Source organism: Macrosteles quadrilineatus, unplaced genomic scaffold (genome assembly GCF_028750875.1).
Source record: "Macrosteles quadrilineatus isolate MER2022 unplaced genomic scaffold, UCM_ALF_1.0 Scaffold_6__1_contigs__length_79288215, whole genome shotgun sequence".
In the NCBI taxonomy this organism is placed as follows: domain Eukaryota; kingdom Metazoa; phylum Arthropoda; class Insecta; order Hemiptera; family Cicadellidae; genus Macrosteles; species Macrosteles quadrilineatus.
The window spans coordinates 11,395,693-11,636,174 of record NW_026542599.1 but is presented as its reverse complement, the minus strand read 5'-3'; the positions used below and the strand labels follow the sequence as shown (position 1 = coordinate 11,636,174).

Below are 240,482 nucleotides of genomic sequence, written 5' to 3'. Positions count from 1 at the left end.
TAACATTTCTGTTAATACTACTTATTTACAATTACCTGACATAGCCGAAAATTCAGAGATACATGTAATATATCTACATGATAAATTGCATTTGAACATCTGAACTGTGAGTAGGTTTTCATTGCATATTCAGTTCTTGGGGCCCAAAATAAAATTCTAAACAAATTTATAATCAAGCTTCTAGTATGGCAAGCATTCCTTTGTTTTATAACTAGAGAGTATATATCCTGGCTAAAAATCATACTTTTACGTTTCTAACTAATCATAAATGACCTGAAAGTAATAGGATATGTAGTTTTTTTTTTTTTTAATACAGTTAATAGTATATTTCGTACCTAGGGCCGAAAATGAGGTTTTGCCGGCTCGAGATAGTTTTTAAGTTCGAGACGAAGTCGAGAACTTAAATCGATCGAGAGCCGCAAAACCATTTCGGTCCGTGGTACGAACGCTATTTTTCACCACACTATACCCTATTACCACTATTCACCACTATAATAATGCATACTGATAGTCAACACAACTACAACTTTAAGGTTATGTGAAGAAATAATTTGAGGAATCAGCAAAAATAAAAATATATAGTTGCTAGGCAACGGTGACAATAACACAATTCTATTGAAATGCTATGGATTTTGATTATGTATTTAAAATGCATTCATGTTTTAAGTAAGTAAGCGGACAGCTGATTTTGCGGCCCCGGCCTGTAAAAACCTGCTCGGTCCCCAAATTATGGACAGCTGGCATCGCCAGCAAAACGTAACTTTCGGCCACCAATTAACGCATGTAATACAGCCAAAATCATGATAGTGTGGTGAAAAATAATTTTGATTATAACAATCTGTTAGCACTGCAGAACTGTATGTAAAAGCAAATAAAAGTAATATATTATTTTTATTAAGGCATGACCATGAACGCCTTTTAAGGTGAACCATGAACCATGAATGCAATTTATGGCCTGTTACTGTAGGCTATGATTCTGATTCACTCACTAATAGGCTACATTTATAAAATTCTTGAATTTGTTATATCATACTTTTAAAGACACAATACCAGAAATTATTCCTTACTAGATTAGAATCACCATTTTAAGGGTAATTAAATAAATTTCAAAATAGCTTATATTATATTAAGTTTAGGCTATTAACAAGACGCATGCACAGTAAACCTCTGAAACTTAGATTCTTTCAAGTTAGGCTATGTAAAAATCCATGTTGGAGTCCTAAAAAATGTTATTTTTTTACCACTGTTACCATTTGACTGTCTTCGCTATAAGTTGAGATCTTCATTAGGCAATTATAATTATTGTGAAACATTGACATTGCACAATTCCAATGCTGAAGGACAGTTAAGTATTTTGAATAACTTAAAGTTCAAAATTACAAGAATTAAAAATATTAAAAAACAATGACTGTGAAATAAAACAAAATATATTTTGCAAGAGTAACTTAACTAATTTTGAAACCCCAATAGGCACAATAGAAATTTTATTGATGAGGAAGTTGAGGTTTAGTAAATAAAAAAAATTAATTAGTCCAAATACAGTGTATTTAAACATTTCACAAAAACAAAGTGATTCTTCTTTTGTCCAAGTCTTAGGTCATTACATTTGGAGTTTTTTCATTGGAGAAACTGAACTATCAATTTGAGTGTGTTTGCTGTGGTGGATTTGGTTGATTTCCGTTTGATTTTCCCTGTGCTTTGTCTTGGAGTCTTAATCTCCATGGGTTCAATTGGAGTCTGAAACAAATAAGGCCTTAGTTTTTTTAAAAACATTACTCGATTACAAAAGTAAGAGGTGGTCCTTACTTTAATCAAGATTAAACCAAACTAGACAAAACTGTGAGTGTGAGATAATAATTCGCTTCTACTGAAATGAGCTGTAAAAATTAAAAAATCAAAGCTACACTTGCGCTGACACCAGGTAAAAGTAATAAAAGTAAAAATAATAGAATACTAAATCAGGTATAGTTAGGTTTCAAAGTTCCGTTAGAGGTAATTCTGAGCAATTACTTGGTCAACCCCAATTTTTTTCATATTTTACTACGGTCATCAGGAGGTTCTCAGAAAGCAAGAAACATATAATTCAAGCCCCGCAAGGTTAAGTTAGGTTAGGTTAGGTTAGGTTAAGTTAGGTTATTAATTAACCTAACCTAACCTAACCTAACGTAACGGTACTGTTACAATTGGCCTTAGAGATGTATTTGAGACTAAAAAAAAACATAAGTAAGTAACGTGTTTTCACACCCGTCACATAGAAAAGGATTGTCGGAGGAACCACTAGCCATAGCCATAACGGTACTGTCACAACTGGCCTTCCGCGCGTCTCCCGCAAGCCACTGTTATCGCTTGGACTTTGAACCTTCTTATCGCTCGGCAACCTGTACGATGGCCTTGCGGGACTTGAATTATATGTTTCTTGCTTTCTGAGAACCTCCTGATGACCGTAGTAAAATATGAAAAAAATTGGGGTTGACCAAGTAATTGCTCAGAATTACCCCGTTAGATAACAAAATTACTTTACACTAAATACTTCCATGTAGCTGTGCCACAGGCCTTATATGGAAGTGCAACCAAAATTAGCTAATACAATTTATTGTTTTTTTTTTTTTTTACAGGGATTTCATTAAAATTACAGCCACTATTAACTGCCACAGTGAGAGTAATAAGTTAGTGTCACTATTACTCTCACTGTGGCAGTTAGGCCTATGTTAAGTAAGGTTGTCACCAGATTCATATGGCAGATATCGATCCGGAAGGAAAAATTTAGGGTAATCTGAGGACTTTAAAACATTGCATGAATAACGATAAAGACACTTAGCACCTGAAAATGTTGACACTGTAGGCTAAATTGTATTCTTTAATAGGACAACAGCCTAATTATTTCTGAATATTATAGTAGGTAGTACAGTATTGTAGTTCTGATAGGGTTATATGTCTGCTTGAGTTTTAAGGCCAAAATATTATCATAAGTTATAAGTTAGCTGATAAACACCGATTTCTGTGACTGTGAAATTTTGCTATGCCAGCTTATTTTTTCCTAAAACTAAGTAGGCCTATTCCTACGATCTTATAATACATGAAAACAACCTTAACATTTTTCTAAGGCACAGAAGACTTTCATTTTAAGGTACTGTACCGGTATTTTAAAGATGGACTGCTTCTCTGGTGGAGTAATACCAGACGGGGGCACGACCACTGGCAAACGATTACATTTCAAATGGTCAGTCAGTCACTGTCAAACAACCTAGGCCTTAGTTTTTCTGTAACCCCCTGAAATGTCACTGTACAGCGCTTTGCAGAGTTAGGTTAGGTTTATTATGATCATTATGTTATTATGATAAAACCTTAACTTAATATATAATTAAGATGTAAAAGCATAACTTATCTTACCTCAACAATATCAGGCTATCCATAGAAAAGTTGTCCACGGCGGTGTTTTTTTTTTCTGAACTGCTGTACCTACATAATCGGTGAGTTCAGCGTCATCTTTAAGGAGCTTGACAAGTGCTCCAAGTCTTATCTAACTTAAACTTCATCATCAGATAAATGTTTACTGCAAAGAATCAATACTAAACAGTTTCTTTCAGATTTTTTTCTTTTGACAGCCTTTTCCCAGGATTTCAACAGCTTTGGGCGAGTTAATAGAAATCTGAAATTGTTAAAAAATAGTTAAACTTAATTCACAGTAACCTTTAGGCCTAGTTTCCATAAATCCACATACATTGTAGTTCAACACCTATACCTGGAAATGTAAATAATAGCATAATAGCTATGAAGGGCCTATGATTGATAAATAGAGCTGACGCTACTACTTGTCAGTATAGGTGCGAGTATAGGCTACTCTAAGCGCACGACTTGTTTGCGCGTGGCCCCTCCACCGCCTCCTTAGCCAGGAGGGGCCCCCACCACTGCCCGGCTCTTGGCCAATCTGCTACTAGTCGCCCTAAAAATGTTGTCTATACTGCTTCTACTCCCAGCGGATGCGTAACACCAACACATGGCACCTGTTGATCTTATAATATTTCCATCGCTTCTCTGTGAATGGTTTGCCCTTTTTACGGGTGGTTGCCATAATATTAATCTATGTTAGCCTAGCCTGACACTTTTTTAACCCACGGCTTAACAATCACTCAATAATTACTCAACCGCACTACTCATCTAAACAGCACAGTCCAATAAACTGACAGTTGATAGAACACGATAGAATACAATACTCTTCTGGTCATAAAATAGGATAATAAAATCATAAAATGTCATAAAATACTTTACGTACGACATTAAGAGACCGACTTTCGTTTTATCAACTTAGGGATATAAAATAAATAACTGCAAGTCATTAACCGTTTTAAAGGGTGTTCGGAAAACCTGTCCGATATTTTAAGGTGTTATTTATTGTACATAATATGAAAATAAGCAAAAGTTTCCATAATTTTATGTACTAAGCCTTGTGGTTTTCTGTTTATAGATATATCTGTATGTGTTTTTACATACATCTATATCTATATCTGAAGATACCACCTATAAACGTTAAAAATTTACACCTTAAAAGTCAAACTTTACGATTAAATTGGAATATAGGCCTAATATGATTTTACCGTTTGGTGTACATTTAAATAAGTAAAAAAATAGTTATATCAAAATAAAATACTCTACTACAGTAACAAAACAATAATATAGAACCCTTAGTATTTGTCAAATTCAAATTTAAATTTTAAAAAAATGTACGCAAAAAAGGAAAACAACGCGAACAGCGCTAGTCGAATGTTTTTAGAAAGCGTAGTCCGACCAATGCTACAGAAACTTTGGCTGCGTGGTGGGAGATTGGTACCGCTCTCCCCCCGCGCACCCGGCTCGCAAACAAGTCGTGCGCTTACAGTACTGTAGTAGCATGCTAGTAGGTATGATTACCAAAATAAAAATACAAGAATTTATTTTATTCAGTTAATTAATAGTTCAAATTAAAATGCACTTATGATTTTAAACAGTAAGAAGTTATCTGAAGCCCTAACCAGTCTAGGCATAAAGCTGGGTTTTCCTAGGCGCGGAAGCGGAGAGCGGAGAGAGGAACGCGGAGAGCGGAAAAGAGATTAACATGGTGTTCCGCTCTGTTTCTAGGAAAACAGTAACATTAAATTACCTAAGACAAGTGGAGTCCGCTCTCCGCGTTCCTCTCTCCGCTCTCCACTTCCGCGCCTAGGAAAGACCCGGCTTAAGTTAGCGACAACATTTCTTGATACAGTAAGTAATTATTTAAAACTTACTTGTAAAAGTGGATCCCATTTCCTTTATTGTAGGCTACGTTTCTTTGCATCCAAATTCAATACAATATCTAACCAAATTTGCTTAATTGACTCACACTCACATAATTAAGATAAACATAATTACAATAAGATATCTTGTCGTTCATTAAAGGTCAATTGTTTGGAGGACCCCTATCCAAATCATCTGTCATCGGCAACACAGTGGTAATTAAGGTAATTAAAACCTCACCCAGATAGTCTAAGTTATCCTTAATAGGTTAAGGCATCTTGGTGGGATTATAAGAATGAATGCCAACATTTCTAGTTAAAATTGTGGCTGTATTTTAGTCAATTTTAAGTTACAGTAGCCTACAATCCATAAGTAGATTAAAACAAATAAAGCTGTAACATTTGTATACAGAAAAAAATAACTAACTTAACCAGACTTATTAAAATAATTATTTCTAGTAGGTAAGTATTGAATGAATTTGATTAGTAAAGATGCATGCAAAGAGTAAAGTGTTACTGTTTTTTCACCACTCACCAGAGGGCCTGTTAAAAAGATGTGTTCTATGAGTTAATTTGAAGGTAAAATTTGTTAAATTTTAAAATTTTACCTAACCAACACACTTAAGTTTCAGGCTGAAGCAAGCTTTTATTTAGGGCCTTATTTTATTTTACATTCCAACACAGGGCATATAAAATAACATGTTAAATGGGTGACACAGTGCTGAGATTTTGTCGGCCAGTGACTATGGGTGGTGCCAGCATATTTTTTTTAATAATTCACATTTGAAATGTATACGAATAAAAAAAAAAATATGTAGGCCTAAATATTTTAGAGTAGGCTATTGAGCTATGATTTTGGCCCAAGAGGTTGTGAAGGGAGCCTTGGCCTGTTATGACATTCTAGGATTCCGGTACATAATTAAGTGAGATTATATGGACTATTTACAAGCGAATAAGTATAATCGAAAAATTCATTAGAAGATGCGTAGAAATATGTGTTCTTTTCACTTTAATTTAAGCTAAGCAAAAATTTCCGGGGGAACCCTCCGACCCCAGGTATCACATAAACACCCGGTAAGTCCGGCGCCTCTGTTGCCCAGTGGAAATCCCTTAAAATATGCTCTGTTTCCAACATACTATATGACTTACCTATCTTAACTTATTGTGTCAGTTTCATTCTTTTAAATGACCAGCATACTTTTAATTTTATTTGTATTAACTTAAATAGGCTACATCCTAATATAATTATCAATGGGGGAATTGTATGTAAATAAATCCCCCTCCTCCCCAAACAATAATTGGAACCTAGAATAATAATTCTGGAGTAATAATATTTGGTTTTTTATATTTGAACTTCAGAAACCATAAGTAAAAGGCCTAAATTGGTTTTCTAAAAGACATCATAGTTTGCGCAATTGATTTGATATTTTTATTTTGCTGATTCAGTTAAGCTATTAATAGTTTGACTCTAATAGGGCAAAGCGTTTTCAAACTCACTTAAAATTGGGAATAACTAAATAAACTAAGTTTATTGAAATTCCTCAACATAGATAAAAACATAACCTGAGTAACCTCAATCAATTATTTCACATTTGCAATTGAGCGGCAGACGACACGACGACAGCACTCCAATCCAATCCTAATGTTAGCCTGTGCGAGTGCGATGCGATGCAATGCGATTACAGATACGACTTACAACATGTTCGATATTCTTCGACACACAACCGAATCATACGGTTGGTCTGTTGTGAACCCAGCACTATCCCAGACAGAAGCAGAAGAAGAAGAATTAAAATTTTCGTTGATGGAAGATGAGTTGATTATGTAGGGTTATGTTTGATAATATTACTATCTGATTTTCGTGTTAATTCGTTATTTGCCTATCTTTTATTGATTTTGGAGGTGCCAACATTCTAACAATTGGGATCTTTCAATGGTTTGTACTAATTTAGATAGGCCTATTATACCTTTTAGACAGATTGTTGTTATCAGAATTTGGGAGTGGCGTAGTCATCTTTATTGATAGCGATGTCTAAGAACCTTTAATCTAATAGCCTAAGTGTTTTATAGCTTTATTTAATCGTTTTTTCCAACGTTATGCTGTATAAACCCCCAGTTTTTGTTAGGTCACGTAATTTTTTGTTAATATTTAAAGGCTATGGCCTAGCCTACAACATTTAGGCTTAAGAAACTTACACAATGCAGAATTTTTAGGCCTTAGGCCTAGCCTTCTTTATTTTACTTTATGTCGCATCATATTTACCATATACCACGTAATCCTCGCCACAATCTTCTGATCGGGGAGTCGTCAGAATTCTTCCCTTCTTGGAGGGGTCTTGAAGAAGTTGCTGATTTGAGGTGTTGGTAGTTATATTATAATATCCTATGAAATGAAATGAAATGAAAAATGTCTTTATTTAAGAGGCGAAGTTAGGACTTGCAAGTCTTCTCTACCACTTTACCTCTAAAACATAAATAAATAAAAACTTATTCACTTATATAAGTAAATTTATCCCTCCGAGTGTTAAGCGTGGCGTAATCGATGCACAACACACCCGCCATGGCGTTATGCGTCGCTTTTGCGACACACAAACATCGTTTACGGCGAAGGCTCTGGGACTGACTCAATCAGATTGAACTGGATGGAGATTGGTATCGTTGTTTTCAGCTGATTCTAAGCTTTCTCCTGATGTCTGTTTCTAGACGCTTTTCATTAGTTCTGAAAATATTGTAGCAGACAGCTGACGTGCGTATTTGTAATCAACTTGGTTAACCTCGCACCGATGACTGATGTGTTTTATTACGTTTATCATTGTTTGAGTGTTAAAAATAAAACGCAGAGGATACATGTCCGGTAACCAGACGTGGATTAGGCGTCCGGCAGTTACTGTCATAACCTAACCTAACCAACCAAACTTGCTGATAATGAAAAAAATCAAATGAAGGTTCAATTCTCTTCATAACATAAAATTATAAATGCCAAAAATTCTAACAAAAGATGTACAGTCAAGAAGAAATTACATTCAAAGCAAAATCTGTGACAAAAAGTTAAAGAAACCGATGGGTTTCGAACCAGGGACCTCTTGGATATCAGCCGAGCACTCTATCCACTACACCACGAACAACGCTGGCCAAACCTTGTATCGTTGTGGTAATGGCGTTCCGGGACCCCACAACCCGGTGACGTCACTACCGGACGCCTAATCCACATCTGGTTACCGGACGCGTATCCTCTGTGAAAATAAAAAGTAGTGATATACGTGGAACGTGGTGCATTATAAAAAGATTTAAGTGATTTTGAAGGGCTGGTTGATGATCTTGAAAAAGTAGGTAGTGATGTTGATGTAAATTATCGGCCAGATTCCTAGCTATGGTTAGGCTATGCATTCTTAGCTAACGCTAAATGTACGAAATCAGTTTTTCACCCTTAACTTATTTATTTGCTAATTTACTTCCTTATATTATTATATTTTTGTAATCCTTATAAAATTTAGAACAAAGTGGCTATTTAAAAATATTTGTGGACTGATAATTTATAAAAATTTATTGAGTGCAAACATATTTTTTTTCATTTATTTTATAGTTTTTAAGAAATGTTAACCCCACAAAAATTGTTGGAAATTTTTTTTGTAATGTTTTATATATTGTTGAAGCCCATAATTTCCCAAACAAAATTATATATAAAACAGTAGGGCCTATACTTTACATTGTTTTTAAGTTGGTTACTAAGATACATTTTAATAAAACCCTGCAATTGCGCAATAAATGGGCGGAAATTAATACCATGGACACTTGGAGGATTAAATAATCTAAAGTAATACATTAAATGAGTAAACATGAAGAAATAAGTTAATTAATCTTAAAAAAATCCCATTCACACAAGCCGCCAACAACCCCTCACACCAGCGCCAGAGACTCACTCAAGCCTGCTGCTCAATATAATAGATTTATGGTATGTGTGCTGTTCTATATAATGTGTGGTTTTGTAATATGGCCTGTTTATTAGGTATTCTATGAGTTTTTTTTTTTGAAGCTGTTGATTGTGGTTGTTGATTTTATATGTTCTGGTAAATTATAATAATATGTACCTGAATTGATGGTTTTTTGTAGTCGGTGTTGCTTTGTGTTAATGTTGTGTTTGTTTCGGGTGTTGTAGGTGTGTATGTCTGATTGTGGGGTGAGGGATGATTTTTTGGCTAGGAGTATTGTGTCAAATATATACTGGGAGGTTATTGTTCCAATTTTGAGTTTGATGAAGAGGGGTTTGCAGTGTTCTAGGTAGTGGAGTCTCAGGATTGCCCGGATTGTACTCTTTTGTATGGTTAAGATCTTTCCGATGTTACTTGTGCTTGCTGATCACCAGTCAGTGATACCATATTTTATGTCCGGAATGAAAAAGCGAATGGTAGGCCAATAGCTACGTCTTCATTCGTGAGTGTGCGGATTCTTTTTATCACATGTCTTGAAGTTGACAGTTTTTTGGATAGGCTAGGTATTTTATGTGATCTTCCTAGTTGAGGTGTTTATCGACAATTATGCCAAGGAATTTTGTGGAGTTGGCCGTTGGAATGTCTAGGTTGGTCCAGTCCTCTTCTAGGCTGTTGTTGTTGTTGGTTGTGAATTTTATGTGGGTCGTCTTGTTTTTATTTATACTCAGGTTTATTGTATTGCAGTATGCGGTGTCCTTATTAAGGGTTTCATTGATGATATCGGTGTTATCTGTTGTTCGGTCAGTGGGAAGTATGATTGTCGTGTCATCAGCGAAGAGTATGTATCTGAGTTATTGTCCAATTTCTTCCGGGAGATTATTTATATACTGTAAAAAATAGTGGGCCTAAAATTGATCCTTGAGGCACATTTACCCTAAAACCCAAAGTGCAAAAGATTTAAACTGTAGGCCTATTTAGTTGTTATTTTTTATTGATTTAGGTAAGTACAAAATTTACTAACATAAGTCATTGTTTCGATCTTAATTGTTGATTTTATTTTAGGAAATTATGCGTATTAAAAGTGACCAAGGGAAGTTTAGTAATTAATATATATTAGTAACTAGATTTTTACCTGAAAACAATGGTGCAAACCTTTATCTGCTGTCGCAAAAACTGAATAAGTTTAAACTAGGCCTACCCTACGGTCGTTTGAATTTTAGGGTAGACTTTCATTGTCAAAATTACTTAGCGGAATGAAAATATAGATTTTTTATTTGATTATTTAATTTGATATATCGTTTGGTTAAACTTAGTTCTAGGTTACTGTAATTTAACTAACCAAACGATATACCATTTCGAATAATCGATTTATCGATTGATGTTTTCATTTGGTTGTTTTTTACAACAGAGATATGAAAGTCTACCCAAAATTTATTACTGTAATGCCTCTTGCCTGCTTGTCTCTGACGTCATTACTGTGTTAAGTGAATTGAATACTAACACTTAGTTCACACTAGGTTCATCTTGTTATGTTGATGATTGAAAGCATCGTCTAAACTTAGGGTGAAACCTAAGACGACAAACATTAAGTTTGTACAAAGCGATAGAGGCAATTGTAAATGCAACTGAACGTTGATTATTGTGCACTAATCAGTTCTTATTTAGACTTGTGAGGTAGGTAGGTCGAGTTTTACGTGGATTTATGACTGTAGGCCTAGGCCTATAAAGTGTTTTGAAGTTAGGTTAGATTAGGAAGGTAAAGTTTAGGTTATAATGATTGATATAACTTATTTTAGGTTCCCTATCGTTATCTCCAGACTGTTTTTGCACTCTAGTACTTTAAACACAATAAATAATCATTTCAAAGATGCTTGTTTTTATTGTTTTATCAAATGTTTTTATTGGAAAATAGAGAAGTCTGTAAGTTATACCTATTACATATTTTTGGTCAAGTTTTAAACCACTGGAAACTAATCAAACCAAACTCCAAACTTTCTCAGTTAAGTTAGCCTATTTGATAACAATTGCCATACTGTGGGTTAAGGCAAAGCAGTAGGTCACAAATCAGCTTATTTGTGCATATATTGGTAGAAGTCATAGGCTCAAGTTTAAGAGTGACAGTTAAACTAAGTTTTACTGTAGGCCTAGTTATAAAAACATATCTTCATTCACGTAGTTTAACAATTAGATTAAGTTACCTCCTTGAAAATTGCAGCTTTGTCCAAAAATGCCTCAACTAATTTGGTGTGTAACTATTTGGTGTAAGACCCTAAACTAAGTTAGGTCTTAACGTTATGATACAAGAAATATTTTTAAATTTAGGCGATTTCTGTGGATACAAGCTGACTTCTAGACTGATATAAATTAATATTGTTTTGTCTTAGGTAAACATGAATGCTGCTGATGACAAGGAATGCAACAACAAACAAAACACCAACAAAGTGAATGGGACAGCAGAAGAAGCTTGTGGTACTTCAAATACTCCTCAAAATGAAGAAAACAAAACAACTAAGCAAAATGGCAATTCTGTTCAAAAAACTGATACCAATCCTTTTACCAATGGTGCCTACCCCAAAACCAAACAAGAGCCTCAAAATGGTTCCATTGGTCCATCGTCTTCAAATAGAAGTTGTAATGACAAGTCTTTTGGGAAATCGGAAAACTCTCAAGTAGAGTGTCGTGAAAACAATGGAGATTCGGCTTTGAGAAATAGTGAATGTTGTGACTCTACACAGAAACAATGCCGAGCAAGAGATAGGGTCAGCTGTGATTACGACAGGAACAGTTCCAGCGAAGACGAGGAGTGTTGTATTTACACTTACAAAGGTGATTCCAATCAAATGGCAGATTTGCCCAGTTCGTTCTTTAATTTGGATTTGTTACCGCAAAGACCACTGGCTAACAGTAGGAACTCGTCTCCCGATATGGACTACCTGGAGATGGATTTTGACCCCGGTCCGTCTAATGACCGGTATAGTTCTACAGACTCTGAATGTGGCGATAGACTGGAAAATGAGGAGGAATTTGTGCCAGAACTACCATTGTTGCCGAAGCCGCCAGAATGTGAGGGTGCACCAGAAGTTCGGCAGGTTGAGACGAGTCATTCCACCCCTGTCTCCCCCCTCTCCAGTCCATCACCGAGGCCGGAGAGCAGTTCGGAGCGATCCCCTGTGTCAGGTAGCCTATGTTGTTGATGAAGATTAATAGTCTGCTCCTTATAAGGTTAATTAGAATAAGTTTAGGCTATATTTGTTTACTTATTAATGTAACATTAACTTTTCCGTAGCCAACTCACCTGTCTAAATCAAAATGTTGGCATTCACTCTCAGGTTTTTACTGGTTCTGAATTAAAACCTATGAGTAGTGTTGGAGTACTTTGCTTGTTTTGTAAAGTAACAATACTATATACATGTTATTTTAAATTGTACGTCTTTGTTTTCCATGTAAGCTATAGGCTACGAGTTATTTTTTAATTTTTTGTCTTTGTTTTCCCAAGTCACATTTTGGAAAATCCCCAAGTCCCAACCGCATCCCTTGGAACCAAAACCCGGGTAAACAATGACCGATGAATTTTGAATTTTGAACCTAATAAAAATTTTGAATCCATTGGAAAATGAGCTAGGCATTGGGAATCGATGCTGTGACGCAAAGTAAACTGTCCTGCTTGGCCAACAGAATGTAATGGAACAGATGACAACTCGAATAGGCCTACTCATAATATGATAGAGATTAAGTTCAGAAAACAACTAGGCCCTAGTGATTATTTTAAGAAATGGATTTTGTTAATAAGTTACTGTTTTAAAATACAAAAATACATCCTTAACACTTTGTAATAATATATTAATTCCACATTATAAGTGTTATTTACACTTATAAATAATGTTGACTCACAAGACGGTAAATACAGATAAATTATGGCAAGTGGTGATCGATTTTGATTGGACACTCCAATCATCATTAGACCCAATAGAATGACTTAATAAATATTGATAATTTATTACCATCTTGTATAAATATTTAGTCTTATGGGTCTACAGTGTAAGTATAAAAAATTATATAAGAAGTTATTTAAAGAAATTTTGTTGTAGCTTATAGGATTAAACTAAATGTAATAAACTAATGTTGTACGTTCCTTGTGGTTTTATTGCAATGACAACTGTTCCAGTACCAGTTTCCAGTCCGCCGATCTCACCTGTGCGCCAACCTGAAGACAGGACTGGCGCAGTAAAGGAAGAAACACCGCCAGTCTACTGTTACTGTGGTGCAAACAAACTGTCTCCTACATCAATCGATGAGAACTTTGTAAGTTAACCATCATAACTATATTTTTACTAGTTTGTTTACTGCTTAAAATATAGCGTAAAACATTTACTTAGTGGTATTAAATTTTGATATTGGAGTAAAACTAATCAAATTATAGAAATATTGTTATTGTTTTACTTGCCTGACATTTTGAACAAGATTGACAATAAACAACTGATTTTAAACAAAGGATAACTTTGTCACGTTACGTGAACTTTGAAAGCCCGTGAGACATATCCTTGAGGTTCGTTTATGTTGGAGCCATAAAAAACTTTAAGTGTTGTTAAATGTATCTTACCTAAACTACCTGATTTTGGTTGTGTTGATATCACTATATTTTTAGAGGACAGTTTTTATATCAAACTAATTTAATATTGTAATATCATGAAACTATCTATTCATCACAACTCAAGACAAACTGAATCAAAACATAAATAAAAATAAAGAACATATGATAATTAACGTGTGAACATTACCAACTGTTTGTTTTCCTAATATTGTTTCTCTAATATTGATTTTAAAGAACCTAGTGAACACCATCTATCGTGAGGCGCCGTGCAACGCTGGAATCATGTCGTCGTGTATAACACGTCACGTGTCATGTCATTAGCACCGGCACTCTCGATCGTTTGCTCGGCATAACACCAAGATGATAGATAATCCCATAATAAGAAAGTCCTGGTTCCGGAACAATTACATACATACCTTAATTAATTTAACTAATCCACTAGATTTTTAGTCAAAGAACAATATTAGTGTGTAAATTTGTTTTTGTTTTCATAGAATGACGGAGATGGAGGAACAATGGTTTGGAAAGAACACGAGGCCAAAGATAAGCAAGTGAATCAGATCGGCGTTTCTCTATGTGGAGCCACTGCTGTAGTCAATGCTTTGGTAATAAAACAACTGTTACTGTGATAGAACTACAGATACAGGCTTTGTATTTTGCTTTGTTTTTTTTTAGGATGATGGGTATGAACTAATAGACAAAATTGTAAAGCTATTTTTTAAATATTTAAAACATGTCCAGAGATTGTCTTGAAAAATTAATTTGCTTTTTTGCCCTTTTAAACTGAGTGTAAATTTTTTTATTTTTGGTATAAAATATTAGGGTAATTATATCGATCACGGACGTGTCGCAAAAAAAATTTTTTTCACTATTCTTATTCTAAATTACGTCCTGAATTCAAAAATGATTGTCATTTTCGTCGGAAAAGCACTATTTTCCCGGAAAAGCTGAAAAACGGAAAAAACAAAAATTTTGCGGAAATGGGTCATGTGTATACTCAAATTAACCGGTAAAGCGAGCTGAATATAGTATAGTAGTTTTTTAGTGTATTTTACTTTCGTTAAGAATTTTTTTCAAAATGCCGGGGAGATACCAGCTGGGTTTTAGGATGTAGTTTTGGGGTTTTAACGTCGGTTTCCCCATACGGGGAACAAACATCTATTTAGGCAATGTAACTGAAATCACATGCTATTAAATTGATCAATAGTTCTCTCCTGCCAACCGAAGTAATTCACTCGTCCATAAAATTATCACAGCCAGCAATTCAGTATTCAATAGTAAGGCATTTATTAATTTATCCATATCAATGCAGCTCTGAAAATTTCAGTTAGTGGTTAAACAAGTTGTGCATGGTATAAATTAGTTAATCACAGCTCATCAAAAGTTGGGTTGTGTACGGCAATGGGCATGATCAGCCTCAGGGTAAAGCCTTTTCCTTTTAAATCAAACAGATCCAACACTTCCTCAGTCTTTAGTTAAATTAGCCTGAACAGTAATTTCTTGAAATACAACAACACCTGCTCACCCAAGTGGTAACTTAAAAGCATGTTTCCGACTTATAACCCGACCATATAACCCCCATCCATCCATATCACCATCTGTAACCAACAGTTCATCGCTACAGAAGGAAGTACGGTTGTGAATAACGCAATGACTTGTGAGCCTAAAACAATACTGTATTGCTATCACTGTTTTTATAATTTTTTTTTGCAGATGGGTTTGAACATCCAATTTTCCGTTTGCGCTGTGAAGCAGTTTGTCGCAACGAGGTTCCGCGCTGAGTCTGCTCCTCTGTCAGAGTATCTATTGTCTCGGTGTTACGCCGGCGCTACTGCCGAGGACATGATACGAGCCTTGGACGGCGCCTCACAACAGATGGTGTTTGCTAGGTTCTTCTCAACTTATCCGAAACGCAACATTTCCCTAACCAGTTGGTTGTCCCACTGGATAAGAAGAGGTAAGCACCAAACAGAATACGCAGGGTAGCATTACGCTGGAACCTCAATTAACCGTTTGTCTTTCAACCATGTTTGGATCTGACACCTAAAAAATGTGTATTTGGTTATTTTTACTGTAGGGTTTTGCCACGCTGCAGTTTTTTTAATACAAAAATATTATACTAAGTTACTTGTCTGAAAAATAGGTGTTTACTGGACGAGTGCGGTTGTTCCAGCACAATATAAAGTCGAGTGTGGTTGTTCCAGCACAATATAAAGTCGAGTGCGGTTGTTCCCGCACAATATGAAGTCGAGTGTGGGATTACCATGAGTGCAGTACACACATTTTGGACACGTGACATACAATATTTTTTGCCGTTACTACTCTCAACTAAACTAATAGTAATACAATTCAAAACCAATAAATATGTTCCCACCGACAGACTTAACAATCACTAAACTCATAACTTATCAGAGAGGTTTTGTTATCGTTTGTATCTACTACTCCAGACTAAATCTATGCGTTTAAAGTCCGTTAACTGAGTTATTTCCTTCTAAAGTGAGTGTAATTATCCATACTGTAGTCATTTAACAGGGATTTCTGTTATCCATCTATTCCATTTATTGTCATAATCCTCAGGGCAACGGTTAATAGAGGTTTCACTATATTGTAATTACATTTGTAATTTTCAAAAGAAAATGCTACTTGAAAACGACTTGGTCTGTAAAAAATTGTATTTCTAGGTTAAGCTAATTTTTGTTAGGCTACTTAACACAACAATAATTCGTAGGTTTCTGACTTGTTTTTTTTTTAATTTTACACTTTTTTTTGTAACTTTATTTTTTTTAAATCATTATTAGAGAGGGGTTACGTTTGACTGTAATGACTGTAGAGCAGTGTTTCCCAACCTTTTTCCGTTCAAGGCACACTATAGAACACGTTTGTAGTCACGGCACACTTGTCTACAAAAATATCGTTGGTTAAAATTACATTTAGTAAGTGCATGAAAAACTCTTTTTTTCAATTACATCTTACTCGGTAAAACCTGTTTTTTACTAGTAAATGTATATATGTAAATAGTATAAAGGTGGGTTTTCCAAGGTAAAAAATATAAAACTCACAATTGTTATCTAACGTACATTATTTAGTGTTTATTAAATGAAAAGTTTTAAATAATAATAAAATATTGAGCTTGATTAAAATGTTGTATGAATTTACCAATAATGAGTGAGAAATATTTATTAAACCCTGGTTTCAGTTCTAGTAGGAAACTTTTGTGCTTGACGTTTGTTCTTTAAAAGTTTAATTCTTGGACGAATGGTTGACAAGCAGACTCTCATATCGTCTTCCAAAGACTTTAGTTGAGAACGGGTTTTGGTCTTGATTGCGTTCATTGATGAGAATGCAGCTTCACAAATGTAATAAGTAGAAAAGGAAGGAGAAAAAGAAAACTATTAAAAATTTCCCGGCACACCTACAGAGGCCTACTGGCACACCAGTGTCGGTTGGGAAACACTGCTGTAGAGGAATATCTTTGATTAACACAGCTTAAGTTACAAAGTAAAAAAATAATTAACCAAAGATTGGTAGACTATGCTGAAGAAATCCTTGGGGATCATCAAGCAGGCTTTTAGGACATTTATTTTTTTTCATGTTGCTCTAGTTAACAGTTTATTTTCCCTGTCTACTCTACCATTTCCAAATTAACATTCTTTGTGGAAAAATCTTCCTTTTTAATTTTCATGTTCTAGTACATTTTTTTTAATAAAACATTTCATCCCATTTTAGGTGCTGTGCCCATTTTGACCCTGAATCTACAAAGAGTGGTTGTACCTGATGGCCCGCCAGCGGACTGTTGGCACCATCAGATGGTTTACGGTGTCAGTCCTAAAGGGATACATCTCACCAACCCATTGGAGGTAGGGAAGCTCAGAGTGACAACGAGTTTTAATTAAATATTTTGATAAACAAATTTTTTAATGCTGTACTTGCCGAAAAAGCAAAGCATATGAGGTTTTGCTCCAAATACTTGAAAGTAAAGGTGGTAACTTTTAAAATGAATATTGATTATCATGTAAGTAAACTGTGGAACCAATAGGTTAAGGCAATATTTTCATATTACAAACAGTCAACTATTTGATGTTAACAGAGGAGAGTAGTAGTTCAATAGCATTGACTTTTGGACACTCGTGTACACACCTCATCTATATGAGCCAGATATAACTGAATTTGTATGCACATAGAACTTGAATTTTCATAAAATGAAGCAATACAAAATTGTATTTCCTCACTTATTTTACTATTTTACCTTGATAGTTTTGTTACAGAAAATGTCATAGTGAACTGAAAGTTCTCTTTCCACACATTATGGTTAAAATGTTGGTGAATAGAATATTAACGAAAAAAGTAACGGTATAAATCAGTAATATTTTAAGTAAACTTTTAGATGAGAATGGGATGTACGCTCTCCATGTCAAAACTAATACATCTCCAATCTTATAAAGCGCTTTTGCGTATTAACAGATGTCTGCAGATTCAAATCAGCACGTCATTGCTGACACCAACCATGTATCTTGCGTGTGGCAAATAAATATTCTAATTGTCAAAATTCTTTTTCATCAGTCGAGAGGACTTATCAGCGTAAATGTTATGCAGGTTCAGATCGAGAGCCGTCTGTGGCCCCAGCTGTCTAGTCCATCTGTCTTGCTGGTCCGGAGAGAAGATGTGATTTCTCGGTGGAACCCCGACTCCAACTTGCTTCCTCTTGCTGATCCTTCCAGGCCCGACTGGAGAAGGTTGAATGTCCTAGGTGAGAAGTTTCTCTAAGTTTACATCTGTTTACATCTACATAAATTCACCATGTAGAAGAGTTAAGTAAGGGCTGTTTAAGCTTCTTATTTCGCATAAACGCCTCAACAATCCCTCGCCGCTTACTGGCATCATTGGTGAACAGAATGGCGCCATTTGCAGCTCTGTAGCTGACGTGTACACTTCACTATGTGTTAAGAACATTTTTTTAATTATTGAATTTCCCGCCACGCGAGGTAAGGTCAGTGATTCGTTTTTTGGCCAACTGTTGTTTAGGAACCCACCAAAAATCCAATTCCTTCAGAAATGGACATTTTCACGACATTTTAAACTCCATAACCCATTTCTGCACTTAACCCTCACTCATTGCATTAGATCCATAACATTCAGTCATCTGGAGATGAATTTCGGCTTTGGATATGTTTCTTTTGGTCAAAAACCTATCACTGACCTTATTTCGCATGTGGCGGGAGATTCAATAATTTCTTCTTGTTAGTTAGTTCTAACATTTTCATTGACTAACTAAAAATTTATCAAGTTTGAATTAATTAATGAATAGCTTGGTAGGCCTAATGATAGTTGCCACTTGTTGATGCCAACTTATAGTTATACCTATACTTATTAAAAGAAGTTCTTTATTCTCGGTTCTCAAGTTATCAATACTTGAACATGATGAGTTAACCTCAACTAAGTAATACATCAAAAATACCCAAGATCAAAAGTAAAGATTATCAACTAACTGGTGGACATGTGTTTTGCAGGCCAAGTGGTGAATGTTATAAGAGAGGAGGGAGCGAGAAGTCACTTGAGAACGCACATTACCATCCCTGCGTCCTACACTCCCGGCGTCACTCTGTGTGTACTGAGGTCGAGCCCAGTGTATGACGAACTGCGTCTTGCTCCCGAGTTACCAATCGATCCTTTTGCCAACAGATAGTTTTGCATGTACAGGTAAACGGTTTTATAGACTTATCACATGGTATAGGAGTGTAATGCGATCTGTCTTACAGGTTTGGAAGAGCTCAATAACTTTTTAGAAGGTCCGAAGCTGGTGTGGTACTTTTGTTTGAGTGTTTTTAAAGTTTTCTATTCTTAAGAGGCAACTCTATGATTCAAAACCCATTTACACCTGTTTTCCGTATATTATGAAGTTTAGTATTTGGTACCGTACCAATCCATGGTATCTCCTGGTGTTTTAGTTTTTTTTTAATTTAAATTTCCCCCTAAAATAACAAAAAATTGGATTTTCACTAAATCGGCTTGAGTGATTTTGATTAAAATTTAGTATAATATGGTCCTTGTAACTCCAAACGAAATAGTACAACCCCCAATATAGTAAAAGTTTAAGTTCATAGGCTATTGCAGTTTTTGTGATTTTACTCACAGAAAGTCATTTACTAGCACCGCTTATCCATTAGTTGTTGTTGAGATGATAATGGGAGAAAGTCTGTGTCAGTTTTCTAATACCGTATATTTCTTAATCACAATGTAAATCAGAACCTCTACAACAAGTTGTTAAGAAAGTCGAGAAGTCAAGCATTAATAACACAACTCTGCAAGCAACTGTAATTGACCAGTTTCTAAGAGAATTCATCAGATGTTTTGTAGGAAAGTCATTACGGACTCAAGTACTAGGTTTTTTTACAAAGCATAATTTTATTTAAACTTGTCAGCATTAAGATTGCTCTGAGATGCACTCCTTATCAAGGACAGAGCTTCCATTAATCTTGAAAACATGTCTGCTTGCTGAAATGACCATTACAACACAACCCTCAACAAAAAGAGCACCTCGTTAAGAAGACTGTTTCTTTAATCCCCTTGAGACACTTCTTCCTAGGGTTCTACCTTTGACTATTGGTTCTACTTAACTGTACTACAGAAAATTATTGAGCGAAGCGAGCAGAGCGAGCGAAGCTCACTTTCCCTCACTTTGTAACTTCTTTGTAAGAGCATCAGAATGTAATGGCTTGACCAATTGATATGAAATTTGGCCAACAGCTAAAGAATACTGAGCACAATGTTTTGGTAAAAAATATTTGCGAATTTCCTTCTGGATTTTATTTTACAGGTCACGCAATTTCGCTTGTTATTTTAATGCAAGTTGAAAGAAAAATTATATTGGGTTTATGACATATGGGTTTATCTCGTTTCATTTAAATAAGATAAACATATGTTAATTGTTTATAACTGTTTTGTTTACATTTCAATGTTTACTTTCATCCTAGGTTAAAGTTGGAATGTAACGGTTTATCAATGGAAGTAACAGTTTTGCTATATTTGTTTTGAGCATGCCTCAAAGGCCCAACGTAATATTGGTCGTCGCACCAATAATGCAAATATTGTAAGAGAGTGGCGTTGTGAACAAGAAGAACCAGATGAAAAAAGCAGTGGCGGAAGAAGCTGATAATGATAGACAGTTAGCTAATCAATTCCAACATGAATTAGATGCACTAAAATTTTTCACTTGCACTAACTGTCATCGGCAACAACTAACAGCTTCAAACCAATCACCGATTTGTTCGCGTTGTCGTTCAAATGCAACTAAATTCACGGCGTTAAATAATAAGGATGTGTCAAGTGTCCCGAACGAATTAACTGACCTGACGGTTGTAGAACAAATGTTGATTGCACGAGTACATCCTGCTATGCCCATTTACAAAGCACAAGCAAAATGGTCAGGATGGCCAGTTTCACTATAATTTGTCATTCTTTAGAACTTAAATAATATCGGGCAAACAAACGGTGAATCTGTTGAAAGGGAACATATTGTAGGGTGTTAGCTGCTTTAACCATTGACAATCTTTAAATAATACTTCGCTCATTTATGCGTCTAAAGTGTAACAGCAGACCACCCTAGTTTTATTTGTAGGTACTGATTTATCTAAGCCTATTTTCAATATGTTTGAGTTGTGACAAGAAAAAACTATTACCAACATCTTTTTTTCAGGAACTGCTTCATGACGAGAACCGTATAGGGGCTTCGTTTGTTTTCTTCTTATGAGGTATTGAATGAAGCCGTTAAATACTTTAAATTGATGCCAGGTATTTTGTATGTGAAGTTCGGCACAATTTTTTATGTAACAATTTTGTATATGACATACTTTAATCAAAGCCATGTATATAAGCTGTAAAATGTATATTTTACATTGTAATATTTCAAATAAAATTAGGTTACAAACAATGATTTCTGTATTCATTTTCCTGTTGTTGCACACGCTTCCTGATAAGCATCTAAAGTGTAATATTTATCTTAAAGTTTTACTAACATTGTATGATGTATGTGTTTAGTAGACCAAAAGGGAATGTTGCTGAAAGTCAACAGTCCCGGAAGATCAAATAATTTATACCTGTGCCGCTAGGTCAAAAACTGCAATGTTTGCAGTGTCTGTAGATCAAAAGTCCCAGTAAGTCAAATAGTACAGTCCGAGCTAAAAACGTGGTCTATGTTAAAGCAATTGACTTATTGGGAATTTGACCTAATGCAACAGCAGTTTAGTCGTTAATATAACGAAATACGGTAAAATACAAGTTCAGTTTCGCTGAGTCAACAGTGCCGGAAGATCAAAAGCAATAAAAGTGAACGTCGATTCAGTGTAAAGTAGACCTCCTGCAACGCTTACTACACCAACAAAACTCGCTTTTAGTTACTTCGTGTTTTGTCATAATTAGAATAGAGCTAAAATTATCATATTTGGTACATAGCTTATCTATTAATGCTTCTTGCCAACTGTTTGGTCAACACTGTAAATAGGTATAGTTTATGTAATGAAAAGCCTTTCGTCAAAATTTGTGGCATAAAATACACGCAAGGACGATCTGAAAATTTCTGGTTATTATATACGTTTGTAAAAGGAGATCCATTTAATTGTAGAACTATTTTATGAGTTATAATGTAGTTTACATATAAACTGTGTAAATGTATTACGCCTCGGAAGGGTTGAAACCTGTCCAAACTATCATATATATTATTAAAACGTAAATGGGATTTTTTCACGATTCTGAATCAATCAGACGATGGATTTTCATTAGTTTTGTGTTGAAAGAAAGATAATTTTGAGAACTAGGGAATGTCAAAGCCATAATTATAATTAAGGGTCCCAGCTTTTTAGAAATTAAGTTTTATTTTTAAAAAGTCTAGCAGCCGACGCTAACCTTCTAAGCCAGCTTTTAGTACAATATAATTTGCTTAACATAACAGCTGTAAACATTCAGCATCTGTGACACAAATTCAGCATTTGGAAACAAATTTAAAGATATAATTAGAGTTGACTTATTTATACTATGTGTAATGCTGACCATTGATACATTCAATTCTTAGGTATGAGGATGGCAGATTAATTAAATATGCATAGTAAAATAAAAGGATGTTCAAATTATTTTTTAAAGGAATCTTTGTAATCATCGATTTGTTTTAGTCCCATATAATTTGTTTTAACTAACAGCTGGTTGAATGTAATATTGTTCTTTAAGGTAAATGCACCAGTAGCTGACAGTGCTCCAGAAGCTGACAGTTTGAGTTTCTTAACATTATAATGTGGTCTCTTAAAAATATTTACACATGATTGCATTGTTAGAAGAACATATGTTTATCCTTGATTTGTTTACAAAAAAATCAGTGAAATTTAGCCCATACTCGCGGAATGGTGGTGGTTTGAAAGCGACCCTGTCTGTACACATCACATTTAGTCGATTCCCTTAATGAAATTGTTAAGAAAGTAAGTTTGGTTTTTTGTCATTTCGCTAAATTTCTTAAATAGTATTAATGATTAGGCTCATTATTTTTATCAATTATACCTTTGTTGACAATTTCATGAAAAATTGGGGTGTTAGGGGTTTTGGATTTAAAATTATATCAATGTCAGGCTTTGGTACACAAAAGCCATACAAGTTCCACTAGCTGACAGGGGATATTTGCTACTTGCACAATATTAAATTGGTTTTACCCATCGACATTTGCATGTTATTTATAATTTATGTGATCTCACATTTTTATAAAATGATTTTACTTTTTTAATTTATAAGCCAAATTATTTTAAAAAATTGTATATTATATAAAATATATATAAAATATATAGGTATATATTTTTAATGTAAATATTTTTTATTTTAAAATATGTAAAATAAATTTTTTTAATAACGTTTTACATTATTTTATAATTTAATTATTAAGTTAGATTGTATTCGTCTTATAAATTATAATACCCTTAGGTTTAGCAGCTAGTACATTTATAGTGCCAGTGTCAGCTACTGGGACAATTGACAGTCAGCTACTGGTACAAGCACTTTTTTCACTGTCAGCCACTGGAACACGTACAAAGGTTGAATTAAGTTTAAAAATTTTATAAAATATATTTAAAAACCCCTTTTTGTATGACAAATTTGAAAACTACACTAAATTTAGAATCACATGAAATCCGTAATATCTCTTTAGTTCCTATTTATTCAAAACCACGGATTATTAAGTGCGTATAGTTTCTTATACTGTCAGCTACTGGTGCGTTTACCTTATAACTATTAGGTTTTTGGAGAATTTCCCATATAGGGAATAAGCTATTACCGTAGTACTTATGGTAACACCTGGACCCGGGACCGATTTCATTTTTCGTTTTGAGCTCCCTAGAGGCCAAAAACATCATCCGTTCAAATTCATATATACAGGGTGATCAACTCAAGGAGGCCACCATTGGGAAATCGGAAACGGTAAGAATTAGAGAAAACATTAAATGGGGAACATTCCTTTATTTTTTGTGTCAGTTAAAAATATGATTTTAGTTTTTTTATCATGTTTTCGGATAGAATATGCAATTTCAAAACTTTTTTAGCCTTGACCCTTTTCGATTAACCCACTCGTTTAGGAGTACAGCCTATGGGAAAATGACTTCCGGTGTACATTTTACATCATGTAGCTCCTAAACGAGTTAGTTTAGAGCAAAATTGCAAAAAGTAAATTAGTCTTAGAATTGCATCTACATTCCTTAAAGACTATAAAATAAAAAGTTTTCCACTTTTCAAGTTTGCTGCCATTTCTTAAATAATATAATTCATATTTTTTATGAATTTTATGGTCTTTTTTGAATGTGGATGCAATTGTAAGACTTTTTTACTCCTCGCATTTTTGCTATAAACTTACTTGTTTAGGAGCTACATGATGTAATATGTACACCGGAAGTCATTTTTCCATAGGCGGTAACTCCTAGACGAGTGGGTTTATCGAAAAAATTTCAAGGATAAAAAAGTTTTTAAATTGCCTATTCTATCCGAAAACATGATAAAATATAGGGTTCGATAGGAAATTTCAAAATTGGCCGCCATTTTGGAAAATGGTGGCTGAATTTCAAAAAACTAAAATCATATTTTTAACTGCCACAAAAAATAAAGGAATGTCTTCCATTTTGAGTTTTCTCTAATTCTTACCGTTTCCGATATCCCAATGGTGGCCTCCTTGAGTTGATCACCCTGTATAGCCTATATTTATTTATTTATATATTTTTCCCGGGGGGAACCCCAGGACCCCCCTCCTTTTTGGGGGGTATTCCATACCCCCCAGGCCCCCGGTGACCCCCCCAAAATATATGTCTAGGACCGCCCTTGTCTTCTTTACCTATAAAACACATGGGATACAGCCTTTCTTCACCGATCACGTAATGTGTGATTTTCTATAAAGTGTTGGAAAAATAAAAGGTAAAATAGATAGAATACAGGTGTACTGTATGTGGTTTACACACAAATATTCATCAAACTGTGTGATATTTTGTTATTGCAATGAACAATTTGGGAGTATCGTATTGTTTAAGTCGATGGAAAATCTTTGTTGATCTTGTTTTACAAGCAAACCAAAAATATACAGTAGTCACCACTCTATGCGACATATTCTAACCAGAAAATTGTAATCGTATGATTCTATAAGCATTGGTAGGATTGCAAAGTACTACACAAACATTATTTCAAGGGTAATAACAGTCACAATTTCCGCCGACTTTAAAAGAGTCAACTAAAATATTATACTAATGGACACACAACTAAATGGAACAACTAATGGAACAACTCACGATGTACATATAACAGTTCGATATAAGCATCGAGTATACACGTCAGTGGATACGTGTATACCCAATGATATAAGCAACGGCGCAACGGTTCTTGCAATTTATTGCTTATTGTTTTTTAGAGTTTTTCGGACTTACTCACACTCGTATAAGGTTGTCCACGTTTGTCATTGATAATGTAGCCATGTAACATGGTTACACCCATTGTCACGAATATGTTTACAAGTTTTCCGTCTGTTTTTGAATAGCGATACATTTTTTCACATACTTAAGAACCATCTGATTTTGTGCATTACATGTTCGTCTCAATTTTATTTGCTTTAGTAGGCATTCTTTTGGTTGATGAGGACTTCAATCGGTCCTTTCAATGATTGCTCATGAAATATAGTACTTTGTCCATTAATTTTTATTGTTTGGTAAAATGGATTAAATTATCCAGCAAACCCAAATTGAAATAGTAAATATAGTATTTCAAACAAATCAGTAACATGTTAATAATGTAGCCTACATTATTTCCTTGAATTGCATAACAGCAATTAATTGGGCTGATCCTAATATAAATAAATCAATATGTTCTTCATAGGCATAACATGGGTTCATAACATGAGCCGCTGGGGCTGAGCCCAAGGGATTTAAAAATGTAAGGTTGGTCTGCAAATTTACGTGACACGCTCTCTCTAATGAGACATGAATGGTCAAAATCGCCTAAGAAATGCGGAGGAGTTCAACGGAAAAATTTCGTGTTGGCGTTATACAGTATGGTTGAAAAGTTATTATCACTTTTTTATCCCTTAAGAGGGATGGACCACAAAGACTAAGACAAAATTCTTATATAATTGTAATACTATTTTACTTGTTTTTGAAATGGCGACCATACAAATGTATGCATTTTAAGCCAAGTATGAATGGAGATGAGTGTGTGATGAGTGGAGCGATCTTGTTGTCCTGTTAGTGACTTAAGGCCGACGTAATCCTTAGACACAGCTGTTAATTAATAGTCCATACAGTCAATTAATAGCAGCAGAGGTCAAGTTTGGTAGGTATCAAATTAAAGGGTTTATACATAAAAATACATTGCCGCAAACCCAAACTCAAACGATGATGATGATAATAATGTTAATGATGTAGCTAAAACGTATCGTTTGAAATTTAACAGCTGAAAATAAGTGAAATAGAAAAGGTTTTGGTTAAATCCATCAAATTGTAATTGGACACTAGTAAGTACTAGTGCACTTTTTGCTACTTCCCCCCTTCGGTTTCATGTATTCCTCTCAATTAGTTCAAACCTAGGGGGATTAAACATTAATGTTAATTAATGTTAAATCCTCCTAGGTTCAAACCGTAAACACCCAGATCGAAACTCGCCTGTCGTTATTTTAACATCGCCTTATTTTTTTTACTATATTTTTCAAAAAAGAAAGATTATATTGATTTACTTTGAATTTTAAAAATGTTAACGTTTTATTTTATTAAATATTTATGGTGATACGTAAATATTGTGGTGTAGTAAAGTATATTATATTGTAGTTAAGTGTTAAATGTAGAAATTTTAGGGTGAATCGAGATGAATCTTTTTTTATAACATGGGTCTCTCCTACCTTAACATACATACCAAGTTTCATAGACATCGGTTGAAAAAGTGTAAAGATAAATACGGTATGTAAAAAATACAAAATGGCGGATATCTGGTTAACGAAACGATTTTGGAAAAAATCTTATCCTTCATTTTCTGTTTATTTTGACCCAAGGAATTACTAACTAGGTAAAGTATCTCTCCGCTTATTTTTAACACCCTGTTTATGATGTATTCTTATTAATATAAGTGAAAAATGTAAGCTGGTAATACAGAAAGATGTTTTATATATAATATGAATGTACTGGTAATCTGTATATTCATCTTTTTCTTGTCCTTAGAACTGTAAATTAAAAGTCCACTCAGCAGTCGCATCGTACGATGTAGTTCTTTCCATGCGTTGCGAAATGCTAAATTTGCCGTCCTCTTCAACCCAAGTTATCTATTGAACCACTTATTGTAAAAAATTTAAAAAAAATATATTTTACGCATCGCACTTTTAGCTACAACTTTGCCACAGACAAAACATCTCTAACCCAAAAACAAAAAAAAATCTCGCATGCTAACTTTTTCATGTTAGAAATCACGATTTAAAAATATTTCACCATACATATCAATTTTTATTAATTAGATTGGTAAATAATTAAAGTTCCAACAAAACTGTCATCGAGTAGGACTAACCAAGAAGCTCTGTGCCAATTTTCAAAATTTTAGCACAACTTTAAGTACACCAAAACACGAAATTATTGAAGTCATGCGTCGAGAGGACTATCGCTCTTTTTAACAGATTATACTTTTGACCTTCCGGCACTGTTGACTCAGCGAAACTGAACTTATATTTTATCTTATTTCGTTATATTAAAACTGCTGTTGCATTAGGTCAAATTCCCAATAAGTCAATAGCTTTAACATAGACTACGTTTTTAGCCCGGACTGTACTATTTGACTTACTGGGATTTTTGATCTACAGACACTGCAAACATTGTAGTTTTTGACCTAGCGGCACAGGTATAAATTATTTGACCTTCCGGGACTGTTGACTTTCTGCAACGCGTCCGACCAAAATACCTATTAGTTGACAAAATCCTATTTAAAAATATTTCACATGGACCAAAAATAATATTATAATTTTTCAGTACTAGTCCCAAAGTTACCTGTTTAGGGGCAAGACAGTGGTTCAAGAGCGAGGCGAAGCCGAGCACGGAACAATACACAATGCAAGAAACCACACAAATCTTCTTGGTTTAAAATAATAAAATATTGCAGTAGAACCTCAAAAACAAGACTCTCATGGGGATTATAAAATAAGACTATTATCAAGGTGGACTTTTTATCGAGGTTTGTAATAACATGTGATTAGGGGTAAAATATTCTTAGGGGATTTGAAAATGACACTTGTTATCGAGGGTCTTGTTACCAAGGTTCCACTGTACATCAAGTAATTCAATTTAAAGTTGGTCATAGCATAGGTTTCCGATTATTTATTTAAAAACAGCTGATTGAAAGATTTTTCTCGTAATAAAATAGTACATTTAAAAGTGCTCCTGTTGAGCTAAACAGAAACTTTGTTTGGGGAAGGAAAGGTCATGTAATCTACGAGCAAAATCATATGTTAAGCTATATAGGAAATTGATGATAGATCAGCTAAAATGAGCTATTTCCGTAAACAAAGTGATAAAAAATCCTTATCAGCTGTAATCAATCAATTTCTTATTAAGTTGATTTTATCTAGGGGTATGTTTATTTACTTTTGCGTTAATGCATAAATACTTAAGTAATAAAACTTTTAAAATTCATAAATATTAAAAAAATGCAACGGATAGCTTAGCCTACCTATGTTGGATTGGATATGAAAATCTCAATTGGGGAAAATTTAGTACCTAGAGAGCCAAGAGATCAAATAACTACATTGTTTGGTAAACAAATGACTTTATTTCCTATATAAGAATACTTTTACAAGAGATCCTTTATCATTTACAGTGTCAACATTTAATTACAATTACTTGTGTTGTTCAAACTGCTTGGGCACATTTTAAATATATTTCTTAACGAATCTAAATCCCCCTAAGATACAAAACTGAGAGCATTTTTATCATTTACGGAATCAACCACAGCTCTTTTTCGGTTTTACTGATCGTTGGAAAAACAAGTTCACTCCTTATAGAAAACAATAACTTAATCCCCCTTGCTTACAATTGACAATTGCAATAGACACTTAACCTATAATCACTTCATCTAGACTTTCTTCAATGCCTCATCCACTTCACCTACCAAAGAGACAACTTTCTTCCATTGGGTGGCGCTCAGTGAAATGCCTAAAACAAATTAAAATTAGATTAATTGGCAAACAACATACTGTCTATGGTACTCTAGGTATTTCAAACACTTGATGAATCAAATCTTTCGATAATCCAAAATAAAAGCTCAGTCCACAGAGAATCTCTAAATATTTAGAAGTTTTACCATGCATTTTGATATACTCGGTATCAAAGCCCAAGCAGAGGGCCGGCCGATTTGGAACATCGTTGGTAAAACACACTATAATTCGAAGTGGAGGGATTCTTTCCTGTCATAACAGAAAACTAGATACATCCTGTTAGCACAGTAGTTTGTCTTAAATAATGCTATTGGTGACACAAGAATGAATAGCAAAGAGCAAAATAATAACAGATTTTTTCAACTAACTAAAAAATAAGCCGTTGTTTGAGGCTAGTAACTAAAATAAAATGTTTTGTGTGTTTGTTTTAATTCTTTACCTTACAGAAAACAGTATATTAAAAAAATAACTCTGTAACTCAAATAGCTAAGTATAAAACTACCCATACCCATGCTGCTCTGCAGCATTGAAATAAGTATCATATCTGAGAAACATGAAGCCCGATCTTGTAGTCTTACAGACTACGGCCGACATGTTCCTTAGACAGGACTGTTAATATATAGCCTGTACAGCCAATGGCAACTAAGGTACCTACAGTTTATAGTGGAATCCGAACCACGTGAATAGTTGTAGTACTCACTAGTGTATGTTAATCCACAGTGCATGCCTATAACTATCCACAATTCTTGACCTCCTAATAGCTGAATTACAGGACGGCGCTACCGTCCCAGTCTTAAAGGTAAAGTAAAATCTTAAAGGTCCCAGGTGCCCGTAGTTAAAGACCTATAGATAAATTCCCTTACTTTTCATAATAGCAGAGAAACAGGAATTAATGTTACCTTTCTTTCCCGGTCTGATGTCTCCGCCAGCGTCGTAGTACTCTCTGATGTCGATGAGCACTTTTCCTCTGAACGTACGCACTTTAAGATACTTCATTCCCTCAATGTGGAAAGAATCAATATCATCTTTATCCAGCTTTAACTTCTTGCTGTCCGACGAAACTTCTCGATCCTAAAATAAAAGTAAAATAACAAACCACGATCATCAGAGCATTACATTGAGAATCACCATTAATAGTTTCACATTTTGCCAACAGTCAAAAGATGGTTTGAATTTCAATTATAAAGAATGTTATTTACGCTGGTTTTATCCAGTGTGGTAAATTACAGCAATTTCATGCTTTTACAATAGGCTAGTTTTTAATTTTTATTTAAGAGGTTTGTGGCCTCTTAATCCGAACCCACGACATCACTGCCTTGGACCCGAAGTCTTTGGCACTACCGACTCGCCTATTTTAATCTTTTGTAATTATTAGGCTAATTTTTTTTCTCATGTAACTTACAAATGATTATCAACCATTAGGCCTATTATTTTTATTGCTACCTTTGGAGTATTTTAATTTAATTTTAACAAACATCTTGAAAAACGAGACAAAATACTATTTATCTGGAAGAATGTTTAGGCCTACATATTAACTTTTGTAATAAATTATGCCTGAATTGTTTATGTTATTTTTTTTTTACTGACACCTATCATAATACAGGGGGTGTTGGGAGTAATGTTTTTATTTAGGCCTAGTCGGCGTTCTTTACATATACAGTAGATTTCCAAAAAGTCTGGTACGGTAACTAAAATACCTATATAAATGAAATTAGGGAATTTAATCTACTAAAATATATTCTGGGAACATACGCAAATAAAAGTCTAAGCAATATTAATGTTACTATAGTTAGTAAAAAGTGTGGATCAAGCAACACACACACTTACATTTAATACTTCTCTGTGGTCAAAATTTAAACTTGACTCGCTTTCTGAGAGCACCATTTTATAAAGAACATTCACTAAAAATAATTAACTGCAAGCAACAATGAAATTGGTGAGTAACTGACTGTCAGATCTCTTACAATGCACTATAAATCATCAATTGATAAAAATGGGTGATTAACGGCCACAAGATAAATGGCATAACAAATCCATAACCAATCGCAATAATATAGCTGTATCTTAACATCTGTTTCAAAACAAAAATATTCAACCAATTTATTTATTTAAAACAATTTATTGTAACTAAGGTTGTAACATAGACCCATGGCCTAGGATGTTAGTGTTTTGTGAGGATAGCAATCTTACCTGATAGGAAAGTCTCCAAAATGGAACAAGAGACAACAAGTCTTGTGTCACTTGTACCAGCCAAGCGTTACAAAATGTTATCCTCCTAATCATTCATATGTTGTCATCATAGGCCTACTTCAAAAATTATTTTTTTTATATGGGTTAAACAAACTCATTCTGATATTATCAATCAATCAAATATTCTTTATTCACAAAGTTTAGACAATATGTCTTGAATAGCGTCATTAAACTAACATAACAAAAAATTATAAACTAAATCATTAAAATCATTCACAAAGGATTTAACTTATATAGTAAAACTAAAAATGAGTGCTATAAGTTTAAAAAATCACAAAATCTTAGAAGGTTACGTTTGTTTATATGAAAATGAAAAATTATACAATGGCAACCATACAACTAGAATGTTAAATCATTGCTAAAACAAGATGGAATGTGAAAAATAGTTATCTTAATGTCCTGCCATTTTAGAATGGGTTTTTTTAAAATGAATTGTAAATTAGTTTAAAGTAAAAGGTACAATTCTAATAGTTTTGTAGCTATTGCTCAAAAGTACTGACTTTTCATAACTTCAACTTTTCGTGTTTTTATAATAATAGCTTGAACTTTAAAATATTTGACACCAAGAATATATAAATAGGTATTGCAGAAATATTGATGAACAAAATATTTTGTTGAGATTTGAGAAACATCAGGTATAGTTTAGACATGAAGTAAATGTACAAACAAAATGGATTTAGATTATAAAGGTTAAGGTTGCAATGTGTCTTGGTCTTGACAGTTTTTCTTTCACATTAAGCATAGATGAAGCAATTACTGTACATTACTTCTTCTATGTATAGACTTGAACAAAATTACAACAAAAGAATCAAACCAATAATAACAGACAAAGTTTGTATTAATTGCACACTAAAACACCTGTAAACATATGATATACTCATTTGAATAAAAAATATCGATATATAGGTAGATCATTCGATATATCGATTATTTCATTCGGTTAGTTAGGTTATAGTAGATGGGTAAAAGGGTAAGTAATTACCCAGGAAGAATAATGGGTGATAAGCCGGTAAAATTGGTGATTCCCTTTGCCGACAAAGAGCAGAGACAGGAAGACAATCAGAATACAATACAATACAATATTCTTCTTTATTGTTAATTCGTTAAGAATAGTGTCAATACAATAGTGAATTGTACATGTTAATTTCCATAATTTTCATAAAATTCCTTTATTAAGTAGAAGGGTCTTGCGATTAGCCACTTCTTCAACTCCTAGTGTAGCTTGTTCTCAGGTCTCTCAGGTAGTCAGGTGGATGGTTTCTCAGCTTGCAGCCGGTGTAGGAAGGTTTTTCTCCCAAAGAGTTGTTCGGTGAACTGGTAGTGCAAATTTGGAGCCATGACGGGTGTTGTAGTAGTGCAGGTCTTGGTTTCTTGGGAGGTTTATTTCATTCACATACTTTATGGTTTCAAGTATGTAGAGAGACACCACTGTGAGGATTCCTAGGTTTGCGAATGCTAATCTGCAAGTCTGTGGTGGGACAAGGTTGGCGAGGGCTCTTATGGCTTTCTTTTGAAGGACAAGAATTCGATTCTTATTTTTTGTTGAAGTTCCTCCCCACACTGTCAAGCCATATCTAAGATGCGACTCTACCAGTGCGAAGTAAGCTGTTTTGGCCACAGAGAGTCCGCCTATGTAGTTTATTCTTCTGACGACATATATTCCAGTACTGATTTTTTTGCTTAGGTGGTTGATGTGCTCTTTCCATGTTAGTTTGTTATCAAGGATAACACCGAGAAATTTTGTGTGGTTTTCTATTGTTACATCCTCTAATTGAGGGACTATGTCTTTTTTCTTACTGAAATTCAGAGTTGTAGTTTTTGTGGGGTTTATTGCTAAGTCATTGTTCTTTGAGTAGAGGATAGCTTTATTTAAGATCGATTTTGAATTAAGGTAAAGGCTTTGGGCTGAGTTGTCATTGATCAAAATGGTTGTGTCATCTACATGATTGCAACAGCATTTTCACTCTCAATTTGTTTGGGGAAGTCATTAGTCAATAAGATGAATAGAATCGGGCCTAATACAGAGCCTTGTGGAACTCCTCTCGTCAGCTTGCTTTTTGAAGATTTGAAACTTTCTGTGACTTCATTTGATGAGTTTTTCAGTTCCACGACTTGTGAACATCCCGTTAGGTAGCTTTTGAACCATTCTAAGTAGTGCAGAGTTTCTTATACCGAGTCTTTCGAGTTTCTTGCATATCAGGTCGTGGCCCAGGCAGTCAAAAGAACTGTATCCTGCTATAATTAGCCTATAGCCTAGGTAAATGAAAAAGAAACAAAAAATGAATCATGGAGGTGCTGGAAGTTGTGGATATGTATTATACAAAGCCTATCAGACAGACCAAATTAGCCTAGACCTAAGGTCTGATAAGTAGCCTCATAACTTAAATTACATACGCTAGGAAGAACTTAGTTGGTGAGTTTGTGAGAATTAGACCTGTAGCCTATAACCTAGTAGTCTACAACTGTAACTTAGGCGTAACTTAAACATCTCTTAAATGAGGGTCATCGGATTTAATACCTTAGGCCTAGGCCTACCAAGGAATAGAACGTCTCAGGTTGGCCTAGAAAATAAACAGTATTTTGAAAAGGTGTAGGCCTAACTGAAAACTGCAAAACCGGTGGACGAGGAAATAACCAACATTGCATACCTCAGGACCAGAGTCGCTATCGGATGATTCTTGCTTCCTCTTCTTTTTCTCACTTTTATCATTAGGCATTTTAACTCAGTTACGTTTCCCGATACAATTTAGAAATTTTAACCACGAGGTAATGGTAATGAACTAATATTATGTTATGATAGTGAGACTAGTGAGAGAAGGGGCCTGGGCCTACTGTATTTTGTTTTCCAAACCAACACCGCGACCGCAACACTTTTTTTTCAAGATCAAGACAACAGAGACACTTTAGTTAGACCGAGACAAGTCGAAGTGAACTAGTGGTGGGAATCACCGAATGAAAATAACCGAATCAATCGGTTATTGATGCTGATTAGACTAATTCGGTTATTTTATCCTGGTTCGGTTAAATTAGTCTTACCGAGCGATTCGGTGATTTAGTTATTTAGTTGATTTAGTTTGTCACATCATCAGGAAACTAAAATTTATTCGGCGATTCGTTCGACTAAAAATCACCGATTGACGCTAAAAGACTAAATGCCATTCACTTTCCCATAAGATAAAAATTAGTTGTGTTTTGTGACAGTGAATAATGACTAAAATTGATTCGGTGATTCATTCAACTAAAAATAACCGATTGACGCAAAAAATAACTGATTGATTATTCGGTCATGGAAACCATTCGGTTATCCCATCACTAAAGTGAACCAGTGCGAGTGCAGTGAGGCAGAGGCAGTGAAGTGAAAGTGAAGTGAAGTGAACGTCGAGTCGAGTCCCGGCTCCCGGTCCGGAGCAAAGAAAAATAGAGAAAGGAAAACAAAATACCCCCGCCGCAGCAAACCTGCCGACTAAGCGAATTTCCATTTGTCTAAATTGATTTTCAGTTAAATATATTTTTACAACATTACGTTTAAGGTGTACCTAGGTTTGCTGCTACAAGGAAACTAAAGTGTGTTTTTGAGTAAAATATTGATAGCTTAGTACAAAATAAATAAATTTGCTGAATTTGATCAAAATATATCCATAAACAAGCAAACTACAAAATTTGACAATATTCTCCGTAAGAATAACATGGAAATTTTAAATTTACAATTTTTTTAATTTTCTCCGTTACTAATAACCGAAAAATAGTTATTTGTGTAACTAGTGGTGAAAGTGGCACTTTGCTGCACACGAGAGCAATGTTTACGCACGAGCCGCAGGCGAGTGCGGAATGATCTCGAGTGCAGCAAAGGCCTTTTCCTACAGTTACCTTACAATGTACATGTTCTCTCACTGATTTGAGAAAGCAAAGTGGCCAATTCGCTCATCAGTGAGACAATGTTAACATTGTCTCACTCTAATTACTTTGTCTCACTCCAGATTTGCAACGTGAAGGCACGAAATAGTGAGCGCGTAACATATAGGTAACGTCGTATGCGCGCGAAATACGTTGGCAGCACTGGCTGTAAATCAGCTGGTCAGCTGTTGTACTGTTGTATTTGTCACTTCACATTAAATGTTATATTAAAAGTTCACTTCTGTGTAAAAATAGGTTATGTTTCTTCACAAATTTATTTGTTTTATGGTAACTGTAGGAAAAGTATGATGTGCAACTCGAGTTCAAAGTGCAATTGCCTCACTCGAGAAACCATTCCTCACTCGCCTACGGCTCGTGAGTAAGTATTTCTCTCGAGTGAGTCAATTGCTCACTTTTCTCACTAGTTGCACAAATAACTATTTTCACTCGTGTTACACATTATATTTTTCCTACAGTCACTATAAATCATATAAACAATTAGTCTTTCAAACACTATACAACACGTTTTTAGATTCAGCTGGCAACACAAATGGTGCCCTTAGAGAAAGTAGTACCCGCGGTCCGTATCACTCCGCTATTTTTCCTCGGCAAGAAATGTGCTCCGCGTTTTGAGAATATAGTTCCGTATGTTTTTGTAATTTAAAGTGGTTTCCGCGCCTAAAAAAATGCTTTAAAAGTATTTTTTTTGTTTATTAAGATCGTAGGAATGTTTTAAAAACGTTTAAAAGAAAAGTCCAGGAAGTTCAGGAATACCGAAACTATAAACACGAAATGACAGGTTAAATCGTAGTTATAATAGTCAATCAGCTGCTCATAGTATTATTATCTTTAAGTGTTGCCAACCTATTTCCGAGCGTACACGGATTACGTGCATAATAGAACCACGCTGTTTTGTGTTGTTTCGTTGGAATCCTGATGTGCGGCAAAGTATAAACCGTACGGCAAAGTATAAATATGCAGCAATTAGCAGCTTTCTGTACTTTAAACAGTACAAGGAAGCCAACTTTGTCGGGTGACTGTAGGAAAAAATACTTTTATCATTGAGTATAAACCTAACACTAAATTATTTGTTATTTAAGCTCTTTAAAAAGGTCTAAAGAGAAATTGGGAAATTTTGTGTTTTGAGGGTCAAAAGTGAGAAAAACAAATTTTTACCCCGTAAAGCCCCATTCCCATGGTCCGATCATGCTGGTTCGCAAACTCATTCAAGTTTATCCCGCTTTACACCTTTAAACCAAATTTCATCAAAATCGGACAAAAATTACTCAAGTTATCGCGTTCAAGGACGTATATATAAATATATACGGTACAGAGTATTTTTTTAAAAACTTGCATCTTTATTTATGTAAAAACTGCAATAGATAGAAATATGAAGTTTGCGGGAATCATCTATTGATGTAGGGGGCCCAATTATTTTGATTTCAACGTTACATTCACATTCCCCCCTGCCCCTAACTTAATGTTTTTAAATAGCAAGGTACCCCTTGTGACATATCAAATAAAAGAGCATTAAAAGAGAAAATGTTTGATGAAAAAAAATTGAAAATCGGTTCATAAATTTGTGAGATTCTCCCCCCCCCTCCCTCCACGGAACTTAATTTTTTTTAATAGCAAGGTACCCCTTGTGACATATCAAATGAAAGAGCATGAAAAAAGAAAATGTTTGGTGAAATTTATTTTTCATTTTGATATGTCACAAGGGGTACCTTGCTATTAAAAAAAAGGTTATGGGTAGGGGAAAAGGGGGGGGATTATCTCACAAATTCATGAGCCGATTTTCATTTTTTTTTACCAAACATTTACTTTTTTCATGCACTTTCATTTGATATGTCACAAGGGGTACCTTGCTATAAAAAAAAAAATTAAGTTCCGGGGAGGGAGGGGGGAATATCTCACAAATTTATAACCCGATTTTCAATTTTTTTCCATCAAACATTTTATTTTTTCATGCTCTTTCATTTGATATGTCACAAAGGGTACCTTGCTATTTAAAAAAAAATTAAGTTGGGGGCAGGGGGGGAATGTGAATGTAATGTTAAATTTAAAAAAAATTGGGCCCCCTACGTCAATAGATGATTCCCGCAAACTGTATATTTCTATCTATTGCGGTTTTTACATAAATAAAGATGCAAGTTTAAAAAAAAAACACCCTGTATATATATAATATATATATACAGGGTGTTTTTTTTTACATATATAAAAATTTGAACGAATGGTGTTTTTGGCCTCTGGGAACATCAAAATGAAAAAGTAAATCAGTCCCGGGTCTAGGTCTTACCGTGCCACCTACGGTAATAGCTACTTCCCTATAGGGAAATTCGCTAAAAGGCAAAAACATGGACACCAACCTCCAAACAAAAAATGTCTAACGATGCAATACAATTATTTGGGAGAATAATTCATTATAAACTACCCCCGCCACACCAAACTGCGAACTAAGCGACTAATAAATTCCCAAAAATACATTTGCCAAATTTGACCAAAAAATATTCATGTACTAACAACAATACAATATCTTATTGTTGTGAATCATATAAATATGGGGAAAACCAACTGTATACCCCTGAGTAAAATCACACTGGTCCGCGAACTCGTTCCAGTATCATTTCCCCTTGATAAAAAGTGTGCTAGTACTATTTTACAGTACTTAGAAATTAAATGAATGAATGCACCTTTTTCATAACTCAAAATCATTTAACTTTATTTGCCTTTTTAAACAAACAAAAAATAAAGATCTTATGTATTCAAACAAATTTGGTTTTCTTTTCCAAGTTCCTTTGGCTCTTTTACCCAGCCGATTTTCATGGTTTGAGGTCTCATTAAAGGTATGCACGCATAGATTTCACATTAAGCATCGACATATTTATGTACAGTTGATTGTAATGCGGAAGTAGTGTGTCCTTTTTTTGATAGGGATATTCAACACAATTTATCTTGGATTTGAAGTCTTGACTCTAGATTTTATCTGAGATTTTAACCTAAATTTAGGTAAAATAAGAACAAATAAGAAATAGACACAGTCCCTTTATTTGTAAATTCCATTTTCATATCTTTTTAAGATTAAAATGGGAAAATCTCTACAGGTACCGGTATACGTGTTCAAAAAATATTATGCAAATTCATTTCCTGCAACTGTAAAGTATATAAATTTATGTAACTGTATTTGGTGACTCAGCCCTGTTGGATACCCTTTCTTTTAAACATATATCTTGTGTTCTAAGTACCGAAAATAAACACCCTATTATAAAGGTCTAAAGTGTTAATTACATTGAAAAATTTTACCTTCACTCAAAATAGGTACCCAAGCCAATGGAAAATGTATTAATTACTGAAAAAAAAAAATATATTCCTTTATTTAATATCTGTTTCCAAAAAAAATTGAGCCTACTTGATTAGGTCTTATCTAAAAGGGTTCCAATTCTTCATTGCTTTTGATATGGAAAACCTCGGTTTTTATTTCCTAGTGTTAAAAGTCAAAAATGGAGAGAAAATAGACTCGATACTGGGCAGAAAATAATTTAATTATTCACAAAAGAAAAGTTACTCAATCATAGTAAAATGCTACCAAAACAATTATTTCTGTAATCATAACATAACATTTCATCCCAAAATCATATGTGTCAAAATTATTAAAGTTCATATTTTTATACCAGCTGGAAAAAGACAAAAAAATATAAACCATAGATTATTGAAATAAAATGTTTGAATACTATATCCAACACCTAGTGATTAAAAGGCAATTAAAAATATGAAAATTTGTGTAATCTGTAATATTTTTTTTTTTATCACTAAACAACTTCTTAAGAATACATCGCCATCATTAAATTTTATAAACAAAAGCTCACTCCAGTTTCTATAGACTCTTAATTTTCAGACGACCACATTCAATTCTTTATGACTTTTCACAAGGAAAAACTAACTGTTCATTTCAATTCAATTTATTTATCAGCATAAACCAGATTACAAAATGATTACGTATTAGAAAGGTATTAGTACATGCATTTTTGCAATTAACATGATGATATGATGATTGCAACATGATGACACTACAACTACAAGCAGGTTTAATCAAGTCTGACAACAACTTAACAATAATTTTTGACGATTAATAACAGTATTGAACACTCTACTAAAAAATAAAATAGACAATTTAAAAAAAAAGTAGAATAACTGTCATGAAAAAGGGAGAACAAAACTGTCTTAAGTATGGTAATGAGCCAATTAACATTTCCTAGCAATTAAAAGGCAATCCTCAAATATACACACAATTTACTTATAAAATGTTTAATCTTTATTCTACAAAATTGTTAAAAAGTTCATACAAAAAATTATTTTTATATTTTATTAACATCATAATTAACATATTATACACAAATACTCTCTTCAAATTCTATAATAAGCTCTTAATTTTCTGATTATTTTGAGCAATCATTTTAAAACTTCGTTAATAGTTTGATTTTCATTGAAAAATAAATATGCTTTAAGTTTTTCTTTTGAAGGTTTCCTAATTAATTAATTCCTGTTAATTATTGTGTTGATATTACTAAATTAAAAAATGTGTTGCTACTTTGCTTCGGAACCCTTGTTTTTGACGTGTATACTAGTGATATTTTATCAGTAAATACTTTAAATAACTGTAAAAAGCAACCTTGGTTGTTGAAATGGTAACTTGCTTTTATTTATTTATAAATAATCCTTACGTTACTAAATATTCAATTCAATTCAAATTCTCTTTATTCATTCACAGTACAAGCTTTTATTCAATGAATAGCGTCAAATAAATATAAAAATGAATTATGCCTTACTTATCGCTAAAACAATTATATTATCTTTACAAAACAAATGTTAAGCTTAAGAAGACTAAACACAACACAATTAAATCATCTTTTTAAACTATAATTTATGATTTCTCTTGAATTCAAAAAATCATCAAAAGAATACAAACATAATGAAAGGAGATAATTTTTAAATCTTTTTTTAAAAACATCTAAACTATTTTCCTCTATTATAATTTTAGGTAAATTAAATAGGCTATGAGTTTTATGCCAATATGAAACTACATTTCTTTTCAAAAAACATGAATTTTGGCTTTGGGTTTCTTTCATTTGTAGGTAAGCCTACAAGGAGTCTAAAACAGTCTCTTCATGAAAGACCTTCAACTGAAGTGACTGTTCATTGATGCCTGAAGATGGTTAAATATAGACTGACAAAGAAAGGTTTCGCAATGTGCTGCTTGAGCGTGCTCAGTGTTTGTAAATTCGCTGCCGTTGTCGATTCACCCTCTGCTACCAGCACTACCACCCTTGCAAATGAAATGCTAACAATCTGTCAGACCTACTTAACTTTTCAATATGTGTAAATTAGAAAATTCTGAAAAACGGTAGATTAAACAAAAATACAATTTTTTCAAAAATCCCCAGAAATTGTTAAAACACAGAAAAATAGCGGAACAAACTCCAACTCCCTAGATTCCGTAATTTATTAAAAAATTGTATACCGTACTAAGATATGTGTAGCTATTGTGTGTAAGTGTAAGTCTTGTAAGTGGTAAGTTGAGGCTTAGATGAAACAGTTGCTTAGTCTATGGTTGAGATGATGGCTATTTCTTGTGTAATGTGCATTGTGCATGTTCAGTATGTCAGATCAGATGCTATACTGGTCTATATTCTCTTTTACGTATAATAAGCAATTTAAAATGTATTAAGACGGAAGGGTTAGGATATTTAAGGCCTTAAAATCTGCTTTGCAATCGTCCCTGGGTTTTGTTCCTCTAACTGCTTTTCTTTGCTACGGTATTTGAAAACAGAGTTACCTCATATTGTAGGTGAGAATGGAAAAATGCATAGCCTAATAATAATTTAGAATAATTTGTTCACTTACATTGTCCTTTAATTTTTTAAACAAAAATACAGTTCTAGCCAATTTACTACATAAAAAGTTTGTATGCTCACTCCAATTCAGCTTGATCAATATTCCTAGCAATTTTACCGATTTATTGTCATTAGATATAGTAACATAACCCAGGATTACTATCCAGCAAGCAGCCTATTTGCACAATTAGAAAAAAAATCAGTAACCCAAAGGCTAAACAAGTAGCCTAATTGAAATTAAGTTATTTTTTATCAAAAAAAAAAAAAACAATAACCGATATAAGGAAAAGTAAATAAAATACCCCCGCCGCAGCAAACCTGCAGTGTAAGCAAATTTATATTTACCTGGCTGGATTTCTACTAAAATATTCCCTAAGATTTATTTCCTATTTAAATAACATTATTTTAGTGAGTACATGGGTTTGCTGCTACAGGGAACATATTTAGGTGTTTTTTTTTTTAATTTTTCTATGTTGATAGCTTAGTATTAAAACAAAATTTCAAAATTAGGTTTAAATATATCCATAAACAAGCAAACTACAACAGTTTATTTATTCTATATAAGAATAACATAGAACTTGAAATTTACAATTCTTTAAACTACCTATTTCTGTAACCGTTGGGCATACAACAACGCTTCAGTATACAAAAGTAATTTTTTTTAAGCTCTACAAAATGGTATGGAGGAAATGATGAAATTTTGTGTTTTTAAGGTCAAAAATGGAAAAATCAACCCCCCATAAACCCCTGTGCCCATAGTCCGATTATGCTGGTTTGCTACTTCGTTCAAATAAACAATAAACGTTTGTACCAAATTTCATCAAAATCGGATAATTTTTGTTCGAGTTATTGCGCTAACGGACAGATATATATATATTATAGAATTATCGTAGTAAATAAAGTACAACTGAGCACCTTGAATACTATATTAAAAAATATATAATATAATATTCAGGAATATGTAATTTTAATATAATTTAAAATGTAATTTTATTTTAATTTTTTAAATATAATATTCAGGGAGCTCAGTTGTAGGCTACTTTATTTACTACAACAATAATTTAATATATCAGCAGCCCTATTACGTGATCACCCAAATTAAAATATATACCGGTATAGAATATATGGTGTATCGTAGCCAGTATTAAGTTATGATTAAGTATGGTTTTCAAAATCTACATACAAACATATGGATTATGGTTACCTCATTTTGTTACAGTAGTTGACCGACTACTCCTACATCTTTACACACATACGGATTCCAAATTTTGCTGCTTCACCATATCCTTTGCTTTCATCATTACCATAACAATAAATTTCTCTAGCTTAAGGGAGTTGTTCAAATCTTAAAGTTTATTTGATTAGGCCTACAGCCTACATCATAGTTTCTTAAATATAAATGATAGCCTTACTATACCTTTTAACTATTTTACATGTACTTTTTGCACATCGTTACATCCAAATGATGATTTACATAACTGACAGGACATTTCCCCTTTTGTTTTGAGAGTAATCAAACATTTTCTACAAATGAAGTGAGAGCAGGGAATACTGAACAACTGATCAGATGACTTACAGACATAACATTCCACCAAAGTCTTTTCACATTTTTTTTCATGTGCTGTAAAACTCGGAAGACTAGATAGAGTTGATCTTAGTGAAAGCTCCAAACTTTTTTCCATTTCTTCTTGGAATGAAATGTGAGCTGGTTTTTTTTGCTCAGAAACAGGATCTTTTCTGACATTATTTTGTTGTGGCGATTGCATTTCTCTGCTACTCAAAAAGTCTCTTATATTCCGTTCAATTTTTCTTCGTTTTTCAGTTCCCTCAAAATAACTTTCATCAGTGGATGATCGATTGTAGGTTGATGCCATTGTATGTCTTTTTTGCATAATTAATTTGCTCACACTAGGATTTAACGAACAAGTTCTGGAATGAGCCAAACTCCTACCTACTGTTCTTGGAATTTTTTTAAGGTCAGGATGATCACTATTATCACACAAAAACTTATCAATTCTAGATTTTAATTCTGAGGCAGCAATAGGTTTGGATGAATTTGTAAATGGGATTCCTGTAAATGGATCACTTGAAACCCGGCCCCACTGAGATTCAGCTTTTTCAAAGCACTCCAAAGTTGAGACATCAATGATGTTTCCACTCGGTAAGATTATAGGTTGACACATTAAATCACATGTTATTGGGTCAATAAAATCATTTGGAATTTGTAAGGTTACTGGCCAAGTTGGTTTATCTTTAGCTATTGATGGTTTTGATTTAGTACAATTATCATTAGGCCTACCTCTAAGTGAAGAGTTAACCGTAGTGCATTTAAGTGGGTGGAAAGGCTGGGTCAAGTTGTGACCTTGGTTAGTAGAACTTCTTAAATCTGCTTTATCAAGTTTGTTTGGCACTCCCCATACCTCTAATTTGCCCAAAGCAGGAATTGAAGCACCCTGGGTCCTGAATATTTTAATTTTGATACTTGAAACCCTTGAAAGACTTCGAGATGATTTAAAAGAACGATAACAGAAAACTGATCCAAACTTTTCTTTTAGATTTTCACTATAGCGGTGAAACACAAAGCCTCGTTCATCAGCTTTTATGACTCCTGAGCTGACTGATTCAAATGGATTTTCTTTAGATAGTGGCTGAATAAACAGTTCAATTCCTGATGATTTTTGAGCACCAACACTGCACTGTAGAAAAACATACTTTAAATCAATTGTATTTGTCAAATCAAGAGTGATTGTAACAGGGGGCTTAATGAATCTTTCAACCAAAAACCCATTATTTCTTGAAGAATTGTTATAACTAACAAGATTTTCAACTTCAAATCCTTCACTACAAGGGTGATCACATTTAATGCTTTTGATTATTTTATTCAAGCCAATATTTACAACTGGTCTCTTCAGTGGGTTTGGTCTCTCCATGATTTTTCATACAGAATTAAAAAAAGAAAAAGTACCTGACATTTATCAATATCAACATTCGGATGTCAAAGTTTGAGAAGTGATGAATGCACACAAGCTCTTCAATTAATTAATAGGTTAAATGTTTAAAGTTACTGTAATGCACTTTTTATTTGTGAATAAAAAATCTGTCTTAAAAGACACGTTAAGAATAGATTTGATAACTTTATTCACAAAAGAAACTTTCACTGAGAACTGTATTCATAAAAGAAACAAAACAAGCAAAGCAAGTTTAGGTTAGAGAAGAGAACAGCTGCTAAGACAAGGATAGCGCTGGGTTCACAACGATATGGTAGGCATACGGTTAAGTATCGATCGTCGTAGTATGAAAACAAATACTATCGAATATCGTAAATCGATTGGCTTCCATAGCGCCAACCAACCAACCAAAACGTAAACAAACAAGTTTAGCTGCTAACTCATGTTTTCCAATTTTTATTTTATTAATAAAAATGTCATCGTATTTAATTATTAATTGTTTAATGTAAAACAGATTGTAAATAAACTTTGTTAAAAAAAAAACCAAACCAACCAACACCGACACTCGACAGACAGAAGAGAGAAGACAAGAGATTACAAAAACTACTAGCACTAGCCTAAAAGGAGAGGAAAATATTTGATTAAATTTATTCCAACATTGTTCCTTTTGATCAGTTTCATGGTGCATAGTGCATTATTATGGAGGAAATATGCAAAGGTCATCTAAACGCTTTTAAAAGTAAGGGGGTGGTAATTTATCTGGCGTTAATTGCGCAAGTTACTGGAATATTAATTTTAAAATTCCTCCGTAATTTAAGTTCTTATATATTTATCATGCTGGTTATCAGCCTTACTGTAATTGGATAATAAACATTTTCATTGGCAAATTTTATGCCAGGTTCAGATATTATGTTGTACTTATTTATTTGCATTCACTCTCACTGTAATATTGTGAATAAAATTATGGCCTTCCGTCGTCAAGGCCACATTATGACGTTTGACGACATAGGAGCTATAGGAGCAGCTGCAGCAGAAGGCACCAAGGCAATAGTTTACTATTACTATTCCACCATGAGTATGAGACAGCCGGTGCGGTGAGCCAGAGAGCCGATGCCGATACTAAAAGTCGATGTCTGTCATCCGGTAGAAAACAAGCTCGATATTTAACCGAATGCCTACCATATCGTTGTGAACCCAGCGCTATCCCTAAGACAAGACAAGACATTGACAATTAAATTTACCAAACGACAAGTCAGTCAGGTCACGTTCCGGACAGGCTCACGGGAGCAATCCGTGACATCATATTGATGGTCCGTAGATCCATGACGTTAATTATAAAATTAAGAAAAGAATTTTACCTACGACCGTTTTTTAAAGTAGCCATTTCAGTCCAGTTCTTAGAATTGAAAAGTTTCACTTTACAGCTGTTTACTTTCATATCCGCATAGTTTCATTTCATATCCGCATAGTTTTCTCATATCCACACAGGTAACGGACCAATGAGGTTCAAGTATTGAGAGAAAAGAATTAAAATTGTAATGCTTCGAACGTCAACTAATCAGCTGATCAGCTGATCAGTTGACCAATTTAAATTGTTGATCCGACTTGTTCATGTTGATACTCGCGTATTCTTAATTCTTAATTAAGTTGGTGGAAGCCCAAAAATAAATGAAATATTTGCCGAATTGTACCTGATACAATATTATTTATGGTAAGAATGCTGCTAGCAATGTAATATTAAACAAAGTTTAACAAACACGTAATTACAGGAAATCAGCTGATTATACAACAAGTCGTTGCATCACTTTCAGTGGCAATGACAATACACGAAAACATAACCTCTCTAAAAAGTTATCAGTAGTGATTGTTAGTAATTAAATCCAGATTGATAGTGATTAAAAAACGGTCGTAGGTAAAGTAGTGTACGCAACTCGCGTTAATAGTCTTTACGACACTCGTAGAAGTTTTTTTAAGGCACTCGCCAAGGCTCGTGCCTTAAATTTTCTACTCGTGTCGTAAAGACTCACTTAACGCAATCGTTGCGTAAACTACTAATAATTAATGAATCTAATAATTTTTTAAAATCATAATATTAAACTGTCATGACCTAACCAAACTTGCTGATTATGAAAAATCGAATGAAGGGTTACTAATCGAAAAAATAGTTCTGGAGCCCGTTTCATAATAAACTACAAACTAATATCTAATATTATTAGTAAACCAGCTGATTTCCCAATGCAAATCCAATGGAAATTACAAATTACAAGTTACAACTTGAAACTTGTAGTTTATTATGAAACGGGCCTCAAATTCCAACAAAAGTTAAGAAGTAATCGCATTCTAAGCTAAATGGCTAAATCGTTGAAAAAAAATTATCGAAATCGGTGGGATTCAATCAGGCTACCTTCAGTCAATCAGCCAGGTACGCTATCCCAGGACCAACTAGAAACGTCAGGACCAACTTCTAATTGGCCCTGAAGCTATCCACTACACCACCGAGGCCGATGGCTCTACGAGACCTTCCTTGGAGGTGGAGGACCAAAAGCCTCCACCACCGCGCCGTGACTAGCGTCTCAGGAACCATATATATTATATCAACGGGGTCCTGGTCAGAAGTCAATTAGAACCACTTCTGCGAAGGAGTGGGTGATTGTGGGAGAACCCCTCAAGTAGACAACAGTTTTTTTATTTATAAAATTTAAAACCTAACCAACGAAACTTGCTGATAATTTAAAAAAAGATATAAGATATAAATCGAATAAAGGTTTACTAATAAATAAACAATAGTTCTATAGTTTTTTAATTATAAATTTATTTTTTGATTATAAAGTTAAACTGTCATAAGTGTTATGACCTACTGATAACTGATAACTTGCTGATAATTTAAAAGAGATATACGATAAAAGTCGAATGAAGGTTTACCAATAATTAAAAATAAATCTTTTCTTAAAATAAATTTATAAATGCTTCAAATTCTAACAAAAGATGTACAGTTAAGAAGTAATCGCATTCTAAGCAAAATCTTAGACAAAAAGTTAGTATCGCCGGTGGGATTTGAACCCGTGACCTCCTGATGCATACTAGATTCAAGTACTCTATCCATTACGTCCGGTATCCAAGATTCATCCGGCTATCGATTGTACAGTTTGGGTGGTCCGTTCCGATTTTAATTCCGCTGTCCCGGCACGGCATGGTGGTTGGGGGGTTTTGGTCCTCCAGGGAAGGTTTGGTGATGGCTCAAACCATATCGTTGGCACAATTTGTTATTCAGGCAGGATTAGTTTTGCCAACAGTGTCATTTGGAGGTTTCTGATTGCCTGTAATGAGGGTTTACTGATTGAAAAATTAGTTTTGTAGTTTAAAGTATTACCTTTGACTATTAATACAACAACCTTTGACTATTAATACAACAACCTTTGACTATTAATACAACAACGTATTACCTTTGACTATTAATATATAGTCAATGGTATTACCATTGAGTATAAACCTAACCACTCAATGGTATTACATAAAGATGGCAATTAAGTTTTCTAAATTCAGTGCATATTCAGTTGTCGTTGTCAGTTTGGCATTACCGAAATTGAAATGAGTATGGATAATGGTTGCCGTTTGCCAGGCACCAGGCACTCACTCACTACTTTTGGCGGGAACGGGAAGTTAAAAACACAAAACAAAATGAAATTTTAACCTTTCCCTTTTTGTCCTTGAGTTTTTCGTTTGTAGGATACTTTGTTCGTTCTCGTTGAGTGAGTTTTCCTTTCTTTTGGTTTAGTTTTACTGAAGTGACTGTTGAGAGAGTGTTGAGATTGAGAGTTGACTTGTTCTTAGTACGATTACATTACGAGTACTTGTTTTGTTGACACTTGACACTTGAAAACCCTGTTCTGTTGGGTGAGCCTGAACTTACCTTAACCTAACCTAAATCTTTGGTTTGATATTGATTTACAATTTTGGGCCATTTATCTTATCTGAGTGAGGATAAAGGATCATAGTTATTTCTGTTGTTTTTTGCCTCCTGATCACAAATTTAAATTAATCTAGAGGTTAAAATACCTTTAATCCGTCAAAGTGATCAAACGTCACCGATGAGCGGCGACCGGTTTCAGCCCAGCTGTGGGGCCATCTTCAGGCGATGAAGGAACATAAATATCAGTCCTGGACTAGCAACTTAATGTACGCGTACCGTCCGCCGCGCAGTTAATTTGTGGCCACACGTGTGTTTGTAAATAATGTATCTATATGTTGTTTCTCGTGACGTATTTATGGACTGTATGACGACCTCTTCGGAGTGATATTTATGTTCCTTCATCGCCTGAAGATGGCCCCACAGCTGGGCTGAAACCGGTCGCCGCTCATCGGTGACGTTTGATCACTTTGACGGATTAAAGGTATTTTAACCTCTAGATTGATCATAGTTAGTTTGGATAACATTGTAGGTTGATTTTCTTTGTGTCCTAATATTTTTTCCATGTTTAAATTTAATCAAGGGAGTCTAAGTTATTTAACTTATCTATAATTGGTAAGCTGGGACTCTGCCAAGATTTTTAAGTCAAAGTTCCATTGCTATAAAAGCTATTTGAGCAGCAGGCATGAGTGAGTCTTATTTAAATTTATTTATAAAGTGGATAGTTTTATTTATGTTTTAGAGGTTAAGTGGTAGAGAGGACTTGCTAGTCCTAACTTCGCCTCTTAATAAAGACATTTTTCATTTCATTTCAATTTCATTCACAGGGAATACCAAAAAAGACAGTCAATGGCTTGCAAAAAGGGAATATATTCACCACGTTTGGACAAGGAAATATTAACGTTGAAAAAGAATCCACCTTCAGGTATTTCTTGTTATCCTAAACAAGAATGCCAGAAGAATGTTTTATCTGCAAGTGAGTATAGTCTATCACTTGGAATTGTCATTTCATTAAGAGGATTAGCTAGGCCTAAACTGAGTGACATTAGCATTTATCACTCTTTTCAGTTTAAGAGGTTTAATACTTCTTCCATAATTACTAAGTTACCGTACTACTTCCACAGGCTAAGTTACTATGGGTCAGTAAGCTATACAATTTTTGAACTGTGCATAAAATGCCCAGGTTATAGCTTCTAACTGCACTTTAGTATCTGCTGTCCTACACAGTCCTAGATACTAAAGTGAAGCCATTTAGAAGAATCATGTCCTTTTGTGGATCAAAATATGTATAACCATCTATTGTATTTTCGATCATATGTAGGGGCCTATATGCATAATTTACCTAATAACATAATCATTTTTGAAATGAGGTTTCAGCCAATCAAAGAAATCAACCTGCCCAATACCGGTAGGCGTACCATAAGATATTTCAGTTTGGTAAAGCCTGGAAAACGATAAACTTAAGTTATGCTCATAATTTTAATTAATCCTCAATTTTTATTACAACAAACTACAGTATGGTGTAAAAAATGACTTACATAGTATTGAATTTTAAAAAATATAGACTTTTTATTAGCGGACATTAGGCAAAGTTAATTTTTTTGGAAAGTGTGTTTGTTGTGTTCAATCATCAGGGCCCTGTTTCATAAAGATACTAGTCTAGTAAATACTAGTCCCGTATTTACCTGTCCTACTAATTTGTGTTTCATAAACGTTTTTATACCGCTAGTAAATACTAGTGAATTTTACTAGTCACGTGACCAAAACTACTACTGTAGTCACGTGACCAACTTTACAAGTGAACTCTCAAAACAAATTTCTAACCTCAATCACGGGTTTTCTGACGCTTCATAAAGCATTTTAATTTTTTCTTTCATTTGATACCGTACTAAAAGTAAATAGTTGTAGAAACGAAGTGTTTTCCTCTAATTAATAACTATATAGCCTAGACACATAGGTAAAAAATCACACATTATTTATCAAACCACTATTATTTATGTTCATCAATGAGCCCGCCGGCGTGGCGTCCCTGGTTCAAATCCGCACCACTCACTATACTTTTTGTTCCATTAATTAAACTTTTACATGTTTTTACATTAAAATAACAGCTCTAATCAACATCTAATTTTTTTATTACTTTGAATAACAAATTCAGAATACCAAAATGGATTACAAGTACAGTAGAACCTCTTTAATCCGAACTAATTGAGACCAGGGGTAGTTCGGACTATTGAATAGTTCGGATTACAGAACATATTGTTTTTTTACATAACAATAGCTAAAATATGGCTAAAATTGATCAACATCATTTTGGGAAAAGTGAAAAAAAATGTTTTATTTAAAGTAAAATTTTAAAGTAAAATACAGTGTTTATTTAATACAGTAGTAAACATGGTGAATAAACAGTACTGTAAACTAAATACAGTATACAATAAAGAACTGCTGTACTGTGTATAGAGTACAGCAATGAGGGGTTCGGATTAGTGGACGTTCAGATTACGGGGGTTCGGATTAAAGAGGTTCTACTGTAATGTTTTTGTGATAAGCTGTTCAGTCCAACGCCCAAAAATCAAATATAGGCCTACACAATTGTTAGTACATCACAGGGTTTTAGCTATTTAAGGAAGCAAATAATAAGCACCTCAAAAAATACAATGAAACTCCTCTTTAAAATTGTATTACTATTATTTCCTATTAAAATGTCTTTAAATAAAACCGAGAGCCTTGGGTGTAAAAGAATCTGACTAATGTTACAATGTTGGATACATTTTTTACATCTTTGTATGTAATACGGTATGCGGTTTTAATTTGGTTTCTCTCAATGATTAAAAATCTTTTATCTGTGATAACTAAATAGTTGATATAACCTTGAAATTTAACTCAAGTAAATTTAGACTAAAATTTCACAGAAATTGATAACTTATCTATCTATATATTAATAGGCAAGCATGTTTCTTTAAAACCTTTTTTCTCAGCTCATGTGTATCGTAGGGAAAATCTACGCATACCGTTAGAAAGCTATTTTCCTGCAGGTGTGCAGAATCCCTTTATAAATTAAAATAGGCTCAAAAATAAGCACAAAAAATGAATTTGAAATTTTAAAAAATTAACATGGGTCATATGGGTTGCTATGGTGATGACAAAATAACAACAAAATATAAACAGAAAATCAAAACAAATGGAAGACATTTCAATCACATGTTTTATTTACAGTGCGGGGTGAAAATAGAGATTTTGCACAAAACATACTTTTGGTCGATTTTTCGACCACGGGGCGTACTCTCGTACTTATTTAATACGCAAGCAGGATTTTTGTGACAATTACTCCTCCGAAACTACTTAACCGATTGACATGTTTTTGGTCTCATTGGAAAGAGCGTAACGTGAAGTTGTGCAGGAAACCTTCTTTTTAGGGAAATAATTAGAGAGTGAGGCCCTGGAGCCCTTTAAAGTTTCGTATTTCTCCATAAGATTAACATGGGAAACAAAAATTGTTATGAAACTCCAGCTGTTGTCAGAAATTAAAAGTGAGAAGAAGAACCTATGCTGTAAACCGTTAATAAGTTTACTAATTTAACAGTTTGCTACAAACATTTACTGACTTGGTTGAAATGAAATGTTTACTACTTGAATTTGGGTTGGCGTAAATAATACAATGGAAAAAAGTGAGAGAGCCTGGATAGATTGATATCTTAAAAAGAAAACTGAATTAACACTGTGCTGCATTTCTTATTAATCATTGAAAGAGCCCATTTGCAAACTATGGAACCATAGGAAAGTCATAGAACACCACCAAGGAGAAGAAATAGAAATGTTTTTTTTAATTTATAATGTTATTATGGGTAACCTAATGCGGCTATGAGGAAGGCTATTTGTAGAAAACGCTAAAAAACAAGATCAGCTTTTAACAACAATGATAAGATATTTACAAGAAATTGTGATTATATCGATCTGTTATGTACCTACATCATGAGTATTTCCAAAATCTTTGATTTGAATCTTTTAAAGTCATCAGAAATTATGACTGTTTTTCGTTTTAAAATAACGCCTTTAATACTTAGCAATTGCTCGAATTCGAGCAACAGGGACACTAGTAATTATAATTATTCTAATAGGGTGATTGTACATACATTATAAAATTCAATTTCACTCATTTTGTACTATGCCACATTTATTGATTGTAATTTACATCTAATAATTATCATTTTAGCACTCACAGATCTATTTTCATCTTAAATTGCAAACTTGAGCCAATTCGCACTTGAAAAAAGAATTCAATAATTCATTTTTTTAAATGATGTAGCCTAAGTAATGAAATAACACTCTTTCCAAAAATACTAGTCTACTTCAAATGATACGGGTGTAGAGAGGTTGTTAGCAAATGGCAAGTATTTACAAGAGTACAACTTTATGAAACACATTGCTGTATAGTAAAAACCACTAGTAAAACTACACTACACTAGTAACCTACACTAGTAACGAGTATTTTACACTAGTAGGTTTTTGAAACGTAGACTTGTAAAATACACTAGTATTACTAGTCCATGGACTAGTAAATACTAAACTAGTATTTTTATGAAACAGGGCCCAGCTGATGCAACTACAGACTATACTGATCAAATATTTAAGTTACTTTAGTGTAAAAAAGTATTTCCAATAGCCTAATCCATATTTAACTAATGTTACCGGGACAGGTATTGTTGGAGCAAGTGGGAGTCCTTATGAAAAAGGAGTGTTTCAGCTAGAAATCATTGTTACTGAGAGGTAAGTTAAGTGGACTTAGTATAAATTAAAATAAATATAAATAGGTAGTCTGTTACTGTTGCTCAGAAGCAAGTTGGTAAAAGCTCGTTTATTATTCAAGGTAGTTTCAAGATGGATAGTTGTTGCCAACATTTTTTTTTTGTCGAGAGAGAGAAATTCTTAACTTTTTAGGGCACAGTAAAAAATCTTAGTTCCCCACTGACGGAATAATAAACTAACATTACAATCAGTGATAGGTTTCTGATTTTTGTACAGCACAGTTTAATATTATTATCACCCCAATACTGTGGACCTGGCAGGACTGGGATTTGGTGTGTTGTACACCAAGATTGCCTGCGCTGTGGATGGGTCCGGAATGGGCTTTGCGCTGCACTATTGATCGATCCTACAGGGATGGACTACGCGCCATGATAAGGCAGTTTGCTAAGCTCTACAAGCATATCAAGAATGACAAATACCTTGTCAGCAGAAAAATCGTAAATTATCATCACAAATATTCATTGAAAATCAAAACTTGTTTTTGTAACGTACAGACTGATTCATTATAAATATTTACTTAATTAGGAAATAGTAGGCCTTCTAGTTAGTATAGTCCTAATTTTGTTCATTATGTTCCTTAAATAAAAAATCAAATTTCCCAACTTAAAAAAAATAAGTTTTACAATGGACCTAGTTGCCTCTATGTTTGCACAGTTTACACCAGTCAGTCAGTCCGGATAACGGGTTTTCCGGTTAACCCTTTCAGTGCTATGAAACGATATATCGTTGTTTTAAAAAATCTCTAAGGGATATAGAGAGGAAGGTTATTTTAACAAAAAGTAGCAAAACGGCCATTGGTGACCTGCATGTTCATAGGATACACTAAAAACCACTTAGCTAAAAGATTCGCCCAATCCGATGATTTCGAGGTGTATGTCTAAACCTAGGATTATGAACACCTCACTATGCCCCAGTGGTTGTAGTATATCGCTACAAACACACAGGTCACCAATTATTTGCCACACAGGACGGGAATCGAACCCGAGCAGACGAATGCCACTGGCCAAGTGACACACGCCCTAGCCTTCTCGGCTATCTGTGCTTGAAGACTGAAGAGTCAAAAACCGTTATTTAAGCTGACGCCACCGATTGCGAACAGATAGCGCTACAGATGGTTGTTCTATGCGTTACTAGGTAGCAGCACTAGTTAGTCACGGACTATTTAGATGATATTTTTCAGTTGAAACACAACAGTGATCATAAATGTGTTCCTGAGACTTTGCTGCAAAACATTATTTTCCCTAAAATGGCTATATAACGATAACCTCGTCCAACTAAATCAAAGTTCAATTCAATATTACATTGTAAACTATATGTCTATTGATTTTGTGAGATTTTGGTTTCAAACAATGCTATCAGAACATAAAAATTTATAGGAAAATCGGAAAATCACAACAAAAACTAAGTTTTATTTAATGTTTACTACAAATACCGGGATTTATCTTTGTTATATATTTTCTTACTGTCTTATTATTCAAAATTAGCCTAATTAATAAAATAGTGACAACATTACAGTTAAAATTCAACAACAGGTAATGGAATTGAAAGGCAAACAAAAAAGTCTTACGAAATACGAATTATTGTCCTAGCATTGAAAGGGTTAAACCAATGTCCCCAAAAACTTGTTAAAACAGACCGTTTAAATGCATAGGTACTGTATACAGTATTTGACTTAAATTTAGGAGAGCATTGTATTTAGACACGTGATCACTGGTCCCAAATCTTTCCCAAAAGAACAGTAGTTTTAGTACCGGCCACTTCCTGCCGATATAGTCCGGTTAAACCGATATGCTGATAAAAATTGTCCGGTTAAAAAGATGCCTTTTTTGCCGAGTGTAGTCCGGTTAAGAGGTGTCCAGATAAGAAGGAGTCTACTGTACTGTCTAGCCTACTGCATAATATGGTATACAATTATGTGCATGTTTATTTTTCAGAGAAGTTCCTCAAGCCACCTTAAGTAAACGGTCAAGCAAACAGAGACCATCAAGTCTGGTTTTACAGCTGTTTACGGAGCACACCATTTTTAAAAGTGAAAATCTGGAATAAAAAATAATCTAAAAGCAGAACAAATCTGCATTCTAGAAAATAGTTTAATAATCCCCACACACCTAAAAAATGTATTTGTTACAGGTACCCTTTTGAGCCACCCCGTGTAAGGTTCACAACACCTATTTACCACCCCAATGTGGACGCCGCGGGACGGATATGTCTCGACATGCTCAAGATGCCTCCTTCAGGCAGTTGGAAGCCTATCTTCACTATCGAGGGTGTCCTCACTACCATTCAGTGTCTGATGACCAACCCTAACCCTGACGACCCACTAATGCCGGATATTGTAAGCTACAAAATGGCTCTCTTAATTTATCATCTTAATTCGTAAATATAATGTTGTCATACAGTTAATTAATAATATAGACAAACTGAATTGTTTGACTATCTCAAACAATTTAGTTTTTCTAGTTGTAGTTTTAAGTATGTTCAGCAATAAACAACTAGAAACACACTGTAGTTCAGGTTAAAAACACAGCCGGCTGATAAACACATTGCTGGTTCAAGGCTGATTGAGTTTTGTCTTGGGGTCTCAACTAGCTTGAACATGTGACAGTAGTTTTTGATGTTTTTAATTGCAGTCTTCTTAAAATCTCCCAACTGTATTCACAAAATCTATTTCTAAGAAAAAATCCAAATTTTTTCCTGAATATGATCTACATCAGGGAATGAGAACCAGGTTGTCGTCTTCCTCCATTACATTCCTTTGGGTATGTTGGACCTACTACCCGTGCCGCAGTGAATATTTCCCGTTGCCTTGTCATTTTCAAATTGATTTGATTTTTTTTATCATCTTGGTTGAAATAGTAGGCCTAGTGGTTGAAAGGAGACTGTATGTTCATTTTTATTCCTTGACATGGGTATCGTATGTCTAATTCAATAGATAGAAAAATTACATTTCCACAATGTTTAACTGCTTGATTGATCAATTGCAGGCCTCGCAATACAAGTACAGCAAGGAACAGTTTGACAAAGATGCAGAAGCTTGGACAATAAAGCATGCTCGAGCTAACACAGTTTCTACCTGCGTAAGTTTTGATAACAAGTTTAAATCAGTATCTAAAGTTGTACAGTCTAATACTGGTTTCACAAATTCCTGGATGTTTTCAATCAACTTGAGCTACCCACATGATTTCTTGTGTCAAACCTCCATCATGCATTAGAATAGTTGTAACAAAAAAGTGAATTTTTTAAACTCTAACAGCACCAAAAGCAATTCATAAGTACCGGTAGTTAAAATTCTGTGGGAACAGTTTGGTTTGTATATTAGTTTTCTAATATTTATTTAACCTTTACAAAGATTTATAAGTAGGCTACTGTATTTAAATTTAAAACCTAAAACTGTATTTTTGAAAGACGGTCAGAATTGACATAAGTAGTAAAGTATGGCCACATCAATTTAATGAGGGTCGTTGAAGTGTGTGGCCACATCGATTAAATGAGGTTCATTGAAGAGTATGGCCACATCAATTTAACAAGGTTCGTTGAAGAGTGTGGTCACATCGATTAAATTAGGTTCGCTGAAGAGTGTGGCCACATCGATTAAATTAGGTTCGCTGAAGAGTGTGGCCACATCGATTAAATTAGGTTCGCTGAAGAGTGTGGCCACATCGAACAAATTAGGTTTGCCACTGTCAGGGAGTGGCCACATCTGGGATTTGTTTGGGATTTTTGAGATATTTTTACCTGGGGAGAAACAATTGACCAATTGTTGTCACTGCCGGAGTGGGTGTGACCCACTGTCGGATGCAACATCCTTGAGTCCGGTTTTTGGGTATGGTCAGGGTTTCTGCCGGCTGCAAGAACCTTGAGTTATCGGACCTGTTTGAGTGTTGAGAATGGTCAGGGTTTGTGTGAATGAAACGAGTTCTTTTCTTATGATTTATTTGAAAATTACTTGAAAATCTCAATTATTGAGGGATTTGTTTTTGATCTCGGTACATTTGATTTTATAACTCCCTTCCTCAATTTTTCCACCTCTTCAGGGGACAGGTTGATTGCAAAACGTTTCTTTACAAACGTTATGAATTTCCTCTCCCCCATGTCCACCTCCGCAATAATGGACTTTCCATAGGTCGGATGATTGTGTATCCTCATTCCGATGATCGGGTAACCTGCTGAGTTCGTGAGCTCAAGAGCACCAACCCTCTCCAGCCCTTCGACAGCCTTAAAACTTTGCAATTTCACTTCCATTCTGTAAAAAAGAGGAATATGGATAAATTTTCAAGCTTTAATTTCAAATTTTGAAACTGTAACATAAATTTTGAAACTCCAAAGTCGGAGGATTTCAATATTGGATAATGGGTGACGTAGATAGAGTGCTATATATACTATAGTGAGTTGCATGGCGTATTGTGCAGCAATGAACCAACTGACTGTCCCATTTTCGCATCGCTCTCTGGAGGAGATTGGAGAAGTGATCACCATACTGTAGAAGGTCTTTCCCGCTTCAGAGCCCAAAGGTAAGTTTATAGATTGAATTTAAGAACAGTTTCAAACGATCTCAAGTTTTTATATGATGAATATTTATGTTAAATAATGGTTTGAACGCTATAATAATAACAATGAATTAAGTAAGTTATCTTGTAAATAGTATTCCATCTAAAATACGAGTTTATTCTAAGCTTGAGCTAAATAAAAGAACTTCAATGACTCAATTATAAAAAATTAAATTCTTTGAGGATTTGCAAAGTTGCAATTGTTAAATAATGGTCTGTTTCCTATGGTTTAGTTACACAATGTTAAATAATTTTTTGAGTCAGTATTTGTTCATGATCTGGTTCTGGAGTTTTCATTTGAGTCCAAAGGTTATTTATAGATTTCCTTACTTTTAAAATGAGTTTTTCATATCAAGCTTGATCTGTATAAAATAACTACAATGAATCAAAAATACAAAAATTACATTGACAATCTCCAAAAAAGTTGTAACTATCACTGTTCCAAGCGAAAAAAAAAACATTCGAAAAAACTGGTTTTTAAGGAAGCTGCAATAACTGGGTTCAAAATATGAAAATGCCTTTGGCCCACCATAGTCATGGCTTTTGTAAATGGACTAAAATGTTAATTCTTTATTTTTACTATTCTTTAATTTACAATTAATATGTTGAAAGAGACAATAAAATTCAACCTACAGAAACAAACTATGAGTGGAATTAGTCATTGTGTTTTGCTGTAACATTGTGGGTAATCTCCAAGCTGCAATTATAAAATAACTGGGCTCAAAAAATATGTAAAAGTTTTTGGTACACATCCAAAATAAGAAGTCAGTTTTTTTTTTGTTTTTTTTTTTTGTAAATGGACTAAAATGTATGGTAATTTGTTACTGTTCCATACTATAAAATGAAAGAGGCAATTGAAAATCAAAATCAAACTATAGAAATATTGTGTTTTACATCATTGAGGATCTCCAGTGGATTTTATCTGTTCAAGAAAATCTTGTTTAATAGTGAGAGGTCTATGTTATTTACAAAACCAATAACTAACCACTTAATGTGCATGTTACAGAGGTTCCGTCACTTACAGGAGTAAGAGTGGAGGAATGTGGTAGGCTGGAACGTGTGTTAAAGTCGCCAAAAAAGGTGCTGCGGCGGGTCAACCGTTTGATACCTTATTGCAGGATCAAGACGATAGACTTAACTGTGGAGTCGGAACCCCCAGCACCTAAGAAATATTAAATGAGTTAAACTTATTATAAAAAAGGTGTTTTAATTATCCTTCCATTGAGCATTACTAGTAAACACAGACCATTGTTTTGAACCTTGTGGTTTATGTCTAATGACACTGATTGCTGAAATTTTGTTTCATTTTATTTTCATAATTTACCGCTTAACAGATGAGTGTTATAGTTTTATTTACCAGATAACAACAAGAAACTAATTGTAAAGAAAAACTTCTACAATGCACGGGGCTATAAAACTTGCTGATTCATAAGGAAATCTAGGGAGTAACTATGTACTTACTTTTGAGACGTGTAGACGCTGAAGATCACAAGAACAGAATGATTGTGAACAAAATCGGCTGAGTATATATGTAGGATTATCCCCCACCTTGTTGTTGTTGTTGTTGTTGTTGTTGAGCTGGGAGGGTAAACTACAAGGTTATTTTTAAGGGGCGGAAGTTGAACCTTCAAGGTTGCAAGGCTACAAGGTTAAGTGGACAAGGTGATCCACCAATGACTCTAGGTTGCAACTCTAAGGCTGCAAGGAACAAGGTAAACTACTAATGTTCATAGGAGGGAGGATCACGAAAGGTGACAAGTTGTTGGGTGAGTTAGGAGGTCGTTGAATAGCTATAGTAGATTGTGTTTGTGAAGCAACACCTTAGTCACAACTGACTCCTGTTCCATTGGCATAGGCTTCGAGAGACCTGCCTTCTTCACCACAACCACCAGCAGAAGCCACTGCACAAACATCGTCTGAGCATGGTAAGTCGGAGATCATGACAAACTCTAGTGCTAACATTTTGCAGCATAAAGGTCTTTACAGGGTGTCTAGTTTATTTCCATTATAAAATTCAAGACTAATTCCAGACTTTTCAAGACTAATTCCAGATTTTTCAAGACTAGTTTTTTCAACAATTAGTGGGTCGATTCTCGATTCTTGATACCGATACCAATTTTTATAGCTTAACCAAATTTTCTGAATAATACTACAACAACCCCTGTCTTTGTCATAAAGTAGTATTATGATAATGTGGTGTTTTCAAGTAAAGAAATAATGCAGCAATAAAAAATTCTAACTAGCAAATTTGGTTTTTTTATCATGAAAAATCATGAACATTTCCCGCGGCCTTGTAGACATCAATGACATCATCGTCGTCTCCCGCGGTCTCAGAAACGTCATCGTCCGCGATCGTGGCAAAATCATGAACATTTCCCGCGGCCGAGCAGATCATCGTCGTCTCCCGCGGTCACGGAAACGTCATCGTCATCTCCCACGGTCACGGAAACGTCATCGTCGTCGTCCGCAAACGCGGCAAAATCATAACCGTTTCCCGCGGCTGTGTAGACTACATCGTCGTCTCCCGCGGTCACGGAAACGTCATCGTCATCTCCCGCAGTCACGGAAACGTCATCGTCGTCGTCCGCGATCGTGACAAAATCATGAACATTTCCCGCGGCCGAGCAGATATCATCGTCGTCTCCCGCGGTCACGGAAACGTCATCGTCGTCTCCCGCGGTCAGGGAAACGCCATCGTCGTCGTCCGCGATCGCGGCAAAATCATTAACATTTCCCGCGGCTGTTTAGACATCACCGTCATCTCCCGCGGTCACGGAAACGTTATCGTCGTCGTCTGCGATCACGGCAAAATCATGAACATTTCTCGCGGCCGTGTAGGCATCATTGTCGTCTCCCGGGGTCACGGAAACGTCATCGTCGTCTCCCGCGGTCACGGAAACGTCATCGTCGTCTCCCGCGGTCACGGAAACGTCATCGTCGTCGTCCGCGATCGCGGCAAAATCATGAACGTTTCCCGCGGCTGTTTAGACATCACCGTCATCTCCCGCGGTCACGGAAACGTTATCGTCATCTCCCGCGGTCACGGAAACGTTATCGTCATCTCCCGCGGTCACGGAAACGTTATCGTCGTCGTCCGCGATCACGGCAAAATCATGAACATTTCTCGCGGCCGAGCAGATATCATCGTCGTCTCCCGCGGTCACGGAAACGTCATCGTCATCTCCCGCGGTCACGGAAACGTCATCGTCGTCGTCCGCGATCGCGGCAAAATCATGAACGTTTCCCGCGGCTGTTTAGACATCACCGTCATCTCCCGCGGTCACGGAAACGTTATCGTCGTCGTCCGCGATCACGGCAAAATCATGAACATTTCTCGCGGCCGAGCAGATATCATCGTCGTCTCCCGCGGTCACGGAAACGTCATCGTCGTCTCCCGCGGTCAGGGAAACGTTATCGTCGTCGTCCGCGATCACGGCAAAATCATGAACATTTCCCGCGGCCGTGTAGGCATCATTGTCGTCTCCCGCGGTCACGGAAACGTCTTCGTCGTCTCCCGCGGTCACGGAAACGTCATCGTAGTCCCCCGCTGTCACAGAAACGTTATCGTCGTCTCTCGTGGTTTCGGAAACGTCATCGTCGTCGTCCACTATCGCGGAAAAATCGTGAACATTTCCCGAGGCCGTGTAGACATCATCATTGGCTTTTGCTGTTACGTAAACGCAAGACGACGATCGCGGCAAAATCATGAAAATTCCCGACTTTGAAATCAAATTTAAGACTAAATCCCGACTTTTCAAGACCATTTTGAAATTCAATACTAATTCCCGACTTTCCCGATTTTCCCGACTACTAGACACCCTGTCTTTGAAAATATATGCGTAAATCACTCAAAGCTTCCATTATCATTCTTTTTAACGCTGCAACATTTGATCAGTACATACGTTTAGTGAGTACGACGATTTGCAGTACTATCCTGACACCGCAGGACAAAAATGTGGTTTGGATCCCACTATAAACTGTAGCTCTCTTGTTATTGGTTGTATGGGCTATTGAGTCGTGTCTAAGGAACTGGGCTTAGTCACTAAAACCGATCGTGCCACTACCCTCGGCTTAAAATATCTACATTGGTCACCATAAGAAAATATAAAATACATTTTCATGGTGAAAGAATATTAGTTAAAGTCAAAAATATTTTTTCCGCTACACTAACTTTTGTGAAATGACATTTTTTTGTTGCAACTTGTTTCTTAGTCCCCAAATATCCCAAACAAATGCCAGATGTGGCCACCCTCCGACAGTGGCAAACCTTATTTGTTCGATGTGGCCTTCAGCCAACCTCATTTAATCGATGTGGCCACACTCTTCAGCAAACCTAATTTGATCGATGTGGCCACCCTCTGGCACAATGTTGATGTGGCCACACTCTTCAGCGAACCTAATTTGATCGATGTGGCCACCCTCTGGACGTCGTAGTGCTCACCCAAACCTCATTTAATCGACGTGGCCACCCTCTGGCACAATGTTGATGTGACCACACTCTTCAACGATCCTCATTAAATCGATGTGGCCATGCATAATTGATGTGGCCATACTTTACTACTAATCTAACATTCAATTTTTAGGTGACGCAAGTTGCAGTTGAAAATAACGAGAACTTAGCTGTGAATAAGCGAAAAAGTGACGGCTTTGGTGAAGACACTGAAAACTGTGATGGAACTAAAAAGCGTACAAAGATTGAGTGAGCACACTTTACGTCCCATCCATTTTTTTATTCTTATTTAACATGTTTGACTAAGTCTTTTATTGACACAATCCTAGTCATTGAGCTCTGTTAATATTTTCAATAACTTTCTGTTTATTTTAGTTACACTTGTTATAACAAATAATATTCACAATTTTTTTAGTTAATATTTTTAAGTTAGTTGCATAAGAGAAATCTAAATAAAATATTTTAACAAATAGGCCTATTTCTTGTATTTTCCTTGAGTTGTAGCAATGACAATACATACAATAGTATATTTGGTGTATAGTTAATGATGTAGGTAATGTAATTGGTTATCATTTTATTTTAATTTTTTCAATAGGCCTATTTGATTGTAGGACTGCTAAACTGAGCTTATCATTCAAGAGCAAGAAATCTCAATCTCGTAAAATTTCTAACTCAACAACGTATTATACAAATAACTCATTAAACAAATTGTAATGGACTCAATAGAAATTATCAAACTGTTGACAATGGAAAGAAGTACAGAGGATTCTTTTTGAATAGATGGAAACTTTCCAGACTTTTAAGCCTTTCAGGAAGACAGTTAAGGAGCCTGACACCTACTTGAGAAGGAAGTTTCTCAAATGCAGCTGTTAGGTGTTGGACATTGTGAAAACTTTCCCTTTCTCTAGTCCTGTGGCTGTGCACAGCAGTGCCTTGGATAGGCACATGTTGGAACCGGCAGTATACAGCCGTTTCCAATATATACAGGAAAGGTATACTCCCTTGCAGCTTGTGATTTGGTTAACTACTATGTATCAGTAGAAGACATAACTTTGCTTTGATATAACAGAGAATATTTTAAAAACGTAAGGTCAAATCAGAATAAGGGGGTTGATATGTAATTATTTATTTTATAACTATAAAAGAGGGATAAAATGTACATACGGCTGAATAAATTAGAAAATAACATATAAACTAACAATACAAAATTTCAGGGCATTGGACATCTCAATAATTCATCTAATTTATTGGGGACGTTCATGGGCCAGCCATTTTTAGAAAACATCTATGTTTTTATATTCAACTACCCTGACTCATAAATGATATTTTGTACATTTCCTAAAGTGATTTATGCATTCAAACGCTAAATATTACAATTAATAAACGTATTACAAAGGTAGAAAGAATACTTGCTAAAAAGTTGAACACTAAAATAAAGAATAAAATACTTTATAGGGATTTATAAACTTGAGCAGTTTTGACCTACTTGAAGATCACAGTAATACATTGAAAAAAACATGTTTTATCGTTTATCATTTAAGATCTGTTTGTCACATTTAAATGGGTTAGAACTTAAAACTAAACAATCTGTGGAAATAATTTTTCGCATACCTACTTAATCTGTTTAACAAAAAATTATACAGAGGACTAAAATGTAAACAATGCATAGTGTAATACAGTAAAATTACTTTTTATGAATAAAAATTCCAGAAATGTAATCAGTTTAAAAAAAAGTAAAATATACATTTGTACATCCGTTTAAAATATGTTACTTAACACAAATTTATATAATTTTGTAAATGAAGATTGTTGGTTCATCCAGTGTTACCTTCAAGGAAAGTATTTCAAATACAGCATTTAATGCTTTTCCAACTTCACCCATTAAAATATAGTTTAATATCACAGGTAGTAGAGTCTCTATAATCCGGCCGTTCATTAGACCGGCACGTCCAGTAATCCGGCACTGTGTTTTCGCCGAATATTCAGTAAATTTTCATGTCTAGACTTGAAAACGCGAGTGTCCATATTTCACAACAGCAGTACACTGAGGACTGACGTCTGCTACGGGTAGTTGCGTACAGTGCGTGGCGTGTGAGTTGAGTGAAGGCAGTGTTGTGAGTACAGTGTATATACTATATAATCTACAAGTGTAGTGCGATGTCGGGAAAACGTAAGCATGTAACACTGACTTTAGATAAAAAGTATACGATTTTAAAACGTTTGGAAAAGGGTGAAAAGTTGGCTCATCTGTCTAAGGAATACAATATCGGCCGTGCAACTATACACGACATAAAGAAGAAGAAGGAGCAGATCGAATCATTCTTTAAGAGGAGTAGTGAATCATCTTCGAAGGTAAGAAAGACATTAAAAGTAGGCGAATTTCCGCAAGTAGAAGACGCACTTTATAATTGGTTCATGCAAGAAAGGAGCCGACACACGCCAATTTCAGGTGATATTATAATGGAAAAGGCGAAACTGTTCTATAACAAAATCATGAAAAAGGACGACTTCCGTGCAAGTGTTGGGTGGCTGGATAAATTCAAACGACGCTTTGGAATTCGACTGCTAACTATGACTGGTGAAAGGCTTTCGTGTGATGTAGCGGCTGCAGAACCTTTTATTGAAAAATTTAAAGAAATCGTGGATGAAATGGACTTAGGCCCAGATCAGATCTACAATGCTGACGAGAGTGGTCTGTTTTGGCGTCTTTTGCCGAAACAAACATTCGTTCATAGAGAGGAAGCTAGTGCCCCTGGTCGCAAGTTGGCCAAAGATAGAGTAACTTTTATGCCGTGTTGTAATGCTAGTGGCACTCATAAATTAGAATTGCTTGTTATTGGGAAAGCCAAAAAGCCAAGGGCTTTCAAAAACACACAGTTGCCAGTTACATACACAAACTCGACAAAAGGATGGATGACAAAAACACTTTTTTTGGAATGGTTCCATCAAACTTTTGTACCATCAGTAAAAAAGTTTTTGAAAGCACAAAAACTGCCTCAAAAGGCACTTTTGTTGCTCGATAATTGTCCTGGACATCCAGATGAGGATGAGTTAAAAAGTAGGGATGGAAAAATCACTGCTTTATTTTTGCCCCCAAATGTAACTCCGATACTCCAGCCCATGGACCAAAATGTGATCCAAACTATAAAAACGAATTACAAAAAAACCCTTTTGTACAGTGTTTTGTCAAAAGAGGGGAGTGTTGTTACAGCTCTGAAGGAAACCAACCTGAAAGATGTTGTTTTTAATCTTGCAAGCGCATGGGAAAAACTTGCAACAAAAACAATTGTTTGTTCATGGGCGAAGTTGTGGCCTTCTCTTGATTTATTAGAGGATTACAGAAGACAATCAAATCCTCAAACGACAGTGACAACAGATGCTGAGCTAAATGACTTGAGAGAAGCAATAGCCGAACAGTTAGTAGACGATCCAGAAGATCTGACATCAGCCGATGTTACCGCCTGGTTAGACGGAGCAGACGACGAGCAGTGTCAAATCATGACAGACGATGAGATCATCGAAAACGTTAGACGGCAGTGACGTGGAGGAGGGGGACGAGGAGGGCGGAGTGGGCGGAGCCAGTACGTCGACGTCGACAGCTGCAGCTGCACACACAGTCAACACGGATTCGGCGCTCTGTGCCTACGCAACTGCAATAACTTGGGCGGAAGAAAACGGTGCTTCGGCTTCCGATATTATGACACTAAAGAGGCTCCAGGAAAATGTTTTAAAACTTTCTTTTAATGCAAAGAAGCAGAAAAATATTACAAACTATTTTGCTGTTGTTTAAGTAGGTCTTACATGTAAAGTGTACAGTAGGCCCAAAGTTCTGTAATTTTCATTTTGTACACGTACAGTATTTAGTGATTATCTTTGTTCATCGTCTGATATTGTACTGTACGGTTGTTTTCTGTTTCATATCACTGTTTATTTTTCACAATAATACATTAAACAACATTTCATTAGCCCTATACTGTACAGAAATTCAAATGATTGTTATCATAGTTTTCGTAAGCAATAAAATGTTGTTTATTGTAAAACCACTTCAATTTCTGATGCATTTCCACTAATCCGGCATTTTCTATAATCCGGCCCTACTAATCCCCATATAGGGCCGGATTAACGAGATCCTACTGTACTTTTATTTTTAATCTTAAGAGCTGTTTTGCGAATTAAACGTTGCTCTTAAGCATTAGAATTAAACCCTTAAGCAGCATTAAGCAGCTCCTTACAAGCATGATTCTTACAATTTAAATTTCAATGATTCAACAAAACAAATTTCACCAAATTTGATTGTTTGGGTGTTGACAAAGAGCATTATGGCTCTAAATAAACGAGGTTGTTAAACAACAAAAGCTAATTTACCTAGTTAAATTATAAATATGAGCAAAACTCTTTTAAACTGAACTCTACCTGACTGGAAAGATAGCTTAGGATTTTCAAGTAAGTTTTATGATCTAAATGCACTTTTACATCTTCTCAAACGTTTCTTCGTAGCCGCAAGACTTGCAAGTATGACTGTAATTGTCTTCTTCTTCGTGATAAGTCTCCGACCCAAACTCGTGTTCGTGAGAAGCTGTAGTTGTTTTGTTGTAGAGAGAGCTTCTTACATTCATGCGGAGAGCTAAACAGAACAACAATTGGCACTTTAGATTATTTAAAACATTTAGGTACAACTTAAAATTGATATGAGACGCCCTACTGAAGCTATTCGATAATCTAAGCTTAAGTTAAAGTTTTAATATAGCTCTTCCGTAGTCCAACATTATGAAGAAATAGAAAATTATGTAGGCTAACTTGACAAAAAAAAAAAAAAAAAAATACCCCTGCAAATTTTGCAATTTATTTTTATTCCAAACTATAATACTGAAATTGTTCATAAAAAAAAACACTATTTTCTTCCCTGTAGTTTAAAACTTACTCGTTAAATCTAATGTTATTTAAATAGGGAATAAAACTGACAAGTTTTAAGGAAATATTTTAGTATAGATCCAATCAGACAAGAAATTTGCTAATTCTGCAGAGATTTAATAATTGACTGCAGTCCACAATGGAGTTTATTTCAACCAGGTATTAATGTAAAGAAGAGCATCATGCCAACATTGGTTCTTTGATTAAATATTGTGATGTATAGATACACTTTAATTTTACCTTTCATATTTTTGTTGTATTTCTTGGTCTTAGCCATTATTCTTTTTTCTTCCCTAAGTTCTCTTTGCTTCTCTAACTCTTCTTCTGAGCCCCAGACATCCATTGCCCGATTTTCAATCTGCAAAAAAAAAATTCCAATTACTCAAATGTTTCTTAAGTTGTAAGAAGTGATTGCATCTTGTAAATAGTTATGTACTATCCAAACAAGATGGATATTGATTCTAATATAAGATATTGTATTAAAATAGTTGTTGCATTATGCCAAAGAGCGCTAAAATTTAAATACTGAGACACAAGGTAAAAATAAGATTTTTAAGTTATATGTTCTAAAAGTTATAAATTATTCAAAAGAACTTAGAGCAAAGATTCTGTGAAAAACATACTTTTTCCTTTGTCATTTGTGCCTTTTAATTATCACCCACCCTTCATGATTAATGAATGGCCGATGTCAAACCTTTCAACTGGTCTTTGTCAGTAACAAAACTTACTTAATATAAAAGTAAGTATCAGCAAACCGACACATACTTTCTCCCATAAGCTTGTGAACAACCTTTATCAGTGGTGGGAGTAACTATGATATTCTATAAGGATAAATCACAAAAGTCGCAATAACTTTTCAACCTTAAAATTGTTACAGCAATGGTTGGACTATTTTTGTTTAGAATTATAAGGACCACAATGCATTAATTTGAATCGAAACCTAATTTTCCTAAAATCCGATATTTTCATATTTTATGGGATAACTAACATAATATAAGTTATGATATCTTTTGAACCATATTTTTTACGGAAATGGGATCTGTACCATTTTGTTCAACATTTTAAGGACCATAATATACAAATTTTAATCAAAACCAACTTTTTTTCCTAAAATCCAATGTTTTGGTTTTATGGGAAAATAACATAATTTTAGAACCATAATTTATACGGAAATGGAATCTGTACCATTTTGTTCAGAATTTAAAGAACAAGGCTATAACATGCTAAACTTTTATTAAAATCGAGATAAACCTGATTTTTGTTGTTATTTTATGGAAAAAGTACCATTAAAAATCAAAATGTCAAAGAAATTAACAAAACACCTGGAGATACCATGGATAGGCCTACACTACATACCAAATTTCATCAAAATCGGACTACAGGTGTGGTCTGTAGCTCTGTACACATCCATACACAGACATCACTTTGAAAACCACTTCTTTGGGTAAAGGGGGACCCAAAACAGATATATCCACTCATAACTTAAACTCTAAATGTTTGATGAAAACAATGCTTTCTCCATACAGCCTACTATGTATAGGGGTAGAAAGTAAAAGTATTAAGTAAGTTTTGGTATTACCCTAATAAAAATATCTACTTCACATCTCACTACTTGGATTAAAAACAGTAGGCCTAAAATAATTAATTGAGGTGATGTGTAGAAACAAAAACACACATTAACTAAAAACTTGTCTTGCTATGAATTCCAAAGTACTTCTTACCTGCTTCAGAAGATAAAGTTTCATGTCACCCCATCGCACGTTGTGTGGATTTTTACGTAGGATGAATTTCAACAGCGGTTCTCTTTTATCTAAATCACAGTCCTTGAGAAGATATTCATTTCTGGCGTCAGTTCTTGTAATTAAGCTGTGCTTTTCCTCGTTATCTCTAAAAAACGGGAATATATAGAGAGATATATAATACTATAGGGTAAGTCTATTGAAAATGTAAGTACTGTAATTATAATATCTTAATTAGGCCTACAGCAGATTAAAGGTGAATTAAACGACAAAGCAGAGATAATTTGTCTAAACTTATATACCCACTGCCACCGGAATATTTTTTTAGGTTATTCATATCCTTTTATATCTCATTTAAATACGTTATGTCCATTTTCAACCAACAAGAAAAACATGTATCCTCCTCCTCTAGGCCTATACTATCTCTGTACTACTACCTATTTATCAAGCACACAATGACACAAACAATAATTTGACATTAGATTTTACGTTTTTGAAGACCAATGGGTTAACAGTACGACTAATAAGCGGTGAAATGCAGTGACGAGCTACTCTCATTAGTCCTTGTTAATGGGTAAAACTATTCCGGTGGTAAAAATACTTGAAAAAATGTGTGAAGGCTGCAGTATTTAAAAGATTAATTGTTATCTGTATAACTTAAAGTTAAAGTTAACTTAAACTTAAGTAAAGTTACAACGTTCTGTTTGCAGAAAAAGTAGCCATCAGCGTTTGGGAAAACTTCTCAATGGACCCCAAATTGATTTTAAAATAAGTTTATTTTCTAATGGCAAAAACAAGGTACTAAAACCTTTTTTTACACTTACCTACAACCATCACAAACCGGGTAGTCGAAGCTTTTCAACAGAAAAGAGTCTCCAAACTTTTCTTTACATTCTTCACAGGTAGGCTGGTCTGGGATACAAATGGCAGGCAGATCTTCGACAATAGTGGGGATCTCCTATATAACAGAAATATGTTATAAGCCACTGTCATCTCTAAGAACAACTATAGATATCGGACAAAATAACATGGACCCAAGGGTTGATCGTCGGCTGAGTCTAATCAAAATCAAAATATCATTATTGACACTATGAAAAATGTTACCCACATTAAGTGCTTATAGCAGTAACTGATGTCTCGCCAATTAACAATATAATATACTTTATAGTAGATTACTCTTAATCTACCGGTATTTGCTCAAAAATACTTACAATAATTAGGGATCCCAGACATCCTCTTTTTGGGTACATAAAAAACGTCCGGGGGGGATTTTTTGCAAACCCTTAAAATGTTCGGGATTTAGACTGAATAAATAAATAAATCAAATTATTCCTGAACGCATATTAGGCCTATTATTAGTAATTGGCTCTAGTCATCATTCGCCCAGGATGAGAATGAAATTGGTATAAATTAAATTAAAATATTGTGTCACTGTAATTATATCTTATATTTAGAAGTTTTGTTTACTTTTTGAATCAAAGTTTGTGTTTAAAACTAAGACTGTCGGCAAAATTAACCTAGCTGTCTCTGTTTATGCTCACCACCAAACAGACCAGTGCCTATCTAACTACAGCTAGCTCCTCGTATGATTTTTGCTTATGTTTACACTCCTACAGGCTTACATTAAAATAATTTTCTTACATCTTGTTTTGTCATTCTAGAACGTTCCTAGACCCTACTAATGCCGAAAAGAGAATTTGTATCTTCAGTCAAGTTAAAAAAGGGATTAGTTTGAAAAAGGTTTACTTGTTTAAAAAAAAAAAACAAAAAAAAAACAACACAACCCCAACCTTTAAGCAGTTGTATCATCCTCTGAAATTGACAGTTCTTTTTTTTTTCTTTTTTTTTCTTAATTCAATCATTTTGCTCGTGTCGCTGAAGAAACTGCATTTCACACTCTGTAGTAAAAACGTCGCCCGAGTTTGGATTGCATGGATTGTACCACTAAACTTCAAAATGTGTTGTTTAAAGACTCCTAGTCTTGAAAAACATATTTCTAATCGAGTAATTGATAATAAGTGAGGGGGGATCCAGTAATCCAGATAAACGTTTTTGAGTCAAAAGCCTTAGTTGCAAATTTTTTTCAATTGCATTGTTAACATAAGCATGCCTGAATTAAAATTAAAAGCAAATATTTCAGTGATGGTAAAGAATTGGCTAGCAAATCGAACATGATAGCTTAAAATTGTCATACAATGGGCTACTAAGTTATTTAGATAAAAAAATTCCAAAATGCTGAAAGTTTGAGTACCTATCTAAAATAATCTAAAAACTTTTTTAAAGCCCTTAAAACGCATAGGCCTAAAAGTAATTCAAAATTTTAAAAAAATTAGTTGAACCCCCCCCCCCCCCTCCAAGGTAAGTTCCACGAGTCATAATTGTCCTCTTTTTTGATGGAGGGTCTCTGGGACCCCTACTTACATTGAATTCATAGTGGACAATAGACAAAGCTTTTTACATAACGCCTGAACACAATATTAGTACAAAAGTAATTCCCAAGCTGGTACATGGTCAATTTTATTGATTTAATATAGTGTAGCTTACTTTGACAGTTGGGAAAAAAATATACAACAAAACATAGACAAGTACAAAAACAACAACACAAATGTAGGCTATAATGATCAACCCAAGGAGGTGTCTGCTAAACTTAAATGTACCGTTACCGGTAATAAATTTGATAATTTTAGGCTATTTTTTAAGTTTTTTTGAGAATACTTACATTCTTGTCTTGTTGACCAGTAACTTCCTCAATGAGAAATCCACCTCCTGAATCAGTGAACTTGCTTCCCTCAAAACGAATTATATTTTTATCCAGACATTCAACTGCACAAGGTGAACTAGAAATGGGAAAAAATATTCTTCCTTATTGAGTGATTTTATATCACAGTGCAAAGTTTATTGGCTGACAAGAGTTGTTACCGTACTAAATTATTCTTGTGTTGGAGGAAAGAGTCATTGACTAAAAAAACCACAGTGTAAATTTATTTCTATTTAATTGTATAGGTCTTGGTCTATTACTGGGGACAAAATTTATCGAAACATATTTCCTTCAACACACCTTAACAACTAACATGACCTAGGCTATACTCGAAATACAGACTATAACTTACTCTTTCTTGTACAGATCTATTTTTGGTTTGGATAACAAAATGTGTATGACTCATGTGCTATTGCACACTGATTAATGTTAAATTATTCAGCTACCGTTATACAACGCATGTCCTGTGAGGTTTTAAAATGTATCCATTCCTGTTGGTCTGAATTTATACTATTTGGTTCGGATTTGTCTGGGCGAGAAGTAACTTAGACAGTATAACTTTCTGTAAATTATCTGTTGACAAAAAGTGCCATTCCAAGACATAAGCTAAGTTATTAAGGCGGTGTATTTTGATAAAATAACCAATCAAAACACAATGTAAGCACTGTGGCAAAACCCATGTTAATCATCTTTTTACTAAGTTAATCATTGATAGTTCTTTTACACTTATCAAAACCTAATCAAATATAAGTTAATGTTTCTTAGTTGGAAAATCGATCTTTTTCGTTAGGGTTTTATAATTAAAACGTTGTTTATGCTTAAGGGTACTTACTTTTTGAAATAGGGATGAGCAACAACTTTTGATTTCCTTAGTTGTAAAGCCTTTTGGCGATTTCGTTCAATTCTATCCTTCTGTGATTGAGTTAATTCCTTAGACATGATAGTTTATTTGTACTAACAAATTTGTAAATAAGAGAAAAATTGATTTGAGGAATTGCAGCTCAAGCCTAGGCTGTGTAGTATGCAAACATTTTTTTCAATGGTAAAGTGAAACAAACAATGGTGAATGGTGATTGGTGAAACTGTCTTCTTAACTTAACCTAAACAAACAAAACAAAACATAGACATGGACAGATGCTGAGAAGAAGAACCAATGAATTGAATTACGCTACGCTTTCCTATTAGATTGTTTAGCATACTTGGATAGTTTTCATGTAGCTTAATTTACAGATATTGGGTTTGTTGTGGTTTTATAATTAGTTAATGCTGTAACTCAAGTTAATTAATTTCCCAGAGTGATAATTACAGTAACATTGAAAATGTGAAACAAATTGCCAAACGCAAACGGCAGAGCCGTCTCGTAGTTTATCGGTGCATAGGGCGGGATGGATGTGGGATGTTGTCAGGCAGTCCCCCCACAAAAAAAATGAACGATGCTCATGGTTGGTTACGTCGCCGCCACCTAATAGCGTAGACATCATAATCGTCTTCTACGATTGCCGCAAAATCCTGAATACCTACCGCGGTCACAAAAACATCACCCTCTTCCGTGATTTTGGCTTAATCCTGAATGTATCCATCGTTATTGGAAATATAGTTAATGACCTCTGCAATCATGGCAAAATCAAGATTATCCTTCGGTCGTGTAGACATCATCGTCGTTCCGCACTCAAGTGTAATCCTTAATATATGCAGCGGTCACGGAAATATAGTCGATATTATCTCCTGCGGTCGCATGCATCATCAAGGTCACCCGTAATCGCAATAAAAACCTAAATCCATCGGTAACGGAAATGTATTCATCGTCCTCCACGATTAAATACTACAAAAATTAAGTCGTATACACATCATCCTCATCATCATAATCTTTCGTGAACGCGGCAAAATTATCTCCCGCGGTTGGTAATTTAAAAATCACCATTGTCTTCTGCGGCCGCGGCAATATCTTGAATATTCCCGCGCCCCATAGTTACGAAAATATAAACATCATCCTCGCCACAATCGCAGCTAATCTTGATTTTCACCCACGGTCTCGAACGAATTATCAGCGTCTTACACGATCACAAAAATGTCATTGTTGTCGATCGCCGCAAAAGTCTCCGCAGACGTTTAGCGATAGCCAAAACATTGAAATCGTAAAAGCTTGGCTTGGGAGCTCGATTTTATGACTTAGAGTGCTCGATTCCTAATTATGTAAGTTAGTTATCACCTATATGCACATCTAACATAAATCGGTTGATTTGTGTACTACTTTTGCCTTTGGACCTGCGGTGCCCTCCGAAACCGCCGCTTCCGAGGCACCCCCTGCCCGGTGTGGTCGTCCTAACTCACGCGACGGCCCTGACAAACGGTTTTTGTAACTTACCATATTGCAATTTTATTTTATTTTCCTTAATTAGTGTTTTGTTATTTCAAACAAAGTGACCTACTCCCAGGATAAAGATTAGTAAAATCCCGCGTATGGGAACACTGATACATCCTCTATTACCATCCTATTACACTACAAAATTACCACAAGTGGCAAAAATCTCTTCACGCATGGTGGAAGGAAAGTACACGAGAAGTGATGACTACAGTTAGTTGTTAATTATAGCTCAGTGTTTCTAGTATATCTGGCAAATAACCATAATTTGTATCAACATAGTATTCGTTGATTAACATACTCACATTACTAACTTATTGTTAAGAGTGTTGCAATAAAATAACCATGGTGATTTTAAAGATATTAGGTAATAATAATCCAACGTAGCTGGATTGCCTCTCTCATTCACAAAACCCTGTATTTAGTTTAAAATCGTATTTCTTTATCGATATAGTGAAAACATAACAACATCTGTTCTATTTGAAAAATAGTTATGTTTACAGGTTTTTACTTTGTGAAAAAATATATATTTTATGTTGCATTTCAGCTCGTTTTTTGTTGGCTGTATATTAATGGTTTATTCTTCTTTATCAGAAGTTACAGTGGATTTCGAAGGGCGTTGGATAACAAGGCCCCCAGCCGATAGGGAATTTCCATTCGCAGTATTGATCTTCATGTCATCCTCTGAAGACGAGATCTGCAGTGGGTCATTAATAACACTTGAGTGGGTGTTGACAGCAGCACGTTGTATGTATAAAGGAGGCAATGTGGTGGAGAACGATACATCGCTGGTAGTCTACGCTGGGGTGGACGGCAACGTGCAAGACCAACATGTACAGAGAAGGGTTAGCAAGAAGTTAGTCATACACAATTCAGGTTTAAACGACTACTTCAGCCTCGCATTGGTACAAATTGACCCTTTCTTGCCAAAGTACAATAATAAAGTGGTCTCAACTTTACATTTCGGGGTTGACCAAAGGTTCACCAAAGTCGAACGAACCTGCAAGTCCGGGAGTTACGGGAGAATCGAATGGGATAAGGAGATACCTCCAGCACTGAAAAAGACAATGAATTTAATTCAACCCTGCAACTGTTCAAATTCTCTGAGAGAAGCCTTTCCTGAGAGTTCTACGGATCAGTGGATGTGTGGAGAGTACGAGTATAATATTGGAGAGTGCAAAGGGGATTTCGGAGCTGTTTTGAAGTGTGACGACAAAGATTTTTTAGCAGTACCCATTAATCTAGTCACGTTCTCAGACTTGAGGATGTGTGAAATTAGTGACAAGATTTCCAAGAAATGCAGTCAGGCTTCGACAATTAGTGTCTACACTAGCGTGTGCAAATATCTCGTATGGATGAACTCATACATTCCATCTGTGCCCGTTAATAGAACATCTTGTGATAGCCCTAACTCTGCAGCCTATCAGAGCTTCGTACATGGTTCGATTATGTTTATTTGCATATTCATCTACCATTATATGCAATAGGTACGATACTAAATCCATATTTTGCAAAGCAAATGATCACATTTTAACAATATATTATAGAAAACCAATTTATTTTTTTTCTTTATGAAATGAAATATTTTTATAATTGTGTATAATGTTTTTAAAATATAATTTATACATACAACTCAACTGCTAAAATGGGTTAACTAAACTGTGGGGCACTTTTTTATCATTGTATGAATAAATAGAAGAAAGAATATATACTTTATGCCAGGAATTGTCATAATTTATTCACTAGAAATAAACGACGACGAGTAATTAAGGTTTATTTTATTTGTTTACCTTTTGTTCTTAATGTTCTTATGTTCAATGGTACTGTTACTGATGCGCATTTTCCCACGAGTGAGGCATAGGCCTGCGCCTGTACTAAAGCCTGGTTGGGACAGGTGACTAAGTAGCTGCACCTGGGTGGGTTCCAACAGTGTGGCCTTGGTTCCAAGCAAACATCTGTGTGGTCCCAGATTGTCGACATCCCAAATAACCGACATCCCATTTTACAGACATCCCACATTACCGACACTGTCGATATTTTGAGTTGTCGACAATACGGGACTATTTCAGTGTCGATAATCTGGGACACCACGCTGCACCTCAATAGCAGGGCCTACGTAGTGGGCCTTGCTACGATTCTCTGGATGGATACTTGTATAGTAATATAGGAAGTAAGATTTTTGTCTCCTTATATCCCTCTATGGGTTATAATATTTTGAACTGGTAATACTATTTAAAAAACAATCATAATTAGTAAAATGTGACTTTAACCCCTTCACAGAGGTATAATGTTGACACTTACTTCCACCATAGACAGGGAATGTGTAATCTATGCTTCCCAAAACGACAGCATTTTGTCCTAAGTTAACTAGTGTGCATAATCAACGTCTAGTACGGGTAATAGCTTTCTCCTTGACGCCCGGTGCTGCACGAAGTACGACATACGTCACGTCTGTTTTTGTGTGAAGTCTGCTTGTTTGTGCTTCTGTTTGTTGTGTTGTACTTTTGTTAAAACAGAACGATTTGTTGAGGTTGAGGTTACAATCCTTGACAATTAAGTTTTGTTTTGGGCGAATGATTTACTAAGGTATGCGAATTTTATTATATTTGCTAAGTACCTTCTAGGTAACGTTAAAAAGTCGTTATTGGAAATAATACTCCTAAAAATACATGTGCAGGCATATAATTTGTTCAGTTTCAGGTTTTCTTATATCTAGGCCTAGGTCTGTTCCTTTACAAATTTTAGAGCTAGGCCTAGGCCTACTTCTTCAATATAACTAAAAAATATGTTAGTTCGTAATATTTTACAAAGTTTAACTTATGGGTACAGTTCCGCAGAGAACCTGCGATTAATACCGATAGTTTTAATAATAGTTTAAATACCAATAGGCTTATATAGGCCTAGGCTATATAAAATTTTTTCGGTCGATATAGGCCTATTGTTTCTACATTACAATTTTTTTTAATGTTTTGCCGAATTCAGTTACTCCTTCGATCTGTTAATGTTTAATTGATATTTGTTGTAGCCTATGTGTTCTTTTTTGCCCAGCCAGTAACTATGATAACGTAATGTTTCAGTTATAACGAAGCTAACTTAAACCTAATTTATTTCAGACAATGCTAATCCAATTAATTACTATCACATCAATTGTTTTCAATTAGACCTTCCTATTTAAATTGTGTAGGCCTAAAATAAAATTAAAAGGTAAATGCTACTACTTAGATCCTGTCAAATATTAACCCTCCCAGTGTTACTTGACGAAAATTCGACAAGCAGCACACTTTGTGTAGTGTTACTTGTCGATTTTTCGACACGCAGACATCGTTTACGGCGAAGGCTCTATGACTTACTGAATCGGATTGAACTGGATCGAGTTAGGTATCGTTCTTTCCGTAATATTCTAAGCTTTCTCCAGAGGTCTGTCTCTAAGCGCTATTCATTTTAGTTCCGAAAATATTGTAGCAGACAGCTGACGTGCGTGTATTTGTAAACAGCTAGGTTCCCCCGGACCGATGACTGATGTGTTTTATTACGTTTATCATTGTTTTAGTGTTAAAAATCAAAAGTAGTGATATACGTGGTGCATTATAAGAAGATTTAACCCTTAGAGTGCCAGGCGAGAAATAAAAGTAACGCTCAAAAAATGCCGATGATTTTTCCCGAAGGTCGCGCTTAGAATGCCGAGCGTGATCTGGCGATTTTTAGGTTAAAATTTCGTAAAAATCGAATTTTCGATATTTCGACCAACGAAAATCGATGTATCGCATCTAGTAACTTTCGACTCAATGTTAATATATGGGTTAAAAGAATCCGAGTATCCATTCGGTTGTTATGACAACTGTTCGATCATTACGAAACGTCCGGTCACCCGGACGTTGGCACTTTTGGCTCGTTCTAAAAACGTCCGGTCGGCCGGACGTCGGCACTTTTGGCTCGTTTTAAAAACGTCCGGTTCCCCGGACGTTGGCACTCAAAGGGTTAAGTGGTTTTGAAGTGCTGGTTGATGATCCTGAAGAAGTAGGTAGTGATATTGATGTAAATTATCAGCCAGATTCCTAGCTATGGTTAGGCTATGCATTCTTAGCTAAACGCTATGTACTGAAATCAGTTTTTTGCCCATAACTTATTTATTTGTAAATCTACTTCCTTATATTATTATATATTTGTAATCCTCATAAAATTTAGAACAAAGTGGCTATTTTCAAATATTTATAGGCCTATAATTTATACAATTTCATTGACCGCGAACTTATTTTTTTTTGAAAATTTTCGAAATTATATTTTTTTTACCTAAAAATTTTTTTTTTTTTGAAAAAATGTTCCTTATGTTTTATATATAATATTGAAGCCCATGATTTTCCAAACAAAATGGTATATAGAACATTAGAATTAACATTGTTTTAAGCTTCTCAGATCCGTTTTAATAAAACCTTGCAAATGCGCCAAAAATAGGTGGACATTAAGGCCTAAACTATGGACACTTGGAGGGTTAAACAAGTTTTTTTTCAGGTGAAGGAGTAATGATTACACTCACTCGGAAATTGAAAAAAGATGCAAACGACAACAAAACTGTACCTGCTGGAAACTCAACCAAAAGAGTTTCAGTTCGAGATAAACTTCTTATCAAAGAGGTAGGCTAATATGTGCATACCTAGGCCTATCTCAAAGGTTTGCCTTATCTACCTTTCCAGCTTTCATCTAAATTATTATAACCAGAAGGCCTACACCTGATATGGGATTCCTAACCAATTGTAACTATATCCACACATGTCTAGTTGAGTTTAGCTGTGTAGAAGAGAAAGGTGGTGCTTGTAAAGTAAGCATATTCAACAGAGCCACATTCACTTGGCTACTGGATTTTCACATGCTTCAATTGATATTTTTAACTGTCGCCACGATTGGCATGTTTGTTTTCACCAGTGCCTTGCTATGGACCTTTTCTAAATTTCAGGCCAACCTATTTTTTTGACAGAAATTGTTTTAACAGGTCATATAGGCTAGGCCTAAGCGCTGTAAAAAGTCAAAACCGACACTTTTTAAATGTCTTAACGTTTAGTGCCAAAATAAACCGAGTTTTTAGTAGAGTGTATTAGGCCTGTGTAATTAAGAGGTAAGTATTAGATATTTGAACCGAAACTAAGGATAGACAAGAAACTGAGTGGAATAGCTAATTATATTTGTGGCTAATCCTAAGGTTAGTACAATTTAATAGATTTCAATATAAATATTGTTCCAGGTTCAAGAAATGGAACAGATGCTACCAAATACTTGCAGGGTTAAGTTTGACGATCCCCATTCTCTCCATGAGTTTAACCTGTTTGTTACTCCAGATGAAGGTTTTTGGATTGGTGGGAGGTTCTGCTTCCACGTTTACATTACCGAAGAGTACAACATGGCGGTAAGATTAACCTTGTCATTAGGTGTAAATATTGTCCTTCCGGTCAGAGTAACTTAATACTCAATTTCCAATTGCCAACACAAGAAATCGATTCCCTCTGGATACTGATGTAATGGCCATTAAATGTACTTTAATTTAAACGGTCATGCTATGGTTAACTTGATAATCTTATCAATTTGATAAGGCATACATTTTTAAGTGGAAATTTGCCTCCTTAAAACTTGGAGGAGATTAATTTCGAGGATTAAGGGGTTGGCCTACATTTTAGAATGTAGTGAATATCCCGGAATTTATGTAGTTTACTATACCTAATCATAAAAATCTGAGTAGCTAAGTGGTTAAAACGATCACCTTAAATTCTGAAGGTTACTGGTTCAGTCACAAGCAGTCTGGATTCTTGACTCAGATGCCATTTTTCATTGGGCTATAAATTAATAATGTTATACAACAAAAGATAAAGGTTTGCTTACTATCCAATATTTTGTTGAGCTTTTGTTGGATTTTCGTTTTCACTACATGATCAGAGTTCGTATCGATTCCTTAGAAATAGCCTACAGTTAAAAAATGTGGTTGGCTTTAAACATTCACAAAAATACAAAAAAGTGTATTAATACGGTAGGCCACAAGCTAAAAATCTATATTTTTCTATCTATAGCTATATTTTATCTCCTTACCTTATCGGCTTGTTACCAATCATGTACCAAGAAAGTATTGACCATTTTCATTACAGCTATCATTATTGAAATTGTACTCCTATGGTTCCAGCCCCCCAGTGTAAAGTGTTTAACAAAACTGTGGCATCCGAATATCAGCGAAGAGGGCGACATTTGCCTCAGTTTGCTGCGGCAAAACTCTATCGACGGCCTAGGCTGGGCTCCGACTCGCAGACTGAAAGATGTCATTTGGGGGCTTAACTCTTTGTTTACTGTAAGTTGACAGTTTGATTCATCTAAGAATTATTAGATATTCGGTTAGTCAAAACTTAAGTGCTACTCCCTGTTGTAGTAGTGTCCCAGAACATTTGAAAGACAATGTTTGAGGATTAAATTTACTCTTGTAACGCTGTGATTCCAATGTGGTTTATGTTCTGTTTTATTTATATTTAGTATTGACTATTACTAGCGGCTAGTCCCTGCCCACCTAATCTGTTCGGTAGCGAAACTTCTATCCTCCCTCCAGCCCAGCTGTTATTTAGAGGCTTCTGATTGGCTGAGGGAACACCATTACCACAACGATACGGCATGATACCATCGGCCTCGGTGGTATAGTGGATAAAGTGTCGGGCTGATGAACTGAAAGAGCCGGGTTCAAACCTCACCCGCGGCACAATTTTTTGTCTCAGATTTTTTCATTATCAGCAAGTCTGGCTAGTTTGGTTAGGTTATGACAGTTTAATTTTATAATTAAAAAATTGAATTTGAGGCATTTATAATTTTATTTTATGAACAGAACTATTTCTTTCGATAAATAAACCTTTATTGGATTTTTTCATTATCAGCGCGTTTGGTTGGTTTGGTTAGGTTATGATAGTTTAATTTCTTAATAAAAAATGATTATAAAATTGAATTTGAGGCATTTATAATTTTATTTTTTGAACAAAACTAATTTTTCAATTAGTAAACCTTCATTATAGTCAATCAGAAGCCTCCAAATGACACTGTTGGCAAAACTAATTGGAATAAAAATTCAGCTGGAGGGAGGGTAGAAGTTTTGCTCCCGAACAGATTTGGTGGGCAGGGACTAGCCGCTAGTTTGACTATTAGATACTGAAGTAGACATTCCATTTATTAACCAGCTGTCGCCATTTTTTTCCAAAAAAATAACATAGTTGTGTGTGCCAGTCACAGAAAGTGTTAGTGTGTAAATTTCTATTTTCTACCTTATTTTTTGTTGCTGACATAGTTGATAAATCATGACAGTTGCTATAGCTCACAGTGACGATAATTCAATCCATAAGTTTAACTTGGTAAAAAGGGTCGAGTATTCAAGAGTAATTGTTAGTAATTTCAATCAGCACAAATTGTCGTTGGCTCACATAAGTAACTAAGACAATTTAGATTTTTTAAACTGGTGAAAAGTATAACACTGGGATGGAATGTCTAATTTTATCAATAGTAAAAGATGAAGTATATCAGCAGTAGGCTTACATCAATATAGTAAAAGACATAAACTAAAATCCAAGTAGTTAATGAGTTGAATGTTATTTCCAACATATCTTTTCTTTGTTTGCATGATCAGTGACATGCAAGGTCGGATTAAAAGTAACAACTAACAACACTTTTAAATCAAGTTATTCTTAAACACTAACAAATCAAAACACGCAAACACAGGCTTGGTACATTTTAAGATGAAATAAAATGCAACTGTTTTTCTCACAGGATCTGCTCAACTTTGACGATCCCCTGAATATAGAAGCTGCTGAGCTGTATCTGAAAGACAAGGACGCATTTCGTACAAAAGTGAAAGACTATGTGAATCAGTTCGCCAAGAGATGATAAAACGACCTTCTAGTCCATCGACTCTCGTGTACAAATTGTGATAAACTGTTTATTGTGTGATCAACAATATTTACCAGTAGCTCAGTCAATAAATTACAAGTGGAACTTGTCGTGCAAAATGATTCCAGACGGTTTTGGTTTGAACATCACATCGAAAGGTTGGGTTTGATTAAGTTCTTTTTGCCTGAGAATTAAGGAGACATAGGACAGGATTAGCAGGCTGACCCTGTCCTGCGTATCTTACATTCAAACTGAAAGGCTTGTAAGTATGACGAGAAGATTTGAGTTTAAACTGTGTTTATTTACGCCATTGCATTTTTTTACAATTGTTATAAGTTGAGGTTGTAATTAATTTTGTTGCCATATTCTTACTTCTTCCCCCAACATAGTGTGTGCTGTTGCTGTTACATAAATAATGTAGGATCTATGAAGTATCTAAGGGGTGTGTGAATAGTAATTTTAGAGTTTTGATAGAATAATTTCTAGCGAATGTTTACATTATTATTTCAATTTCAACCAAGGCTTGCCCAATCATCTTGAGTTTAACCTACAACAGTGTCCATTGTTTTGATTTATGTAATCTATATAAAATACAATATTTTATATCACATTCGCACACCCCTATATAAATCTTATTACGGTAAATTTTGGTTCAATAGTGTCAAATAATCTAAGAATATTTGAAATTGCAATTGTTACCAATTTTTCCTAAGAAGTTTTTGGTAACTTGTTACTAAAAATTCTACCACCTTTAACTGTTAGTTTACATTTAATTAGTACTTGTACTAAGTTCTTGATCTAATATTCTATTTTGTTTTTTTAAGGGTAATTGGTTTGTAAAAGGTACGGTACATGAGTAAGAATTGAAATCAGTCTAGCCTCATTTAAAATTAAAATCTCTAAGCTTGTTTAATGGTACTCGAGCTTAATAAAAGCAGTCAATGTTTCAATCTGAATATTTTCCAAGCTTTTGTTGAAAGTTTTATTAATTTTTTTTTACCCGTTTAACACTTATACCGAAACCCTGGTCTGACAGGCCCACGGGAATTTTCAAAAACACATTTTGGTAAAATTGTTTATTTGGGGAATTCCATTCCCCCAATACCTTCCCACCTTTTCCTCCCCTACCTGTTGATATATTTTTTGTTCATTTTGCTTGGGTGCCGTGACCTTGACAGGTTGTCTGTTCATAACAAGCCCTTTCAGAAGCCCAGCGTTAGTGCTTTAAAAGTGGGGTCTCACAGGCCCAGGGTTTCGGTTTGTGTGTTTCTAAGTGGGGTTCATTATTTTCAAATAGGGTCTCACAGACCTGGGGTTTCTGTAAAATTGTTTAGTTAAATTTAAATAGCTTTTGTCAAAGCGAAAATAGCTGTTTTCAATACATGTGCTGTGTGACTAGGCTATAAGTATTTCTTATTCTTCTTGGTTAAAAAACAGATTCAGCTGGAGTCAAGGGTATCAGCTGTACATATTTCTCGTTAACTCCTCCTCTAATTTAGCAAAAAAAAAAAAAAAAAAATAGTTTTGACAAGTCAATTTATTAGTGTATTGTTAATAAAATTTCATAATCTTGTTACTGTTATATTTCACTACAAGAACTATCCAGTTTGGTTAATTGCCATCTTTTATAAATCTGAACAAAGCGGCTAGAATGCATTACAAACGTGATAGCCTTTTGGACATACCAGTCTGAACGTAATGCTTTATTTGAGTTTTTTTTTAAGAGTCTTTTAGTTCACTTTTTTTCATCGATCCTGAGAAAATACTGATTTTTGATGGTTCAAAACTGGACCCAGCTGTTCCTGATCATTGGGCTTTAAAAAATTATCCTGACTAATGAAACAGCTGATCTTATATTTATTTACTGAGCTACATCGTGCAACGGCATTTCCTTACTTATGTTCTGTGTACTTTAACCAATGTGTCTAATGTTATTTTTCCATTAAGTTGTATATTATAATGAATAAAGACTGTTCATGAGTAATTTAAATTCTTATAGCTTTTGCAATCTTCCCTTGTGTTTAATGGTAGTTGGATTTTGTAGTGAGATGAATGACTTTTGTTTACCTCCCAGGATACATCAATTTGGGTTAAATCATATTTTGAATCAGCCAATCTTGTTTCAGAACCATAACAACAAACGTCTAGCAGTGTCGTTATACTCGTAAATGATAATAATGGTTTTAAGTTTTCACTTTTAAAATTAGTAAGTCACTTACCTAACTAAATTGAAACGTTGATCATTTGAAACAAAAACTGAATCTGTAAGTTTTGTTTAAGTTGTTACTTCATAAACCTTAACACTTAAAACTGAAAATCAAAACCGTCGTTACACTTTAAAATTTCTTGTTAACAATATCCTCTACCTTAGGTCGTACCATTGACTTTGGATATTACAAGTCTTCTCGTCCTATTATGAAGTCTTTAATCTGATGTGTGTTCCCGCCTGGATACATAGAAGTGCACAGATAGGCCTATAGACTTTCCTTTTCATATTTTATCATATTTTACTTGGTGTAGATTTAACAATGTAGTGCTTTACTTTTTTACCCAATAAATAGGCCTACCACAGGAAAATCAATAGTTGATAGATCATTTTATTTGGTTAGTGAAATGAATGGTAAATATTTACCCAACATATACTAAACAAAAAGTAACATATCTCAAAATGTATTAAGTTGATTCATATAAATGATTTATCAAGTTAAATTCTGTGGTCGTTTTGAAGCTCAGTTTGAATGCTGTTTGGCAAATGTGGTTTAAATTATTGGACAACTGCGCTTTCAGCACTAGTATATTGTGCTGGAAATATAGTTGTGACGAGCAAGGATGAGCCCGAGCAGTGAGCACTGTGCAGGAATTCCTATAGCACAGTGCACATGGTCATCCTCCAGTGTTAGCGTTGTAGTAGATGGGGCGAGGGAGGTGGTGTTTGACTTTGCCCTACATACCAGCGTCTAGTGCTAGACACCACTTTTGCCATTGAATGTTTCCTCCGTATCTTACTTCTCGCTTCTGTATCAAATCGCTTTCTTACTGTCAGTCTTAATTCAATTTACTCCTGTTATATCTTCAATTTTAACTTACACAATTCAAGATGAAGGTTGAAATATAAAAATATGTTTATAGTAACCAATCCTCAGACAGGCTCAGTTTCAAACATATATTTGTCTTTTAAATTATTATATATTTCACTTTCAATCAGGTTCACAACTGAATCAAAACCAATTTCTGTGTTTATGATTATCACCTTAGGATCTTGGATTCTTTTGTAAATCTCAAGCATTCTGAAACAGAAAAATTATTAGTTAGCTTTGTTTAGGTTACAATAATCTTTTTAATTGAGATGAGCCCTCAAAAACTGAACAATAAATTGTCTAACTCAAATTGTTCATTATATGAGTTAACCAGTTCAGTTCACTGAAATTTAGCATGTTAATAAGCTAAATTTTAAAACTCACTTAGGTTTCCAGCTGTTAGGATTTCTTGTAGTGGCTTGTGGATAATGAAGGTTGTCTGGGAAGTAGGTGTAGAAAACTAGATCTGGTTTCAGTAAGTCTTCCGGAAACTTGTACACCGGATCTCCAGATGGTGGGAGGGTGGCGTTGGAATTTGCTTTTGAAATAGCGTAAGCGGCCTGGTCCATCCAGTAACTATGAAAAATAGGTTTTTAATTTCTCACATGTCTTTTTTAAATACATTTTATTTTGATCAATTTACATATAATTGCAAGTCTGTTCTATTTTTCGTCCTATAGTCCATTAAAAAGTTTTGAAAGTTCCCCCACTAATTTTTTGTTCAATGTATGTTGCAGCTGATTTACGTAGCTGTTGAGCTATTGTTTTAAAAGGTGGGATCAAGTGGAGGGATGCCTACCTTTCTACTTTTTTCTTTCAGTATTGGTTTTGTTTTGTTTAGACTATACAGTTGTCTGTGTGGAGCACATAGCAATAATGGCAACGCAAGCATAATTTGATAGATCAACAGTTGGAAGCTGTACAATGAAAATATTATGATTCACAAAGTCTGTCAATGTTTCTTGAGACTGATTTGCAAACCAAACTATTTCAACTTATTGCCAACAGACGGCAACATCGAGAGCTGCGATTGCTGTACAATAACGCAATAACGTTACCCGTCTAGACTCACATTGTTAGAATCTGTTTCGGGAAAACATGTGCATTTCAATCTTAAGATTGTTAAAACGGAAGATTTGACTTTGGTAACACAGTTTTTCATTTATATTTTTTGATGCTTTTTAAAAACAGTCTCTTGTTCAGTGCATCTGGTTGGAATTAATATTTTCCTATACCGATCATTCTGAGGCTATAAACTATAAAAACTTGTGTATTATTAAACATTAATTACTGACCCATTTATCACTACTGGCCACCTGTTGATGATTCGATTGGCTGTGTAGGCCGAGCCGTACATAGATAGGTAGAAAAACGCTTTTCTGATGCGGGTTCCATATTGAAACATGTCTTTGAGATGGAACAAACATCTGGGTGGATTGTGTAAAATCCCGGCTCCTATTCGTTTGGCTACTCTTCTTGCTATTATCTTTCTACCTAAAAAAACGAGCCTCTATAAAAAGTCAATCCTAAGTGTCACAGTGTGCACACACACAACACTTACATACACACACAAGTCCATATGACGATCATAAACTCAATTAGAGAACTAAAGAAATTTTTGTTTACATGAAAACACATTGTTGGTGTTTGCTTAAGTGTCCTTTAATTCCATAAGCTTATGTATTAATTTCGTCAGCATATAAAATAAGGTTGTCACAGACATTTTTAGGCTAATCATTTATATACAAAATAAAGAGTAAAGGTCCAAGAAACGAGCTTTGAAGAGCACCAACTATAATCTTTTTCCATTCTGATATCAACTTTTCATTATTTTTAAAAATTACTGTCCTTTGAAAACGATTTGTTAAGTATGAAGTCAACCATAAAACAGATTTTGTTTGAAACGGTTTAGCTTTACCAAAAGGATATCATGGTTGACACAGTCAAATGCCTTGGATGGGTCTCAAAACACTCCCATTGTGCTCTGTGACCCATCCAAAGCCCTAACTTACTTATAAAATCTGACGAAACTTTCATTGTGCTTTAACCCTTTCTAAAACCAAACTGTTAATTAGCCAAAGTATTGCAATTCTCAAGAAAACTTCAACATCCTGAACTGCAAGCTTGTCCGCTAGACTCTTGGACCCAGATTGAAAAATCGTCCATGATCGATCTTGGAGATCTGATCTTGATTGAAATCAAACCAACGACCTCAGATTTGTAAGCAAGCACTACCACTCGGCTAATCAGACAAAAATAAATGATTCCTAAAGTAGAGTTGACTCAAAATGAATAAATAAAAATCTCAAGTACCTACTGGTTTTGTGGTTTCCTTCAATCGCAATAAACGGGTTCTCTCGAGTTCTTGTCAGAGGAATATTGTTTTTGCAGCCATATTCAAAGGAATACAAGACTTTCTGTGATAGCGAAGAGTTTACGTACTGCAACAAAACACTGCTTTGAGATAAGTATTTTCCCGTTGTTTGCCAACATTAAACATAATCCTTTATAAATTTATCATCTCTATGGATTGGCTGAAGGCAATTTTAAGGTAAGATTCTGCGCAGATAAGAGGAATTTTTGTTGTTTACAGTTTTACAGATTTCTTGTTACTTAGTTGCTTTCCAATTCCACACCAAATGTTAGCGAGATATTAAAATAGCTAAACACACTACTTTGTCTCCTCCCTAGATCTCTTCAAAGGTGTGTTTCATAACGATTTGTACATTTTCTTTCGTTTACTTTTTTTTAACAAAAATATCATCAAAACAACAAGAATGCTTAATTTGCATTACTGCTGAATATTGTATTGTACCTACTGTACGTACAAGATATACAATTTAAGATATTATTTTGTCATGCTTGTTGAACTAATGGATTCTGTAAGTTTTTAATATAAATTACCTCTTCTGTCTTGAAACATGATAAAACATCATCTAATGAGTAGAAAATTGGAATTTGTATGCTTCTTGTTTCTCCTGTAACATAACAATATTTTTAAACATTTAAAGCACCAAGGTTTATTTTATGTAATGGACATTCCAACATGGTGCAATGCAAATCTCTTATTTGTATTTTTAACATTACTGGAAACATCATATTTTTTGTTTACAGGTTGCCCTAACTGTTCTCGTGACTCTTGTGAAGGCGCAGAAGAAAATTTTACTCATTTGATAGCTTTTTGCATTTTATGGATTGGAATTTCCACTTGACGATTTGGATTTGGCCTCTCGTAAAGTCAAAATTAGTATTTAAATAAAAAGCGTTTTGTGGATTCAAAAGTTTTTTTTAGTACAGTTTAAGTCAATGAAACTCCCATTTAAGGTACATATCTTAAGCTGGGTTTTCCTAGGCGCGGAGTCGGCGAGCGGAGAGAGGAACGCGGAGAGCGGAATTGAAATAAACATGGCATTCCGCTCCGCTTCTAGGAAAACAGTAACATTAAATTGCCTAAGACAAGTGGAGTCCGCTCTCCGCGTTCCTCTCTCCGCTCGCCGACTCCGCGCCTAGGAAAACCCAGCTTTTTGGATCCTTGGAACTGAAGTTGAACGTGGAATGGATTGATACCTAAAATCTTTTAAATAAATCACCATCCAAAAATAGGATTGACCTAGCTATTTCAGAACATATTAAAAAAAATCATGATTCACAATTAAAGCTTATTGCAATATGGCAAGTACAATTTCTAGATACTCATTGGTTTTATTGGGCTACGTAAGTTGATAAATGGATATTTTGTAAAAATGTACACAGGTAAGTTAGCATAGATAAAACATAGTCCCTTAGTAGATTTCCCATCCTTATGGAATAGCTGAAGCCAATTTTATTGTTAGTTCTGTCTGGTTTTCTGTAGATCTTGTGTTTTGTTTACAATTTGTTTCTTGTTATTTCAGTAATTTAAAACCTCGTTTAACCAAATAAAACTATCTAATCATTAACAATAACTTGTTCACTAGCTATATAACCAAACAGTGAGCCACAAATAATGAGAAACTAACCCTAAAATAATAGAAACAATTTGTAAACAAAACACGACATCTACAGAAAACCGGACAGAACTAACAATAAAATTGGCTAAATTCAGCTGTTCCATAAGGATGGGAAATCTACAAGGGACTATGTTTTATCTAGCCTATGTCATTAGGTAATGGTGAGTTTCATGCAAAATCAATTCATAATATTTTTACTTACATTTAGAGTTTATTAATTTTAATAGATTGTGTTTAAAATTCAATATAATTGTAATAAGTAGCTCTAGATTAACTATTACTCGTTTTAATGTGTTTCCCTCTTTGAAGTTTTCCAGGGTCGAAACCGCATCCTGATACACGGGCTGTCATGATGTAAGTATGTGAAATGAATCTCGTTTACAATCAGTGGGAACTGTTGAATCCCTATAAAAGTCAGTAGCTTTTTGTTGGTTTGAAACTGGACCCAGCTGTCTATGATAGATAAATGATCCTGACTACTGAAACAGCTGATCTTAGTCAGTACAAAGCTACACAGATCATCTTACTCTATTCTACACTCATTATCCTTCACTCAATTTGATATTGAACCCTAGGTCAATCAAATAAAATAAAATCAATCAGGGGGGGGGTAGTGAGTGTTCATGGAGAAAATACTGAACATACCCACACACTCTCCTTTTCATATAGATTAGGTACCAATTAAGATGGGGACGTCACGTATGAGCGTATTTTAACCCAAACATTAGTGTAGAATGGAGTGAGATGATCTGTGTAGCTTTGTTACTGAAGCTTTGTTAACTGACTAAGACCAGCTGTTTCATTATAAAATAAACTGTATGACTGGATTGTTAAAAATCCCTTTTACAAAATTGATGATTTTTTAAGTTGTGAAATAAATATTAGATTTTGAAGAGTAGTTTGAAATAAAGCTTTTATTTTCATGTATGTGGCTATTTAAATTTAGATACATTGTACTGTAAACACTGAATCACCTTGTAACTATATATAACAATGACGTGTCCTATTTCTTTTATAAAGATCAATGGAAATAAATATTTCTTATTCTAATTAGTGAGGACCATTTATTAAAAGCCCAATGGCCAAGGACAGCTGGGTCCAGTTTCGAACCATCAAAAAGCTACAAACTTCTAAGATACCTTTATTTTACTCTTTATATGTTAACTAGATGTACAATAATAATTTTACTAAAATGTATTTCAAAAAACTGTATTTAGCTCTTTTAACACATTTTGTGACTTAGACTGTACATGAACCAAACATCCTCAGGTTCAATATTAATCATGCAAATTTCAAACAACACCAGTTGTTTTTCATACTTGATCATCATTAGTTGCCATCTCTCCTTGATGATAAGCAACAGCATTTTCAGTGGAGGGAAACAAACAATTTACTGGAAATGTATTGAAGAAATCGCACCTCTGCATTTGCTCATAAACTCGGCCTGTGCACTCCGCAAGACACACTTTTACTCCCTTGCTGTTGAACTTGTCAATAAGAAAAGTCAAATATCTAATGGCCTCTGGATCTATGAATGTGACCGCTGAAAACACTAATATCACAACCTTCACAGGTCCCTCCTTACTTGTTTTCCTGAAGAGATATTCAATTCTATTTAGACAAACGTTCACATTAGCGAAGTGTAAGCCCGCGTAGATCTGCACTATCATGATTCCTGGTATCGGTTCGGCAGTCAGGTATCTATGCATCTCCAAATACAAATCTTTCTCAGGAACTCGACCCAGCAAACAAACGTATGTCTTCTGATTCATCAATATAATGGACAAAAATGCTATAACTAAAGCGATTACAAGGCCGTAAACTAAATCTAGTACGATAACTGATATGAAAATAACTACCCAAATCACACCGTCCAAAGAAGATTGCCTCCAAATAGTCGGTAGGTCAGTCACTTGTAGTAATGTGGTTTTCAAAGATTTGATCACTAAACCACCCAAAACACAGTATGGAAGAGGATCCAAACATTTGATTAAAACCATTATGAGTATTAAGCATACGGAGGAGAAAACCGTGACAAGTTGAGTTTGTCCACCGGTCGAGTACTGGATCACACTCCTTGTGAGCGAAGCCGCCATCGGGAGGCAGGGGAAAAATCCTCCGAAAATGTTCCCCACCCCATAGGCATACAGTTCCTGGTTTGAATCTATACTGTAGTGTTCCTTTGTGGCGAAAGTAGTTGCCATTGAAATGCTAACCGCAAAACAAACTGCAGCGATGGCAAAACTATGAAACAAGAAGTGCGGATCCATTATCAGTCGAAACTGAGGAATCTTGGGACCCGGGATTCCATCCGGAATTTTTCCAACAACATTAATGTTATAATTATTTTTCAAATCAAACAAAAATGAAACCAAGGTACCGCAAATCACAACAAACAGTTCCCCTGGCAGCTTGTACTTCCAGTTTAGCCACGGTTCTACGCAGTCGGTGCAGACTAAAAGGCAGAGAACAACCAAAAGTGATATCGCCAATGCCACCAAATTTGTTTCTGCGAGTCGTCCTGTCAGTTCGTAAACTTCGTAGGCCGCACTTAAAATACCAAAATGTTGCTTTGGTTTGACACCTAAAACATGTGGTAGCTGAGTAACCAGGACAAGAACCGCAGCTCCTGTCGTGAATCCGCTAATGATCGGCTTTGACAGAAACACACTTAAATGCCCCGCTTTGATGATTCCGAGGAGCACTTGAAATGTCCCCACAGAAACACATAGCATTGACGCTACTTCTATTGGGGAGAATCCAAAATCATCTTCACTCACGTCAAAAATGCCATCGGTGACGTTATCTCTTACCAACGTTGAGTATTCCATGATTGGTCTTGCAGCCATTACACATGTTATGGAAAATGAGCCGAGAGATATATGTTTGGAAGTTCCCATTACAACATAAGGTAAGGTGGGGAACACAGCCATGTATATACCGACGATAGGGTTCACATGTGCTAAAGTTGCATAAGCCATTCCTTGAGGTAAATGCATCACCGCAACTGTAAACCCACTCAACAAATCTGACACAAAATCTGCCTTGCAGTTGTATGCGGGCAGCCATGCAAAAATGGGGAACAATGATAACAGTACAGTTTTTATACTCCAGTCTGACTTTGTTTTCACGGCTTTTATAAATGTCACACTCTTCACCTCTTTGTACCTAAATTCTTCATTGAATCCTTCCTGTGTCTGTGGATCTGTAGCCAGAGGTCGAATCATGTTTTAAGATAAGAACTGTTGTGCTCACTTTGAGGAAAAAATATCATTTTTGTTCCCACAGATTCGTATATGATTTTTATTAACTTATAATAACAAAATGAATTCAAATATTTGTTTATGAATACATCTCAGTAAATAAATCCAACTAAATTACTTATGAATGCAGTTTCTTCAAGAGAAAACATTTTTATAATTAAAACAAAAGTTTGGATCATAATAAACATTAACCTCCAAAACATTGTATGTTCCAGCTGATAGCTTGGTGTTTTGGTTTAGTCAAGTCTTGAGTTTACAATAAATATATGATATTTAAACAATTAAATGGCTCTTAACCATTATTTGCAAACATATATATTTTACATATTTTACAAACTATAACTGCATTTTCAATGTATCTGTTTATGTCAGGCCAATATAAAATTTGAATGGCCTTGTATAATTTAACTACAATTTTATCATTGGCTTTTACATACCGGAATAGGATTCTTTGTGAACTAGCTGTGCTAAATCTGTCATTCAAATAGAAATAGTAGAGTTGTGAGACTCTGTGAAAATAATATTTTCTCTTGTAGTTTTTGGTACTTTTCTGATGTGACATAGAATATGACATAGCGTACAAAAATAATTATTAATTTTTAGGTACTTACATTACCTATTAATATACAGTATACTAATCAATTAGTCAATGGTACCATTCAACAGTGAATCATGCTTTAAGTGTGTATTTTAAGAGTAGAATCATAGATAAAACATACTCCCCCAAGTAGATTTCTCATCCTTATGGAACAGCTGAAGACAATTTTATTGTTAGTTCTGTACGGTTATATGTAGAGGTCGTGTTTTGTTTACATTTTGTTTCCCGTTATTACAGTCATTTAAAACCTCGTTTAACCAAATAATACAATATAATCATAAACAGTAACTTGTCTCCTAGTTATATAACCAAACAGTAAAGCACAAATCAAGAAATTAACCCTAAAATAATAGAAACAAAACTTCGTCGACACTAGCGCCCTGTGTGGTGTACATGAACTAGACATGAAAAACGAGCTTCAAAATTTACAATGGGATGAGAAGTCTACTTGTGTTGGTTAGTCTATGGTAGAATCATAGCTTCCTTACAAGGATGTTGCACCAGCTGGTTTATTGCCACGGTAATAACAGCAATAACCACTAACCAGTGCTCGATTTGCGGCAAAAATGAGTTCCGGCATCTCTCTTCCAGAAAGATAAAAATATTGGCATAAATAGGTACTAACTACTAAATGGATAATACAAGATCGGGCCACTCATCCTACACTCATCCTTATGGGTTAAAATACGCACCTAGTGGCGTCCCCATCTTAAACAATTGATAATTGGTCATTCAGTGAAGTTAAATCATATCAATAGTAGAACAACAATTTATAAAAGCTTACCTAAACCTTGAGAGAAAGTTCTGGGTATGAAGTTTAACAATAACACAACACTAATTAGTAACAAAAGATACATTTTTACAACAAACAACTTTTTTACTCTGTCAAATAATACTAGAAAAGACTAACCCTACTGTTAATTTATCATTTTAATCAATCATTACTGATGACTATGACTACACAAGTTTTAATTGACAAATTAGTAGTTTATGTAAACATAGATTAAAATATTGTCTGTTTGTAATCAAAGATAACATGCCCAACAAAAACAATTAGCTATACAAAATGTTGATAGCATTTCAAAAGATTTTTACAAACAGATATTATTCATTGTAGTTGGCTCTTTCTAGCTTTTACCTTTGATACTGGCCCTTGTCATGTTTAAAAGTTCAAATCTCAGAGTTAACATAATCATTTGATTTTCTGTGAAAAACTAGTAAAAAGTGTAAAATTTTTAAATTGAATAAGTGAATTCAAGGAATAAGCAACAACATAATTAGTTTTACCAAATAGTGCAAGCAAACAGGTTGTGACTTGATTATTTGACTTGGCTATGATTATCTTAATTCAATTCAAACTTATACATCTACTATTGTACTCATGACGGCCCATCTTTATTGGCCATCTTTTATGAGAGCTCAACTTAAATGATCCAAAAGTTTTCCGCTCTTTCAAACAAATCTGATTAAAAATTAAAGAGTTATTTTTTCAGTTTCTGAACTCAACAATGAATACTTTGCTTGAAGTTCATTTTTGTTGATGGTGGGTTTATGGTGTTGGAGAGATTATGCAGACATTTTCCATCACGATTAATAAAAATATTTCACGGTGTTTCCGGATCTGGAATCTGATCCCGTCCTCAGTTGAAAAAGTACAAGTACCTAAAACATATGGTTCAGCTTTTTAAATCCTAAAACGTTGTGAAATCTTTGTATTTTACTAATTGGGCTGGGAAATGTCAGCAATAATCCCTCAAACACCACCAACATTGAGTTTTCTTTCTAATGAGTAGATTTTTGAAACTTCTAAGATAATGTAAAATAGAATGGAAACTGCTAACCAATTATTGGTAAGTACCAATTTTATTGGTAGGGGTATTTTTAATTTCAATTGGAACCTTTCTACATGATCTAAGACCTCAATGTCTTTAGCTAACCAATAATGGCTTTGACTGAAGAACAGTGGGTGTTAAACATTAGAATTGAGTTTTGAGACTAAACAGATAAGGATTTTTTTTATTGATTACATTTTATAACAAAAAATAAAAAAATTATATCCTTTTCAATTAGAAACCAGTTACAGCATTTTTTTCACATTTCTTAAGGAAACGGTCAAAACTATGTTTAGTTTGCTTCAGCAGCAATTACAATGGTATATCTTCTCTTAATTTTAACCACACCTCAAATTTGCTATTGAAACCAAATTTGGTTACGATACTAAAAGAATATCCGTGTACAAATTTACACAGTAGCGCTATGTTTTACTCAAGAACATAGGGAATAACAAAAAGGTTAATCTTATATATAATTCAAGTTCTTGGACCTGAGATAAAAAAAAACAACAAAATTGTATTCAAATCTACACTTTTACTCACAAAGAGGACAATGAGTTGTAATTTATATCCCTGAACATTTATGTAACTGGCTTAATTCACTTGAGATGTCTAATTATGTTATTAACAAACCTATTAAGCCTAAGCGATAAGATTTTTGTGATAAGCAAAAACAATGTGGTTCTTTTCTAGTTTCAAAATGAATTTATTATCAGTTGTAATTTTATGTGTTCAGGGCATCATTGTGGTATTGGCACAACAATCACGTAAGTCTGATTTAACTAATTGTTGTCTTGATAAATTTATTTTATTCAACACTTTAAAATGTCGGTACTCAAATTTGAAGTTTGTATATATATATTAAGTAGTGGTGTAGTTGTAAATTTTCCTGTGTGGGAACACTCATCATATCTTGGGAAAAATATGGGAAAATAATAAATGTATTGGAGTTTTAGGAAACACCACAGAGAAGTAAGATTCAGAGGAAACATTCAATGGTACACTTATTACAGTACAATAGTACATAATGAAACCCCATTTGATTAAGCTGGCCGGCAAATAGCTGTTTTATGAACATAACTTAAGTGGGAAGTTAGTTAAAACATAGTAGTGTGGCATAAAAATTAAAAAATCCTCATAACTTTGGTTATAATTTAGCTGCAAAATAAGGTGATGAAATCAAATGAAATTGAATAAATTTGTATGATTATGCGATGCGGAAAAAGCTTCCGCATGTGCCTTCTTATTTTTTAAAGGCTAAGGTCCCGTATGAGGAAATGAGGCTAATAATTTATGTCAAGTTTTTAAGAATAGAGCTTTTTCATGCCAGATGTATTTTCATATATGTAAAAAAAAATAATAAATCTATTAACTTTTTGAAGAAAACTATATGAAAATTGTTGTTTAAAAATACAGCAATACTTATTTACCGTATAATGTGAATGGTAAGAATTCACAAAAATGATTTTTACTAATAAGGATAATTATTTTCAGATCTTGGCGATAACATTCCAATATTTTACAATCTAAGACAAGTTCTGGATGTTTTTCATTCAAAAGAAGTAAGTAATTTTGTACTAATATAAGTCTTGCTTGTTAGATATCTAGAGACTGATTTATACCTGCATTTATAATCTATCTATCTATAAATTTAATTCCATAAGCGAATCGATCCCCACGAAATATCTTTAGCTAGGAAAAAGATAGTATGGCTGTTGAGGATTCATTTTAAAGCTTAAGGTTCAAGGATGGTGGGAAAAATATCAGAAGTGTCAAAAATTACCCCTCTGCCCCTCAGGCCGTCAAAGATCGAGTAATTTTCTAATGGATGTACTGCTACAGTGTTTTATAAGCTGTTTTAAATATACCAGCTGATGTACACCATACATGAAACATATGTGTAAATGTTACATATTTGAATGTTTATTGATTTTAGTGTTATGTTTTTAGGTTAGAATGGTAATGCAGTGTTGACATGTATTGCGTTAGGGGAAGACGTGACTAAAATGTGTAAAAAAGTTTGCATATTTAATTTCACTTTGTATACCGTACATAACTAAAAAGCTACTAGCTATAGCTTACTTTAAGCCACTATTCAGTAATACTGCATAGACTTTTGGTAGTAGCTGACTCTTGAACTAATATGGTAGAGGTTGCACTTTAGTTTCTGACATTAACCACTGATGAAACTGATGTTCTAAACTAAACCTAACCTTAACCAAACATGCAGTGTGAGTAAATGTAGGACGGAAACTGAAGTGCAGCCATGGTAGATTTTAAAGTAAGGTTTTTTGCTTAGTTACAATTAAGTATACTGTTAAATTTTATTTGTAAAGTAAAAACATTGGCTTTTTTAGCATGCAGGACGACAAGATACACAACGAATTTTGTATGCTTTTGAAAACTACTGCTTCAGTCAGTACACAAGATCTCCTCCAGGGAAAAGGAAGCCGTTTGTTGTTGTTGAAGGGGATCATAAGACAAGTAAGTTAAACATAGGTTTACATAAGACCTTGCAGGATTACAATATTGTAAAATCAAAATCATTACGTTCAAACTATGATAGCTTACGGTGCAAAAAAGATGTGGAAGTGTACATATGGTTCATTGTCTTTTAGTAAACCCTGTGTTAAAGAATGGAACTGGTATTCTACACCACACCCTCTGTTAGTGGTTCAACCAGTGGCGGTTCCAAGGGGGGGTGGCTAAAGAACCCCATGGAATCCTGGAACCCCTGGTTATAAGATCCCATCTTCCCTTGACAAGGTCCTAGAACCGCCACTGCGCTCAACCGAACTAAGCAGCAACAATTTATCATGAAAATGGTTTGAAAACCGTTTGGCTTGAGAATTTTTAATGACTTCTTTATCAAAGTATATTCTTGTAAGTTGTTGGGTATGTTCATTTCATGTCTTTAAACTCAAACTCAAACTCTTTATTTGCCATATAAAAAAATATTACAAATTTGAGCATGGCTCATGTAACAGATAACAGATAGGCGCGCATGTCAATTATAACTAGAGTGTAAATTAATTATTAAAAAATCAAATATAATGGAGAAGATCTTTCAACACAGTATGTCAATTTTTAGCCAAAATAAAAGAAACGTAAAGTATGTGTCTTTCTCCTCTATACCAGTGTAAAAGAAGAAGAAAATACCCCCGCCGCAGCAAACCTGCCGACTAAGCGAATTTCCATTTGTCTGAATTGATTTTCAGTTAAATATATTTTAATAACATTAGGTTTAACGAGTACCTAGATTTGCTGCTACAAGGAAACTAATAAAGTGTGTTTTTGAGTAAAATATTGATAGCTTAGTAGAAAATAAATAAATTTGCCAAGTTTGATCAAAATATATCCATAAACAAGCAAACTACAACATTTAACAATATTCTCCATAAGAATAACATGGGAATTTTAAATTTACAATTTTTTTAATTTTCTCCGTTACTAATAATCGAACAAAACTACTTTTATATACTAAATTATTTGTTTTTTTAAGCACTTTAAAAAGGTCTAAAGATAAATCGGGAAATTTTGTGTTTTGAGGGTCAAAAGTGAGAAAAACCAATTTTTACCCCATAAAACCCCCCGTAAAGCCCCGTTCCCATGATCCGATCGTGCTGGTTCGCGAACTCATTCAAGTTTATCCCGCTTTACACCTTTAAACCAAATTTCATCAAAATCGGACAAAAATTACTCAAGTTATCGCGTTCACGGACGTATATACAGTATATATAAGTCTATATATATATATATATACATATATAAAAATTTGAACGAATGGTGTTTTTGGCCTCTGTGGACATCAAAATGTAAAAGTAAATCGGTCCCGGGTCTAGGTCTTACCGTGCCACCTACGGTAATAGCTACTTCCCTATAGGGAAATTCGCTAAAACAGGTTTTTCGGGAGAATGCTGGTCAAGTGGTGAAATGTGGGGTTTTATTCACCAAGGTCCTAGGTTCAAATCCTGTCAATGACCTTTTAGTAATTTGATAGTGCCCTGACCCTGGTGAGCAAACAATCAACACTTTGGGAAGCCTGACCCCTCCAGATAAAAAAGTAAAACGCAAAACACTGTAGCTTACTAGTTACCTAAAAAAATATGTTAAAAGTCAACATGTTAACACCACTGGTGTCATTTGATTCCTATTTCCATCAAGTAAATTTATAACGTAGTTTATGTTGTTTTAAACATTGTTCGCTTAGGTACCGACATCATCAGCCGAAGACTAGCCAAGAGGTTGGGCGCGACTTTGCTACAGAATGTTGCCAAGTGCCTGGAGGGGTACAAACGGGTGTTCCCTCAAGGTGACCCGTTACGTCGAGCGTTCTACGGGCTCTCCATGTACGCGGTGGCTCACAAGGCTAAACTGGTCTACCACCGGTTTCCGGTTGTAGCTAACGGGTAAGTTTGTCATTTGACTATTGAAAATTATTCATTTTCCTCTCATTGATTTTCCATCTTTACATATTTAACGGACTTGACCTTATGTGATGAATGGTTATGTTAGACAGTGACATGACCAGGATTTGGACCGATACCAAACAAAAAACATAAAAAATGCCAAAGGCAGTGAAAACACAAATAATAATTAAAGAAAATTTTAAATATACAAATATTTCTGTCCGGTATATGTATAATTTTTAATATATATTCAAGGTTGATGGACCATCATTTGAATCATCATGATCAAAAAGTATAAAGTATTGGTAAACTGCTGCTTGCCATTTTTGATTCTAACCAAAGAGCAAAACACATTTTGTACAATCAATATATATTATTCTAAATATTCAAAGTGTCTCGGATTAAAATTTAAACTCATATACAGCTTTGAACTTTTATAGGGATTTCAGCGTTGTTTAAGAGAACTTTTGATTACTTTGAATGGATTATTCTTCTTCCTTCTTTTAAAAATACTAAAACCGCTGTGGGCACTCCAACTCAAATCAATTCCATCCTCACCAACAAATTATTTGCCGGGATGACTTCTCTATCCTCCTACATGTTAACATTTCCTCCATATCTTTTGGCGTCTTCCACCACTTGTCATTCCATCTTATTCTTGGTCTTTCTAGTCTCCTTCTGTTTGACTTATTCACTATTCACAATTTGCTTATTACAGTATTGCATTTTCTACCTTCTTAATTCTTACAACACCAAACCACCTTCTTACTCCTTACTTAGTTATTGAACTAGTCACTTTCTTCACACTCTTATCATTGCATTTCCCACTTCTTCTTACATGACTGACCATCTCTTTCTCTTCTTGTCACTTGTTTTTTTGTGACCAAGTCCTCTAACACTCATACTTCTTATCTTTGGAGTTTCATCCCCTCTTCTTACACTACCAAGCCTCCTTTATTTACTACCCCCCTTCCATGACCTTATTCTCTCACTTCTTATCACAGACAATTTCCTCCTTCTCTGCTGTTTCTTTAGTCTACTTTTATGAGTCAAGGATTGTACATTTATTTGCACGGAGTTATATTGATTACAATACAGTAACTATGCATTATACCTGTTTAGGTACTGGGTTGAACAAACTGTCTTTGGTGTAGGTAACAAGCACGACACTGTTGAAGACATTCCAACCAGAGGATCTGCTGTGTATACCTGGCCCTCCGATCTTCTCAAACCCGACTTGTTGGTCTACGTCACCTTCCCTGACAACTTCCACAAGAATATTGGGACAACAAGAGCGCCGAACTCATGGAAACAGAGGTAATATTCCTTAAAGTTCTGGTAATCGATGATTCAATTCAGTTATGCCAAGCAATCTTATTATTAATAACAGTTTTGATGCATATTTTAAACTGATTATGAAGCTCAATCTATGAATACAGAGTGTAGCTTGGAGGGATATAATAATAATAAAATCCCATGTAGCACAGATGGTTGGGCCAACGTTGGTAAATTGTGGAGCCACACAGTTGGCCAACGGTAGAAATGTCACCTCTTTAAACTGTTTTCCAGCCAACCATTGTCCAACAATGGCCCAACCATCCAAAAATACTGATGGCCAACTAACCATAACACAACTAATATCCAACCAACCGTTTTATTTCACACAAAATAATAAAGATTTAGTACGAAAAGCATAATTATTAGTTGAGTAAATTGATTAAAATAGTTGATAAAAACAAATTTTGAAAAAAAGCTAGAACAAAATTTTTTTGGCCCAGACGGGTCTCGAACCCGGGTCCTTCGACTTATGAGCCTCTTACCTTACCACTGAGCTATCTGTGATTGTTGATATAGAGAGTTTTCAAGTGGTGAAAGAGTAGCCGACAGTTGCAATAGTCGCAATACTTCAAACATTTTTGATACTACACAGTATAATATGATTATAAGTAGTTATTTTTTTTTTGGAGTTAAAGAGGATACTGGTATTTGAATATAGATTAATTAATTACCGTTAGATTATTAATGCTATTATAATTGACTGTTATATGATTAATTACTCTTTCCCCTTAAATTGTTGCAAATAAGTTAATGAATATTAATTTAAAAAATATTTGCATTATTATAATTATTAAAATTCATTGTTGTAGCCCCGGAACTGTAATATATAAAATATCTGGTTTTACAATACCTTTATCAGTTCCAAAAACTTTTGGAAACTTTTGGAACTGATAAAGGTATTGTAAAACCAGATATTTTATTATAATTATGTTGTGAAAGCTAGACCCAGAGAATGAAAGTCGTGTAAACTCAACTATGGACCATCGTTGGTCCAACAAAAGTATCTTTTGTTGGTCCAACGGAGTGAAAAACGGTTGGACAACGGTTGGCTTGATGTATGATACCCAGCAATTCATATTAATGTATTTCATTAACAATGAACCAATGTTGGTCCACAGTTGTAAATATTGGTTGGCCCAACTACGAGATATACAGTTGGACAACGGTTGGTTGGTTGTGGAAGCTCCAACCAACCATCGACCAACTGTCCCACAGTTGGCCAACGTTGGCCCAACCATCTGTGCTACATGGGATGCCTTTATTTAAAGCGGTCTTCAGTCAAAACTGTACAAGTCACAAACAGTACATTTTACACAATAAAACATAAAACTAGCTTTAATTTGGCCTTAAATGAATTACATGACAGTCTTTTCATATTTCTTGGGAGCGTATTGTATGCCTGGGGTCCAAAGTATGAGAACCCCTTTTTCCCTGTCTCACGCCGCACTCTCGGCATTTCATCAAGCCATCCCGTCTAGTACAGCGTTTCCTAATTGATGTTCGAGGCATAAATTTCCTTTTCAAATAGGGAAGCAAATTAGGAGACGGTGTCTTGTGAACAATCTAAACAGTTTGTAGAAAACATTGTTTTTCCAAAGAAAGCACCTTAGCCTATTTGCGATAGGCAGATATGATCAAACTTCCTCAGATTGAAGACAAACCTTAGGGCTCGGTTTTGCAACCTCGTAAGAAGAACTCTACAGTCAAGAGTAAGACATTCACCAAACAATGGAAGTGCATAGTGAATTATAGGGAAGACTGTTGATCTGATCAATTCTAGCTTAGCAGTGTCAGATATTACCCCTCACAATCAGTGTAAAATTCTTGACCTATTTGAAACTTTATGTAACTAACATGTGAGCGAAAATTGAGTTGAGAAAAATGCTGATGCCTAACACATTAACCGAATCAAACACCAAAAGAGTTTGACCATCCAACTCTACCTTTCCAACAAGACTATTTTTAGGTTGCAAAATGGAAAAGGTAAAATGAAGTATAGTACACTTCAGTTTTAGACCATGATTGTCAGACCATTGCTTTATCCTTAGCAAGTCAGCGTTAATGAGATTGACTGCTTCATGAAAACTAAAAGGGGTGTGGGAAAGAACTAGTAGACAATTATCAGCCTAGGAATGTAAAGTGGAGAATTTCAGAATGCTATTGGGAAAGAACTAGTAGACAATTATCAGCCTAGGAATGTAAAGTGGAGAATTTCAGAATGCTATTGAGGTCATGCAAAAGTATACAATATGAAAAGTATTGGACCCAGACAAGTTCCCTGAGGGACCTCTACCTCTCTTTGAAGCTACTCAGAGCACCTACCATTCACCTTTGTCAGCTGGGATCGGTGACAAAGATATGAGGAAAACCATTTGAGTGTACTCTCATAGAATTTTAGAAACTTGAGCTTTTATATGAGCATGCCGTGATGAACAGAGTCAAAAGCATTTGAATAATCAAGTGACGCCATAAAGCTGTGCAACCTTTGGCCTGAAGAAGCTCATCAGTCATATTGAGAAGAGAAGTGCAGGTGCTGAACCCTCTACGGAAATCTGACTGTGATTCTAAAAGAATATCCGAATCCTCCAGGTAACTCCATATTTAATGGGGGATTAGAACAAATACAATTACCCCCACTGCAGGGAACCTGCAGACTAAAATGGATTTACATCCTCATTGGTATTTCACTTAAATATTCCCTTAAACCTGTCAGATTTATTCCCTGTTTAACATTAGGTTGAATGGATACTTGTAGGTTTGCTGCTACAGGAAATAATATGTGGTTTTTAGTAAAATCCTGTTTTGAGAGCCAAAAATGAGAAACGTCAATTTTTACCCCATTAAATCTTAAGAGCCTGTTTCCATAGTCCGATCATATTTATTTAAACTTGATGTTATTTTAAATATTTAAGAAGTTTGTATTTATGAATTGAGACATAAAGGTTTTTTTTCAGACTTGAATACATTTATCAACAGATTGAGGATCCACCAGTCATCATCAAATCCACGGCACAAGGGTTCGACAACATTACTGCAGAACTGGAAAACACTATCACAGATATGTTCTCAGACACTTTAGATTGTAATTTTACACCAAACGAAATGTGATAAACCTTTTATACTATGTTTCTATATGTTTGTGTTGTTGTTTATTCATCCCTTAACCAATGACAACGAAGTTTTGTAGATATTTCTCTATTAATATTTTTGTTTAAGGTTTACATCCTTTATCATAATGTATTTTCAACTTATGTCAATTTTTACCCAGAATAAAAAAAGAAAAACTGTGTGCTCCTCCTATACCAATGTAAAAAAAGAAAAAAAATGTGTTATGTGCAATCCATATTAAACTCACTAATATGGTCATGCTCGATATGGATTGCACATGGGCGGGATTCGAACCCACTCACTTCTAGAAAGACCTCAATGGTACACTTGTCAGTGCAACACCTTTGGCTGCTCTACTTTGGAAGCGGATTTTTCTGGCCAGGTTACTTGACCTGAAAAGACCCGGCAATTTTTTTAGCTCCCTAACCCATTTACAGTAGCCTACAGTATGCATTTTGCTCTCTATCAGAGCATTAGGGCCATAGCCCATCTGGTGGTGAATGTCTGCAGCCGATATCAAGAATCAAGAATTTATTTGTCATTAGATAATACAGTTACAAGGCTTCGTCAACACATAATTTTTTTGAAAAAGTCAAATTAGGTATTGTTTTTTAATGCATATTTTATATTCGTATCGTTTTTCTTAATTGCAATGACCGCATCAGCACCCTTAATATATAAATAGATATTCTTGTATTTGGCATATAGCTTAAAACCTTTTTTCAAACCCCTAAAAACCTCCTTAGACATGTATAAGGGCAATAAAGCAGTAAAAAAGAAGATTAAGGGGGAATATAACCGTAGGAATACTGGCAAAATAGTCAATGAATCATAAGAAATCATATTTTTAATTCTAGAATACATATTTTTGGTCTAAATGTACAAGGCCATTAGACATTTCATAAGTGTCAAATTAATTTTTGACTTTATATTAAGAAAAAATACTATGCGAGAGGCAAGGGCGCTCGCCCCGTACCCCTATAGGAAATTTTGGCTCTAATTCTAAATATGTTTTTTTTTAAACTGTGCAGTTGCTTTAGAGAACCAAATTCTTATCTTCTGAGATCTCGTCCTACTCCAAATCTTGGACAAAACCATGGAACGGCCTCCTGTTCTATTACAAAGCTGCAGCAAGTCAAAAGTTGTACCGGCCGCAGGCCCGGTCTACCGAAACAGCTGTTGCCCTAAATCATATTGAAGCTTCTGTACACTTTTTTTTTTATATTTACACATTTTTTATTACCTTGGCAAAAGACTGGCTGGTGCGACGTTGCCACACACTAACAGCCTTTTAAGCTATGGAAAAATTAAACTAATAAAACAAGTTATTGTTGTTTAAGGATAGAAAATAAACAGGGTAAGTTCTAATTGCGATTATGATTTTAATATTACATATGTATTATTTTTCCCTGATGAAAGGAACTTCAAATTCCTGAAAAAGAATAGCTTTTTTGTTCCTAAATTTATTTTGATGTACTCTTTCATTCGTTCTAAAGCTTCATCCCATCCCTTTCTGGTTGATATTTCTATTGTTGTCGGGTTTTGTATTCTTTGATAGAACTTTAGAAGCCTGAAAAGATTAAACACAAACCTTTAACAAGGGTTGATATATTTCATCACTAGGGCGTAAAGTGAATCTTTTAAACCCGAGCTCAAGTTTCACGATCGAGGCAAAGCTGAGGTCGGAAATCGAACGAGGGTTGAAAAGACACTTTTTGCCCCTGTGTGATTAACTATATTTTTCAGCGCATTTAAGCAAACATTTATTAATTTAAGTCAACTTTTACAAAACAAAATTATTGTTCATGTAAAGATAACATCTTAAAACGACTTCCAACATGTTTTGAATTTTGCTAATGCAAACAAGCAGCTGTTTAGTATGTGATTCAATTATTTTAGTACATCATTTTCGTACAGTTGTTACTATGGGTTCTAGTTATGTAGCTTGTAGGCTGTAACTATATGGCGCTCCCAGTCGTGTGCGCCAGAACCTATGTTAACTGCAGCACAGCTGACGGTCTATATTTAATTCTTTTTGTCTATGATTATACTATCGATATATCAAACTATTGACAAGAAGGCAACAATGAGCTACAGCCGATTTAACACAATTAATACATACTTTTGATACTTGAAATTTACTGTGATTTACCGTACTGTATTGGATGCTTAAACACCAGAGTATTTATCTTTCTTTAAGCAATGTGATGCTATAGCTGATGCTACTGACTAAAGTCATCTGATTCTTTAGCCTGAATTACCATTGACTATTGGATACTGAAGTAGACAGGGGTGTCTATGAACTATGTTCTTAAAAAAAAAAATGGAACAGCTGGTCCATATAGATGGGGATCTATATGGACCAGCTGTTCCATTTTTTTTAAGAACATAGTTATGTGAGCCATTCACAGACTGTGCTAGTGTCTAAAAATCAATTTTCTGACTTGTCAACGAGATAGTTTAGTGATTTAAAATATGCTATAGCTTACAATTAGTAGTCCTATTCATTTAACTTTGTAAAAAAGTCTACATATTTGACAGAAATCAATTAGTCATTTAAATCAACACAATCTGTTGGTGACTCACTTCAACTATGTCCACTTTGATAGAAAAAACTGTAGACAACTTATACATGGAAATTTCTAGTACTATAAATCGTCAAAGTTAAAATCCCAAACTTAAAATCCCAATGATTGATGCCCAGTTCATCAATGATTTTGTCTTTTTTCACAATCAAACTGGTGTGCACAAATTTTAACTACATCTTTTACCTCGGTTTCCAGTTGTTTGGGGCCCTTGTGGTGATCAGCTGGACGTGCATATCATCAGGAAAGTTGACGTAGAACACTAAATCTGGCTTTGGTAAATCCAACGGCCATAACGAGAAGACAGGATCTCCAGGTTCTGGTATGTCACTGTTGTTAAGGATAGTTGTTATGGCAAAACTTGCTTGATGATTCCAGTAGCTGTGGGAAGATTTGTTATTGAAATAACAAGAACAAATAGTCAAAAAGATGGTATCTGAAAGTTTTGGTTGCCTGCAATAAAATATATGCCAGTACCAGCTAGAACAAAAGAAATTGATTTATTGTTCAAGTAGTAAAGAATCCAAGCAATTGGGAGTTTAAATGTGAATTTTTAATCTCAGAACTAGACTTAGTTACACACTCCAGACATTGAAACAACCACGCGTATGTTCTTCAAAAATCCTATTTTCAAAATTACTTTTTCCCTTTGGTTCATTGGTACTTTTTTTCTTTATTTATTACCAGCTAAACAAGTCTTTTTAACACTCATAAAAAAGGTAAGCAAAACCTTTCTCTCTCCCTTTTGTACTACCACTTTATATCAACCAACCAACTGGAAAACTAAATGCAAACGTAATAAAGACATTGTGTTGAACCAAGTTGAACAGTCAATATTTTAAATCTCTGTGATGCATTTTGCTAAACTCTATTGTTTTTCCTCCATTTCTGTAAAGAATACCTCACACGTCTCTCCTGCTTTACTATTACACTTCAATAAACACCCTGGTCAACAGCATTTCCCTGAGAAGTAGTAATAAAATGATGATTCTTTCATCTGAAACATTTTGACAAATTTGTTGAACTAGATCACATTTGATTGATGTTTACCAAATCTTACTTGGACACGACTACAGGCCAGGTACGCAGTGATTGCATGCTACTACACCCCAAGGCATATACTGCCAAGGCGAAAAAAGCTCTTCGAAGAAGAAGTTCCTTTGTTATGAAAATCTTTCGATATGATTTCAGACAGGGAGGGCACATCCGGTAGTAGGAAGCGCTCAAGATCTTTGAAAACCGTTTGCTGAGAATTGAAGTGCCTGAAACAGTAATTCCACGTCTTGATTAACCAATGGTCAAGTGGCCTTTTAACATACCATGATTTTCATAGATCTTAAGGGTACTTGGCACAACATATTTTGAGTTACAAAAATCATTTACAGTTAAAACAGTTGCAGTGAAGTGGTTGACAATGAAATATTATGTTGTATTATTGAAATCATTAATTCTTCTGATTTTAGCATATTTCCCAGCTGTATATAGCTGTACATTGTTTGTGATTGTCTAACTTATGCTTGAAACTGACAATGTCATGAAATCTTTACTACACCATTTTTGAGCTAACAAATTGACAAAATGAGAATGCTGTATATTTTTCACTACACTAATATGAGTTGAGCTGTTTACGTTATGTGCTTACAACCTGCAAAATATCATATTTTCAATAGCTGTCTATTGCTTACTATTAAAAGTAACATTGTTTACAACCGAAAATTTTCCACTGTCAACAACTTAGTAACCTAAATACATTCTTGCTATCATTTCACCAACTGAAATGAAAGTGCCTGTTCCCTCGTCATTGAAAAGAAGAGCGGAGGAAGTAATTCATGATCTTCTTCCTAAAAAATCAAAGGAGGTATTTAATGTAGAGTACTAGAAATTTTGTTCGTTGCTGGACACGGAAAATGTAGAACGTGGAACCGTAAGTGATGACTTTATGCTGGTTTATTTGTCAAAGGTTTCAAAGGTTAACAAGCCAATGACTTTATTCCGTAGTGTAGTGAAAAGTATCGTTCAAAACTCGAGTGAAAGTGTTTTGCATGTTCTCGACCATTTGAAGTGCTTGACAAGTCTTACACTTCAAACATATGGTACCTCGGACCCCACTTTCCAATCTTGTTATGAAATATAATCAATATCAATATATCAATATTAATATCAATTAGTTAAGATGGGGACGGCGCTATGTGTGTATTTTAACCCAAATATGAGTGAATATATTTTGTATTTATAATTTATTTTGTTTTGCTTCTGTTTATTTTTTAAATTAGGAAATAATCAGCTGCTACCTGTATATTTATTTGGCTGGTTCAGTTTGTCCATTGACTCAAATAAGGTTTGTCCAAAAAACGTCATTGCATGAGATAAGTTTAAAAATGTATAAAAATACAAAACATACTTACTCAGCCTGTGATTCCCATCGAAAACAATGAAAGGGAATCTAGACGATTCCCATTCTTTTTTCTGAAGATCTTTAAAATTGGGACAACATTCACGTTCAAAAGTATCCAAAAGTGCCTTGACACAAGGCATCTGTGCATACTGAAACCAGTAAAATAACAGATGTAGATGTGAATGTGATTGACAAAGAGGACATTTACTAAACATAGGCATTTTAGTTAACTTGCGATACTTAATTACTCTCACATATTTTATTTGATTAAAAAATTGGATTTGCATAAGAGTGGTACTCTTACTCACTTAGAAAACATGCTTTTCCTTACTTTTAGTTTAACTTAGATTGATTCTCATAAAATTATCAATTCCATAGTTTAAGTATTTCTGTATACTTGAATTAAGTATGTTTTTTTTATACAAACAATAACTTTCTCTATCTAAAGCCTCATACAAACCAAGTTTAATCAAAACAGATCCTGGTTGAATTTGATTTTTCCACAAGATTTTAAAAACTATGAAAACTCAAATTGTCTTTCAGTACATTGAGTTCATATATGTATCATTCAGTACATATAATATATGTTCAGTACATGGTGTTTTCTCACAAAAAAGACAAAACAACATAAACTCTATCCAACAACATGATTTTTTTTATGGTTCAGATCAATTAAAAACATTATGTAATTTTAGGTCTAATATATTTTTACGGATATCTATCTCATGGTGTTACTAATTTCATCAAGAGAAGGAAAACCATACATTTATTTACCTTTGGAATTGCAAGGACATTCTTAACATCTTGGAGTGTGTAGAATATTCTGAGATCCCCAGCATCTCTGTACAGCAAGGCTGAAATAAGATAATAATAAAGATAATAAGATTTTCAATTTGGAATACTAGCCGACCCGTGTGAAGCATTCACACTGAATCCTCAAATCCCACTTATTGAGACACAACATAGGCCTACAGTTAATCCTGCATTGTAAGTACATTGTTGATTTTAGTATGGGTCCTTACTTCAGGAATAGAGTCTACGTTTTAAATAATTAACCTTTTCAAAATATAATGTTAAGCTATTTACATTTATACATGTTTACAGGACTTATTTGAACACTAAGTTGTTTGAATAATATGGCCATACACAATTTTTGTTTTGATGGCTTTGCTTTTAAATAATCTTCACTGAAAATCGCAACCTTGACAAAGCCACAAAAACTGATGTGTAAAAAATAGATACTTCCTTCGTTTGCGTCTGTCCATGTGCCTTTTTTAAAGTCATGGCAAAGGTAACTTTTAAGGGAAATTCCTTCTTAGTCAGGTTGTTAGGATTACGGACTATTGTTAGTATGACAGTTTGACCGGAGTCAGCCAACTTCACTTTGCTAGTGTAGGTGCCCAAGTGAGCTACAACCAATCTTGGATCATGCTTAGTTTTCTCATCAACATGATAATAGCATAGATAAATCATACTGAATAGTTGATCATCTCCTTATCATCTCTCTTATCATCTATCTTATCATCTATCTTATCATCTCTCTTTTTATCATCTCCTTTTTAGTTTACGAGGTTAGTACACGAGGTAGTATGAGGTAGTGTATGAGATAGTTTATGGGTTTATGAGGTATCGGACCTAAAGGACTTAATGAGTAAAAAAAAAAAAAAAAAAAAAACTCGAATGGATACAACAGAGCGTTCTACGTCTCTTTGGTAAAGAACCGAATCAAAACTTATGTAAACTGTTTCCAACAAATTTGTAACAAATTGGTAACAAATTTGACACAACATACAAAACATTCACACAACATTCACAACATTCATTGACACCTGTAGTAATGAAAATAGACTGAATTTTTTATTTACTCATTTAAAAGTATAAATGAATAACATATAAGTTAGTACTGGTAGATAAAATCTATACTTATTTAATACGCAAGCAGGTTTTTTGTGACAATTACTCCTCCGAAACTACTGAACCGATTGACATGTTTTTGGTGTCATTGGAAAGAGCGTAACGTGAAGTTGTGCAGGAAACTTTCTTTTTAGGGAAATAATTAGAGAGTGAGGCCCTGGGGCCCTTTAAAGTTTCGTATTTCTCCATAAGATTAACATGGGAAACAAACATTGTTATGAAACTCCAGCTGTTGTCAGAAATTAAAAGTGAGAATAAGAACATATGTTAATTGGAAAATTGTGACAGAGAGGTTATGCAGAAAATCAGGTAGTTAATGTTTATTTGGTGCTATTAAAATTAAGACCAAAATTTGTAAACGTACTGGCGACAATGGGTGATACCATGCAGACTACATTATCATTGACAAAAACCAACATGGACAACCTATTGCTGCTATAAGTGGGAAACATTTCTACAATACACTAAAAGCCAGATCAGCTTTTGAAAAATGATAAAATATTTACAAGAAATGTTGATTATATTGAACTGTTAAGTACATTGTGAGTATTATCATTAGTTACGTAATCTCTGAGTTGACTCTTTTAAACTCATCAGAAATTATGACTTATATTTGTTCTTAAATAAGTTATTTGTTTTTAAATAACTCCTTTACTTCTTTGCGATTGCTCGATTTCGAGCAACTTGTATGACTAAATACAACAACATAACATGTTATTTAAAAACCAATTTAAAACATATCAGTAAATGTTTATGTGATAAATTGTATGTTGAATTAAGTATTGGTGTGTTTTCATGTGACTTTTAAAGGAATAACTTTTTGAAAATAATTCTGTTTTATTTCATTAATCGTATTTCATTAATAATTATACCATTAATTATAAGTCTTTAATTTGTTCTCAAAATGTATTTTCTATTAACCAACTTGCTACATAAAATAAGTAATAGGTTAGTTTCAAGCAACACAACAAAAATTTCCTAAAAATGTCAATACCTGAATTTTCTTCACCCCTGGTAAATCTAAAATTTACTACACAAAACCATAATAGAAGTCTTTCAAATATGACTCTTGGGATGTAATTAAACATTTTTATATATCTTGATTGAGATAAGGTGTAATTACTTAATAAAGGTGTCCCTGATATCTCAATTTGATGTGAATAACTGTCTTATCTCTTAGTTATAAATATCTTGTCACTAAAATAACTATTTAAATCATCATTACATACATTACATTTGTTGTTTTTGGTAAACATATATTTTAACATGCAATTTTCAAATATTATTTTCTTAATTGTGGATTAATTCTTACAAAGTTTTAAAATTAAACCTTTTGCAAGAAAAAATAAAGTACAGTAATTAATTATCAATTAATTACTATCCTATTAATGAAATATTGTAATGAAAAATTCTCATGTTTAAACAGCTGATTAGCGCCTTAACTGATTAACAGCTGAAGAAGTAAAAAATAAAGACACACATAATAATCCCATAAACAATTCACAGATGTAGACCTGCTGTTGGACTGCTTATAAAACTTTATTTTATTTATTTCTCTAACCTTTAAGTAACTGCTTTTGAACTAGATCTACATGTTATAAATTATAATTGTTGATTTAAAAATAATAATAATTATTGATTAATTAATCATTATATGATTACCTGAAGAAAACCACTTAAAGAATATATTCTTTTACTAACCACTATTAAAATCTTGTTACTGTATTTACACAAGTTTTGTAATTTTTTTCTTAAAAACCCAATTCAACCTCCGAAAAAGCAACTTTTTATTGCCAGTCCACTTTTACTTCTTATCTAGTTGATCTGATAAAAAATCTGTCCATATCATGATGACTTGTGTAGGGAAAGATCTGTAGAGTTTTATACTCTAACTTGTTATAAACAATGTTTTTTAATAATGAGTTATTAGTCGTAATCTTGTTTTGTTTTTTGGATACGATTTCAATGGAGGAAGATCCAATGAATGGTAAATTGATTAATTGTATTTCTTGCGAAACTGTTTTATGATTATTATATCTTATTTACATTTACAATTCACCCGTTGAAAAACGATCTTGCATTTTTAAGAGGTTTTGAAGTAAGAACTGATATTTTACAGAAGTATTGATTTAATATTCAAGGAATATTGAATGTTATGGGCTACTTAATTGTTTTTGATTTGATATAAAATACACAACTATCTACCTAAAACTCAAAAACCACTATGCAATTGTATAGACTAGAGTTATCATTCATACAGTTAATATTAAAGTTCTCTTTTCTCTTTTTTTCTTACTGTGTACTGGTTACTTTTTTGACAAGAATTTTAATGGGAATGGGATAAAATTTAGGCTGTTTTAATTGTCAGAGATATTTACCATATTACCCCCTATTTTGTTGATTGTATACTGATATCATTTAAGTTATGGTATAACGTTTATTAATTGTTTAAAAACTTAAATTAAATCATCTACAAGCTACACATATTTTAGTAGTTTTTAACTGTTTTACATCTTTTTACATATTTTTACCTAGGGAGCGATGTGTCTTTTTAAGAGTTAAATGTTTACTACGACTGATAAAATACAAGCTAAGCTTTATAAATTGTTGCATAGGCCTAAACACATAACCAAATTTTCAGGAATTGTTGATGAAGACCCTAGAACACATCCGATTTTTACTTCACTGGCTCAAGTTCTTGATTTACTAGAAAAAAACAAAGCGGTATGTGCACTATTGTAGATTTTTTAATAAATATTAAATACATTTTGTAAATTTTGTTGAAGTCATCCACATAACACGTAAAACAAAACAATGCTGCTTGTAGAGTGATTCATGTTAATTAATCAAAGCATTTTACTTCAATGTTAAACTGTGGTGATAGATCATCATCATACTTTGATTGGATTTTTTAAATGCAAACTTGGGTTGAAGAGGACAGGTTTTCCCTACTTGACGAGTGACAACCATTTCACCTAAGTAGTTACTAAAAAAAAAAAAAAACTATATGTATAGATTGCAAAAACTGCCCTAAAAAGATATTGGTAAAAAGTATCTAAAAACCAATAGATACGCCTTTGTTTGCTGCTTGAACTTGTTTCTCATAAATTAGCCTACATTGTATAAAGCTCCGCTCTGAGTTTTCGATGTTCTCTTCCAACAAATACCAGCTGTTCTCCTGCGATCTTAGTTAACATTATCACAATATTGAAGAAATAATTCACCACCGTGTACCGATTGCGGTGGCGAGATATAACCGGATGGAGAGCTCTTCCGGACGTCCTAAGCTCCCAGAAGAGATGCCAGGAAATAAGCCAAGTAAGTCATGTACGATTGGTGAAAATTCTAGTGTGAACACATCCACTTGGCATTAACTAATAGCTGAGGACTTTTATTACATGAATTGGTGAAAGGATGGGACTATATAAAACACTTAATTTTGTCACATAGTAAAAATCCGTCCATTATTATTCGAGAAGTAGTTTTTCATAGAAATTGCCTTCTATAGTATTACACAATAGACATATACACATATTATATAGATTTACTAGCTGGCCCGACAGACGTCGTCCTGTCCTAATGTGGTTTTATGTCAATGCTCGTTCATTTGCAAGATGAGCTCGTTTGCATGGCTCAATCACCTCCTGGTTGAAGTTCGTTTGCTACGCTCACTCACTTTTAGGTTGGAGCTCGTTCGCTGCGCTCACTTGCCTTCGGGTTAGCTCGTTCGCTACGCTAACTCGCCTCCAGGTTAAAGTTAAAAAAATAATAGTGCTGCACCCTGTTGGTAAATTTATTAACTTTTTAATGCTATTGAACATTACAGAATCAAATTGTTTAGTTAAACCAGCAGTTAAAATTATTTAATTCCATTTAAATATCAATACTCATAAGGTTAACATGGGAAACTCCAGAGCCACTGGGGCGGAGCCCTTTTGACGGATCTGCACCAAACTTCACAGAAACCATTTTTGAATAATGCTTAACAATGCCTGAAAGTTTCATTACAATATGTCGAGCGGTTTCGGAGTCCATAAAGGACAAACAAACAAACATACATTGGATTTTATATATATAGATTACTTATTATAGCTCTACTATGATTCACATCAAGTTGTGAACTATAGTTTTGGAAAGTCTTTCAAAGATACAAAAACATTTGTTTGTTGCAGTACCAGAGCGATCTAGCAGTCCAGCAGTTGCTGTTTGCGTACTTCAACCAATGTCAGTCGAAGACCATTAGTTACCTACCTAGACCTACCAGGCGTCCATTCATTGTAATTGAAGGCCACCACAGAACAGGTATGACAGAAGGATAATAAATATACGGTATCAGCAAACTGACACATACTTTCTCGTAGTAGCTTCTCAAAAACCCTTATAATCGGTTAGTAGATATTTTATGGGTAAAATTACTAAAGTTGCAATAACTTTTGAACCTAATTTTTACAACTACATGGATTGTACCATTTTGTTTAGATTTCAAAGGGCTATAACATAATAAATTTTCGTATTCTTCCTTTATCTTATGGGTAACTTGATACTGTAAGATCTCCCACTGGAAATGCAACTGCGCCGTGGACATCAAAATAGTGACCTATTTTTATTTTTCCAAAATACTCTACCAGTATGAGAAGTATAAAATTTTACTCATTTTACATCGCTCAACGACAAACAGTGTAATTGTAATTAAGTTCTATTATTGTATAGTTCATGAAACTGGGAGAAACAGTCATTTCGTGAGTGTTTTCATTGGGGTAGAATTATATCTATCTATATATTAATAGGCAAGCATGTTTCTTTAAAACCTTTTTTCTCAGCTCGTGTGCATCGCAGGGAAAATCTAAGGATACCGTTGGAAAGATATTTTCATGAAGAAGTGCAGAATCCCTTTAAAAATTAAAATAGGCTCAAATTTAAGCACAAAAAATGGATTTGAAATTTTAAAAAAAATTAACATGGGCGTAATGGGTTGCCATGCTGGAGACGAAATAACAACAAAATATAAACAGATAAAATCAAAACAAATAGAATAAATTACAATCACATGTTTTATTTACAGCATGGGGTAAAAATAGAGAAGCCTGTACCTTTACATTCAATCCCTGTTAAAGTTGTCACCAGTTTTTTTTTAATTCGTCGTAGTTGATGTGAGCCACCAACAGGTTGCGCTGATGTAGATGACTAATATCTGATGAAAACACGATGTTTTTTACCAAGTTAAACTTATGGAATGACTTATTATGAGCTATATAAACTATTATGACCCATCAAATTTGTCGGCAACAAAAATAAGGTAGAAAATAGAATTTAAGACACGCATTTGGTAACTGGCTTACACAACTACAGTTTTTTAATAAAGAAAATAGCGACAGCTGGTCCATATAGATGGAATGTCTACTTCAGTATCCAAATAGTCAATACGGTACGTGTGCATTACATGTTTCTGGTCGATTTTCGACCACTGGACGACCACTAGTTATATATTAATAGACAAGCGTGTTTCTTTAAAACCTGTTTTGCCAGCTCATGTGCATCGAAGGAAAAATCTACGCATACTTTTAGAAAGATATTTTCCTGTAGATGTGCAGAATACGTTCATAAATTAAAATAGGCTCAAAAATAAGCACAAAAATTAATTTAAAATTTAAAAATTACAAATAAAGAATTAGAGAAGAAAAAAATCAAAAAAATAACATGGGCCTTTTGGGTTGTCATGCTGGTGACGAAATAACAACAAAATATAAACAGAAAATCAAAACAAACAAAAGAAATTCCAATCACATGTTTTATTTACAGCATGTGGTGATTATTCATTAAAATCAGCAGTACAAATACAATTGAGATTTGCTTCCTATAATCAATGAGGGGAGTTTTTCAACAGTTTTTGATGTAGATTTAAATAACCACTTTATTATCCTGCTCTGCATTGTCGTTGCTAAGGACGGGCAGAGCAAACTACTGTAGTAATAATTATTATGTACCACCTGTCCACTCTAATATTAGATAAGAATTATACAACCCTGCAGCTCCAGTATGTGTATTTTGAGACAAAGGGGTTGAATCAATGAGGTTATAGGTTTGTTACTGACTTAGACCAGCTATAGTTCGGCCGCTTAGAAAGCGACCTCCTCCAACATTGGTTTATCATTAGCGCGCAGGTGGTTTTCTAAGCGGCCGAACTATAGTTCTTTAATCAGGATCATTTGTCAACCATCCATTCAGCTATGTATGATTTTATACTTTATACTTTATACTTTCTTATGAAATGGCGACCATACTATGTAGGTATTTTAAGCCAAGTATGAATGGAGATGAGTGTAGGATTAATAAATGCAATATATTTTATATGAATCATTGGTGATATTCACTGACAAAGTGATCGCTATGATTTCCAGCCAAAAGAATGTTGTCGATGAGGTTATCCCGGAGACTAGGGGCCAGTATGTTCAGCAACCCACCCAAGTGTTTGAGTTCTCTCAGAAACTTCTTCCCGACTGGCAGTCTACTTCTCCGAGCTTATTTTCAACTCTGTGCTTACGCCTTGGCACAAAACACAAGGAGACTGGTGAACATATTTCCAATTGTCATCAATGGGTGAGTCTTACATACTCGGTTCACAATATTTAGGCGGTTTGAGGGGAAGTTCCCCCAAATTTTGTATGTTGCTTAATCAGCTGTTGAGTGATTTATTCCCCTAAAACCATCTAAATATCATGAACAAAGTATAGTCATAAAATCATTTAGATTACCTTGTTGTTGTAGCCTCAGCCGGTTTCAAGTTTTTTAAATTGTGATAAAAAAAATTTGTAAATATTGAATCTTTGTTGTAACTGTATTGAGAAATATAATGGAGTCATACATAAGACAAATTTTGATTAGATATTTTTTAATATTAAAAGTTTTACATTCAAGAAATTATTAGAGAATGTAGGTAGAGTATCCTCTCCAAGAGCCATTGTTGTATTCTCAAAAGGGTATTTCTACCATTTTGGTCTTTTCAACCCTTGGAAGTAGGTGGAAAAGCTTGCTTCCGATGTTTCCCTTTGGTTAGTGCTAGATAGCGGATTATTGCAATGTTTTTGGCATTTCTTGTGTTATAAAAGTGTGTTTCTCCTAGTCTTGCAGGACTGTGAGATTTTAAAAAGCAGAGTACCTCACTTGTAATTACAATGACACCACAGTACGTTTTTTCAGCTTAGAAAAATGATTAGGAGTCAAGTGGTGGTTGGTCTCTAACCTTCTTGGGTGTTAAAGTAGGCGTTTAATTTTCTAAAATATGAATTTACATAAAAAATATCCTCAAGTATTGCAACCTTAGCTGTCACTATCAATCCCTTGTTCATGATAGAACATCGATATTTAAAACAGCAGTGAAACTGGGTAGAAGTTTTTCAAACATGTCAAGGACTAAAACCGCTCCCCATTACAAACCGGTACCGTTTACATAAACTCTTGTCTCAGTCGGCTATTTTGGAATATATACTGATTAAAACAAGATTTCTAGGTACTGGATAGAGCAGCAGATCTACGCCATCGCTAGAACCTACGGCGAGGATGCTCCCCCTGAAGGACATCCCATCTACCAGTGGCCCAAGGATCTCCTCAAACCTGACTTGATATTCTTTGTAGAGTTTCCAGACAACTTGCACAATGAAAGCTTGACTACGAGACCACCCAACGCTCTGAAGCATTTGTGAGTACTGTTAAAAGTATTCTCTGTAAAGCTGGGTTTTCCTAGGCGCGGAAGTGGAGAGCGGAGAGAGGAACGCGGAGAGCGGAAAAGAGATTACATGGTGTTCCGCTCCGCTTCTAGGAAAACAGTATCATTTAATTACCTAATGTTATAAGACAAGTGGAATCCGCTCTCCGCGTTCCTCTCTCCGCTCTCCACTTCCGCGCCTAGGAAAACCCAGCTTTACAGATTCGGCATCCATATAAATCAGCTGATGACAATATACAGACATTGACAACAAATTTTACAAGTAGACTTTTTGTCCTATTACAAAATCTGATGTTTTACATTGTATTTCATGTTGATGTTTAAGGACTTGAGTTGGATCAAGGGGTTTCTCCTATTTTAGAGTATATTTGATGGTTTATTTATTATTTGCCAATCTTTAATACTGTGGGATAATCAATGATTCATAAATATAACGTTTTATTGAATTCCCCACACAGGAAATAAGCTATTTCTGAGTTCTCTTTGGGGCCGATTTACTTTTGTTTGACGTCCTCAGAGGCCAAAAAACCGTCCGTTCGGATTCATATATGTAATATAAATATGTTTATGTCCATTAGCACGATGTAACTCCAGTATAAGTGATTAAATTTTGATTTAATCTGGTACAAACGTGTAAACGGTATTTACCAACGTTTATTCAAACAAGTTTCCGTACCAGCATAATTAGACTATGAGAACAAGGTTTATGGGGTAAAAATTGGTTTTTGATTAAGATTCAATGACTCAGTGTGGTTTAATGCTTACAATTTATTTGACTATCTTCGCTTCTCAGAATTTAATTTCATATGCTAATCCAAATCAAAATCCAGTTTTGCATGAGGTACAAATACTGGGGAAAACATAAGGAAGAGTCATTGGGGCAATCATTCACCATCCAGTCTATAGTTTCAAATTTCTCACCATAACTACAATAAGCTCTGTAACAATGTAGGACAGTTCATGATCAAATAAAGACTCAGAACTCTATTTTGAACAGATCCTTGTCAGCGCTCCACAAAATCAGGATTCCAGAGAGAGAGATCATTGTGATCAACACAACTTTGGGCTTGGATGCTGCGTTGAAGCACATGGAAGGTATCATCGAAGAAACAATCAGACCGAAATTCCAATACCATTGGCTCAACACCACCAGAGGGCCAACGAGGATACATTTGAAAAATATAAAAGCTAATAAACAAATCTAACCAGCTTATTTATTTGTCCTGTATACATTAAAAGTGTAGTAAGTCTCAGATACAGTAGGTTGTTTGGATTGTTTTAATTCTGATTTTTCCTTATTGGTGACAATTTTTTTTGAGTAGTACCTTTTGTAAAAAGGTTACTCTGATGTGGCGTTTAGTAAAAGCTAATGTCTTCTATACATCACCGTACCTAAAATTGATAAAATTCCCTTACAAAAACACTGTATTTATAACTATTTTGAATATTTACATTTTTTGGGAACAGGTAGTAATTCCTGCAAAGCTGAGACCGTCAATGTTACAGAAATTACATTCTTTTCATCAAGGCATAGAATCAAGCTTAAGACGAGCCAGAGAAGTGATGTTTTGGCCAGGAATGACTTAAATCGACTGTGGAAAAATGCTGAACATTTATAGCAGCAGATGGAAGATTATACAGACGTAACCATCGATTTGTTCGAATCTTCAAAAGCCCTTTAGTGGGGAGGCGAAAGGCCAAAATTCCAAAGTTGGCTCACCCCAAAAGGTAACCGGTGAACACTATGCTAGATGATATTGTATAGTAGTAGAGATGATATTTTGACCGGTGTTCACTCTGTATGAGTGGGACTCTCTTTTCTGGACGCCATTTTCCAAAATGGCGGATGTCACTGTTTGATCTTTGTATAACTCAAGCAAAAATAAACCGATTTTGATTAAATTTGGTATAAACGTTTAAACTTACATTCATTCGAACGGGTTCACGAACCAGCATGATCTGATCATGGGAACGGGGGTTTATGGGGGTTTATGGGGGTTTATGGGGGGTTTTATGGGGTAAAAATGGGATTTTTTTATTTTATGCCCCAAAGCACAAAATTTTCCTATTTTTCTCTAAACCATTTTAAAGAACTTAAAACAACAAATCATTTAGAATATTATCGTATTTTTGTACCCTTATTGGTTACGGAGAAAATTCAAAAAAGTGTAAATTTAAAATTCCCATGTTATTCTTATGGAGGATATTGTCAACTCTTGTAGTTTGCTTGTTTATGGATATATTTTCATCATACTTGTTAAACTTATTTATTTATACTAAGATATTAATATTCTACTAACATTCACGCTTTATTAGCCTCCCTGTAACAGCAAACCTAGGTACTCGTTAAACCAAATGTTATTTAAATTGAATTAATTTAAAAACGAATCAGGCAATTGGAAATCAATGAATACAATGAATACAATGAATTTATTTGGCCAATCAACAACAACATTGTTACAGGCTATGTCAATGAACAAGCATAATGTACAAGCATAAAATAAAATAAATATCAAGAGTTAAAAATCAAACCAAGCAAAAATCTATCAAAACTAACCATGTGAAAAAAAATATGTTCAAGACCATGCACAAAAAGATACAAAGCAAACAAATGCAGTTCATGCAAAATGCATGCACTATGCAAAAACAGCAAACAGGCTGTTCAGAGGAAAACTTACTTAACTAACTACAGTTTCAAAAAACTCTTTGAATTTGAAAAAAGGATTTTCAATCATCCAATCTAATATTGGTCTAATATAAACGAATCAGGCAATTGGAAATCCACTTAGTCTGCAGGTTCGCTGCGATGAGGGTATTTTATTCTTGACATTTCTTCTTATACCTAGTGGTTCAGGAGATATAAGCAGTTAAAGTTGGGATTTCCTCCATGTTAATTAGATTGATCCGTTTTAACTGTCACCCTAATGTATCCCGATGGGCCTTCGCACTTTTCTATTTACAAAATTTATCTTATATTTTTTTAAATAATGGACCTCAATACAATGAGACATTAAATTAACTTTTATTTAATTATTATCAGTTATTACAATAATATTTCTTTAAACATAAATTATTTACTGTTTGTATTTAACTTTATTCTATCGTGCTTAGTTTTGTAAAAATTTCGGATTGAACAGAGCGGTAAATCCTCATTCGAAGGGTTCGGCGGGTGCTAGCCACCCGCGGCTGTCGTAGCATCGCATTCGTAGTCCAGTCATAACCATAGAACTAACTAATCTTATAGTTTTATACATCAATGGTCATAACTAAGCTTATACCCCTCTGATATGATATCCTTCTACTTTCACGTAATTAGAAGAATTGTTACAGCCAATAGAACCGCATGTTGACATTTTTATGTCAGGTTAATTTACTACAATCCAATTCTATAGGTTTTACACTAATACAGTGCAGTCTCTATAACTCAAATTAAATGGTGTAGCATAATACTGAAACTAATTTTATATCGGTTTTAATAATGTTCTTGTAGTTTATTATTAATGTATATGATTTATTCAAGTTGTAATTTATATGCCAAGCCCTTAACAAACACATCTTCATTTAAAAAGGTTGTCGTGTGATACTTCAGAGTAATCTTTGGACTACTACAGGCATATGTAATGTGTTAGCATAGGTGCGGTAGCTTCATGTACAAATTTACCGAAACAGAAAATTAACTAAAAGATTTCCAAATATACATTTTAGTACAATTTGACCCACACATTTATTTTTTGAAAAATAAATTGGACCAACATTGTACAACGGGTTGTTTGTTGCCTATCCACCAGTATGGTGTAAAACGTTCTCAAAAGCAATATCCAATGAATCTTATCTATCGATTTCGGTACATTGCAGTCAAGAATGTACTGTAAATCAGGCTGAGGTAGACGTGTCAAGGCTATTACGTAGAATTGTAAAGATTAAGAACAATTTAGGGCTTGTATGTTGAGCCATTTTCTATAGAGAGAGTGAGAAGCATAAATAAGAGAAGCAAATGGTAAGTAAAGGAAAAAGAGATGGCAATTGCTTATAACGATGGGTTAAATTCATGAGGTTTATTGATCAATAACATTTACTCATGTTTTTATTTTGTAATCTATAATATTTTTTTTTTTTTAATTTATTTGTAAATAGGGTTATTTGTTTATATCAATGCTCACTCCGCACAATTGGCAGACAAGAGGCCGCATACCAAGTATTTTAACTCATCGGGCGAATCTGAGATGTGCCTGATAATCTAGATTTGTTATTATATGTCAAGTCAAAAGTGTAACGAAATAGCACAGGAAATACATTAGGATTAGGTTGACAGTTAAAACGGATCAATCTAATTAACATGGAGGAAACCCCAACTTTAACAGCTTATATCTCCTGAACCACTAGGTATAGGAAGAAATGTCAAGAATAAAATACCCTCATCGCAGCGAACCTGCAGACTAAGTGGATTTCCAATTGCCTGATTCGTTTTTAAATTAATTCAATTTAAATAACATTAGGTTTAACGAGTACCCAACAGGGAGGCTAATAAAGCGTGAATGTTAGTAGAATATTAATATCTTAGTATAAATAAATAAGTTTACCAAGTATGATCAAAATATATCCATAAACAAGCAAACTACAAGAGTTGACGATATCCTCCATAAGAATAACATGGGAATTTTAAATAAACACTTTTTTGAATTTTCCCCGTAACCAATAAGGGTACAAAAATACATTAATAAACTAAATTATTTGTTTTTTTTAGTTCTTTAAAATGGTTTCGAGAAAAATAGGAAAATTTTGTACTTTGGGGGCAAAGAATAAGAAAATCCCATCTTTACCCCATAAAACCCCCCATAAAACCCCCATAAACCCCCGTTCCCATGATCAGATCATGCTGGTTCGTGAACCCGTTCGAATGAATGTAAGTTTAAACGTTTATACCAAATTTCATCAAAATCGGTTCATTTTTGCTCAAGTTATACAAAGATCAAACAGTGACATCCGCCATTTTGGAAAATGGCGTCCAGAAAAGAGAGTCCCACTCATACAGAGTGAACACCGGTCAAAATATCATCTCTACTACTATACAATATCATCTAGCATAGTGTTCACCGGTTACCTTTCGGGGTGAGCCAACTTCGTTATTTTTCATGTTTTACTAAATTTGCCTTCCCACTACTTGAAGAACCTCTGAAGAAGGGGGATGTATCTATGTTGAATTTAATATTAGTTGAATTTGTAGCAGCTGGTTAATATTATTGTTTATGTTAGTGGTTGCTATGTAGTGAATGATTCTAAAAAATCAATATACATATTAGTTTTACTGAAGTCTTTACGATTATGTATTAAATAGTTAACAGACACGAAAAGCGAGTTTCAAAATTTACAATGGGATGAGAAGTCTACTTGTGTTGGTTAGTCTATGGATACCACTTCAGAAGTTGCAAATTTCGATCAGCAGGATTTTAACCCTGACAATCAATACAGAAGTCACACCTCTATAGAAATCTTCAGCACACAAATTATTGTTGTTTACTAAAAACACAATATTTAGTAGTTAGACTTTTGAGTATGTTTTATAGAAATAATTTTAAATTAAAAACCACCTATCAAGCTTTAAATTAATTAAACTTTTTAAATTAATTAAACTTTTTAAATTAATTAAACTATTTAAATTAATTACGCTATTAAATCTGACATTGTCAATTTGAAATAATCCACAAATTGGCGATTGTTGCACCAGATAACTTTGAGTGTCTAAAAGGTTTGAAGTTTGTTATCAATATTTGTTATCTGCGAGAGCTATAACCTTCCTAATATCTGAATCAACCCACTAGAATTGCTCTGACACACCTAAGTTTTGATTTATAGATGATACCATTGTTGGCATCGGAGCCATGAAGTGTGTTTAGTGCTTGGGTGGACAGTTACTTGGATATTTAGTACCAGGTATAAATTTTTCTGATATAGTACGGTATATTTATTTTGGTAAGCATTTTTTTTTTCAAATAACATATTCATATTCATTCGAGATGGGGAGGCCACCTATGTGGGTATTTTAACCCAAATATGAGTGAAGGATGAGTGTAGAATGGAGTGTGGTGATCTGTGTAGCTTTGGTACTGACTAAGATAAGCTGTTTCAATAGCCAGGATCATTAATTTAAATCCCAATGATTAGAGTTTACAAGATTTAATGGGAAGTGAGACAATCCTCTCCCATGCAAATACAAACAACACACTTTGCAGACAGTTGCTTTCCTCATAGTAGTTTTCCAATTTTTTTTTGCAAATTTGTCATCTATAATATTAAAACGAAACAGGGTTTTTTTATTTCACGATTCTAAATCAACCACTTGACGGATTTTCATGATTTTTGTGTTTGAAAGAAAGATAATTTTGAGAACTAGGGAATGTCGAAGCCATAATTTTTGTTTAGGGTTTCAGTTTTTTAGAAATTAAGTTTAAATTTTCAAAAAGTCTAGCAGCCGACGGACGAGTTTAAGTCGTTTTAGTGGTGGTTTAACTAACAGCTGGTTTCTAACTGTCATTGAAATGTTTATGTTACAAGTTGTTTGTATAAAAAAATATTGATCGTCAGAGTTTGCCTACACACTATTTCACTTTAAATTGTAGTTTCTTTCCTACCGTAAAAGATCTATATTATCAGGAGGTTGTTTAGTTTTGAACTAAACATTTTAAACGTATAATGAAGTTTTGTCATAAATGCAATCCGTCTAAGTATAAGTGCTTTAAAACATAAGTGGTTTACGTGTTGATACATCTTTTTCTAGATGTTTAAATATAAGTATGACTGCATACAATACACATTTTATTTGTGATGAAAATGTCAACCGGTGTAGTAGGTCTCCAGAAAACTGACCAGTAAGCTGCAGGGTGTCAGTAGAAACTAAAATTGATTCATACCATATCATAACCATCCCAGTAGTACTGTACGATTCAGAAATTTGATAAAGGGGTATATTTCAAAAGTAGACAAAAAGGCTCGGATTTCGGATGGGCTAGGCAGGCTTTGCATGGCGGCGAGTAATATACTTCAACTTTTAAAAGTGTATTCCAAGGAGTACTACAAGGTAGACGACCACTTGGAAGACCAAGTAATGAAACACATCTTCAGACTGGTATCTTCCTTAGAAATGGCAAGGGATAGAAGAGAACGGGAGGCCAGGATCATTTTAGAGGTTTCAGTGGCCAAGGTGGTAAAATAAGGTACGGTAAGTGATAGTATGCAGTGGAAGGTATTATGTAGCTACTGTACCGTACTCAAAGCCAGTGGTGAATCGTCCACCAAGTTGTAAACTAGCTGTTCTGAATCATATTCAGCTTTAATTGACTTCTCGATTCCCGTACGTAGGACGGGCCAACAGCTCGTAGTCTTTAAACTAAAAATAATTCTTTTGTTATACAAGGTTAGGCAAAAGTATGGAACCCCCTCTCATAATTTTAATAGGTTATTCTGAAAACTAAACTCTGCACTACTTTTAGCGAATTTCCCTATAGGGAAGTAGCTATTACCGTAGGTCTCATGGTAAGACTTAGGCCCGGGACCGATTTACTTTTTCATTTTAATGTCCCCAGAGGCCAAAAACACCATTCGTTCAAATTTTTATATATGTATATATATATATATATATATAGGTATATATATATATAGATTTATATATATATATATGTGTCCGTGAACACGATAACTTGAGTAATTTTTATCCGATTTTGATGAAATTTGGTTTGAAGGTGTAAGGCAGGATAAACTTGAATGAGTTCGCGATCCAGCATGATCGGACCATGGGAACAGGGTTTTATGGGGGGTTTTATGGGGTAAAAATTGGTTTTTCTCACTTTTTACCCTCAAAACACAAAATTTCCCAATTTTTCTCTAAACCTTCTTAAAGAGCTTGAAAAAACAAACAATTCAGTATATCAAAGTGTTTTTGTACGGTTATTAGTTACGGAGAAAACTAAAAAAATGGTAAATTTAAAATTCCCATGTTATTCTTATGGAGAATATTGTAAAATGTTGTAGTTTTCTTGTTTATGGATATATTTTGATCAAACTTGGCAAATTTATTTATTTTATAGTAAGCTATCAATATTTTACTAAAAATACACTACTTTATTAGTTTCCTTGTAGCAGCAAACCTAGGTACTCGTTAAACCTAATGTTATTTAAATAGATCAATTGAAAATCTTTTCGGCCAAATGGAAATTCGCTTAGACGGCAGGTTTGCTGCGGCGGGGGTATTTATATTGTATAATAGTACTTTATTTTAAAGTCCTTTATAACTAGATTGTACCATATGACGTCATGTGGGTTCTCTTACGCTGGTACAAATTTTAAATGCCCGTCATTTTGCTCTGGGTTGAGATAGAGACCTATGGTTTTTGCTGAGGTTCTTTAATAAACATCTTTGAAATGAGGTATGATTTTTTTAGCTTCCCCGAAATGCCCCATTTTGGGGGGACACAAGTAAAATTGTCAAGCACTTCCAAAAAGTGCACTTTTTATGTTATGTAAGGTGTGCCGAGTTCGAAGGTCTCCGTTCTTTTGGCTAACCATGTATGTCTATTGTCAACTACCATAAAAATTAATCATTTTTGATAAAATTTTGAACAAACAAATTAAGTAACCAACGTCTTATATATTCAGTTAAAAAAACAGAAGCTGGACAATTCTAATTTCTATGGTAAAAGGGCAATTGAGGGGGAAGATTGTGTCCCAAAATAAGTTTTTGGGATCTCTTACTTGCTTTTATTAATCAAAATTTTCACAACTCAATTTATCACTAAACATAAACAATAATTTAGTGCCTTACGATTTATTCTTGCTTGTGGTTATCACAACATTCAGACCTTGACAATATTTTCTCACATAATGTCCTTATGAAGAATAAACTAATTTATAGATGGCTAGTTTGTGGATGTACCGTATCTATCTTTATAACATTTGGGAAAATGCTTAAGCACATAGTGGATTTTACTTATTCTTATTAACTTTTTAAATTCTCATGTTTCTATACAAAACATTTTAAAATGTATAAAAGAAAATTGTATAATAGCACCAAACCTGTTGAATATAATGTCATTTACTTTGTATGTAGTTCAAAGTATAATTGTCTTTTATTTTGAACTGTTTTTATCAAATCCAACAATAAACTAGAAACTCAATTAAAATGTAAGTATGCTGTTCTGAAAAAATTGTCTTTACTTATTTGAAATTGATATTAAATAACATATAGTTTCAGAAAAATTACTGGCTACATCTACACAAAATAAAATCCTTGTGTGTAGAGTTAATAGAATTTTTTAATGGGATTAAAAAAGAACAACAACTTTTTCATAAGGAAGATCAAATTTAACTTGTTATTGAATGCTTTGAGCTAACCAGTCCAGTTTCGAGAGATTTTTATGTGTTCTCTCGCTCTTCTTATCACTTAGATTAAACTTACCAAATATTTAAACATGGACATAATTTCAGACCAGGAAGAGAAAATGGTGTTCAGAAAGTCACTGAAATATAAAGTATCCGAGGAAAGAATATGGCCTTCACAATGTGTAAGTTTAAAATAATATCTTGTAAACATAAGTCGTTTGTAAAACTTATCGTAAGCTATGAGGATTAATAGTGGTCCTACGTGGAGTAGAAGTAAAAGAAATCCCACTTAGAATAACAGATCTACCAAATTAAAGTGAAAAACAAGAATTTTTATCTTGCAGGAACTAATAATATGTCAATTTAAAACTAATTAAAATTACAATTCACAGTTTTTTGTAATATTTTTTAACCATTCTTTAAAAGCAGTTATAGCGAAATACAAAATATTTTTCAAATTTTTGTGTCGTACATTTTACAGTTAAGCCCACTATTACACAGTCCGCTAAATTTCACAGAGTTTTCTTGCCCATACAAATTAATTGTTGAACACAAATTGATAGTCAGCTGTTATTTAAGTTTGTAGATATTGACAATTTGAATGTCTGCTATGAATATATTTAAGTTTATAGATTTTTTAAATTCAAAAGTCAGCTGTATATTTAAGTTTATGTTTAAAATTTTAATGTCAGCTGTATATTTCAGTTTATATAGATGTTTACAAAAGTGTGTCAAAACTGGAAATTGGAAAGAGTGTAAACGGTAATTACAAACATTTAAGCAAATAAAGCTAATAGCATCAGAGTTCAGTATCCGCTAAAGCGATTATCTGAAAAGTGTGCACTCATTCGGTTTACTTAGGCACACTGTTTCAAAAAGATTGAGGATGGGAAATTTACTTTTAGATCCGCAGTGCGTGCAAAAGTGGCATTTAGAATAATAATTGTTTACTTGAGTTTTTCTATGTTTGTCCTTTCACAGTAGTTTATGATAGTTTAAGTTTGGTGTCCGGTTGATTTAGTCTTATCTGGCAAATAGAAATCTTAAAATGGCTACTTCTTCACAGTATAGAAGGGTTCATGATGAAGAACTCACTGAGGTATTATAGATTATTTCCTACTGCATTGTTACTCTAAAATTAATTATTTAATAGTTTGATTTTTAGAATATAAGTTAAAAAAGTGATGGATATCATGTATTTTATAAAACCATTATTGATGGTAAAACATATACAATAATTGATTTGTCCATATATTTTCTCTGATAAGAAACAAATACAAAGTTTCATTCATTTGTAAACAATAAATGTTTGTAATTCTATTTAGGGCTTGTACAAAAAGTCAGTTATGTACCTATAGTCCAGTAAATAGAGACAAAAATAGGGGGGTTAACTTACAAACGGTCCGGTAAGTCTAAATTTTTTATATGTTGTCTAGGATGGTAAGTAGGTGTTTAAAATGAAAAATGCACAATTCTCCACCCTCCGCGCCCGCCGCCATATTGAAAAATCGATAAAATCTGTACTTTCTAGAGATTTTCGCCTATATCTCCGTTTTGGTGCGTTTTAGCGAAATATATGTAATGTAAATGTTGTAGACAATTAAATTTCCTATAATATAAGTATAACAATTTGGTTTTAAGACTTATGGTTACGAAAATATTTAAATTTTTATACAATAAAACATCATTTTTTTTGTTATTTTGACAAATCTCTATTAGTCCAAGCAAACTAAAAAAACTGACACAGGGAACGTTATAAAATTGCAAGAAAACGTTTTATGGTTTTATTTTGTAGTGTTGGGTCTGCAGAGTGACATACTAAAAGTTGCCAAAATCGGTCTACAGGAAAACCCCCTAAAATCACGATAAAAAATGGCGGCTTTTCTCAACATTGGACAATTTTGAAAAAAATATACCACATGCATAATTTTATTCAAAATTTTGTGAGATATTGAATTGGGACGGCCACCGAAGTTTATTGGGTGGTTAGTACTTCATTTACACAGGGAACTCATTTTTGGCCGCCATCTTGGATCCGCCATATTGGATATAAATAAAGAAAATTAAATGCAATGATAACGTTGTGACACATCATTATAAACCAGATTTTCACGCTGATTTCAATGCCGAAATCCGTTTTTAAATATCTGTTTACGTTTTGAAGATATATTCAAACGAAAACTCTCCCCCATGCATTTCTTATGGACGTTTCGTACTTGGAATGTTTTTAAATACCATTTTTCTTATATCTCCAGTTCTTATCAACGCTTGCAGTTCAGTATAGCCTTTAAATATTCTGTGATGTAAGCGCTTTGACCTATTAATCATTGAAATCGAACGAGTTTGCGAAGAGCTACAATCCCCAAAACAATAACAAAAATTTTAAAAAAAGTTAAATTTCATATTGTTTTGGGTTTGTAGCTAACTCGTTCGATTTGAACGATTAATAGGCCAAATGAAAGCGCTTACATCACAGAATATTTAAAGGCTATACTGAACCACAGAAAACGTACTACTATAACCACTGAACTACAAGCGTTGATAAGAACTGGAGATATAAGAAAAATGATATCTAAAAACATTCCAAGTACGAAACCTCCACAAGAAATGTATGGGAGAGAGTTTTCGTTTGACTATATCTTCAAAACGTAAACAGATATTTAAAAACGGATTTCGGCATTGAAATCAGCGTGAAAATCTGGTTTATAATGATGTGTCACAACGTTATCATTGCATTTAATTTTCTTTATTTATATCTAATATGGCGGATCCAAGATGGCGGCCAAAAATGAGTTCCCTATGTAAATGAAGTACTAACCACCCAATAAACTTCGGTGGTCGTCCCAAGTCAATATCTCACAAAATTTTGAATAAAATATGCATGTGGTATATTTTTTTCAAATTTTTCTAATGTTGAGAAAAGCCGCCATTTTTTATCGTGATTTTAGGGGGTTTTCCTGTAGACCGATTTTGGCAACTTTTAGTATGTCACTCTGCAGACCCAACACTACAAAATAAAACCATAAAACGTATTCTTGCAATTTTTTAACGTTCCCTGTGTCAGTTTTTTAGTTTGCTTGGACTAATAGAGATTTGTCAAAATAACAAAAAAATTGATGTTTTATTGTATAAAAATTTAAATATTTTCGTAACCATAAGTCTTAGAACCAAATTGTTATACTTATATAATAGGAAATTTAATTGTCTACAACATTTACATTACTTATATTTCGCTAAAACGCACCAAAACGGAGATATAGGCGAAAATCTCTAGAAAGTACAGATTTTATCGATTTTTCAATATGGCGGCGGGCGCGGAGGGTGGAGAATTGTGCATTTTTCATTTTAAACACCTACTTACCATCCTAGACAACATATAAAAAATTTAGACTTACCGGACCGTTTGTAAGTTAACATACCTCTATTTACTGGACTACTAATTACTATTTAAATCTAGATCACAAATTAAATCATCAATTAATATTATTTTTTATTTAATTTTTATTCAAAACTAAATTTTCAATTTAATGATAATCAAAACATAGATCTCCAGTACAATAATTATTCAAAAATGGATAATGGATATTCACAATATAATCATACAATTTTTCAAACTATATTTTCAATGTGTAATTAGAACTGGCGCCACTGGGGTCCCTTTTTAGGGTTGAATATTTATCAAGCTATACATCCCACCCCAACCCCCCACCAAAAAAAAACAAAAAAAAAACTGTTAAAAGCCTACATTATTTTGACACTTAATCAGATATAAAAAATTTTTACAATTAATTATCGTATTGTACTTTAATTATTATTTTTTTACAATCACGTAGCATAACTTATAATTTATCTGTCATGCCACAAGCTATTGCTGTGAAACTTTGTACAACAATGATTATACTAGTGGAACCTGAAGTTTTAGTTCTCAACACTTTTTATGTTTAAGATAATCTTTAGCTTTTCCACTTAATTTTTAAAGAGCATTACTCGAGTGCGTGGCAGATTTAATTCACCTCACATTCGCTCAAACTTAGTTTCCTCCTTTTCAAAGTAAAGTTTCTTTTTTTATTTAAAGTTGACTACAGGTCGTTGAATAAATGTTTGATACTATATACTTTTGTGGACTTGATTCTTGAGTAAAAGGACACATTTTCAGTACCGGTAATTTAATGCAAATAAAGATTACTCATAGGGTATGGTAAGTGTATTTTTAAATGTAAAGGAACAGTTCAATTTTCCTGTATTGATTATTGCCAATTTCCATAGTCAATGATATTGTAGAAAGCATTTGTTTTATTTTTATACTCAACTTGTCTATCACTACCTGTAAATTAAAATACTCCTGTAAATAAAAATCGACACCTGATTAATTATAATATTCTTCTTAAGTATAATGCAAAAACCTTCTGCATAACAACAACATTATTATTTATTTTGTGTTGATCTAAACAACAACAATGAATACTTCTGCATGGTTATACAGTATGTTTTATCTATGGTTATATACACAAAATGAATAGAAAAGTAAAGTTTCAATACCCTGCACTAAATTAAACTATTTCAATCCTACTGTTTTAAAATGTAATACAGTAGAGACTCCCTCTTATCCGGACACCTTTTAACCAGACATCTGTTTAACCGGACTACACTCTACGGAAATTACATCTCTTTAACCGGACAATTTTTATCAGTACATTGGTTTAACCAGACTAGATCAGCAGGAAGTGGGCGGTACTGAAACGACTGTTCTCGTGGGAAAGATTTGAGACCAGTGATCACATGTCTAAATACAATGCTCTCCTAAATTTAAGTCGAATATCACCGTAAACGGTCCGTTTTAACGAGTTTTTGGGGACGTCGGCTTAACCGGAAAAACCGTTATCCGGACTGGCCTTGGTCCCGAGGAGTCTGGATAAGAGGGAGTCTACTGTAATTTAGTGTATATATACATCTATTTTGTATGAATCACATTTTAAAAGTTTTAAAGTTTTTTGCATACCAAGTAATTGGTCAATTCAACCACTACCGACAGTTAATGATAGGATTGTGTCATAAAAATGGTAATTAATGCAAATTTTAAAATTATTTTTTTCATTTTGAAGTTAATCTACTATTTTGCTAGAATATTAAACAAAAAAAAATGTGTTAACATTGCATTGAATTCCAGGTCAAGATGTGGCAAAAAGTTAAAGTTCTCCTTTGGAAAGTGTACATTCTGAGGAAACGCCACTTTGTTCTCACCTTTCTCGAACTCTTGGTGCCTGTCGTCCTCTTCTGGCTAGTCGTTCATTTCAAAAACATGTTGCCAGAACAAAAGGAAATAGTGACTGACAAATATCCGAAACTGTACTCGAATATTACAAGACTGGGAAACTACAAGATTGCATTCTCACCATCAAACAGCATCACAGAATCGGTGATGAAGATTGCTTCTGAAAAAATAATTGCGTCGGGATGTAACGGTATGGCTGTGTAAAATAGTAGTTTGAATTTTGGTCCTTAATAACTGTGAAATTAATCGTCTCGTAGAATACAGTAGTAGCCATTAGAGTATTTTGTTGAGACCATCATTTATGTTTCAAGACACTAGAGTAATTAGATTTTTATCATGACCCATCTAGCACAGAGAATACATTCTTAAGAAATGGCGACAATACGAATGTAAGTTACCGAGGGAAACATTCAATATTGTACACCTCACACATACCTCAAAAATTAATTTCAATCCCCATTCTCAAATATTTATTTATTTTGCTGATGTAACTTTTTTCCTAATCGGCCAATCCGCACAGTCAGTAGAACACATCTCAAGGCCAAGATACAAGATACAAGATTCTTTGTTTGGTCAATTGAACTTGAACAGTGTAATTAAGTTGTAAATGAGTTAGGTAATTAGCATTAAAAAGAAAACAGAATAAGAGCCATGGATGAAAAAAAAATGCAACTGTCTTTACAAACCAGTTAACAGCTCGTGACATCTAAGCTGGCACTTGGCCTATCGCTACCAGAACCTATTCCAAAAACATTATGTCCCGTCATGCGGGTTGCATCAACTGTCCTCGCGACGCATATGAAGGCGCTCGAGTACAATGCAAGGGGAGTCAACCCCGTGAGGCAGCGGAAATGTTTGCAGTCCGGTCTTTTCCCTACCTCCACCCTCCTCCCGCCTACACTGTCCGCGCTAGGCCAAGTGCCAGCTTAGGTGTCACGAGCTGTAAATATTATTTAAAACTCAATATAGGTACAAGTTTTTTTTTTTTGTATTAAATTTGTTTCATTCATTAAGTTTTTTGTTGAATTATCTTTAATTTATTCTAAAATTTATCAGATTAATGTTTGTATGTGTTTTCAGTGACTCTAATATTGTTTAGTGTTTGTATGTGTTTTTTTCATTGACACTGGTATCGTTTAAAGTTTGTTTGTGTTTTCTCAGTTACACTGGTATCATTTAAAGTTTGTTTGTGTTTTCTCAGTTACACTAGTATCGTTTAAAGTTTTTTTGTGTTTTCTCAGTTACACTGGTATCATTTAAAGTTTGTTTGTGTTTTCTCAGTTACACTGGTATCGTTTAAAGTTTGTTTGTGTTTTCTCAGTTACACTAGTATCGTTTAAAGTTCGTTTGTGTTTTCTCAGTTACACTGGTATCATTTAAAGTTTGTTTGTGTTTTCTCAGTTACACTGGTATCGTTTAAAGTTTGTTTGTGTTTTCTCAGTTACACTAGTATCGTTTAAAGTTCGTTTGTGTTTTCTCAGTTACCCTGGTATCGTTTAAAGTTTGTTTGGGTTTTCTCAGTTACACTGGTATCGTTTAAAGTTTGTTTGTGTTTTCTCAGTTACGCTGGTATTGTTTAAAGTTTGTTTGTGTATTCTCAGTTACACTGGTGACGTTTAAAGTTTCTTTGTGTTTTCTCAGTTACACTGGTACGGTACCGTTTAAAATTTTGTTTGTGTTTTCTCAGTTACACTGGTATCTTAATTTAATGTTTGTATTTGTTTTTTTTAGTTACACTGGTATCAAAACATACGGAAAATGAAGTAGTTAATTGGTTAAAGGCAGAATATGTCAAAGATGTAAAGAATAAAACCCGTGATTATTTCTTCTGGGTTACCAGTCCGAAAGGGGTTGGAGTGATATTTCTGGACACAAGTTACATTGAGAATTTAACTTACACTCTTCGAACAACTAGAGGGATATTGGAGACAGATGAAGACTCTTTGTACGGCCAAAAAAATGGTTCGTAAAATATTTGGGGTTAACATAATTTCTAAACTTAAGAATAAGATACCTTGAGCTAAGTCCATAAGTATTGTGCCTATTTTTATGTTTTTGCCATGTTGTTACCCTTCTTATAAAGACAAAAATCAATATCTTGAAAACGTGTTTTGGATGACATTCACACAAATCAATGGTAAAGAAACGGTATCAGCAAACTGAAACATACTTTCCCCCACTAGTTTCTTTAAACCGTTATACAGAAATGGGTAAGCAGTTGGAGTAACTTTGATATTGTATGGGAAAATCACCATTAAAATCAAACTGGAAAAAACTCCTGGGTATGGTTTAGTACCAGGTTTTATCATAATCAAACCACTGGTGTAGTTTTCAGCTCATCCACACTCACAGACACACTTACATACACATACAAAAACCACTTTTTTGTATTTAGGGAGACTCAAATCTTAAACTCAAAAATTTTGACCAAAACAAAATTTTCTCCATAGGATTAGACTACTTCTCCATTCAAACAGTGGGTAAAAAGTCCCGGGATGGTTAAATATTTCAAAAAATAATAAAGATAGAGCTTAAAAACTTGGTATATAGTTACTGGACATTAAAATCATTTAACACTTTTTTGTTATAAACTATCTCCTCAGAGGGACAGCCCGATAGAGTCAGAAGATAACCTTAAACGTAAGCATAGGTTAATATGCAGAAAGGTCTTTACTAGTAGAATACAATGCCGTGAATTAGAACTCAAACGGACAACTGAGTCCAAAATAGCAGTCGTTCAAAAATTTTTGAATCTGCTATATTTTAAATCTTTGAACGGCTGCCATTTTTTACTTAGTTGTTCTTTTGAGCTCAAATTTGCGGCATTGTATTCTACTAATAAAGACCTTTAATTTTATAAGCATTTCAACCTATGCTTAGGTTGAACATTTTCTTCTGACTTCTAGTGGGCACTCCTGTGAGGAGGTATCATATAATAGCATTGGAAATCCAATGCGTCTTTGAATAGCTGTTATTTTTGACTCGGTTGTCCGTTTGAGTTTGGGTTTGCTATTTTGCTAACAAAGACCTTTAGTTTCATGTGCATATCAACCGATGCTTACATTTAAGATTTTTTTCTGACTCCTGAGGAGGTATCACTGAATAATGTGTTAAAATGATTGAAATATTTAATCGGCCCGAGACTTTATTTCCACCCTGTATAGGAGGAGGAAGTAAAAATACTATACCTGATTTGATGTTGAGCAAAGAATCCACCCCAGTTATCTTGTACCCCAGCCATCCACCGTTGAAAGTCTAGAACCTTTTTCCCAACAACACCAAAATAGTAGAGATTGGCAAGATAATAAAAGTCAAATATCTGTTGAAAATGTATACCACTTCTACATAGTATTGAAACTGTTATTTTATATTGTACTTCTCTGCTCTTAACAAATTTAGAGTTGGTAAATATTGAATTCGAAAGTCATTGATCAATCTATCTCATGTTTATTTTTTTCAGGATATGGCATTTCAAAATATAGCTTTTCTGGTTTTTTAACAGTTCAGTCTGCAATTGATCAGGCATACCTCAAAGTAGTTCAAAACATAACGGTAAGTAAAAACTTATTTCATTGTGTGAATTCTGTTAGGAAAGCAGAACAATTAACTGTGTTTATGTGTTTAATTATAAATGCATATATTATTTCAGTAGCTGTACTCATGCTTGAGTAGAGATTCTAACTACAGCAAATTAACCAATTTTGATTTACCTTGAACTAGAATATTACAGTTATTACCTTATTTTGATGCCTTCGTTCTTGTGGTAAAGATTGAATTTACCCTATGTACATTTTTCCAGCTTTTGGGGTATCTTCAGGAGGCCTTCTATTATCATATCTTCTATAACATTAATACTACAAATTGTCTATTGTCTATTTACACAAAATATTTTAGACTTGTAAATTGTATCGAGGTCAGGCCAAACGGGTGAGACACCGCCGGTGGTAGTCATGACAGGAGGTCCTTCGTCTCCGTTTCAAGATCTCCCGCATTAACTCTGTCGGTGCGTCACCTGTTCGGGTCGTACACTTTTAGGCCGTCGACTGTTTTCCAACTGAAATCGGCAACTAGTTGGACAAACTAGTCGCCAGCGTCCCGACCAATGTAGTTAAGTGGGACAGTACACACGGTGCGACTGCGATGCGACCAGTTGAGGACCAGTCGGCGATCAGTCGTTAAGCAACCGGACCTGCCGGTTGCTAGGTGATTTCAGTCGCCTGGTTTGAACAACTTTTCGCATATTTGTATTGCGCTTTTCAAGGATCGGGCATACCAACTGCGATAACTCTTCGTAAGTACTTTTTGACATCCTGTTCATAGACTGAAATGTTGCGTCTGTTTCTTTTAATGCAGTGGCAGCTACAAAGAGCCTACATTTAATATTTGTTTTAACATAAGGATGTACCCAATACCTTCTACGTTCTTGATTGTCTATAAAACACCAGCTTCTTAATCACTACCACTCATTTCAAACACCATACACAGTACACAGTATCGTTATAAAAAAAATTAGAACTCATTTACTGTCTCAATTCAACTACAGTCGCGCCCGTGTGCGGATTTAACCAACGCAACTGCAATCTTAATCGCGTCACAAAAAAGTTGGTTCAACTTTAGTTGGGTTTCAGTCTGCCCGTGTGTCATTCTTACACTTTTAGAATACACGGTTTTTGTAAATTACATGTTTTAATGACATCCACAAAATAAATATATGCGTTTTTCAATACCACTGATTATAATTTTAAACAATGGTATTGTGTCCAAATTTGGGTAAAAGGCACTCCCAGCTTTCAATTTTAATATTAATCGTTTTAAACCATGATTCATGCTGTCGAAAAGCCCAAATTCTCCCTCTTGATAAAGGCATAGACTAAGCAACACAAGTAGACTCCTCATCCCATTGTAAATTTTGAAGCTTGTTTTTTGTGTCTAGTTCATGGACGTCCACGCTGATCGCTGGGGTAGACAAAATTTTGTTTCTATTATTTTAGGGTTATTTTCATGATTTGTGCTTTACGATTTCGTTATATAACTAGGTAGGAGACCAGTTATTGTTTATGATTACGGTATATCGTTTTATTTGGTTAAATAGTTAACAATAAAATGGGCTTCAGCTGTTCCATAAGGATGACAAATCTACTAAGGGAGTCTGTTTTATCTATGATAAAGGATTTGAACTAATCAAAATGGTTCAAGTTTATTTTTTAAATAAAATAAACCCTTGAATGTCTTATAAGAATTATTATTTTCCATGTCGAAAACGTGATTTACTAAACAGATTCATCCGAATATTTACTAGTGTGACATCACTAGCATTATATTCAAATTAATGTATTGATCCTTCATATGGATCAATATGATGCATATTGATCTGATTGCATACTTTTTTGCAGATTCCAGAAGGCACAAAAATAACCACCCTGCCATACGTGAAGTACGCTGTGGTAGACTTAGTACAGCTGCTGATGCCAACCATCATATCTCTTGGTTTTACGTTTGTGATGCCGTCGTTGCTGAAAGAGGTTGTGGAAGAGAGAACTTCGGGTATCAAGGTAAGCATAAGGTTAGCCCCAAGTAATTCAAAAGACAAAATACAAAAAAAATTAAATTATAAAAAAATATATTAAATTGAACATTGGAAGTAGGATAAATGGTGTTCTGTTATCATACTGCTATTATCAGACTTACAGAAAAAAATTATTTAAAATATTTTAATTCTTTTTTCTATGTAGCCTGTGGTTTTTTTGTACAAAGGTTGTTTTTTGTGTTTTTTTTTTGTACAAAGGTGTTTTTTTAAAGATTTTTGCAATTAATTTCCTATTGAGTTTTCCTCAAGGCATATAAACAAGATAAGATTCTGACTGTGATACCGGTACTTGAAAAGTTAAAGATAATGTACAGGCACTTGAAATCAATAATTGGCAAACCAAAAATAACCATGATATAAACACGTTGAGCAAATCAGAACTTCATACACTAACTTTCTTATTGTACTTCTTGGAGTTAATTTTCAAGCAAGATAACAAAAACATGCAATCCGATAACTAAACTCCTACGTAATTTTTATAACTAATACAACACTGATGTACTTATAATTGGATTAGAACTTATTTTTATTTTCTCTGCACTTCTGTATAGTCAAAGTTAACATTTTGTGGTAACCTATTTATCTACAAAGGAAAAGTGTTCAAAATTAAAATTTAAAAAATATTGAACTTGGCTGTTCTAATTGTTTTAGCTGGCTGCATTTGTGTATGCACAATTCATCTATTCTTCATACTGTACTTTACACGACGCCAGTTGGCGTGCAGATTACCTTTCTCAGGTAACTTGAAATACGCTAGACGTAGGTTACCTGCCCTGTAACCTGCCTGCATATTGGCCTCGTGTAAACGGCTATTCTCTGGTAGTCCTCCATTTTAGTAGCAGTCAAAATGGAGACCGGTGTGACCAGATATCGCTTTGTATTATTTTATTTCACTGTTACAGCTGTGGTTTTTCATTTTGACAGTTGCTACCTATCATAAAAAGTCTAATGTTTTGAAAATTGTTATTGTTGTTGCCTGAGTTTTTGTAAGTAAGATGTTTTTGTCATCCTATGTGTTTCTCCATACTGTGTGGTATTTTCAGGAGTCTTCTTAATTAATCTTTTTATCACTAACACTAAAGTAAATTTTTACAAAAATATTTTCACACATGCGTTGACGTGTAGTCGTGTGTAGTATAATAGTATCACCGCTGGTTCAATTGGACAACCTGACTCTAGACACTACTGTTTTGTGTATAAATATTTTTGTGAATGTAGACTATAGTGTTTAGTGATAAGAAGATTATTTAAGAAGACCCCTGAAGATGCCACACCCCACACAACGTGGACAAATTTGGTGGCAAAATTTGTTACCTACAAGATCTCAGGCAACAGGGGTAAATCTAATACAATTAAACTTCTTGAAACTGGGATGACAATAAAAAAGGAAATGCTAGTGATATGAAAAACATACCTTCATATGTTAGTCAACTGAAAATTTTAATAACTTGTTTTGGAGAGAGATCTGGTCTAGTGGTAGAGCGTCGGTCCGTGAGGTCCCAAGTTTAAATCCTGCCAAATCACTAATGGTGATCTAAGTGATAATGCCGAAACCAAGTCCAGTAAGTGATAATGGTCTAACCTGAAGTAATGTGAAAATAATTACGGGCTTCTCCCTAGCGTCCTTGGAAAAAAAGTTTTAATATTTTTATTTTATTATTTTCCTTATCATCCAACCTTGCTGCGGCTGGTTTGGGTCCGATTATCGAGATTCTACTGTGTACATACTACTTCAATTTATTAAACGCTACAATTTTTGCAGGAGATGATGAAGATTATGGGACTGAGCCCGTTGCTGAACTGGCTGAGTTGGATGGTGTACAGTCTCCTGGTTTATCTCCCTGTAACTGTCGCCATCACCTTTCTGCTTACGATAGACTCAGGCACCGGACCACCAATTGACGCAAACTTCTTCTACGTTTGGGGAATGTTTGTTCTTTTTACAATTTCTTTCCTCACCCTCATTCTGGCCATCAGTACATTTTTTACCAACGGTAAGTGGAATGTGGAGCTTTTGCTGTGTCATTGTGTCTCTGTAAGTTAAAGTAGTGGTGGTCCAGGTTTGACACATCCATCTGATACCCAAACCAAGTAGACCAACATGTATTAACCTCACCAGAACACGTGATAGCTGGATCATGTCTAGTGAACAGTTAATGTTTACTACCTTAAGTTCGAAATAGTAAAAAAGTTTTAGAGTTTTTTTGTTTATAAGGTTAGAATGTTTAAAATATTGCAAATCCATCATAACATAAATAGTTTTTTAAATAGGATTAAAATTTTGTATTCTCAAGTCAAAAACTGTGACTGACCAAGATGAAAAATAGCTATATTTAAAATTATTGTTAGTCAATTAAAAAAAAATGTTGACCCTAATATTGTGTTTGCTATTGCTATTATTTACTCCAATGATAGTGGTAAACCTTAAAATGTTTCTGCAGCACTAAATTTTTAATCTTGTACCCAGACAATCAAACAATTTAATGACCATGCAACTTATATTTTGTGGGGTTGATTTTTCTAATGGGGGTTATTACTATTACTCCAGACCATTGCAAAATCTCAGTCCATGAGAAGATATGGTACAGTCACCATATTGGGTACATTTGTCGTCCGTTATTCAGACCAATGCAACATCTCAGTTCACTTTATTCAGGTAACGGTAAAGTTGTATTTTTCAGGCACCATAGCCATGATAGCTGGGGAACTGATATGGTACGGAGTCACCATATTGTTGGACACATTTGTCGTCAGTTATCCAGACCAGTACAACATCTCAGTTCAGATTCTCACCTGTTTATGGCCTTCTATAGCATTGGTTTGGACCTTCAGAACGATACACAACTTCCATCGTAGTGGTAAGTCTCAATCAATCTAGTCGTCAAATGGAAATGATGAAGGGCTAATAACCTTCAGATAATAGTGAATGGCTTGATATTAAAATTGATCTTTGGGTTTATAACCTTCTGTTTAATGTACCGGTATATAGTTTAGAAAGCTTACTTGAGAACATAGTCTGGAGGCTATTGGGCACAATAAAAGGTCACTACGCAAAACATAAAAATTATATTTCGTCATGACTTAGTGTACCCCTTCAGAGAGGAGGTTGATGAGAAACAGCCATGTTTACAAGCTATTTATTAACTATCCAAAATGTTGAGCTAAACAGTCTGGGCTCAGCCCAATCAGCTTTCAAATTTCTTTTCATTATCCATGTTTTCCATTTTCATTTTAATAAAAATTTGAGTATTTGTATATTGGGGACATGTTTTTGTTTCTATTGAAATTGCCTCAATCTATTCAGCCGATATTAATTTGTATGTCAAGTATTTTGTAATGTTTTTTCTAAGAAAATGTTTTCCTGTAGTTTTTTAGACTGGGACGGGTGGCGTCGTCCTGTAATCCAGCTACTAGGAGGTCACGAATTGTGGATATTTATAGGGATGCACTGTGGACGCGATGCTACCTGGTGTGGATTAACGTCCGCACTAGTGAGTACTACGACTATCCGCAGTACTATCCTAATAATTAGACCAATTCGTTAATTACGAGGAAAAAATGTGGTTCGGATTCCACAATAAACTGTAGGTCCATTAGTTGCCATTAGCTGTATGGGCTATTAATTAACAGCTGTGTCTAAGGAACATGTCGGCCTTAGTCACTAACAAGACTACAAGATCGCGCCACTCATCCTACACTCATCCTTCACTCATATTTGGGTTAAAATACGCACATAGTGGCGTCCCCATCTTAAATAATTGATAATTGATAATTGATAATTGTAGGCCACCCATGGACGCTCGGAAATTTGTTTGATGACGGCGCTGGCGGAGGAAGAGTTTCTGTCGGGTTGGCGCTACTGATGCTGATTGTTGACATTGGTGTCTACAGCTGCGTAACATGGTACATGGATAATGTCAAGCCTGGACCGTATGGTAGGGCAAAGCCCCTTGGATTTATTTTCAAGGTGAGAATCTCGCAATAGATTTTACATACTGATACATACTGTTGTACTTTGCCATTATAGTGTTCTGTTCTTCCAACAGTTTCTGTTATGAAAAAGTAAGCATATTCATGATAGCCTCCTAGTACTATTCTTGAGAGTTTATTGGGTATATTGCCACCTTAGTGGTTAGCATCAGGCTTTTGTATGAGAGGAGCAGGTTCGATCCCTGGTACATCCACAAACATTTGACCATAAAAAATGCTTTAACAAATAGGATTACAATATTTATCAACTGCTTTGTGTTGAGTAGTATTGTCACAATCAAAATAAAAAATTGAGCTTCATACCAAAATATCAAGCATATGAAAAACATTTCTAAATTGTGGTTTTGTTGAGGCATATTAAAATTTCTTCATTGTTTTGTTACAATCCGAGCATGTTTCAGTACTTCAAGAAGAAAAGACAAGCTACAAACACTGTGGTTTCACAAAAAGAATCTCAAGAAAACTTTGAAAAAGTGCCGAAAGACATCAGTGTTGGTATAAAAATAGAAAACCTTGTCAAAACATACAGCAAAGGAACCGTAACTGCAGTGAGAAATGTGAATCTAGACATTTATAAAGGCAACATTACTGCACTGCTTGGTCACAACGGAGCGGGAAAGACTTCTCTCATGTCTATGCTGGCTGGTAAAATGATAATTTAGTATATCATATCTTTAAAAATTGATACTGAGTTGTAGCATAGATAAAACATAGGCTACTCCCTTAGTAGATTTCTCTATTGTTTTGTTTACAATTTGTGTCCCGTTATTACAGCCATTTAAAACCTCGTTTAACCAAATAATACGATCTAATCATAAACAATAACTTGTCCCCTAGTAATATAACCAAACAGTAAAGCACAAATCAAGAAATTAACCCTTAAATAATACAAACAAAGTTTCGTCGATACTAGCGCCCATGTGTCACGTACATGAACTAGACACGAAAAACGTGCTTCAATGGGATGAGAAGTCTACTTGTGTTGGTTAGTCTATGGTTGTAGCATAGCCTCCTATAATACAAGGCCACGGTGTGGTGTGTGGCAAAATCACACCGACCAGCCTGTAACCATGGTAACAGTAACAAAAGTGTAAACATAAACATTGTGCAGATGCTCCATTATAAATTAGTACAACAGCTGTTTCAGTTTGCTATGACAGTGGTGCCACTTTTGTCTCGCAGCTGTCTTGTATTAGAGAAGGTTATGGTAGTATATATAGACTAGACATCCTACTCTATGGTACCATAGCCAGTTTTAGATACCACTGGTTTAAATTACCATAATTCATATAACCACGTACAGTAAATATCATAGTGATAGTACAGTACCGAAAACTAAAGGAGGAAATCAAATTTTCACCGCAATACAGTCTGTAAGCGTCTCATTAACTACGGTCTATTTGAATTAAACGAATAAATGAATTTATTTCCCATATCACAAAACACTTTTACAATCATAATGAGAAATTTAAAAATATTGCTGGTCCATATAGTTTTTCAAAAATAACAATAATTATAACTTATGGAATGTGTACTTCCACTTCCGTACCCAAATGTCATCCTGCCAAATGTTAGAGTATATACGTTAGTTAGTGAGTATTTAAATATCCTTACGTTCAAAAAAGTGTTCAAGTAAGTTGGGGATTGTTTGAGACTTGCCACTTGTTAGATTTTTTTCAACTTATTTGCAGTCATGATTAACAGATTTGTGTGAGAATTTTTACTTGAAAAGTTCAAGTCGATTTCAAGTTAGATTTGACTAAATCATTTTCCAAAATTAACAAATACTAGGACCTTGAGATCTGGAAACTGAAGGGGGAAAGGTAAAAGTTAGAGTTATAATTATGTTGGTTTACCTTTTGATTGCCAGGTTCTTGATGAATGAAGAAATTCTAAAAATTTAGAGTTATAAGTTTTTGACTAAGCAAGGTTTGAGTTATCAAAGGTGTTATACAGAAAATTCAAGATACTGAGTTGTTGAATTCTTGCAATGATAACGTCACGACCCTTAACCTTTCCTTAACTCAACCTTTCACGCTAAACCTTATAATTAGACCTCAAGCAATATTTTTAAATTGGGAGTGTGTAGCAGGCATTATATATCAAAGATTAGACCGTATTAACCATTCAATCCATAACTATACTTTATAAACTTTTACCCAGTTCAACAGCCGAATAATCAAAACCGTACTGTCCAGGTTTCTTCTCACCCACCAGTGGCCAAGTGATTGTCAACAACCAGAATATATTTGAGAACATGGTACAATTCCGTTCCAGTCTCGGACTCTGTCCTCAGCACAATCTGCTCTTCACATACTTCACTGCTCTTGAGCACCTCATCTTCTTTGGAATGGTAATATCCAAATTATATCTTGTATTATATTATATCTTATATCACAGATAGTTCAATTATTTTGTTCTCTTTGAAAACTGTGGTTTAATTCAAATTAGGTTACAACTTGTAAAGTTGTGGTTTGGCTGTGGAGTTGTTAGGGGCATAGTCTAGTTGTAGTGTGGACATTCTATCCTGGAGTCTAGGGTTCAAACCCAGCCAATCACAAATGGCTTTTAATAATGTGATGATTCCAAGAACCAGTGGTCCAGAGCCAACTAAAAGCTATCTAAAGTTTACTTATCTAAAAACATCTTGCCTGAGCAAGAATGTTCTCTCTATTGGAGAAATTTCCACTAAAAGTCTTCAAGGGGGGAGTGAGGGGTATTACAAGGGACGATTTTAAATAAGGGCTGCTTAGGCGTACAGCTTCCTAGTTTGTGTGTACACCGCAACGAGGCTCCTTGCTTCTTAATTGCATAATGTTTCAATAGAACGGTGGCATTTACAGCTCTGTAGCTGACATGTGTCCCGCGTTGCTGTGGGTTTAGAAAATTAAATTTGTAAACCATTTAGGTGGGTTTTGACTTTATTAACAGCACTGTTTAATACATTTCAAAATAATTCCCACAACAATAAATTTTGTTTTCAGCTCAAGGGAATGACAATGAGTCAGGCCAGACAGAAAAGCAAAACGATGCTTAAAACTTTAAAAATCTACGACAGGAAGGATTATACGATAGCAAAATTGTCTGGTGGGATGAGAAGAAAAGTGTCTCTTGCTATTGCTCTTTTAGGGGATCCAGAGGTAAAATTTGTTACTAGAACAGAACTAGTAATATAAATAAAATGTTATTAGTAATTTGTTATAGTTGGTGATAAATTTGTTTAGTTTCCCACTTACACATCACCATTGGAAAAATCCTAAAACAAACTAAAAATAAAAGATGTTAGTTACAACGTCAACATGTCATTTGCATTATTGTCAGAAACATTGATTATATTGCTTGATTTATAGAAATTAAGGTGAAAGAACTACAACCTACTGGAAGTAAAGCTTCCCCCTTTTCCCCCTCCAAGATCCAAGAAAACTTTGCTAATACTGTAAAATAATGAGCAACACTTTGTCAATAATTATGAATAGGGATTATTAACGTTTGAAAACTATTTATTCACCAGTACTATTTATTGGGTTGAAAAAATGTAATGGATTCAGAATTTTACCAAACAGCATCGTTTGGTATCTGATATAGATTTTTTTAACACTTTCTATCAAACATTCTTTAGAAGTAGTTCTCTAGAAACTGCGATATTTCTCAAATCAACCTTCAATTATATCCATAAATAAAAAAGCTACATATATTTTTTTCAGTAATAAGTAATATTTGCATCAATTTGACTTTTCAGGAACTTATATTTTATTTTACCTTTTTCTGGACTCCCTTTGTTCCAGGTGGTCCTGTTGGATGAACCGACATCCGGCATGGATCCAGAATCTCGGCGGCAGGTTTGGGATATTTTGTTGGTAAGTCTTTCGTCAGTTGAACTTGTGACAACAATTATTATCCATGTTTGACGTTGTAGAAAAACAAAACGGAAAGTTTTTGCCTGGGAAACACCTTTTAAAAAGGTGTGAATATTTAGTCATATTTAGTTAAAATGTATTATTACTGAACCATTGAAAACAATGTTGAACTTAAAGCTTTTAAAACACTACTACTTGGACCTTTCAGTACAAGGTGTTTGGTAACGATTGCTCTTAGAGGACGGTTTAAGAAAGGCGTTTGCAAAACGGATGCAGAAAATTAAAATTAACACACATTTATAACTTGTTAAATACAGTATAAATTCAAAATTGGATATAATTTCCATTATCTTCAGGCCCGATCAAATGCTGGAATACTGTATTAGTATATCAAGTTAATATTATTGTTACTGATCTTATTAATTAAATTGTTACACAGCGTACCGATACACTTTTACACTTTGAATTGGCCTCTCCATTGAAATGAAAAAACACCCAGTCAAATTGCTCGGTTTTTTTATGGATTCTAAATTGGAAAGAACAAAATATAAGAAAAGATGTTCATTCCCATAATACAAGGAATAAACTACAGTTAGACATAACGGCTCGTAGACTTTAAAATAGTAGCAATAGTCATAAACTAAACTGCATTCATTTTTTTAATAAATTGCCTGATTCAGCCAGAACTGTATCCTTCAAGATATTCAAATCTCAATTATGTGAATGGTTGATAAGCAATCCTTTCTATGGCATTCACGAATTTCTTAAAACAAAAGTTGATATTGAACTATGACGTGTATCTACATGATGCATATTCTCTAAGACTTGTGAAATTGTTATTAACTAAGTAGTTTGTAAACTTTGTATTTTATTTGTTATTTTGGTATGTTTTGTATGTGTTTTGATTATCTCTTCCTTTGTACAAAGAAAGGCCAATAGCAATAAAACTCTTGATTCTTGACTATGAATGTTCTGATTGAAGTTTTAGCCTGGTGTTTTTAGACTTTACGAGGACAGAAAACTATAATCTTCACGACTCACTTTATGGAGGAAGCGGATGTTTTGGGTGACAGAATAGCTATCATGAACCACGGTAAAGTCAGCTGTTATGGCACTCCGATGTACCTCAAGCGCCTTTATGGTTAGTTAATTACAATATAAATATAATGTTGGTGAAATTAAATCAGCTAGTCTTTGTCATTATACTTCACAAGGTGATTAATCTTAAACTCATATTTCAATCAATCAAGCTTAGTATAATAAATCCATTGTGAAACCAATCTATAGTGTCAAACATCCAGTACCATGTTCCACTGAATATACATTACGGTACGGTTACCGTAATTGGCTAACTTGTATTATCAGGCAAGCACCATTTGATTAGCCAACTTTTTATACATAACAAGTTTTTTAGGCTTTCCAAACCATAAAAAAAATTTCATTTATTGGAAGTGTTGAGATAGGCCTAACATCATTTTACCAGAACTCCTGAGTAAGTTACACAAACGGTTGTTAACAACTTACGTGGATATTGTGCAGGCCTGATAATCTGAAAGCTGCTAGTTCGATCCTGAACGAATTCAGTAGCTTTTTTTTATTCAAAACTGGCTCAAGCTGTCCCCATGATCACTGAACTTAGATGGTTCAGGCTAATGAACCAATAATATCATAACCATAACATGAATTAATATCATGAACACAATAACCAAATAAACCGTAATGAACCATTGGCTAATGAACCAAATAATCATATTCAGCAACAAAACTATCAACTCATTAATTCAATACTCATCCTTCACATTCACGTCCTGTTTTTCCAGCACTATGCAGATCTAATCTAACCCTGGATGAGTATCTTATGATTCCATTACGCAACCATTAGCATAATATAATCTCAAGTATAAATTATATTCATAATTAATTTTATTTCCAGGCAAAGGCTACCAGTTGCATGTAAGTAAACGTGACACAGCACCAGTGAATCCCATCGTTCAAGTCATCGAGCGACACACAACCAACGCGACCATGAAATTGTCCTCTCCGTCACAGCTGAGCTTCAACGTACGAGCCGAGGACTCACCTCAGTTCCCGAGTTTGTTCTCCGCTCTTGACGGCAAAAGAGACAATCTCGGGGTGATTGGGGTGAGCATCAACTGCACGACCATAGACGACGTTTTTATCAGGTTGTTGACTTTGTAATTGTTTTATTTTGGTTTGAAATACGGTAATTTACAAGATTGTTTGGTTTCAGTTGTAATGTTGAACTGGTAAAGTTATTTGGATGAATAACAAAATATACTTACCATCAAATGTAGTCGGTGATTTAGCATTTGGTTTACATGTGAGAATACTTGATTGTTTGGTGCACGAAAGTGTCCATTTTCAACTTTGAAACTTTACTTTAATACTTTTATAATGAATTTACATAAAACATATATACAAACATTGTTACTAAATACATTACAAAAAACATTCGCACGACTTGCTAGCCATTGTATGGACTCAGATAGGTGTAGGTCTTGGATGGTGCAGAGCCCACTATCCCCAAAAGCCTACTACCAAATAAGTAGTATTCCAATAAAACTAACTAATAAACATCTCAATGTGTTAGTATTTTTACTTCCCCCTTTTTCTTATTTCATAATTGTTGACGTATAATTTCCCAACTTTTAGAAGTTTTTGTATTTTCCACTAAGCGCGACTGCCTTCCTATTTGTGGAACCCTGTGTGGCCACATCTTTCCAAAAAAAATTTTTTTTTGAGCCAAAAGTTTATAAGTAAACTAGGAAGGACAGTTAACAAAATCACATGATCGTATATATCAGCTGGACCCCACTGGTACGACCCAATTTGAGGAGTACTAAAGGCTGATTTCCATGAAATCATCACTCTGCTCACTAAATATTTGCAATCGTCAATCCAAAGTGTAATTATTTTACAATAGTTTCTTTTAGAACTTTACTTTTAGCACTAAATTTAGATTTTACAATACTTTTGATGATATTGTCAATGTTATCTACCCACTTTTGCAAAGTTCAAAGAAATAAATGAGTGGTCTAAAAACAAATTTCAATGTGGTTCCTAATTACAGTCCAACTATTTATGTATAGAGACTTGTATTTTTAGCAGTATGTTTCTGCAAACTATTTATATTTTTGTTATATTTAATATCAAATGAATAATGCTTGTTGTGTTAGTGTCATAGGAGGAGATTCAAAGGAAAGAAAAAGTTCTGATTGTAGCATCGAGGCTCTGGGTAAGTGAAAAGTTAAAATATTTAAAATCTTGACATAATATTTTTAAAGGAGTGTTGCACTAAAGTACTATCCACCATATCAGGAGAAATACAATTCGTACCTAGTATTATTGAGAATTTAAGGGTCGCCGGAAGACTGCCCCCCGGACAACTATCCCCCCCCCCCCAAGCAGGTTCCTACGTCATGTTGACGTCAGAGATCGGGGGGCAGTTTTCCAGTCATGGAGACTCAAGATTCGTTGTCATACTCTTCTAAGCTAACCTTACCTAACCAACCAAACTTGCTGTTACATTTCAAAATTCTGTATGATATACCCAACATGCCTTTTCTGTTATCAAACGGAATTACTCAAATTAAAATTACAATTACATAGAATCACATTTTGCTAGGGGGGGTAGTATTCCAGTCGCGGACACGGCTGCCATATTGGTTAGTTGGTAGATTTCGTGACATCACGTTTAATCTTGGGGGGGGGGGGGGTGGTTTTCCGGGGGATAGTATTCCGCATCCCCGAATTTAAGTTGTAATCTTTTGTAACATGTCATCAATACAAACAGTACACAGTATTAAAAAAAAATCTTTTGTGTGCAAAAATAATGAAAATTCATTTTTGGTTGCTTATCAAGAAAAATTCTATTTCAAAACCACTCCGTAAAACTTGCAAACAGCTACTAAGTAATTTACTTTCATTTAATTTCAGAATCTAAAATTGTTAAATTGAGTGGACGTGATTTATTGGTGCAGCAAATCAAAGCACTGGTCTACAAAAGGATGCTGATAAGAGTGAGGAGTTGGATAAGCACTATTATTTATGTAAGTTTTTGGAGTCAGCTAATATTTTAAAGCAATTATTACATTTTTGTTCTATTCTCAAAGATACAAAAATAATTAGTTCTGATTCTAACAATACACAGCAAAACAATTGATTAATCACATTTGTAAATTAATAGTTAACGTAATATCATTGTACTAATAGTCAAAGGTAATATTAAACGTTTTATCAAATAAACTAATACAATAATATAACCTAAGAGCTTTCAACAGATGCAACCATATTACATACCAAAACACAAGAGGGTGTTCCTATAACTTGTTAACTGTTTTTAAACTCTTATCAAGGTTTTTTCTTGTAAAACCTTGCATATGTAAAATGATTTGTAATGATTATTTACAAACTGTGTATAAAATTCTGATTACCCTAGAAGGTGTTACTGTTTGCAACTTCTTATCATGGTTTTTTCTCATAAAACTCATTTGAAAAGAAAATAGAACAAGATAAATGCTTTGAGAAGTTCAATGGTTGTGGCTTATGGGTTTGTCAAAAACAAAAATTTAAATCCTCGAATTAATGAAAACAATTGTACAACACAAGCAACAAAAATAACTGTGTAATTATAAATCATAAATTAGAGCTCATAAAACAAGAATGCCAAGATGCAGGACATGAATTTTTTTGAACATTCCTTTAAAAATTTAAAGGGAACAAAAACCCAATATAAAAAAAACTCTAGGAATATTTAATGGACCTGTCCTTATATTCTTTAGATCAATAAAATATGGTCGCATCTTAGTTTAAGGTAGTTTTAGTTTATTTGACACCATTTATGTACAACTATATGTATACTTATGAATAAGTAATGTAAATTATTGTGTTACATACATTGTTTGATTGATTGACTGTTTGTTTAGGTCGTAGTTCCAGTAGCTCTAATGGCAGCCACAGTATTACAGTTGATGTATCAAGATTATTCTCCTGTTCAGAACAAACTGAAGATTGCCTTGTCTAGTTTTCCGAAAGTCTCTGTGGCCGTTCAAACAGACAACTCGACTGTGAGTGAAGCCCTGACAGGAATTATCACCTCTGGAAAAGCAAGCGTCATTTCCATACCAACAATTGTGGACTTGGAAAAGTGTAAGGTGCTTTTGAGGTTAAACTGTGATTTTACTTTATAAAGGTCCTGTACTTTTATTTACTAATATGAGATAATTCCCTCGCCATTCAGTTTCTTTTAAGATCATTCATAAAATTTCTTTCTGTCTTTTGGTTTTCATCTTTTTTTAGGATACTTGTGTCGTATATGTTTTGTTTTTAATGTAACTGACTACTCCAACAATTTGTTAATAATTACGTCAAGGAATATGAGTCTAGTTGATTAACGTATATTATTCATAAACTATTATCATGTAAACTTATTTGAAATTCGTCACAAATATTTATCCCAAAATTAAATTTCAGTATATTTGAGCAGGCCCGCAGTTTGCATGTGATGCATTATGGGCCCGAGAGATAATTTCCCCCTCTCTACCTACATTGTGGGGGAACGTTTCTCTTCCTTGCACCCCCAAAAAAACCTGAAACTTCTTTGAACATTCCTTGATTTTCAGAAGTTCCAATGACAAAAATAAAACAAGAAAGCTTCACCTTTAAAAATTTAATGTTTGGGCTCCACAATATGGCCAAGAATTATATTATAATGGTTCCTCTGGGGTTTTCTCTATTATGCCCTAATGTGTCAGTGTACTTCTAGTTAAACTATTTTAAAAAATAGCACAAACAATATTATAAGTCAATATTTTTTATCTTCTCAAACTAAAATATCAATTTAAAAACTGTTCCCAGATTTCATCAGCCAGCTGAATGGACAGAGAGGGTTGATCCAGTACGAGAGATCAATGATCGCAGGCTACCAATCGCTGAGTAACATTTTGATCGGAGGCTACAGTCAGTATTTTGATCACTCGTTTGCACTCGTTCTGAACATGATGGCCAACATACTAATACTACTGAACAACAAATCTGCAAGCATCACAACCTACTGTCATCCGATAGCAGTGTTCGACACGGTAAGAGATGATAGTCAACAAAAGAGTTCAGAAGCATTTTTACTAAGGGTCTTTGCCATGGGGTTTTTGATTGATTGAACGAATCACAAACGCTATTAATGTGATACAATCCTCTTAATTTTGTATAGATTAGAGATCATTAGAGATCAACCCTAGTGTTTTCACTGTACTTGGTCAATTGCAATAAATAATTATTCTTATTCTTATTCTAAAGTCTATACCTACAAAATGGTTGCACAGAAAGTTTGAGGCATTACACACTAGGCTATCTAAATTAGTTTTTATGAATGGTGGTTTTTGGTTTAAAAATTAAAACAAAAGTATACCATACTGAAGATAAGTTTAATTATAATCTGTTGTAAGACAAAATTGGTACAAAATTGGTAAAACTTTTTCGGCCAATGATTTGTACAGTATTCACTAGATATCATTTAGCTCAAACCAAATGAAAATATCATTTACATAAATCATTTGAAAATAACCACTAAACTCATACATTTCAATGTACTCACATGATGTTTCAAGAAAACTCGAGAGATCTAACAACATATGTTTCAGGTAGACGAGTGTGACAGAGCAATGGACGCGTCGGACCACGTATCTAGTTTCCCGCTCAAGGTGATTTTCCTGTCGCTGGGTCTGCTGATGATGACGATGAGTCTGATTCCGTTCCCACTCAAGGAGCGAGTGACCCGAGTCAAACAGCTGCAACTCATGAGTGGCGTATCTCCGCTGCTGTACTGGCTGGTCATGTTCCTCTGTGACTTTGCGTTGTGTCTTGTCACGACATTACTCATGGTCTGCATGATCCTCGTGTTTCAGCAGAACGGCGTCTTCACCACCTCAGGATACATAGGTACATAGGGTGGATGAGTGGATATTAGTGCTTGGTGAGATAATGGCCGGAGGTTGGATTTCGAGAAAAGAAATTGGCTGATGGTTCGAAACTGGGGTCATCTGACTTCTTTGGGATTTTAATGGCTAAAGAAACAGCTGGTCTTAGTCAGAAAAATGCTACAAAGGCCACTTATTACCCATCGTAATTGGTTGTACTGCACTCTATTGATTATACTTTACATACTGGTGAGGTGGTGTCTCAGTCAGTAGTGCCACGGACTTTGGGCTCAGACAGCGATGTTGTGGGTTCAGATCCTGTGGTATCTGCCACTACTTTTGAATTCACGTTTACTTCACCGGCTCACTCATTGCTTTGCTGGATATTTTCCACTTAGACGATGCTTCTGTGGCCCATGTGGATATGGCTAATGCAAAAGAGACTGCCAACCTGTTTGAAAAAAGAAACACACCAGTAAACTTACATTTTGAAGGGACCATTTTTTCTGACCTTGAAAGATAATGAATGTAGATTGAAATCCAACTTTGAAGATTTCTTTACCAATTAACTTATTCGCCTAACTCACTGTGGGATGGATAAAGGGTTTGTACAGATTTTTAATCAATCATGTAAACAACCAACGTGTAATGTCAAAACAATAGTGTTCCACCACAACAATATTGTAGGATAAGTTTTGAACTTTGTCATACACAGAGAGGTAAAGTGCCTATAGATTCAAGAAACAGGATTATTGGACGAATGTGCGCTTTCAGCTCCATAGAAACTGAAAACTGTGGAGGTTTTTGCACAGAGAAGTAAGGCACCGTCGGGGAGATTTGCTTATGGACATCCGAGTATGTTGTGCTGGAAATGTACTTGTGATGAACAATTACATTTGTGAGCCTGAGCGGTGATCACTGGAAATTCCTATTGCACAGGATATAAGGTCTTCCTCCACAGTGAGGGTAGTAGTACATGATGGCAAGGGGGGCGGTGTTGGACTTTGCCGTAGACACCAGCGACTAGTGCTAGACACCACTGAAATGTATCATTTGAGTGTTTCCTCTGTACCTTACTTCTCTGTTTTTTTTTTTTTTTTTATTGTCTGTCCAACCACTTAACTATTAACAGAGCACTAATGCAGTATATTCATTGAAGGTTTTGTTTCAGGTACTGTTGCATTAATCATAGTTTTATTTGGATGTTCTGGGTCCTTGTTCGCATATTTCTTCAGCTTCTTTGTCAAATCATCTGTGAAAGCTACTGTTTCATTTGTGGTGTTCAATCTGGCAGTTGGTAAGTACTTAACAGGTTTGTGATGAGTAATTCTATATCGATTACAATTCGGTTCGATATTAATACTGCATTGAGTTTAATTTTACCATATGGTATGGTATGAATAAAAATATAACAAATAAAATACATCCTTCAAAATATGTACCTAAAATTATATTTTAAATAGTGTTGGGAGATGTATTTTATTTATTGTATTCCTAATTCTTATAACAGAGCCAACACTTAGGAATATATAAAGGTCCAATAAATTGTTGAATATCCTTCCACAGTAAACGTAGATGTTTGATAGTACCTAGATCAGTATTTAAAACCAGTTCATCACAAAAATATTTACTAAATGACTCTATGACATTGTTAGACATAAAACAAATTAAACATTGGGGCCATCGTACTAGTTGTGTAGTGAAAAGTTTGCAGAGTCACTGTAATAAATGGGCTCCAAGAGGTTAGGTTTGTTGGGGGCGCAAGGAACAGAAAAATTCGCCCACAAGGTAGGTAGAGAGGAGTACAATTAATTATCACTCTTTCCCATAGCACAGAGATATATTTTTACAAGTTATATTTTAAAATCTTATTATATTTTTGTGTATGTATATTTTTTTGTACAAGATTTAAAAAAAATTCTTATCAGTGTGGAAAGAGCCTTAGAGGACTAGTTGGAAGAGGTAAAATTCACTGTTCTTTAATTTTTAAAACTGTTAATGATTGATATAACACATTACAGACAAAGGCTTTGTTTTTTTTATTCTAAAGGTTCATTTTTCTTCAGGACTGTTTGGAGCTACATTCCTCGCAATTCTCGACAGAACGTACACATCTTTTGGCATGTGGAGGTTCATTCTGAGTTTCAACCCATTGTTCTCAGCAACGTCCGCTCTGATCCATCTCTTCACAGTCATGTACTTGGATGGAACGTGTTTGCAGTGCGGTTATAATTGTGTCAGTAAGTAAAGCAGTGTAAAAAATAAAGGTTTTATATGATAAAACCTGAGGGATCGTGTCGGTGGCTCAGTTGGTAGCGTCACGGACTTTGGGCCCAAAGCAGTGATGTTGTGGGTTCGGATCCTGGTCACTGCCATAAACATTTTATCAGTCCAGTTCACCTGTTATCAGTACTGGCTCACCCCTTGCTTTGCTGGATACCGTTCCACACACAGATCTGTAGTCAATGTAGACGGGCATAGTTGCATCATATGATATACAGTAGACTCCCTTTTATCTGGACTCCTTGGGACTGAGACCAGTGAGGATAACTGTTTTACTGGTTAAATTGATGTACCCTGAATCACTCGAAAACTAATCCAAATATTTTAGGCTACTTAAATTTGTGAGAGCATTGTATTTCACGATGGATCATGATGGAAAATGTCCACAATAGGTTGTTAAATTAAATACACTCGCCATCACTAACAAATTACTAAACAATGAACTTTCTTATGTTCTACAACTGGCTGCAGCTTACACATAGAAATGGGATAGGGAGAGCTTATACAATGTTTTATAAGTTAAAATTTGTCTAAATCTTTTTATTTCAGAAACCGACCCTTTCAATTTCATTGAGGCTGGTCAGAACTCGTCAAACCCTCATGGAATAAACAGTTTCCTCATCTTTCTCGTAGTTGACATATTTGTGTATTCGGGTCTTGTGCTGACAGTCGAATACGGAATGATGAAACGACTTAAGTTCCTCATCTCGACACTTTGGATAAAACATGCGGAAAACAATTACAAAAATGATGAGGATGTCAAACAGGAAAAAGAAGAGGTCCTTACATATAACAAGATTGGAGGTTAGTTTTGACTTTTATTTAGGTAGTTTGAAATATTAATTATTGTTCTTGTTACAGTTTTGGAACCAGGTGACATTGAAAAATTAATGGTCATCAGTGTGACTGTAATGGAGTAGATCGTTTGCTCTAATTGTCAAACACATATTGTGATTTTTGTGATTTTGGTTTTCCACGAAAAATACAGTAATTCCATCACTCTTTCAACAATCTTGTGCTTTGCCTTATGTATATATTTGACTAGTTGTAGAGCACAGGACTATGGTCCCCAAGATCCCAGGTTCAAATCCCACCAATCACCAATGGATTTTATCTGAGTAATAATTCAAGAACTTGAGACCTAGCCTGAAGTTATGTGAAAAATGATCTCAGGCTAGAGCCTATAGTGTCCTAGGACGTGAAGTGCGACATTTAAAAAAATCATAACATTCATGTAACAGTAGCGATTGTGGCTTTCCAAAGAGAATCTTTTTCCATCATTCTTTCAATTATCTCATGTTTAGTCCCATCTGATCATGTTTTGTTCGTGTTTATTTGCTATCACACTATCCAAAGGCTAGAGATCAGTACATTAGATTATGTAGAGAGATATTCTTTGCGTTGAAGACATCTTCCTTCACAACTCAAGCTCCCTCGGTTTTAAATGCTGTCAATGGCAGTAATATTTTTTTTCTTTGTCAAGGGTAAGTTTTGAACTTCTTGTACCTTGGTGCATTCAAGTAAGCCTGGGATTCCAACAAATAATCTTTAAAATCTAGGGCTCTTGTGCTCTGTTACACATAGGATATGTTATGTTTTGTTCCAAAACAATGCCATCAACATTTTCTTATTTACAGGTTTGCTCAAGAATACAGCCATCCTTCAAGTGTACAGTCTAGGCAAGAAGTACACCCGTGATACAACAGCCGTACACGATGTCACGTTTCAAGTGGGCAGAGGGGAATGTTTCGGACTGTTGGGTGTCAATGGGGCTGGCAAAACCACCACTTTCAAAATGCTCACAGGCGAGGAAATACCTGACAAAGGGGATGCCAATGTTTACCAATTGAGTCTCATAAAGAATAAATCCATGGTTAGTGAGTTTAACAAGTATTTATTTGCATGTTTTAATAGTTTTATATATTATTAAAAACTAGAAAAATCATGAATAAAACTTGAAAAGACTTGAAATTGATTTTTAAATATTTTGGAAACTTGCTGCTCTGAAATCTCTTTTTGTATATAATATACTACGTTTAACTTCTTAATTTTTAAGATTATCTCGTTCGCATGGCTCAATCACGTCCTGGTTGAAGTTTGTTCGCTACGCTCACTCACCTTTAGGTTGGAGCTCGTTCGCTACGCTCACTCACCTTTAGGTTGGAGCTCGTTCGCTACGCTAACTCGCCTCCAGGTTGAAGTTCGTTCGCTACGCTCACTCACCTTTTGGTTGCAAATTAGCTGTTGTCATAAATGTAAAAGAAATAATAGTGCTGCACCCTGTTGGTAATCCTTGTAACTTTAATGCTATTGAACATCATAGAACAGAACCAACTTGTTTAATTGAAACAGCTGTTAAGATTCAATAATTCCATTTCTCATAAGGTTAACATGGGAAACTCCAGAGCCACTGGGGCGGAGCCCGAAAGGATTTTTGAAATAAGAATATGCCTATATGTTAATCGGGAATGTGAGCTATCATCATGCCAAATTTCAGCCCAATCCGACCAGTATTTTTCGAGTTTACTTTTCCCATACACACATACACACATACAGCAACCACCTCTTTTTTATAATAGTATAGATAAACAAAAGTAAAAAGTGGCATGTGGCAGTGCACACCTCTGTACTGTACTGTTTATTCTTCAAAACAGGTTTATCAAAACACTACAGTTATATAACAAATCATTGTAAGCCTTTCTAATTTCAGTTTCTGTCCCATGTCGGCTACTGTCCTCAGTTTGACCCCCTCAGTTCTCTGTTGTCGGGCAAAGAGATGCTGAGAGTTTTTGCTCTGGTGAGAGGAATCCCTATGGAGGAGTGTGAATCCGAGGTGCACAAATGGATTCAAATACTTGGTAAGATAATGACAAACGTTTTGATGAATGAAAATAAAAATAGTAGAATGTGTGATATTTTGGAAACGAGGGGATTTAAAAAAATGTCTTACAGCTAAGAGTTCAAGGTTTTACCTATCATTTGATAGTAAAAATATATAAAATACTGTACTCAACCACTAACATTTGCTTTGAGTACCAGGGCCGGATTTAGCATTTTTGCGCCCCTAGGCCCAAATGATTTTCCGCCCCCTAGTCTGGTGTCACAGTTAGGTACTTTCCTTCAAACAGTTATTAAAAACTGTATCATGCCCATAGGCCTAAGTTAATTGCTTGAATACCACTCCTCGTTGGTATCATTGCAAGTTTTGTTTGTAGAATTGACTTGTTTAGCCTTTAAAAAATGCCGTCTTAAATACTTTTAGCAATTTTATGCTTTTAATAAATGCTCACGTTTTTGTCCGTGTGACTGAAACAAAACAACTCAACCCACTGACACTGAGCATTCCTGCAAAAAAAAAAACATGGCCACTGAATCCAATTCCAGGCCCGAAAAAAATGAATTCCATGCAGTACGTGATACCATAGATTAAACATACTCCTTTAGTAGATTTGTCATCATTTTGGATTAGCTGAAAACAATTCTTGATGAGTAATATTCCGGCCAACCGTACCGATCCTTAGGTCTGAGGAGAAAATGACAGCATTAATAGTGCTTTGGAGGGTATTGAATTTTTCTAAAATCTAATGCAAACTGAGATTAATATTTTTTGGTTGATTTTAAAGGGAAATTCAACGTTGTTTTATTCAACACAACTTATTATATATTTTAACTTGATCCTGCAGATTGTTGTAAACTAATCAAAAGATTAGTTAATATCTTTTGTTTTTTGAGGTTAGGGTGGTAACAATGTCTAGCACACATGCGCCCCTAATCACTCTGATGAATACTGCCGAGCCCGAGCCCGAGCCAGCATAAGTGAGTGGTAGTGCATTGGGAAATCCGGCCCTGTTGAGTACCAGTACGAAAAATGACACCCATGATATTTAACATGATATTGATACCTAACCAATGACTTTTAAAAGTTATGAGATGATTTGTGGACCCTACTCTCCTTGATCATTTGAGCCCATCGCCATGCTCAAATTGTGCATTTTAATAGGGTTCGATTCCAAGGCAAAACAAATAACGCAACACTCTTTCACTTTTCAAAGGTTATGTTTGTTTCAGACAGTTATTAGGTGAATAAAACTACTGATATGCAATAAATTAAATTGTTGCTTTTAGATCTACCCATTGTCTATTGTCTGAAAATGCTGAAGAAGGATTTACCTAAATCAATCATGGTTCAGTAATAAAAGTAGTATATTTAAAATCCATTTTCATAAACGGTTTTGTCTAATGTTTAAAATTTTACTGCGGTTAAAAATTCAACTGAAAGATAAGCATTTAAATCACATCAAACGCTATTAAAAAAAAGTTATTCAACATTATTGAACCATTAAAAGCAACCTCTAAAAATATCAAGCGTTATGGGGGTAGAAGCCCTAAAGGAAATTACCTTTTTAGTCACCATTCGTAGTCCCCTAGATCATAAGCTTTACAATGACACCTCATTCGTAAAAATCGGTTAAGTAGGATGGCTTAAAAAGGGATATTACAGAGAACCCCTTTAATTATTGTATTAAGTTTATAGATAGATGATCCTGGCTTACAGCTGATCATAGTCAGTAACAAAGCCACACAACTCATAACTACACACTCGTCTTGCATTCATATTTAACTTAAAATATCCACTCAAGTGGTGTGTTGTTTAGACTGTAAAGATAAAAATCCACAAATATTGATATAGAGAAAAATAAAATCTAAAGCAAACTTGTATGGCAGGAATGCAGGAGTACGCAGACAGACCCTGTGGCACGTACAGTGGGGGCAACAAGCGCAAGTTAAGCACTGCTATTGCGTTCATCGGGTCTCCTCCCGTCGTGTTCCTGGATGAACCCACCTCCGGAGTAGACCCCTTGTCCCGCAGGAGGTTGTGGGACATTGTGGCCGAGTGTCAGAGGACGGGACAGGCCATCGTGCTCACATCTCACAGGTTCAAACCTAGTTCCTACTGCAAGTTAATTAGAGTAGTCTCGATTATAAAATCTAAAACAGCCAAGGCAAGGTCAGATAAGTGGAAAGATCAGAGCACACAACTAATTAAAATACATTGTAAACATGTACAAAGAATTTAATATTGATAGTTTTGCTGTTGTCTAACCCCATTGACAAAAAGTTTGTTTACCATTTGGCATTTAGAGAACTAAATTTTTTTATGAGGTTGTCTGAGATCTGTGTAAGATGTGGTCATACCATGCAAAAATAGCACTTGATTATCATACCATTATCACTTGATAATCATAAATCTTTATTACTACATAATCAATCGTCTGCAGAAGGTTTGGTCGAATAACCAATGATTGGATAATCGAGACTCTACTGTAGCAAAATCCGGGACTAAACATTGACTTTTAGTCCAAAACAATATCATTTTGTAAACTAATGTGCTAGGGGTTACACACTCACGCAGGAATCTCCTGTGTTCTTGAAATGCTCACCTGCATATTGCAAAATAAATACACATCCAGTTACTTTGTACCATAGAAAAAAATGATAGTGTATAAACAAATATAGTTCAGCTGAAATTCAGCTAAACAAATACAATTAGAAACATCACATTTAATATTTATATAAGAGTTTGATGTCTGTTGTCATTTCAAATTTCAATCTATTTTGACTGTACACAGCGATTCAGTTGTAGCTTATTGTTATTGCCTTTAAAATGTTACCATGACCAACTCCCATGATCCTGTGCACATCATCACCGTCTTCCATGATGGTGGAAAATCCTTTTATCCCTTGCAGTCACAGAAACATCATCATTGTTTTCCGCGATCACAGCAAAACCCTTGAATATAATCATTAGCATCTTCCTCATTCGTGCAAAATACTGAACAGAACGCCTCCCCCGGTCACGGGAATGTTGCCACCATCTTATACTGTTAATACTGTTCTATGAAATGGTGACCATACAAAGTAGGTATTTAAGCCAAGTATGAATGGAGATGAGTGTAGGATGAGTGGCGCGATCTTGTAGTCTTGTTAGTGACTAAGGCCGACATTCCTTAGACACAGCTGTTAATTAATAGCCCATACAGCTAATGGCAACTAAGGGACCTACAGTTTATAGTGGAATCCGAACCACATTTTTGCCTTGGTAATTACGAATTGGTCTATTTATCAGGATAGTACTGCGGATAGTCGTAGTACTCACCCGTGCGGACGTTAATCCACACTGGGGAGTATCGCATCCACAGTGCATGCCTATAAATATCCACAATTCGTGGCCTTCCTAGTAGCTGGATTACAGGACGACGCCACCCGTCCCAGTCTTCTGTGATTGCGGAAAAATCCTGAACATGCTCACAGTAGAATCTTTGTAAACTTCATACTCACCCTGGACTCCAATCGGAGTCGTCAGTAGCGAAGGAGTTAATCTAATTCTTCTCTTTGTTCCCAGCATGGAGGAGTGTGAAGCGTTATGCTCTCGACTGACTATCATGGTCGGGGGCCGAATGAAGTGCATCGGTAGTCCGTTATATCTCAAACACAAATTCGGCCAAGGCTACACAATTAAGGTGAAAATGAGTCCAACAGTCAACCGGAAGGATTCTCTGAATTCACTCAAGGAAAACATGAAAACTCATTTCAAGAATTGTGTTCTCAAAGATGAACATTTGGTAAGGCTTTGCTTATTTAGATTTTACAAACTGTCTGTCACACCATGAGTATGATAGACAGCTTGCTGTGGATTTTATGACTAATCAACTCATGTCCTAATGTGACTTTAATCAGTTTTTGACTGAATACAATATTATTGCGGCTAGCGTTAAATCCCTGCTTCTACTGGAATATTTTACTAAATTTTTTCTACTAAAAATGTTTATTCAAATTGAATTAACATATAATTTAGAAACTATATTCTTACTCGTAACTTGAAATTTAAAAAAGGTTTTCTATTCCTAGCCTAATATTTATTTATACTAGATGCGGAATACCTCAAGCTATAACCACCTTCATTCATTAACTAATACATATAGTATTATCATTGACTATTGGATACTCGATAGTCAAATTTATCACTCAACATCAATCAACCAATCAATCAATCAACATAAAATGTTATCTGAGCCAGTTAACAGCTATCGTACAAGCCCTAAAACCTTGTCAGACACTTCTACTCCAATATCACTGTTTGAGCTGGAAATGAGTCAGTAGTTTAAAAATCTTCCGTGTCTAAAGAAGGCTACATTTTTATTTTTCATGTGAGCTACAAAATGGTTACTGAGCTACAAAGTTTGTGACTGCTAAATACTTCAAAAAATAATAAAGCTACAAAACATAGAAATCATTTTAAAACATTATTCAGTGATATGCAAGGACGGCCCACTAGGAGTAAAAAGAAAATCTTTAAGGTAAGCGTAGGTTGGCATTCACAACAATTTAATCGTCTTTGTTGGTAAAATACAATGCCGCAAACTTGTTACCTAGTGCAATCTCTGTATTACCAAAAACAGGTATTAACACAATTATCAATATCCATCCATGACCCAGAAGATGAAAAAACGCATAATAAAGTGTAAACTTGGTATTTTAGCCACTTATTCTTAAAAAGATTTTGGGCCTTGCCTACAGTTCCCTGCCACTTTTCCCACTCTTGCTTTCTCCCACTTAAGTCTTTTACATATCACTCTGTCGCTGCCATCAGATTATTTTCTGCCATTCTTAGAGCGTAGTTCCTCCGTTGGCAAAGTCAGTTATATGGTTTTAAGAGCTAAAACCTACTGGAATACCCCACTTTTTGTTCTAGGGTCTTCTTCACTACCACCTCCAAGACCACACGGAGCCTCTCGCCAAAATCTTCCAGAAGATGGAAGACTTGAAGAAGAAGCATACATTAATCGAAGACTATGATGTAAGTCCCACGACTTTGGAGGAGGTTTTCATGTCATTTGCTCGTCAGAGTGTTAAGGGCTGTGATTAAACATGTTTTTATGCATTTTACGATGAGATTAAGTTATTTGTTGCTACAACCTCTTCCTATTCCTATTAGTAATGGATACAAGACCTCAGTTTTTAGATGTTAATTTTTGGCCCATCAGTCAAGTCTCTTTTACCATTTGAGATGCCAAAAGCTATAATACAGATAAGATGGGATAAGCTAAATGTATGGGTTGAGAGTTCGAAAATAACTTCTATGAGCCACAACTGTAGACTTTTCATAACCTTTTATAAGTCAGTTATAATTTAATTAATTTAAACTTTGCCTCTTAAAGAAAGACATTTTTCATTTAATTTCATTGATTCCTTCATTTAATTTAATTACCTGTGGTAACAGCTTGTATGCAAGTGTTACGATTAAAATACATATAGTTTTCAAGACATATGTTTTAATGTGAACAAAATGTACTATGCCCAGTACTGAGATGGTACAGTTTGAATATTGAATTGCCTAATTTACAACTCAAATTTCCCAGATTCAAAGTAATCAGTTTTCTGTTCGCTAGAACCATGTCAAATGTAATTTTATTGATTGCTGTGACTATCAGCTCACCAATATTTAAGTAAAAATGGTGTCTAGGGCAAAGCACAACACTGCCCTCTTCGCTCTCATGTATAGTGTGATTGTTGACGGAAAGCGGCTGGCTGAAGGGTCGACCCTACTCACACACATGCAGGCATCAAACACACAGACGCAAGGGATTAGGACAGACGTGGGACGGACCATTGGCTTGCCGCGCGAGTCATCGCTGGCTCACGGAAATTAAACTATCAATTTTTTAATTTTACGTTTGTTATAAAATCTAGTAACACTTTTGACTTCAGCTCAAAATGCTTAGTAAAATGATACCAAACAAAATATATTTTTCTTACAAAGTGTAAAAGCTACGAATATTTTAACACGCTTTGATTAGCTAGCTACTTGTCATAATCATTTCGTGTTTGGACTCATTTTTCATTGAATTAAACAACAAATTTACTAACACTGACCATTTTACTGTATATATAACATCAAATGAATTGCAATTGAGGTACCATACAACAGATGTTATATTTCTACGTAGTGAATAGGGGATCGGGGCTTTCAGGCAATTAGGACGGTGGTGAGTGTGCGTGCGTGAGTCGGGTCCCTCGCAGGTAGAGCTGAGCTCCAGCCGCACTCCGGTAAAAATCAGACTATAGTACAATGCTCAATGCTCACGGAGAAAGACCCTGTCAGTGCTTAGTGCAATAGGAATTTCGGCACAGCTCTCACAATTTGGGCTCTTCCTTGCTCGTCCTTAGTATAGTTCCGACACTACATACCACAGCTAAAAGCGCACGGTTGTCCCATTAGCGTATTTTTCCTCTATCTTACTTCTCTGTACAAAAAGGTAGATGGATAAGGCAGAGAGAGTGTGGAGAGAAGTGAGATTCTAGATGAAATAAGAACTGTGATGAAATATGAAATAGGGAGGCCATCAAATAAAATTTTCTCAGGATAAACCCGAACCCAGTGATACTCGAAACAGAGAACACACTTGGAATAGCTCCATCAAAATTTGGCTTAAAACTAAAGTAAGCAACGCAAGGGTAAATCAAGAGGCTGACTGTGGTAAAAGAACTTTATTAAAACCTTGTGTTACAAGGATTTGTTTAGCACCTTACACTAATTCTGCACTAAGGCAGTCAACATAACAGGCGCAGATATATCAGTCTTACACGTACATGTCTCAGTCTTATCAGATACAACGAAGGTGCGTTACATACCTGAGGAACTAGCTACTAACAACAACACACCACAATATCTCACATTAAATGCGGTCAAGCGAGATATGTGTCAAGTTACCTACAGACAGACCACGCACACATACACAGTAATCCTCATGAGGTAGAGGCGGTTAGGAAAGCAACACGGACCTAAGAGAAATGACCAGCTCGTCAAATTACAACTATAGTGCCTAGCACTGGATAACTCCTTCTTACGCTAATAAAATTCATATAAACTCATAAACATTATTGCTTAACTAGATTAACTAATTGCACCGAAAGCAACGTGCATGATCAAATAGTCCTGTTAGTTTTGTGATTGTTAGATTTGTTGTAAGAATCGGTCTTTGAACGGATTGATAACATTAACACGGGGATGGTTGGTCACCAAATAAACGGTATTGTATAATCGACATAACTTAGAGCAGCGATTGTTTTCACCAACTTAGGAATACCAACTTATTGACTACGATAAACTTATTAACTGAGCTAAGCTCCAAAACGTAATATTTACAAGTAGGCCTACTTATTTTAATTCTAGATACAGAAAACTCAATTTTAACAAGTGCTTTCTTGAGAAAACACTGACTACGAAAATAGGGTACTGCGTTTTAAATAAAACAACTTGCTACTTGTATGGAAATGATAAATGAGACATTTTGATTTAAAATAATCACCTATAAATGTATAAAAACAATACTTTTTACTCATATTTTTGTTCAAAATTAATAACAATTCAGCTTTTCAAGTTGGTACATAATCAAATCAGTTTATAATTTAACATAAATAGAAAGCTTTCATAACCAAGTCACATATTAAGTATAAGGAACTGAATATTTTAAATCATAGTTTGTATGATTTTTCATTAACATATTGGCCATAATTTGTTTATTAGATAAAATGTTAAATCATGTTAGATTTTCAGACTGCTACGGTACAAACTCATAATATGCAGTTACGTTATGAAAATGTAAATAATCAAAATAAGAAATCAACCTTATTTCTTGTTGTATGTCGAGTCAAGCTCATGCATCTTCAAAACTATCCTTATGTTGTAATGTAAAGCATAGTGCAAAAGCATGATCCAGTTAAGACGTGAAATATAAACTACATTATTGCAAATTATTTTAGTTTAAAAGTGCTCACTCTTTTTTGTACGTTATATGAGTAAAACAATCCTTAAAAATACACAAACTCCTTCAAACATTTACAGCTTTGTTGAAAATTAATATTTGTTCAATGATAACGGTACACATTTAGGTATTGTATAAGGTGTTGGTAAACAGTGTAAACATTATATAAAACGTCCAATCCCATCGAAAGTAAATACCGGTAATGCAAAAAATGTGCACAGTATGTAAATCTGATATTGTATAAAAACTTGAACAGTGATGTCATAACGTCAATATTAAGTTGTATATCTTAAAGATCATTGAAAATCTTAAATTTAAAGTTAGTTATATAAAATGAAAGTTGATAAAATCACAATTCGTCAAGTACATACAATAAAACATCAAGTAGGTCTAAATAACATAAAATATAAATGGATCAACGCTCACAAATGGTGCATTAGTAATTCTTTAACAAAAGGTAAAATTTACAAAAAATTTATAAAACGAAATATAACTTGATATAATACACGATTCTTTATGACTAAGTATATGATTAATGTGAGGGTTTGAGATGATTGGTGTTTTAGCTAACAAACCGTAAGTATACGCTATGAGACGATATATTGTTCTAAAGTCCTTAACTATAAGCTTGCAGTTCTGCATTTGTCTTTAGGAAACATCCAAATACTAATATAAGTCCTCCGGACTCGTCAAAGATTCAATGGCACGTATCAGTCTTGCCACTCATTCAGTCTTATAAGTCTTAGAATAAATGCAAAATCACATTTTAGTTTTGGACTGTAACAAAACTAACTGCTACTTCTTTTTGTACTTAAAGACAAATCGTCTTAATGCACCCGAGGAACTATGCAATAATAATCGATTCTGTCTATAATTAGACAACTATAAATACAAATATCAAACTTTGTAAACAACAACACACACATGTACAAAGTACAAGAGCCAAACATTGTATGCGGCATCAGGTAATAAAAAAAACAGTATACATCACTTAAAATGAGCAACAATAAAACTACAATATACTTAAAGATTTCCAATTATTCACGGGTTGGAACGAGTAAATGTATGATCAGTGGTGAAGTCCAAATGCCCCTTCATTGCATGTAATTCAACTGAAGGAATGTGAACGCTACATAAAACTAAAGACTTTTTAAAATCACAGAATAACATACTAGGGTTATTTGAAAAGTAGGATCGGATTTACAATTTAATGACAAAATAGACACCAACTATTGGCATACCTTAGTAACTAAAGTACTAATACAACTAAAAGTCTCCCAATTTTTTTTTTTTTTTTATCAACAGCAAATGTGTAGGCTAGGCTATTTGGTTTGAAATTAAATCTTCTGGGATGTAGTCTTATTTTAACATTTTATGCACAATACTGTAGTAGATAGTTGTAGGAAACACTTTTACATTGGCAAAACTTTTTCTGGAAACCTCTATGATTATTACAAAAACGGAACCTACTTTTCAAATCACCCCCCAATAAAAGACTTTTGATTTAATCTACTTTCTTATTCATAGATAGGATAAGAAGCCACCATAGCATGGATTGTCTTAGACAACTGCTTCAATAAATTATACATCATATATACAAACTACACAATGAGATGGTCTGTTAGACAATCATTGTCAAAAACGTTCAGATTCCTTCAGCAAAGACATTTTGTCCTACAAGTAAAATAAGTTACTGAATAAAACCCGTAAGATTTAATATACCTGGATACGGTTGTTACCAAAGTCTACGACGACGATCTGGCCGTCGTTGGTGAGGCAGATCCCGCTAGGACGGTCGAGTTGTCCCTCCTCCTTCCCTACTTGGCCGAACTGCCACAGGAAGCTGCCGTTGTTCTCAAACACCTGGATACGATGGTTCCTGGAATCTGCTACAATGATGTGACCCTCTCTGTCCACAGCGACTCCTTGCGGACGCAGAAACTCCTTGGCTCCAGATCCTTCGCTTCCCAGAAATCTTGCATTGCGACAGTTGGGCTCAATGACAACCAATCTATGATTGTTGAAGTCAGTAACAATTACAGTTCCGTTTAATCCGAAGCAGACGCCTCTTGGAGAGTCAAAGTGCTTCCACATGGTAGAAGTGTTTTCGTACCCGTACTTGCTAATGAAAGTCCCGTCAGGAGTGAAGAGTTGAATTCTGTGATTTCTAGTGTCAGACACAACGATGCGGCCAGTAGGATCAACGTCGACATCCCACGGGTAGTTGAACTGTCCATTCTTGCTTCCCTTTTCACCGAATGTGTAGACAAAATCTCCTTCTGATGTAAATATTTGTATTCTGTGATTGTCTTTGTCAGCAACAACGATCCTGTTGGCCGGATCTGTGGACACTCCTGCTGGTCTATCAAATTCTCCTGGCTCGTTTCCGTGACGACCGAATTTGCGGAGGAATACTCCTTTACGGCTGAAGATCTGGATGCGGTTGTTACTGCGGTCCGCGATGATGATGTTATTGTTTCGGTCACAACAGACTCCCCACGGTCTACACAGCTCTCCATCTGCGTCTCCTTCTTTGCCAAACACCAACTGTACTTGCCCAGCTTCTGTGTAGTTTCGTCCGCTGCGAGCGTTCAGGTTGATATTGAACTGTGTCACAGAGACGTGCTTGTTGCGCAAAATGTTTTGAATGATCTGATTCCCGTCCAGTTTGGATCTGAAGTTCACTCCGAAGGTACTATCTCTTCTGGGCTCTACATCTGTGAACGAGAAAGGGCCGTCTGGTGGAGAGATGGCTGCCATCATAGTATCTGGTACGCCTAAAATGCTTTCACCGAGATGAGGTTTAGTGAGTGCAGGAAACCCTATTTCTTTGGTCATGGGAGTACACATGATACTGTCATTGATGGAAATGGAAACAGGTGGAAAAACTGAGGTCGATACGCTGCCCATCGCTCTTACAGCATTGAACAAAGCTTGTTCTGGAGGTAAAAACAATATATTGTCATCTTCCTGAGGTTGCATAGAGAGTTTCAGTTCTTTGAAGAGTTTCAATTCATTGACAGCTTGATTTTTAGCTTGCAAGAGATCGTAAGAAGAACCACCTTCTAGAGCGTCATTCAACAAATCATGTGTACGGCTACACCGGGTGAACGCCAGTCTGAATTCTTCTACTTGCTGACTCAAGAACTTTCCCTTCATGACTCTGAACTGTTCGACCCTGTTGAGCAGCTCCCGTTCCCTCTCTTCCAAAGCTAAATGAAACTTCTTCATAGTGTTTCTTATATCCCTGGACACTGCTGTAGCTCTGAGGTCAATGGTTTCAATCATTCTATTGGCTTTGTCCAAATTCTCTTTAGTGGTGATAGCGGTAGATCTCATGTCGTCCAACAGCTTGATGCTGAGTTTCCTTGCGTTGTCAAGGGCGTCTTGAAAGTATATGAAGGCGTGTCCGCTGTGTTCGTTGGAGACACATTCTCCGCAGATGGCCACATCGCACGTCTCACAGTACAGCCGAACTATTTCGGTTATGTGGAGCTCGCAGAAGAAATTGTTGCCTGGGGGTGAAATCGAACTGATGGGCTTGTAGAAAGTGGGACTGAAGTTGGCGTTGTGGTTGTCGTCGAAGCGCTGGATGTAGTGGTCTTTGGTCAGGCGGACTCTGTGATGGGCTCGCACGCAGCTGTCGCACAACGCTTCGTTGCAGTCACGACATCTGGATGTGACAACCGTTCCCTCGTCGCACACTCGACAGATGAAGCGAGGCGACTCTGCCTTGTCACTCAGCAGATCACTGATGAACAATTCCTCCTGCTCCAAGGAGTAGTGGCTGCTAATGCAAGAAGTCATGGAGCTCTCATCGGAAAATGCTGCTACTGCCATTTTCTGTAACAAGAAAAACAAGTCTTAAATGTTTGACTCAAGTAATCCTTAGTGAACAAACTATATTGAGTAAAACAATGGTGTTTTTAGTTCTGAAGTAGACATTCAGTCTATACGGATAATTCCTTATAGATCAGCTTTTAAATATTAAAAAGGAGCACCGTTTATTGAGCCACTTCCATATATATTACTAACTAAAATTCAATTAACTCAATCAGTCAGTAGATTGCTGTTAGTTTCAATTTTAGCAGCAACATGTTTAGTTATTGTGTGTGATTTCGATGATGCAGCGTATGTGGTAGTCGCATTGCTTACGAAGCTGAAGAAGATATGGATGAAGGAGTGGTTGAAAAAAGGAGTGACTTTACTCATGAAAGACTGCTGAATTGGCTTAAAGAACCGTGTGACATTAAACAATTTCTCAGATCAGATACAGAATCTAACCTACAATTCACAAAGTTGAAGCTGTTAAAAACACAATACAGTATATTAATACAAAAACTCGAGTAGATGAACTAGCATACTGATACTGGCAACACTACCTATACACATTAAATATTTTGAAGATTGTACAATAATTTTCAAGAATTTTTGTATACTCTCAATATATAACACAATCAGATTTTCACCAACAATATAGCCCACAAAAGAGAAATAATATTGACCGTGACTCATGAATACACAACTACAAAACAACCTCCACTGCAGCAAACCTGTACACTAAGCGAATTTCCATTTACCTGATTCGTTTTCCCTCAAAATATTTTCTTAAACATGTTACATTCATTTCCTAAATACAATAACATTAGTTAGGCCTACTAGTTTTTTATTGAATCTTAAAATCATGTTTAATGGATTTGTGTACCATTGAGTCATATTTTATCAAATTGTATTTTTTTCAAATTTAATTTCATCCTATTTTAATAGAACTGTTCCTGTTTCCTATTATCTTTGGATACATTGATTATTTTGACAATGTACAGCCCACAATAATCATAAAGTTTGAAAATTCGACATTATTTCCATTTATTCTGACTTCGTTTATATCTGCAAACTCATCCGTTTGAGCATTTGATTTAAATAAAATTCTACAAAACTGCCATGAGGGGATGAGGCAAGTCAAGATAATTTTATACCAACACAATCTCACGATGAAAATATGTGGGAATTGCGAAAGTACAAGTGTTGTGGTACATACTTTACCTGAGTTAAGTTTTAGAGTGTTTAAGAGTGGTACAATAAATATAATTACAGTGGTAAGTGTATTTTTCTATAGCAACAACAATTTGAAACGCCTTTAGTAAATCATCCTGTTGGTAAACAGACTTTTCCTAGAACTCCTGAGAACGAAGTGTGGGTGAGGGTAGAGCGAGAGAGAGGGCAAACAAAGATGGTGTGAGTGACGGGCGAATGGAAAAATACAGAAAATGTGGGACGAGGGTATTTATAGACAGGGCTGGGGCAGGTACCATGGGGCAAAAAACGGGGCCTGGCCTTGGGCTCGAACACAAGTGCAACTCAAAACAGGCAACAAGAACTGCCATCTTCTACCCTCGCACAAGGCAGGAGACGTTTTTAAACTTTCACGAGGAAAAACGTTCTCATCTCTTGCTGAACCAGAACCGCCCTAACGAATATACTCGAGATAATACATCAGTGGTACAGTCGAACCCCGTTAGTAAGAATCTCGGTAAAACTAATTCCTCGATAAGACGATTTTTGTTTAAATCAGCTTGAAACTTTCATGAAGGTCTATGATAAAACCTCTATACAACGTAGTAATTAAGTTAAAAACCTCCATAAGGCGAATATGTTTGTGACATGGGCTACCGATTAACTTCAATACAACTAATATTCATACACTAAATCTCTACAAGACGAATGCGACCTCTATAAGACGAATTTTTAATGATCTTAACCTACCTAGTACTTAGTTTTCAAAACAAACAGAAGCTTGTCTCAACATGAAACCCCAACCTTCCCTCTTCCATCCTCGGTCATTGTTTGGCAAGTGTATACGAAAGAAACTTCTACAAGACTAATAACGGCAGTATTAAACGTCGATAAAACGAACCTTTTTGAATACCTCGATAGTACGATACTCCCCTTACCCCTTGAAATTCGTCTTTTAGAGGTCCTACAGTATATATTTACGGTGGTTTTAGTGTAGAAAATCATATTTTAATAGATATATTTGGTGTTAAAATGTGTATATTCAATACTAGTATTAGAGGCTAGATAAGTAAACAATACAAATTACTTTCTTGTACGGTAGGCAATTATTTCATGATATTTTAATTTAAGAGGGAATTATTTCCCAATAAAAGCTCTGCTTATATTGGTCAACTTGAAATTCACTATTTTTCTCTCCTTGAGTAATCACACTACTATAAAATATGTAAAATGTTAAACGTGCTAAACAAACCCAGCTTACTGAGATACCTGGTGTCCTCAAATTAAAAGAAATACATGTGATATAATAATTAGTTAATTGAGTGCCAGTCTACTAAAGATCTTAAAACACAGCCCAATTGGTTATATGTAATACTGTATAGGCCTAATGCAGACCGCTTAAGAGTCTTCCGTAGTGGAAGCCATGTTGTATTTCTTCCCCATAAGAACAATGTTAAACATTACATCATTTGTGGACACGTAACGGCGTTATTTGTTAAGATATAGCTTTGAAATTTATAATTTGTATTTTTAACATAATAGACTCGTGACTGAGGTTTTTGAATTTCGAAAATCCATTTTCATTTCCTTTCAATAATTAGCTTAATTTGAAGCTAATTAATAATCAATTATTCATTATAAAAATTAAAAATTGTGAAATAAAAAACGCCAATCTCTAGAGGACCGCAATTCCTTAAATTTAACTCCTTATCCATAATTATATGACAATTTGCTGATGAGATATTTGGACCCAAAGTTAACATTGTTCTTATGGGGAAGAAATCCAACATGGCTTCCACTACGGAAGACTCTTAAGAGTGTCAGGAGTGACAGAACCGAATGGTTCAAATCACTGAGTTTGGACCGTTCCCTTTCAACAAACGTGAAAAATGTCATATCGATGCATCAGCGTAGGATGGAACAAGAATGGTCTTTTCCCGTTATTTTACTAGTGTCACAGACTGTACTGTCACCATAGCATATTGGGAGGATTGGGAGGTCAATACTAGTGTAGACGACGCCACTGGTGCAAGCTGTGCACAAGGAAAACGCAGCATTTCCTAGAAGTTCTGACAAGTCCCGCTTTCTAAAAGGGTGTGTAACCCCACAACCTTAGGCCTGTTTCACATCTACCCGGCTGCCGGGTGCCGGGTGTCGTTTAACCGGCAATGGGGTGAAGAAGTATATGGCCCCGTTCACACATGCACGGCATGTGTCGTGACCGGTTAATCACTTGCCCGGCTGCCGGGTACTAGTCGAGGGATGCCGGGTGCCCCCTCGGCGAAGGCCGGCTGCCGGTGTCGGTAAAACAGGCCGGCTGGAGTAGTGGGTATAGTGGCCAAATGTGACTGTTCACATACAACCGGCACCTGCCGTCTGTCGGGTGCACCAAATGTACTTTTAGTTCAGTTGTTTGTTGTTATTGTGTATTAATTTTGGGTATTTGTTTGCAAAGTTTTGGTCATGTCGGAAATAGACCATGAACTACTTATCAATTTAGTTCAAGAGCAGAATTATTTGAATTCAATTGAATTTTTACTCAATTATAATTTTCATTTATTTTATTTTATTACATAACATTGAATTGAATTTCACTCAAATTCAAACAGAATTAAATTTTAAAAAATCCAAATATAAATACAGTTGCAATAAAGGTTATTTCAAAGTAACATTACAATTGCTCTATTTCCAAAAAAAAATTCTTATTTCGTTCTATTTCCATCCCTACGACACACAAGTTTCACAAGCTTGAGTAACTGCCGGAGTGCCGGTGTCGGCGTAATGTGAAAGGTACACTCGTGCCGGTGCCGGCTAGAAGTCGGGTTAACGGCATGCCGGGTAGAAGCCGGGTAGATGTGAAACGAGCCTTTACGCGGAATCGTCTTAAGTTTCCTCGATTTTTACTTTGAAATATTTACATTGTTTCCGTTTTGACAAAATCCTATAATAATTGAGTGCGGTACAATATACAATACAATTGGCTGCGGTATAATACAATTGTACATAATGTTCAACCAGAATCTGACACAAGTCTCCTTAATATTTACTTTGAAATATTTACATTAAGATTCCGTCTTGACAAAATTCTACGATAAATAAATTGGTGCGGTACATAATGTTCAACCAGAATCTGTCACTTCCTGCAGTTACTTGTTAACATTTATTTAGGCCTATTGATGGTCATAATGAAAAATACGAAGAAAATAATAATAGGACCACTGTGTTGCTACTGTTCTTGGCATTGTGTTTAGCATACTTGAGAAAGTATTTGAAGATATTTTTTTTCTAAATTAGAACACGCTCCAAACTAAATCCATTGCAATTAATTATCTACTGTTTATCATTCGCACCACAATTTGCCCTCTATTTTTCCCTATTTTAATTCCGAGTAAATCGACGCACTGGGGGTTATTAGTTCATTTTACACATCGCAGTTGCGTTTAATCTGATTATTTTCAAGATTGTACGGAAACTGCGCAAATAGAATATTTCGTTCACATATCTCACAAAACTACACAAAAAATCATGGATTTGTCATTGAATTATAGTTTGATCAAAACTATAGAAACTATCGTGCATCTCAACACTTCCCTTCCACCCAAACTAAAGAACAACAGTTTCCTGCAATAACTTTTGTTAACATTTACTTATTGATGGTCATAATGAAAATACGAAATAATAATAGGACCACTGTGTAGATACTATTCTTGGCATTGAAGTGTACATCCTTCCATCCCTAAGCTAATCCGAAGTTCTATTTGATCACCGAATAAATAGTAGACAACCAGTAATTTTCCACGATAAATATTGCCCCAATTCCTAACAAATAGGCATTTGCCGGGTCTATCATAGACGAGGGGCGAGGGGAGGGGGAAGGGCTTACTGAGGGTCGATATGCTCAACACGGGACGACTTGCGAGGGTCAGGCCCTTAGTTACTACCCGGTCTGAAAACATACAACCACCCCTCAGCCTCACACTACTGTATTGACTCACCACCCACCACCTACACTCTACACTCCTGCTACGCTACGTTCACGGCCAAATCTCACTCTCACGTCCCAATCGTATTTGCGGCTCAAAATAAACAGTTGTGTACTTCGTAAGCAATGTTTATAAAGTGAAAAGACTGAAATTTTGTCTTAAAAGAGTTGTATGAGTGTTAAAATTACCTGTCTGAATCCGTATGCACTTTGTGGGTGTAATTATAAGCAATGTAATGTCTGTAAAATGTAGTAATTAAATGACCTTCGGGGTATTTTGGCCTATACCGACCACACTGATAGAATGCCAAATAAGAGCAAAATCTTCCTAACCAAACCTAAAACATAATCCACCCTTAGGTTAGGTTATAGTTAGGAGTGATCGGTATAATACCAAAGTACCACGTTCTGTCCTTAGGAGTTGTTTTGATTACAAATACACTTGTATGTACTTTGGGGATGTTAAGTAGAAGCATTGTCTGTAAAATTAAATAAATTAATTACATTCTGTCTGTAGTTGTATTTGTGACTCAAAATAAATCGTCTCAAACCTGAAATGAAATGAAAAAAATGAAATGAAAAATCATTTATTTATACAGGCAAAGTTAGGGCCACATGGCCCTTTCTTACACTTAACCTGTAACCTGTAAACCTGAATGTATTTTGTGTGTGTAAAATAGAAGCAACGTCTGAAAAATGAAATAGAGTTCCACCTCACAATGCATTAGTTGTAACTGTGTCTTTTAATCATCTCATGAAGAAAATCTCCCTATTTTAGAAAGAATTGTGATTCTTTACTTTGTAGGTGTAAATAGATGATACGTCTCGTCCATCGATATCTCATCTTGGCGGTCTTTGTGACTAAAATTAAACCGTCTTAGTCATATTTTTGGTCGAGTCTTCGACCACTGGACGACCTCTAGTAATTTCTAAATGTATACCATTTTCACACGCGTTTTAAGAATTACATACGGAACGATTTCAACTAGAGACGAACCGGTTGAATAAACAAAGATTGTATCCTACTTAGAGGTTCACTTGAGCGATTAGATTAGTACAAACAGTTGTAGTGGTCAGTACGAGAACCAGTTTACCCGACGCTCTACCGTCCCGAACAGGAAACTTTGCTCTTCAACTACTACGTTCTATTCTTGAGTGTGAAAAAAAATAAACAAAAAAATTAAAAATAAATAAAAAATAAACTTGTTAACAATCCTTATCAAGAGTGACCGGCGAGAGAGTAATATGATATTTACATCATATTACTATATGTACATCGTAAAAATTTAAACAACTTTAGCTCCATAATTTTTATAGCATTGGGGGGTGATAGCATTTTGTTTAAAGGACTATAACATACTAAATTTTAATCCAACATTGTTTGAACCATTTTTTATGAACTTTTTCGTTATTATATGGGGAAATTACCATAACAAAATGTCTAAAAATGAAAGTACCATGGATTAGTATCCAAATACCAAATTTCCTCAAATTCGGACCACTTGGCGTAGTCTCTGTATAATCCACACACACAGACACCACTTCGAAACCCAATTTTTGGGCTCAGAGGGTTCAAAACGGATATTTCTTACCAAAACTCAACCATTTTGGCACAAACAATAATTCCTCCATAAACTATGTATTGAGGGAGAAAGTAATAAATATACTTTGGCTTACGATGTCATATTTTTTAAGAGGCGATTGTTTAAGGTTTAGATCAGGAGAAAACTAACTTAGCTAACTATTAGCATTGTATTTACACCTCTACTAGAGGTCAGCTACAGTCAGGTTGCTACTTAGTCAATGCTATTAGTTTCTACTTATCCAACTAAGGGAACGTAACAAATGTGTTTTTTGAATGAATCATTAATACTTTATATAGGTACATTCTTCTTTAAACATATACCTTAAAAAATGGCATTCTTATGAATTAACATGAGATAGTTTAAAAGATTAGTTATTGTATAGAATGTTAGAACGTTTTACTATATTACAGTAGTTTCTTTTATCTCACGTATTTAGAAATTGCTGCATCCAAATAATGTGATCTTATAATCAATTGCTTGTCATGTGGAATTAAAATCAAACAGTACAGCACAAATCTTCAAATCTACTCTGAAATAGGGAAACATTTCGTTGACTGTCACAAATACAGCACATTCAGATTCAGAATTTACAATCGGAGAAGTTTACTTGCAGTATTCGAAGTTAATTTATGTTTATCGCCACAAAACAATACAAATTAAATAAATTAAACAACACTACAGTAAAATAACAGTCATTTTTAGCGCCCGTTGCCTAGGCAATGCGACACAGGGGTGAAAAGGGGAGGTGACAAAAAATTAATTAAATACGAGAAAGACAATAGTCAGAATAACTGAGCTTTGAGCCCACAGCTGTTACAGGACTGTATACAATGTACTTGTGTGTGGTATAATACTGTACGGTACGGTTTTAGTTTTATTATCAAAAATTAATTTAACCGTGCATGAAAAATGGTGAGCCAGTAGTGGTCGTTGTTAAGTGACAAAATAATTGCTTTTGGTAAAATAAACAGTAATATTTCTTTGCAAACTGATTCTTTGGTATTACAATTTAATAATTTCTCCCAAGATTTCGGAGTTCCGTTCCGCAAGTAGACTCCTCAATCGTCGTTGATTGAATACCGGTAATTACAAATTACTTATTAGAGATTTTCGAATTAGTTGCCACAAGTAAAGGCATGTGGTAACAATGGACCTAGAAACTGTTGATAAAATGAATAAGATATCTCGCTAAACAGTTAATTCCTTACACCTGGCATTTGGAATTAAAGTGTTATCGCTCCACAAACGTGAAGACAAACTCAATATCCTTTCTAGCATGTTTCTCGATAAGAATTATATGAATAACAGTGAATAAGTAATGTTTTATTTTTGTTGTAGGGTACAGTAGTCCATATACATTTTTACAATCTTTACAGCATATGACATATTTTTCAAAGAAAATTAAATCTATGATCAATTAATCTTCTGGAGATTTTAATCTTCTCGAGTATTGGACATTACGACACACGGCACAGTTCAAGGTCTAACCCTGTCTGTTTCCTAGAATGACAAGTAGGCCCTCTGGCTTTTACATAACCATTCAAGAGGCCACGGTGGCCTACTCAGTGAACAGTGAGCGGAGGCGGCGTTATCAGATCAGGCGGAGGAACTACTTTTCACCATCGATTATGGTTTAGTCTCCTGTTTTCACTTCATGATTTGTTTGTACGTGTACACTACGATTTAAACAAGTTTTTTGCGATATAGTCTGTGATTCAATGTCTGTGTTAAAATGCCTTAAAATGGAAAGGTGAAGCAAAAAAGGATTTGTGATGGCAGCGGGAAGGTACCTAAAACCTCCAAAAAAAATCAAAATTTCTTAAATATTCTTTGGTTATCGTTGGTGACCCCCCCTTTAAAGTGAAATTTTGTTGATATAAATCAAGGAAATACTAAAGCGCTTTTCATTTTAATTGATTTGGGACAAAACAAATTTGAAAGCAACATCTTGACCATGTTCTTAGTACTTGGACAAAGTAATCAATCAAATAGGTCGGTCATTTCCATGATCCGATGATGATTACATGATCAGAGTTACAGCTATCACAGGTAATTTGATTTGATTTGATATACGTGAATTTGAACAAATTGTGTTTTGGTCCCTGATCAAGAGATCTATGGCAATAGCTTATTCCATGGAAAATTCGCTAAAAAAGGACAATCTAATGAGAAGGTATGATTAATCTACAACTCTAACATAAACGTACAGGAGCAACTGATTCAGAAGACATGTTTGTTTGTTACAGCTGGCTCCTGCTGTACTGCTCGTGGCTAAGTGTGAATGTTTACAGTCAACTTGACAGCTTTGATCTTGACGATCGTGTGTACATAACACACTACTGGCGTGGAACCATCACTGTGCATCCATTGCCACATTTCCGATACGATACGAATGACCATTCAATGTTGTCCAATTGGACTTGAAATTGTTAACTTCTTCCATAAATCTAGTGGAACACCTAACAATCAAATGTAGAAGAAACAAACAAATCCTCATCTTTGACAATGTTTAGCACAAATTAGTTTTCCATAGCACTGCAGAATGTGAAGTCGGTGTTAGTCCATTGATAACGGTATAATTTATTTCTACATCACTTGATTATAATTACTTCAGTTCAACATTCAAATGGGGCGGACAAGAGAAACGAAAGGCTTGTTATGATTCAACCGTGGTTTTATTCTTTGCCTAAATCCTCTCCTAACATCATTATATTGAATTTTAGCCTCCTGATCACAGTTAAATACTAAATAATGGTGTAAATACCTGCATTCATGTGATCAATTTGTTGCTAAATTGCAACCGGTTTCGACTCACAAAGGAGTCATCGTCGGGCCAGTACAGATGTCTTCTCGCTTCATTTGAAGGTCGTCAATTAATTCATGATAAATAAATACATTTAACACGCACACGTACACGAACATAAAAACTTCAGTTAGAGCTCCTAACAGTTAGAGCTACGTGGATTTGATCCTTAAATCAATTTGAGTTTACGTAGATTTGATCAATGAAACACGTAACTTATTACACCACACGCCTTCTAACGATGTAAATGGACGCTAGATTAGTCATTCAAGCAGCATGTGATCATCAATCACTGACGTCTTGATCAATCACGCACACACACACACGCCAATGATTTACTTCAGAACAGGATATACTCCGTGGTAATCTTGACAAACATTTTCATAAATGAATTGTAACAACAAAAACTTACAGAAATTACGTTAACCTGTGTTACTGTTCCACCAAACAAATAAGGTTTTAACTAGTTCAAAGTAGGCTATATTTCCCGTTTTATGCTATGGAGAAAATCAATTAAATCGGAAATGTGTAGGCTACCAAATGTAACTCTAGTACCATCTACTGTTCACTAGTATGTTCAAAACGTAGTTGACCAAATCAGTGTCATCAACACACGAAAAACGAGCTTCAAAATGTTCAACGGGATTAAGTACTTGTGTTGATGTCTATGGTAAAAAAGCCGAATTTTAACTAAAAAATGCATGCCCACCAAGAAAAATAACGAAACAAAGCAATTATTTAGTAAAACTAATGAAAATCGCAGCCAAACAAATGTTAAGAGTGTCGAATGTTCCATTTTAGATACAGCATGGTGAAACAGCACCAAATAGTTCATTAGTAGCGTTTATCTGTACTAATTATAACTGAGACGTGCGAGATGAGGGCCATTGTCGTAGTTAGCCGTGAGACAGCTGCTGCGCTGTACCACGGATATAGACAGGGTTATAACATCACATTGGAATACGGGTACTACTGGACAACATAATAGCGATGTGGCAACGTCGCGCCGGCCGGTAGTAACAAACGTGTAAACACATAAACATTGCGCAGAAGCTCCATAATGAATTAGTACAACAGCTGTTTCGGTAGGCCGGAGTTGCGGCGTTGCCACTTTTCACTCGACACGGCTTGTAAAGAGGAGGCTATGGCAATGTGTGTATCCGTCACCTGGGTTGTATTAGGTATCTAAGTAATCCTACTAATATTATAAATGAGAAAGTTTGGATGTATGGATGTATGTTTGTGACAAGTGAACGCATTAACCACTGGACGGATTTTGCTGAAATTTGGCATGATGATAGCTCACATTTCCGATTAACATATAGGCATATTCTTATCTCAAAAATCCTTTAGGGCTCCGCCCCAGTCACTCTATAGTTCCCCATGTTAACCTTATGAGTATTCATATTAAAAGGGAATTAAAGAATTTAGTCAGCTGCTTCAATTAAAAAGTTGATTCTATGACATGCAAAAGCATTAAAAACTTAAACAAGGATTACCAACAGGGTGCAGCACTATTATTATTTTTTTTATGACAACAGCTAATTTGCAACCAAAAAGTGAGTGAGCGTAGCGAACGAACTTCAACCCGGAGGAAAGTTAGCGTAGCGAACGAGCTAACCTGAAGGCAAGTGAGCGCAGCGAACGAGCTCCAACCTAAAGGTGAGTGTGCGTAGCGAACGAGCTCCAGAGTGAGCGTAGCGAACGAACTTAAACCAGGACGTGATTGAGCCATGCGAACGAGCTCACTTAAGTAAAACGGGGCAAAGCCCGCGGGTACAGCTAGTAACTACATATAAAACAACTATGCCAGCCTGGTCTGACAATCAGTTTGTTTACAACACGTAGACTTTACTAGATTACATCTTATCGCTTGCTGTGACGATGTTAATACGTTTAATGAGAATCAAGTACAACCACTAAAGAGAGCAATTAACATTACTGTCGCAGATTTCAGCTCACAAAAAAAACAATGCATGCATATGCCAACAATTGCATTCGAAACGATTTAGAAAGAACTATAAGTTATTTCATAAGGGTGAAGTTTGTTTATTTAGCTGACATACACTTACTTAAGTTTATTTTTTTAAATGAAGCGTCAAAACCGTATTACATAATGTTTAGTATTGCTAAGTATGCAAAGACAGTACAATGTTTCTTAGAGCCAAATTGTTCATCAAACCTAACCCGGATGGTATCATTGAAGTAAAAGTATGTGTATTGCATAATTTATCATACGAGTAAATTTTATAATTTATGGCAAATTGATTTTAGTTATAAACAGCTTCCGACGATGAAGTTTGATTCATTCCGTTATGTTTGACCGATGTTTTCACAACGGTCAGTAGCCCGTATACCTGCTGTGTCCAAACATTGGACACGTGCCTTGGATGTTTGTTGCCTGGATAGTACAATCCTAATTGAACACATTTTCATGATCAGATCGTATTTTGTAGCTCCTGACATTTTCGGGTATTCAACTCAAGGAATACTTCTCTGAGTACTAACACTATGGTGAGAAACACGTTTAGTGATACACGAATCTAATATGAGGTGAAAAAGAGAAAAAAAAATATTTTTCATAAAGGGAATAAGCTATTACCGTAGGTCTCATTAAAAAACCAAGCTCCGGTACGGATTTACTTTTTCGTTTTGGTGTCACCAGAGGCTAAAACACGACCCGTTCAAATGTATATAGTATATACTCAGTACTCCGAAGGAAGCTAGAACAATTTTGTTAACGGTTGTGTTCGAAAAACGGACAACTGGTTATTCCTTCACAAGAAAAAATGTAATTCTTCACATCATACACAAGTACAACACACATCAAAAATTTATCCAGATCAGATGCCAGAGGTTTCTCTATTCTATTTAATAATAGTGTACTTCATTTTTATCACGTAACTTAAAATAGTGATAAAATTGGAATATGATGTGATAAATAATACAGATCTGTGCAAGTTAGCACTAAACATCGATTAGGTTTACTTCAACAATGGTTTAACCTACAAAGAAATCCATATATATTAACAACGCCACGATTTGCAAGTTGGTGCACGAATGCATGTGAACTACGGAACAACGTAACAAATATATTACAAAAAAAACCAGCACCGGCGTACGCGAAATCCGGAAATATGATACATCCGCAGTTTTATTTTATCTTCGCTTTTTCCCACGGGAATGGTATCATTCCGTCGAAATTCACTACAGTATCATACTGTACTAGTTTCCTGTACGACTCGATTCTGTAGCAACCTGCAACGGCTCTGACGATAGAGCAATATCATAATAAAGTTCAATTAAATTATTTTGCTAACAAAACATTTTAAAACTAAAACAATTGATGAGTTTTTAACGAACTCTTAGTAGTTTATAGTTTTATTATTTTACATAATCGCATGCTTGTCGTAATATTTGTTTCTGTGACTGTGGGTAGAACCATAGACAAATTGTCTATAGAACCATGTTTTATCTATGGCCCCTATTACACGAGGTAGCCTGGCGACGTCGCCAGCGGCAGTAGCTGGCGACGCACTGGCCACCAAACCTATAACCAGTTGAGTAGCCAGTTGAGTAGCCAGAATTTTACCGCCGTGGCGCCGTTGTTGTGAGTGCTTGTCTTGCACTTGTACTTGTTATGAGCGGTGTTTACAGTGAATAATGAGTGATTATAAGTATCTTCTCCTTCTGTTACTTCTGAAGAAAAGGAGGCAAAGGAAGAGAAAAATGTACGTTCATCCAATGCTTAGTGCAAGAGAATCAAAAGGGTTATATTACACCCTTTTTGATGAGCTCTGTGCGGACAATAAAAAATGTTTCAATTATTTTCGTATGTCACAATCCAGTTTCTTCGAGTCATAAAGGATGATATAGACATTTTATCAACTGAAGTGAAGAATTCACACACTCACAACACAACAGAACGCAACACAACAGTGTGCAAGTACCCCCGTGATATAAAATAACCGAGTGGCGACGTGATACTGGCGACCTAGTGTAATAAGCTCCATATGCTACAACGCAGCGTCGCCAATATGGGTAGCCAGTGGCTACCACAGTGGCGACGGGGCTCGGTAGCCAGTCGGTCGCCAAAGTGTGGCTGCGTCGCTGGCTACCCTCGTGTAATATCATCCTAAGAATCAATGACCCGGCCATGACAAGCTGAGTAGCCAGTTTGGTCGCTGGCGACGTCGCCAGGCTACCTCGTGTAATAGGGGCCTATGATAGAACTCAGTGGTCGCTGGTAGAACTAGACATTCCATTCGTACATTTATTCCATTCCTAAGTAATAGCATAGATTAAATGAGTAGACAGGAGTGTCTACTTATTTAAAATCAATGGTTATAGCAAGTTTTAAAACAAAATGGCGCCAAGTTAGTTAATTTTTTAATCACTTCACTACGCCAATTTTTTTAATCAAACAAAACCGAAAGGATAAAAATTTTCTATATATTTCCGTATGCATGGAGCAAATTTTTATCCTTTCAGTACCCAAAAACTAAAAGGTGGGTGGTGGTTGGACAAATGTTCAAAATTACATTCAAAATTTCCTTGTGATAAACAACATTGCTTTTTCATTGAACCTGTTATATGAACAAAATTCAGCAATAGCATCAGTAGCCCCACAGGTTGAGTTCAGATCGATGACATTTCACACGCTGTAGTATGCGTGTCGCAATGCGGCGGCGTCGCTGTTTTGGGGCCAAATGAATGGATTTTGGATCGATTGAGCCGGGCCGGGCCGCCCCAGACCTTGCCTGCCATCAAGGGCATCGCTACTACGTTCGTACACGTAGGCCGCGGCACGTAAGCATAGTGTCGTGGGACCAGAGAAGAATGGTTCCAAGTGGGAACACCTAGTTATCAACGAAACGTCGTTCGTATTAAGGAAATATTACCCCTTTTCTAGTTAGTTGATGAATATTTTTACATTAAGTTATTAATTTCAAGGCGAGAGAAATGCCTACAATCAAAATAACATCAAGGAACTCCATTTATAAGTCAAAATATAGCCTACAAATACAGGTCACAATAACGTAGTAACTTGCCTATAATGTGAAACACATAAAACAAGTAGTATCTGACTATGGCCTATACATTTATGTAATGTTTTCGGCAGTAAACATTTCTCATTCCATATTGGGTCTGGTTATTTTATCAAAACAAACTTAGCAAATCAATAAATTCGGTAGTCCTACCAACTTTCAAAATTTGGAAAATTTCAAAAGTGGTGACAATAAGATTATTATGCAAATGATTTGCTTAATGGAGTTTTTAGAATATTTTCAATTGGTCATAATTTGCACACGGATCCTTTTTAGTGAAATTCGTATCGTTAGGACACGTTTTTGCGTTTTATACTAACTTGTCTGACAAAGTGTCTCTTTGTCGACATTAACACAAGTTGAAACTATAAAAACGAAATTTCAGTAATTTGAATACAGTACTATGAACCACGAATATTACAACAGAAACGGTCTGTATCATAAACATCAACAAATGACGTAACTGGCCCGAAAGTGTGATGTTTGCATTATAATTTAAATCGAGCAGTCAAAAAACGTCTAAACCATATGTTAGGGTATACGATTTGAGCCAGTGACGTTATTTGTTTATATTTAAGATCCATACAGTTTCTCTATGAGAAATCTACTTGCAGTGTCCAAGTCTCTAAAAGCACAAGACACGTATGCTATGAATCAGTGTGTTATCTTCAAGTAAACACGTTGATAAGTGTAGCTAGTGGTAGACCGAAATATCCCCGCCGGCCCCCGAAATAAACAGGACACTACTAGCGTTTTGGAAAATATCGCCCCTTCTTTCTAGGAATCACCGGAATCACATCCCCGACGGCGCCGCAGCCCTTTTGTTTGTGTCCCTAGCCTTACAGCTGGGCCTAAATACCTCAACAAGGAAAAATTTCCCCTGAAGTTTCCCAGAATCCTTGACAATGAACGAGGAAGAAAACACACTTATTCGCATAGTTTGGTATAGAGTCTATGGCATATATGTGTATGTAGAATCCAATTGGTCCAAAAGCACCCTCATTGTTGTAAGCAGCTATTCCAAGATGCTTATTAATAGATTAAACATGGACCCATTAAGTTTTATAGTTTGTTCATCCTTATTAAAAGAGCTGAAGACAATTTTTAGGGTTTACCAATCCAGTGTATGTAGCCCTAGATAGCAGTTTGTTGTTCACTATTTGTTTCATGGTAACTTAAAAACAAAGATAACCAAACTTTTATTCGGTCAAGAAGAAATCGTTAACGAAAATTGATCCTCTGGTGTTAGTGTTATAAACCCACAGAGCAAATTGTGAATTTAACCCTGAGATATTAGAAACATTTAACATTAGCTCACTCTAAACTTTGCCAACATGAATCAAACCAGATTTTACAATAGGATCAAAGTTTACCTGCAATCAATAAAGTTTGTTTATCAAGCAATCTATAGCTAACTCCCATTGTTATCTATTACCATTGTCGTTGACTGCTCAAATCAACGCCAATGGTAATAGATAACAATGGGAGTTAGCTATAGATTGCTTGATGATGTAGACTACCCAACCTCCCACCCCAACCCAATAGATTTTCCGAGGACCGAGGTTTGTGACATGGGCTAGGACTGATTATCAACTAATATTCTTAATTAGCACAAAACTTCTAATAGACAAATATGCGACCTCTATAAGACATAAGACATAAGACATAAGACATGTTTATTTCCAGTAGACATATTACAAATGTATTGGAAGAGTCAAACATTTTTCATGCAGAGCAGTTGTCAAATTAAGAAGTAAGTTACAAAGTGTACTTTGAAGTCTACGAAAAAAGAAAATTGCATTTTAAGTTATTTAATTGGTCTTAAACTAATATCACAGAGTTTATCACTATTGAGAAGTAAAAACAACCATTTGAAAGTTAGCAAAACATTACAAAATTAGACAGGTTGTAGGCATTAGGTGAAGGCATAATAGTTAACACAAAGACAAACTAAAAACACAACTTTGAAGAAGGAAGGTCTAAAAACTCTTTGAGTTCGTAAAAAGGATTAACAGCTAGCCATTGGAACACTTTTTGTTTAAAAGAATTATATGGGAGAGAGAACATAAATGTAGGTATCTTATTAATACATTGCATGCCCACTATTTCATAACTTTTCTTAGATTTCTCCAGTCTAACATAGGGAATGTCAAGTTTATTTCTGAATCGAGTATTGTGCTGGTGGACATCTTTACGGCAATTAAAAGCATTTAAATTCTTAAAACTAGTTAACAATAAATTAAAAATATACAAGTTAACAACAGTGAGAATTTTAAAATCAATAAAAATTGGTTTATGGTGTTCAACAACATCTACTTTGGCTATTATTCTTAGAATCTTTTTCTGAATTACAAGAACCTTTTTTACATGTGGGCTATTTCCCCAAAAAATTATTCCATAGCTTACTGCTGATTGGAAGAGGCCATAGTAAACATTTAACAGACAATCTATTGGGATTACACAACTTAATTTCCTAAAGAGGCACTTTAATCGACTCAGCCTAGTACAAAGTTGGTTTATATGAGGCTCCCAAGACAATTTTTGATCCAATGTGACACCAAGAAATTTTACATGACTATTAGACACTATAGTATCTGGAATTTCCCTAAGACTAAAAATTAGGTCCAAGGTTTTGTCCTTATTTAAAAGAAAGCTGTTGGCAGCAAACCATTCTGTGGCCCTATTGATACCATGAACAACAGAATTTTTGAGGTTAGATATATCTCTACCAATACTAAGCATTGTCGTATCATCTGCATATTGAAAAACATTTCCATTTAAGTTACAAGGTAGATCATTCACAGCAATAAGAAACAACAGCGGGCCAAGTACAGACCCCTGGGGAACGCCACAGTTGCTAGTAGCAATAGAGGAAGTCTCTCCTCCTATGCAAACCACCTGCCTTCTATCCGCGAGGTAGGTCTCAAGGAGACTGAGCGCACCACCATGGATCCCGTAATACTGCAGTTTGCGCAGTAGGATGCCATGATCAACACAGTCAAAAGCCTTACTTAGGTCGACAAACGTGGCCCAAGCATAGTTGCCGCTCTCAAAAGCGCTCAAGACTGTGCGGACCATGCCATCAACAGCACCCATGGTAGAGCGACCAGCCCTGAAACCAAACTGATGTTGATTAAAAAGTGAGTTAGATTCAAAAAACTGACTGATTTGATCATAAATTACATGCTCAAAAATCTTTGCCAAGACAGGAACCAGACTTATGGGCCGATAACTACCCACATTATTCCTATCACCTTTCTTAAATTTAGGAATGATTTTGGAAAGTTTGAGACACTCGGGAAAGTGTCCCTCTAGAAGACAAGTGTTAATGCTATAGGTGAGAGGTACAATGATGAGGTCAGAAACCTCCTTTACTAACCAGTTAGAAAAGTCATAATAGTCCCTACTTTTGCTATTTTTCATTTTACCTATTATTGACAAAATGTAGTCACAAGAGACAGGGGCAAAGCTAAAATTCTTATTACTAACAGGGAAAGCACTTAAGAGGTCATTAAAATTAACATTTGGGCGATTAATTTCAGATCTAACTTTGTCGACAGAGTCAATCAATGATTTGTTAAAAACATTTGGATCTATAGGTACATTTACTAAGGAGAGGTTAGATTGACAGTTCTTTTTAACAATTGACCAGGCTGTATTACACTTGTTATCAGAATTTTCAATGAGTTTAGCGTTATAGACAAGTTTTGCATTATTTACAGCTTTCTTATACTCTTTCTTTAAGTTACAATAGTCAGAATTTAAAAAAGGTGAGAAATTATTTTTAAGTTTGTCATAGGCTACATCTAATTGATCCTTGAGAACACTAAGGTTGGCAGTGTACCATCTTTTATTTGGCTTAACATTACGATTCGTTTTTGTATTACACTTGTTCAGAGGAAAACAGATATCTATTTCATGCAAAAGAGTACTATTAAGTAATGCAAAAGCTTTACCTGGAGGCTGGGGAAAGTGGGTTGGAATGTTTAGCTCAGCTTCCCAGTCAATATTTTGGAGTCTACATTTAAAAATATCACAATTTTGCTTTGAGAAAGACCTTTTATACACGGATGTTAGAGTATGAGAAGGCACTGACTCACTATCACACACAAAATGTAAAGATAGTCCATCATGATCCGAGAAGTGGAATTGCTTGACAGCACAGTAGACATTCTCTTGGCCGATGTTTGTGAATATGTTGTCTAGGCAGGCAGTCCCACGTGTGGGTAGGTTGTTCTGATGGTATAAGTTGAATTGCCTAAGGAGATGAAGAAGTTCCGTGACAGATCTTCGTGCTGAAGTTACATCGAACTGTGCATTAACGTCACCACCAATAACTATATGAAAGTCACGCCACTTTGAGAGGTAGTTAAGGACTTGTTCTAGGGTGTTTAGAAAAGACCATTCATCGCTGTCAGGTGTACGGTATATCGAGATTATAAGTAGTTTATGAGCTCTGACTATAGCTGCACTAGCTTCAAAAGTTTTTTCTGCGCAGAACTTGGACAGGTCAATCCTTTCACATTGATGTTTCTGATGGGCAAAAATTAGGGTGCCCCCTCTACCTTGCGAAGTACGTGAAAAATTGCTGACTAAGTTGTAGCCTGAAAGCCCACAGAGATCGATATTGTCACTTTTAACCCAATGTTCGGACAAGCAGATAAAATCATAACTATGAAAGTCTTTTTCAAGGATTAGGTGTTTATCGCCCAAACCTTGTATGTTTAAAAAGAGAAACGTCAATACAGTGAATAAACTTCTAACCTTACAGGGTGTCCAGTCCATATTTACGTTGGATGAGTTGGAGGCACAGACTGGGATAAAAAATTACCATGACTAGGCCTAGTCCTAGTAGGATCTTCTACACTGGAAACAGGATTTGAATGAGAAGTAGGCCTGGTACTTTTTTTAGGAAAATATTTTCCTATGAGTATTCCTGAGGGCCAGAAGTCAGCTTTCATCAGGGATTCAACGATTTCACAAGGCACACCAATTTTAAACGAGTTATAAGAGTCGTGTCGTGTCGGGAGCTTTACACAGTCAATCATCCTGTTTGGGAAAGAGGATTCGACATAGCCTTTCACATCACTTTCACTGGTCTCTACTTGAAATCGTGTAACATAGATCCACGATTTTTTACTAACAGCTTGAAAGATACCATTGCCATTACCATTCCCGACAACCAATTTATTGCCGGAAGTGTTCTTTGGACCTCTCACGATTTTAGGGCGGGACTGTCTAGGATTACGATGATAAACAACACGAGTAAAACCTTCTTCATCACATTCACTGCCACTCTGCCTGTGTTCTTCACTACCGGTATCTAGACCTAGGCCTAGTCCAATGTTAGAATCTAGGTTAGGACTACTAGACTGTCTGTTGCTTGACTCACCTGAGTGGTCGTTTTTCTTCTTAGGATTATTGGGAGATTGTCTTACGTGAGAGGGCACAGATTTTAAGACCGAAGAAAAGGTTTTAGAGATAGGCCTACTTCCTTCACGTAATGGTTCCTGGCGATCGTCACGGGCACTACACGGTCGACCAATATGTTCTGTCACCAATTTATTGAGTTTATCGTGACTATCAAGAAGTTGGATCATAATTTCATTTAAACTTTCAACTGAGAGTATTGAAGCTGGAACATCAGAACTTGCTTTCTGTGACAGTTGAAGTTGATCCTTGCATCCTTCATCCATTGCATCCCGGCAAGCAGTACAGATCCACAGCACTATTTTACCAAGCGATACAATTTGGTCAAATTTAACTTTATCAATTTTGAGACAGTTAATATGAAACCATAGACAACATTTCCCTTCACATTGAAGAGCATATTGATTAGATTTAACCTTCTTTTTACATATACCACAAGAGTTATTCGCCTGTAGTAGGGTAGTTTCACTGTACCCGCTATCAAGTTTCTCTTTTTGCAATTCTTAAATTTTAATTTGTTTATACTCGACTCAGGGTGGGTATCAACACAAGACAGTCCATTGTTAATTGTTGATGGTAGCGTTTTATTACCGGTAAGTCTGTTGTTGGAAATAAATCAAACGATTTGGTAGGCGGCTACTGTTGACAATGAGATTTAAAAAAAAAACTTCCTTTTGATGCTTCGTATGTATTGCCTGTTTGATTCATTTGTTGGTTGTGCAAACGAGAGGTGTTGGATAGGATTCTCACAGGAATCTCAATGCCAAACAAGAAAGACTGGAAACTCACAGATTTTAAATTGATGACATCAACCTTGTGTACGGGCTATACTCTAATAGTCGATGATTATTAAAAAAATCGTTGTCATAAACCTCAAAACCGGACTCTCCGCTGTTCCGTGGGGCCAGAAGCCAAGTCAATTTTAAGAGAAATAATTAAAACAATCAAGGGCAATTTCATTTTTAAAGTTCTTGTTGGTCACAAGCTCACATAGCCTACTTTGATATTTTTATTCAGTACTGCTCCAATTAAATGTGGCAAGTATGAGCAAAAGACAATATTTTAGCTTGGGTTTGATTAACCTCACTTTTAATTTACGTATGAGATCAAGATCATTACGTATAGTAATGGTTGACCTTTAAATTACCGGTATCATTGAATAACAAATGATGTTTAGCTTTTTCTTCACTGAAGGCTGAACTGGTTCGATACACATTTGCGATTTAACTATTCAACGAGACTAACTTGTTTTATTTTGCTTACTACGCTATTGACATTTCAAGTTTTTTGAATGGTAGGCCTACTGGCAGGCCCGCAATTTGCATGCACTATGGGTCTGAGAGATGATTGTGCCCCTCTCCAACCACCTTGAGGATATTTTTTTCTCCTCACCCCCCCCCCCCCCAAAACTAAATCCTCTTGAGCTCGGGCCTATAGTCCTTCCTACTAGTCCAAATCATGCGCTTGAAACAATTTAACGTTATGCCTAGCCTTTTGATTTTAAGTGAGCCAGATGAGAATAAGCATCTAGGTCCAGAATCAATCGTACTTTGAATAAAACCGGTAAAGTTCAAATTCAAAGGCGAGCACTATAACCACTCGGCTAATCCAATGTCTGAGTCTTTTTAATCAAACCAAAAATCAATTCTATATTAAGTTAAGTGAAATATAACAGTTTATATACTAAGTTAAACAGCTAAGTTTAGTTTGAATTAAACTAATACCCTAGCCTAAGTTAATAAAAAATGGAATTGTTCCAAACCTAGGTAACATTTCATGTAAAGCGCTTGAAACAATCTGCTAAGTCAGTTGTGTTTGAAGATTTCAGAAAGAGAGTGGAAGTTTAAGTATGTCTGAAAACTTTACGGTACACGGTACAATATTGGTCGTTTCCAGTAAATCCCACAAAGCCTACACGTTTGAAAGTAACTTAAGTAAGTTACCTACTTAAGTTAACCGTAGGCTAAACTAAAAGTTATCAATAAATTAAAAACTTAATGGTAAAATATTTGTCCTGTATTGATTTATTCAGGATTCCACAAAAAAATCTTTAGTGAATTCCCTGTCCTTTTTCTTATACCGGTAATTTCCCTGACCGCGGCATATTTTAGGTAGGTAGCCTAGTCTAATACAGTAAGTTTTCTAATTTAGATTGGTACCTGTAAGTATTTATCGGGAGTAAAAAACGACTTTTTGTTATTTAATTGACCTACATCCTCCTTCACCCCTTTACGCCTCGTTTTAGCGAATTTCCCTGTAGAAAAGTAGCTCCCAATTAACTTTTTTCATTTTGATGTCCCCACCCCTGAGGCCAAAAAACACTACTATTCAATCAATAAATTACAACTTAACTTAACCTATAAGTTCATGATTTATTCAAGTTAAAGTTAAATGTAGGCCTATGTCCATGAACGCGAAGCCTAATTACTTAAGAAATTATATATTGAACCGAATCAAAATCAATATAGCCTATAGGCAAGTTAAATAAGTTATGATAACTTATTTACTCCAAGAATGTATCGCAGGTTCTTTTGAACTAACTTAGGCCTTTACTATTGATTACCGGTACCTTAAGTTTCGTGAATTCATAAGCCATACTGTACCAGGGTTGCCACCCGTCCCGATTCTGCCGGGACAGTCCCAATTTCGGTTCCTTATGCCCACATTTAAGCCTACGTTAATCCAGGGTGTTCCGATTTTTCCCTAACCTAAGGTGGCAACCCTGTACTGGACCAGTATTAAGTTAGAGACGTAATAACTTAGGCCTATAATGCATGGCTGCACTTTAGTTTAGTACGTCTTAACCCTCCGAGTGTCATGCGTCGCTGCAGCGACGCGTAACGCACTTTGTATAGTGTCGTGCGTCGCTGCAGCGACTCGCGAACACTGTTTACGGCGAAGGCTCTATGACTAACTGAATCGGACTGTACTGGATTGAGTTAGGTATCGTTCTGTCCGTAATATTCTAAGCTTTCTGCAGAGGTCTGTCTCTAAGCACTATTCATTTTAGTTCCGAAAATATTGTAGCAGACAGCTGACTGAGCTGACGTGCGTGTATTTGTAAACAGCTAGGTTACCCTCGGACCGATGACTGATGTGTTTTATTACGTTTATCATTGTTTTAGTGTTAAAAATCAAAAGTAGTGATATACGTGGTGCATTATAAGAAGATTTAAGTGGTTTTGAAGTGCTGGTTGATGATCCTGAAGAAGTAGGTAGTGATATTGATGTAAATTATCAGCCAGATTCCTAGCTATGGTTGGGATATGCATTCTTAGCTAAACGCTATGTACTGAAATCTGTTTTTTGCCCATAACTTTTTTATTTGCAAATCTACTTCCTTATATTATTATAGATTTGTAATCCTCATAAAATTTAGAACAAAGTGGCTATTTTCAAATATTTATAGGCCTATAATTTATACAATTTCATTGAGCGCAAACTTATTTTTTTTTGAAAATTTTCGAAATTATACATTTTTTTACCTAAAAAAATTTTTTTTTTTTAAATCTTCCTTATGTTTTATATATAATATTGAAGCCCAAGATTTTCCAAACAAAATGGTATATAGAACAGTATAATTAACATTGTTTTTAAGCTTCTCAGATCAGTTTTAATGAAACCTTGCAAATGAGCAAAAAATAGGCTGACATTAAGGCCAAAACACGTGACACTCGGAGGGTTAAGTAGGCCTACACTCATTCGAATGAATAACTCATATCGAATAATCTAACTTATATAGGTAGGCCTATCGATATTTTTTATTCGAATGAGTGTAACTTAGGACATTAACTTAATGTAAGTACAGCCTAATACACTAAATGCATAATAATATGGCTTAACTTAGTGAAAGTCAAGGGTACACTTCCATACATGTTGGCACAAACAACCGAATGAAAATATTGATCGATTATTCGATAAATCGTTTGGTTAATTCGGTAAGGTTACCATAACCTAACTAAACAAACGCTACATCGAATTAAACAATCGAATAATCAATATTACTAGCCTAATTCGGTTGTTTGTGCCAACAGATATGGGGGTGTACCCAAAGTCATCCCCAATTATAGGCCTATCCAAGTTGACTAGACCTAGGCCTGGCCTAGGCCTACCTAAGGCTAGGCCTGGGGTGTTTTAACCTAACTGATTTCAAGAATTTAAACCAATTATTTGTAGGCTACGTACATAGACAACATGCCAATCAAGAACCACAAATATTATCACCCAAATACAGAATTTGGTGGAACATAGGTTTAGAGTAATAAGTAAAACTACTAAAGGTTTGTTTACATAAAACCTGAATTAGAATCTAGTGTCTATAATGACATAACCTACAAAAGTAGGGAAATGCTCCATTCAGGGTTACAATAACAACATTTCCACATCTCCTAGAACTTTCAGACTGAGTGTTACTCGTGTTTAACTTACATATTTAATAAAATTATGTTTTAAACTTACCAACATGAGTAGTTCACATTCTACCTAAAAACCCGTTCCCCACCTCACTGCACCGCTAACAAACTGAATCTGTTTTCTGATTGGATTTCAGCTTTCGAGCTTCAAAATCAACAGTAGAGGCAACACTGCACGATCAGGTTTGCCAACATCGCAATGTTTTACCATAATTTAAATACCCTGAGGACACTTTTATCCCATAATTTGAAGTCAATGGTACTAGGAAGATGATTATGATTTTGTTCTCTTTCGTCCTTTGTTTATAATATAAAAACTGTTTTTTTTTTATTCTGCCATTGATATAAATGAATACAATAATTCAAATCCAGTTGCTGTATGTCAGTAATTAATAATAATAATAATAATGGGATTTCTAACTAACTACTTCACAAAATAATTCGTTTTACAAAAAATATAAAGCAAAAGTTTTTATTAAGTACACCGAATTTGTAAGCAAAAGTTTTTATAAAGTACACCGAATTTGATTGACTTTGATGAAAATAGTGTTTTCTCAAGTTTAGCTATTTATCAGACGAAAGTGGAAAACGTGTTGGTATTTTGTGTATATTTCTTAAACCTTTTCGTATAACATGTTGTGTATTCACAGAAATTTTTTTATAAATATGTAGATATTTACAAAAAATTAAACATAAGTCTAATTATAATACAGTACCAATACTGCATGTACACGTCTCTGTGCTACTTGTCAAACTGCACCCGGTCGTCCGGTACCGGATTAATTCGTAAAATTACATACATTTCCATTGAGTTTTGTAGAGTCTCTTTGATTTTATAAGATATAGGAAAGTAACATATATGATCAAAACTCCTTAAAAAGTTTTCTTAGTAAACTAAGTACCCTACAGTTTGCTTTTAATTTAATTTATCTGTGTGGAGTTTAAAAACAACAGATATCATAACAGATGTTGAATAGAATGCAGTATATGATCAGTGACGTAAAATGGGGGGGGGGGTTGATCACCCAGGTAGAAAGGGGGTACGGGAAAATTTTTGAAAATATAGGCCCTAAAATGGTTTTTTTAGCTCCAACGTCAGTACAGTATTATTACATAATTTATATAATTATACTTATAGATTATTATATAATTTTAAGTTTAATTTAACAAAAATATATTATATTTAGGACCGGAAGTGGCGGGGTTCGGACCCTCAGGACCTCCACCCCTGGCTCTGTCACTGATATGATAGTTAAATGTCGTAAATTTAAGATGTATTTTCGAAACTAGAACTGCATTAAGACTTAAGAGTCTTCATCAGTGGTAGCCATATTGGATTTTAGTCCCATAAGAGTTAAATGAGAGCAATGTTAAATTTGACAGAACATACATACCATCATTCGAAATTCGAAATTGACGACAAGAGTTCGGCTCTCAATGTAGAAAACGATCATTATGTCGCACGTACAATAATTTGTTGGACCGCACGACTATTTCAAGCTGTTGAGATTGTTGGCAACACTGACGGAGGTTTCCGATATGGGACCTTTCTCCATTCCACCCTGCCCTACCCTAACCCTAGTTCTTCCGTATCCATTCCACCCGTCGGCATTTCGTTCAATCAAACAATATCGAGTAAAGGCGAAAAGGGGGATACGAAATTGAGAACCCTAAATCCTCGACTTAGAATCAATGCTAGAAGGACTTGCGCTTTCGACAGTCTTCAAAAAATAATTGGTTTCAATTATCCTTCCGTCTCTTTCTTTTGACAGTTGAAATTCGAAGTTATTTTATAAACATAATTATAAAATTCGTTTTGAAATTCACAACCTAAAATATTTATTCTACCGACTCACTAGAAGTTGCAGGAAAATGATAGTTTTCCACTACAAAACGGGTTTGTTTCATCCTTCACTAATATTTGGGTTATTCCTTTGTTACTGCCCAAGACCAGATGTTTAATCAGTAAGGATAATCTTCTCTTCTATATATAAAGCCAAAAGTACCCATGAACTTTTGAGAAAACTACAAGTCACACCCCCATGAACCATATACTTAAAATGTTCGTCATGACGAGAAACCTTGCGCAAAATTATCCATATTTCATAAATTGCCCTATAAGGTCGTAATTGTTTTCCAAAGGGAACTTTCCATTTACCTAATGTTAAAAATACATCAGCTGTTATTATTTGTTTGTATTACCATTACTGTATTATTCTGTTTTGTTTATTTCATCTTAACTTAACCAATCAATAGTTTTATTAACACTAATGTAGTAAAACGGGGTGGGGTAATTATATCGACCTCCGGACCTCACGCGAAATTAAAATTTTTTTTTTCTAAATGGTCGAAATTTCACGCTGATTTCAAAAATGATTGTCGTTTTTTTTTCGGAAACGTCCCGTTTTCCCGGAAAATGGGAAAAACGGGAAAAATATTTTTTGCTCAAAACCTATGTTGTGGGTACTCAAATTATGCGGAATTTCCTCCTGAACAAGAATATGTAAATTTTATTACGATCGCTTTTAAGTAAAACATCACCGGACAGGTTTACTAACCTAACATAACCTAACTTAGGTTTAGATTAGGTTAGGTTAGGATGGGTTAGTTTAGGTTAGTTTACTTACAATACTAACCTAACCTAACCTAACCTAAACTGACTTATCCTAACCTAACCTAACCTAAACTAACTTATCCTAACCTAACCTAAGTTCCTAAGATAGGTTAGGTTAGTTTTTCAATAACATGAGTATTGTAAGTAAACTAACCTAACCCAACCAAACTTAACCTAACCTAACCTAACAAAACTCAACCTAACCTAAACCAACCTAACCTAACCTAACTTAACCTAACTTAACCTAACCTAACCTAAACTAACCTAACCTAACCTAAACTAACCTATCCTAACCTAACCTATCCTAACCTAACCTAAGCAAAAAATATTTTTCCCATTTTCCGTTGGACCAAGTGAGAAGTGAATCAAGACCCAAGACCTCAGGAGCACGATCTCAGATGACGGGACCAAGTGAGAAGTGAATCAAGACCCAAGACCTCAGGAGCACGATCTCAGATGACGGGACCAAGTGAGAAGTGAATCAAGACCCAAGACCTCAGGAGCACGATCTCAGATGACGGGACCACGTGAGAAGTGAATCAAGACCCAAGACCTCAGGAGCACGATCTCAGATGACGGGACCAAGTGAGAAGTGAATCAAGACCCAAGACCTCAGGAGCACGATCTCAGATGACGGGACCAAGTGAGAAGTGAATCAAGACCCAAGACCTCAGGAGCACGATCTCAGATGACGGGACCAAGTGAGAAGTGAATCAAGACCCAAGACCTCAGGAGCACGATCTCAGATGACGGGACCACGTGAGAAGTGAATCAAGACCCAAGACCTCAGGAGCACGATCTCAGATGACGGGACCAAGTGAGAAGTGAATCAAGACCCAAGACCTCAGGAGCACGATCTCAGATGACGGGACCAAGTGAGAAGTGAATCAAGACCCAAGACCTCAGGAGCACGATCTCAGATGACGGGACCAAGTGAGAAGTGAATCAAGACCCAAGACCTCAGGAGCACGATCTCAGATGACGGGACCACGTGAGAAGTGAATCAAGACCCAAGACCTCAGGAGCACGATCTCAGATGACGGGACCACGTGAGAAGTGAATCAAGACCCAAGACCTCAGGAGCACGATCTCAGATGACGGGACCAAGTGAGAAGTGAATCAAGACCCAAGACCTCAGGAGCACGATCTCAGATGACGGGACCACGTGAGAAGTGAATCAAGACCCAAGACCTCAGGAGCACGATCTCAGATGACGGGACCACGTGAGAAGTGAATCAAGACCCAAGACCTCAGGAGCACGATCTCAGATGACGGGACCACGTGAGAAGTGAATCAAGACCCAAGACCTCAGGAGCACGATCTCAGATGACGGGACCAAGTGAGAAGTGAATCAAGACCCAAGACCTCAGGAGCACGATCTCAGATGACGGGACCAAGTGAGAAGTGAATCAAGACCCAAGACCTCAGGAGGTTGGGGGAGAGTCTGAAGGTAGCAGAGAACAGACAACAGTGGAGGCAAATTGATGGCGAGGTTAAAAATCACTTAGGATTTGTGTGGCCACGTGTTTACAATACAAAAAAGTATGGTTTTCTTAATATTAAGTTTCACTATAGTAATATCTCGAATGCATTTTTTCTCCTGGCAGCAAACGTAATTTACAGTCAGAGCCAATTGCATTTGTACTGAACTGAATCTAACTGTAAATTTCCATTCTAAACCTTTTTCAAATCTCAGCATAGCAACCGGAGATTCGCTTAGTCTACCGATTTGTTGCAACTGGACAATATTAAATTTTATAACTTGAGCTAATTTTCCAGTTCAGTGAAGCACCAATTAGGTGGAACTTGAAACATTACCTCAAGCCATCCCTCAATTTTGGGATCGTAATATTAATTATTATTATCTTTATAATTTCAGACAGCGACGCAAATTTATAGGTGCGTACTTTATGCTGAATATGAATTCAACACGAGTATAAACACGTAACGTTTATCCAAATGAAATGTTTATTCATGTTATTTCGCTATGTGCTCAAACTACTAACCTAAACATTCGTTATCATATCGAGTTGTTTAAAAAGTTCCTTTTCATATCTGGCTGGAGTAGTTAAAAATCGTCACTAAAGACGAAAGCAAATACACGAAACATTGAACACAAATTTAGAAAACTTTGTATTAAGCTCGATGATAGTTTTAACCTTTAAGTTTGAAATCGTTGTCACTGAATAAGATTACGACAAATATTTTCTTCCTTAGAATCGCCATAGACAAAACATCCTCCCTTAGTCTTTTGTTGCTTAGTCTATATGGAATTGCATGGCTAAAATATCTGATACTATTAATTTTAAAAGATGAAACAAACTTATCTTGACCAACAATCATTGGACCATTTCTGGCTATGGGTTTCTGTAGTATGCTGTAAACAGTTTACGTAATTATCAACATCAACCCAAAAATAATTTAAATTCAATCCTAAGGGAGGGGGAAATCAATGTAGCCAACGCAAACAGTGGAGGGAGCAGAACGAAAATAAAAGTACGAAGAAAGGTAAAAATGAAGGGGTAAGTGGATTGAAGACAGGGTGAGAATTGTGAATCGTTGAAATGCTGTTGTATTATAGGGAATGACAGCGGCGAAATGGGTTTGATCACGAGAACCGGAACCCCGCGATCAGTCTGAACACCGGCGGCGGAAGTGCAGCAGTGCTACCATCCGACGCCGCGAAATATACACAGAGTAAGAAACCGGAGTTGTAGCGCGCTGAGTATAATGCTGTCGCGGATTTGTCGTAGGCTTTTATAGCGAACTATTTTTACATAATTGTAGTTTTAACCTTTGATTTTGTTTACAAAGTTTCAAAATGGACAGATGGGTGACGAAAGTGAGGATTGCAACGGCGTTAAAGGTAAGTTGGATAATTAAAGTTAAATCTGTTTTAGAATATCTTAATGCACTACTGTGTATAGTATTATAATTTGAAGTGCACATTTACGTATGAAATATACAACACTACTTCTTTCTGACCGGTTCATTTGCAATTATTATTAAATATTTGAAATTGCAAAATCTAAATAAAATTTCAAAATTTCAAAATTGCATTATTTTCCATATTATAGTCTGTTTCTGAATTAAATAACTAGATAGAACCTGAACCAGCATATTTTACACCCCACCCCCCCTCAAACTCATTGCATGTACAGAGAGGATTTTTTCGCAGTTTTCGTGCGTGAGTTTTGAGTGAAAATATCCGTTTTGGGCCCCCATGAACCCAAAATGTGATTTTAGAAGTGATGCATAGACTACATCCTGTGGTCCGATTTTAATGGAATTTGGTATGTTTTTACTAATTCATGGTGTCCCAAGACGGGTTTTCATTCATTTAAAAATTTGATTTTTAATTGTGACTTCCCGTAAAACCCCATAAAATAACGGTAAGGTCTGATAAAAATGACCCTAACAATTTCGATTTAAATTTAGCATGTTATAGCACTTTCAATTTTTAACAAAACTGTACAGTAATGCTGTAGTTCTCGTAATTACGGTTTAACATATATCGCAACTTATGATTAAACCGCATAAAAAAACGGAAATTAGGATTCTCAAAAAACGACTCGACCGATTTTGATTAAAATTCAGTATGTTTTGGTTCTTTAGATCTACACAAAATGGTACAGCCCCAAATATTGTAAAAATTACAAAAGTTATTGCAACTTTTGTTATTTTACCCGTAAAACACTATAGTTACCCCTACCGACTGTTCATTATAAAGGTTGTTGGCAAGCTAATGGTAGAAAGTAAGTGTTAAGATTGCTGATAACTTTTGTTTAACAACGAGTTTAGGCAGTTTTTTTTTTTTAATTTTAAGTTTATATTGTTGTAGTACTCTCTTTCTTCCCAAGCTATTATGTGAGTGTTTTTTATTTATTTAGGTCATGCTTATATTAATTTTATTTGGTAAAACCTTATTTTCTATATGTTGTGTACATTTATAAGAAAATTCTGTGTGACCGAGTATAAGCAATAGTTATGTCTGGATAAATTAATCAATCTGTTAATTTATACCATCGCAACGTTAAGATAACAACATCTCTGCCATAATTAGTTGTTAATTGTTACCATGTAAGTTATTAAGAAAAGTACATAATTTAATTGTCAACCCTAACCTACTACGAATACAAAAACACTTCTTTCACCAACAAAGCTCTTTTACAAAATTTTTTTATAGCAAATAACAAACATAAAACAATTTTCTATAGATTTTTCCCATTTTTGACCCTAAAAACTTAAAATTTAGCAATTTCTTTCCGAACCATTTTGTAGAGCTTAAAAAAACAAATAATTTAGTGTATTGAAGCGTTATTATGCGCCTAATGGTTACGGAGAAAATTTAAAAAAAAATCTGTAAATTAAAAATGTCCATGTTATTCTTATGGAGAATAAGTAAACTGTTGTAGCATTGACTTTATATCTACACTTGTAGTGTAGATATAAAGTCAATGGTTGTAGTTTGCTTTTTTAAGAACACATTTTGATCAAATTTGGGAAATGCATTCATGTCATACTAAACTATTACATAAAAAAAACACACTTTTTACCCTCCCTGTTACAGCAAACCTAAGTACTCGTTAAACTAATGTTATTTAAATAGGGAATAAATGTAGTATATTAAAAGGAGACATTTCAGTGTAAAACCAATTGGAGTGTAAATCCAATCGGGCAAATGGAAATTCGCTTAGTCTGCAGGTTTGCTGCGGCGGGGGTATTTTAACATCTACTAGAAAAAAGTAGTGATAGACTCTTTATCCTGTGTTTCCACTAAAGCAACATGAAACCCTAAAACCAACTTATAAATAGGTTCCATTCCGTGTTGGCAGTCATGCGTGTGCGTGTGTGTGTGAGACACATCACGTGACATCCTCTAATCAGCTGACAACTGTCAGTCTCTAGCAGTCTAACGATTATCAGTTAAATCCTAATTAATTGTTGCCCAGATATCGACATTGTCATTCCTCGCTCTACCATTGTATTATCGTCGGAGAGGTTGGTACGCGGAAGTAAAGGGTTCCATGAAATTCGCTGTTTGAATAAATCATTTTTAATGTCTGCTAAATCTGAGGGGCGAACTGATGTAAAAGAGGTAGGTAAAAGTGTTTATATTTTGACACAATAATTTTACAGTGTTTACATTCCAGGATGGAATTCAGTTTTGGTTTAAGTATTTTCTTTACAGTGCGTTGTACTTGGTTTATAAACAGTTGCTTGTCTATGGCATTACAAACATAGTTATTGTCTTAAAGTAGTAAAAATTCATGTTTTTGGCCCCTGCACTAATTTGTTAATACAAAAATTTGTTTTACGTACTTATAAATTGTCCAATAAATTGATCAGAAGCTTACATGTTTCGTCGACAAGACTGCATTTTCAAAGTTTGCAACTCGTAAAAAACACAATCAAAACTAACACAACCAAACATAAATACCCCCGCCGCAGCAAACCTGCAGACTAAGCGAATTTCCATTTGCCTGATTGGATTTACACTAAAATGTCTCCTTAAAAATATCACATTTATTCCCTATTTAAATTGAATCAGTTTAACACATACTTAGGTTTGCTGCAACAGGGAGGGTTAAAGTGTGTTTTTATGTAAAATGTTAATAGTTAGTAAGAAATAAAAACATTTTCCAAATTTTGGCAAAATATGTTAATAAATAAGCAAACTACAACAGTTTACTTATCCTCCATAAGAATAACATGGGAATTTTAAATTTACAATTTTTTTGAATTTTCTCCGTAACCATTAGGCGCATTATAACGCTTCAATATACTCAATTATTTGTTTTTTTAAGCTCTACAAAATAGTTTAGAAAGAAATTGCAAAAATTTAAGTTTTTTTGGTCAAAAATGGGGAAAACCCATTTTTACCCCATAAAAGCCCCCATAAACCCCCGTTCCCATGGTCCGATCATGCTGGTTCGCGAACTCGTTCGAATAAACGTAGGTTTACACGTTTGTACAAAATTTCATCAAAATCGGATCATTTTTGCTCGAGTTATCGCGCTAACGGACACATATATATATATATATATATATATATGAATTTGAACGGATGCTATTTTTGGCCTCTAGGGACCTCAAAACGAAAAAAAAATCGGTCCCGGGTCCAGGTCTTACCATGAGTACTACGGTAATAGCTTATTCCCTATATGGGAAATTCGCTAAAACGTTACGAATACTCAAACATTTACTGACTGGGCACGTTGGACTATTTTACGGATAAGTTTTATAATCAATGACTAGATGAAAGAAAGATCGTCGTATTACAGCATAAGGCAAAGAGAATGTTTGTTTCTTTCATCTGTGTTGAAACTTGAAAGTAGAAATGAAATTGCACTGTATTCTTTTATGCCAACTCAATTCCATCTGCGAATTACAAATGTGTGGTGGACTTGGTAGTTTTCCATGACTTTTTAGGGTCGGCAATAGGGGATGATATTTTATGGCTATGTATTTCCGACAGCAATAATATATAGACCATACTTCCGCTGCGGAGTTTTCTTGGATCATTCTAAGAAAAATATACTCAGTATGTGAAAAGTAATCAAGTGGCACAACTCTTGTTTCTGAGTCAAGATACATGTTTACAGTTTTCTTCAATAAAGTTTCATTATGATTGTGCATTATGACCACAAAAAGTTTTTTTTAGTATTTCCTCAATATGCTCAGCTTAGCATTTTTTCAATTAGCTCAATATACATTTGTACAATTTAAATTTTCTTCGTATGTATAACAACCTTAATTCAATATCAATTATTGCAGAATTTATGACAAAAAGGTATGCTTAGTAAGAAAAAAACAATTTCAACCTACAAAATAATTATAACAATACGATTTAACAAAATACTACTTTATTTGATGTTTGTAATACAATGTGTTTTGGTCGACTGCAGTATGATCTTGATTGATAATCACCTCTAACTATTTAAAAGTCAAAGAGTCAAAGGTTTCTAGTTCGATCCCGTAATTCCATAAAAATTTGTTTTTCAGTTACCAAAATAGTTCACTGATGCAGTACTACAGAGCATTCTAAACATAACATGAGAAAATCGCTGTACAAGATTTGCTATTTGTATTTCCGTGCAGAAAGTAATCAAAGCATCTAACGAGCAGTGGTGCTTGAATGCGTTCAACCGTTCAATGTTCAACCTATCTCGTTGAACATTGAACCAGTTAAAACGAGTAGAAGGGTTGTAAATTGTGGTACTGCGTACCAAGGCACCACACACGCAACACCCAAGTCTGCATATATTCATGTTTATTTTCGTCGTTAAAACCACAGAAGAATATCCTTTCTCTAATATTTGTACCAACTGTACAGGGTTATTACAAATTATGTTCCTGATTTTGATTATAAATATTACTGGGTTAATTTGTTTCAAGACTATTTTAGTTGGTACCATTGGAAAGAAAAACTCATAAAGTTTCATTTACATTGGTTTGGGTGCATATCAGCTGTTTGTCAAGTCAATCGTTGTAAGTGTTGTGTAATGGCTGAATTTGAAGGCAGGAAAGCTTTTTGCCAGTAGTTGGAATATTACATTAACCAATCTGTTATTAGTGTGCAACTACACTTTAGAACCAGGTTTAACGATTATCCTCCTAGTAACCACTATATTGGCAAGTGACACTTGCAATTTAAGAGAAATGGCTGCATTTGGATGTTACTTGTAGTAGGGTAGGGCTGAACTTAACAATGTGCTGCCTAAGATATGGAACGAGCTGGAGCTCGGTGGTCCGAATAATGGCACACCCCTGAACTGGCCTACAAATTCTCCGGACATCACCTCCTGATTTTTTTCTTGTGGGGATACATCAAAGATAAGGCGAACATCATTATCACATCATTATCAGATAGCATACTTGAGATCCAGCAACGGATTACCAATGCTATCGAAACAATAGACCTAGATACACTTTTCAAAGTCTAGCAAGAGCTTAACTACATTATTGACATCTGTCGTACCACGAGGGGTTCCCGTATCAAGCATTTACAGTTCTGTGTATCTGTGTCGAAACTTTTTGAGTTTTTCCATTTTATTTCTTTGTATAACAAATAAAATTATATTTTATGCATGTATGAAATCATGAACATCATTTGTAATAACCTTGTATATTGTTTGATGAGTATACAGTTTTTTTTAAGACAGGCAAAATTACAAGTAGCCCACCGTGAGACACTAGCGACACAAAAACGGCGTATATGTTGGTATCTCTGATTTCTTTACTTCATTGTTTATCAGCTGATAGATTGGAGACCCGGAGAGCATCGAGGTTTACAGTCAGCTGATGCATTGTTGCATAGATATCTATGAAGTTTAGCGCTATTAATTGAATACAACTTAAACGTGGTGTTTATTCAATCTCAAATTAATAGTATTGTCTACGGGGTTTTGGTTTTCTACGGATACAATTTCCTTAAATGTTTTACAATTATACGAATGGTTATTTCTTATTTCAAACATATATTGGTAAAATCTAAACCTCATAGATAACTATCCAACACGAATCAGCTGATAAACAATGAAGTAAAGAAAACAGAGATTCAGTACTAACATAAAAATATGAGCTTGTTTTGTCGTTTTGGGTCACGTTAAAATAAACCCTGAATAATTTATTTTCAACTTTGTTTACACATTTGTATTTTAAATTGCTGTATTATCTTATCATCTTCAGAATGTAGTTTAAAATATTTATGGAGTGAAAATATGAGATTACAGAGAAATGTGAGTCATGAGACTGTTTCGCAGACACTAAACCAAATATCTACTTTTATTATATTTTTATCCATTTAACATTCTGACGCTGTTATTAACTACATGTGCTCAGCATATACTATTGACATAATAAATGAGTGTAACCCGATTCTTCAAGATTAATATTTGAGACTAAACTGATTATAATGGACGAAGAATCAACTATGCTTTCAAGTAACATAGATCGCATTTTCTTGTATGTATAATGTTAGAAAAATAACTAAATTTAGAAGTGAATAGAAATAAATGTAATTTACAGTTTTACGCAAAATTGGACCCGTTCGCAAATTGCGAATAGGGTTCAAATATTTGCTGGCAAAACGAATACAATACAATAACCTTTTATCAATCAAAGATTATGTTGTCATTGTGACTGTGGAACATTCAAATAATTAATCAGCTGTTAATTTACAATTCACACCCCGTTGTAAAGAAAGCTGATCAGTATTACTGGAGCTTTAAAAGCGAACTGTATAAACAAATTAAATGCAAGGGGAGAGCAAAGCCCAAAAGGAAATAACTTTTTTAGTTACCATTCGCTCCTCCGCTAGATCATAAGCTTTAAAATGACTCCTCAATCTTAAAAATCGGCTAAGAAAGGGATGTTACATAAACCCCTTATTCTCTTTATAGATTAGTAGGAATAGATTTACCCTTCTCATATAGTGTTTCACCAAAAGTATTAAATTTATGGTTTTAAACATTCTATAGTCTGAATTAGTTTAAAACATATACATGTTGTATTTTTGTACCACGAGCTAAGAAAGTCAAGAAATGACTGTATAGTCTTAACATTGCCTGGTTTGATAAATGCGATTTCATTTTACATCCAAACCCCCGTAGATGCTTAGGTGTTGCAATGGTGGACTCACTTTAGCTAAGAAAATTTTTATTTTTATTATCAGAGCTAATTTGTGCACAATGGATTAAAAGGAATTATTTATCTAAGACTAAAACGCATTGAGACCATTGAGAACGAGCCGTAACGACGAGGTCATCAACCAATTTGTTAGAAAGCTGAAAACGCAATTTTCCAAATAAAAAATTATGATTGGGCCGCAAATTTATTATATAAATTAAACTTTTAATTTGATTTGGCAAGGACTTGATTAAGACAAGAATCATCATGTCTATACATATGTTGGCCTACTACCACCAAACTGTAGTGCTCCTGCCAGGACGAGAGCGATGTTCAAAGCACCTATTCACCACATTTCGTAAAATAAACTAAACATATTAGCGAAAAAACAAAAAAATAATCTGCAGCTTAATTCAAGAATTAATAATTTTATCATCAAAAGTATTAAATTTGAAGCACGATATCTTGTCTCTAACATACGATATCAATTGTAAGGAACTATAAAATTGAGCCTGGAAATTTGTTTTTAGTCTACAAAATATCTTGATGCTTTACGTTAATTATTTACTTAACACTTGAGAAATTGTTAGAAAATTTCTAAAACTCACTTGTTCAGATCCAATGGGAGGTTGAGGGACGACCGCCATGGCAGGAGGCTTCTTGCACACTGAGATAACGGCAGGACAAGATGTTGCATGACCTTTTCTTATCAGTAGCACCTGTTTGACGCGCGGCCTTGGGTACTTCTGATAGCCAGTAGAATAATAATGCTATGTACAATGTAAAATAGTTGATTTTTGTATACTGAAGTAGACATTCCATATGTATGGCTCAGCTCTATTTTTCTGGCCTACTTTGTATACAATAACATATTTAAATGATTCTCTCACAAAAAAGTGTCAAGTTCCATTTTCGCTATTTTTACTTTCTCCCCATACGAATTGTGGATATTTATAGGCATGCACTGTGGATGCGATACTCCCTGGTGTGGATTAACGTCCGCACTAGTGAGTACTACGACTATCCGCAGTACTATCGTGATAATTAGACCTATTCGTATATACCAAAGGCAAAAATGTGGTTCAGATTCCAAAAAACTGTAGGTCCCTTAGTTTCCATTAGCTGTATGGGCTATTAATTAACAGCTGTGTCTAAGGAACATGTCGGCCTTAGCATAGACAAAAAGAATTTCATTTAATTCTTTTTACGGAAAGTAAATAAGATAAACGTCTTATAACACTTAAAAGATATATTTACGCTTATACTCTTACTCACAAGACGGTAAATACATATACAAAAAAGATGGTAAGTGGTGATCGATTTCGATTGGACACTCCAATCATCATCAGACCCAAATAGGCGAATGACAAGAATTCTTTTTGTGGGCAAAAAGAAATTATTTTTGTCTATGGCCTTAGTCACTAACAAGACTACAAGATCGCGCCACTCATCCTACACTCATCTCCATTCATACTTGGCTTAAAATACCTACTTTGTATGGTCGCCATTTCAAGTAATAGCTATTTACCTTACAAGTGTAGTAAGAGCGTTTTTACATTACGCAGGTGAATGTTGTGCAACGAGCGGAAGCGAGTTGCATAATTTACCGAAGTGATGTAAACACGCTCTTGCGTAACGTGTAACGTACAAGATTTTACCTGACCCGACAATATACAGCAGGTTACGAACAATATTTTTCATTATCCATTTCACTCATCTTCTAACAGTAACGTTTATTTACAAACAAAAGCTAGGTTAGGAAAATTCTTCAAAACATAACAATAAAATTCAAGCGCACAGCTGATTTCTAGCGTTGAACGTCGTTGGCTCCATAGAATGTTATTTAAATGGGTTTCCTTACATCACCGAGTGAGTTTTTTTTCAACTTTACATCACTCGAGAAGTAACGAAGTTATATACATCACGCTTGGGACAGGGAAGTTTAACATGGCGGGTTATGTAAAAGTATTAAAAGTATATAGAGAAAGTAGGCCTATTGTTTTCGTCAAATATTTCGAGTTTGGGTTTTTTGTGGAGATATCCGTTTTGGGTAGGCTACTTCAGAACAAAAAAAAGTTGTTTTCAATGTGATGTCTGTGTGGATGTGTACAAAGCTTCAGACAACACCTGTGGTCCAATTTTGATGAAATTCGTTATGTTGGTATTAATCAATGAATTGCATTTCCACGTGTTTTTCACATTTTTGAAGCTTTGATGGAAAATTTTCCATTAAAACTTAAATTAAAATATAAAATAAAATCGAATTTTGACACAAATTGCTCAAACGATTTTGATTAAACTTTAGTAATTTATAGTCCTTTGAACTCTTAACCAAATTTTAGGAACTCCATTGTTGTAAGAATTACGGTTCAAAAGCTATTACCGGTACAGCTTTTGTGGTTTTCCCTGTATATCATAGTTACTTCCACCGCTTACTTATGATAAGGGTTGTTTACAAGCTGATGAGAGAAAGTATGTGTCAGATTGCTGATACCGTTTATTGTTTTGTAGTTATTGTTTATTGTTAGCCTTGTGATAGTTGTAGTTACACGAAAGATGGAGCTTCCCTTAATTTTGATTTCGTTAAAAAGTTAGGACACGAGTTGTGTTTACTATTTATTTTTGTTGTTTCACCAGCTTCAAAACTGTGAACACAAATAAAACTTTGTTTATTCACTCTATCGCTTCCTCGGGGGTTCTAGCCTAGATTAAGGCACGCGCCGTAAATTATTGTTATTATTACTTTACCAGCCGAGATGGGTGCGTATTTTAACCCAAATAGTAGTGAAGGTTAAGCGTAGTAGAATCACAGACGATAGAATATGTAATGGTTTACTCTATAGTATGTGGTAGAATGAAGTGAGAAAGACCCCTTAACCCCCCCCCCCCCCAAACTCCTAAAACCCTTAAAACTACCGTTCAAAAGTTATTACAACTTTTGCGATTTGACCAATAAAAATATTGGTTACTCCCACCGCTTAACCCATTATAAGAGTTGTTGACAAACTAATTAGAAACGATTAAGGACAGCTGAGCCAGTTTTGAACCATGAAAAAGCTACCAACATTTCTTAGGATCGAACCGGCGAACCTTTAAGCGAGCACTTAACCACTCAGCTACCCAGCTATTTGATCTATAGACTGTCGAGGAAAAAGTTTACATTCGGGTTTGAAAACATCAGCTGTTCCTGTTTATTTGGCTTTAAATAAATGGTCCTGGCTAAAACAGCTGATCTTAGTCAGCAACCAAGCTACACAGATCATCTAACAACATTCTACACTCATCCTTCACACATACAGTATTTGGGTTCAAATACGCAAATAGGTGGCGACCCCTTCTCAATAGTCCAGTAAAATAAGACATTTTGGTATGCAAAAGGTCGGGTAGTTCTGATTTTTGGATATGTTGTTAGTATTGGGCCCACAACATAAAATCCAAGTTATCCACCTCGAGATACTGCCGCTCGCAGCGGGGCGCGCCACTTGTTATCGAAATATCAAAAATATGGCAATTCCTATTGTTTTTCACTCAATCTCGCGAACCGTTAATTTTATCGAAAATTTTATATTATTACATTAAAGAAGAATACATTTGTGACAGTTTAAGCCCAACAGCAAGTATGTAGCGTAAATAATGGTCAAAATACAGACCATCAAAATAAATAAATTTTCCAAAGACGTATAAAAATTGTGGTTTTTTCAATATTTCCAAAATATAGTTGTTTGAAGCAAACACCATATTGATTTAGAGAGTATGCCAGTTTATTTGCTATTAATAGAAAATAAATGAAAGCTCGAATAAAAATACCCCCACCTCAGCAAACCTGCAGACTAAGCGAATTTCCATTTGCTTGATTTGATTTTCACAAACCTATTTGAATAAGATTAGGTTTAACTGGTACCTAGGTTTGCTGCTACAGGGAGGGTAATATAGTATATAAAATAATAATAGTATGATAAGAAACAAATAAATTTAGCCAATTTTATAAAAATGTGTCTTTAAATAAGGAAAAAAAACATAATACATAAACAACGATAGTTAAAAATAATCGCTATTAGAATAACTTGAGGTTTTTTAATTTACATTTTGTAATTTTATCCGTAACCAATAACTGTATAAAACATTTTAATGTACTAAATTATTTGTTATTAAGCTCACGATTTGAACATCCACAAATTGTAAAACGTCACCAAATGATAAAACTTCATTAAAATTTAATACAGTATAGACGCATAATAAATCAATTTCTATGTTTACACAATTTTTATTTTGCCCACAAAGTTTTTTGTTGCTAGTTATGTAAATTAACTTAAAAAACTGTAAAAATGAAATGCTTTTTTTAAAGGTAACTGATTTGGTTATTGGTATATTTATAAACAAGACTAACAGAATTCGTACGAGACGTTACAGTACCCAAAGTCTTGGTTATATCAATTTTCCATCACAAAAATAACTATTGTAGTGTTAAATGTCCACCAAACATGTTAAATATGGTTCGCGTGCCCTAACGTGCATGTTTTACTTTCTTTACAACTTTCAAAGAACAATTGACATGACTCGTGAATAAACTACTTTCAACCCCTGCCGAAGATAAGGACGGCTTCCGTGAGCCAGAAATATAAAAAGGATGGTTAAAAATTACTGCATTATTAAGGAAATGTCATCGCGCCTGCTAGCATGGCACGGCAACCGGGCACGAATACTGTAAACGAACTGCAGTAGCAGAAATACAGGCGTCGTAAATTTACTTTTTACATCTTTCCCAAATCGCTCCTATATTTCGACAAATAACATTCTCTTCACTACTTTACTATCTAAAAAGTAAACAAATCGAAATATTCAACAAGTATCTTTGGGGTGGTTCAAATTCAAGTAGTTGGCAAGCTAAACAAAAGTAATTCAAATGAAATAAAATCATCCTTATTAATTTAAAGAAAAATCTGTATTTTCAGTAAATTGGATCAAAATACCCATAAACAGGCAAACTACAACAGTTTTCAAGTTCTCCATAAGATTAAAATGGAAAATATTTTTTGGAATTTTCTCCGTAACCTTTGATTGTACCACAATGCTTCAGTCTGCAAAATTTATTGTTGTATTAGTACCTATACAAAATAGCTTTAGGGTATAATTTTGAAAACCCATATTTAAAAAAAAAAAACTTCCAAACCCCCATAACACATTCCTATGACTCAATGCTGCTGGTTCATGAACTCATTCAAGTTTATCCTGCTCTAGACATTTATGCAAAATTTCATCATTTTCAGACAAAAAATTACTTGAGGTATCATGTTTACGGACAAGGACATGGATATACATGTCAAATAAAATCATATCTGATTTGTTTATCATATAGGCTATCTGAGTTGTAACTAAAATGGTTGATTTTTGTATCAAATATAAAACTTTGATAGGAACAGTTAACAAAATTAACTTCTACAGCTGTTAACTGTTCCAAAAGGATGAAATTCTATGAGGGAGGACGTTTAATCTAAGAAGAAATACACACTAATCTTTATGTCTGATATATTTTCTACAAACTAAGTGCATTGGTTGGACAACCTGCTGCCAGATTGCATAATGTTTCCATAGCAACCACTCAACATCTATGTCCTTGCTAAGTTGGTACTGTACTTTAAATTTCAAAGTTGACATTTTAACATATGATTTAACTTTCTTTTAAACATCAGTTCAGCTAAATACAAACATTCAAAATGTCAAAGAGACTTCTGCTACAACCTAAATCTAGCATGGTAAATAATAGTGCATGCTGTAGAAATTTGTTGTGAATAGTTTTTATTTTGTGACCTGCTTTTCTATTGATTAAAATGAACAAGGTAAATCTTACTTATATAGGTCAGTAACTAATCAAAATTTTAGTTGTAGATTGGAGTGTTTTGGAGGGTCAATAGAGTTATTCACATGGATTTGAAACCTTGCACAGAATTGTGTTTTAGTTATTCAATACCCTATGTGGGACCGGTTTAAAACTGGGACTGCTCCTAGACTTTTAGTTTGTAGTGCATATGTTCATAGAATTCAGTAAAATTATTGGAATGAACATTTTTATGAAAATAAAATCCTGAGGTTAATCCTCACTGATACACTTTTGATTCAACCACTTTATCTTATAATTCTGGTTAATATTATTAACAAAAATTACTCTAAATAATTTCAATTAAAAAGGGGGAGAATTAACAGTAACACTTATAAAATACAACAAAGGATAATCAGGTACAACCCTTCTGCAGCAAACCTGCAGACGAAGGAAATTTTCATTTTCCTGATTGGATTTTGACGGAAATATTTCCTCAAACCCGTCAGATTCATTCCATATTTAAATAACAGGTTTAAGTAGTACTTTAGGTTGACTGCTACAGGGAAGGTAATAAAGTACGGTATGCCTTTTATTAAAATGTTAATAGCTTAATAAAATAAATAGATTTCCCAAGTTTGATAAAAATGTATCTATAAAGAAACACACACTACAACAGTTTTTACTTATTCTCCATTAAAAAAACATGGACATTTTTAATTTTTTTTAATTTCTTTACAATAACCATACAAAACCACTTCAAAATACTAGTCTTTTTTTATAAGGTCTACCAAGTTGTTGGGAGAGAAATTGGGAAATTCTATGTTTTAAACATTAAAAATTAGAAAAAAACAATTTTTACCCAATATAAAACTCTTTTCCTAAAGTCCAATCATGTTGTTCATGCGAAATTGGATAATGTTTACTTGGTTTATCATAATAACGGACACATATATATAAACTTGAATGGTGTCAACACATTTAGACGTCTTAAGGCCCGTACACACAAATGCGGGAACGATTGTAATTCCCAGAATTTTCCCGCGCAGGCAGCTTGTACCATGGCGGGATATGAAACCAATCACACCGGCCCGGTCTGCGGAAAGCGAGCACGAGGCGGGAACGGAAACACTACGGTTTCCCGCGCTTCCCGCAGCGTTTGCAGCGCTTTATTATTGCAGAAAACTGAACTTATCGGTTTCCAGCTGTCTGCTGTGTCGTACAACACCATGTCGTGCATAACTGAACATTTTCTTGAAGTTGTATAAACGTAAAATAGATGTAGAACCTTTCAGCATCATTTCGCAACTGGGGCATGAGAGTGTGGTAGTCTCCAAATTCTAGCCTTCCTTTATTTAATGTTATGCACCCACAGATTCTTCGCCTATTCGTCACACTCGTACCAGATGAGTGATAAGCCTCAGCTCCAAGAATTGTTGTATAAAAACTATTTTGTTTGTTAATAAATTGTTTTATATTTCAGGGTCGTCTGAGAAATCTCGCTGCGACGTCCAAAACAGTGACCAAGGGTGGTGTGAGAGAGACAACAGACAAGGAGGGCGGGGATGACTTTGACCAGTTCTTGAAGGGGAAAAACCTCGTTCGGCCAGATGACCAGCTGGATCTAACAGATAAGGTGATTATAATTCTTCTTTGACTTTATAAAAAATCTTGATCTTTTAAATGCAATTGCCAAAACAGGCATGACTTATTGTGATTGGTAGTTTTAGTTAAAATTCAAAATTAACACGCTAGCCTTACTCTTAAGGAGAAAGATAAAACTTCGAGAGTGAATTTGCCAATCTCCTGAGGCTCAATATGTTTGAAATATTGACAGGAACAACTTTCATGTCTATCTATCAAATATTTGTTGTCCTTTTGGTACTTAGTAATCAGGAATTCTCCAAGTCACCGCACTACTAATTCTTTTGGATATTCGGTATAAACAGCCTCTTCCTCGCTCCTCCTTTCATTATATAGTCATCCTGTTGTCTAGTTAAAAGTCCGAAAGATATCAAGTGTGTTTATAGTGCTTCCTCTCCTAACAATCAAATGGTGAACAGTTCAATTCTCAAAAGTCAGTAAGTTAGCTGTCCTTGATCATTGGGCTGTAAATAAATGCTCCTGGCAAAAGAAAAATCTCATCAGTAATAAAGCTACACAGATCTTTAAATTCTACACTTAACATCAATATTCAACTTCAAATAACTACACTTTTTGTTTTTGACCTCTGTGAACATGAAAACGAAAATAAAATCGGCCCGGGCCTTAGTTTTACCATGAGACCTATGGTAAAAACTTTTTCCCGATAGGAAAATTTACTAATTATAATTTTTATTACTGACTGCTCTCTGTTCCCAGGATCTCCAAGAGGAGATCGCCCGCATGCTGACCACCAACAACCCTCTGTTGCCAGACAGCATGGTCGAGTACAGTTTCAAGGAGCGGATGTTTGTGCCGACTCCTCAGCCGCCCCACATGATCACGCTGCTGGATATGGAAGGAACATGCCTTCACAAGGAGAGCCAGGAGGCTATAGAACAGATGGAACAGGAAGGCGGATGGGACGGTACGCTAGGATTCTACTATTGCACAGAGTATTTTCACAGAGGAAACATTCAATGGTACACTTAAGTGGTGGTTAAGGGGTGTGGTCGCTGGTGTCTTGGGCAAAGTCCAACATCGACCCCTCTCCCTCGAGTACTCGAGGACTCCTGTACTAAGAGCGAGAGGAATACAGTGCTCGCTTTCAGGCTCTTCACTCGTCACAAGAATATTTCTTGCACAATATAGGTTACTAGAGTTGAGAGCGCACAGTTACCATAAGTGTGCCTCCTCTGTACCTTACTTCTCTGTGACTACAGTTAGATTAGATTATTTTTCTAATAAAGAAAAGAACTTATTTCACGGCAGTTTTCCAACAATGAAATCATTGTGACATTTTGATTGGACCATGTTATCTGGGCTTCGTAGGATGCCAAAGTTTCAAAAACATTACTGCCCTCCATTGTCAGGGCTGTTACAAACTGTTTGAGCACAGCACAAGCTATTCCTTACTATAGGGGCGTGGAAGTGAAGCCACCCTGATGGCACCCTACCTCAAGTCTGAGACGTTGGTCTATAGAAGTGTTTCATCTACATGGGTTGTTTGAATTTGTAGTGTTTCCAAAAGGTGGTGACAAGTTGCTGGCTTTATCCCAAGCGAGATTTTTCTGCCCACAGATGCCATTTTTCAATGGGCTATCAATTTTTGATGCCATATGAAGTAGTATACCCTACATATTCATCAATGTTGCTAACAAAACAAAAATATAAGATCAGGTTTTGGACTGCCTTTTACCAACAAATACATTAGATCCTCAATAACTAGTCTCTCAGTTATCAAGGTTTTCTTTGTATTAAGATTTGCAATAACATGTAATCAAGGGTAATATAAAATCAAGGGTATTTAAAATTACACTTGTTATCAAGGGCCACTGTTATGAAAATGTGAATGGCGTACAACCACACACAAAAATTCAATTTTTTCATATATTTTTACAATAATTATCATTATATTTTTCAGGAGGTCTGGGAGTGATCGCAGCCCCTTCCCAAGGTTCAGTCGCGGGAGACGTACCGGCGCTGTTGGATGAACAAGAAGAAGGAGAAGCAGGGGAGGAGGAAGTGGAGGGGGAAGTAGTGGGAGAAGCAGACCTTGGCGAAGAGGGGGAGGGGGAAGACGCTGATGAAGAGAAGATAGACGTAGTTGTGGAGAAAAGCGGCGCGTCCCCCAGACCAGGGAAGTCTAAGAAACTGACAAACCAGTTCAACTTCTGCGAGAGAGCGGCTCTCACGTACAACAATCCTGATAGAGTGAGTTAGTTCTGCATGTGGGTAGAATCGCTTTGGTATTTGTCAAAGACTGCAAATCTGTTCACAAACAATGATTAGGCTAGGATACAATCTGTGTATTTATCTTGACTGAGTGGAGTACCAATATGATAATGATGTCACTTCACATTCGGGAGCTCTGAATATCAGAGCGACCATTCCGAGAAAAGTTTCTACCGTTTCTTTCTTCTGTTGGACAAATGTCGGATTGGTTCCCTCAAGAACCATACCCAACGTTATTCTGCAACGAAGACAGGACTCTGTCATTTAAATAAACAGACATAATAATCACAAATAATGTTTTTAATTTGTTTTTCCTAGTAAAAATATATAACATTTAAAACTGAAAATATTTTATTCTAAAAATAGATATTTTATAAAATAGTTCAATGTTAAAGTTTTTTAGACAGTGAACTAGCTGAATCATAATTTAATGAAAGATTTTTTCACTATACAATCTGACATATTTGATTGAAATGTTTGAATTTTCTTCAACTTTAGATCTTTTTGGAAATGTGCATTTGCATTTCTATTTAGTCCATCGTGGTCTAATAGTTTGATAAACTACCTTTGATTACCTGTATAAAGTTTGAAGTCCTTTGACACAATCTGGTTTTTGTAGAACATGGGAACCCAGACCAATCCACCGCCAAGATCCTCTTTTGCTGCGTATATCACTCAGTGGATCATCTATGATGCGTATCAGGAGGATTACGAGAACCAGCAAAAAGAAAAGGAGCGAGAGAGGAAGGAGAAGATGCTTACGCAGCCCAAAAAAGAGGAGGTAAATTACCGTAATTTATAGACAAAAGTTTGATTCCAAATTTTCAAACTCTATGATCTTGTAAAAATTCTTTTCAACGGATAATTTTTTAGAACGATGTGTAGTATTTTATGTTGAATGGATGAAAAGGTTAAGCTTTCTACTTAAAATACGCCAGCGTATTTGAATGACTTATATTTGGGTTCTGAAAAAAAATAATCTTGGCTAAGAACTCTATCTTTTGTCATTGTGATGAAATTCAAAATATTACAAGATAGAATGTTTTCACTCAAACTTACCTTACCTCTGGGTAACAGTTCTAGTGGTATAGCCTGGGACTTCGGTCCCGGGTTCAAATCCCGCAAAATCACCAGTGCATTTGATACAAAGTGATAATGATGCAACTCAGCCTAAAAAGTTATGTGAAAAACGATCCTGGGGAGAGCCTAGTGTCCTAGGACAAATAAAAGAAGACTAGCTTAACTCCGTGGCCACAAAGAAGACAACTAACTACTATGAAAAATCTAAAAACACAAAAATGTTTTTTTTTCTCTATCAGTCCTCCGCCATTGTCCCATCTTGCATCTAATGTTCTAATGTTACATTCAAAATCTTCATGTTTATCAGTTCTTGATAACACTACATTGTAGTTAAGGACACTCCAGTGGACTTTAGTCTAAAATTATTTTCTGTCACTATTCTTTTTAACTATTATTCACAAAAAAAAATTGTATTTAATATTCTTGGTAAAGACCAGGGATTAAGGATTTTGCGGTGGATGTGATTATTTGTGAATTTTTTAAATCAATTTTCGCCAGTAAGGCAAACTTTCAAAGGCAAAATCACAAGCTGATGTTGCTACGCGTAACATTTTGTGGATTTCAGGTGGTTACACGCAAGAGACACGAGAAACTAGGCGTTGATGCTGTAACATTAAGGATGATCCAAGCAGCCAAAATACTAGAACGGATGATTAACCAAAACACGTTCGATGACATTGCTCAAGGTATAATACATTGCAATAAGTATTGTTAGAGTAAACTGGTTGGATTGTGGGGATGGTAAAGAGTAAGGTTGAGGTGGCTGGGCCACATTCATTACAGGGGCGAGAGAGGGTAAATCAAGTGATAAGAGGTACTCCGGAGGGTAGGAGATCATTGGGAAGACCAAGGATGCGATGGGTTGACGAGGTTACAAAGGACCTAAAGAGAATGGGAGCAGATCTGGAGCTGGCAGAAGACAGAGGATCCTGGAGGCAATTGGTTGGTGAGGTCAAAGACTGCCTAGGTTTTCAAGGGCCTCAGGAGTATAAGTAAGAGTAAACTGGTTAAGACGAGCTTATTTAGTTGTTACACAAAAGACTAAATGGATGAACATTGTTTTTCAAAATTCTAAACAAAATTTGTACATGGTTTTGTAATACTACGTATACTTTGGGAAAATGGATTGTTATGTCTAAATTCTAAATTCATCTTTTTTCTATGTTGTTAATTGTGACTTGGCCACAAGACAAGATCCCACTCATATGCACAATAAGCTTCGGTTAACATGTCATGACCATAAGTCCGCCCGCTCAAACTACAATACTCATACATTCTTATAAAATCATAGTCTAATAAACAGAAGGATAAAACCCTGATGGCAATAACAGCCCTAGTGTCCGGTTACCTTTTCCCTCTTTACAAAAATACTGGACAAGCCACAGTTGCAATTGGTGTCCTGGGCTTTCATAAATTTTGATTGAAGATCAAACCCTATCAACGACACTTTATACATGATATACAGTCACAGATAGTGTTTGTGTTTACACGTTGTATATGTTGTTGAGTTTATCTAAATGGCAATAAATTTATGAGCTCTTTGACAGATGACCAAATTTAATACAGCCATTTTTCTGACTTACAGATTACAGGTATTGGGAGGACCCATCCGACGAGTATAGGGACTCGGAGGGCACCTTACTACCTTTGTGGAAGTTTGCGTACGAAAAGACGAAAAAACTGAGTGTCACTGATATATGCTGGAATCCGCATTACTATGATCTTTTTGGGGTCACGTTTGGTTCATGTGAGTATGTTCTAGCATTTGTGAGACACCAATGGTTTACCAAATACTCTATTTAACAAATAGTGAAATAGTGACTTAGTTTCTTCACTTGAAAATATAATTTTGCCGCTCTCTGTGGCGTCCTAAATACAGATTTTGAAACTATAACTTAAAAAAGTATCGAAAGTGTTTAAAAAGAGGTTATTAACCAGAATTAGTTGATTAACTTGTCATAAAATGGAAAAACAATAGTAAAATAACATATTTTTATGGATTTATTGAAAATTTGCTCGATCTACACTGCTGATGATGAACCACGATGGATTTGAAACATTTCCAACATTATAACTCAAAAATATTGACAGCGCATATAAGGCTCTTACGTATGCAAGAAGATAATATTTAATAATTGCAAAGGTGTCGATGTTTCTTAAAATATTTATGAAAAAAGAATTCCCCCTATGGCATTATGTGCACATTTTCTGAAATAAAATGTATTTGTTTTGTTTAAGGTTTATATACTTCACAATATTAAAAATTGTCAAATTACATCATAAAAGAAATAAAGGCTTATTAAGTGTCTACACCAGTGGAATTTTCAAAGGTGAAGGCGTCACAATCACTTTTTAGGGAACTCACTCCAAACCCATCAAATGTTGTGAGAAAGCTGAGAGTTGTCTCTCTTGCACCGAAGAGACTCTAACCACTAGACTAGCAACACACCTAATGAGAAACAAACGTTCTCCCAAAAAGAAATTAATCCTATTTTGATCCATTAGGGCACTTAAGTAAATGGACCCAGTGGCACAAGAGGTTTAAGGTTTTTGGGGGTACAAGAATGAGAAAAATTTGCCCTCAAGGAAGGAGTAGCGCAGTTATCTCTAACCGCGGCCCTGTTCACGTCACTAACATCGCTTGTTTTGTACAGTTGACTTCATGAAGCAGGTGACGGAAGGATACCTTTGCCTGTTCACGCTAAAGAACCCCTCGTATCCAGAGTACATAAACTCAACGGACTCCGGTGTGATGTGCCTGGACTTCCACCCGCAGCACCCCTACCTGGTGGTGGTGGGGTTGTACGACGGCAACGTGGCTGTCTACAACATACAACTGCCGTCCAGGGAGTGCCAGTTCCAGAGCAACTCCGTCATGAACAAGCACGGAGGCATTGTTTGGGAGGTTAGTTAATTAACTTTGTAACTATTTAGAGTAGATTTAAGATTGAGAATCTGAAACAGAGTTGATAGGAAATACACATTATCAACAATCTGACTCATACTTTTTCCCGTTAGCTTGTTAACCTTTATCATGGGTTGCAGTGGGAGCAACTATGATATTTTATGGGGAAATCGCAAGAGTTGCAATATTTGAACCGTAATTTTTACAACAATGGAGATTGTACAGTTTTGTTTTAATGAGAAAGGACTATGGTATAACATACTAAATATGTATAAAATCATTCAACTTTTCCGTTATTTTATGGATTTTGATGGAAAAATCACCATTAAAAAAAATTTCTCAAAAAATAAAACGCTTGGAGATACCGTACGCACATACCAAATTTAATCAAAATCGGACCACAAGTGTGGTCTGTAGACACACAGACATCACTTTGAAAACCACTTTGGGTTCAGGGGGACCCAAAACGGATATATCCACACAAAACTCTAACTCAATGTATTAGCTGCAAACTTTGATTACTCAATGGATGTTGTGTTCATGAAAAAGCAAGATGGCTTGTCAAATCACCAATCACCATTGCTCTGTTTGACAGGTGTGTTGGGGTGAGGATTTACAAGACGGTGAGATGAACTTCTACTCAGTGTCCGCGGATGGGAAGGTGTTCAACTGGGTGCTCATGTTGAACGAGCTGGCTCAAACACTCGTCATCGTCTTGTATCTGCAAATGGACCCGATAAGCGGACCTGACGGGACCGTGATTAAACTGACAGGTTTGTCTGACTGTTCGGCTGTTTTTCATTATAATACTTTGTATTATGCCCAATTTATTTATTGGACATTGTAGGTAAGAAGAAAATCTTCACCTCTGCTATGTTTTAAGTTGAAAAAAAGTAAAAGCTGTACCTAACCAACGCCCTGAAGTGAGCTACTGAGAGCAAAGAGTAAAACTATTGTAGTCCAATGAAAGAGCATTGGTCTGGTATTTAGTCTGGCCAAGAAATATAAAATGTTATTTCCCACCCAGGAGGCAGCACTGTTGTTTGAGGGTGTAAACCTCATTTTTCAGGTTTTGTATGCCACTCATGACGAGTTTAAACCATTCTGAAGCTTATTTAAAATTAAGCGATAGACAGCGCAGGTGAAAGTTAACAATTTTGATTCGTGTTGCAAATTTGATAAGGAATTTTCCTACTTTTTACCAATGTTTATTCAGCAAAAACTTCTGTAAGAATGTGGATTTGTTTGAAAGATAAGAGGAAAATTATAAGAGTTACCGTTATTTCAAGAAATAATGTCTTGGGTCCAAAGGGTTAAACAGTTGGAGACACTGTATGACATTTACAAAAGACTCCTTGTTCCAGACCACATTAACATTCATAGGTAAAGTTTGTTTTATATTTTTATAGTTTGCGTGTTTTTCCATTGTGTATTTTGCGGTGGTCTGCTAAAGAATCATTCTATACAATTTGCATCATAATTTTTACTGTAATATTGTTTATTATCCATTGGTAAATATCTGAGTTGAGATAGTATTTGTTTTTAAACAAACTCCTAATATTTTGAACAAATTATGTGATAACAAAATATTTAACCAAGCCGTTAGCATTCTAAGTTCATATTCTGAATTGCTGTAGGAAACACCAAGTTAAACATTGTTTTTCAGGTTGTGGAACAGCGATTGCTTTCCACCCGAAGGACCAGCTGATCTTCCTCGTTGGCACAGAGGAGGGGAAGATATTCAAGTGTAGCACAGCATACGCGTCTCTGTATCTGTTCACGTACAGCGCACATCACATGCCCGTGCATCGGATAGACTTCAACAGGTTTGCTCCCGAGATCTTCATCTCTTGCAGTGCGGACTGGAGGGTGAAGATTTGGGAGGATAATAGGAGGTGAGTAGATTATATTGTTATTGAAGGGGACTCACTTGTGGAAAAGGGGAATCTTTTATTGAAAATTGTTCTCTTGTTGAGGGGGTTCGCCTTATTGAGGGGAGATTTTTGCGTTGTTGGGGGGGGGGGGGGGGGTTGAAGGTATTCTCTACTTTCATATTAAATAAGCAACTTATATGGACGTATCTTGACTTTAGAATTTTATAGGTCCAATAACAAATGTCTACAAAAGTTTACTTTGGAAAGTGGTCATCTTTGACAAGCTGTAATCCTTGGTCTAAACTAACTAAATTCTATAAGTTGTCAGGTGATGGGCTTTATGAAATAGTACAAATTTTTAGAACTATCTGATTTATGATAAAGATACAGTAGACCCTAATTTAACGAGTTTCAGTGGACAACAATATTTTACTGGAAATAACGGTTATCCGGACTGACCTTGGTCCCGTGGAGTCCGGGTAGGGAGTCTTTTGTACTTTAATTACTACCTATGTTTCTTTAGTTCTGTACATGTGAGGTGGATAATTAAGGGACTTTTAGAATAGACCTGTATCTGTAGAAGCTCTATGAAACCAAGAGTTGTATTAATATCGAAGTATTAAGTCGAAGTTGTATTAATATCGAAGTTTTAAGTCGAAGTTGTATTAATTTCGTAGAACATTCATTGTGGTAAAACATACTATGCAGGATGCTTTTGACAGACAATTTCTGTTGTAGCGAGCCGTTGTTTGTGTTTGATCTCGGCTGTGCAGTGGGAGATGTTAAGTGGGCCCCGTACTCCAGCACGGTGTTTGCAGCTGTCACTGTCGACGGCAAAGTCCACGTCTTTGACCTGAACGTCAACAAGTACAAGGCCATCTGTATACAGTCGGTTGTGTCGAAGAAACGGAACAAACTGACGAGACTGGCCTTCAACTCCAAACTTCCGATCATCATTGTGGGAGATGACAAGTAAGGGTGGTGTAGTTCTGAAAGATAATTATAATATTATAGATAATAATAATAGTTAAAATAAAAAACAAAAACTGAGTATACAGGTTTGTTGGAATATAAAAATACTGGTGATTATATTTACACAGCGGGCAAAGGCTAACCCACAGAAAAATTTAATGCCCCTGCTGCATCAAACCTGGGTAATTCATAGTTATTTACCAAGCACTCGTTCAAGCTTTAAGAAAACAGATTTTCACACTTACATCAAAATTTATTTATTTATTGCTCTTGACAATTTTTACATTGTGTAGCATAATTATTCTAATATTTACATTGAAATAGGTTATATAGAAGTTTTTTTTATCAAATTACACTTTAACTTCCTTCGGGAAAATCCTTTGATTCAGATCTTGCTCTTGGCCATCAGAAGGGAGGCCCAGGCCTCCTCCCAAAATAATGAATATTGAATATGAAGAAAAAATAAGCAGTGCTGTAATCTGAATTATGTGAGAAGCCGAACAGTGAACCCCCTTTTACCCTCTGAATATGGGCAGCAGAACTGACATAAAGTATAATGGGATGTCTACTTATTAACCTAACCTTACATTAATCTTGCCCCCCCCCAAAAAAAAATATTTTCTATACTCACCACTGACTACCATGTTGTACAATCAATGTTGAAATATCATAGGTAATTTGAATACAACTTTGGAACTTTAACTTGGTTTTGCGATTATTGAAGGGAAATTGGGGATTAAAAAAAGACCAAAAACTTACAGCCTAATGTATAACCCAGTTAGGGTTTATTGTCCCCTTCATGCAGTTATGACACTGTGTGTTCACCTCTGGCCAATACCAATCTCAAAAATTACCCAGAGGTCTCAGCGAATGGAGTTCCCGTAGTGTTTCTTACAAAACTTTTGTTTCAGAGGTGGCATTTCAACTCTGAAGCTATCTCCCAACCTGCGAATCAAACCAAAGCCTCCCAAGAAGCAAGCACACGTTGATCAACATACGCTGGAAATTTGGAAACTAGACAAGCTATTGGCATTGGTGAGGGAGCCTCAGAAAGTGCAGCCCCCAGCAGACGTCGAGAGCACAACCTCATAAATATACACTGTGGAATGTACAGTATTGTTGTTGAATATACTTTGTTTGTGAATATATAATGCTGTTAAATACGAATATGGAATACTTGTTTTTATGGACATGCTTCCTTGATCACGTAACATAGTAAATGAGTTTATGACTATGGCAAACTTGTAATTTGATTTTCTTCATCAAATTCGAACCAAGAACTAATTTCAAATACAAACTCAATTCAATTTATTTCTAACTATCTGTGGGCCTGTCGCTACGCACGGGATTCAAGTAAAACTCTTTTCGATTCAGAACAGCGGGTTTAGAATCTTATTTGTCTACAAATTGGCATTTCTTATCGGTATATTTAGAACGGTTCAAATCCTAGTCTTATTTACTATCAATTGTGGACCTTTTGTTATTTATATCATAATTTAATTGTTAGCCTGGTGAAAAATGACATTTGGGTCTCGTAACGATCTTGCTAGGAATTAAAACAGTGACCTTCAGCCTTCAGGTATTTTAATTTACAACCAACATTATGGTATACCGACAGACAGATGTTTAACCTAAATAATACCCCAACTGCAGCAAACCTGTAGCAAAAGTTAATATCAATTTATCTGGTTGTATTTTCACTCAAATACTCCCAGAAAGTTGTCATATTTACTTCTTATTTAAATAACATAAATTTTGGCACTAAAGCTTGGTTTTCCTGGACGTGGAAGAGGAGCGCAGAGAGCAGAGGACGGTAAAGCAATTAACATGAAGTTCCGTTACGCTTCTAGGAAAAAAGTAATATTAAATTACCTAAGACAAGAGGAGTCCGCTCTCCACGTTCCTCTCTCCGCACCTAGGAAAACCCACTGTAAATTAAAGATTAAAGGGAACTTGTTTTTCTACGGCAAATAAAATAAAGCTAAAATACGCAAAAACAAAATGTCCTCCTAGTGATTTAGATTTATATATCTCTGGGAAATTAATGAGTCAAAAGTAGAAAAGCAATCTTTATTAACAAATACTGAACTGGATTGAACACAACGCTTAGAGAGCTATGGCAAGAAAACAAATGAAACAAAATAAACTTCTCTTTGGAAAATATACTTAACTATTCATTCTTCTTTAGGGAATATAAAATTCTATTATTGAAAAACAAACACTTTGACCATGTAGTAATGACTTAATTAATACCACAAATTGGTAACACAATTAACTAAGCACCCTGAGTAGTCAAAAGGAATACAAAAGCTATTATAACAAACAACCGTGGAATTGGGTAGTTTGTCAACTGAAACATCAGTAAACTTAAGCTAAGCTATATAAAACTATTATGTTTAAGTAACATAAAATAAACTTATGAAATGGCACATAATTGCACTTAAAAATAAAGAAGCGCTTTGTGCAAGGAATACAATGAGTATTTGTCTTGTTTGGCAAGTTGAGATAACACAAAATTTTAATTAAAAATGCTTGTTTTAGTCCCTAATTTCAGTTACAATACAAATAAGATAGATTTACAGACAGTTCTATTTCAAGATTAAATTTGTTTAACACTTTTTCTTTAAGCAAGACTTTAACAAAACTTGGCCTAAATAAATTATGCAACAAGTATAAACATAAAGTTAATATGTTCCGAGTACAGTAGAACCTCGATAGTTCCGACACTGGCCGGGATGGTACATGTCAGCTGCGGCCGATGACAGGTTCGCCAAGGTAAAAGACTAAAGCCTTCTTATTGTTTTCACGTTAGCATAAAAATCAATACATTAAATATCACATTAATTTACAATTTTTTTTTTTAACATTCAAAGGGCATTGAATAATAAAAACTATTTTATACAGTAAGAAGTCCAAGAATGTACAGTAGAGATGCAGGTTGATAAGTTTGTTTATTTTTTTAAGTTTTATATTATTCATTAGATTTTTATGCTTTGTCTCGTGTTTCAAATAAACATCCCATTAGTCACCAAGTATCGAACTATTGAGGTTCTACTGTATTGCTAAATAAAGTTGACACATAGCTTTAACATGGCACATTATTGCACTTAAAATAAGGAAGCGTTTGTGCAGAGAATACATTTGATATTAGTTTGGCAAGTTTGGGAAACATAATCATATTGGAAAATTATTGATCGTTGTTCCTAACACCTGAATTCAAATGAGATCTTACAGATACTAAGGTTTATTCACAAAATTCTTCTTAAGTTAACTTAAAATTTCAATAAAGTTAGTGTGATAGCTATTACAAAACTATTTTGACACCGACAAAATAATTTGTGTGATGTATGCAATGTGATGTGCACATGCAAATAAAACAAGGCTTTACACAAACAATATAACAGATATTATGTTCGGAGTATTGCTAAATAAACGTTAAACTAAGCATTAACATATGGCACATTATTGCACTTAAAAATAAATAAAGCCATTTGCAAAAAATGAAAAATACATAGTTACTTGTATTTGTCTTGTTTGGCAAGTTAGGGTACCGTAACATAAAATGATATTTACGTTGTTTTATTTTATTAAAATGAGATCTGCTTATGGATGGTTTTGTTCACAATATTATAAAGGTAACTAACATTTAAATAAAATTAGTAAGATTGCTATTTATAGTGACTTGACTAAATAATTTATGAGTGACAACATTAATTATTTAAAGTGAAAAAAAAAATACTTACTTCAAAATCCTTATTAGAGTATTGCAAAATAAACTTGGCACAGAAGTATAACATTGCACATTACATGAAAATTAGGAAGCGCTTTTTTAAAAGAATATAATATCTGTCTCATTTGGCAAGTTGTGGTAACATATAAAACTATAATATTAAAATATATTGTTCGTTGTTGCATCTATGAGAACTGTTTACAGACAATTGGAAGATTCAAGTCATTTTACATTTTTATAAATTAATCAGATCCCTAAAGTAACTTGCCCTACTAAATAATTTGAAAATTATTTAACATATCTCCAGTGAAAAATTATTGTGTCACATTAAATAAACTGGTCACAAATCTATAACATTGCACATAATTGCCCATAACAATAAGGAAGCGTGTTGCGCATGGAATACTGTTCAATGATTGTCTCATTTGGCAATTTGGGGTAGCATAAAATTACAACATATTAAAATATTATTGTTCGTTGTAGCACCTAAGTCTGTTACAATCCAAATGATATCTGTTTATGGACAATTTGGCTTACAAATAAGGTCATTTTACATTCAAATACAATTTGTCAGATCCATACTAAATATGTGCGTAATGCAACATTTATATAAAAAAAACTATTAGGCTGTTCAGATCTACAACTCTGGAAAACATCTCTCAAACAAAATAATGCTATTTTACCCAATAGCACAATATCAATATGGTAAAACAAACGTTGAAAAGTACAAACCTAAGTACTCGGAAAACTTAGTTAAACAACACAAATGAAAACATGAAATAAACAAGGCAAGGTAATGTATACCTTTCTAAGAATATCAGAACAAAACATTTCTTACAACTAGTTAACTGTGATGTGACCCAAGTAACGAATGTACTTGCGATTTGCACACTGAAATATCGCGATAAAAACAGCTTTGGCGTCAATCAGGCTGTGCCGTCAACCATGTACAAAGCTAGAGTGAACTGGAAAGGCACTTGTTACGTAAAGCTTTTGCATGACTAGACGGGCGTGGAGGTTTCAAGATCTACGTTGTCCATGGCTCTATCTGACAGGTAAGTGATGTAAGAAGGCACATACTTGAGTCCTTCGTCAGCCTGGATACAACGATCAGCTCTGGCAAACTCTACAAACATCAATTAACAAGTTGGGTTAGCTATCGTTTATCAAAAACAATTACATCTTGGTGCAGCTCCTAGTTGGTGGAATGCAAAGCCCTGACTTAATGTCTGAGATTGCATCAGTAGTTGATTGCAGTATTGATGTAGTTTCTAGCTCTGACTGGTAAGTGAGCCTGTGATTAGTAAAGTCCTATAGCAGGGGGAAATATCAATGATATGCTGCATTTTTATCTATTAGCTTCTGGACTTCAAACAACCTGAACTCCATCCTCCGGAATAATTCATAACAAGCTATTTGGCTTTACTTTAAAATATAAATGGGTTGTGGCTGTTAAAATGTATTTTTTCTGAATGGGACAAAGTTCAGCAATCTCATTGTGAACATTGACAGACAATCCAATACTGTTATTTCTAGTTGATGGTTGAACTACTGCTGTTTCAGACGTCAAACTTAATTTAAACAGAGAAAAGAGCAAAACAACAAGCAAACCTCCAACAATCTTCACCCCAGGTTGTATTGAACATTGAATACAAAACACAAGCAATCATCGTTTCCAATTAAAAAAATTACAATTCCAAAATTGTAAGTTCAAATTAAAAATTTACACAACCTCCAATTAAGTTAATTCTAAAACCTATGCGAACTTTTCTGTAGTTAAACACATAATGTATAGTACCTTGATAGGGTTTCGGTATCGGAAGCATATTGTTGCCGAAAGATTCACATCCCGGAAGCGGGCTGAGGTGAACCAAGGACTCCTCCAACGGAATGCTGCCGATCACCACCGGGACTGTCAGCAGCACTGAGGTATCGTTGAAGTTCTGTCTCTCAGGAACTCGCAGCTAAATCATAGCATAGGTCAAAGAGTATACAACTATTAATTCAAATATTTCAAACTACAGCAGCTACAATATCCTTAACCTATAAAATTACCAGTTGAAAAGTAAAATAATATGCCGGGGCCTAACAATAACAAATTTTAGTATAAGGAAATAAATCTTTAGTTTGTACTGAATCAGGGAGTGACGCTTTGTGAAATTAGAATTTTCACGTAAAGCGGTCTACAAGTTGGGATGGGAAACTGCCAAGCCAAGTCATGCTTGATCTTTGATCTCACTAACATAGAAGATCAATGAACAGCCAGGGCTCTCACTCAACCCTGAAAACAAAATTCAAAATTTTCATAGTATATTTTTGTGACATTGGGATGTGGGAACACCACAGAGATCATCTCCAGTGACCATGTCAACACCAATATCCCGCGGGTCATAACAATGACTGATGATTTTTTCCAATTGCAACAACATACCTGATCATCTCTCACAATTTTGGCAACATTGATGATATACTGCAATCGTAGCATTATCCATGATAACTTCTTAAGATCACGGCGACTTCTCGGAGCATGGCAAGATGGTTATTATTTTCCGCGACAATGAATTTCTTATAGGGTACTTTCTAACAGGTCCTTAAAATTTTCACGGCTTTTAGTTTCATGGTCACAGAAAGCGTTTGCGAAAGATTGAAATTCAACGATTTTTAGATTTTTACGATCATAAGAGACGATGACTGTGGAAGATGTTCAGGAGTTTGCCATGACTGAAAAAGACGTTTAGGATTTCGTTTTAACCGCAAAGGATGTTCTTGAGTTCTCTGTGACCTCGGATTATGTTCACGATGTTTCTGTGACAGGGAAAAGACATTCACAAGGTGATTGTGAGAACAGAATATGTTCAGGATTTTTTTATAGCTCCAGAAGATCTTTAATTATTTTGTCACGACTGCAGATGATCACAGTTTCACCGTGATTTGCAGGAGAGCATGTACAATATTAGGTGTAAACCGACTGTAGTAACCTACTATAATTAAATTTTCTTTACTTTCCAACGCAACCTGGTTTTGCACAACCCGATTTTGACCCTTTGACTCGACCTGAAGTAACATAATGATGAAAAAGAGAGGAAACGGCAGATTTTTTGATGATTGTTCAAAAACTTAAATTTCCTAGTCTTATTTGGGCCTTGTTCACAGATTTATCACTCACCAATTCTAAGGTAATTTACTTTGTTTACCTGCAGCTTGTACGTGACGTCGAGATACTTGTGGTAAGTGGTGGGAGGCAGTGGAGGTACACGCAGCAACTCTTGATGCCACGTTTGGTCTCTTTGTTGCATCACACAGCCGCGTTTCGTCTCTGACACCACTCGATTCGTTTTCACGCTGTAGTTCTCAAACTTCAACTTGATTTTCTAAGGGCAACATAGACAAAAACCAGGTTAAAATAATTTGAACAAATGAGGAGTAGTGTATGGTACTAAATAAGCATGATATGTATGTCTGTGCTTTGGAAGTAATTGAGTTAGACTTCAAGCTGGGTCTTTCAAGGTGCGGAAGCGGAACACAGAGACCAATCCAGTTTCACTTCTAGGAAAAATTTCCTAAGACCTGAGTCTGGAAGGTAAGTGACTTTTTAAACCTTTCAAGTGCTTCAAGGCCAAAATTCCACACGAGTTAGATAACCAAAGTTTCATTTGAAACTATCTAAGCAAGTATAGCTCAACCAATGTTATCACTAATATGTGCTGCAATTACTGTAAGTGTGTATTGTTAATAGTATATTACGTTACTAGTCTGTTTACCGGACGAGTGTGGTTGTTTCCGTGTGAGACGAAGTCGAGTACGGGATTACCATACGAGACCGGTAAACACATTTTGGACGAGTGACGTACTATAGTTCACGCCATACTCTTAAATCTGTACAATTCTTTATATATCACCACCAACTTAAGGACTAACAATCACTAGTCATAACCTCTAAGAGAGGTTATGTTATTGTTTATAACACTCATCGCCAAATACAGTATAGCTGGTTGGTGTCCGGTAAAACTCATTACAGTAGTATGTAATAAAAATCCATTTGATTAAGCTGGCGGCAAACAGCAGTTTTCTGGACTAAATCTTTGCGTGGGAAGTTCGACAAAATAGTGTAGTGTGGCATAAACATTTTTTAGTTTGATTTTTGGGTTTGATGTAGTAGCCTATGTGTGTGTAGAGTTACAAACTTCACCTGTGGATTTTGATGTAATTTGATATGGATAGGCCTACTAATGTTCATTGTTAATGACGATTATTCCATGAAAACCCATCAAATAACAGAAATTTCCATTTGCCTGAATTGATTTTAAATTAAATCTATTTAAATAACATTAGGTTTAACAAGTCAAAGGTACCTAGGTTTGTTGCTACAGGGAGGCTAATAAAGTGTTTTAGTAAAATATTAATAGCTTACAATAAAATAAATAAATTTGTCAAGTTTGATAAAAAAATATCCATAAACAAGCAAATTACAACGTTTCGTTGTTATTCTCCACAGGAATAACATAGGAATTTGAAATTTACAGTTTTTTTTCTCCATAATTAATAACCATACAAAAACTCTCTAACACATATGTAAATCTATTGGTTGGCATGTTTGGCCTCTGGGGACACCAAAATGTAAAAGTAAATCAGTCCTGGGCCTAAGTCTTACCGTGCCACCTACAGTAATGGCTACTTCCCTATAGGGAAATTTGCTAAAATTGGATTATTGATTTTGGTTACAATTTAGTATGTTATGGGATGATGGTTATGACTCTGTTTTTGGTACAATGGTTATGACTCTGAACAAAATGGTACAACCTCCAATGGTGTAAAAGTTATTGTTCACAACTCACAAGTTATAAAAATTTTTGTGGTTTTCCTATAAATCATCATCGTTACGATGTTCTAAAGCAGTAGTCATTTTAATCTGTTCTATTACAACTGAGAAACGTTAGTTGATAGCGTTCTGGTGTTAAAACCTGTGAATTAAAGTCAGAGACTGATGAAAGTAACCCACCTATCAATCAAATGTTGTTAGAGAAAACAGTTCTTAAAGAATTAGTTAAGTTTAAATAGACTTGCATGAACTTATCACTTTCTTTAGTGTAGCTATTCGTTTATAATTTATCAAGCGACTTACTTATCAGTTATCAATCGACCAATTACATGACGTAGGCCTTATGATAAGAAATAAATTTACAACAGTTTTCAATAATTTTACAAATTTTCACTTAAACGTAAACTATGAGTAAATAAAAGTGATAATCCATAAAACCCTAGTAAAAATATTAGAATTCATGGAAAGCTAATATTCTATAATTATTTAACCTGCAATAAATTTTATCTAAACAGAATTTCAAGTTTTTAATGGAAAAAATAAATAAACCTAGCCTAAAATGTTATTGATCTGGTCTCTTTCTAATTTTTAATATTAAATTCATAAAACACTTGAATCATGATCATGGTTGTTCAATCTTGAAGATAAAGAAGTCCCATAATCATCCCTGATGATAACTGTGTCATAATCAAACGAGTTGTTTCCTTACTGTCTATGATTACTCTAAAGATTAAAGTCTCAAGAGCAAAAAGCTGGAAGTAAAATTTTCAGAGGAATGGTAATCAATTGAATTAGAACCCCATTAAAAATTAAGACACCTAACAGTTAGTGAACTATCTGATAAAAAATCCAGTAATTTCTTCCTATTTATTGCAGCTTCCCGATAAATAGCTCACCTGTACAAGAGCTGCCTGTACGAAACACAATGGGTAAGGCCTTGAGTTGAACACGACTGCGTTTATCTTGAGGCAGTCTCCCGGAACACACGAGCGAGGAGAGACCTGCAGAGAACTGGAGTTCTCATCAGACGTCAGACACATGCACATCTTCACTGGTGCATTGGCGATAGACTTGTCCCTCTGTAAACAATCAAAAACTTTGTAAATTATGTTTAGGGATACCTACATCCTAAAAATACCACAGAGAAGTAAGGGTGTATAGTTTATTTCCATTTCAAAATTCAAGACTAATTCCAGACTTTTCAAGATTAATTAATTTTTCAAACCTACTTTTTTCAACAATTAGGCTAGCGATAAGTCGATATCAAAATGATACAATTCACGATACTGAAACCTGAAAACGATTCTCGATACTGATACCATTTTTATAGTCTTACCAAATTTTCTAAATCATTTGGTTATACTAACCCTTATATATAAGTCATACTAAAGTATTTTTAAGATACTGTGGGGTTGTTTTTCAAGTAAAAAAAAAATCAATGCAGCAATGATAAATTCTAATTAGCCAATTTGGGTTTAAACCCTTCTTAACACATTAACCACCATATCGAAGGTACCCGGTAAGTGAAGATCTAACCACAAAAACTAATTGTATTTTAACTACAGGTGTGCCAACAGAAATGTTACCAACGATTCCCGCAATAGCGACAATATTCTGATTATCTCCTGTGGCCATGTAGACATAATCATTAACTCTCACAGTCATGGAAACTTGATCGTCATCTAGCGCGATCGTGGCAAAATCATGAACAACTCCCGCGGCTGTCTAAACAGCATAATCGTCAATATCGTCTCCCGCGGTCAAGGAAACGTGATCGTTGTCTAGCGGGGCCGCGGCAATATAATGAACGTCTCCCGTGGCAGTGTTGACATCATCATCGAAAAGTTAAATCATTAATGGCATTTTTTATCAAACTTTTTTAAACTAATATATTTAATTATATGAAGAAGATAAAAAAAACACAACTCTTATCTAAAATAAAGTGTGATTGGATGACATGTTGATCGGCTAGCACTAGACTTACGGCAGCTTTAGGAATGGTATTGCAGTCAACGATGTTTACAACCGAAATATTTGCTTCAGTGTTGATGTTCTGAGGGATCTCGTCTTGGAATGTTTCCTCCATGGAAGCGTAGAGATAGTAGATTATACCTCCTTGTTTCAACATGACTGACGGGGGCAGATTGCTGTCCAACGGGACAGAGAACTCTAAGAGCTGTTCGTCGTACTCACTGTTGATCAAATCTGCAAAATTGTAAGTAGGTAATACAAACGTTGTTCACGGATACATTTTGCAAAAGAGCATTTGGCAAAAACAATGAATCCAAAAACTTAGGCCTATATTCTCAGATTTATTACTTTAGTAGGTAATGTAAAAACTAGCCTAGCACGTTAAACTTTAATTTTAAGTTGAAAACCTACTTACCAGGGGAGTGAAACTCATGTATATCACTCTCGTAGAAGACTTTTTCGATGGTCGAATGGTTGTCATTTTCATCAGATTCTATGATGATTTTCCCAACAATGCCAACTTTGATTCCTAAAACATGGAAATGTAAAATTAATTTTCAGTTAAAATTAGAATAAATGAATCAGATGCAAGATTACAACTTGTTTGACATTTATCAGCTATACGTAAGAGGATGGATAGTAAATTAACCAATGACTAAACATTGATATGTCCACAATGACTAACTATGGATAGAAAATGGCATACAATTTATATTGATTTTTCTACAGAAAACATTTAAAAATATATATATATTAACTACTGTAACAAATTTCAACTATAATATGTGTTCGAAGATATATAAATACCCCCGCCGCAGCAAACCTGCAGACTAAGCGAATTTCTATTTGCCTGATTGGATTTACAATAAAATATCTCATCTAAATTGTATTAGTTTAACGAGTACTTAGGTTTGCTGCAACAGGGAAGGTAATAAAGTGCTTTTATTGTGAATTGGTAATAGTTTAGCATAAAACAAATGCGTTTTCAAAATTTGATCAAAATATGTTCATAAACAGGCAAACTACAACAGTTTATTTATTCTACATAAGAATAATATGGGAATTTTAAATTTACAATATTTTGTAGCCTAATATTCTCTGTAACACTTTGGCACATAATAAGACTTCAACATGATAAATTATTTGTTTTTTAAGCTCTACAAAAAGGGATGGAGGGGATTAAATTATTAGTTCGGGACGGGACGGGATTTGTAATTCCTTCCCGATTTTCACATCCATTAGACCACGCCTGTGTAAAATTGAATTGCGACCAGTGCCACTGCATGTCACATTGAACTCAACATTTTATTTTTTTTCTGGGAAAAAAGTTTTATTATTTCTATATTTAAGTTAAATGGAATTAAGTTACCTAATTTTGGTATGATCAGGTACCGTAACATACCGGTAGATATACCTATCACATAAAACGAAGCCGGTCCCGTTTTTATTTTGAGATAACTTAGGCCAACATCACAAAATAAAAATAGGACAGGTCACACTGTATCTATCAGATATACAACAGAGCAAAACAAAGCAAGTGTGCTCGGGACAAAATTAACAGCAATACTACTTAAAAGGTGTTTGGGGAGAGGGGATAAAACAGCAAACTGGCCAAGAACGGTTTTGGGACGAGAACATGAAAATAGCAGGAATTTTTCATGTTTTGGTATCTAATAGATTAGGTGTGACCGACTGAGGGTTAACATTTTAAAGTTACCGTACAGGAAAATATTAATAACTTAAGCCTAAGTAAGTTTATAACCAAAAAAGTTTGCCTCACAATATTTTCTTCGAATTTAAAAGTTATCCCAAAAGGACCACTTCCCCAAATCTATATTAAGTTAACTCTAACAATGGTGGTTTAACTTAAGACTATAACCACAGATTTAAACCTCAGGCTTAAAATAACTTAGGCTAGAGAAATAATTAACTTACTTTCCGAAGCACTGATGGCTGTGACAAATGAAGGTAAAAAGTAAATAACTTAGGGCCTATTGGAGAAAAATATAGCCTACTACATAGGCCTACGCCTAAGTTAACTTATAGCCGTCAACAAAAATATCGGAGTAAAATATCATTACAAAAAATATAACGGAAGACAAAATAATTAACAGGTACAGTTTCTTAACTGGGTTACGCTAATATTGATTAATACTAACTTATCGACTTGAAAATATTGATTAACTTAATAATCGATACCCCTAAGTTATTTCAAAATATAGGCCTAGGTATCTAACTTACGGTATTATAAAATTAAACCATCATAACTTAACCTCAGGAGAGCCTCAAGAACCTAACGATATTTCATCAAAATACTGACTGCATGGGGAATAAAATCGAACAACTTAATCACCTCCTCCATTCCACTTCTCCAGATATTATCATCATCTCAGAACATGGACAAGATCATGATCGTCTGAACAATACGCGGCTGAGCAACTACAATCTTCTCTCAGCCCACTGTAGGACAAATATTAGTAAAGGGGGTGTTGCCATCTTCAAACACACTGACCTTGAGAATGAGGTTGAAATAATAAACTTAGAGCTCGCAAGCACCCCTTTGGTAATAGAAGTTTCTGCGGTTGCTGTAAAACTTAATAAACATGCAAAATTATTTGTTCTGGGCGTTTATCGTCCCCCAGGAGAGGGCAAGGATGCATTTGATCTTTCCTTGGAGACTCTTTCAAAAATTCTAGACCCTTGGGTGACACAGCATGACATAATTCTCATCATGGGTGACTTCAACATCGACTGCTTAGTATCATCAGCAAGAAGCAAACAACTGGAAGAACTCCTAACGACTTTTAACGTTCACCGAATTAAGCTTCCTCCTACAAGAATTTCTAAGGAGTCTTCAACATCGATCGACATGTGCTGTGTATCCTCAAATTTCATGCAAGAGGTTGACGTTCAAGTTATCAATACTGGAATTTCGGACCATACTGGACAATTGTGCAGTATAAACCTACCTGTAGCACAAACAAAACCTTGTATTTACTCTCTCCGTAGCCTCAAACCACATAACTTAGATAATTTAAAACTTCTTTTATCACTTCAAGACTGGACAACTATCTTAGAATACAGATGTGTTGAGGATGCCTACAATAGTTTCATTTCAATCATTACTTTAGCTCTTGATGCTACATGCCCCCGAACAATGTCCCGAAGCAAGAAGAAAAATCCGGTAAAACATGTTTACGATGATGAAGCCAAAATTATGAGAGAAGACTTCATTCGTGCTCAAGACCTCTACATCCTAAGAGGAAAAGAAGAAGATAAACTTCAGGCAAATCATTTAAAGAAAACCTACGACCTAAAGCTGAAATCGCTGCGTCGTACAGCCACTGCCAACTACATCTCGGAGTCCTCAATAAAGTCGAAGGCTATCTGGAATGTGATTAATAGTGAGCGGAAGTCAAAAGAGCTTGGACCTGAAAGTTGTAAATACCTCATGGTGGACTCAAACAAAGTAGAAGATCCCAGGAAACTTGCTGATTGCTTTAATGCTTACTTCACATCAGTTGCTGAAGATACATTAAAAAACATCCCTGACCAGAAGCCACGAATCGAACAACACACCCAACTTGATGTACCATTTCCCTTGATGTCGTTTCCACCTACCTCTAAGCAAGAACTGCTCAAGATTATCTGCAGTCTACACAACAAGACTTCCTCAGGCTTAGATGATTTTTCGTCAATCATGGTTAAACACTGCAAAGATGAACTAGTAACACCTCTACAACATATAATAAACCTAAGTATGTCCCAAGGTATTTTCCCAAGCAAAATGAAAAGCTCAATAGTAATTCCGATACACAAGAAAGGAAGTAAACACGACATAGAAAACTATAGGCCCATCTCATTGGTTTCTACCTTCTCGAAGCTTGTGGAGAAGATAGTTCTTATTAGGCTCACGGATCATCTAGAAATCAACAGGATAAGATTAAATTCTCAACATGGTTTCCAAAAGAATAAATCTACAGTTACAGCCTTGGTAGAATTGATTGAACACATTGTGGACAAACTCGAGAAGGGGGAGAATGTAACGAGTGTCTTCCTCGACTTGAGTAAGGCCTTTGATTGCCTCAGCCATAATCTGATCCTTGCAAAACTTGAAGAACTTGGTTTGCAAGGTGTTGCCTGGAAATGGTTTCAGAGCTACCTAGTGGGACGCAACCAACTTGTTCAACTACGACAGAAAGTGAATGGGAGAGTCTCTACATACAGATCAGAACTGCTTCCTAATTCAAGAGGCGTACCCCAAGGGTCTATCCTGGGGCCGGTGATTTTTATCCTATTCACTTACGATCTTCCATCACACATCGAGCCGTACAGTAAAGCATTAATGTACGCTGATGATACAGTCTTAGTAACTTCAAGCAATTCAGTTGAAGATCTAGAAGTTAACTCTTACATTGCATTAAACCTAGCAATTGATTACTGTAACATGAACGACCTGGTATTCAATGCGGGGAAAACCAAGCAGGTAAACATGGGAACGAAGAGAGATGAGATTTCTGGCTGTCCAGATCTTCAGGTCACTGAATCATCAAAGCATCTTGGTTTGGTTATTGACAACAGGCTCTCATGGGTTGATCACATAGACGAACTATGCATGAGATTAAGCAGCGCAACCTTCGCTCTAAGACGCATCAAGTGCATTAGTACGACAGAAGCCCTAATAACATCGTATCACTCTCTCTTTGAAAGTCATCTTAGGTATGGCATTCAGCTTTGGGGAAGTGCCTCCCTTCACATCATCCAACGGGTGCTGGTCCTGCAAAAGAGAGCGTTAAGAGTCATGGCTGGCCTTGGCTGGAGGGAGAGCTGCCGAGAGCCTTTCAAACAGTGGAACGTTCTCACTGTGGTGAACATCTACATCTTGGAAGTTGTTTCACTCGCCTGCTTGAAGGGTCTCCCCAAAAATGAAGATACCCACCAGTACAACACTCGGCGCGCAGGAGACTTCAACCTTCCTGCCCACCACAGCAAGCGGTTTGAAATGAAGCCATCGTACAACGGAGCGAAGTTCTTCAACCTACTACCAGATGAAGTCAAAACTTCAAAACCTAAAATTTTTAAGACAAAACTGAAGGAGTGGCTGCTAGGTCGTCCATTCTATACGATTACTGAATTCACCAACTGGCGGAACGACTGAATATTTCGAACATTTTATTGTAAAGGAAGAAGAATGTCAATCTAATTGTTTGTATATACACTTTGTATTTTTGACACTATTTCAATCTTGAAGATTGCAAATAAAGCATCTCTCTCTCTCTCTCTCTCTCTCTCTCTCTCTCTCTCAACCTAACTTAACCAACCAAACTTGCTGATGGTGAAAAAATCGCATGAAGGCTTGCGAATTGAATCGATAGTTTCAATCATATTAGCGTAGCCCAGTTAAGAAACTGTACCCCAATCAACTTATAAGTTAGGCCTACATACTTGTAGATGGAAAAACATCAATTAAAAATCATTTTCCAAACATAAATATTTTCTATATATCAACTATCGATACCCAACAGCCAACACTAGAGGAGATTGGGATAGGCCTAATGAAAATGCCTAGGTTAGAAGTAGATAGGCCTAGGCCTAGCCATTTTCATTGTTATTTTAGGCTACATGTAAGCAATTCAATAAGTTTAGGCCCACTCATGTTCTTAAAAATGGTTGGTGTCAAATTCACTATAAAGCCTTTTGGAGTGGAGAAATAATTGAAGGAAGGACAGCCGACCCAGCCCTTTGAATGTCTCATGAATAACTTAGGTAGGCCTAGGCCTACGCTAGGATGTTTAGGCTAGGCCTATAAACTAATCCACACCAAATTCTGAGAGGGCTAAGGTGAAGAACCATGTAACCCAACGTATTAAATTACTATTTACTTACTTTTGATAACCGAATCGTTCAAGGTAATTACTCTAAGAATTCCCTTTGCATTGGTGCCAGTTACGAAGAGGTTTCCAAAGCAATGAAACAAGAATTTGAGCCTCATCTGGTTAGCCGCGTTCATTTTCGTAAATATTCAAACAATGCGAAGAACAATCTTTTTTGCCTTAAATCTTAAATGAGAATGTCTGAAAATTAATTATTACAAAATACACAATGCTGTATGATGGATAACTAACTGTACAAATTTATTACAAACTTTTAAATGGAGGTGCGTTTGTTGTTGTTGAATTGAATTATAAAAAAAGCCATTTTTTTACACCGAAACCTAAACACACCTTTTAGCTAGGCTATGACCAACCTTGAAAGCTATGTGCTACATTTAAATGTGTAACATATATAGGATACTAAGCATTGATTTTAATCATCAACACATAAATAAATATGCATTATTTGGCATTATTATCTGTTTTAGCGGAATCTTCCATATATGGAATTAGCTATTATCGTAGGTCTCATGATAAGACCTAGACCCGGGTCTGTGGTCTGATTTACTTTTTCGTTTCATAGAGGATACGCGTCCGGTAACCGGACGTGGATAAGGCGTACGGCAATGACGTCATGGGGTTGCGGGAGCCTGGAACGCCTTTACCACAACAATACAATGACCAGCCATCGGTGTTCGTGGTGTAGTGGATAAGATGCTCGGCTGATATGCAAGAGGTCCAGGGTTCGAATCCCATTGATGACTTTAACTTTTTGTCGAAGAGTTTGCATTGAATACCATTTATTCTTAACTGTACATCTTTTATTAGAATTTTTGGCATTTATAATTTTTTTTATAGAGAAAGAATTTCACCTTAATTCGATTTTTTC

The 240,482-nt window shown here is 35.0% G+C and overlaps 17 protein-coding genes and 1 long non-coding RNA gene across 22 annotated transcripts; 9 read left to right on the top strand and 9 right to left on the bottom strand.

Annotated features, from left to right (window-relative positions):
• Positions 1 to 1,536: 1,536 nt before the first annotated feature.
• Positions 1,537 to 6,048, bottom strand: LOC128996942 (uncharacterized). The gene is made up of 3 exons (XR_008491073.1): positions 5,262 to 6,048; positions 3,391 to 3,649; positions 1,537 to 1,737 (listed from the first exon to the last, which is right to left on the bottom strand). It is a non-coding gene; the product is annotated as an uncharacterized LOC128996942 (long non-coding RNA).
• A 1,002-nt stretch (positions 6,049 to 7,050) lies between these two features.
• LOC128996469 (uncharacterized) lies at positions 7,051 to 21,696 on the top strand. The gene is made up of 9 exons (XM_054421825.1): positions 7,051 to 7,185; positions 11,563 to 12,355; positions 13,344 to 13,480; positions 14,264 to 14,374; positions 15,483 to 15,726; positions 17,496 to 17,626; positions 18,363 to 18,516; positions 19,277 to 19,466; positions 21,463 to 21,696. Exons 1-8 carry the CDS (start codon positions 7,183 to 7,185, stop codon positions 19,450 to 19,452), a joined length of 1,749 nt encoding a protein of 582 aa, XP_054277800.1. The 5' UTR covers positions 7,051 to 7,182; the 3' UTR covers positions 19,453 to 19,466; positions 21,463 to 21,696.
• A 7,347-nt stretch (positions 21,697 to 29,043) lies between these two features.
• On the bottom strand, positions 29,044 to 34,524 carry LOC128996692 (RNA polymerase II transcriptional coactivator). 2 transcript variants are annotated; one of them, XM_054422128.1, is made up of 3 exons: positions 34,350 to 34,524; positions 30,351 to 30,522; positions 29,044 to 29,449 (listed from the first exon to the last, which is right to left on the bottom strand). In XM_054422128.1, the coding sequence occupies exons 1-3, from the start codon at positions 34,416 to 34,418 to the stop codon at positions 29,370 to 29,372; spliced, it is 321 nt and encodes a 106-aa protein (XP_054278103.1). In that variant the 5' UTR covers positions 34,419 to 34,524; the 3' UTR covers positions 29,044 to 29,369. The 2 variants fall into 2 exon arrangements, with proteins under 2 accessions (XP_054278103.1, XP_054278104.1); XM_054422129.1 differs by lacking the exon at positions 34,350 to 34,524 and adding an exon at positions 31,279 to 31,364.
• An 8,043-nt stretch (positions 34,525 to 42,567) lies between these two features.
• LOC128996700 (RING finger protein 37) lies at positions 42,568 to 44,606 on the bottom strand. The gene has a single exon (XM_054422139.1). It carries the CDS (start codon positions 44,414 to 44,416, stop codon positions 42,911 to 42,913), a length of 1,506 nt encoding a protein of 501 aa, XP_054278114.1. The 5' UTR covers positions 44,417 to 44,606; the 3' UTR covers positions 42,568 to 42,910.
• A 4,357-nt stretch (positions 44,607 to 48,963) lies between these two features.
• LOC128996691 (ubiquitin-conjugating enzyme E2 T-like) lies at positions 48,964 to 62,593 on the top strand. The gene is made up of 6 exons (XM_054422127.1): positions 48,964 to 49,030; positions 49,169 to 49,317; positions 53,036 to 53,105; positions 55,275 to 55,479; positions 56,129 to 56,221; positions 62,275 to 62,593. Exons 2-6 carry the CDS (start codon positions 49,191 to 49,193, stop codon positions 62,392 to 62,394), a joined length of 615 nt encoding a protein of 204 aa, XP_054278102.1. The 5' UTR covers positions 48,964 to 49,030; positions 49,169 to 49,190; the 3' UTR covers positions 62,395 to 62,593.
• Positions 62,594 to 63,293: 700 nt separating this feature from the next.
• LOC128997232 (DNA repair protein complementing XP-A cells homolog) lies at positions 63,294 to 72,571 on the bottom strand. The gene is made up of 6 exons (XM_054422843.1): positions 72,382 to 72,571; positions 71,511 to 71,628; positions 69,616 to 69,749; positions 68,774 to 68,939; positions 67,293 to 67,410; positions 63,294 to 66,765 (listed from the first exon to the last, which is right to left on the bottom strand). Exons 1-6 carry the CDS (start codon positions 72,486 to 72,488, stop codon positions 66,611 to 66,613), a joined length of 798 nt encoding a protein of 265 aa, XP_054278818.1. The 5' UTR covers positions 72,489 to 72,571; the 3' UTR covers positions 63,294 to 66,610.
• On the top strand, positions 64,299 to 65,681 carry LOC128996601 (jerky protein homolog-like). The gene is made up of 2 exons (XM_054421997.1): positions 64,299 to 64,919; positions 65,448 to 65,681. The coding sequence occupies exons 1-2, from the start codon at positions 64,299 to 64,301 to the stop codon at positions 65,679 to 65,681; spliced, it is 855 nt and encodes a 284-aa protein (XP_054277972.1).
• Positions 72,572 to 74,431: 1,860 nt separating the features above from the next.
• On the top strand, positions 74,432 to 75,466 carry LOC128996526 (alpha-fibrinogenase-like). The gene has a single exon (XM_054421907.1). The coding sequence runs from the start codon at positions 74,445 to 74,447 to the stop codon at positions 75,396 to 75,398; it is 954 nt and encodes a 317-aa protein (XP_054277882.1). The 5' UTR covers positions 74,432 to 74,444; the 3' UTR covers positions 75,399 to 75,466.
• Positions 75,467 to 76,408: 942 nt separating this feature from the next.
• LOC128996528 (NEDD8-conjugating enzyme UBE2F-like) lies at positions 76,409 to 83,791 on the top strand. Its single transcript, XM_054421909.1, has 5 exons — positions 76,409 to 76,497; positions 78,421 to 78,542; positions 79,148 to 79,309; positions 80,075 to 80,236; positions 81,688 to 83,791. The coding sequence occupies exons 2-5, from the start codon at positions 78,432 to 78,434 to the stop codon at positions 81,802 to 81,804; spliced, it is 552 nt and encodes a 183-aa protein (XP_054277884.1). The 5' UTR covers positions 76,409 to 76,497; positions 78,421 to 78,431; the 3' UTR covers positions 81,805 to 83,791.
• Positions 83,792 to 84,838: 1,047 nt separating this feature from the next.
• Positions 84,839 to 93,635, bottom strand: LOC128996527 (UMP-CMP kinase 2, mitochondrial-like). Of its 2 annotated transcripts, none has more exons than XR_008491050.1 (6): positions 93,519 to 93,635; positions 87,789 to 87,862; positions 87,198 to 87,325; positions 86,180 to 86,378; positions 85,269 to 85,460; positions 84,839 to 85,094 (listed from the first exon to the last, which is right to left on the bottom strand). XR_008491050.1 is itself a non-coding variant. In XM_054421908.1 (6 exons), the coding sequence occupies exons 1-6, from the start codon at positions 93,589 to 93,591 to the stop codon at positions 84,947 to 84,949; spliced, it is 810 nt and encodes a 269-aa protein (XP_054277883.1). In that variant the 5' UTR covers positions 93,592 to 93,629; the 3' UTR covers positions 84,839 to 84,946. The 2 variants fall into 2 exon arrangements, 1 of the variants encoding a protein (XP_054277883.1); XM_054421908.1 differs by having other exon boundaries at positions 87,202 to 87,325; positions 93,519 to 93,629.
• LOC128996525 (solute carrier family 26 member 6-like) lies at positions 90,097 to 92,303 on the bottom strand. Its single transcript, XM_054421906.1, has one exon. The coding sequence runs from the start codon at positions 92,098 to 92,100 to the stop codon at positions 90,187 to 90,189; it is 1,914 nt and encodes a 637-aa protein (XP_054277881.1). The 5' UTR covers positions 92,101 to 92,303; the 3' UTR covers positions 90,097 to 90,186.
• A 1,611-nt stretch (positions 93,636 to 95,246) lies between the features above and the next one.
• Positions 95,247 to 103,421, top strand: LOC128997264 (UMP-CMP kinase 2, mitochondrial-like). Its single transcript, XM_054422881.1, has 6 exons — positions 95,247 to 95,333; positions 96,061 to 96,128; positions 96,924 to 97,050; positions 98,777 to 98,975; positions 100,098 to 100,292; positions 103,268 to 103,421. The coding sequence occupies exons 1-6, from the start codon at positions 95,267 to 95,269 to the stop codon at positions 103,419 to 103,421; spliced, it is 810 nt and encodes a 269-aa protein (XP_054278856.1). The 5' UTR covers positions 95,247 to 95,266.
• A 1,374-nt stretch (positions 103,422 to 104,795) lies between these two features.
• On the bottom strand, positions 104,796 to 109,874 carry LOC128996600 (UMP-CMP kinase 2, mitochondrial-like). The gene is made up of 6 exons (XM_054421995.1): positions 109,739 to 109,874; positions 109,176 to 109,255; positions 108,412 to 108,550; positions 107,067 to 107,268; positions 106,193 to 106,387; positions 104,796 to 104,991 (listed from the first exon to the last, which is right to left on the bottom strand). Exons 1-6 carry the CDS (start codon positions 109,872 to 109,874, stop codon positions 104,796 to 104,798), a joined length of 948 nt encoding a protein of 315 aa, XP_054277970.1.
• Positions 109,875 to 112,174: 2,300 nt separating this feature from the next.
• LOC128997173 (UMP-CMP kinase 2, mitochondrial-like) lies at positions 112,175 to 119,243 on the top strand. The gene is made up of 6 exons (XM_054422767.1): positions 112,175 to 112,302; positions 112,957 to 113,039; positions 114,488 to 114,617; positions 116,714 to 116,912; positions 117,823 to 118,011; positions 119,036 to 119,243. The coding sequence occupies exons 1-6, from the start codon at positions 112,221 to 112,223 to the stop codon at positions 119,241 to 119,243; spliced, it is 891 nt and encodes a 296-aa protein (XP_054278742.1). The 5' UTR covers positions 112,175 to 112,220.
• A 4,644-nt stretch (positions 119,244 to 123,887) lies between these two features.
• Positions 123,888 to 163,281, top strand: LOC128997335 (phospholipid-transporting ATPase ABCA1-like). 2 transcript variants are annotated; one of them, XM_054422968.1, is made up of 28 exons: positions 123,888 to 123,969; positions 127,516 to 127,592; positions 132,578 to 132,872; positions 134,414 to 134,644; positions 136,143 to 136,234; positions 138,076 to 138,234; positions 140,032 to 140,263; positions 140,951 to 141,127; positions 142,055 to 142,236; positions 142,661 to 142,904; positions 144,458 to 144,612; positions 145,244 to 145,399; positions 146,045 to 146,116; positions 147,119 to 147,257; positions 148,050 to 148,299; positions 149,314 to 149,372; positions 150,074 to 150,186; positions 151,063 to 151,285; positions 151,994 to 152,217; positions 152,776 to 153,073; positions 154,223 to 154,348; positions 155,118 to 155,291; positions 155,884 to 156,138; positions 156,972 to 157,207; positions 158,045 to 158,192; positions 160,060 to 160,270; positions 161,738 to 161,957; positions 163,088 to 163,281. In XM_054422968.1, the coding sequence occupies exons 2-28, from the start codon at positions 127,530 to 127,532 to the stop codon at positions 163,259 to 163,261; spliced, it is 4,908 nt and encodes a 1,635-aa protein (XP_054278943.1). In that variant the 5' UTR covers positions 123,888 to 123,969; positions 127,516 to 127,529; the 3' UTR covers positions 163,262 to 163,281. The 2 variants fall into 2 exon arrangements, with proteins under 2 accessions (XP_054278943.1, XP_054278944.1); XM_054422969.1 differs by lacking the exons at positions 123,888 to 123,969; positions 127,516 to 127,592 and adding an exon at positions 128,305 to 128,509.
• Positions 163,282 to 164,868: 1,587 nt separating this feature from the next.
• LOC128997339 (E3 ubiquitin-protein ligase TRIM71) lies at positions 164,869 to 207,341 on the bottom strand. Of its 2 annotated transcripts, none has more exons than XM_054422975.1 (2): positions 207,287 to 207,341; positions 164,869 to 170,003 (listed from the first exon to the last, which is right to left on the bottom strand). In XM_054422975.1, the coding sequence occupies exons 1-2, from the start codon at positions 207,323 to 207,325 to the stop codon at positions 167,874 to 167,876; spliced, it is 2,169 nt and encodes a 722-aa protein (XP_054278950.1). In that variant the 5' UTR covers positions 207,326 to 207,341; the 3' UTR covers positions 164,869 to 167,873. The 2 variants fall into 2 exon arrangements, with proteins under 2 accessions (XP_054278950.1, XP_054278951.1); XM_054422976.1 differs by lacking the exon at positions 207,287 to 207,341 and adding an exon at positions 194,481 to 194,544.
• A 5,069-nt stretch (positions 207,342 to 212,410) lies between these two features.
• Positions 212,411 to 224,350, top strand: LOC128997338 (dynein intermediate chain 2, ciliary). The gene is made up of 12 exons (XM_054422974.1): positions 212,411 to 212,515; positions 213,977 to 214,129; positions 214,855 to 215,062; positions 216,059 to 216,348; positions 216,989 to 217,150; positions 218,015 to 218,135; positions 219,035 to 219,196; positions 220,104 to 220,354; positions 220,950 to 221,127; positions 222,021 to 222,249; positions 222,967 to 223,200; positions 224,112 to 224,350. Exons 1-12 carry the CDS (start codon positions 212,507 to 212,509, stop codon positions 224,290 to 224,292), a joined length of 2,178 nt encoding a protein of 725 aa, XP_054278949.1. The 5' UTR covers positions 212,411 to 212,506; the 3' UTR covers positions 224,293 to 224,350.
• Positions 224,351 to 226,972: 2,622 nt separating this feature from the next.
• Positions 226,973 to 239,876, bottom strand: LOC128997341 (uncharacterized). Its single transcript, XM_054422978.1, has 7 exons — positions 239,607 to 239,876; positions 234,136 to 234,249; positions 233,734 to 233,954; positions 232,646 to 232,828; positions 230,125 to 230,301; positions 228,729 to 228,894; positions 226,973 to 228,056 (listed from the first exon to the last, which is right to left on the bottom strand). The coding sequence occupies exons 1-7, from the start codon at positions 239,728 to 239,730 to the stop codon at positions 227,932 to 227,934; spliced, it is 1,110 nt and encodes a 369-aa protein (XP_054278953.1). The 5' UTR covers positions 239,731 to 239,876; the 3' UTR covers positions 226,973 to 227,931.
• Positions 239,877 to 240,482: the final 606 nt, after the last annotated feature.

What these genes read in the sequence shown, in the direction of transcription:
- LOC128996469 (XM_054421825.1), top strand. An exon ending in GGAGCGATCCCCTGTGTCAG is followed by an intron (nt 12,356 to 13,343) that starts GTAGCCTATGTT and finishes CAACTGTTCCAG; the next exon opens with TACCAGTTTCCAGTCCGCCG. An exon ending in GAGAAGGTTGAATGTCCTAG is followed by an intron (nt 18,517 to 19,276) that starts GTGAGAAGTTTC and finishes TGTGTTTTGCAG; the next exon opens with GCCAAGTGGTGAATGTTATA.
- LOC128996692 (XM_054422128.1), bottom strand. Translation starts at nt 34,418, where the DNA reads ATGCCTAATGATAAAAGTGAGAAAAAGAAGAGGAAGCAAGAATCATCC. An exon ending in ATAGCGACTCTGGTCCTGAG is followed by an intron (nt 30,523 to 34,349) that starts GTATGCAATGTT and finishes CTTTTATTTTAG; the next exon opens with GATCGAGAAGTTTCGTCGGA. An exon ending in CATCAGACCGGGAAAGAAAG is followed by an intron (nt 29,450 to 30,350) that starts GTAACATTAATT and finishes AATTTGTTTTAG; the next exon opens with GCATTTCACTGAGCGCCACC.
- LOC128996700 (XM_054422139.1), bottom strand. Translation starts at nt 44,416, where the DNA reads ATGGAGAGACCAAACCCACTGAAGAGACCAGTTGTAAATATTGGCTTG.
- LOC128996691 (XM_054422127.1), top strand. Translation starts at nt 49,191, where the DNA reads ATGGCTTGCAAAAAGGGAATATATTCACCACGTTTGGACAAGGAAATA. An exon ending in GAAATCATTGTTACTGAGAG is followed by an intron (nt 53,106 to 55,274) that starts GTAAGTTAAGTG and finishes TATTTGTTACAG; the next exon opens with GTACCCTTTTGAGCCACCCC. An exon ending in CTAACACAGTTTCTACCTGC is followed by an intron (nt 56,222 to 62,274) that starts GTAAGTTTTGAT and finishes TTCAATTTTTAG; the next exon opens with GTGACGCAAGTTGCAGTTGA.
- LOC128996601 (XM_054421997.1), top strand. Translation starts at nt 64,299, where the DNA reads ATGTCGGGAAAACGTAAGCATGTAACACTGACTTTAGATAAAAAGTAT. An exon ending in GCAAGTTGGCCAAAGATAGA is followed by an intron (nt 64,920 to 65,447) that starts GTAACTTTTATG and finishes TCATGGGCGAAG; the next exon opens with TTGTGGCCTTCTCTTGATTT.
- LOC128997232 (XM_054422843.1), bottom strand. Translation starts at nt 72,488, where the DNA reads ATGTCTAAGGAATTAACTCAATCACAGAAGGATAGAATTGAACGAAAT. An exon ending in GCTCATCCCTATTTCAAAAA is followed by an intron (nt 71,629 to 72,381) that starts GTAAGTACCCTT and finishes TCCCATTTCTAG; the next exon opens with TTCACCTTGTGCAGTTGAAT. An exon ending in CTGGTCAACAAGACAAGAAT is followed by an intron (nt 69,750 to 71,510) that starts GTAAGTATTCTC and finishes TCTGTTATATAG; the next exon opens with GAGATCCCCACTATTGTCGA.
- LOC128996526 (XM_054421907.1), top strand. Translation starts at nt 74,445, where the DNA reads ATGTTGCATTTCAGCTCGTTTTTTGTTGGCTGTATATTAATGGTTTAT.
- LOC128996528 (XM_054421909.1), top strand. Translation starts at nt 78,432, where the DNA reads ATGATTACACTCACTCGGAAATTGAAAAAAGATGCAAACGACAACAAA. An exon ending in ATAAACTTCTTATCAAAGAG is followed by an intron (nt 78,543 to 79,147) that starts GTAGGCTAATAT and finishes ATATTGTTCCAG; the next exon opens with GTTCAAGAAATGGAACAGAT. An exon ending in GGCTTAACTCTTTGTTTACT is followed by an intron (nt 80,237 to 81,687) that starts GTAAGTTGACAG and finishes TTTTTCTCACAG; the next exon opens with GATCTGCTCAACTTTGACGA.
- LOC128996525 (XM_054421906.1), bottom strand. Translation starts at nt 92,100, where the DNA reads ATGATTCGACCTCTGGCTACAGATCCACAGACACAGGAAGGATTCAAT.
- LOC128996527 (XM_054421908.1), bottom strand. Translation starts at nt 93,591, where the DNA reads ATGTATCTTTTGTTACTAATTAGTGTTGTGTTATTGTTAAACTTCATA. An exon ending in AACTTTCTCTCAAGGTTTAG is followed by an intron (nt 87,863 to 93,518) that starts GTAAGCTTTTAT and finishes GTTATGTTACAG; the next exon opens with GAGAAACAAGAAGCATACAA. An exon ending in CCTAACAGCTGGAAACCTAA is followed by an intron (nt 85,095 to 85,268) that starts GTGAGTTTTAAA and finishes TTTCTGTTTCAG; the next exon opens with AATGCTTGAGATTTACAAAA.
- LOC128997264 (XM_054422881.1), top strand. Translation starts at nt 95,267, where the DNA reads ATGAATTTATTATCAGTTGTAATTTTATGTGTTCAGGGCATCATTGTG. An exon ending in GGTATTGGCACAACAATCAC is followed by an intron (nt 95,334 to 96,060) that starts GTAAGTCTGATT and finishes AATTATTTTCAG; the next exon opens with ATCTTGGCGATAACATTCCA. An exon ending in TTTCCGGTTGTAGCTAACGG is followed by an intron (nt 98,976 to 100,097) that starts GTAAGTTTGTCA and finishes ATACCTGTTTAG; the next exon opens with GTACTGGGTTGAACAAACTG.
- LOC128996600 (XM_054421995.1), bottom strand. Translation starts at nt 109,874, where the DNA reads ATGATTTATCTATGCTATTATCATGTTGATGAGAAAACTAAGCATGAT. An exon ending in TGTCATACTAACAATAGTCC is followed by an intron (nt 109,256 to 109,738) that starts GTAATCCTAACA and finishes ATCTTATTTCAG; the next exon opens with CCTTGCTGTACAGAGATGCT. An exon ending in TGGCCTGTAGTCGTGTCCAA is followed by an intron (nt 106,388 to 107,066) that starts GTAAGATTTGGT and finishes ATCTTCCCACAG; the next exon opens with CTACTGGAATCATCAAGCAA.
- LOC128997173 (XM_054422767.1), top strand. Translation starts at nt 112,221, where the DNA reads ATGTTTTTTAATAATGAGTTATTAGTCGTAATCTTGTTTTGTTTTTTG. An exon ending in TACTAGAAAAAAACAAAGCG is followed by an intron (nt 113,040 to 114,487) that starts GTATGTGCACTA and finishes TGTTTGTTGCAG; the next exon opens with TACCAGAGCGATCTAGCAGT. An exon ending in TTTCCAATTGTCATCAATGG is followed by an intron (nt 116,913 to 117,822) that starts GTGAGTCTTACA and finishes CAAGATTTCTAG; the next exon opens with GTACTGGATAGAGCAGCAGA.
- LOC128997335 (XM_054422968.1), top strand. Translation starts at nt 127,530, where the DNA reads ATGGTGTTCAGAAAGTCACTGAAATATAAAGTATCCGAGGAAAGAATA. An exon ending in CGATAGCAGTGTTCGACACG is followed by an intron (nt 152,218 to 152,775) that starts GTAAGAGATGAT and finishes CATATGTTTCAG; the next exon opens with GTAGACGAGTGTGACAGAGC. An exon ending in TTCTCAAAGATGAACATTTG is followed by an intron (nt 161,958 to 163,087) that starts GTAAGGCTTTGC and finishes TTTTTGTTCTAG; the next exon opens with GGTCTTCTTCACTACCACCT.
- LOC128997339 (XM_054422975.1), bottom strand. Translation starts at nt 207,325, where the DNA reads ATGGCGGTCGTCCCTCAACCTCCCATTGGATCTGAACAA. An exon ending in CTCCCATTGGATCTGAACAA is followed by an intron (nt 170,004 to 207,286) that starts GTGAGTTTTAGA and finishes TTCTTGTTACAG; the next exon opens with AAAATGGCAGTAGCAGCATT.
- LOC128997338 (XM_054422974.1), top strand. An exon ending in ACAGGAAGGCGGATGGGACG is followed by an intron (nt 215,063 to 216,058) that starts GTACGCTAGGAT and finishes TATATTTTTCAG; the next exon opens with GAGGTCTGGGAGTGATCGCA. An exon ending in ATTTGGGAGGATAATAGGAG is followed by an intron (nt 222,250 to 222,966) that starts GTGAGTAGATTA and finishes TTTCTGTTGTAG; the next exon opens with CGAGCCGTTGTTTGTGTTTG.
- LOC128997341 (XM_054422978.1), bottom strand. Translation starts at nt 239,730, where the DNA reads ATGAACGCGGCTAACCAGATGAGGCTCAAATTCTTGTTTCATTGCTTT. An exon ending in GAACGATTCGGTTATCAAAA is followed by an intron (nt 234,250 to 239,606) that starts GTAAGTAAATAG and finishes TCCATGTTTTAG; the next exon opens with GAATCAAAGTTGGCATTGTT. An exon ending in GATACCGAAACCCTATCAAG is followed by an intron (nt 228,057 to 228,728) that starts GTACTATACATT and finishes TGATGTTTGTAG; the next exon opens with AGTTTGCCAGAGCTGATCGT.